Genomic DNA, 215,623 nt, shown 5'->3' with positions numbered 1-215,623 from the left:
TTCAATCCCGCTCCCAGCTGCATCCGCACTGCAGACGTGATTTTCCCTGCAGGCTTACCAGCCAATTAACAGGAAGAGGATATGACATCATTTAATGATGCATCATCAGCCAGTTTCCTTAAAGGGACCACGTCCACATGGAGTTTGACAGTTGTTCTGTCAGTGTTTGACAGCATTGAGGTGCTGCAAACACTGAATCACTGCACAAAGGTGAACGCTTGCACGCAGGCTCGCCAATGACTCCCTCCATAAGCTTATGGAGGGAGTCACAGCACGCAGGGTGGTTCTCTTCCCTTCCAACTTACCTTGCCCCTCCACCCAACCCTCTATCTACATTATCACTTCCCCATCTCACTAGCCACCCCTCACACTCACCCTCATGCAAGCATACCAACTAACAACACACAAAGGTAGACACTTGAGAGGTTTAACCAATGTCCATGTGAAGTTTCTGGTAATGTGTTGTGATCCAGTGAAATCTCTTTTTCCAAAAGTGCCCCTTATTGGACAGATCTGAGCGCACCTTGAGAAGTGTCTTACTGAGTTCCAGCAATTGTTCAGTCATAACTTCTTCCACCCCCACCCATAGTGATGAGTGTGTATGGAATGGCTTGGACAATAAAAGGGATGCTTCATTGCTGATGTAGGATGGTGTCAACCTGATGCATCATGTGGCAGCCAGGGTTTACAGCGTCAAGTGAAGAAAATCTGGCTATGGTGATGCCATCGCTGGCCTCCCGGGCAACAATGTTGTCAGGGGCTGATGCCAAGTGTCCAGTGCAGCATCAGGTGATGGCGGAGAAGTTGGTGATGTTGTTGGGGGATGTTGGTGTTGGGGCTGATCGTGGAAAGATTCGGAGGACCAAGGTATGACTGTTTCATTGGCTCCGATGTTGCTGCAACAGATGGCAGCTGCAGGTGAGATGACAGAAGCGATGTCAATGGAGAGGGGTTGTCCCGATGAGGTGGCACTGAACATACAGTTGGATCTAAAAACTTGTATGCTAAAGAAATCTATGTATTAAAAATGCAGTAACCAACATTTTCTGCACTCAAACTCACCATCTGCAACATGGCATCCTTTACACCACTTCTGCAGTTGTCAGCTTTTCACAAACATCAGAGCAGACTCAACACTAATACAAAAGCAAAATATTGCCGATGCAGGAAATCTGAAATAAAAACAGAAAATGCTGGAAATACTCAAAACACGCCAGGTTGAGCTGGCGTGTTCCCCAAACAGCAGGTAACCCGTGGGGGCGAAGGTAAAATTAGAAGCAAACCTCAAAATACTCTTAAATTGGCACTTAAGCCATTTAAGTAGCTATTTTGACAGCAGACCCGCCTCCAAACCCGCCCCCTCAGCGCTATTAAATTCACAGCCCAAGTGTCTGAAAACCAGCACACAGCACTCGGTCTAATCTGTCCACCACAGCCACCAAGGTTGCAGTCTGTGCTCCTGTGGAGGAGGAATGTCACAGACTAATAAAGCTGCCACATAATCCATTGATGCATGGAGGACAATGTTTCTCTGATAATGCAAATTAAGGCTGTAGATTCGAGTCACAGGTAGTTGCCGCACAACCTTGGATACATTAACTATTAATTCAGAGTTTCCATGCAGCTGCTATTTCTCAAAAATCTCTTTTCATATCTGGGTCCCATGACTCCAAAGCCAAGAGCAACCTTCTTCACATCCTCATCCACTCTCCTCTAGCTCACTTGTGCTTTGTAGATCACCTGCTGCCAGGTTCTCACTTACACTATGATGAAAGTATCTAGAGTAATGCACAAGAGGGTGGCGTGAAGGGGGTTTGATCAGAAGAATATTTCTAATCATCTTATGCCCAAGTATACTTACTCTAGTCCCCTGCCTTTCATGGGCATTGTGCACAAGTTTGAGTGAATTAGGTTAAGGCTAGCTCTTAAAGCGTGCCTTTCAAATCGCATAAGACAGCCGATAGCACCCTGGTAAAATGGGGGAAAGGATTTTAAAGTTCTAAATCAAGTAATTCCTGTTAGCGGAGATGGCAACAGATATTGTAAGATAGCTAGTGAACGCCTGAATCATACTGTAGTATGAAGACAGGCTTGTGCACTTTTTTCAAACTCTCATTTACAGTTTTGGAGGTGAGAGGTGGTAGTCAGCGCCACTGCCATCTCTGTCAACATGGGACACAAGACACTTTCTCAGGTTTTCTCCCATTGACACAGTCTCTCTTCTCCATTGCTGCACTTCATTTTGGGCTTTTCTACAGCTCCTTCCAACATCCTGCTCCCTTCTTTGGGTGCCTCTTCCTTTTCCTTCACTTGAAGACATTCTTGAAGAGTGACAAAATCTCACATATGCCATCTATAAGCGGTATCTAGCAATGAAAGGAGTCTTACAAAATGTTCACCACCTACCTGCTGTTCCACCAGCCTACTGAAGCTATTAAAGGCATGTGAATGACTTGTTGCCAATCAAAAATTGAGTTGCAACAGATACATGCTGGTAATTCTAGTCTGCTGCCTTGAGTTTCTTTAGCTGATCGCAATGACTCTGGGAAGGTCACAAATTCCAGATTCTCAGAGGCACATACCTCCAGTAGAAGACCTCATTACAACTTCCTGTGTTTAAAATGTTTCTAATGTATAGGTTAGTTTAATCATTTTATTATAAATTGTGTCTTTTAACATTATTATTTCTCATACCTTATTTCCAGTAGTACGCTCTTTGTGCAGAAACCAATTGGCAACCGTCAAAGCCACTTCATTGGCACGCCTTTCTTTTATTGGCAGATTTGCTCATGTTTGATTTGTATCTATTCATTTATGATTTGGTGCTGTTTTTTGAATATGAAATCAGGTGAAAATGTGACACAAACTCACATGTAAAAAAATGTAATGCCTGAAGCATGACAGACACTGGCAAGAGCAATATGCATTTTTCTATACTAGAACACCTCTTATGACGGTAGTGGTTACATACAGAATAAAAAATTAACATAGGTAGAACTTTTTTTTTCCATTGGGTCTATTCACAACAGAGCCATGTGTTCCATGTGCAAAAATGTGGATTTTTATTGCAACATGCCATTCATTTAAAATGACTATCAATTGTTTGAAGTCAAATACTGCTTGGGATGGTAATTTCTTTTTTTTAAAACATAGAACTTAAAGCACCGGAACAGGCCATTCGGCACAACTGATCTGTGCCAGCATTTATGCGCCGCAGGAGTCATTAAAATGCACTAACAGAATTCTTCCTTTAATCTCCTATCTTAACAGATAAACATTTGTGTGTTTCACATTTACTCCCATCCAGAAAATACCATTCCTTACATTTACTCGTTGTGATGGGTAGTAATAATTTCTTTCATGGCCTAACTGCAGTAGAGTTGGTACTAAAAATAGGGTCTGTACCAGTTGTAAACATTCATGGACACCTTGAAATCCTCCATACTTTCAGAGCAATGATGGCACTGCGAGCTCCCCCTGCTGGCAGCCTCAGCATCCATACGAATATAAGAATTAGGAGGAGTAGGCCTGCTCTGCCATTCAATAAGATCATGGCTGATCATCGACCTCAACTCCACTTTCCCGCCCAATCCCCATATCACTTGATTCCCCTAGAGTCCAAAAATCTATCTCAGTCTTGAATATACTCAACGACTCAGCATCCACAGCCCTTTCGGGTAGAGAATTCCAAAGATTCACAACCCTCCGAGTGAAGAATTTCCTCATCTCAGTCTTAAATGGCCGACCCCTTATCCTGAGACATGTTCCCTAGTTCTAGACTCTCCAGCCAGGGGAAACAACTTCTCAGCATCTACCCAGTCAATCCCCCTCAGAATCTTATTTGTTTCAATGAGATCACCTCTCATTCTTCTAAACTCCAGAGTATAGGCCCATTCTACACAATCTCTCATCATAGGACAACCCTCCCATCCCAGGAATCAATCTAGTGAACCTTCGCTGCACTGCCTCGAAGGCAAGCATGTCCTCATCAGATAAGGTGGTCAAAACTGTGCACAGTATTACTCAGGTGTGGTCTCACCAAAGCCCTGTGCAATTGTAGTAAGACCTCCTTACTCTTGTACTCCAACCCCCTTGCAATAAAGGCCAACATGCTGTTTGCCTACCCAATTGCTTGCTGTACCTGCATGCTAACTCTGGTTCCTGTATGAGGACACCTAAATCTCTCTGAACACATTGTTAATCATGAGACTCAATGGCCCAGAAATTTGATCACGTCATGCCTATTATACAGGCATAAAGCATCTAAGGGTCTAACATTGCAGGAGGCATGCCACACTCATTCGGCACAGGAAGCGCGCCACCTGCCGTATTTGATTGCGGTCCTCTGTAGGCGTCCAACGTGTGCATGGGAAATATTAAAAAGCCTCGTTTAAAATGGTCCTATGCTTATTGTAGGATCCATTTGTGAAATTGGCCTGCCCCAGCACCTGACTCATCATGCCAAAGTCACTCAGCAACTCCTAGCACTAACAGGCAGGATTGACCCTTCAGTAGCGCTATTTAAAGGGCCTGTTTTGGTCTCAATCTCAGCCAGTCCATTAAGGGAGAAAGTAAGAGGCAAGGTGCCTTTCCAAGAGGGAAAATTGAAAGGAGAGTGAACTTATACACAAATTCTAGTGATTAGTTAGGGTTACCTAAAAAAAGTGGTGGGAAGGGGGGGGGGGAAGAAAGAGAGAAGAGGGAAAGTTAAAAAATGGATTTACAGCTAAAGCACATCATTTGTGGCATTATTGAGGAGCTCAATTATCCACAATTGGAAAATGTCAAGTACAGCTTTCTCAAAGTATTCATTTTAAAAACAGGAAATGCTATTTCTTCAGGTATAAACAATTTAAATCGAGAGTCATTATACTGCCAAATGAAAAGGCACCATTTCCTGAGCAGCTATTTGATTTAAAAAAGCACTGGAGCCATTGTTCCAACAAATCTATCAGAAATTATGGTGATCTCTCTAAATATTGTCACACTCACTAGGGCAACTTAATTCATTATATAATGTGAAACAACAGTCTCTCATTTTTAATGCATGGTTAGAGAACAGTTTTAAAATGCTGCACCAATTAGACCTTGCCAATTAAACAACTAATATTTCATTTGACTTTTCCTGGCCTTTTATTTTACGTAGCTTTGGACCTAATTTATTACTTGTACATGTTCTAGTAATTTCTAGAGACAGTGTCATCATTAGGATTGAGAGTGTAGAAATGTCATTTATTCAAAGGGTTTGATTATGAGAATGAAGATTAGCTGAGGCCCAAGACAAAACTGCACTTTTATTCTTTATGAACTGGCCTAAATAAAATGAACATGTTGCCAATAGCAGTTATTGTAAAGTTGTTACATAGGAAAGTGTAAGGTTATTAGAGTGCTTCAAAAGGAATTCATGAGTATATAGTTTATTCAACCATAATTAGATTTTTATTTTAAGAAAGCCCCCACCACATGTATAATCTACCTCAGTATTAAATAGGACTGCTCCTCCCTCCTTTGGCTCACTATGAATATCAAGAAACACACTTGGTTAGAAAGCCAGTCAGGGAGAGAAACACTCAACCATATTAAATGGAAAGGGAGGGAAATGAGTCAGTAATATCCAAAATATTTTTCCAAATTAAATCTAGGAGTTTAAACACTCTACAGTCACTGGGGATAGCGACACTCTGGCCTCTACATGGTCCTGTAACAAGAGGCTATATCTCATCTCAAAAAATGTTGAACCTTGCCACTGGGTACTTATAGGAGAGGTAGTCTAATTATCAAACCAGATCACAACCTTTGAATAATATTAGTTGAAGTCTAGTACAACTGGTCACCCCCACAAAGAATTCACAAAAATTGAATAGTTCAATATTGATACAAATCACCTCAGTAGAATAAGGATGAAAGCATGTCACACTCTACTTTGAATCACAACTTCATCAGACTGTCAATGTGATCAGGTTTTCACCATCATGGACCACGTAGACAGATACTATACCATTCCCAAACAATAACCTGTTACAGTTGGGAGTGCCAGAGAGTGTTAGTGTGCAGAAGTTTATGGAACCCATGGACAGTAGGCATCTTACATAAAACAAGAAACTGTTGCAAGACAATGGAAACACACGCCTGAAATAAATCAAGTACAAGAACTGTATTTATAGACATCAGTTATTTACAGTTAGATACATTATATTAATTTAATTGAAAAAGAATACATGATAAATGAAATAAAGGAATCATAAATTAACAGTCACCATCAGAATATTGTAAAGGTGTAGAACAATTTTCTAAAACAGTAATTTTCATTATAAACAATGAATACAAAAACATTTTTTTGCATTTAGTTTCACACATTTTATTCAGACAGCAGCACATAATTTTACTAACTGAACAAAAAAGGTAAACCTGAGGTAAAAGGCTTTTGAAGTCACACGGAATGATAAGGGAGGGGGTAAACTTCCCTTTAGTGTTTGCGGCACAGCAGAATAGATACATGAGCTGAACTTTTGGGACAGGTGCCTTTTGACATCTAGATGAGCAAATCTGTTCATTGCTCTGCATTAGATGAGTTTTGATTCCCTGACAGTACCCCTTTAAGCAGATCCATATGTGCTCCCACTAACTGTAATGGGAATTGGAATAATATTTGTAATCTATGGTTTGGTAACAGTGCTAAAATATTTCAGTGTTTTTGAAAGAGTGACCAATGATGCATGGCAATAACAGCAGGCGGCAGAAGTAGGGCTGGCTAACGGTCAAGTTTCTGCGTTATTCACTACGATAGCATCAAGTGACTGCAGGTCAGCCATGGCACAAATTGAATGGCATACTGAGCATTACTCATTTGGAATGACAGTGTCCTTTAAACACCAACTCCATACAGCAGGTGTGACATTCCATTATCCTTTCCTCTTTCCCCCTTTTCAACCTCCATTAGACCCCACTAAGATACTATCAGTTAGCAACAATTACTATACATCGACTCTATATTACATGGAACTGGTTTAAGACTCGCCACAATATCTTTAACTGAAGAGAATAAAAAACATGGTCATTGTCTACTATCTGGCCTCAGTCTGAAGCCAGGCTGAACACTTCCCTGTCATCAGAAATGTATCTTCATCCTAGTATCTGGTCTGGATTTAAGCTGAAGCAACAGCAGTGAAAGGATGGTGCTTGAACCTATAGCACCAATGGCAATGCATGGGTCCAAATAAAAACAATTTTGAGAGTCAATTATTCAATCGTTGGATGATTTGCTAATTGGAAACCAAATAGGAAAATTCCCTAAAAATATTGCCCCACATTTTTCCAGAGTGCACTGCCCCTTAACACTAAACAACTTGAAAAATATATTTGCCAATTAACATACAAGTCATTCCCATGAGATAAAATAAGTGGATTGCAACTGGTTTCCTTCAAATCATTTTTTAAAAGCAATTATATAATCTTAATACCAACCACTCACGTCAGTATGATCTCATTCCCCCAAAAATACTTTCCTATGAAACAAAACTCTCCAGTTTCAAACTACAGTATTTGCACACTATTCAGTCCACTGCTGCATTTAGATAATTGACTTTTTTTTTTACTTTAAGAAGCTTAAAGTAAAGTTGCTACAATAGAAGCTTTGTTTTAAAATATATTTTAACAGAACTGTGCTTCATACCATTCATAGGGCAATGGAACATTAAAATGTATAATAATGGCTCTAAGGCAGTGGAACTGGAAGCTTGGTGCAGATTGATAATTAAAGTTATGTTTCCATAATGCATACACATGCAATCAAAAGATATAACTGGGAAAGGGTAATTTTGTAAAAATACATTTTTTTTTTTTACAAATCTAGTTCAGTTCACTATTTGACTTTCTTGATGCTTTAAAGCATCTAGTGTCATCGAGCAACTTTTGCTCCATCTGTTCAGCATGAAAACGCTGTACTTCCAAAAAAAAGTCTGCTCCTAGTTGCTATTCATTGAACCCCGTTAGAAAGTGCATGGGTGAGCGTTGGATGAGGAAACGATCAGACTCAGCAGGGATGCCCTCTCTCAAGACTCTCAACTGTAGAATGGCTATTTGGGTAATTTATTGGAGAGCTGCCAGCACCTCAAACTGTACTTCAAATGGGAATCAACATCCTTAGAAGATACAAGAAAAACATTTGGAAAGTGGAGGAAGGAAGTGTTTAAAGCCGAAACATCTATTACATACTTCGTAGATACTCATAACTTCAGCCCACTGAGGAAAAAGTTGCTTTCTAAAAAAAATATAAATACTTGCTACATCATTCAAGATAAATAGGTCCACATTTTATTCCCGAGACATTTAAAAACAAATCCCCTACCCAAGTTCATTAACACATTTCAATCATTCTCTAAAATCAGGTCCAATACTGCTCAGTAGAAATTTGCAAAACAAAAAAATTGCAGTACTGCTTGCTGATGGTCAGTACTTGACTCTCAACAAAGAATCCAACCACCGCTAGATGTTTAGTAAATTTTGGAGCATTTTCCAAGAGGTCTAAGGAACTTGGATTTATATAGCACCATTCATGACCTCAAGAATTCCCAAAGTGCTTTACAGCCAATTACGTACATCTGAAGTGTCATCACTATTGTAATGTCAGAAACATGGCAGCCAGTTTGCTTACAGCAAGGTCCCAGAAACAGCAATGTGATAATGACCAGATAACTTGTATTAGTGATATTGGTTGAGGGATAAACATTGTCCAGGGCACCGGGAAGAACTCCCCTACTTTTCTTCGAATAGCGCCATGGGATCTTTTACACTCACCCAAGAAGTAAGATGGGGGTCACGGTTTAACATCTCATCTGAACGACGTCTCTTCCGACAGTGCAGCACTCCCTCAAGTACTGTCACTGCTGACCCATCAGTAGCTGGCAGCAGCAATAAAGTTTTCTATTGTCTAGTATTATTTTCATTTGAGGGATTTGATGTTTTTAGCATTTGTATAATCCAAAATAAATCTTCACGAATTGCTTTATCCTATGAATTTTGTTGGGAAAACTACAGTAGTTTTTACATAATAACCACACTTTGTATCTTATCAGTAAGCATCAAACTAGCATATTACATATTTTTAACACTTATCTACAACTAAGCACACCCTTAACCTAACTAGAAGCTTGTTAATCGATACAACAGCGACTACAATTGACTACATTTCATTGGCTGTGAAGCGCTTTGGGATATTCTAAGGACATGAAATGTGCTATATAAATCAAGTTCTTTCTTTTCCCATTAATACACATCTAGAACTTCAAAAGGAAAACATTGAATAGATTCAACAAGTCTGAGATTATTCAGAAAAGTACACATTATGCCACAAACTTCTTCAATTCTAAATGCAGTTATAAAGCAGTCCTGATTTTTAAAGAAAATTTGATTATAAAAATCATCGATGCATTAGCTGTAATAAGCAGAGACTCCCTGGACTGAAAGTTGCTGCGGAGATTTTTATCATAGTTTTATGAAGGATACAATCATACTTAAGACTCCATTTAAAATAAAAGACTATTTCAATGAGTATAGTTTATAAAAACACTTGTGTTTTTTTTTAAACATAAAAAGGTCTTTTTATAGTCCAAAATTCACAATTTTCCAATGAAGGTCAAACACGGTTCCTGGCTACATTTTTTTTTTTTTTTTTTTATATAAAAGCGCTACTGTTCCCTAGAGAAGATTCACTTTATTTAATGGCTACATCAGCAACACCGAGTACCGAGTACCAAGAACATTTAAAAAATACAATTTAGGATCATGGATGATAAGGTAATAGAATTTAAATGCGGTCAGATGTAATGCATTGTGATCTGTCCAGTTTGTTAAAATCCCCCACTCCCTTCTGTCTCCCAGCACTCAAATGAAGAATCTAATTTCTGAGGCATTGGAAGGCATTAGCTGGGAAGAATCACTAGTGAATAGCAGTGGTCTGAAATCAGAAATGTAGGGAAATGCTGAGAGGATTAAATGCGACAGAAGTTCCCTACTTTCAGATATGTATAGCAGTGCAAACGAATTAAAATTAACAGAGACAGACTGACTTGTCACCATGTCATCCAGGAAGGTGATAAAACAATTTGCATATTTAATTTGATTTCTCAGATCCACTTATACTGAAGGCCGACAACTTTTTGAAAAATGGCTAATGAATAAATCTGCATTTGCTTTGCATGAGATTACATACACAGCCAGAAAGTGCAGCAAGTGTTGAGTTTTATGGAGGACATTGTGCTGATCACATAAACTATCACTGCCAAGAGAGTAAATGTAGTGCAGATATTAACCAATCTGGTTGGCACCGGGAGGAATAGGCTCAGTCCCAGCAAATGAAAGGAATACTCTGCCTCACTCATTTCCACCCCCCCCCCACAGCCACCCAAAGGAAAACACTTACCTGTGACTGAAAGCAAAAAGTAAGTTCTAAATTTGCTGAGTCACAGAATCTGAAGGTCTGTTCCTTTATAAACAAAGTTCTTGAAATACCAATGGATTGTGTCAGAGTTAAACAAAGGTTAATATCTCCAGTGGGGCCCTAATCAGAACTCGTATAGTCCTCCATCGAGGAACTCTCCTTTAATTTATAACAGTTCTGAGGAGAGGTCCCATGTGAAACAGTAAGCGGACCTTCCCTTTCAAACGTTGACTAACCTGCTGCAGATCTTTTATTTTTACTTCAGGTTTCCAGCAGTTTTTAAATTTTCATCTTTACTTCTATGCAATTTAGGCCAACTTTTGGAAAGTGTTCCATTCATAAATTAAGATGCTTAATCCAACTTTTATAAATGAGTAAAGGTACATTTCTTTTTAATTGTCTTTCATAAAAAGATTAAAAGCTCCGACTGCTTCAGCATAGAGTTCTTGAATTTTTTTTAATTAACCAAAAGCACAAATTGAATGTAAACATAATGCTCATGAAATGGTTTAATATATCCATTCACTCACTTTGATGAGAGAGAATCTTTATTACTGAATCACTAGAAATGATTGGATAACTGAGGCTTATTCAACATAGTAAGTCTGGTCGTTAGGTCCAACGTTAAAATAGCTCTGATCAGTGCTGGATAAAATGTTTTAAATTCATACACTTTCCAACAAGTGTCTGAATACATTTGGCAAAATTCTAAGAGTTACAAAACTAGAGAAACCATGGTGTCCCCAGGATCATTTCGCTGGCTCTCCCAGGAAAATAGCAAATTCCAAAGATGAGGAACCTCAGAGGCAGTTTAGTACCACAGAAACAATAATTAAGGATGAGATAAAACCAGTTATTTAACTCTATCGACCGTGACCACATCTAGACAAAAAGTATGTGACATTTAAAGGTAAAAATTCTCATTTGGACTCACCTAAAATTGGTGCAAAATAATAAATAAGGAGCCATGTGAAGACTTGGCACAATGTTCTACCTCAAAGTGGGTTAAAGAAAATACGAGTTTGTCTGTGTCTCTTTCTCGCTGTTCCATCCTGCCCCCAACAAAAAAGATTTTCTTTCTCCCTTGCTCAAATTAGCCTCAAAAACAGCATTTCACAACTCCAAAAAGTTGGCACCAAACACGTGAAATGGAATTAGCCCCTTCACGACAAGCACGCAGATTTTTTTGGTTATTGCATTATACCAATTACTTGGAGCAGGATGTAGGAGCCTGGGTGTGGCACTTTGTGGAAGGGGGGGGGGAAAAACAGAAAAAATAAGCTTGAGTAATGCTAAGGTAGAAGGTGAGGAGACTGCCAATATGAATGGGATGGAGGAGATTGCCAGCATGAACTTGGAGGAGATGGAGAGTGTCTGCATGACCTGGAAAGCAGAGGAGGGGGCAGGAGGGACGAAGAGTGCCATCATAAACTGAGAGTGTTAGAGGGAAAAGAACCACCTCTGGGTGGGGGTTGGGGTTGATGGAGCAATACAGTGCCCCCATGAAAAGGATTAGCGAGGGTAATGCGCCTCTGGGGGCAGTTGGTAGGGAGGGGGGAAAGAGAGGATACCTTTATAAAGAGGAAAGGAAATACTCGGGAGGGTGGGGGAGGGGAGAAAGTGATTGTAGGTAGCTTTTTGGATGATAATTTGGTTGGGCTGCTAAAAATATCATTTTTTTTTATTTTAAGAAAAATGGAAGAATAATGTGAAATACCAGAAGTTAACCAGATTGCACTACTTGGGAGGCATTTGGAAGGAGTGTGTACAAATTTAATTTTGTTGCCTTAGACTGAGTTTGAAGCCCTCATCTGTCATTAGACTTTTATTTTAAATTAAAACTTTTTTTCTCAATATTATAGTATCTGCTGCTACTGGAAGAAAAAAAATTGAAAGCTAATTCCCAAAAAGCAAAGTGAGAGCAGTGTTCAATAAAATTGAGATGTCACTTCCTTGTATATGATTAAAAATCTGCAATGTAGACTTCAAAGTACTGGAAAATGCACCAAATAAAAGGGTCAAATATTAACATTTTCTAGCGGAGTAGATTTAGCTGGAGTTTTCATGGTCAAAGTGGTCAGTACGTTCTTAAATATTAAAAGATAACACACCATAACAACCAAACAGTTTGGAATTTAAAGCACTAGAAGCTTACCTTCGACCGAGCAGATTTTGGTTTCTTTAACATCTAGCTGCATTACTAAGATGCAATGCCAATACACAGTTTACGCTGGATGGAGGGTTGTTTGGAAGGAGGAGTGAGGGAGAGTAGTCCATGTAACAGGACACATGGAGTCATTACCATCAATTCAAGTAATGCATAGATTTACCGTGCAAACCTTGGCTTCCTAAAATATTAGAAATAAATGATCTGCAACGGTGCTATTTTTAAGTCTGATTTCTGATCAGGATTCCCTGAAAGACTTCATATAAATCAAAATTACAGGATATGGGGTTTATCACAGAGAGGAAAGGAAGATGAATCCACATCAACTATTTGCGCACCAGCCCTTCAGTTAACACACACACCCTTCTACAATACATTTTCTCTTTATTCCACCCAAATGTTAATGGCCCAGAAATTCGGGTCTCCACGGGTGAGTACGCACGGGGTATTCACGCGTAGGCCCAACGAAAGTGCTGGTTTCGTGCATGCGCGGGAAACCGGCACTTCCGTTCCCCTGAAAGAAGGGGTTCAGTGGTCGAACGCGTGCGCTGGAGAGGCAGCGCGTGCGCATTAAACTTACCCTCCCGGAAAAACCTGCAAAAAAAAGTCTCCAGCAGTTACTCTTTTAAAAAGCAGGCGCAAGGCCTGCTTTTAACAAGGTAAGTGGTGAATTAATTAAAATTAAAACATTTTTTCCCCCACAGGTTTATTATTTTTAAATACTTTAAAGAAAGGTAAGCTTATTTTTAGCCCCGTTAGAAAATGTAATTAATTTTTTCAAAAATTTAAATTAGTTTAAAATAGTTATTTCATGTAATTTATAGTTTAGATTTTAAAAATGTGATTTAAAAAAAAAAAATTTGAGGTTTTAGTGATGTTTTGGGGCTTATAGTATTTATAGGTTTGACAGCTCTTCCCGTCAAACTTATGAATGAAGCATTCCCTGGTACCATTGGCTCTCCATGGCCCACGTGATCCCAGGAGACGCATTGAACTAAGTGCGCCCCTGGGATACGCAAGCACTGCACGCCGGCAGTTGGAGGCGGCCCAGGATCAGAATCCCACGCGGGCCCACAGCTCAACGGCCGGCGCGCAAGGTAAGTGCAGGTCGGGGGCTTGCACCCGCGGGAAGCCCCCGACCCGAATTTCTGGGCCAATATGAATTAAATAAGCTTTATTTATTTTTATACACCAATTAAACAAATGCAGCGATCAAAGGGTGGAAAGAGGATTCAATATTGAAGGTTGCTTTTTTTTTTAAAATTAGTTACCCCTCACCATAACAGATACTTCAAAGCCCATATAACGTGCCGATTTTATTGTAACCTTTCTAACACACCTCTCACTTTTTAAAATTTACACTCAAACTAGCTCATCAAGGCAAGTGTTTATTTGGCTAATTTGAAATAAAACTTCAATGACACCAACATATAAAATTCACTGGGAGGGAATTACATTTCCAGAATGCTCCTCCATTGTTTGGCCAGCAGAGCGTATGTAAAGTAAGTAATAATCGTATCAGGTTCTTGCTTGAGAAAGGCATTCTCACGAATGGCTAAGGGTAACTAAACTGGGCATATTACAGTGCTACAGGCAGACTGGAAGCTTATCCTGCTGGAAACTGCATTTAAGAATGTAGTTCAAATCATTCTAATCTTCAATTGATTAGGACTAGTTTAAGAGTTTAGGTCACATACATGTTGAAACAACTTTTGAAAAGGTTCAAATCAGAAGAAATTAGATTTTGGTTCTCAATCATGTTTAGACTTGGAACAGTATAAAGGCCATATACAAGAAAATCAAATTCTTGTTCGGTCAGTGTGACTTCAGAACTATAGGTCTTTCTACATACAGTGGAGGATTACAGAACAAGACCACGTTATTAAAACTATTGAGCACACTCAGCTGTACTTGTCATAAGGATGTGCAATAATGTACAGGCTAACTGAATTCCAACAAAATGGAGTTTTGCACAACAGTAAAACTGAAATAACTTAAATGAATTACCACTTTCACTGGTGCCACAATTCCATTCTTATTACCATTGGTCATTAACACATTAGAGACACACATCTCAATCAGAAAGATATTACAAATTTCAAAATGGTTTGATCCAGTATCATGAAAGGCACTGTAGTCTGCTCAAAAAAGGTGGGGAGCACAAATCATGTTTTTCAGTCTAATAGCTTTAGTGTTTGTGCCTCAGTTAGGGACTCCGAAATCTAAAGTCAAGGTTCCAGGGTAGCTTGGAATTCAGGGACTTCAGCCTTTTGAGTAAGGCCACATAGTTTCCTCTTGGGTCCTTGTTGAAATTAGGTAGTCTTGAGAAACTGCAAAACTAGTCTTTGGACAATACAAAACACTAACTAATTAGCTAAAATAAGGGGGAAAACAATTCTCTGTGCATACCTTTACTGCAGTTACAAGACTGTTTTTATTAAATTATAAAATGGCACGGAATCATATACCTGTTTTCCATAAACCATCTATTCCCTCATAGTAGGTACTCCCAAATCAAATTGATCTGTTAATTTAGAACAAGTGATCTTTATAATACAAATCTGCACCATAACAGATTATTTTTCCAACTTCCTTTTCCCCCCAACACTATATTTTGTACACCGAGGTCTCAAACACTCTTTAAAAGTACAAGGCAGTACCACCTGTGGAACTTTGGCTCCATCTTAGAATCATACAGGAATGGAGAGGTTTAGTTTTCTCAGGAACTATTTCTCCTGGCTAAGTATTTTAAGTTGTATGCCCATTTCACATACTATCATAATATGAGTGACCTGGTTCACAATCCACTAGTAAAGCAATAGTAACACCATTAATAGTGCTTGGAAAATATTGTAATTTCATGAAAACAACGTTCAATGGCAGCATCAGTTCATTCACAATTTTGTTTAAAAAAATTAGTACAGCCCTATCCAAGTATATCTTGAAGTTCAATATCACTTACCCTATATCAAGTTCATGTACTCGGGGAGACTGCCCATTTATACGCACACACATACGTATATACATATTCTGTAAGATAACTATCTCACAGCTGTCTAGATATGGATAGTTTATCACTCAAAACATGCCAGTAATCAGTGACATTATAAAATTACACTGGTCAGCTCCAAACATGTTGACATGTTTTGCATAGAACCCACCTGAAACTCAGCAAATCAAACGAGGTATTCACACAATATTTATCCTGCCAGTTATTTTCATGAAGTTACGATATGTAATATATGGGTAATAAATAGAAAATGTATCAGTCACTTCTTTAGTAAAATTCATCCAGCACGTAGCATTTTTGTATTTTGAACTAAAATAACAAATGCTAATGTATGAATAGTATGAAGAGACAGATTTGGCCATGGATTGGTAAATTGGCCCTTAAAGGTTTCTGAGCAATTTGGCCCCCTCTTTAATATTCCTAGACTGATGCTACTCCTCACCACCACCCACTCCAAACTCCTTCATATAAAATGTACAATACTGATCAGATGGAAATTGCAGTGTCAAATCAATTTGCACCTTAACTTAGCTAGAGGAACTGTCTTCCAACTTCTTTTTGTGCACCGAGTCTTCTTTTTGAACTTAGTCCAGGAGTAAATTTACTAGAAGGCATAACCCCGGTGTGAAGTTTCTTTTGTAACTGCATCTCTTCGCAGGAATGTGGTACTAGGCTGCATATTTAAGTCCACTGGCGGTGGAGATGGAAGTAGCATGTTTGTGCCAGGTGATAGTACTGTCTCTTTTGCATCTGGTTCAGTTTGCCCCGGTACCAAGGGACTTTCTTTTACTGGCGCCTGCTCATTGGGTATCAGTGGAGCTCTACTTGCCTGATGGAGAAGAGACATCATTAAGAAAGGTTACTATTGCAGCCTTGTGTCACATCAAGTCATGCAACTTTCTAAACTGATGAAAGACAGAAACAAAATCACGAGAGCAAGCATTAAAATGGCCCTGATAATTTAAAAAATGCCAAATTTTAACATGTACGAATGCATATATTCAACTTCACTAAATTCTGCATCCAAGGTATGTGAACCAAGCACTCAATTTCAAGACACTAAATTATTTCCATCTTACTGCACTCCTGACCCAGATTACATTTACTAATGTAGAATATTAAAAAAAGGAATGCTATAAATACACAATTATTGTAACAGCATCTGAAAAAGAAAAAAAGATACCGATGGAGCTGCTGTGCACTTCCAGCAGCTTTTCCACTTCTAATAATTAATATAAACAGATTTAAACAAATAATATTTTCTCAATTATTTAGATTTTTGGTCAAATGTGCTTTTACACATTCTACATTTTTAAAGACACTAGAACCAGCTAAGAAGGAACACAAAAGTGGATGGGGTTGTCTACCTATATTTCCAGATAAAACATCCAGATATTGAGTGACCTGCATTGTTTAGTGAAACTGCCATGCTGGCGTAGACTGCAAAGGTCAACTGGCAGCATTCTACGTATTTCACAGTATTCAGTACATTGAAAACAATTAAAATAATTAGTTCGGAACATGCGGTGCAGTTCAGGGAATTCAATAAATATTGGTGTAAATGGATGGAAGAGACGTAGATCTTGAGAGATTAAATTGGGGCAACAAAAAGTGATTGAGTTTCAAACAGCCTGTGTATTGAGTTATTTCGTTACCCTATTCTAACATGAGAGACAGTGATACAAAGAATGCGAGACGGAGCTTGCGTGTGTGGGACAGAGACAGACGGACAGGTAGAGTGTGAGAGCAAGTACAAAACACAAGAGACGAGTGTGAGAGAGCGCGAGAGAGACACAGAGAGCAAGAGGAGCAAGCATGAATGAGAGACACAGAGCGTGCCCGTGCAAATCTGGTTATTTGTGGGCTGGTACCTGAAAATGACCATGAAAGCTGCTGGATTGTGATTGAAAAACCCAACTGGTATACTAATGTTCTTCAGGGAAGTGAACCTGCCACCTCTACATGGTCTGACCTGCATGGGACTCCAGTCCCACACTGATTAGTCGAATCTTAATGTCCTCAGGGGAACTAGGGATGAGTAATAAATATTGCCTCGTCGGTGTGCTCACACCCCAAGAATAAAAGTAAAGAGAGACCGACAGAGGACAAAAAAAACACAAGGAGGGAAGAGAACTTGTATTTATATAGTGTCTCATCAAATCCTCGGGACATCCCAAAGCACTTCAGAACCAATTCATTGCTTTAAGTGCTCCCACGTTTGTAGGCAAACATGACAGCCAATTTACACATAGCAAGGTTCCAAAAACAGCAAACGAATTAACTGACAGCTAATCTGTTTTTTTTCTTTGGTGTTGATTGAGGGAGGAATATCAGCCAGAACACCACTTTATAAATAGCACGAGATCTTTAACACCCACACCTGAGTCGGCAGACAGAGCCTCAAATACCTCAGCCAAAGACAGCAACTAACAATGTAGCATTCCCTCAGTAAGGCACTGAAATGTTAGCCTAGCTTACATGCTCAAGTTACGAGTTACATTCTAACAATGCAGTTGAATTCTCAACAAATCGCAACATTCAGGTGCAGAAACAGGCCATTAGGTCCAACAAGCCCATTCCTTCTCACCATATCCCTCAAACACTTATTTTTCCAGAAATGCACCCAATTGCTTCTTGAACCCACTTATATTGCCTGCTCCGTGGCTTTCCCTAGTAACTTATTCATACTAATGAAAATGTTCTTCCCCAACTTTCCTTCTTACTCCTAGTTTTCCAATTTTTAATTGTATCCCAAATACCTAAGCTACAGAAGTATCACATGGGTCTTACCGTAGTTTGTGGTACTGTACTTGCAATTCGGTTAGCCGTGACTGAAACACCAGCCTTGTCCTGAATGAGCCCTCTCCTGTCAAGAACACTACAAAAAAAAATGCACTTGGCATTGATTCCTAATTAATTGAAAACATTTATTCCCTTCTGTGGCATAAGCGCGGGGGTTTGGGGGGGGGGGGGGGGGGGGGGGGGGAAAGAGACGGAGAGGAAATTAAACAAAACAGCATACACATGGGACACAATATGGCATACTGTGATGAGGCGCTGTCACATTAATGGCACCACATTCTCCAATCATCAACCACCTTTAGCATAATGGAGTGCTTACAAAAGTGGGCAGAGGAAACGCTACAAGGACACCCTCAAAGCCTCCTTGAAAAAGTGCAACATCCCCACCGACACCTGGGAATCCCTGGCCCAAGACCGCACAAAGTGGAGGAGAAGGCGCCGAACACCAAGTCTCTTTGCCGGGAGCAAGCGGAAGCCAAGCGCAGGCAGCGCACGTCAACCCAAGCACCCCACCCACCTGCCCCTTCAACCACCGTCTGCCCCACCTGTGACAGAGACTGTAGGTCCTGCATTGGACTCATCAGTCACCTGAGAACTCATTTTTAATGTGGAAGCAAGTCATCCTTGGCTCCAAGGGACTGCCTAAAAGAGAGAAATGGAGTGCTTACAAAAGTGCCTGAAGCTGCATTCCACAAGATGAATCTATTCAGAAGGATTTGGCGTAGATAGATTCTCCATATTTTGAGTTTCTGCCCAATATTCAGTTCAACATTAAAGTACTGTCAAAACACATGTGGTTTTTCTTTACCGCGGTAATCTAGAGGTACTTTACAAAAATCTGATGCAAGCCCGACAGCAGTAAACTTGCACACAGCAAGGTTCTATGAACAGCAAATGAAATGAATGACAGGTTAATCTGTTTTTGGTGGTGTTTGTTGAGAAATAATATCGGCCAGGGTACTGGGAGAACTCCCTGCTCTTCTTTGAATAGCCATGGGATCTTTGGTATCCACTTGATCCACTGGAATAGGCAGACAGAACCTCAGTTTAATCACAATCAAAGGACAGAACTTGTAACAGACAGTTCTTGCTCTGAATGAAAATCAGAAAATAACTCCAGAACCACACATTTCTGCAAAGATTTCTACAATTTCAGTGAAAATTGAGGACAAATTTGCAGCTGTAATATAAGCAACAAAAAAACCCATTTAACACCTTTTACATCCTCAGAACATCCCAAAGCTCTTCACAGCAAATAAATTACTGTGCAGTCACTGTTATTATATAGGCAAACATGGTAGTCAATTTGTGTACAGTAAGGTCCCTCAAACAGCAATGAGTTAAGTAACTAATGGCCCTTATTTTCCCAATGTCTAATGGGCATGTACGCGCTGTGCACACACCCGTAGGGATATTGGAAATGCCGGTTTCATGCACGCGAAGCACATGCGCTGAAAACCAGCATTTCCGATGCCTGCCCTGGAGAAGGGCCTCTGCGGGTGGAGAGTTCCACTTTCTGCAGAACCTTCGCCCGCTGAAAACCCCTTAGAAATCTTATGCCTGGTAAAAGCAGGCGTAAGGCCTGTTTTTACCAGCATAAGAGTTTTAAAAAGTTTAAAAAATCTTTTTTCCCCCACTCAATTATAATTTAAAAATGCTTTAAAAAAAGGTAAGTTTATTTTCAGCCCCGTAAAAAACGAATTATTTTTTCAAAAAATTAAAGTGTTTAAAATGGCGCAGAAATTAGGTTTGGGGGGCTTGCCGCGCATGCAAGCCCCCGATGTGCACTTACCCGGCGCGCCGACAGCTGAAGCTGGGCCTGCTTGGAATTCCTGTCACTGGCCCGGTTCAGCTGTCGGCGCGCTGCGCTTGCCTGATCCAGCGACGTAGTTAGTGCCATGGTGCCGGCTAGGATCAGGTGAGCACTGGGCAGCCAATCAGGGGAGGGAAAACTTCATTCATGAGTTTGATAGTAAGAACTGTCAAACTCATGAAAAGTACGGGCGCCCCAAAACACCACTTAAACTTTAAATAAAATGTTAAAAAACATCGCACTAATTAATGAACTATAAATAACTTAAAAAAACTATTTTAAACAATTAATCAAATTTTTGAGAAAAAAATAATTTTAAGAAATCGGGTCTAAAAATACACTTACCTTACTGTAAAGTCCTTAAAAACAATAACGCTGTGGAAAAAATGTTATAATTTTAAATAATAGACCACTTACCTTAAAGAATCAAGTCCTTACGTCTCCTTTTTACATTTCTACACGGGCAAACCTGTCAAAAAGGAGGAAGTTCAACGACCTCTCTGAACCCCTTGGAGGAAATGCCGGTTTCCCGCACATGCGCTGTGCATGCTGAAATCCGGCACTTCCAACAGGCCCACGGTGAGTACCCCGTCCGTACTCACGCGTTGGGACCGGAATTACTGGCCCATTATTTAATTTATTGCAATTTTAACTCACTTTAAAAACGTGATGTTTTTAAAAAAACATGTATTTAATGTTTGTGTCTTTTTTTCAGTGATCCCCTTTCATACTTGTGACAGGTCTGTCAAAAGTATGAAGGGGAATTCCCCTTCTTTCATTGGCTCGCCTGGCCCAACGTGATCCCAGGGACGCTTGCGAACTGCCTGCGCCCCTGGAATACGTGGGCCCTGCGCATTTCGACTGTGGAGGGGCCCAGGATCGGAAATGGTCGCACCTCGGGTAAAGGCGTAGATTCTTTTCCGATAGGAGGCATCCGCACGCAGGAAGCCTCCTATCGGAAATTACAGGCCAATGTGTTTTGGTGCTGGTGGAGGAATGAACGAATGTTGGCCAGGACACTGAAAGAGCTCCCCCTTCTCGGACTCTGTTTTTGACATCACTAGATTTGTCTTTTGATTTTAAACACTGTACAATACTGCTTTCTTACCTTGGTGGCACTGGCCCACAGAGGATCTCGCAACAATTTTTTAAAACACCATCATGGCTGTAAGGGTTATGAATTCCATTTTTTCCTGACCAAGAGCCTTTAATCTGTGAAAGACAGTTCGATGAATTAAATAGAATAAAATTCCCACAAGCGCAAATACTGAACTCTTTCACATGCCCAGCTGCATAAACTCCAGACACAACTCAACCAACATGAATGATTAGGCACGACATGTGCAGCGTATGGATCATTCTGTGCAATAACATCTATTTACAACTAAAGGCAATACGCCCCTACTGGGACCAAATCAATACGCTAATTATTGCTACGCTGCACCCCCCACGTAATATTAAACCCAGTTTCAACAAAGTGCCACCCACTGAATAAAAATCAACTAAGGTGACTCTCAATTGCCTTGTATTTTAAGATCATAAAACTATGCTTGAAAATACTGGATCAGGGTTGAACAGCTCATGTTTTGATAATTACCACATCTCACATTTATGCATAAACACAAATCTTACAGCTACAGGGATTAACATTCACCAGGATTTTAAAGTAACAGGATACAAATGAAAACTAGCTAGGATTATATTGGGTAATAGCATTACCTTGAAAGAGAAAGCATCAAATTTGACATCAATATTAACAGCACCCAATATAATTTTTTTTTTAATGATCAGTTAGAAGAGTGGCTACTTTTACATCGACAAATTTGTTGCACTCCACTTAAAGCACTTTTAATGTTGATGGCAAGGTGTGCTGAAGCAGAAGCCCCTCACTTGTGTGCAACACTCATCCCATTTTTTTTCTGCTTCCTCCAACAGTTCTTGGGATCCAGAACAATTTAGTTTCTGAACATCATTGGTGTGGAAGTCACCTTCTGTACATCAGCAGCTTCCAGAAATGGGAGTACTGTGCAGATATTACCAATGCAAATAAGCCAAGTAAAGTGGCAGGGTTATTGTATTTACAATGCAGCTAGTCAGGAAAAATCCTTAATTATGGGTTAATTATATTAAGTTGAGATCATAAATCACCATGTTGCAAGCCACATTCAATCACCACTGTCAACAACCATCAGCCTTTGGAGTAATTACAACTCACATTACAATGTGTCAATTTTATAAGATAAGTTGGTTAGTAACGGTTACCTCCCCAAAACCAGAAGTCACTCATACCTATTCCCCTGTTGTATACACTTTACTTACATCTTCATTGGTGGTCTGGTTGAGTGCAATAAGATAGGTGTGAAATCCAGACAGACCAATCACAGACCATAGTGTGAAGAAGCAGATCACCACTTCTAGTACCGTAATGGAAGAGTTAAGGAATGTCCAATCAATAGGAAATACACTTTGATGTAGTTATGACAATATATTTGCATTTATATAGCCCTTTCAGAGCATTTCAAACAATGAATTAATATGGTCGCTGTTACTTAGGTAAACAGTACTACCTTAATTAATATAGCATTTCAACTCAAGTCATATCAGCTTTCAATATCAAATTAAAAGGGCAATATTTGATGCTTTCTGTGCACCAACACAAAATATTTATTTTTAAAGCACACAAATCATTTTATTTTTAGTATTCAAAAGTAGCCAAATCTCATCCTCGGATTTAGAAGGGCAGACTTGCAGCCGAACAGGAAAACAGGGCCAACAACAGACACAGAAACTATAATTCCAAGTTAAAGTGTTACAAGAGCACTTAATATTTTCAAATATGGGTAATGTTCCATTTTACTATCAATACTAACTTTCCACATGTATAACCCTTCTAAATTCACAACACGCAGCACAACATTCTTGACAACTGCTCAAGCTTCTGCTCACTTTTATGTACCATTTCAGAATTTTGAAACACCATCTCAAAACATCATCCAGACACTTGAAATTTTACTGGGGTGCCAAAATCTTACATTTGTACATAATTGATGTCCATCTCCTATAAGCAGAATTAGAGATCTATCAAAGTTTTTTTTTTTAAAAAGTAATAGTCAATCTCAGTTACATGGAATATAATAGCAAAATACTGTGGATGCTGGAAATCTGAAATAACAGAAAATGCTGGAAATACTCAGCAGGCCAGGCCGCATCCATGGAGAGAGAAACCGTGTTAATGTTTCAGGTCTGGGACCCTTCACCAGAACTGGAAAAAGCTGGATATGTAAAAGATATTAAGCAGGTGCAGAGACAAGGGGGGGGGGGGGGGGGGGGGTTAGGAGGGGATGAAGGAATTAAAGAACATCCTGTACTTCTGTAAGGCAGGAAAGGTAAAATGTTGCAAATGGGAGTGGCAAAAATCACAGCATGAAAAATGGGGGCTGGGGTTATTATTTGAAATTGTTGAACTCGATGTTGATTCCGGCAGACTGTAACGTGCCTAATCGAAAGATGAGGTGCTGCTCCTCGAGCTTACGTTGAGCTTCATTGGAACAATGCAATAGACCGAGGACAGAGAGATCAGAGCGGGATTGAAGCGCTGAATTAAAGTGACAGGCGATCGACTTTCGACAAACATCCACTACAAGCCCACCAACTCCCAGAGCTACCTGGACTACACTTCCTCCCACCCCGCTTCCTGTAAAGGACTCTATTCCATTCTAAATAACAGAAAATGCTGGAAAAACTCAGCAGGCCAGGCAACATCCGTGGAGAGAAAATAGTCGACGTTTCGGGTCTAACCCTTTTTCAAAACTGGAAAGGAAATGTAATAGATCGAAAGGCAGGGCTGGGAGAGAACAAGAGAAGTGAAGAGACATTAAGAGGTATTCAAAACGAGACGAGATGGTGATAGGACTAGTGGAGACAAAAGACGATTCCATTCTCCCAGTTTCTCCGTCTCCACCGCGTCTGTTCCGGCGATGCCACCTTCCATACCAGTGCTTCCGACATGTCTTCCTTTTTCATCAACCGAGGATTCCCCTCTACTGTGGTTGACACGGCCCTTGACCGTGTCCGTTCTATTTCCCGCACTTCTGCTCTCACCCCTTCCCCTCCCTCCTAGAACCACGATAGGGTTCCCCTTGTCCTCACCTTTCACCCCACCAGCCTCAACATATCATCCTCCGCCATTTCCGCCACCTCCAACATGATCCCACCACCAAACACATTTTCCCCTCACCTCCCCTTTCAGCATTCCGAAGGGTCCACTCCTCAAATCACCCCCAACAGCCCTTCTCTTTCACCTGGCACCTTCCCGTGCAAGCGCAGGAGATGCAACACATGCCCTTTTACCTCCTCCCTTCCCACTGTCCAGGGCCCGAAACACCCCTTCCAGGTGAAACAGCGCTTTACTTGTACTTCTTGCAATTTAATATACTGTATTCGCTGCTTACGATGTGGTCTCCTCTACATTGGGGAGACCAAACACAGATTGGGCGACCGCTTTGTGGAACACCTCCGTTCAGTCCGTAAGGGTGACCCTGAGCTTCCGGTCGCCTGTCACTAATTCACCGCTTCACTCCCACTCTGATCTCTCTGTCCTCGGCCTATTGCATTGTTCCAATGAAGCTCAACGTAAGCTCGAGGAGCAGCACCATCTTTCGATTAGGCACTTCACAGTCTGCCGGAATCAACATCGAGTTCAACAATTTCAGATAATAACCCCTGCCCCCATTTTTCATGCTGTATGATTTTTGCCACTCCCATTTGCAACATTTTATCTTTCCTGCCTTACAAAAGTACAGGATGTTCAATTCCTTCCTCCCCTCCCCGTCTCTGCACCTGCTTAATATCTTTTACATCTCCAGCTTTTTCCAGTTCTGATGAAGGGTCCCAGACCTGAAACATTAACTCTCTCTCTCTCTCCACGGATGCGGCCTGGCCTGCTGAGTATTTCCAGCATTTTCTGTTGTTATTTCAGTTACATGGAAGCCTGTTAAAGCAAGTTCATGACAGGAGCAAATGCTCATCAATTCACAGCTTATTCCTGACTTTGTCCTTACTAGTCATGGAGTACTGGCATTTATATAGCACCTTATATTGTTGAAACATTTTCAAGTGCTTCACATAGTACTCATGGAGTGTAGTGAATTAAGCAGCCAAGAATGGCAGCCATTCTGTCTCAACAATGTCCCACAAATAACAACAATGAATGATGAGAAAACTTTATTTGGTGGCATTAGTTGAGGGAAGAATATTGGCTAGTACGCTGGGAAAGCTCCCTAGTGCTACCAGGTCAGCTCCCTAGTGCTACCGGGTCTTCAAGATTTACCTGCATAGACAGATGAGACTTCAGTTTTGTAGAATTGCACCCAAAGGATTGGACCTTTGCCAATGCAACAGCATTGCACTAGGATAGATAAGGGTAATGCAATAGACATAATATATTTGGATTTCCAAAAAGCCTTCGATAAGGTACCGCATAGTAAACTCATGACTAAGGTAAGAACATGTGGAGTCGGGACGAGCAGCAGAATGGATAGCAAGCTGGCTACAAAACAGAGAGTAGGGGTTTAAAGGTAGTTACTTGATTGGCAAAAGGTGGGAAGTGGTGTGCCACAAAGATCGGTGTTGGGACCACCATCTAGGTAAATGATTTGGACTCGGGAACTGGAAGTCCAATTTCAAAATTTGCAGATGACACCAAATTGGGGATGTAGTTAACACAGAAGAGGACTGCGACAAAATACAGGAAGACATTAATAAAGTGGCAGAATGGCTGTGTAATTGGCAAATGAACTTCAATATAAATAAGTGCAAGGTAATACATTTTAGTAGGAAGAATAAGGAGACCACATACACCTTGGAAAATAAGTGTCTAAATGGGGTAGATGAACAGAGGGTCTGGGGGGTACAGATACACAGATCACTAAAAGTAGTGACGCAGGTTAATAAGGCCATAAAAAAAAAAGCTGTAAAGCACTGGGGTTCATTTCTAGAGGGATAGAATTGAAAAGCAGAGATGTTATATTAAACTTGTATAGAATCTTGGTTAGATCCCACTTGGAGTGCTGTGAATATTTCTGGTTACCATATTATAAAAAGGATTGAGAGGCACTGGAGAAGGTACAAGAAAGATTTACTAGAATGATACCAGAACCGAGAGGTTATACCCATCAGGAGAGATTGAGCAGGCTGAGGCTCTTTTCTCTAGAAAAGAGACCGAGAGATGACCCGATAGAGGTCTTCAAGATTATGAAAGGTTTTGATAGAGTAGATGTAGAAAAGATGACTCCACTTACAGGAGAGACCAGAACTACGGGCCATAAATACAAGACAGTCACTAATAAATCCAATAGGGAATTTGGGAAAAACATCTTTACCAGAGAGCAGTTAGAACATGGAACTCACTGCCACAGGGAGTAGTTGAGGTGAATAGCATAGATGCATTCAAGGGGAAGCTAGATAAGCACATTAGAGAGAAAAGAATAGAAGGACATGTTGATGGGGTTAAATGAAGAGGGGTGAGAGGAGGCTCGTCAGGAGCACAAACACCTGCATGGACCTGTTGGGCCAAATGGCCTGTTTGTGCTGTAAATTCTTTGTAATATACTTGATTAGAGACTCAGCAGAAGACAGTGAGGCAGAAACTGAGTAAATCAAAGTTTCAGTTCCTAAAGGAGTTTAGTTGCGGGTATAAGTTAAGTTTATTGCTTAAATCTTACATTTTCCAGCTGTAGCTGTTTCAGTCCATCCCCACTGCTTCTGGTCAAGGGGAGGGGGGCCAAGGAGCAACAACCTTACAGTATAACACATTTAATGCAGAGAGACATCTCAAGGCCCTTCACAAGAATGGCAACACCAAGCCAAAGGAGGAGAGATACAGAGGGGTGACAAAAAGCTTGGTCAGAGGTGAGTCTTAAAAGGAGCAGATAAAGGTGGAAAGGCAGAGAGGGACAATTCTTACGAGAAAGGCATCCAGGCATTGGAGATGGTGCACCAATGAGCAACTAAACAGATACCTGGGATTAGGAAATGCTCAAAATAGGAAGCCAGAGTTATGAGGAGTGGCTGTAGAAGTTGGAATGGTTATAATGCAGAAGAGAAGCATCAGGAGGTGACTTTCCCCTCCCAAACCCGAAGCACTGTGGAGGTTTGAAACACAACTGGCTGAGATCAGTGAACTCGGCACAGACCGAGGATCAAATCTGATCTGCATGCTTCAGTTACCCACTGTGCTTGCCAGCTGAGTGTTTGGGGTGGGAGACCTTCAAGGATGGTTTTTTCTGCAAAGCTTGAAACTGGACTATTCCTCAGAATGAGTTACTGCCTTTAGGAGAACAGGAAGATCCTCATCCTTTTCTACTGATACTGGAAAAGTAGCTGACAGGTTTTTTTTGGTTCAAGTTAAATAACTTGTATGGACATGAGGCTAGAAATTACCGTGCGTAATCATAGTAGATGAACGTTTAATGTGTAGGACATTGTATGCAGAATTGTGGATTCTTGACACAACCAACATCACAAACAGATTATCTGGTCATTTACCTCACTGCTGTTTGTGGGACCTTGCTGTTTGCAAATTGGCTACACCCGTTTCCTCAAGTTACAACAGTAACTACACTCCAAAAGTACATCATTGTTTATGAAGCACTTTAGGATGTCCTGAGGTCATAAAAGGTTCTCCAATAAATGATTTTCTTTCTTATTGAATTGTTCTGGACTTATTACATGCAGATAGCACCCTCTGGTGGTAGCTATTGTATAGCAGTGATGTTCTGGACTTATGGACATTACAGACATTTTACATGCAGATAGCACCCTCTGGTGGTGGTTATTGTGTTAGCAGTGTTTGTATGTAGCAGAGGTCCTTTGACCTTTCTACCTTTCTTCCTGTTTGACCCAGGAAGTAGAATTCCAGAAAGAACCTAGCAGAGCAATGGAGAATCTGCCATGAGGGATTCTCAATCCAATGTAATCTGACCTCATATGTTAGGCCAGGCGCAATATCTGTGAGTATCTTTGTCCGTTACTACGCTGACAAAGTTACTATCGTGTTATTTTGATAACACTATGTTTATAAAAGGTTAATATTTGATATTTACAGAAGTACAGTCCAAATGTTAGTTATACAATTAGTCTATTCTACTGTTGTAAATGTGTTTATATCTTATGTAATATCAAATGTATAGTACTCAGTTTATGTATAAAACATACTGTGTCTTTGTTTACAGTTTCACAAATTTGTTCAAGTAAAGCTTCAAACAGCGAAACGGCTTCACGAGGAATTATTTGAATAAGTGTTTAACTTGCTGGATAACTAGATAGGAGCATGTCTAGCGAGGCCAGTACATGAATAGTCAGCATACTAAAGGGTATAGACAAGATAAATGTCAGTATGTTTAGCAGTCACAGATTCTACATTGAGAGCATAGTCTTAAACTTAGAAGAGGAGGGGTGAAAAAACAGTTCAGATTTAATTACTTCATGCAGAGGGTGGTGAATGTATGGAAAGGACTGTCAAAGGAGGCAGGAGGGGTTGACAATCAGCAAATTCAACTGAATAAGTGCCTGGTGAAAAGGGGTATCCAATGCTTCCCTTGAGCAGCAGATTAATGACCCCAACTTGACATTTGTAAATGTTAAGCTATTCATTCCTCATCTCATAAGGCCAACTTAATGTTTGATTCAACTAAATACCATGGTATACCAAAGAAAATATCATGTCCTTTAACCCTGAGCTGCCTCCACTTCCAGGTGTTCAGGATGAGGCGCATAACTGAAAAATGCCATCTGAATGGATCAGGACAGCTGAAACTATAGATGCAATATCCCATCACTCAATGTATTCAATTTCTGTACATCAACACTGCACACATTCTACTTTCCTTAGCAATTTTCTGCTCTCCTGAAGGTGCTATCTCCTTGCTGGGTTACAGTTCCATGGTGTCAGGTGCACTTTGATGGCTCACTCAAGTGGCCATTCTTTGTGTGTAAACCTATTGGTTGCAAGTGTGCTATTTTGCCATGGAAGCATCATCCCCAAATCCAATTATACTCTTCCCACATACCGCCACACACACTTCCAGGATCAGGAAATGGCAACACTGGTGAATTTCTCCTTCCATGACCATGGAACTCAGGCCAATTGTAGTGGAAATCAACAAACTCAGCAGAGAACACTGATCCAATCTCAAACATTGTTCTGTAATACCTCGCTTCCTCGCCCATAGTTTTTTTTTTTTTAATAAAAGTAACCAAGAAACTGCATATGAAATTGCAAAAGTAGATGCCTGTTACAGGTTACCATGCAACACAATTTTCGAAATCCTAAGCCACAAAAGGTTTACACATCAGCTCATAATTTCAGACACAGGTGCAGGTTTTTAACTCCTTCTCAAAGGATATGTTCCTGGTGTGTCCTTCAGTGTGTTTAAAAAACCGTTGTCCACTGATCCTGTTTTTAAAAAAAAAAAAAAGAAAATATTTTGAACAGACAGGCCAGAGGTAGGAGAAGGAATGCTTCTACATCACAAGAGACAGAAGTGGGAGAAAAGACTGGTTAAAATAAAATAGGCCTCCAGGGCAGGTATCCCATCAGAAATTCATACTTAGCACATTTATACCATAACAATGCCAATTTGTGGCATTTTAAAACACATGAGCAATATTTAAATGGCAATTTTCTGGATTTTGAAAATTTCATTGATGGTAGAAGTCTCGTAGCAGCAAAAACATGGCAGCATTTTCAAAATCCAGGGAGTAACACAATTAAGCTCTGAGAAAGTCTGCAGCAGCAGTAAAATGGCACAGCCTCAGAGGCTGGGAAATGAGGTTACACGTGTCCCAAAGACACAGGGATCAGATTATCAGTGATGGGGAAGAAAAGGTTTGTGTTTTAATCTCCTGGTGTAAACTGTATCTCAGTGGGCAGATGATTGCTTCAATAATGATCATATTTATACTTTTTGACTGAATTTTGTTGAGGTTAAAAGAAAAAAAAATCTAATTTGCAGACTATCAGGTGTGAATACAAGTATGATTTTATGGTTTATACTGCTAAAAAATTATCAATGGGTAAAGTAATTATTTGGGCAGGATAAAACCATCAGTTTATCTAAACCTTCATTTCTATAAAATCTAAACTAAAATCAAAATTGCTACACCAATGAAGATGGCGTTATTTTACAAACAGCAAACAGAATTGTCACAAAACAAAATGGGGAAAAAACTTTAAAAAATGATTTGCAATTTTTGTGAGGTACTACTAGTAATAATCATGCACCCTTTCCTTTTTAAACAGAGCTTTAAAAATATCTGTGTTCCAAAGATATCGGCCCAGATTTTGCGATAGTCGTAACTGTGGGGCTATAAGCGCTCACTGCTATTATGGAGTAAATTGGACAGCAACGTCCGGCGTCCACATATGCGTAGTTAAACATGGAAATGCGGAAGTTGCTGTCTAATTTGCTCTGCTCTGCCACAAGCTTTGCTTTGCTGCGCTGGTTAAAATTCATGCAAGGATGTGAAGTTGAAGTACAAACCCACTAGTTACCCACTAAACACCAGAAAAAGTTAAGGCTGGTGCATTCATGTGCAAGTGAATTTTTAACAGCATGATGAGTCTTAATTGCTGCCAAACATCATCTCTGGCCTTGAAAATTTAATTTTACAAATGTGGAGTCATTCAGAATTTAATTATTGTTGGAGATTTTTCTTTAAATTTTTTTTTAAACTTTTTCTTTCGGTCTCATCTCTTTCTCTTAATCCCATCTTTCTTTCGCTTTCTGTACATGATTCTACATTGAATTAAATATTCTAATTTCTACTTCCTGGTTTAGACTCGGCATGTTTCAGTGAGGATTCTTCAATCTGATTGGTTGAAGAGACGCACTGTTACTTGTCCTGTTCACAAACGCCCCAGATCCCCTGTAGAGGGTGTCACGCTGATAAGGGTCTCTGGTAACCATAAGTTGCTGCTCAAAAGCCCACAAAAAGTCTGTGGGCAGCTGCAAGTGAGCGCCGTTCCTTCACCACTGACCGTAAAATCCAGGCCATTAAATTTATTGCTGGTTTGGTAATACTGCACTCCTCAGAAGCAAGCCGAATACTATGGGCTGGATTTTACTCACCGAGACGCGTTGGGGGCGGGACTGCTGCCTTCTGGGTTCTTGTCCCGCCCCCAGCAACATCTTACACACAAATGCTATTTTCCCCTGATTGGCCTTGTTAAGCCCGCCCTGCAGGCTTGCTGGCCAATTAAGGGAAAGCTGGTGTCAAATGACATCAGTTGATGATGCTTCATCTGCCAATTTTCTTAAGGCACATGAACCATAAATTTTTGACAGATGATTTGATAGTGTTTGACAGCATTGAGGTGCTGTCAAACACTGAATCACTGTACACAGGTGAGCCCTTGCACCCAGGCTCTCCAATGACTTTCTCCTTAGGATGAAACAGATGGCAGCTGCCAGAGAGGGTACAGAAGCAATCTGTCACTTCTCCCATTGAGGTGAGGTCACACAAACACTTCAAAGCTTGTCAACTACAGAAAAATCTAAACACATTAAAAATGACTTTCCCAACATTTCCTTACCTCTGATACTCACCAGTGTCCCATTGCATCCTTCACACCACTTCTGCAGTTGTCATCTATACACCAACATAGCAACAGACTCACAGCACACCTCACTTACCCTGGCAGGATTCCCCGATGTCAGATAGCCTGCAGAAGTCTAAAAATTGGAAAAAGCCTCTTAACAAGCAGTTAAAGTGGCTTTAATCCTCTTCCTGCCACTAGGAGTCGGGTTCCTGCGCAAATCGGGGACCTGACGCCTGGGAAGATTGGTTGGAGGCGGGTTCGGGATCCGCTCCCATTCTTTTTGACTTTCCCCAGCAGTCCCACCTAGTCAGGGCTGGTAAAATCCAGCCCTGTGTGTTCAGGTTTGAGTGGCACAAGGTTTAGTGCTCGTGAAGCAGCAGCAGCATCAATGTCAGGCAGTTCCACGCTGCCGCCACTTTACATCCCATATTGGCTGCACAGTAAGCACCAGGACTAAAATTTACAGGGGTGGCATCTGCCAGAATTAATGTAAAAGACAGCAATGTCTACTGATACTAATACTAAAAGGGATATTTCTTATCAGAGGCTCTTTTATACAAATGTATTACAGAAATCTGTAACCATCAGAGACATGTTTTTTTAATGTCTAGACATTAAAATACTAATTCTACATAGTATCTAAATGTTTAAATTGCATGCCAGCTTGGCTCATTTGAAAGTACTCATGTCTGTGGGAAAATATGGGTTCAATTCCCACAAAAGTTTGAGTACATAAGCTAGGTTGATATTTCAGTACAGTACTAAGGGAGCACTGATTTACTGAAGATGATGCTGTCCTTTGGATGAAATAATTTAAGTTTATTTATTTGTTCAAGGAATGTTAGTGACACTACATTTATTTCCCATTCTTAATTGCCTTGAGGCAGTGGTGGTGGAGGCGAGGTTTCTTCTTGAACTGCTGCAATCCTTGTAGCGATGGTGCTTCCATGCCATGTTAGATAGAGAATTCAATATTGGCCTAGTGACAATGGAGGAACAAAAATATGTCCAAGTGAGGATGGTGTGTGGTTTGGAGGGGAACTTGGAAATGATAATATTCTGACAACATTGTTGCCCTGTGCTTCTTGGTGGTAGAGGTTGCAGGAGAGGGACCTGCGGTCAAAGTAATTGTCAAAGATGGCTGCATTTTCCCTCGTTCGAGATGGCCATTAGCTAGCACTTAAGTAGCATGAATGTACCTACCTATTCTAAGTCTGGATGCTGCCCAGCTCCTGCTGTAGGCTGGCACTGACTATTATTAAAGGTCCTGTTACATTGGCATTAAGAAAAGCAGAATGATTTCCAGCTGTCTAGTCTAATATTCCTTCCTGAACCAATAGTATCAAGAATGGATTGACTGGTTATTCATTCACTGCTATTTGTGGGAAGCTTCTGGTGCCACTTTGGCCCACATAATAGTCATTGCATTTCAAAAATTCAAAGGCTGACATCACATTTGGGAATTTTTAATCTTTATCTTCAAGGAAAGGACTTTAAAATAAGGTGTGTGTAAGTGCTGTACTTTAAAAAAAAAAGTCATTTCTCAAGTTTAAAAGCGCCACTGGCTGCAGCCACCGAGACAAAGGGGTTATTTGTGAATGAGCCAGACATTGAACACCAAATAGATGAGCCATTTTGCAGCTCAATCTACTTCCTCATTTCAGGTTCATTAAGTCAGGGTGGCCTCTATTCATTGAGGATAGCAAGAGATGGTATGAGACCCACATCCCTAAAGGAGGGGGGGAGCAGAAAGAGGAGAGGTATTATTGACAGGCCTACTTGTGAATCACTGAACAGGAAGAAGTCAGGCAGACAGGCCTCTCATATGTTGAGCACATAGAGAAAAGAAAAGAGACATAGAAGAGTCAGTTTGGTTTTAAACAGGAGACGGAGATGCACGCCTAGTCCTATAGCTAGAACTGGAAACAAAAGTTGTAGATCAGTTTTTGCAGTTAGAAATGGCCTAGGAATATGTCAAAAACAAGTCAATCAACCAAGAAAGAGACAGGGTATGTGGTTTATTATTTTGAATAAAGTATGAGGTTTGTTGACAACTGTTATTCTGTATGTAAAATAAAGCATTTTTACCTGCCTTGAAATTGAACAAAAAAAAGCTTATTTTCTTCTGCCTGCTGTGCCTCACCATTCTGGCAGAGAAAAGCATACTGGAAAAACTAGCCTTTAACTGGCTGAAAATTAGTTTATCAGGTAGTAGAATGCAGACCTAGCTGGCACTGGGCCATCGCACAGAGTGGCACACCTTTACATATAAAAACGAGGATTGTTGCAAAACAAGTTAATTCGTTGTCAGGGGCAGTGTTTACCTTGCAAATGTTCTGTTGGGGGTCTCCACATTTTATTAGGCAAACATATAACTGGATCCCCTTGGGGCCCTGTTGCAAAGGTTGCATAGTCCCAACGTCATCCCTGCCCACAGTGCTATCATACCCAGGAAAGAAAAACAACAGTGGGCAATAGACACTAAAACAAACCTACGCATGCATACAAAATAGGTACTTTGCTGTGCTACTAAGCTTAAATACTGTGTAAACATTTTCACAGTAACAGCCTTGTTGACTCTGATTGCACCTTTCCCTAGCCATTGAAAAGTTCAGAGAGGGTGAGGGAGAGGGGGAAAAAAATGAAAGAGCAGCATAGTGGGTCACAAAATAGCTTTCCACTTGAGGCAAAAGTCTCCCTTCTCTGCTGCCTGAAAGGGTCTTATGCACAATTCATTTGGGCAGCCTCTAAATAGTTTTTAGTGGGCACAGGCCACGCCAAACAGTCCCTATTTTGGTATTAAATTAGCAATCTCACTCAGACCGCAGATTGGCCAGTGTGGGAAATGGAAATACACCACTAGTGCAGATGATCTGATGCACATTGTGGGGGCAGAATATAACCTGCGAGTGCCTGATGCAAATACTGGGTGCCCAAGTAGGAAAGTTCCATTCCCCATCGCTAATACTACAAACCGTGAGCAGAAAATTAATTATAGAATTTTAAAAATTCAAATCAATACTCTGATTTGCTTTTGGTCTCATTACACAGAGAAAGACAACATGATGATTCAGATGGACCTAATTCTTAATGAACCAGTTAATCAGATTTTGTAAAAACCTAATCTTATTGCAAATGTTTTAAAGAATAATATTACAAGGTAATTAATTTCTCAGGTACTTACTCAGTGCCACATGTACAATATCAAAAGCAAAGATGTAGACGGTGAGGAATGACAACGATATGGTGAAGAGGTAAAAGAAACGGTAATTCCTCTTTCCAACACAGTTTCCAACCCAAGGACAGTGGTGGTCAAAACGTTCTGGGGGAGAAAAAAAAATCAAAAAGTTTGCACACATGTTTCCGTAACTTTTCCTGTCTAGTTCAAATTATGCTCCCTTGTTACCAACTGCAAAGCAAAAACACGTGGTAGATACAAAAAGCCAGGTAGGTTCAATCAGTCACATCAAATGAAAAACACTGCTGGACCTACTCTGTAAAATGAATAAGCTACTCAAATTTAGCTTACCGACAAATTTTAAGGCATTATGATCTGCCGTGCCTTTTTATTTTTTGGAAGGGGGGGGGGGTTACTTTTACAATTATACCCCAGCAATTACCAGCACCATAAGAGGTGAGGCGAGGTAAAAACAAGTGTGTCATTTGCCTTCTATATTAGCAAAGGGGTGAAATGGAATGATCAAGATTATGACAGACATGCCAGCACAACAATATGTGTAAGAATGTATTGCAGCATAAATTCATTGTGCTGACCTGAAACTCAGGCACTCACACTGCAATAAAGCTCTAAAGGTGCCAATAGTCCTTGGATATCTCAATCAAGTGGCTACACCTCCTCCCTAGCCTATGTTTAGCATCCCTCCTCAATGTTCTTTTTCGAAATAAAGAACAGAACTGCATTTCAATCAATGTAAATTATAGAATTTAAAAGAAACCACCTTTCAATTTAATTAACCGAAAACTAAACTACTGTACAAACTAAATTTAATTTTGATGGTAAGCTTTGCTCTCAATGTGGTTTGTGTTGGGTGCATTCATTATTTAGGAGCATCTAAAATTTAAAAGATTTAAAAAAATACACATCAACTGTCTGCGATTGCCCAGTGGTGCAGAAAACATTAGGCACCTCAATCACTGCTTAAAAGCCCTGTATCCAAAGGTAACAACTTAATTGATGTTCTTCTGGGCCACTTATATCACTCTGAGCTGCATACCAGAAGGTGAACAGCAGCAGACCGGGCACAGCCTCCCTCCAACTTTCCTTGTCACTAGGAATTAATAATGGGGAACGGGGAAATGGCAGAGACTCTGAACAAATATTGTGTATCGGTCTTCACTGTAGAAGACACTAACAACATTCCAATAATGGATAATCAAGGGGCCACAGGGAGTGGGAACTAAAGACAATCACTATCACTAAGGAAATAGTACTCGGTAAAATAATGGGACTAAAAGACGACAAGTCCCCTGGACCAGATGGCCTGCATCCCAGGGTTTTAAAAGAAGTGGCTGCAGAGATAGTTGATGCATTGGTGGCAATATATCAAAATTCCCTGGGCTCTGGAGAGATCCCAGCGGATTGGAAAACCACAAATGTAACACCCCTGTTTAAGAAAGGAGGGAGACAGAAAGCAGGAAACTATAGACCAGTTAGCCTAACATCTGTCGTTGGGAAAATGCTGGAGTCCTTCATTAAGGAAGCAGTAGCAGGGCATTTAGAAAAACATACCGCAGTCAAACAGAGTCAGTATGGTTTTAGGAAAGGGAAATCATGTTTAACAAATTTGCTGGATTTGTTTGAGGATGTAACAAGCAGGGTGGACAAGGGTGAGCCAGTGGATGTGGTGTATTTGGATTTCCAGAAGGCATCCGATAAAGTGCCACATAAAAGGTTACTGCATAAGATAAGAGCTCACGGAGTTGGGGGTAATATATGCATGGATAGAGAATTGGCTAACTAACAAAGCAGAGTTGGGATAAATGGGTCATTTTCTGGTTGGCAAACGGTAACTAGTGGGGTGCCACAAGGATCGGTGCTGGGGCCTCAACTATTTACATCTACATTAGCGACTTGGATGAAGGGATCAAGTGTAATGCAGCCAAGTTTGCGGATGATACAAAGATGGGTGGGAAAGCAAGTTGTGCAGAGGACTCAAAGAATCTGCAAAGGGATAGAGACAGGCTAGGTGAGTGGGTAAACATTTGGCAGATGGAGTATAATGTGGGAAAGTGCAAGGTTATCCACTTTGGCAGGAAAAAATAAAAAAGCAAACTATTATTTAAACGGAGAGGGGTTACAAAATGCTACAGTTCAGAGGGACCTGGGGGTCCTTGTGCATGAAACAAAAAGTTAGCACGCAGGTACAAGTAATCAAAAAGACAAATGGAATGTTGACCTTTATTTCAAGGGGGTTGGAGTATAAAAGCAGGGAAGTCCTGCTACAACTGTACAAGGTATTGGTGAGACCACACCGAGGACTGCGTAGTTTTGGTCTCCTTATTTAAGGATATACTTGCATTGGAGGCAGTTCAGAGACGATTCACTGGTTAATTCCAGAGATGAGGGGGTTGACTTATGAGGAAAGGTTGAGCAGGCTGGGCCTATACTCATTGGAATGTAGAAGAATGAGGTGTGATCTTATCAAAACAAAGATACTGAGGGGGCTCGACCGGGTAGATGCAGAGAGAATGTTTCCCCTCATGGGGAAATCTAGAACTCAGGGGCACAGTCTCAGAATAAAAGATCGGCCTTTTAGAACAGAGATGAGGAGGAACGTCTTCTCTCAGAGGGTCGTAAATTTGTGGAATTCTCTGCCCCAGAGAGCTGTGGAGGCTGGGTCATTAAATACATTTAAAGGAGGTAGACAAATTTTTGCAAGATAAGGGAGTGAAGGGTTATGGGGAGCGGGCTGGGAAGTGGCTTTGAGCCCTAGATCAGCCATGATCTTATTGAATGGCGGAGCAGGCTCGAGTGGCCAAGTAGTCTATTCCTGCTCCTATTTCTTATGTTCTTATACATTTCTCCTCTCATCTAAAAAGGCACTCACACTGCAATAAAGCTCTAAAGGTGCCAGTAGTCCTTGAATATCTTGATCAAGTGGCTACACCTCCTCCCCAGCCTGTGTTTAGCATCCCTCCTAAATGTTCTTACCAAAGGGAGAAAAAAGTTAGTTTTATTTGCTGCATTAGTGGTAGGAATAGTATGAAAAGCTTGTTTCACCTTTCTGTATCACTGGCAATCAATAAGTTTTGTTGCTTTAAAATTTTAAATAACCAATTTTTTTGTGTGCACTACTAGTTTAGAATTCCCATCAGCCTTTTCACTGGGCCATACAGTCTTGCATAATCTTTTTAGTTTCATCAATAAAACCAGCACTGGAGATTTCACAGGATTCACAAATACATTCTTCTACTCTAGTGAACAGTGTAGCGTTCAGTTTTCAAGGACATTTCATAAAGCACAGTGCTTTTATGTTGCTTTGCAAACCTTTTATGGGTAAGTGTTTACCTATATTTGTCAATTGACAGCTTTTGTTCACCAGCTCAACCTTCAAAGATGATTTTACCAGGTGCTGGTACTTCGCAGCTGTCATTGCAATATCACCACATAACCGAATTCTTGTCTCCCTGAAAGTAATGCATTCAATTACCCACTGTAAAATCTTCAACTACCCTCCACTTGGTGTGCACAATTAGTAACTGCACAATGTCAGGCTACACAGTGCAAGGAAATGGACCAGTGATAGCTGTGGGTACTTATATTCATTTAAAGATGCTTCTGTTTGGATGTGTATTACCCATTATAGTTGCACAAATTTGCTTCTTCTCTTAGAGTACGCTCCTTGCGCTTGGCTTCCGCTTGCTCCGGCGAAGAGACTCGAGGTGTTCGGCGCCTTCCCGGATGCTTCTCCTCCACTTTGTGCGGTCTTGGGCCAGGGATTCCCAGGTGTCGGTGGGGATGTTACACTTTTTCAAGGAGGCTTGGAGGCTGTCCTTGAAGCGTTTCCTCTGCCCAACTGGGGCTCTCTTGCCGTGCCGGAGCTCCAAGTAGAGCGCTTGTTTTGGGAGGTTCGTATTAGGCATGCAGACAATGTGACCCGTCCATCAGAGCTGATCAAGCGTGGTCAAAGCTTCGATGCTGGGGATGTTGGCCTGAGGAAGAACACTGACATTGGTGCCCCTATCCTGCTAATGGATTTGCAGGATCTTGCGGAGGCAGCGTTCGTGGTACCTCTCCAGTGCTTTGAGGTGCCTGCTGTACATGGTCCAGGTCTCTGAGGCATACAGCAGGGCAGGTATCACTGCTGCTCTGTAGGCCACGAGCTTAGTGCCAGGTTTGAGGTCCTGGTCTCCAAACACACTCTTCCTCGGGTGACCGAAGGCTGCACTGGCACACTGAAGGTGGTGTTGGACTTAGTTGTCGACATCAGGCTCCCGAGTTATGGTCCACATTGTCCAAGGCCTCGTCGTGGATTTTGATAATCGGGGGGCATAAATGTGTGGCGGGGGCAGGTTGGTAGAGGACCTTTGTCTTACGGATGTTTAGTGTAAGGCCTATGCTCTCGTACGAGTCGGTGAAGGTGTCGACGATGGTTTGGAGTTCGACCTCCGAGTGAGCGCAGACGCAAGCGTCGTCTGCATACTGTAATTCGACGACAGAGGATGGGACGAACTTGGATCCGGACTGGAGGCGACGGAGGTTGAACAGTTTCCAGTTTGTTCTGTAAATTAGCTCCACTCCAGTGGGGAGCTTACCGAGGGTGAGATGGAGCATTGAAGCAAGGAAGATCGGGAAGATCATTGGTGCGATGACACTGCCTTGCTTGACCCTAGTTCGTACGTGAATTGGGTCTGTGGTGGAACCATTGGTCAGGATCACGGCTTGCATGTCGTCGTGAAGGAGGCGGAGGATAGCGACAAACTTTTGAGGGCAGCCGAATTTGAGGAGGACACGCCATAATCCCTCACGGTTGAGTGTCGAAGGCCTTTGAGAGATAAAAGGCGGCCATGTACAGCAGTTGGTGCTGTTCCCTGCATTTCTCTTGTAATTGACGTGCGGTGAAGATCATGTCCATTGTGCCCCTTAGTGGGCGGAATCCGCATTGCGACTCTGGGAGGAGCTCTTCAGCCACTGGGAGGAGGCTTCTTGCGATGACTTTCCCTGTGGCAGACAGCAGGGAAACTCCTCTGTAATTACTGCAATCGGACTTGTCACCTTTCTTGAAGATGATCACAATTACGGCGTCCGAGATCCCCTGGCATGCTGTCCTCCTTCCAAGCACAAATTCTAAGTCACAATTGGTAGCAGCAGGCACAATGTCTTACTCAAACCAAAAAACAGATACCCAAGTAATGACAGGATGCTACCTGAATTGAGAATTTTTTTAAGCTTATTTATCCTGGTCTCTTGATGTCAAAAGAATGTTGCATACAGAGCCAGTTCACCTGCCAACTTCCTACGCCACAGTGGAAACCTTCAGAAGGTGTAAAGAGGGTAACAACCAGCCTCTGATGTGAATCTTAAATCCTGATTGTTGAACTTGAACACAAGGTGGCTGAATAACAATAGTCTCCATTTGATTTTGCAGCAGCTTTTGAGTGGTTTAGTATCTTGAAAGAGGAGCGGTTTCTCAGTGGGAGATTCCTTTCCTACACTCTAAACTAATGAAGCAACTTTCTTCCATCTCTAGTCATATTATTTTAAGCACATTTCAAAAGAATGAATATCCTACATACCAACACAGTTATCACAGACACTACAGTGGGATGCCCGAGGCGGACGGAATATCTTGCATGTGTAGCAGTATTTCAATTTGATAATCTGGTTGTTGATCTGAATATCTTTGATTCTCGGTGGTGGTCGCTGGCCTGCTGGGACATTCCCATTGGCTGCCTCTGGAGATTATGGTAAACAAACACACATCTGTTAGGTAACAGTATCAATAATGTTAAAACATTTAAAACAGTGCCAATTTAATGGTGTTAAAAAAAGTAAATTAAAAAACAAGGCAATACATTTAATGGTTTAGTGGAGTATGTGCTACTGGCACAGACTCACGAGCAACCACCAGATTAGAAATCAGCGCTCAGATTTTCACTCAACTGGATGCAAAATAATTTGCATTGTTGAAGATATACTAACTAGATCACTATAGCACCCAGCTCTCAATATTTTCCATCGTCCTTTTTTCTCTTTCTTAAATATAAGAGACACAGTACAGTAGTTGTCTGCCAGAATTGCAAACCTTACAGATGTAAAAATAACATTAGAATCTGTCTTTTGTATAGGCAATAGCTCAGTGCTGTTAGATGATGAAAGCTGTACATGTCGATTTAAGGTCAAGCAATACATATATTCTAAACTACAGAGAGCTTTCAATTTTTGTGCTGGTGAAATCTATTTTCTCCAAATGGTTTCTAATTTATCGCAAAATCCTAATCATGCTGAACAAATTCTCAGAGCTTCACAAAAATCAGGTTCTCGAACAAGGAGTCAACACCTTCAGGAGGGGTAAAACTAGCAAAGAAGGAAACCTCATAACATTATTTGGTTGTGTGACCATAAGGGAAGTAAACAACATTCAAACAGATCTGGAACAATTATAACAGAAGGATTTTATTGAAGATAAATCCCTACTTGAACAGGAATCAGCAAACATACACAGGATGGAATGTCCATTAGCAAGTTATAAAAGGATTTGGGTGCAATTATTGATCATTCACTGAAAGGTTTCAATTCATGTTCAACTGTTAGCAAAGCTAATCAAAGACTAAAATACAATTCAAGGGTTCTTGTCTAGAAGTCAAAATAAGTTTTCATACATGACAACCTAAAAAAAACTGGCATAAGCTGACTACATTTTTAAAAAGTTAACCACCCCAAAAAACCTCAAACACAAGTAATTACACGGAAAGTGCATTGGGGACAAAGGCTTATAACCAAAGCTACATATCGAAGAGGTGAAAAAAACATAAGCACTGAGAGCCTGAAGGTGTTAAATGAGTCAAAGGTACAAAATTCAAAATGTAATTTACTTTGGGGAGTGGAGGGCAGAAACTGAGGCATGGCTCCCCCAAAACCCCTAGAAAAATCTGGATTTTCATACCATTTGTAAATTCCAAAATACTGGAAAATGAACCAATTGCAATTTTGTGTCTAAAAAGCACAAGACATTTATTTGCTCAATTTTATTGAAAACTATTTTCTATTTAAAATTTAGAAATTATTTATTTTTCTTTATACTTTAAAACTTCTGTCTGAAAAGGTATTTTTTAAATTGCCCAATAATAAATCTGGACTTGACCATTCCAGCCAGGGGCATGGGTAAGTTTCCAATTTTATATATTTCTTTCAAATGCTATCCACACCTGTTGATACATTTCTAGGTGGTGAGGAGCATGATTGCCAGAAATGTTTTAATTTTTACATCAAGAATGGTGTATTCTAGTTCATTTTAGACACGGTTATACGTCACAATTACACAGTATCCAATTTTTTTTGGAAGTAACTTAGACCAGTGTATCACTTATTTCTTAAGCTAAAACAGTCACTTCCCCTCCCCCGCAGTTTAAACATTCTACCCACTCGAAACCACCCTCAGTAGATGGAAACATTCTATTCCATCCTGCAGACTCAGTTCAGAGGCATGTCACTTCCTCCAATCTTCCCACCTCATGGTGGCGCTTTTCATTCTCGCCCCAAATCAATTCAACAATGCACTCTTCTGCCTCCCTCTCAGGTCAAGTTGGCAGCCTACCTTCCCCCAATCCATGCAGGTACTCTTCAGTCCCCTCGGTCTGTAGAGACATTTTTCTCTCCACCCTTCCCCCCACCAAAATCTAAGCTGGCATGCTTTTCTCCTTTCCTCCCCACCCAAATGAAATCTGTTGTTCTTAACATTATTTAGGGAATTGGGGGTGGGTAGTTGGGAAGTGAGAGAAAATCTGCAAAGACTTGACCAGAAAAAACAACAGATCTGGACCAAATATGCATAGGCATTTTAATGAATAAATAAAATGTAAGCTAACACAGCATTTATTATGGCTATAAAATTGAATGGGAGTGGGGGGGGGGGGGGGGGGGGTGGAAAGAGAAGATGATCAAGAGAGAATTTGCAAGGACTATTTTGTAAAAAAAAATGCTGTGAAAACCATAAGCACAATGTATTCACTTTTTTGTTACACACTGCTGGTGTCAATATGTTAACAGACCAGGTCTCAATCATGCAAAACAGCTGTCCAACTTGCTAACATTCCCCTACTCCCTGCAATTTCCAGAAGACAAAGTTCACAATTTATACCATTGACTATGCTGTCCCTTTAACTGTATAAAATATGTACATGTTCAGATGCTCTTTTTACTTCTATGAATTATTGCTTCACTGAGCAGACAAAATAATATTAAATAAGTGACGACATTAATGGAAGGGCACCATTTCAGAGCCATTGTACTGTCGGCAGCCCATGTGATTAAAATAAACTGCAGTGTAAAAAAGCCTATCCATAATTAACTGCATTATTTCTGCTTCATGCTGACATTCTCTCAAAGTATGAGTAACTGTGGCCCACAACAAGAAGCAATTTAATTAATCAGGTCAGTCTACACATGTCACACAAAATGGAAGGTCAGCAGTGGGAAAAGCACCAACCACTGCAAGTTCCATTTGCTTCAAAAACAAATGTACACACTAACATTTACCAGAAAAGAGCCATTTCTTTCACCACCACTCCACAAATGAACATCATGTACAGGAAAAATTAATACTGTGAAACCTGCCTATAAGAACATAAGAAATAGGAGTAGACCATTCGGCCCTTCGAGCCTGCTCCGCCATTCAATAAGATCATAGCTGATCTTCTACCGCAACTCCACTTTCCTGTACTATGCCCATATCCCTGGATTCCCTTAATATCCAAAAATCTAGCAATCTCTGCCTTGAATATACTCAACGACTGAGCCTCCACAGCCCTCTAGGGGTAGAGAATTCCAAGATTCACCACCCTCCGAGTGAAATTTCTCCTCATCTCAGTCCTAAATGGCCGACCCCTTATTCTGAGACTGTGACCCCTGGTTCTAGACTCCCCAGCCAGGGGAAACATCCTCCCTGCATCTACCCTGTCAAGCCCTGTAAGAATTTTGTATGTTTCAATGAGATTATCTCTCCTCCTTCTCAACTCGAGAGAATATAGGCCTAGTCTACTCAATCACACCTCATTAGGACAATTCCCCCCATCCCAGGAATCAGTCTGGTGAACCTTCATTGCACACTCTCTCTCTATGGCAAATATATCCTTCCTTAGGTAAGGAGACCAAAGCTGCACACAATACCCCAGGTGTGGTCTCACCAAGGTCCTATATAATTGCAGTAAGACATCTTTATTCTTATACTCAAATCCTTTTGTAATAAAAGGCCAACATACCATTTGCTTTCCTAATTGCTTGCTGTACCTGCATATTAACTTTCAGCAATTTGTGTACAAGGACACTCAGGTCCCTCTGAACACAAACATTTCCCAATCTCACCCTTCAAAAAAAACACTCTGCTTTTCTAACCAAAGTGGATAACTTCACATTTCTCCACATTATATTCCATTTGCCATATTCTTGCCCACTCTCTTAACCTGTCTATATACCTTTACAGCCTCTTTGCATCCTCCTACATAAGAAATAGGAGCAGGAGTAGGCCATTCGGCCCCTCGAGCCTGCTCCTCCATTCTATGAGATCATGGCTGATCTTCTGCCTCAACTCCATTCACCGGCCCCATCACCATATCCCTTGATGCCCTTACTAGTCAGAAATTTATCGACTTCTGTTTTGAATATACCCAATGACTGAGCCTCCACAGCCCTCTGGGGTAGAGAATTCCAAAGATTCACCACCCTCTGTTGAAATTTCTTCTCATCTCAGTCCTGAATGGCCTACCCTTTATCCTGAGGCTGTGGCCCCTGGTTCTAGACTCCCCAGCCAAGGGAAACATTCTCCCAGCATCCACCCAATCAATCCCTGTAATAATTTTGTATGCTTCAAGCACTGATCCTTGTGGTACCCCACTAGTTACAACCTGCCAACCCAAAAATGACCAGTTAATTCCTACTCTGTTTTCTGTCCGTTAACCAATCCTCAATCCATGCTAGTATATTACCCCCCAATCCCATGAGCCCTAATTTTGTTTAATAACCTCTTGTGTGGCACCTTATCGAATGCCTTCTGAAAATCCAAATACACTGCGTCCACTGGTTCCCCCTTATCGATCCTGCTAGTTACAACCTCAAAAAACTAAGATTTGTCAAACATGATTTCCCTTTCATAAGTCCGTGCTGACTCTGCCCAATCCTATTACTACTTTTTAAGTGCCCTATTACCACGTCCTCCTCAAAAGATTCTAGCATGTTCCCCATTACTGATGTCAGGTTAACTGGTCTGTAGTTCCTCATTTTCTCTCTCCCTCCTTTCTTAAATAGCAGGGCAACATTCGCTAGCTTCCAATCAGTGGAAACCATTCCAGAATCTGGATTTTTGGAAAATGACAACCAATGCATCCACTATCTCTGTAGCCAACTCTTTCAAAACCCTAGGATGTAGGCCATCATGTCCAGGGGATTTATCAGCTTTCAGTCCCATTAATTTCTCCAGTATTATTTCCTTCCTAATACTAATTTCTTTCAGCTCCTCATTCTCACTAGAGCTTTGGTTCTCCACTATTTCCAGAATTTTTGTTTGCGTCTTCTTCTGTGAAGACAGACACAAAGTATTTGTTTAATTTCCCTGCCATTTCCTTATTTCCCATTATAATTTCTCCTGTCTCAGCCTGTAAGGGACCCACGTTTACTTTTGCTAATCTTTTCCTTTTTACATACCTATAGAAGCTTTTACAGTCTGTTTTTATGTCTCTCGCTAGTTTACTCTCGTATTCTATTATCCATTTCTTTATCAATTTCTTGGTCCTCCTTTGTTGAATTCTAAAATCCTCCCACTCCTCAGACTTACTACTCTTTTTGGCAACATTATAGGCCTCTTCCTTTAATATAATGCTATCTTTAATTTCTCGTCAGCCACAGGTGGACCATTTTTCCCGTGGTGTTTTTATTCCTTAAGGGAATGTATATTCATGGCAAATTATGAATTACTTCTTTAAATGTTTGCCATTGCTTTTCTACGGTCATATCTTTTAATGTAGTTTCCCAACCTAACTTAGCCAACTCGCCTCTCATACCTACGTAGTTTGCTTTGTTCAGATTGAAGACCTTAGTTTTGGATTTAACTAAATCACTCTCAAACGCAACATAAAATACCATCATATTGTGATCACTGCTCCCCAGAGGCTCCTTTACTACAAGGTTATTAATTAACCCTGTCTCAAAACACAATACTAGATCTAAAATAGCCAATTCCCTAGTATGTTCCTCGACATACTGATCTAGAAAACTATCTTGAATGCATTCCACAACTCTTCCTCTGCACTATTACTGCAAATTTGATTTGCCCAGTTTATACAAAAGTTAAAGTCCCCCCTGATTGCTGCATTATCCCAGTTACATGCATCTCTCATTTCCTGATTTATACTCTGCCTGACACTACAACTAATGTTAGGGGGGCCTATAAACTACTCCCACTAGTGTTTACTGCCCCTTGTTGCTTAGCTCCACCCAAACTGATTCCACATTTTGTTTTTCCGAGCCAAGATCCTTTCTCTCTACTGTCTTTATCCCCTCCTTTAATATCTGGGCTACCCCCCTCTCCTTTTCCATTCTGCCTGTCTCTTCTAAAAGTCAAATATCCTGGAATATTTAGTTCCCAACCTTGGTCACTCTGCAACCATGTCTCTGTAATGGCTATTAAATCAAACCCATTTATTTCTATCTGCGCTATTAATTCATCTATTTTGTTGCGGATGCTTCGTGCATTCAGATATAGCACCTTTAGCTTTAACTTTTTTCTATTTTTCCCCGATATCACTTTAGTCACTGGTGCCCTATTACCTTTATTAATCTCGCTGTCCCTTCCTAACCCACTCTGCTTATCTTTAACAAGATCACAACTCTGCTCTACAGCCTTGGCATTACCCTTGCTGCTTTTGAATTTACCCTTTTCTGAATTCTCCCAGCCCCCCTTCATTAGTTTAAAACACTATCTACCGCCCTAGTTATTCGATTCGCCAGGACACTGGTCCCAGCCATCCCGATGGATCAGCTCCCTCTTTCAGTACTGATGTCAGTGTCCCAGAAATCAACTTTGAGAAAAATAAGTTACTGCATGAGAGGGGGGGGGAAATACAACAATGGTTGACAGGAGAGACTGGGGAATATTTTCCTCTTCACCACCTGTATGGTAATCTGGCAGAGCAAATCGTCCATCCATTGCAAATTAATGGTATAAAAATCAGGCAGGTTCTATAACAGACAAGCAATATGCTCCACTGGATTACCACCCAGGTGGTGAAGATTCAAATCTACTCCACTGAAAAAGAAAACCAAGCAGGTATTGTAACAAAGAACAGGAAAAAAAGGCAATTCATAACTGGAGAAAAGTAACAGAAGCAAAAAACAAAATCAATGACTATTCCTCTTGGAATCTTGCTCAGAATAAACAACTGCAAAAAAAAAGAGTCTAGAAGTAGTGAAGCACACATTACCCATTTTACCACCCTCCAGGATGGCATTAAAACAAGTCTCTTGTCAGCACTTGTACCAGCAAGCTACCAGTTCCACTTTCTTGGCTTGCCTAGGGTGGCAGGTGTTCACTCTGATGACTGACTGGGAGCAAGTCACCTCCAATCAGCAGAAGCATTTAATCAGCACTTGTGTTTCTCCAAACTCAACCAAGTTATCAATTGTAGCCCATTCTGATTAAATTCAAAAGATAGCACTTAAAATTAGTCATTTTTAATAAAAGTCTAAAATGTTAAATTTCTTCCACCCTCCCATTGTGATGATCCCCAAATCTTGAACCATACTTAATTTGCAGAATAGATTAGAACAACCATCATCTTATTCAGTGCCATAGTTAAACTTCAGTTCAAATCAGCAGATGTGCCTTTGACTCGTTTAGAGTAGAATGTGCGAAGCTGCTACAAACTCCTGATCTGTCTAAATGTGCTTCCTGTTACAAAAAGGAGGGAAGTTCTGCTAATATTTAACCAGCACAGATCAGGAGACAGTTTGAACTGAGTCTCTCCTAGTTACAAACTTGTAAACAACAGAGTGGTACATTACAAACATGCATATGTATTAAAAACTGTCTAGGATTAAAATTAATGGGCATCCAGGTACTGTACATAAGGACAGAGCAAAGACGATTTCCTTCCCCCACCCCTTCTGATGATTCCTCTATTTGAGAACAGATGGTATATCTGTGTCTGTATGCATGCCAAATAATTGAGAGAGGGGGGGGGAAGGGTAGAGGGAGAAGCCAAGGAAGATTGAGTAAAATCATGTGTAGGGATACAAAAAGGTCATCATCAGTGGTTAGAGATTTTAAGTCATTAATTTAGAGCAATTGCTGATTTGCAATTTTATTTAAATTTGTGAAAAAGCAACATGAAAGGCCAAGGTCCATAACACAGGACACCACCAAAGGTGAAAAGAGTTGGAGAGAAGAGGAGATAAATCAGGAAGTAGCAATTAATCATGCCAACCTTGGGTTTTAAAAACCCAAAGATTTAAGAGGAAGGAAAAGCAGAGAGGTGCAAATGTTCCATAGTTTTGAGATCCTGGAAATGAGTTGAGAGTAGGAAACTGTACAATGAGTCTTCATTTCAACAAAGAGAAGATGCAGAGTGGGGGAAGATCATGCAAAATGTCACATTTCTGCAACTGAATTGATACAGGTGGAGAGCATCCGCTTTGGTATGGAGCCTCGACTGGAACACTGGAGAATAATGAGGTAGGAGTAGGCTAGAACATGCAGTCTGGTCCCATTGGGATTGGCTCCCTCGGTTACTACAAAATGTGTGTCAATTAATCCAAACAGCAAGATATTCCTTTCTTCAGTTACCCACCGCTTTTTTAAATGATACCAATTTAACCCAATTAAAAAGTTCCCCAGCTCACAGCTGAAAACAATGAATATAACTCTCCCATTATTGCTGCTTCGGTTGAAGTTGGAAAGAAAGTTGCAACTCTAACATATCAGTTAAATTAGTAGATCCCAACTACAGAACAAAAACTAGGCTGTAATGGATAACTGGGAACACAATGTAAATTACAAGTTTTTACTGGAACAGACCCCATGTTCTTCAAACTAAAACATAAGCAATAAAGTGGTTATGTTTCTCATATCAAAAGACTCAGTTACACACATGCCAAAACTGAGGTGGTTTGGGTGAAGTAGTTCCTAGTCTAGCCCTCCTAGCTTACTGTATAATTACATAAAGAAAGATTTCATTAGCAAAGAATGGCTACTGTAGCCTCTATAGCATTGAATTATATACAAGACTGTCCGTTTCAAAGCAGCCAGCACATTTCCTGCCTTGGCTTTCCCTCCCATCCCTGCATAGTCATCTCGTGTTTGCCCAACGTTCCTGTTCTGGACATAATGGACATTTTACATGCAGATAGCACCCTCTGGTGGTGGTTATGTGTTAACAGTGTCTGTGTGAGAGGTCATTTGACCTTTCTTCCTGTGTGTGAGAGGTCATTTGACCTTTCTTCCTGTGACCCCCAGGAAGTAGAATTCCAGGAAGAAGCTGACTTGAGTAATGGAGAATTCCATGAGGGATTTTCAATCCAATGTAATCTGATCGCATATGTTAGGCCAAGCGCAATATCTGTGAGTATCTTTGTCTATTAGCATGATAGCAACTTTGTCAGTGTAGTATTTTGATAACAGTTTATAAACGGTTAATATTTGATAGTTACAGAAGTTAGTCCAAATGTTAGTTAGTTATACAATTAGTCTATTCTACTGTTGTAAATATGTTTATATCTTATGTAATATCGGATGTATAGTACTCAGTTTATGTACAAAACATACTTTGTCTTTGTTTACAGTTTCACAAATTTGTTGAAGTAAAGCTTCAAAACAGCCAACGGCTTCACGAGGAATTATTTTGAATAAGTGTTTAACTTGCTGTATAACTAGATAGGAGCACGTCTAGCGAGGCCAGTACTGTTCCACCTTTGGCCCCCTTTACCTCATCTACCAGCTGCACCTTGTGACATCATCAATAGAACGAAAGGAACTTCCATATGTATGCCAAAAGTATTACATAGAATTTACAGCACAGAAACAGGCTATACAGCCCAACTGGTCTATGCCAGTGTTTATGCTCAAAAGCCTCCTCTCTCCCTACTTCATCTAACCCGATCAGCTTATCCTGCTCTTCACTTCTCCCTCATGTGCTTCTCTAGCTTCCCCTTAAATGCATCTATTCTAATCACCTCAAATACCGCTTGTGGTAGCAAGTTCCACATTCTAACCACTCTCTGGGTAAAGAAGTTTCTCCTGAATTCCTTATTGGATTTATTCATGACTATCTTCTATTTATGACCTGGTTTTGGATTCCACCACAAGTAGAAACCTCTTATCTACATCTACCCCATCAAACATAGAAACATAGAAGGCAGGAGTAGGCCATTCGGCCCCTCGAGCCTGCTCCGCCATTTAATGAGATCATGGTTGAGCATCCAAATACAGTACCCTGTCCCTGCTTTCTCCCCATATCCCTTGATCCCTTTAGCCTCAATATATGTAACTCCTTCTTGAATATATTTAATGAATTGGCCTCCACTGCCTTCCGTGGTAGAGAATTCCACAGGTTCACCACACTCGGTGAAGAAATTCCTCCTCATCTCTGTCCTAAATGGCCTACCCCTTATCCTTAGACTTCGGGGTCATAGAAACATAGAAGATAGGAGCAGGAGTAGGCCATTTGGCCCCTCGAGCCTGCTCCGCCATTCAATGCGATCATGGCTGATCATCCAAATTCAGTACCCTGTCCCTTTTTTCTCCCCATATCCCTTGATCCCTTTAGCCTTAAGAAATATATCTAACTCCTTGAATATAGTTAATGAATTGGCCTCAACCGCCCTGTGTGGCAGAGAATTCCACAGGTTCACCACTCTCTGGGTGAAGAAATTCTCTTTATAATTTTAAAGACCTCTATTAGGTCACCCCTCAGTCTTCTCTTTTCTAGAGAAAAGAGCTCTAGCCTGTTCAGTCTTTCCTGGTAGTTATAAGCTCTCAGTTCTGGTGTAAATCTTTTTTCCACCTTCTCCAGTGTTTCTGCGTAACAAGGAGACCAGAACTGTGCACAGTATCCTAAGCACGGTCTAACCAAGGTTCTATACAAATTTAACAACTTCTCTGTTTATTTTTCCAATACATGAACCTAGACCATGAGGTCAGCAGGCTATTCAAATATTGGGGGATCACCACAAGAGGGCCCAATCCAGTCTTCACCAAAGATTAGCCATCTCAGCTTAGACTAGGAATCAAACCTGTAATCTTCATTTAGGCAGATGCTACCTAACAGACCGTGCCTTTACCCACTTGGTGATTGGTTAAGTTACATGTTGCCATTTGTATTTCTAATTTTAATCATTCAAACATGGGGTAGAATAGCTGAGTTTGATCCTGTCCTCATCTCAAGTCCACACTTTCCAGTAGGATAACTGAACTATGATCAGGAGTGAAAACTCTGGTTAACTTTCTCCTTTATCTGACAGAGACACAAAGGCTAAATTTCAGCCGAGGTCAACTAACTCAGCACAAACATGGAAGTAAACTTTGGACCTTCCGATATAAATGCAAGTTTATTTTTGCTTTATTTCCTGATTTGCATGACTAAGTACTACACCACACTTACTGAGCAAGCCATTAGAGCCGTTTATTTCGCACTTCTATTTCTCACAATTTATTTCAATATCTTTCAAACAGCTCAGACTTTGGATTTTACAATGTTAGGGTTAATTAATGCTTAACTTAAATTGTCTGAGTCATGTTCAATTTATGTTAAAAAAAAACTAGATGGAGCATAGGTCAATGCCAAACAATTAAAATGTCCCACATGGTAGTTTAAGTGCCTGCATTCAATCTTGAGGACATAGTCACCCCTTCTTGCCCCCACCTATGCCATACCACACAGTAAATTAAAACACAGCAACACCATATACACTTTAATTAAATTCATGAACTGTGCACCTAGTAACCACAGAAAAAGCCCGTCTGTTGGATCTTTCTGCTAAATAACCAGCTCGAAGGCTTCATTAATTTAAAGTTGCCTAATGTAGTTGTATACCGAGTGCAGCACGTATAAAGTCACACAAATACAAACAGAACTCTACATCAACACTTTATACCAGTTTTACAAGTACAAGTATTGTACTCAGCAAGAAAAGATCCAATCTGAATTAATTCTAGCATATATTAGCAAGGGTCAGGGCAATGTAGAGTTGTTACTATAAAGTTGCAACAGCATTATAGCCTCTTTAACCCCTCTCCAACACCAACCACCCTGCCCACACAAAAAAAGCCTCATGCCTCCTCTTTGAGCATGCCAACATAGTGCCAAAGTGCAGCTTAAAATGGACTGTGGACTCACTTCTATTGGGTACTGGGCGGAAACTGTCCAAAGCTTTCTCAACTTCAGGAGGGCGTTCATTACTACAAAGCTTTTAATTCTGAACCCAGGTTATCAGCGGTAGGAAAATACTCAATATGCTAAACTAGTCTGGAAAACTATGAACTGAAGGTTAACTCCAATCTCTGAAAATTATTTTTCGCCTTTGTAATGAAAATAGTAAAGTAATGAATACAAGTCAAAATTTGTTCTTCTTTCCTACCTATTTCCATCTCCACAAATGCAGCCTCATCTGGTTCAGCACGTGGGAGCACACCAGGGTCGCTGAAACTGGTGCGCAGTAGCATGGCCATCACAAAGACGAAGAGGACAATTGCGAACACTGGAATTGCAGGGGAAAGATGAATAGCCAAGTACGGACACCTGAGGATGGCAAATATGAGGGGAAAGAGTTAGAGGTGTCATTAAATATTAGGAGCAGATTACACCAGCATTGGAAGGAATCAATGGTGCTCAACAACTCCTCTGCTACCCCCTGCCGCCCCCACATTTAAAAAAAAGTGCAGACACTGATTGAACTATCCATCTTGCAATACAAATACACATTATAAATTAGAGGCAGGGTAAAAATGCTCATGTTCAAGTTTTAGTGCAAAACTACATAGTAATAGGTGTGTGCATGTGCATGAAGAATTCCCTGCTGTACAGCAGTAACTGTGGGTTATTGATACAATCAATCTTTGGTTTTAAGTCAGAGTAGCATGCAGCATCTTCACATTGGATTCAGTACTATTCAATGTGTAGTTTACTAAAAAAAACAATTCCAATATCATTCCCGTGATCAACATCCCACATACAATGTACAAGCAATAATGGATTCACTCAAACCTCCATCTCCTCAGCTACCACATGAAAGCAAATGGGAATTTGAGGCTAAAAAGTGTGTGAAAATGGCGTGGGACTGAAGTCAAAGTAATTGCAATTGGCAGTTCACAAAAAGGCAGCATGCAATGGAAGAGTCATGTGCTGAGACAGTGCGGAAGTAAACAAAAACCTGGTTATGGAAAAATGTCTATTTTTATGGTTCTATTTTAAATTTCATGACAAACCTTTGACCTTCCATAAACCTCCATAACCCGGTGCGTGATTTCTGCTCATTTACATCCATTTCATTGACGCTCGATGTCCATTTGCAACTGCAGCTGTACTTGTAATTACCCTTTGTCACAGTAAATTGGTTGTGATACAGCACTTTATATAATCTCATACAAAAATAACTTTCCCATTAATGATCCAAAGGGTACAAAAGCCATACATCTCCAGGTAAATGCTCTGCTCAAAGTTGAAGTCTGTTTAAGTTGCTATGCTGATCTTCGAATTTCAGAGTGCAGCCACAACACAATAGAAGAATGGATAGAAATAAAAGGGAGGGATTTGGCCCCACCTTAAAGCCATGCATATCAGACATCAGTATAATTGGAACTTCGCAAGTCCCTTTGTAGCCAGGTCAGTGCTCTGTGATGGTCTACCAATCTATTGAAATGGGATGTTTCTTTATGTCTACTTCCTTGTTCACTTAGTCACAAAGATTCTTTCCAAGATCCAAGAAAACAACAAAGCAGTCATTCTTACAACTTTCTGCAGGATTAAGAGATCTGGTTTTGTAAACTTCGAGTCTAAAGGGCAATTGAGACATCAATCAGATGTAGCAGTTAATATTAGGAAATTTACACTTGACAGTATGGCTCTCCAGAGCATCCGCTTATCAAAGCATGCTTTCCAAAAATGATCAGCAACTATGGGCTGGATATTGACTTGGAAGCGGGGCGGGAGCAGGGGGCGCTGCTTAGGAGGTCAGGAAACCCAGAAGAACAGGTTTCCCGCAGGTGCTGCCAAATTTAATGGCAGAACATGAACTAGCATTTTTTAATCTCGGTTTCCTGGCTGCAGCCAGCCAAATTGAGGGGCTGGCTGGCTGGCGGGCGGGTAGGCCTTCGGCACCAGGCCGCAACCGGGGAGCGGAGAGGAAGGAGAGAGGGATTGGAAAGGCTGGATTGGGGGCGGGCAGGGGGGAAAAGATAATTGGCAGTCAGAGTAAAGATTAGGGTCCAGAGCAAGGGAGAGATCAGAGGCCAGAGGAAAGATTGGGGTCCGGAGCAGGAGGGAAATTGGAGGCCAGAGTCAAGGTCGGAGGCCTCGTGGAGGAGATCCGAAGAGTCGGGGGAAGATCGGAAGGGTGGGAGGTAGCGTCCGATCGCAGGGGGTTGGTGAAGCAGGTAAAATTAGATCCAGGAAAGGCACTTACCTCATGAATCCAGCAGTCCTCACCTGATCTTTAGTTGCCAGGTTTCCTGAGGCCCGGAAAACTCAGCCGGTAAGGGTTAAATTTTAAATGGTGGTTAAATATGAGGCGCGCAGCCTCATTATATTTAAATTGCCAACTCGCCTCCTGGGAGTGGGTTGGTTTCCCGAGCCGCCTCCCCGCTCTCCCCCCGCCACGTTAAAACCGGAAGCGGGCGGGTTGGAGGTGGGCTGTGGTCAGGATTAAGATTTTTAACATCCCACCTGACCCAAACCCGCCCATTTTTGGAGGTTAAAATTCCCTCTATATATCTTGCATCTGATATAGCCGTTATAGCTGGTGCTGAAATCAAAACAACAGGCTTGTAGGTTTCTCCTTCCTACAGATACCAGCAGTCCAAGGTCTCGCTCCTAGACAGTGCTGCTAGTACTGCTCGTTGAGCATGGGCTAGGGCTGCCAACTCTGGTTGAAGACATTCATGGAGGTTTGATCACGTGGCATTTTGACCGTGACATCTATAAGTGTTATTGCATTTACCTTATAAAAGTTGGGTCCCCTGTAGTCGAGTATCTATGCCTGTGATTTTGTGCCAGCAGCTGTTGTGCAAGAAGTTCCATGAATCGGGAGGCCACGCATGATCAGGCGAAGGGAAACCAAAGGTGGGGGAGCGATTTCTCGGTGGGGTGAGGCTGGGTGGAAGGGGGAGGGGGGGTGGTGGCAGAGCATCAGAGGTGTGAGGAACTTTGATTCCACTGGTAACTAATAGTAATAGTAATACTGGTAACACTCAGATTCCCCTCATAACCAACTGTAATACAATAACTCGTATGATAAGTCTATATGTAACTGGTAGTAATAGGTGTAATGTCCTGATATCCTATCTGCAACCAGTAGTAATCCTATAGACCACTAATATTCACCCCAAAACTAGTCTTAAGATGCGGTCAGATCCCCAATCAATGTCACTTTTAATAGGCCCGATCTCTCTCCCTATCTCCTTGTTCTCTGGTTTCAACTAAAGATTCAGTGTGAAAGGTGACAAGTCTGAACTTGGAGCATCAGTCAGAGCCAAACTGTACTTGGGACTTAACGCATCAAAACCAGCCTGCACAGACCAATCTGAACAAAGCCGAGAGGTTGCAAGCAGGGCACCCCTTTACTGGCTGCTCCTCTTACGGCACCACTCCCACTCATCATGCTGCTGCTGTAGAAAATGCTCGTCACATGCCCACCCCATCCCCCAGTCTGCCTCTCCCCCTGCACACACCCCACTCTCACCAGTCCCCCACCCCATTCTTCAGTTTCTTCCCCCCCCCACTTGAGCCCCAATTACCTTGACTCCCATCTTAAACTCTCCCTCTGACCCCCCCATTCCCCAGTCTCCCTCACCTCACCCCACCCACCCCCAACACTCAATTGTTCCCAACACACCAACTGGTCCCGGCTGTCTGCAGCGGTGATAACAATACTTAGCGTGGTTGGGGGGGGGGGGGGGGCACTGCTTCAGCAGGAAATTGAAAATGCAAAGTCTTCCATGCTGCAAGCAACAGCATTCAGTTCCATGCTCCTTTCCAGCAAACGCCCGGGCAATCTGGGAGGACTGGCAACCCTACCTTGGCAATGGAAGTGGGGAACATCCAGAGTCCACACTGAAAGGCTCTTATAAAGTAAAACCTTTCATTCAACAGTGAACTCCCACCTGAATTTGAATCTGGTTCAGAACAATCTATTTTCAGACCTATGAGCCTATAGGTTTGTATTCTCTACAATTTGACATTTAAAACTCTTGCTTTGCTAGCCCTCATTATACATTGTACAGGACATTTGGCATCTGGACCAGCCAGATATCTTTGTCAGAAAGATAAGGATGTTTTCATTACCATTGGTTCGGAGTTAAAATTGTACCTCACAGCTTCATTTATGATAGGAAATCATAAAGTTCTATCCTCCACCTCATGTTTCTTCAATTGGAGAAGCACCAGTTTATTGACGTGCATATCTTTCTATGTAAACGGAGACAAAAGTTCATACTAATCTAGGCAACTGGAAAACCATCACTGAACAGCAGTTAACAAAGCAAGTAGAAAACACCTTTTGTTAATCCTCAGCGGGCCAAAACCCACCTGAGACTCAATGCAATTTCTGCTAGTGAAACAGAGGTTGTGGTTTCGGAAGAGGCCTTGCACGTAGCAACATGGGAGAAGAAAAAACTAAAATGACAAAACAAAGATTTTTTGCAGTGACTGTGTCCCTGTGGGACGATGACAATATTGTATGTTTGTGGAGGCTGAGATTGATTGCTCTCAAAAGAACAAAAGTCCATTCCTACAGTAAATAATCTAACTATTGATACTCTCCTGGAAATGTTACACTTTTAGAAAGATTTATTTTTACCCTGAAACATTCCCACCGATGTTTAATTGCAAGTCATTTTTCATTTATACAAATAATCAAAGTCACAATTTTCTGGTGGCAGTCCAGCTCATTTCATATACAATGAATGTCGTTCAACTTGAAAATCAACATTTTGTGTAAGTTAGATCACTGGGGCTTGAACTTGCATGTTAATAGTTCCTTCTCCCGTCTCATTTTTTTTTTTTTTAAAAGCTAAAGTTGTAGGTGCTGATTGGGAATGACTTCATAAGCAAAATGTATGATTATTAAAACCACATTATAATATAACTAAGCAAATTGTTCTCGATGGTAGAGTTAAATACAAATGGAAACAATTCTAATTTTCCCATTTTTAAACTTAAGGGAAATCAGGCAGAACTTTTTCACCCAAAAGCCTGGCTTACAGAATAGAGAACACTGGGGGAGAAGGGGAGGCAAAGAGGGAAGAGAGAAAGCACGCACAATGATGGAAAGCATTCTATATTTCTAATTTTGCCATTACACTGTTGTTAACTATGGTATGTTTAACTGGAACTAGGCATAAACAAACGTGAAATTTAATTAAAACAGAATCTCAAGTTAAAGGAGCCTGATACAAGTGCACATTTGCATGAAAAACCTGTATGCTATTTCAGCGCCCATTCATTTCCCCCTTTCCACCCCCTTCTGTCACAGCCACGCCCTCATACCAGAGTACAGCTCTCCTGCTACTGGCATTCTTTTGATACCATGCCAAAGTGACTGTTCTTCATATGTGAATTGTAACCATCCATATTTGACCATGAAGGGCAGTCACAGCCTGATCCTGTTTGCAAATGCACACTTTTCACTAAGAATAATGAACAAGAATTGTGGATGATTTTCCCCTCTTCAGAGGGTAATAACACCCTCAACCAACATCACTAAAAACAGATTATCTGGTCATGATTACATTGCTGATTGTTGGAGCTTGCTGTGCACAAATTGGCTTCTGCGTTTCTTACATTACAACAGTGACTACACTTCAAAAGTACTTCATTGGCCAAAAAGCGCTTTGGAACGTCCAGAGGTTGTGAAAGGCACTATATAAATGCAAGTCTTTCTTTTCGTTCCAACTGCTACCCCAGGTGAAATAAACTATCTTAGCACAGACCAATAGTTGAAATTGGGAACTTGTTTTCTAAATGGAATACAATAGGTAACTTGGCAGATTTTGTACAAAAAAGTATATTAAAAAGGTGCTAAATTGTTATTCAATCAAATTTGCATTATAAGCATCCCCTCCCACTTGAGGGCAGGGCAGGGCAGGAAAAGTGATGGTGGTGACATCATTTGTGAACATTCATAACTAGTTCTGTATTTTTTTAAACTAGGAACTGGAGTCAGACAGTCCAAATAACATACGTCAGGGAAAACACAAGACTGACCTACATGGGAAAATAAAACGTCATACCTGCAGAGTGGTTTTCTGAAGTGGATATTCATGCACATTACTGAGCTATTATAAACACAGCTTAACCCACATCTAACCTATGTTCTAGCTGAACAGGCAGTCATCACAAACAATTAAAAGACACACTCCTGACCAAAAAAATAGCTGACTAGTTTTACTTACTGCATTGTGCTACTAACTCTTGAGGGTCATCAGTAACAGAGAATCGCCAAAGAGCCACCATCAACTCAAATCTTCCCTTACAAGCACCCCCTAATTATAAAGGCTGTGAAATGTGCAACGCTGCTCCTGATCAGAGAACTTAGACATTTTTCATAGTTTTTAAATAAAGAGGCCCCCTTAAACAAGCTATTCTAGTGCCTCATTATGAACATAAGAAATAGGAGCAGGAGTAGGCCATTTGGCCCTTCGAGCCTGCTCCGCCATTCAATAAGATCATGGCTGATCTTCTACCTCATCTCCACTTTCCTGCACTATCCCCATATCCCTAGATTCCCTTAATATTCAAAAATCTATCGATCTCTGTCTTGAATATACTCAATGACTGAGCCTCCACAGCCCTCCGGGGTAGAGAATTCCAAAGATTCAACACCCTCGAGTGAAGAAATTTCTCATCAGTCCAAATGGCCGACCCCTTATTCTGAGACTGTGACCGCTGGTTCCAGACTCCCCAGCCAAGGGGGGGAACATCCTCCCTTCCTGCATCTACCCTGTCAAACCCTGTAAGAATTTTGTATGTTTCAATGAGATCACCTCTCATTCTTCTAAACTCTAGAGAATATAGGCCTAGTCTACTCAATCTTTCCTCATAGGACAATCCCTCCATCCCAGGAATCAGTCTGGTGAACCTTCGTTGCACTCCATGGCAAGTATATCCTTCCTTAGGTAAGGAGACCAAAACTGTACACAATACTCCAGGTGTGGTCTCCCCAGGGCCCTATATAATTGCAGCAAGACATCTTTACTCTTATATTCAAATGCTCTTTTAATAAAGGCCAACATACCATTTGCTTTCCTAATTGCTTGCTGTACCTGCATGTTAACTTGCATTGATTCATGTACAAGGACACCCAGGTCTTTCTGAACTCCAACATTTCCCAATCGCTCACCATTTAAAAAACGCTGCTTTTCTATTTTTCCTACCAAAGTGGATAACTTCACATTTCTCCACATTATATTCCATTTGCCATGTTCTTACCCACTTACTTAGCTTGTCTAAATCCCCTTGAAGCCTCATTGCATCCTCCCCACAACTTACATTCCCACCATTGTAACATCAGCAAACTTGGATATATTACATTTGGTCCCCTCATCCAAATCATTGATGTAGATTGTGAATAGCTGAGGCCCAAGCACGGATCCTTGTGGTACCCCACTAGTTACAGCCTGCCAACCCAAAAATGACCCGTTTATTCCTACTCTGTTTTCTGTCCATTAGCTAATCCTCAATCCATGCTAGTATATCACCCCCAATCCCATGAGCCCTAATTTTGTTTAATAACCTCGTGTGATCGGACAAAGTCAACATGGATTTACAAAAAGTAAATCGTGCTTGACTAATCTACTGGAATTTTTTTTGAGGATGTAACTGGAAGAATAGATAAGGGAGAACCAGTGGATGTGGTGTATTTGGACTTTCAGAAGGCTTTCGATAAGGTCCCGCATAAGAGATTAGTGTGTAAAGTTAAAGCACATGGAATTGGGGTAAGGTACTGACTTGGATAGAGAACTGGTTGGCAGACAGGAAGCAAAGAGTTGAAATAAACGGGTCTTTCTCCGAGTGGCAGGCATCGACGAGTGGGGTACCGCAGGGATTGGTGCTAGGGTCCCAGCTATTCACAATATATATTAATGATCTAGACGAGGGAACTAGATGTAATATCTCCAAGTTTGCAGACGACACAAAGCTGGGTGGGCGAGAGTGCTCTGAGGAGGATGCCAAGAAACTCCAGTATGATTTGGACAGGTTGGGTGATTGGGCAGATGCATTATAATGTGGATAAATGCAAGGTTATCCACTTTGGTGGCAAAAACAGGAAGGCTAATTATCTCAACGGCAATAGATTGGGAGAAGGGGAAGTGCAACGAGACCTGGGTGTCCTTGTGCACCAGTCGCTGAAGGTAAGCATGCAGGTGCAGCAGGCGGTTAAGAAGGCAAATGGTATGTTGGCCTTCATAGTGAGAGAATTAAAGTACAGGAGCAAGGATGTCTTGCTGCAGTTGTACAGGGCCTTGGTGAGACCACATCTCGAGTATTGTGTGCAGTTTTGGTCGCCTTATCTGAGGAAGGATGTTCTTGCCATGGAGGGAGTGCAGCGAAGATTCACCAGACTGATACCTGGGATGGCAGGAATGACGTATGAGGAGAGATTGGGTCGACTGGGCTTCTATTTGCTGGAGTTTAGAAGAATGAGAGTAGATCTCATTGAAACTTATAAAATTCTGACAGGACTAGATGCAGGAAGGGTGTTCCCGATGGCCGGGGAGTCCAGAACCAGGGGTCACAATCTAAAGATAAGGGGTAAGCCAATTAGGACAGAGATGAGGAGGAATTTCTTCACCCAGAGAGAGTGGTGAACTTGTGGAATTCTCTACCACAGAAGGCAGTTGAGGCCAATTCATTAAATATATTCAAGAAGGATTTATATATATTTCTTAAGGCTAAAGGGATCAAGGGATATGGGGAGAAAGCAGGGACAGGGTACTGAATTTGGATGATCAGCCATGATCTCATTAAATGGCGGAGCAGGCTCAAGGGGCTGAATGGCCTACTCCTGCTCCTATCTTCTATGTTTCTATGTGCGGCACCTTATCGAATGCCTTCTGAAAATCCAAATACACCACATCCACTGGCTCCTCCTTATCTATTCTGCTAGTTACAACCTCAAAAAATTCTAACATATTTGTCAAACACAATTTCCCTTTCATAAATCCATGTTGAGACTGCCCAATCCTATTATTATTTTCCAAAGTGCCTGTTACCACGTCCTTAATAGATTATAGCATTTTCCCTACTACTGATGTCAGGCTAACTGGTCTGTAGTTCCCTGTTTTCTCTCTCCCTCCTTTCTTAAATAGTGGGGTTACATTTGCTACCTTCCAATCCATGGGAACTATTCTAGAATCTATGGAATTTTGGAAAATGACAACCAATGCATCCACTATGTCTATAGCCACCTCTTTCAAAACCCTAGGATGTAAGCCATCAGATCCAGGGGATTTATCAGCTTTCAGTCCCATTAATTTCTTCAGTACTATTTTTTTAAATAATGCTAATTTCTCAGTTCCTCATTTTTGCTAGTCCCTTGGTTCTCCACTATTTCCGGGAAGTTTTTTGCATCTTCTTCCGTGAAGACAGACACAAAGGGGGTGATTTTAACTCTGGTGCGGGATGGCGTTGTGTTATCCGAATTTCATGTTTCCCACACGAATCTAAAATGGATGTGGGAGATTGATGCAATTTTAACTCAACTGGCCAATTGATTTCCAACGTGTGGGAAGCCTTTGCAAATGGGTTTTTCATGACTGAAAGTCCCCTCCGTTGACATCATCATTGCTGCTGCATTTAAGGTCCACAGCAAGCCTAGCTTCTTCTGCAGACTGCCAAGCTTCTTGACTGTGCAGTGTGAGGGAGCTGCAGCAAATATGCCAAGCAGGAGGGCCAGATCAGCTCCTCGCTTTGACGAGGTGGCACTGCAGGCATTAGTGGATGGGTCCAGGGCCAACATGTAGGTGCTCTTCCCTTCATCAGGGAGGAAGAGGCCTCCCACTCAGACCAAGGCTGTGTGGATGCAGGTGGCGGAGGAGGTCAATTCCTTGGGAGTCACCCGCAGAACCTGGACACAGTGCAGGGAAAGATTTCATGACCTTCAGCGCACTGGAAAAGTGAGTATGAATTTCCCATCACCCTCAATCTGATCCCCATTGCCTTTCCTCACCAGCATTCAGCTTTAGCAATCTCTTCCTCCACATTCCACTTGACACTGACATCCATGCACCCTTACCCATTCCTTCTCTCTCTATGTTCACATTCACATAACTATCTGACCATGCAGCCCTCAGTCCCTATCACTGATGCTTTGAACACAACTGACAACACACAGGGAGGGCCCTTGGTCTTGCAACCTCAGAGTCAGAGTTATACAGCATGGAAAGAGGCCCATCGCGTCCGTGCCGGCCATCAAGCCCTGTCTAATCTAATCCCATTTTCCAACATTTGGTCCGTAGCCTTGTATGCTATGGCATTTCAAGTGCTCATCCAAATGATTCTTGAATGTTGTGAGGGTTCCTGCCTCTACCACCCTTTCAGGCAGTGAGTTCCAGATTCCAACCACCCTCTGAGTGAAAAAGTTCTTCCTCAAATCCCCTCTAAACCTCCTGCCCCTTACCTTGAATCTATGCCCCCTTGTTATTGACCCCTCTACTAAGGAAAAAAGTTCCTTTCTATCTACCCTATCTATGCCCCTCATAATTTTGTACACCTCAATCAGGTCCCCCCTCAGCCTTCTCTGCTCCAAGAAAAACAACCCCAGCCTGTCCAGTCTTTCTTCATAGCTGAAGCGCTCCAGCCCAGGTAACATCCTGGTGAATCTCCTCTGCACCCTCTCCAAAGCAATCACATCCTTCCTGTAGTGTGGCGACCAGAACTGCACACACTACTCCAGCTGTGGCCTTACCAGCGTTTTGTACAGCTCCATCATAACCTCCCTGCTCTTATATTCTATGCCTCGGCTAATGAAGGCAAGTATCCCATATGCCTTTTTAGCCACCTTATCCACCTGTTCTGCTGCCTTCAGGGATCTATGTACATGCACACAAAGGTCCCTCTGATCCTCTGTCTTACCATTCATTGTGTATTCCCTTGCCTTGTTAGTCCCTCCAAAATGCATCACCTCTCACTTTTCAGGGTTAAATTCCATTTGCCACTGTTCCGCCCATCTGACCAACCCATCTATATCGTCCTGCAGACTGAGGCTACCCTCCTCGCTATTTACCACCCCACCAATTTTCGTGTCATCTGTGAACTTACTGATCATACCTTTTACATTCACATCCAAATCATTAATGTAGACCACAAACAGCAAGGGACCCAGCACCGATCCCTGCGGTACCCCACTGGACACAGGCTTCCAGTCACAAAAACAACCTTCCACCATCACCCTCTGCCTCCTGCCACTAAGCCAGTTTTGGATCCAATGTGCCAAGGCACCCTGGATCCCATGGGCTCTTACCTTCCTGACCAGTCTCCTATGCGGGACTTTATCAAAAGCCTTACTGAAATCCATGTATACCACATCCACTGCACTACCCTCATCCACACACCTAGTCACCCCCTCGAAAAATTCAATCAAGTTAGTCAGACATGATCTTCCCTTGACAAAGCTATGCTGACTATCCCCGATTAATCCTTGCCTCTCCAAGTGGAGACTAATTCTGTCCCTCAGAGTTTTTTCCAATAATTTCCCTACCACTGATGTTAGGCTCACTGGCCTGTAATTCCCTGGTTTATCCCTACTACCCTTCTTGAATAATGGTACTACGTTAGCTGTTCTCCAGTCCTCTGGCACATCCCCCGTAGCCAGAGAGGTTCTGAAAATGTGTGTCAGAGCCCCTGCAATCTCCTCCTTTGCCTCACACAGCAGCCTGGGATACATCTCGTCCAGGCCTGGGGATTTATCCACTTTTAAGCCTGCTAAAACCGCTAGTACCTCCTCCCTCGATGCCAATATGTACAAGTATATCACAGTCCCCCTGCCCGATTTCTATGTCTGCATTGTCCTTCTCCATAGTGAACACAGATGCAAAAACATTTAAAACCCCACCTACATCTTCTGGCTCCACACACAGCTTGCCACTTTGGTCCCTAATGGGCCCTACTCTTTCCCTAGTTATCCTCTTACCCTTAATATACTTATAAAACATCTTAGGATTTTCCTTTATTTTGCTCGCCAGTGTTATTTCATGGCCCCTCCTCGCTCTCCTAATTTCTTTTTTAATATCCCCCTGCACTTTTTATACTCTAGGGCTTCCTCTGTCTTTAGTCCTTTGTATCTGCCAAAAGCCCTCCTTTTTTTCCTAATCCATTCTCGTATATCCCTTGACATCCAAGGTTCCCTGGGCTTGCTGGTCCCACCCTTGACCTTTACGGGAACATGTTGCCATTGTACTCTCTCAATTTCCCTTCTGAAAGACTCCCATTGCTCCAATGTGGATTTTCCTACAAGTAGCTGATCCCAGTCCACTTTGGCCAGATCCTGCCGTATCATGTTAAAATCAGCCTTCCCCCAATTTAGAACCTTTATTTCCGGTCCATCTCTGTCCTTTTCCATGACTACCTTAAATCTCACCGAATTATGGTCACCGTCACCAAAGTGCTCACCTACTAACACTTCTTCCACTTGCCCAGCCACATTCCCTAGAATTAGGTCCAGTACCGCCCCCTCTCTTGTAGGACTTTCTACATGCTGGCTCAAAAAGCTCTCCTGGATGCACTTTAAGAATTCTGCACCCTCTAAGCCTTTCACACTGACTATCCCAGTTAATATTGGGGAAGTTGAAATCCCCCACTATTATTACCCTATTATTTGCACACTTCTGAGATTTGCCTACATATCTGTTCCTCTATCTCCCCCTGACTGTTTGGGGGCCTATAGTACACTCCCAGCAAAGTGCTTACCCCCTTTTTGTTTCTAAGTTCTACCCATATGGCCTCATTAGAGGAACCTGCTAATATATCATCCCTTATAGCAGTAATTGACTCCTTAATTAATATTGCGACACCTCTTCCTCTTTTACCAACCCGTCTCGCCTGAAGTTCTATACCCCGGAATATTGAGCTGCTAGTCTTGCCCCTCCCTCAACCATGTCTCCGTGATAGCAACAATATCATACTCCCATGTGTTCATCAACAACTTCAGTTCATCCACCTTATTCGCAAGACTCCTTGCATTAAAATAAATGCCATCCAGCCTTGCCCTACTCCCTTGTGCCATTACATATTTGCTCTGCCTTCCAAGCGGACTTGTTTTTCCCCTCTATATTTGGCTGTACATCACCCCCTATTATAGCTCCACTCTGTATCCCATCCCCCTTCCAAGTTAGTTTAAACCCCCCACAACAGTGCTAGCAAACCTCCCCGCAAGGATATTTGTCCCGTTCTGGTTCAAGTGCAACCCGTCCGACTTGTACAAGTCCCACCTTACCCAGAAGCAGACCCAGTGATCCAGGAAACAAAAGCCCTCCCTCCTGCACCAACTCTTTAGCCACGCATTCATCTGCTCTATCCTCCTATTCCTATACTCACTAGCACGTGGCACCGGGAGTAATCCAGAGATTACAACCTTTGAGGTCCTGCTCTTTAATCTGCTACCTAGCTCCCTAAATTCTTGTTGCAGGACCTCATCCCTCTTCCTACCCATGTCGTTGGTCCCAATGTGAACCACGACATCTGCCTGTTCACCCTCCCCCTTCAGAATGCCCTGTAGCCGTTCAGTGACATCCTTGACCCTGGCACCAGGGAGGCAACATACCATCCTGGAGTCACGTCTATGGCCACAGAAACGCCTATCTCTTCCCCCTTACGGTAGAATCCCCTACTACTATTGCTCTCCCACTCTTTCTTCCCTTCCTGAGCAGCAGATGCACCCCTGGTGCCAGGAAGTTGGCTGCTGCTGCCTTCCCCTGGTAAGTCATCCCCAACAGTATCCAAATCGGTATACCTGTTTGAAAGGGGGATGGCTACAGGGGTCCCCTGCAATACCTGCCTGCCTCTACTGCTCTGCCTGATGGTCACCCATTTCCCTTCTGCCTGTGCAGCCCTAACCTGCAGTGTGAACAACTCATTCAACGTGTAATCCACAACCCCCTCAGCATCGCGAATGCTCCAAAACTCATCCATCCGCAGCTCCAGCGCCTCAATACGGTTCGCTAGTAGCTGCAGCTGGATGCATTTCTGGCACACGGTCGTCAGGGACACTGGCAGCATCCCTGAATTCCCACATAGAGCAAGAGGAGCATAACACGGGGCTGGGCTGTCTTGACATGACTTACCCTTTAATTAATTTAAATTAATTCAATAACACCAATTAAAGATATACTCTAGGGCACTTATTTACCAACTGTCCCCACGACACCACAGAGACCCTAGAAAATATAAACCGCAGAATTTAAGCTTGTAAAAAAAAGAGAAAATACTCACCAACCACTTACCTGCTTTCTGGTGACGTCACACTTCAACCACTTTTTACCTCTCTCCCGCTCTCGGAGCTCCGAGATTGGAGATTGGTAAGCCTACCTGGTCCTCGGGGGTCGCTTTTATAGCCGCTCCGCTGCCGCCTCTGCTTCCCACACAGGTCCGACTCCGCTCTGGGGCCTACCTGGTCCTCGGGGTCGCTTTTATAGCCGCTCCACCGCCACCTCTGCTTCCCACACAGGTCCGACTCCGCTCCATCTTTGTCTCCCAAGTATCTATGCTATGCAATCTCTACACTCACTCCTTCATTCTCACTCAACCTCCACTTGTCTCCCTCATTGCAGGAAAAGAGAGCTCACAACAAGAGAGAGCGCGAGCCAGGACAGGAGGAGGGCCACCCTCAATAGCCCACTTGACCCCCTGGGAGGAGGCCATCCTGGAAATCATGGGCATGGAGGATGATTCGCGCATGGGGGTCGGACAGACGGGGGCAACACAGCAAGCTGGTGACAGAAAAGTTTCCCATCTCTCTCTTTGACATTGCATGAGTCACTGATAATGATTGTGAAGCTGTAACAGATGGACTTATGAGCATCTGCAAAAAGCTACATGTGCATGTAGCCTTTGCATCACATCTGACTCTTTCCTTTACTCCCCCACAGGACCATCACAAGCATCCGTCCCCCCCTAGCCAGGAAGAAGAGACTGAGCAGCCAGACTCCTCAGAGGAAGCTGCAACCTCTGAGGGCGCAGCGTCAGCAGAATTCAGCACACCCAGCACCAGCGTAGACACTCCCACCTCAGTGGGACGTTCGGGACATAGTGTTGTCACCTGGTGTATCACAGCTCACAAATGAGCATCAACAGATTGCGGAGACAGGGGCAGCATTGGAGAGTCCTAGTCGGAGGGCACAGGACTCTGCCAGCTCGGCTCAGCAGCATGTTGACCCTCTGCCTCTGGGTTCATCCATAAGATCAGGAGGTGATGGAACTCCAGGCACAGATGCAGGAGTCTCTGGCAGGTTTTGTCTCTAGGATCACCGAGTGTGGAGCGAATGGAGGAGTCCATAGCGAACATGAACAGAGCCTTTGTGGAGTCATTGGCGCATGAACGCATCACCACAGAAAGGATGGCAACCTCCGTGGAGAGGATGGCTACCGTAGAGGCAAGGATGGCTACGGCCATGGAGGAGCTTAGTCGCCAGGGTATGGAAAACATGGTCATTGTTCAGAATAGAATGACATCTCTTGAGGAGCAATGGGCATCTATTGAACAGAGAAACCAGACCTTCATGCAAGTCCTTCGGAGTAGGACTGCCATTGCAGATACAGGTCCCCATGGCCCCCCTGATGTGCAGCAAGGTGCTCTCCAGCCACTTCCAGGCGCTGGCCCCTTCTGGCCTGTGGTGGGTGAGCAGCAACCTGGCGCTGGTGCTGCTGTTGTTCCTGGATCTGCTGCTGCCGCGGCTGGTGCTCAAGCTCCTCTAATGCCCAGATGGGAAGGAAATAAATGGCTCCCATGCTTCTGGTATATGCCTCCGTTGAGGAAGTGCTAAGTGAAGGTGGCGAGAGGGGTTTCCCAGGATGTCACACTGGAGATGGGTGTGAGGCTCGAACCTTCCAGACGTGTGGTTAAGCCTTCTAAATGTTGCCCCAGACCTGAGACCACTAAGTCCTGCCACCTGCAAATCATGGCTGATCAAATCTCTTTAATGGTTGACCTGCAGTTGATGGTCAGCAATCCAATAGTGCTCCCGCCAGGTTTCACATTCCTGTTTCCCACCAGGCGTGTTTCATGTGGGAAAAGGGTTAAATTCGCATGGGCCTTTCAAAATAGGATTATAGAGGCCATTTAGTGGTTAAGAGCCTTAATGACCAGTCCCGCTGTGGTAAACCACTGTTTGTATTCCACTGTGTACATGCCTGGACATGCCTCGGCTGACTCCTCCCACAAGTCCTAGTATAAAGGTGACTGCTCCCCAGCACTTTGTATTTCTGGACCGGTCGACCACTCGAGGCAGACCTTCATTCTTTTGTTAATAAAAGCCTTCAGTTACTCTCAGTCTTTTATGAGTAATTGATAGCGCATCACCCGCCTGTTGGATGTGGGACAGAGTCGGGACCATCAGACACAAATGAGTTAAAATTGCTCGGCGTCGGGAACCAGGTGGGGGGGGTCCGGTCCCACCCGCCAGTTTTTGCGATTTTAACCCCCCGCATGCCTCCAAGGCTCAATGAAAATCGAGCCCAAAGTATGTTTAATTTCTCTGCCATTTCCTTATTCCCCATTATAATTTCCTGTTAGTCTATAAGGGACCCACATTTACTTTCGCTAATCTTTTCATTTTACATTCAAGACTTTTTTACAGTCTGTTTTTGTGTCTCTCGCTAGTTTATTCTCTTTCTATTTTCCCTTTATCAATTGTTTGGTCCTGCTTTGCTGAATTCTAAAATCCTCCCAATCCTCAGGCTTACTACTCTTTTTGGCCACATTATAAGCTTCTTCCTTTGATTTAATACTATTAACTTCTCTTTTTCACCACGGTTGGACCACTTTTCCTGTGGGGTTTTTGTGCCGTAAAGGAATGTACATTTGTTGTAAATTATGTATTAATTTTTTTTAATGCTAGCCATTGCTTGTCTACCATAATACCTTTTAATGTAGTTTCCCAATCTACCATAGCCAACTCGCCCCTCATAACTATGTAGTTTGCTTTTAGATTTAAGACCCTAGTTTCAGATTTAACTAAATCAGTTTCAAACTCAATATAAAATTCTATCATATTATGATCACTCTTCCCTAAAGGCCCCTTTACGACAAGATTATTAATTAACCCTTTCTCATTGCACAATACTAGATCTAAAATAGCCTGTTCCCTAGTTGGTTCCTCAACATACTGATCTAGAAAACTATCTTGCATGCATTCCATGAATTTGTCCTCCACACTATTACTGCAAATTTGGTTTGCCCAGTATATATGTAGATTAAAGTCCCCCATGATTACTCGCCTCTAATTTCCTGATTTGGACTCTGCCCTACATTACAACTACTGTTTAGGGGCCTATAAACAACTCCCACCAATGTTTTCTGCCCTTTGTGCACTACAGTTATGCCACAGTGGATCAGACAGTGCTATAATAACACCTCAAATAGACAAGTTCACTGCCCAGTGTGCCACTGAGCCACACAAACCAATAAGGTTTGATCCTCGGCCTGTGCTGAGTTCACTGATCTTAGCCACAGTGGGGAACACTGCAATTGGCCTTGGTGCCTTTCAGAAAGGCAGAAGCAAATAAACCCAAACAGGTAGGGTTCCTACTTCTGATTACTGCCCAGTGATTCCTACTGAAAAGTGCACGTGGATGTTGGGCGAGGACAGGAACAGGACTGGAATGAGCTATGGTTAAATAATCTGACACTCGCATGAGAAATGGCCACTTGAGCAAGCCAACAAAGGGCAGACAATACCTAGCAAGTCACAAAACACGAGTCCATGCCTTCAGAAATAGTAATGGCAGGGGGCGCAAGAATAAAAACAAAAAAACTGCTATAACGATTTGAAGATTTATTCAAACCATTTCAAAGTCAAATGTCACTGATGTAGCAATTTGATATTTAACATGGTATGGTTAATATTTCAATACGAACAGTGCAACTCCAGTTTAAACATTCATTCAGTACCTTGCTCTGAATGAGCCTCAACTTAGAAACATAGAAGATAGGAGCAGTAGGCCATTCGGCCCCTCGAGCCTGTTCCGCCATTTAATGAGATCATGGCTGATCATCCAAATTCTGTACCCTGTCCCTGCTTTCTCCCCATATCCCTTTAGCCTTAAGAAATATATCTAACTCCTTCTTGAATATATTTAATGAATTGGCCTCAACTGCCTTGTGTGGTAGAGAATTTCACAGGTTCACCACTCTCTGGGTGAAGAAATTCCTCATCAGTCCTAAATGGCTTACCCCTTATCCTTAGACTGTGACCCCTGGTTCTGGACTCCCCTGCCATCGGGAACAGCCTTCCTGCATCTAGTCTGTCCAGTCCTGTGAAGTAATTTTACTTATCATTCCAATGACATGCTCTGCCAAGCAGGTTCTGAATAGCCAAATCATGAGCACAGTACACAATACTGATGCATGCTTATACTGAATGATGATTTTGAATTCATGCATCTATTAGCTATTTCAAGATTCATGGATGACTTTACTCAACCGGGCAGTCAGGCTACAAGGGCTGCCAATGCATATACTCGTTCATCAGCCCTCTTACTGGTTCGATGTCTATCATGTGACCTAATCAGTTTTGCAAGTCTATGTTTGCAATTTGCTGAAAATTTACACTTAAAGCTAATGGTGAGCTAATGAAACCCTTTTATTTAAAAATATAAATAGCTTGCTCCCACCTTCATGCAGTGGGATCCAGAAGATAGACAAAGGGTAAAATGCCTTACCAACATACACAAAAGACCACCTGGGTCATCCAGACATGGTGCACCCATGTACATCATTAACCCACCCTCTAGTCATGCAATCTCCTGTACAAGACAAAAATCTTGGAAAACCCGGTGATGAATTCAAGAAACATTGTGGAAATTGCTCTATGACCCCACCCGCTATGACAATCAAGCAAGCGACAGAAGAATGTGGTAACTCATGATTCGCACTATTCCCAGCTACCCAAGAAGTGTTCTTTCCTCTCAAGAACTTGTCCAGCTTTCTGCTGAAGGACTCCAATGAATCCATACTCTCCGCTAAACCAATCCAAGGAACAATGGCCCGGATATTCCGATCCCTACGAGCGGGTACGCGCCGAGTACCCACCCGTAGGGACATCGGAAATGCCGGTTTCAGGCATGTGCTGAAAACTGGCATTCCCGATCTGTCAAGAATGCTCTTGACAGATCAGACGCCTGCCCTGGAGAAGGGCCTCTGCGGGCGGATAGTTCCGCTTTTTGGAGCCCCTCCGCCCGCAGAAAACCCTTAGAATTCTTACGCCTGGTAAAAGCATAATGCCTGCTTTTACCAGGATAAGAATTGAAAACAGTAAAAATAAAATATATGTCATTTATCATTTAAAAATACTTATTAAAAAAAAGTTTATTTTCAGCCCTGTAAAAAGCTTTAATTTGTTTAAAATATTTAATTTATTGTAATTTCAACTAAATTTAAAAATGTAACTAAAAAAAATGTATTTAATGTTTTGAAGTGTTTTTGGGGTGATCCCCATTCATATATTTGACAGATCCATCTGTCAAGTGTATGAAGGGAGATTCCCTTCTTTGATTGGCTCCACATGGCCCACGTGATCCCAGGAATGCTTGCAAACCGCATGCGCCCCTGGGATACGTAGGCCCTGTAAACATGGAATTAGAGAGGCCCAGCATCTGAACTATACGCACCTCAGGAGCCCTCAGGTAAGTGCGTAGATTTTTTCCAGATCGGAGGCTTCCGCAGCCCATTGATTTTCTTAAGAAATGCTCATCATCTAACTCAGCTGTCTGTCTGCATATTTTACGTGGATGCCTCTAACTTGTCCCATCTCTATCCTTCCAAATAACCTATATAACTGGTCAGAATCAAATCCCTTTATCATTTTGTAAATCTCAGTCCGATCTTCTTCCAGCCTATGTTTCTCTATTGAAAATAGTCTCAACTATCAAGCTCAACCTACCAACTAACCTACTAACTAAGAGCCAAGACTGGGCGCCAATTTGGTTGCCCTTCTCTGTACCCTTCATCGTCTTCACTATGTGTGGAGACCAAAACTGGACAGAGTACTCAGAGTGCATTGTACCAAGGCCTCTACAGCTCAAGCATAACCAGTTTTCTAACCAATCAGCAGGGGTGACTCATTTGGCTGTAAACAAACAAACAGTATAAAAAGACCAGGCTAGTGCAAGCAAGCACTGAGGGTGAGTCAGCAGAGAGTGCTGTGAGTTTGGGTAAGTGAGAATTAGGGTAAGTGGGGTGTTAGGTGCTCTTTTCAAACTTTAACTCTGTGGGTTGTAATTAATAAGGCCTTTCTGGTGCAGAGTGACTGTTGGCAAACCATTTAACTGGTGTAATTAGAGGGATTGATTGAATTTAAATCCAATTAATTAAAGGGGATGCTAGCATCTAAAATCAGGGAGAGGGTGTCCATAACCAACAATAAAAAATGTCATTAATTACATAGAATGGAGGTGATGTGTTACTGTTGAGAGATGTGGGAGCCGGTGCACCCCATTGAGGCGCACGGTGATTACGTCTGTGACAAGTGTCTGCTGCTACAGGAACTCCAGCTCCGTGTTGATGAGCTGGAGTCTGAGCTTCAGACACTGCGACACATCAGGGAGGGGGAGAAGTACCTGGACTCTGTTTCAGGAGGTGGTCACACCTATGAAGTTAATTAATTCAGATGTAGCCCATGGTCAGGGACAGGACGGTGTGACTACGAGTGAGGCAGGTACGGGGATCCAGGAGGTAGTGTTGGAGGAGCCGCAGCCCTTGCTCTTGTCCAACAGGGTCGAGGTTCTTACTCCCTGTGGGGACAGGAGCAGGGACTGCAGGGAGGATGAGCAACCTGGCCACAGCACCGTGGAACGGGGGGCCATTCAAGAGGGGGGAGTAAATAGAAATGTTGTAGTGGTAGGGGATAGTATTATTAGGGGGATAGATAGAGTTCTCTGCAGCCGAGAGAGAGAGTCCCGAAGGTTGTGTTGCCAGGGTTAAGGACATCTCTGGGCTGGAAAGAAACTTGCAGTGGGAGGGGGTGGATCCAGTTGTCATGGTCCATGTTGGTACAAACGATGTAGATAGGACTAGGAAGCCGGTTCTGTTAAAGGAGTATGAGCAGCTAGGGGTCAAATTAAAAAACAGAACCTCAAGGGTAATAATCTCTGGATTATTACCTGAGCCACGAGCGAATTTGGCTGGGACAAATAAAATTAGAGAGTTAAATGCGTGGCTCAAAGACTGGTGTGGGAGAAATGGGTTTTGCTTCCTGGGACACTGGCACCAGTACTGGTGCCAGAGGGAGCTGTTCCGTTGGGACAGGCTTCACTTGGCCAGTGCTGGGACTAGAGTCCTGGCGGATCATATAACTAGGGCTGTAGAGGGGGCTTAACTAACTAGTGGGGGGGGGGGGGGGGGGGGGGGGGAGGAGGGGGAGGAGGAGGAGGAGGAGGTTCCTAGAGAGCAAATAATAAAAATGACAACAGAGAAGGTCATAGACTTAGGTAGCAGTGGGGAAATTAAAAACCAGAGCATGTCAGGAAGGGGCAGAAGGTATGGAGTAAAAGGTAAAGTAATAAAAAGGGCAAAAGCAGGAACTAAGTGTCACAAAACATCTTTGAAAGTTCTCTATCTGAATGCACGTAGCATTCGTAACAAAATAGACGAGTTAATGGCACAAGTAACTACATATGGGTATGATCTTGTGGCCATTACAGAAACATGGCTGCAGGGTGACAATGCCTGGGAATTAAACATACCAGGTTATTTAACGATCAGGAAGGACAGGCAGGAAGGAAGGGGAGGTGGGGTGGCTATGTTAATAAAGGAAGGAATCACTAATACAGAGAAATGATATTGGGTCAAAAGATCAGGATAATGAAACAGTTTGGGTGGAGGTAAGGAATAATAAGGGGAAAAAAACACTAGTGGGCGTAGTCTATAGGCCTCCGAACAGTTGCAACTCTGTTGGACGGAGTATCAATCAGGAAATAGTTGAGGCTTGTAATAAGGGAACATCTATAATTATGGGGGATTTTAACTATCATATTAACTGGACAAATCAAATTGGGTAGGGCTGCCTTGAGGAGGAGTTCATTGAGTGTACTAGGGATGGGTTTCTTGAGCAGTATGTAACTGAACCGACCAGGGGGCAAGCAACCTTAGATCTGGTCCTGTGTAACGAGGCAGGATTAATTAAAAATGTCCTTGTAAAGGATCCCCTTGGAATGAGTGACCATAACATGGTTGAATTCCATATTCAATTAGAGGGTGAGAAGGTTGGATCTCAAACAAGCGTGCTGAGCTTGAATAAAGGAGACTATGAAGGTATGAGAGCGGAATTGAGTAGAGTGGATTGGGAAAATAGATTAAAGGGTAAGACGATACATGATCAGTGGTGTACATTTAAGGAGTTATTTTACAACTTCCAAAAAATATATATTCCACTGAGAAGAAAAGGGTGTAAAAGAAAAGACAGCCATCCGTGGCTAAGTAAAGAAATTAAGGATAGTATTCGACTAAAAACAAGGGCGTATAAGGTAGCCAAATCTACTGGGAGGATAGAGGATTGGGAAAACTTTAAAAGACAGCAAAAAATAACAAAAAGATTGATTAAGAAAGGGAAGATAGATTATGAAAGTAAATTAGCAAAAAATATAAAAACAGATTGTAAGAGTTTTTATAGTTATATAAAAAGAAAAAGGGTGGCTAAAGTAAATGTTGGTCCCTTAGGAGGACGAGACCGGGAAATTAATGGTGGGAAATATGGAGATGGCAAAAACACTGAATGAATATTTTATATCAGTCTTTACAGTAGAAGACACTAAGAATATCCCAACACTGGACAAACAGCGGGCTAAAGGGGGGGAGGAGCTAAACACGATCAAAATCACTAAGGAAGTGGTACTCGGTAAAATAATGGGACTCAAGGCGGATAAATCACCTGGACCTGATGGCTTACATCCTAGGGTCTTGAGGGAAGTGGCGGTAGGGATTGTGGATGCATTGGTAATAATTTTCCAAAACTCCCTGGACTCAGCAAAGGTCCCGGCAGACTGGAAAACTGCTAATGTAACACCCTTATTTAAAAAGGGCAGTAGACAGAAGGCTGGAAACTATAGACCGGTTAGCCTAACATCTGTGGTAGGTAAAATTTTGGAGTCCATTATTAAGGAGACAGTAACAGGACATTTGGATAATCATCATTTAATAGGACAAAGTCAGCATGGTTTTATGAAGGGGAAGTCATGTTTGACAAATTTGCTGGAGTTCTTTGAGGAAGTAACATATAGGGTGGATAAAGGGGAACCAGTGGACGTAGTGTATTTAGACTTCCAAAAGGCATTTGACAAGGTGCCACACAAAAGATTATTGCTTAAGATAAAAAATCACAGGATTGGGGGTAATATTCTGGCATGGATAGAGGATTGGCTATCTAACAGAAGGCAGAGAGTTGGGATAAATGGTTCATTCTCAGACTGGCAATCAGTAACTAGGTGTTCCGCAGGGGTCAGTGCTGGGTCCCCAACTCTTTACAATCTATATTAACGATTTGGAGGAGGGGACCGAGTGTAACATGTCAAAGTTTGCAGATGATACCAAGATGGGAGGGAAAGTAGTGAGTGAGGAGGACATAAAAACCTGCAAGGGGACATCGACAGGCTAAGTAAGTGGGCAGAGATTTGGCAGATGGAATACAATACTGGAAAGTGAGGTTATGCACTTTGGCAGGAAAAATCATAGAGCAAGTTATTATCTTAATGGCAAGAAACTGGAAAGTACTGAAGTACAAAGGGATCTGGGGGTCCTGGTGCACGAAACTCAAAAGGTTAGTATGCAGGTGCAGCAAGTGATTAAGAAGGCCAATGGAATGTTGGCTTTCATTGCTAGGGGGATAGAATATAAAAATAGGGAGGTATTGCTTCAGTTGTACAAGGTATTGGTGAGACCGCACCTGGAATACTGCGTACAGTTTTGGTGTCCATACTTAAGAAAGGACATACTTGCTCTCGAGTCAGTACAAAGAAGGTTCACTCGGTTAATCCCGGGGATGAGGGGATGGACATATGAAGAGAGGTTGAGTAGATTGGGACTCTACTCATTGGAGTTCAGAAGAATGAGAGGCGATCTTATTGAAACATATAAGATTGTGAAGGGGTTGGATCGGGTGGATGCGGGGAGGATGTTCCCGATGATGGGTGAAACTTGAACTAGGGGGCATAGTCTTAGAATAAGGGGCTGCTCTTTCAAAACTGAGATGAGGAGGAACTACTTCACTCAGAGGGTGGTAGGTCCATGGAATATGCTGCCCCAAAAAGCTGTAGAAGCTGCATCATTACATAAATTTAAAACAGAAATAGACAGTTTCCTAGAAGTAAAGGGAATTAAGGGTTACGGAGAGCGGGCAGGAATTTGGACATGAGTCTAGGTTCGGATCGGACATGGCCTTGTGGGTAGCGGAGCGGGCCCAGGGGCCGTGTAGCCTGATCCTGCTCCTATTTCGTGTGTCTAATTCTGTTAGATTCAGGAGATGGTTCTGAGATAGTAGATTGGCGGTTAGGATCAGATCAGCCATGATCTTATTAAATGGCAGAGCAGGCTCGAGGGGCCGATTGGCCTACTCCTGCTCCTATTTCTTATGTTATGTTTCATTTTATATTGTACCATTCCAGCAGTACAAAGAATTTTGTCTTGAGGCCAGTGTCGGAAGCGGAGTGCGCAGCGGTACACTGAGTACTTAAACTCACTTTCGCAGGCTTTTTTTTTTTATAAATATAAAACACAGGCTTACTAATCCCAGACAGGCGGCGGCGTTCCGGAGCCACGTCATGATTCAAAAAGTGACGTGGGCAAGGGGAAGCAGCTGATTGGGTGAGTACGGCCAAGTGAGTATTTATACTATATAGTTTGACAGTTAAGATTAATAGTTCATAAAATTTAGAAGGTCATAATTTTTGTGGTTCTAGTTTTGATGGTCTCTGTTGTGTATCGGGGAGTGCTAGTAACCAAGGGCCCTTGAGTATATCATTTAATTGTAATGTAATTAGTGGTATTGATTTGATTTAAATTAATTAAAGGTTAAGTCATGGCAGGACAGCTCGGGCCCGTGGCATGCTCCTCCTGCGCTATGTGGGAAATCACAGACCCTTCCTCTGTCCCTGACAACCATGTGTGCAGGAAGTGTATCCAGCTACAGCTACTGACAGACCACATTGCGGCGCTGGAGCTGCGAATTGATCCATACTAGAGCATTCGCGATGCTGAGGACATTGTGGATAACACGTTTGGGGAGTTGGTCACACCGCAGGTAAAGGCTGCACAGGCAGGAAGGGAATAGGTGACCACCAGGCAGAGTAGTAGGCGCAGGCAGGTAGTGCAGGGTTCCCCTGTGGCCATCCCTCTTTCAAACAGGTATACCACTTTGGATATTGTTGAGGGAGATGGCTTATCGGAGGAAGGCAGCAACAGCCAACTTCCTGGCACCATGTGTGGTCCTGCTGCACAGGACGGGAGGAAAAAGAGTGGGAGAGCTATAGTGATGGGGGATTCTATTGTAAGGGGAATAGATAGGCGTTTCTGCGGCCACAAACGAGACTCCAGGATGGTAAGTTGCCTCCCTGGTGCAGGGGTCAAGGATGTCTCGGAGCTGGTGCAGGGCATTCTGGAGGGGAAGGGTGAACAACCAGTTGTCGCGGTGCATATAGGTAAAAAACGGTATGAGGTCCTAAAAGCTGAATATAGGGAGTTAGGAGGTAAATTTAAAGAATAGGACCTCAAAAAGGTAGCAATCTCAGGATTGCTGCCAGTGCCACGTGCTAGTCAGAGTAGAAAAAGGATATTTCAGATGAATACGTGGCTAGAGGAATGGTGCAAGGTGGAGGGATTCAAATTCCTGGGACATTGAAACCAGTTCTGGGGGAGGTGGGACCAGTACAAACTGGACAGATTGCACCTGGGCAGGACCGGAACCGATGTCCGAGGGGGAGTGTTTGCTAGTGCTGTTGGAGGGTTTAAACTAAAATGGCAGGGGGTTGGGAACCTGTGCAAGGAGACAGAGGAAAGGGAAGCAAGGATAGAAACAAAAAAGACAGGAAGGAGTAAAGCAAAAGTGGAAGGCAGAGAAATCAAGGGTGTAAATTAAACAGTGCCACAGTAAATAAAAATTCTAAAAGGCCTAAGTTTTAAAAAATCAAACCTAAAGGTTTTGTGTCTCAATGCAAGGAGCATTCGTAATAAGGTGGATGAATTAGCTGCAAATAGATGTAAATGGATATGATAAAATTGGGATTACGGAGACATGGCTCCAGGGTGACCAAGACTGGGAATTCAATATTCAGGAAGGACAGGAAAAAAGGAAAAGGAGGTGGGGTAGCATTGCTGGTTAAAGAGGAGATTAACAATAGTAAGGAAGGATATTAGCTCTGATGATGTGGAATCTGTATGGGCAGAGCTGAGAAATACCAAGGGGCAGAAAATATTAGTGGGAGTTATATACAGACCCCCAAACAGTAATGCTGAGGTTGGAGATAGCATTAAATGGGAAATTAGAGACGTGTGCAATAAGGGCACAGCAGTTATCATGGGTGGCTTTAATCTACATATAGATTGGGCTAACCAAATTAGTAACAATACTGTGGAGGAGGAATTCCTAGAGTGTATACGGGATGGATTCCTGGACCAATATGTCAAGGAACCAACTAGAGATCAGGCCATCTTAGACTGGGTATTATGTAATGAGAAAGGATTAATTAGCAACCTTCTTGTGCAAGGCCCCTTGGGGAGGAGCGATCATAATATGATCGAATTCTTCATTAAAATGGAGTGTGAAGTAGTTGACTGAGATTCGGGTCCTGAATTTAAATAAAAGAAACTACAATGGTATGAAGCACAAGTTGGCTAGGATGGATTGGAGAACGTTACTTAAAGGGTTGACGGTGGATAGGCAATGGCAAACATTTAAAGATCGCATGGATGAACTACAGAATTTGTTCATCCCTGTTGGGCATAAATATAAAACAAAAAAAAGGTGACTCAACCGTGGCTAACAAGGGAAATTAGGGATAGCATAAGATCCAAGGAGAGGACATATAATTTGGCCAGAAAAAGCAGCAAACTTGAGGATTGGGAGCAGTTTAGGATTCAGCAAAGGAGGACAAAAGGATTAATTAAGAGGGGGAGAATAGATGATGAGTATAAGCTTGCAGGGAACATTAAAAACTGACTGTAAAAGCTTCTATAGATATGTGGAGAGAAAAAGATTGGTGAAGTCAAGCATAGGTCCCTTGCAGTCAGAATCAGGGGCATTTATAATGGCAGACCAATTAAATACATACTTTGGTTCGGTCTTCACAAAGGAGGACACAAATAATCTCCCAGAGATGTCGGGAAACATAGGATCTAATGAGGGAGGAATTGAATGAAATCAGTATTTGTAGGGAAATTGACGGGATTGAAGGCTGATAAATCCCCAGGGCCTGATAATCTACATCCTAGGGTACTTAAGGAAGTGGCCCTAGAAATAGTAGATGCGTTGCTGGTCGTCTTCCAAAATTCTATAGACTCCAACAGTTCCCATGGATTGGAGGATAGCTAATGTAACCCCACTACTTAAGAAGGGTGGTAGAGAGAAAACAGGGAATTATAGACCGGTAAGCCTGACATCGGTAGTGGGGAAAATGCTAGAGTCCATTATAAAAGATGTAATAGCAGCGCACTTGGAAACCAGTGACCGGATCAGACAAAGTTAACATAGATTTACAAAAGGTAAATCATGCTTGACTAATCTACTGGAATTTTTTGAGGATGTAACTGGTAGAATAGGTAAGGGAGAACCAGCGGATGTGGTGTATTTGGACTTTCAGAAGGCTTTTGATAAGGTCCCGCATAAGAGATTAGCGTGTAAAGTTAAAGCACATGGGCTTGGGGGTAAGGTACTGTCTTGGATAGAGAACTGGTTGGCAGACAGGAAGCAAAGAGTTAGAATAAACGGGTCTTTTTCCGAGTGGCAGGCAGTGACTCGTGGGGTACCGCAGGGATCGGCGCTAGGACCCCAGCTATTCACAATATATATAATGATGATCTGGACAAGAGAACTAGATGTAATATCTCCAAGTTTGCAGACAACACAAAGCTGGGTGGGCGTGTGTGCTGTGAGGAGGATGCAGAGAAACTCCAGTACAATTTGGACAGGTTGGGTGATTGGGCAGATGCATGGCAAATCCAGTATAATGTGGATAAATGTGAGGTTATCCACCTAGGTGGCAAAAACAGGAAGACAGATTATTCCTGGGATTAGGGACAGGGTCACTGGCAAGGCTTGGAAGCTAAGCAGAGCCAGGCCTGGTTAGTACCTGGAGGGGTGACCATCAGGGAAGACCAGGTGCAGGAGGTCACGGAAGGAGCCCTGGGAGGGGCGGCTGGTGAGCAGGCCCGGGCGTTGGGCTGAAGATTGTCAGACAGGAGGAATGGTGGAAATGGAATGGCGGCGCGCACAGACGCAACGGCTTTGCTTCTCCCAGGACGGTGCTATTTACGTTTAATGTTAATGTTATTTGTACTGGACTCATGGGAGCTTGCAAGATCACATTTTGTTGTTCATGTACTTGTGCATTGTACAATGACAATAAAGTTGAATTATTATTATTAATAGATTGGGAAAAGGGGAAGTGCAACGAGACCTGGGTGTCCTTGTGCACCAGTCGCTGAAGGTAAGCATGCAGGTGCAGCAGGCGGTTAAGAAGGCAAATGATATGTTGGCCTTTGTAGCAAGAGGATTCGAGTACAGGAGCAAGGAAATCTTGCTGCAGTTGTACAGGGCCTTGGTGAGACCATACCTTGAGTAGTGCGCGCAGTTTTGGTTGCCTTTTCTGAGGAAGGATGTTCTTGCCATGGAGAGAGTGCAGCGAAGATTCACCAGACTGATACCTGTGATGGCAGGAGTGACGTACGAGGAGAGATTGGGTCGATTAGGCTTGTATTTGCTAGAGTTTAGAAGAATGAGACAGGATCTCATTTGAAACTTATAAAATTCTAACAGGACTAGATGCAGGAAGGATGTTCCCGATGCCGGGGGAGTCCAAAACCAGGGGTCACAGTCTAAGGATAAGGGGTAAGCCATTTAGGACTGAGGAGGAATTTCTTCACCCAGAGAGTGGTGAACCTGTGGAATTCTCTGCCACACAGGGCAGTCGAGGCCAATTCATTAAATATATTCAAGGAGTTGGATATATTTCTTGAGGCTAAAGGGATCAAGTGATATGGGGAGAAAGCAGGGACAGGGTACTAAATTTGAATGATCAGCCATGATCTCATTAAATGGTGGAGCAGGCTCGAGGGACCGAATGGCCTGCTCCTATCTTCTATGTTTCTAAGTCCTACCCTCTCCCACCCAAAATGCAAAAATATACTGACTGAATTTTGCTGGTTTAAAATGAAAATAGATTTTATGAAAGTATTAAAGTAAACATGTGTTCATTTACCATCCCAGAGGCAGAAATAAAGTGGAGCCTGTATATTTATTTCTTCAGCTATGATATTTATTTATCCAAGAAAATCAATATTTCTCCAGGACCAATGACAAACAACCAAGTCGGTGTTTGTTAGAGATCTGTTCAAAATTTACAAAGCAGTATTGCCAGATCCAGTCTCCCCAATGCTGTCAGATCTCCTCTCCTTCCCCTCCAACTACTGACAAACTCCAGTACACCCACCCACTTCCACCAAATCCCAGGACCACCCACCATTACCACTAAAGCCCAGACTGTCCCCAATGCTGCTAAACTCCAGGAAACATCCCCTCTTCTCACCAGTAATGTTAAAACACCAGGTACCTACTTCCAAGAGGGGAAATATTGCAATTATTATTTCTTAGTGTTCAAAAATACAAGAGATGATAATGAAACATTAAAATAAAAATCACTAATTTCTGAAGAATAAAACACTGATTTATAGGTTTCAAAGATAAATGTCATGGAATTCAATCTCCAAAACACCAACAAAAATCCCAGAATATCATGCAAGAATGGAATTTGAATTATTCGATCACTGTAAAACAATCAGTGGGTGAGATTATATATTGTGCATTGCACAACATAGTGTTACACATCATTATTGTTACAAAACAACACATCATTCAACTCAGAGAAATGCACTTGAGATATTGCAAAAGCTTTACTATTGTTTTGTTTGCAGCTTATACATGATCACACTGAAAAATGTGTCCGCCCAGAGAGACAGGAATTTCCCTGGACCTGCCAGTAGCCTAAGGGTTAAAATTTGATTCAGTGTTGGTAGAGACACAGATGGAGCTTACTTGTAGATGTCAAGTCTGCCTGCTTACATAGATGGAGTACACAATGGCCAGTCTTATACAGATCATAAAAGTGCAAGCCTCAAGGCAAAATGGACTGATTTCTGTAACAAGTAGTTAGCCAGGTTCAAACCTTACTGTATTACCCCATTAACTTCCGTTAGTGTCTGAACTACACTACCCAGCCATTGGACTTTCGGGTGTAGAAAAGCAAAGACTTTTTTGTAAAAACAGCCTTATTACAACAGTGACTAAACCTCAAAAGTACCCCCAACACCCCCTACCCTTCTCACAGCACCTTCCCATGCAAGCACAGAAGATAGGTCTCCCTTCCCACCATCCAGGGCCCCAAACACTCCTTCCAGGTGATACAGCAATTTAATTGTACTTCTTTCAATTTAGCGGCTCATGATGAGGTCGCCTCTACATTGGGGAGACCAAACGCAGATTGGGCGATTGCTTTGCTCAACACCTCCGTTCAGTCCACAAACGTGACCCTGAGCTTCCGGTCACTTGTCATCATAATTCTTCGCCCTCCACACACTGACCTCTCTGTCCTTGGCTTCCTACACTGTTCCGATGAAGCTCAACGGAAGCACCTCCTGTTCCAATTAGGCAGTTTCAGCCTTCCGGACTCAACATCGAGTTCAACAATTTCAGATCATAACCACTGCTCCCACTTTTTCCAAACAGCAGCTGGCAGTAATGGTTTGGCTATTGCCATTTACACCTCCTCTAGACCCATCTTTTGTTTCTTTGCTTGTCCCATTACCATCCCCTTTTGCCTTGCACCATAATCCCTTTTGTCATTTAATCTCTCCTGCCTTCCACCCTATCACAGGCCTTCTTTTGTTCTTTCCTCCCCTCCCCACTTTCCCTGCCTCTGTCATTGCTTAAAACCGGTTACATCTCTAACTCTTTCCACTTGCGATGAAAGGTCATCAACCTGAAACGTAAACTCGGTTTCTCTCCATAGATGCTGCCTGAGCTGCATTCTAGCATTTTCTGTTTTTACTGCAAAAGTACTTTGGGACATCCTGACACTTCATAAATGCAAATTATTTCTTTCTTATAAAAAGCAAATCGTTGATGCTTGCATCCTGTGAGCATATGAAATTATACAATTTGTTTGGCTCAGGTAGAGGTTTATCCAGACTGCCGCCAATTGTATTGTAATTTTAAAAGTGTTCTTTTGGAACTTTAATCTCCTCTTTCTTTAATCTCCAACAAATTCTCCTGCTCTCAGACATCTTCCAGTATCAGATACTGGGATGGGTAAAAGCAGCCTGGGATACTGCAATCTCCAATTCTCCTTCCCTCTCTATGGGAAATACCTTGCCTACAATTGATCCATGAGTGAAGCTCTCTGCAGGCAGGCAAAATGCCAATTCCATGGCACAGATTAGTGGTAATCCATCATCCTCTGCCGTCTTAAATAATCCATAACTAACTTCCCAAAATTCTACACAACAGTTGGCTTGAGAAATATATAGCTACATCTCAACCTGCTTGATTAAAAATCAGGGACACTGGCCTTAAAAATCAGGTTATAGTGCAATGAATGTTCAAATAAACAAATTCATTTGTGTACTATTATTAGCAGATCTTCCCAGGGCTTTATTCAGTGAGTCAGAGGTTATACTATTGCAAGGAAAAGGGGTGGGGGCAACTCCACTGAAAGAGAAATAAGTTTGAAAGATCTCCTCAGACAGTGAAGTAATGTTTTGAGTGTGTACATCCTGGAAAATAAATCAGTGTTTCCCCTTCACATAAAAACATCTCGGCATGCAACATGGAGGGGCAGCTCTTACCTTTACACCTCACCTTTTTCAGGGTATGAATTGTTATAGTGGGCACCATTAAATATATAAAACTTATGGAAACATTAAAAATTAGCTATTTTCTTTACCAAACAGCTCTGCAACAAGTACTTAAGTGGGGGTAATTTTAACAAGAGTAAAATCGGACACGATGTAAACCAGTCAGTTTCCCAATGGGTGCATTAGGTTAAAATTACTAAATGGGTCCTGCTTAAAAAAAAGTTTAAATTCAGAACTTCGATTTAGAATTTCCCTCCAAATGCAATGAATGGTTCAGTCCTTCCAGAATTTCCACCGCTTTATTATTTTTTTGATGATTCTTTTGTTAACTGAACTCAAATAAATACAGCTGGTGCAACTATTTAGAATATATTACAAAATACAAAGATTAAAACCATCCTAAATTTGTAACACACTATTTGCTAAATAAATCTTGGATATAGTAACCAACATTGGTTTTCAGGAAAATTAACCCAGACAAAGTTGAGAGTTAAAACTTAACCTTGTTTGAGGTTTTATACAAAAAAAAAATCTGGTTACATTCACTCCTAAAAATGGTTTCCATAAGGGTCTTTGTCCTCAATAATTCGCCATCAATAAACAGTAATCTTGGCATGCTCTGATCAAAAAATGTTGCATGCTGGGAGTTGCAGTCTGCTACAGGAAACTTTTATCCAGCACTGACTGGACCGGCGTGGTGCCAGTTTACCAAGAAGTCCGGATTACAGAGAGGCATAGTAAAAGGTACGAGAGCCCCGTACATGGCCACAGATCCAGGCATCCCTGTTGCATAGCAGGAACCCCGGCCACAGATCCAGGCATCCCTGTTGCATAGCAACAGGTGCAGGAACCCCGGTTACACGGCCACAGATCCAGGAACGGCCACTAATATGAAGTAAAAACTTACCTGAACCTACTCCTGAATTTTGCCATTTAACAAAGATTTCTGGTTATTTAGGTGCCGGTAAAGAGAGTTTCCTGTACCTTAAGTCTCTTCAGCCAATAGTGATAAGTCTGACAAATCTTATGGACCAATCTTGAAGCTTCTCAGAGGCACAGGTCTTTAACAGAAAATGTTTAGAAGTATTTCAAAACATAGAAAATGCCATATTGATAGTTATCATTTTATTATAAACTTGGCAATTTTATGTCTATATTATATTGCAAACCTATTTAGAATAGCAAGTCTGCAGTTTAGTGAAGAAACCAAGATGGCAGTCAAAAAAATTTCAAAAAATTGAGCCATTCGATTATCTTTTATTGATTATGACTGTTCATGCTCGATTTAGTAGTTCCTCATTCCTCACATTTCATTCATATGTTCCCCAGCTGTGATTTGTTGCCGTTTTGTAAATATAAAATTTGGGTATAAAGCAAGAAGTTTGCATTTACAGTATAAAAGATGTGATGTCTGTCGCCCCCCACTTTAGAAGGTGTAACATCTTAGGCCTTAAACTCCATAGCATCAAAATACAATTCAAAGAACACACACACACCCCTGCGGCTCATACTGACTCACTCCAAATTGAACTTTGGGAGACAGGAGAGCACACTCTACCTAGTGTAAATGTGAAATGTTGAGTGCAGATGGGAGCATTCGCTATCTTAGAACATTACTGTCTTATTTTGCACACTTTGTACAAAAACAACAACTTGCAGGACAACGGAGTATTACAGTTTAACTCTTATTAAGCATTATCAGGGCAGTGTCCTAGGCCCAACCATCTTCAGCTGTTTCATCAATGACCTTCCCTCCATCATAAGGTCAGAAGTGGGGATGTTCGCTGATGATTGCACACTGTTCAGCACCATTCGAGACTCGCCAGATACTGACGCAGTCGGTGTCCATATGCAGCAAGACCTGGACAACATTCAGACTTGGGCTGACAAGTGGCAAGTAACATTCACACCACACAAGTGCCAGGCAATGACCATCTCCAACAAGCGAGACTCTAACCATCTCCCCTTGACATTCAATGGCATTACCATCGCTGAATCCCCCACTATCAACATCCTGGGGGTTACCATTGATCAGAAACTGAACTGGACCAGCCATATAAATACTGTGGCTACAAGAGCAGGCCAGAGGCTGGGAATTCTGCAGCGAGTGTCTCACCTCCTGACTCCCCAAAGCCTTTCCACCATCTACAAGGCACAAGTCAGGAGTGTGATGGAATACTCTCCACTTGCCTGGATGAGTGCAGCTCCAACAACACTCAAGAAGCTCGACACCATTCAGGATAAAGCAGCCCGCTTGATTGGCACTCCATCCACCACCTTCAACATTCACTCCCTCCACCACCAGCGCACTGTGGCTGCAGTGTGTACCATCTACAAGATGCACTGCAGCAACTCGCCAAAGCTCCTTCAACAGCACCTTCCAAACCCGCGCCCTCTACCACTTAGAAGGACAAGGGCAGCAGACGCATGAGAACATCACCACCTACAAGTTCCCCTCCAAGCCACACACCATCCTGACTTGGACCTGTATCGCCGTTCCTTCACTGTTGCTGGGCCAAAATCCTGGAACTCCCTTCCTAACAGCATTGTGGGTGTACCTACACCATATGGACTGCAGCAGTTCAAGGCGGCGGCTCACCACCATCTTCTCAAGGGCAATTAGGGATGGGCACTAAATGCAGGCCTAGCCAGCGACGCCCACATCCCATCAATGAATTTTAAAAAAAGGTCTGATCTTACTCATAGCAGCAGTGGGAAAAAGCCTGGCATTAGGACCCCTAGCCTGGGTCTTCCAAACAATAGTAGTCCTTACAGATGCCTGCAGGCCAATGACAACTCAGCATGTGATCACGTCAATATAATAGGTATTCCTTACAGATGCCTGCGGGCCAATGATAATTCAATATGCAGATGTTACATCCCCTTTCTTTTAAAAAGAAAAATATATTATGCATTACTTTTAAACCTTTCTTCTACATAATGTTCTCAGTAGCATAAACATAAGTAAACTCAGCATTTAGCTAGCACTGAAAACATCTCAACATTTCAATAACTATGTACAGTTTTTTTAGGGCAACGATCCGCCTACACCCTTTGACAGTTCACAAGCAAAGGATAACTCTAGGCTTGACCTCTCGACCCGACCTTGTGTGGTATGAAACTGAGCATGCTCCTGAATCGGTCAACAAATCAGGTTCAGGTAAGTATGATGTGTTGTGTATTGCTCTGTTCATCACACTGCTGAACTGATCCTCTCGTCAGAATGAGTGTTGTTCCTTGGTGTTCAGGAGGTGCCTGCGATTGCGACGGTACACCTGTCCTTCTGGGATGCGGACGTGATACAATCGCTCAGTGTCAGCTGGCTGGATGACGACTGCTGGCTTCCAGTAGTCATGCTCCTGGATTCTGACGGATTCTCCATTGTGCAGCGGCGGTAGTCTAGCTGACCTGTCATAGTATCTCTCTTTGTATTGCTGTCTCTGAACACATTTTGCATGCACTTGCTTGCAACTGCTGGTTGGTGCTTGGAAGGATTGAGCGAAGTCTGTGGCTCATCAACAGCTGTGCTGGTGACTTGAAGTTGTCAACCGGAGTGTTGCGGCACTCAAGGAGACTGATGTAGGGGTCTCTTTTGTCCGCTTTGGCTTTGTCCATGAGTGTTTTTGCAATCTGGATAGTTTTTTCAGCAAGGCCATTACTTTGAGGGTAATGTGGGCTTGATGTGACATGTGAAATCCCATGCCTTGGCAAACAACTTGAACTCTTGATTTGTATTGGGGGCCATTGTCTGAGACTGAAGTCTCCACAATGCCATGCCTGGCAAAGGCTGCCCTTAGCTTGTGGATCACAGCTGCAGATGTGGTGCTGTGAAGCTTGTCCAGTTCAAAAAATCTGCCGTAGTAATCAACAGTCACTATGTAGTCCTCGTTGTTCCATGTGAACAAATCGTTGCTGTGACCTGCCAGGGCCTGTCTGGGATACGGTGAGGTATCATGGGCTCTGACATTTGATGGGCGGCATTCTAGACAAATGGAACATTTTCCGACAATGTCCTCAATGTGCATTCCGGGCCAAAACAATGTCACGTGCTCTTTGTTTGCATTTTTCCATGCCCATATGTCCAGCATGAATTTTTGTCAACATCTCTTCTGAGACTGGTAGGAATGATGATTTTCTCCCCTTTGAAGACGATTCCGTTGTTTTGTGACAGTTCGTCTCGGTGGTTCCAGAATTCAGATATGCTCGGAGGGCATTTCCTCCTTTCCTCAGGCCATCCTTCATGTATGACTTTGCTCAGCAGTGTGAGTTGTACATCTTTTGCTGTTCCTGCTCGGATCTCCTTCAGTTTTGAGTCACTCACAGGTAAGCTGTTGTACACTATGTGCACCTGCACATCCATGCCTTCACTGAGGCTGCTGTCCTGGTAGCCAAGAGACTTTCTGGAGAGCGTGTCTGCGACAGGAATGTCTTTGCCTGGACGGTGAATGATTGTGAAGTCATACTTCTGTAGCTGAAGGATCATTCTCTGTAGCCTTGGTGGGGCTGTGGCTAGTTGTTTCCTCATGATTGACTCGAGGGGCTTGTGGTCGAATTCCACAATGACTTGTCGGCCATAGACGTACTGGTGGAAACGCTTACATCCAAACAGAATTACATATAGCTTTTTCTCGATTTGAGCATAGTTGATTTCACGGTCAGAGATCTGGAAGCGTAGCCAATGGGCTTTCCTTCTTGCAGTAATACTGCGCCTAGTCCATACTTTGATGCGTCCACTTGTAGTCTGAGCTCTTTGTTGGGGTCGAAGTAGGCAAGAACTGGTCCTGGTTCTCTGGTGATTAGGTCTTTCATTTTCTGAAATGCTGTGTCATGTTTGTTGCACAGGAACTCATTGGATTGTTTGAGCAACTGATGCATGGGTGCGTTGATTTCGGAGAGGCTTGGGGCAAACTTGGCTAAGTAGTTAACTATGCCTAGTACTGTCACTAGCTCTGCGCAGTTCTTCGGCAGCTCCATCTTCTTGATGGCAGAGATTTTCTCTGGATCCGGCTTAATGCCATCAGTTGAGAGGCGATGCCCGAAATAACCGATCTCGATGGATCCGATTATGCTTTTCTCGGGGTTGAGCCGGATACCTTTCTCCCGTGATCTTTGTAGCATCGCACGGAGGTTCCAGTCATGTTCCTCTCTATTCCTGCCATAGATGATGTCGTCTACAATTGCGACTACCCCGTCGAGGCCTTCATAGGTATCGTCGATCTTCCACTGGAATTCATCCTGAGCAGAGATAAGACCAAATGGTAAACGCAGAAATCGGTAGTGTCCAAATGGTGTGTTGAACGTTGTTAGCTTAGATGACTCTTCCGTGAGCTTGATAGTCCAGTATCCTGATCGTGCGTCCATTACACTGAAGTAACGTGCTCCAACTAGCTTGGGTGTGATGTCATCTAGCATTGGTAGAGGGTAGTGAGGGCGTTTGATAGCCTTGTTCAAATCTCAGGTCGAGACAGACTCAGAGCATGCCTGTACGTGGTTTCTCAACCACTACTAACGCGTTGACCCACTCTGTTGGTTCTGTTTCCTGGACGATGATTTCTGTATTCTCCATGCTCTGCAGCTCCTCCTTCAGGCGACTACGTAGAGCAAGGGGTATCCTTCTCAGTGGGCAAACCACAGGGGTTGCTGCTGGGTCAAGGGGACTAGTGCATTCACCTTGGAATAGTCCGATTCCTTTGAAAACGTCAGCAAACTCCTCCATAACTATCTGCTTCTCAACTGGTGCGGTCAATGATAGCACTAGCTTGACGAGGTCCATGTCTAAACATGCCTTTAGATCTAGCACTGGAGGTGCTGGAGTGTTAACAATGTAAAAGTCCAACATCATGTCGCTTTTTGTAAAAGGCACATGCGTGATGAAATGCAAGTACAATGAGCTGCTCACCCCCATAGCTGGTCAGTCTGCGTGAGGTGGGCTGTAGCTCACACTCATCCTTCAAGCTGTGATACTCGCTCAGAGGAATTACATTAACCTGAGCTCCAGTGTCTAGTTTAAACTTAAGCTCTGTGCCCTGTTTTCCTATCTTAATATCTGCAAAGGCTTGCTCAGTCTCTGAAATCTGTTTGTGACAGAATCAATAAACAGTTCCTCTGCATTTGGCTCTATCTGGCATTTGGCTGTCACTCACTGTGTACTGCTTTCCAAAAACAGTCCTGCAAACTTTAGCAAAGTGGTTCCGTTTACCACATTGCCTTCCTTTGGCAGGGCAGTGCTCCTTTTCTCCATGCATCTTTTGTTTCCACAATATCCACCGTTTTTGAAGCGTTTTATGTCTGTGTCGCTCATTTTTAGAACTCTGTTCTTTCTGTTCTGAAACACGCTCTCTGGGCAGTGTTCTTTGGTGTGCGTCTATTAACTGCGTGCACTGTCTGTTCACACGAGCTGCTCGTGGCACTGGTTATGGTTTTCATCTCTGCTTGGGCTATCTTGTGCGATTGAGCTATGTCCATAGCTTTGTCCAGCGTTAGCCCGGACCCGACATTCAAAAGTTTCTCTCACTTTAGCGGAATGTGTTCCAAACACAATGTGGTCTCTGACCATCTCATCTTTATCTGCATATTCACAGTCTTTTACCAGCAGTTTTAACTCGGTCACAAACTGTTCAAACGACTCACTAGCTCCTTGTACTTTCTCCTGAAACTTGTACCTAGAGAATATCGTAATTGTCTTGGGCATCACATGATTCAAAACAGTCAAAATAACTTTTCAGTACCTTTGCTTCATCCGCAGTGAGACCATGTGTTAAAAATGTCTCTCCCTTTTTCTCCGATCCACAGGAGTAGGTAGCTGCATCTTTCTTCCTCCCCTTTGCTTTTCAGCCATCCCGAGAACATCAACTCCACATGTTGCTTGAACTTGCACCATTCTCCACGTAAGTTCAAAGATCATCAATCCATTCGAGGCAAGGGAGCTCCAACGATGTCCATTTCAAATCCCACTTCTGACACCATGTCTTGTTTTGCACACTTTGTACAAAAATAACAACTTGCAGGACAACAGAGTATTACAGTTTAACTCTTATTAAGCATTAGGTCTGATCTTACTCATAGCAGCACAGTGGGAAAAAGCCTGGCATTAGGACCCCTAGCCTGGGTCTTCCAAACAATAGTAGTCCTTACAGATACCTGCAGGCCAATGACAACTCAGCATGTGATCACATCAACATAATAGGTATTCCTTACAGATGCCTGCGGGCCAATGATAATTCAATATGCAAGTGTTACAATTACCAGTTTGTTTCACTTTATAATTTGTTCACGTGGTTCGAAGACGCCAAGCTTTTGAAAATCTGGCTTAGCATTGTAGTGGCCTTGTACTCTCTGCAGTGCAGTGTGAAATGCAAGTCGTGCAAAATAGGCTCCCCTGGTGAGGCTCATAATTTTGCTCTGGAGTCAGGTTAAGACCAGCTATACCATTACCAACACAACAGAATTTTGCATCCTTGCACTAAACAGCCTACATAGTTACTCTGGTACATGAACATAAATGTATTTAGCCCAGACCCAAAGGTCCAAAAAACTTTGCATCAACTGCCACAAGGTATGAATACATGCAAGGTAACATACACATGCTTTCTGTAAATTTACTAATACAATAAAGCAGAGGGCACAGTTCAAATTGCAGGCTACTCTATCTCCCTTTTTTTTTTAGCTCCAAGTGTTTTTTTTTTATAAAAAGGACATCCAAACAAGACTGAGATCGGAGATCTCATCTGAGCTCTGTGAGAAGTCAATTAATCACTGCTAAGTGGGTGTGGAGATCAGTTTGTTTTTGAAAACTAGCAAAAGTTGGACATATATGATCAGAGACATCGCTCATATCTCAAACCAAACTGCAATTCAGCAACCTTTTGATGCATCACCAAAAATGCTACTCTATGCAACAGGCTCGGCCACAAATGGCAGCAAGCTACTCAACGAGGGGTTGCCTCGCCTCAAAAGTTTAATTAGAAAACTCCTAAACTGCTCCTGTAAAAAATTAGCAAATTAAAAAAAGTGTACTAAACTATGGAACATTTTAATTTTTGTACAAGACATTGCTACAGTAGATACAAGTAGAGAAAGGAGGTACTTAAAAGTTGGCAGTGCGCAAAGTGGAAAAGTCACCTGGTCTGGATGGGATGCATCCTAGGTTGCTGAGGGATGCAAGGGTGCAGATAGCGGAAGCTCTGGCCACAATCTTCTAATCCTCCTTCGATATGGAAGCAATGTCGGTGGACTGGAGGACTGCAAATGTTACACCCCTGTTCAAAAAAGGGGAGAGGGATAAACCCGGCAACTACAGACCAGTCAGCCTAATGGTGGTGGGGAAAATTTTAGAGACGATAATCCAAGACAAAATTAATTGCAACTTGGAAAAAATATAGGTTAATAAATGGCAGCCAGCACAGATTTGTTAACGGCAAATTGTGTTTGACTAACTTGATTCGAGTTCTTTGAAGTAAGAGGGTTGATGTGTATTTGGACTTTCAAATAGTATTTGATAAAGTACCACATAATAGACTGGTTAGCAAAATTGAAGCCTATGGGGTTAAAGGGGCAGTGGCAGCGTGAATACAAAATTTTACAAGAAACAGAAAGCAGAGTGCATTGAGCGTACAGCACAGAAACAAGCCATTCGACCTAACTGATCTACACCAGCATTTATGCTCCACATGAGCCTCCTCCCACTTTACTTCATCTCACCGTATCAGCATATTCTTCTATTCCTTTCTTCATGTGCTTTTCTAACTTCCCCTTATTTGCCTCAACTACTCCTTGCGATGGCACGTTCCACCTTCGTGCAACTCTTTGGGCAAAGACGTTTCTCCCGAATTCCCAACTGGAGTTATTACTGATGACCTTATATTTATGACCTCTTGTTTTGGACACTGCCACAAGTGGAAACATTTTATTGATGTCTACCCTATAGTGGAGAACGGTTGTCTTTCAGACTAGACAAAATATACAGTGGGGTGCCGCAGTGATCAGTTTTTTTAATTTGCTCCTGGGATGTGGGCATCGCTGGCAAGGCCAGCATTTATTGCCCATTCCTAATTGTCCTAGAGAAGGTGGCAGTGAGCCACCGTCCTGAACCACTGCAGTCCGTGTGATGAAGGTACTCCCATAGTGCGGTTAAAGAGGGAGTTCCAAGATTTTGACCCAGCGACGATGAAGGAACAGCAATATATTTTTAAGTCAGGATGGTGTGTGACTTGGAGGGGAACTTGGAGGTGGTGGTGTTCCCATGCGCCTGCTGCCCTTGTCCTTCTCGGTGGCAAAGGTCACGGGTTTGGGAGGTGCTGTCGAAGAAGCCTTGGCAAGTTGCTGCAGTGCATCTTGTAGATGGTACACTGCAGCTACGGTAGAGGGAGTGAATGTTTAAGGTGGTGGATGGGGTGCCAATCAAGCAGGTTGCTTTGTCCTGGATGTTGTCGATCTAGTGTTGTTGGAGCTGCATTCATCCAGGCAAGTGGAGAGTATTCCATCACACTCCTGACTTGTGCCTCGTAGATGGTGGAAAGGGTTTGGGAGTCAGGTGGTGAGACTTGCCGCAGAATACCCAGCCTCTGATCTGCTCTTGTAGCCACAGTATTTATGCAGCTGGTCCAGTTACATTTCTTGTCACTGGTGACTCCCCAGGATGTTGATGGAGGTGGATTTGGCGATGGTAATGCCGAAAAAGGTCACAGGGTGATGGTTAGACTCTCGCTTGTTGGAGATAGTCATTGCCTGGCACTTGTGTGGCGTGAATGTTACTTGCCACTTATCAGCCTAAGCCTGAATGTTGTCCAGGTCTTGCTGCATGCGGGCATGGACTGCTTCATTATGAGGCATTGCAAATGGCACTGAACACTGTGCAATCATCACTGAACATCTGACCTTATGATGGAGGGAAGGTCATCGATGAAGCAGCTAAAGATGGTTGGGCCTAGGACACCAACGCAGGAGTTCCTCAGGGCAGTGACTGGGGTTGTGATAATTGGCCTCCAACAACCACAACCATCTTCCTTTGTGCGATTTATGACTCCAGCCAGTGGAGAGTTCTCCCCCACCCCCAATTCCCATTGACTTCAGTTTTACTAGGGCTCCTTGATGCCACACTCGGTCAAATGCTGCCTTGGTGTCAAGGGAAGTCACTCACTTCACTCTGGAATTCAACTCTTTTGTCTATGTTTGGACCAAGGCTGTAGCAGTCTGGAGCAGAGCGGTCCTGGCAGAACCCAAACTGAGCATCAGTGAGCAGATTATTGGTGACTAGGTGTCACTTGATAGCACTTTCGATGGCACCTTCCATCATTTTGCTGATGATTGAGAGTAGACTGTTGGGGCGGTAATTGGCCAGATTGGCTTTGTCCTGCTTTTTTGTGGCCAGGACATACCTGGGCAGTTTTCCACATTGTCGGGTAGATGCCAGTGTTGTAGCTGTACTGGAACAGCTTGGCCAGAGGTGCAGCTAGTTCCAGAGCACAAGTCTTCAGCACGACTGCCGGGATGTTGGCAGGGCCCACAGCCTTTGCTGTATCCAATGTGCTCAGCCATTTATCACATGGAGTGAATCGAACTGGCTAAAAATTGACATCTGTGATGGTGGGGACCTCAAGAGGAGGCAGCGCTGGATCATCCACTCAGCACTTCTGACTGAAGATGGTTGCAAATGTTTCAGCCTTTTCTTTTGCACTCATGTGCTGATGGCTTCTCCATCACTGAGGATGAGGATGTTCATACAGCCTCCTTCTTCAGTTAGTTGTTTAATGGTCCACCACCATTCACAACTAGATGTAGCAGGACTGCAGAGCTTTGATCTGATCCATTGGGTGTGGAATCACTTAGCTCTGTCTACAGCATGCTGCTTCTGCTGTTTAACATGCATGTAGTCCTGTTTTGCAGCAGCCCCAGGTTGGCTCCTCATTTTTAGGAATGCCTGGTACTGCTCCTGCCATGCTCTTCTACACTCTTCGCTGAACCAGGGTTGGTCTCCTTGGGTACCCCCTCTCCCTATCAGCCATCATCACCCCTTTCAAAAACCAACCCTTGACCCCTTCGTCCTTGCAAACTATCGCCCCCATCTCCAACCTCCCCTTCCTCTCCAAAGTCCTTGAACGCGTTGTCGCCTCCCAAATCTGTGCCCATCTGTCCCACAACTCCATGTTTGAATCCCTCCAATCAGGTTTCTGCCCCTGCCACAGCACTGAAACAGCTCTCAGTCACAAATGTAATCCTTTGTGACTGTGACAAAGGTAAACTATCCCTCGTCCTTCTTGACTTGTCTGCAGCCAACGCCTCTCCACCTTTGTCCAGCTGGGTGGGACTGCACTTGCCTGGTTCCATTCTTATCTATCTAATCATAGCCAGAGAATCACCTGCAATGGCTTCTCTTCCCATTCCCACATCGTTACCTCTGGTGTCCCCAAGAATCTATCCTTGGCCCCCTCCTATTTCTCATCTACATGCTGCCCCTTAGAGACAATATCCGAAAACACAGCATCAGTTTCCACATGTACGCTGATGACACCCAGCTCTACCTCACTACCAACTTCTCTCGACCCCTCCACGATCTCCAAATTGTCAGACTGCTTGTCCGACATCCAGTTCTGGATGAGCAGAAATTTTCTCCAATTAAATATTGAGAAGACCGAAGCCATTGTTTCCGGTCCCCGCCACAAACTCCGTTCCCTCGCCACTGACTCCATCCCTCTCTCCAACATCTGTCTGAGATTGAACCACACTGTTCGCAACCTTGGTGTCATATTTGACCCTGAAATGAGCTTCCGACCACATATCCGTGGCATAACAGACTGCCTATTCCCACCTCCATAACATCGCCCGTCCCCGCCCTTGCCTCAGCTCATCCGCTGCCGAAACCCTCATCCCTGTCTTTGTTACCTCTAGACTTGACTATTCCAACGCACTCCTGGCTGGCCTCCCACATTCTATCCTATGTAAACTTGAGATCATCCAAAACCCGGTTGCCCGTGTCCTAACTCGCATCAAGTCCCGGTTAAACAATGCCTAGATTTCAAAATTCTAATCCTTGCTTTCAAAATCCCTCCATGGCCTCGCCCCTCCCCATCTCTAATCTCGTTCAGGCCCCCCCCCCCCCCATATCTGCACTCCTCTAGTTCTGTCCTCTTGAGCATCCCTGATTATAATCGCTCAACCATTGGTGACCGTGCCTTCTGTTGCCTAGACACCAAGCTCTGGAATTCCCTGCCTAAATCTCTCTGCCTCTACATCTCTTTCCTCCTTTAAGATGCTCCTTAAAACCTACCTCTGTTGAGATACCGCGGCAAACGTGGGAGTCGAGACCAGAGCTAGTAAAACACAACTGCTTTATTCAACCTCATGGCCAAGAGAAACTGGAAAAGCCCGCGCATCCACTTAAATACTCCCCAGACAGGAAGTGCTCCCGGCAGCCTGTCCCTGCGGGAAACAAGTTGCTGGAGGAAAGGGCCCCCGGCTGGGGGCGTCTGCTTAAACTGTCCGTGCCGCCGTGAGCGGATTATGTCGTGGTGGCGTGTCGCCACACCTCTTTGGTCACCCTCCCTAATATCTCCTTATTTTCCTAATGAAATGTGATACTGGATTTAAAATAATGAGCTCTTCAGATGTGACAGAAATAGAAAACAGAGAATTTGGTTAAATCACTGGAGTGCCTTGGAGGTACGTATTTGGTTAAATCACTGGACAGAGTGCCTTTGAGGTATGTATTTTGATACTCCTGAGTAAGTCCTCAAATTATTACATTTCCCATAGAACTACTCCAGCTGCCACAATGGTTTAGCTGGTAAAGGCAATGAATAAACAATACAGAATAGGAAAGTTGCTGATTCAATGACTGGTCTGAGTTAACTGGTGTGTGTTGGGGGCAAAGCAAGAGCAAAAATAAAATCAGCAACGTTCCCCACTCAATCACTATTCAGTAACTAGTTTTGATGTAGTTCAACTTGAAAAAATAAACACATTTAAATGGATTTGCAATTTTTTTTTGTTAATGAATGTTACCAACATTTCACGATCCTAAACTGCTTTCTAGTGCGGTGTCAACTAGATTCAGTAAGGCTCCGAGGGGGACTGGGTGGTGAAGTGGATTAAGCACAGGCCCTTCATTTCTGGGACTTGGGTTCAAATCCGTTACACTATCAATGGCTCTCTAGAAGCAAAATGTTAACATTTGAGCATAGGCTCCCCACGCCATCCAGAACTGCCCAAAAACAGGTGATCATATTTTGGGAAATTCTACTTTAAGCTTGCATGTGAAAAATAGCCATTTATGTGATGCATCAGAAGAGAACAGCTACCTGCGGGCCAGTATCCCAGTATGAGACAGTCTTTAGGAAAGGGACATTGAGTAGGAGTAAAATGTTCTGCATGGTTACGTTTTTTGGTATCAATGTTAAATATAGGCTATTTCAATCACTGCCTAGCCATGTACAGGACTTATTCTTCCCAACCAATGTGCGAAAAAATGCTGCTTCTCATTACCGATATGCAAAAGCTTCTTCAAACTCAGAACTACAGGAAACTTTCGATTTACCGGCACCTAAATAACCGGAAATCTCGGTTAACCGGCAAAATTCAGGAGTAGGTTCAGGTAAGTTTTACTTCATATTGTACTTACCTTCCTCGATCTGTTGCTGTGCAAGGGTGTGGCTGCAGCTGTTGCTAAGCTACAGAGACGCTTGGAACTTGTGGCCATTGTTCTGCACCTGTTGCTAAGCAACAGGGTTTGTTGCTTTATACGGAGCTCTCCGTATCTTTTACTATAGCTCCCGGTTATCCGGAATTTTTGATGAACTGACACCACGTCGGTCCCATCGGTGCCGGATAAAAAAAGTTTCCTGTATAAACAAGGCCTCAACTACAGTACATACCTGCCCAGCATCATGCACTCTGAAACCTCTACATCTCTTTGGGCCCTAGATTCTGAAGCACAAGTCAAGCCTGCAAACAGCAATAACCACACACACATGCACTGATTAATGCATGGGCAGTGACCTTCACTCAGCCTCTATCTAGATTTTGCTGGCCACAGAATTGGAAGCTTTCTGCTACATTTCTCAATGTAGCCAATGAATTTTGTTGTCTCACAATTAAGAGAATAGATGGAAAATGTGGCTTTTTGGTAATTAAATGTAGGCTATGCTTCTGATGGCTTTTAAAATACACAAAGTCCTTAAACCCACTGGTAAACAGTGGGTTAATAACAGCTTAGTAGAACAATTGGAAACAGCTCTGCACAAGCTGCTGGTGCTCTGGAATTTATTCTGCTTACACTATAGGCGTATTTCACAGCACAGGCAGAAACACTGAACCAACAGTGCATCCACAGTTGTTCGAAAGTCATGATGGCAAGTTTTTGTTCACTAACCCCCTCTGATGTCAGTGAAAAGGCCAGTGTCAGCCAACAATGCAAGGTTTGCTGGCTTGTGTTTGCATGATGAGAGCTCATGCTGGCCAACAGCATAACATGATGATAGCTGTGGCATCCACTGCTCTCCTTTTCAGTTTTGCCATCAGCAGCACCATGAGAAACCACTTTGAGGTGGTACTCATTCTTGCCAGAGTTTCTGCAGAATCCAGTAGATTTCTTTTGAAAGGGGGAATTCAATGTCAAAAAACAAACACCAACCTCTTTATAAATCAACAATTTTTTCCATGATTACTAACTGATCCTCAGAAGTGATACATGGAGAAGTTACTTCAACCGTAAACAGAGAAACCTACAGGGAATATTCCCTGACAACATCACACATGCAGCAGAAAGCAAATGTGACATTAGTATTACACGTCTCCAGATAGGAGGAGCAATTCCCTGCTTTCCAAACCAGCATTTTTGGCTCAGTGAGCAAGTGTACCACACAGCCCACAGACCAGGAAAGTCCCAGGTCTGTCCTGCTCACACACTAGCTTGCTTAATGGCAGCATCAATGGGTGCAGGGGGGAGATGTTGGGTAAATTAAATCAAAATTTGTGCAAAAGAAAAATTAACTGTCATACTGAGTCAGTCAAGTGCATTAGGAACCCTTTGTTTAGAGCTTGTTTTCTAAAGCTAGACTTCTATTCTAACCAGCTTTGTAGAAGAGATCCCAAGAGGGCAACTGGACAATTAACTTAAATGTAAAGTTTATTACTTAAAAGGCTCTGCAAAGTTAAGGCGGCGCCCAAGCTAGTCTACAGTAAATGTGACACCAACTTAAAGGCATTTCCTAGAATCAGCTTACAGCAGTTAGGACACAGACCTCCATTTGTGTTGTTCAGATATTGGGGCACTAAGTAACTATTAGAGCTTCAAGACAGAAGTTTACACATTTGGAAATTCAAAGGTTTTTCCACACTCCTATGCCCCATTAATTTTCCTCCTTTCCTGGAGGTAAAGTCTCCTTGTTCTACAAGAGCCAAAAGTAACTATGCTCTATATAGAATTAGACGCAACAGCGCAGAAACAGGCCATTCAGCCCAACTGGTTTATGCCAATGTTTATACTCTACACGAGCCTCTTCCCATCCTACTTCATCTAACCCTACCAGCATATCCTTCTATTCCTTTCTCCCTTGTATTCTTATCTAGCTTCCCCTTAAATGCATAAGCATGCACAATGTGTGTTGCTTGACTATCTGTTTGCCGAGGGTGATCCTGCCCCAATATTCACGTGCACATATTTTCCAACAGGAGATACTAAATAGGAATCAGGAGTGGGAACTATGACTGACTCTTCTCCCGAACACTGTTACATCACAACTAACCTCAGCACCTCTCGGGTGAATAGTAACACACCCATCATCAAACCAAGCAGACATCAACTAACTCAGCAAAGACCAGAGAGCAAACCTAGGATAGCTCTGGTCAGTATGGTTCAGTTTCACACTGTATAGTGCACCTAAGTGGGCCACCCAGGGAACTGATTAAATTAAGTTTTGACCTGACCATCAGCATCCTATAAAACCAGGTTTTCCTGAGCTTTAAATTTTGATGTTTCATTGTTTTAATGCAGCAGTCTAAAAATACACTAGCCAGATTTCTCCTACAAACCATGTTGGGGAGACTGAATAATTATTTTAAACACATTTTCAGATATTTAGGCAAATATTAGATATTAGAGGTGTTATCAAAAAAATTGTACTTTAATATTTAATAGATATTGTAACAAGAAAATTGATTACCCCGTCTGTGCAGAGTTAGCGGATTGCAGCTGGGAAAGCAGTTGACTCACCACAAAAGACCTCCGTGTTACTGAACCAGGGGGGGAAAAAATATCTAGGGCGCTACTCCTGGACATGATCCACAAGCTCCTACTAGAAAAGTGTCCATGCATGGACTTGGGGCAAGGACAGCACTAGGCTTGGTTGCGAGGCAAATAATGTGTCTACACTTACTATCAAGGCTCACTTGGGTGAGGTACCACTTGATGGCCAGTGCCCATGAAACCATACACCAGCAGGAGTCAGGACAGGAGAAAAAGTGGAGAAATGGCATTAAAAAATTAGCAAATTGTTAAACCTTTCTCTCGTCTGAAGTTCTTTATATTTCCAGTACTTGCTGAACTCCCACATGGAGACCTGGCTTCAGATTATAAGCTCAAGCAGTTTTCTATCAGAATTTAAAATCACAAAAAAGCCTGCAAATCAAATTTATATTAAATAAAAATGAAAATTATATTACTTTATCCTAAGCCCGTTCACTGTCTGAACAGCTTTAAAAAAAGCATATTCCATCAACTTAGTGTTTGAATTACTGAAAGCATTCTTCCATCTAGATTTCACACAAAAATTTACTTTTTTTAAAGAAAAGGCAAAGTAAAATTTACATTTGATAAATATATTAAGATAATAGTTTTCTTTTCAGACATCGATGTACTCAACCAAAGTCCCACAGCACTCCATTATATTTACAAGCTTCATTTTGCAACAAAAGAACAGATAATTGTCGTCAGGATAAAGGGATCCCTGAAAAGCAACTATTTCAATTTTCAAAGTCCTGTATTCACCTCATTCATCCCCAGTTGCTTAAAAACCACATGTCTTACAAATTTTCATCTCCGGAATTATATCAGGTGCAAAAGTATTGGCCATCACCAAGTGCACAATAAGATGGCAGAAAAGTTTACAAATATTTGTTCCTGAAGGGATGCCAAATTTTCAGATTGCAATGACCCTCTTCTGGGTCTTAAAATGGCAATGTGCAAAATGTGATTTGGTGACCTACCATACAAAGTTATCAGGATTAAATTAAAGGGAAAGCATTTTGGCAGGCAGCAGGAACAATGCATATGCTGCCAGTAACTACAGTTTGGATAATAGGGTTGTAGCTATAAATAGCATAGCCAAGTGGTATGCTAGTTTCCCAGTTTACCAGGGCTCAGGCAATTCAGCTAAGAGATATTCCTGGCTAAATTTTGTACACTTGCTGCAGGAGTACTGCAAACAGAGACAAGACCCACAGAAACGGGTATATTATCCGGCAAGGAGGGAAAGTGTTCCAGAGTGCTTGGAATCTATATTGCAACTCTCATCCAATCCTCAACAGGATAGGATTTCAACTACACATTTTAATTTTGAAATAAAACATTTTCTAAAGGTGTAACACAGCAATAATGGTCGAACACTACACAGCGCAAGGGAAACTGCCATAACATTGAGCAACTCACTGTTTAATTTATTTACAAACGCACTAGTATCCACCATGGAAAGAGATTGGTTGGAATGAATTATGCATAAACAATGATTAATCAAAGTCTTAATCCAAAAGAACAAAGCTCAAGTAGTTCATAATCCAGAGATGGCATTAAATCCTTACAATTAATAATCATCAGCTTAGGTCAGCTGGTAGCACTTTCATCAGAGCCAGAAGGTTGTGGGTTCAAGCCCCACTTCAGACCTGAACACATAATTCAGGCTGAAACTTTAATGCAGTACTGAGACACTAAACAGATGGACATAAATGATTTTATGGCACTATCGAAGAGCAGGCAATTCTCCCAATGTTCTGTCAAATATTCCTCCCTCAAACACCACCACCAGTTATACAACACCTTTAACACAATACTTTACAGAGGTGTTTTCAAAAAAATGGATGCCGAGCCAAATAAATAAATATTAGGAGGGATAAATTAAGTAAGAGGTGGATTTAAATGAGGGCCTTAAAAAGGTGGAGAAGTTTAGAAAGGGAACTCCAGAACATGGAGTCTAATTGACTGAAGGCACAGCCGCCAATGGTGGGCGAAGGGAAGAGGAATGCACAAAATGTCAGAGTCAGAGCAACAGAGAGTTAAGGAGGAGGGGGAAATTATCGGCCTGGAGGAGGTTACAGATATATGGAGAGGCATGGCCATGAAGTGATTTAAGGATAAGAATGAAGTTTATGGAGGGTGAAGGATGGGAGGCTGGCCAGGAGAACATTGGAGTAGCAGAGTCGGGATGTGACAAAGGCATGGAGGAGGGTTTCAGCAACAGGTGGGCTGGAGTAGGGGCTGTTGCAGGCAATATTACCAGGGGAGAAGTACATGGTCATTGTGATGGACAATATGGGACCTGAAGCTCTGCTCAACAATGTGACCATTTTGCAATGTGGGGCTATGCTTCATGCAAATTGGCTGCCATGTTTACCTACGTAAGTGATTAAACTAACTGGTTGGTAGGGACTTTGGATGACTTGAAGAGGTGATATGGTGCTATATAAATACAAGTTTTTTCTTCCAATTCTCCTTAGAATCTTTTAATTTGAATAGATGCTTCTGAATTTATGAACTTTAAGATAAATAAATTTGTGCTCGTTTAGACAAGGTACATTAGCGCTAGGGAATGTAACACTTTCTATTCCAATTTACCCAACATCAGCACCGCACACTCCGAGATGTAGCTACTGTAGAAAGAAGAGTAAAGCTCCCTCTATTCTATCTAAGCAACATATCTCTGCTCCAATTCAGATAAGCACCTCCGTTTGCACCAATGTAACAATTTAAATTTCTCACACCAACAATCCTGTGGTCTTGGAATTAAATTGCCAATTAGCACTGAATCATCCGTTTTGTCCCATCTCAGTAAAAACTAGATTGATACTGCTCATATTTCACACAAGACCCTTTCACTCAGCAGAAAAAGACAACTTTAATCACCTGTCTCTGGGGCTAGATTTTAACACAGGTCCCAGAGGTGAAAGGCCACCATTTAACTTGCTGCACCATCCGGTCCACCATTCAAGTTGTACCATAGTGTGTTTCAAATAACAGCAAGAGATGAACTTACTGAAAAATACCTTGCTTTATAGAACAATATTCACTCTTATCTCTCAGGTTACATAAAAAAATAATTTGATACCAGTTCTTATTACATGGTGACTTTACAAGGAATCTGATATCTAAATTCTTACTGCCTTCTCATATCCTTTTCCTTCATTGTGCCAAATACTGGACTCCACCCTCAAGATTGTATTTTACACCTGCAATATACCTTGGATGGAAAAAGGTTTATCCCATATCACCGCAGTATTACCAGGTGTACTGAGCAGATCAACATTGATACACTTGGAGGAAAACCTCAGTGAAGTAATTGGCCCGGAGTTTGCGGTGGGTAATAACAGCAAACGAACAGCGTTCGCTGTTACTACCCCTTTGAAACTGGCCACAACTTCAGCATGTAGCACATCCTAACGCGGAATCCTGAAGTTGCGGTCATTCGCTGCTCTGACAGAGCTGCACTGTGGCGCCACTTCCCCCACCCCCCATAGCCAGCAATCAGGGAACCTAATGAAAACTTGGGCTTTTCCGTTATCACTGTTGAATAACCCATTAAAATTTAGACCTTGTTGAATTAGGTGTAACTAGGGTTTTAAGAGCATATTGACTGCTAAACAATAGTTATGGCCCTGAAAAACTAATTTAAATTTTGTGGCGTGTCTAATTTCTCAATTATAATAAAAAGTACAATTTTTAAGACACGCTAAAAAAGTTATATTTTTTAAAAGTTTGTTCAGGTTTACCTTTTGTGGTAAACCACTGTTGTTCACTTCACTGTTGTTCACTTCACTGTTGTACCTGTGTGCATGCCTCAGCTGGCTCCGCCCCTGGCTCCACCCATATGCCCTGGTATAAAGGCGGCTGCTCTGCAGTCCCCCAGGCATTCAGGACCGGTCGACCACTAGAGGCATGCCTTCGTTCTTTAGCTAATAAAAGCCTGTTTGTTACTCACTTAACTTCCAGTCTTTCGCAGTAATTGATAGCGCATCAATTTTATTAGCTAAACTTTTTTCCGATGGAGCAAATCCTCAAACCAGCACGCCTGGAACTAGACCCTCAAGAGGCGGATGCATCTACCAAGTTCGCACACTGGCTGCGATGCTTTGAACTTTTCCTAGAAGCCTCCGTTGATTCTGTTCAAAACGATGGCGACAAACTAAAAATTCTGACCTCCAAGGTGAACCACCAAGCTTATTCGCTCATCCAAGATGCGACTACCTATGAGGGTGCCCTCGACCTTCTTAAAGAACAGTACGCACACCCGGTAAATGAAGTTTACGCCAGACACCTCCTGGGGTCCCGCAAACAGCAACCCGGGGAATCGATGGAGGTATACCTACGAGCGCTGAAGGTGCTCGGCCGGGCCTGCAAATGTAAAGAGGTGTCGGCCGCGGTGTACACGGAGGAACTTGTCCGGGACGCCTTCGTCGCGGGCCTCAGGTCCAACTACACCCGGCAGAGACTGTTAGAGCAGGGCGAACTCGACCTGAAGGCCACGGCCCTCGCACTTTCGCTAGACGTGGCCCAACGGAATATGGACGCCTACTCACCTGACCGCACGGCCGCATCGTGGATGGCGCGAGCGCCGCCATCCTGGGACACGGTAGGACCGCCACCGCGCCACCCCCGCCACCGGCCCAACTTCTGCAGCGATGTCCCGGGGCCCGAAGTGTTACTTCTGTGGCCAAGCCAAACACCCCAGAGCGCGCTGCCCGGCGAAAAACGCTACCTGCTCTGGTTGTGGGAAGAAAGGGCACTACACCAGCGTCTGCAAGGCTAAACCCACCCCAAACTCCAGCAGTGCCGCGTGTGGGCCGCCATCTTGGACGCCTCCAGCCACGTGTGGATCATGGGCGCCGCCATCTTGGACGCCCTCGACCATGTGTGATCCGTTCCGGCCGCCATCTTTGCAACGGGCCCCCGACTCACCCACCGCCTCACCTGATGACTACAGCGACGCGCCTGACCCTACGCTGGCCTCCGTGACACTGGACCAGTCTAGACCTCACCAACTAGCCAGGTCCATGATGGACATAAAGGTAAACGGCCGCGCCACGACCTGTCTTTTCGACTGCGGGAGCACAGAGAGCTTTATCCACCCCGACACGGTGCGGCGTTACTCTCTCCCGGGCCTGCCAGCGCGCCACCGGGTCTCTATGGCTTCCAAGTCCCATTCAGCGGACGTCGGCGGCTACTGCATGGTGACCCTTTCGGTGAGGGGCACAGAGTACAGAAACTTTAAACTGCTCGTCCTACCCGATCTCTGCGCTGCCGTTCTACTGGGGTTAGATTTTCAGTGCCACCTTAAGAGTGTCACGATGGCGTACGGTGGACCCCTTCCCCCACTCACAGTATGCAACCAGCAGTTTTCAAATTGCCCGCCGCGCACCTTTTGCAGCCTCTCCACGCTTAGTCACCCCCCCCCCCCCCCCCCCCCCCGTTGTTCGCCAACCTCGCCCCAGACTAAGCCAATTGCCACCAAAAGCAGGCGATACAGCGCTGGTGACAGAGTTTTTATTAAATCTGAGGTGGAGCGGCTCCTGAAGGAGGGGATTATCGAAGCTAGCACCAGCCCCTGGCGAGCCCAGGTTGTAGTCGTCAAGACCGGCGAGAAGCAGCGCCTGGTCATTGACTACAGCCAAACAATAAATCGATATACCCAACTGGACGCATACCCCCTCCCCCGCATATCTGATATGGTCAATCAGATCGCGCATTCTCCACTATTGACCTTAAGTCAGCATATCACCAACTCCCTATCCGCTATGAGGACCGCCAGTATACTGCCTTCGAGGCAAACGGCTGCCTCTACCACTTCCTTCGGGTCCCCTTCGGCGTCACCAACGGGGTCTCCGTTTTCCAAAGGGAGATGGACCGGATGGTCGACCAAAATGCGTTGCAGGCCACTTTTCCCTACCTGGACAATGTGACCATCTGCGGCCATGACCTGCAGGACCATGACGCCAACCTCGACAAATTCCTCCGCACTGCCCAACTCCTAAACCTTACGTATAATAAGGAGAAGTGCATATTCCGCACGAACCGCCTCGCTATCCTTGGCTGTGTTGTGGAACACGGAGTCATCGGCCCCGACCCCGACCGCATGCGTCCTCTTATGGACCTTCCCCTGCCCCACTGCCTCAAGGCCCTGAAGAGATGCCTGGGGTTTTTCTCCTACTACGCCCAGTGGGTCCCTAATTATGCGGACAAAGCCCGTCCACTTATCAAGTCCACCTCTTTTCCCCTGGCGGCAGAGGCCGGCTTAGCCTTCCACCGTATCAAAGAGGGCATCGCTAAAGCCACCATGCACGCGGTGGACGAGTCCATCCCCTTCCAGGTGGAGAGCGAAGCGTCAGACTTCGCCCTGGCCGCTACCTTTAACCAGGCGGGAAGGCCCGTGGCCTTCTTTTCACGAACCCTCCAAGGCTCCGAAATCAGACACTCCTCTGTCGAAAAGGAGGCCCAGGCCATTGTGGAAGCTGTGAGACATTGGAGGCATTACCTGGCCGGGAAACGATTCACCCTACTCACTGACCAGCGTTCAGTTGCTTTTATGTTTAATAACAAGCAGAGGGGCAAAATCAAAAATGACAAGATTTTGAGGTGGAGAATTGAACTTTCCACCTACAACTACGATATCTTGTACCGGCCCGCGAAACTCAATGAGCCCCCGGATGCTCTATCGCGTGGCACCTGCGCCAACGTGCAGGTTGATAGACTGCGGGCCCTCCACAATGACCTCTGCCACCCGGGGGTCACCAGGTTCTTCCACTTCATCAAGGCCCGCAACCTGCCTTACTCCATTGAGGTCAGGACCATGACCAGGAATTGCCAAGTCTGCGCTGAGTGCAAACCGCACTTTTATAGACCAGACAGGGCTCACCTGATAAAAGCCACTCGCCCCTTCGAGCGCCTGAGCGTTGATTTTAAAGGGCCTCTCCCCTCCTCCGACCGCAATGTGTACTTCCTCAACATTATTGACGAGTACTCGCGCTTCCCGTTCGCCATCCCCTGCCCGGACATGACCAGTGCCACGGTCATTAAATGTCTGAACGACCTCTTCACCCTGTTCGGTTTCCCCAGCTATATCCATAGTGACCGGGGCTCATCGTTTATGAGCGACGAACTCCGCCAGTACCTGCTCGCTAGGGGTATTGCCACAAGCAGGACCACCAGTTACAACCCCCGGGGGAACGGACAGGTGGAAAGAGAGAATGCGAGAGTTTGGAAGGCCGCCCTGCTAGCCTTAAAGTCTAGGGGCCTTCCGACCTCCCGCTGGCAGGATGTGCTCCCCGATGCGCTCCACTCTATTCGGTCACTGCTCAGCACTGCCACTAACTCCACCCCTCACGAGAAAATGTTTGTCTTCCTAAGGAAGTCCACATCGGGGACATCGCTACTGCCATGGCTGACATCCCCAGGGCCGGTCCTACTGAGAAGACACGTGAGGACCCATAAAACGGACCCCCTGGTCGAGTGGGTCGACCTCCTCCACGCCAACCCCCAGTACGCTTACATTGCGTACCCGGACGGGCGGGAGGACAGTCTCCATACGAGACCTCGCACCCTCGGGGGCCCCTGAAACCAACATCACCGCTACCCACAATGTACCGGCGGCAACGGACCCATACCTAACCCCTGTAGGCGGCACGCCGTGGCCCGCCATTGATCACCAACCAACCCAACACCCAGGAGGACAACACGCCAGTGTACCGGCCCACGCGGGACTCTGCGTCGGAAGCTGCACCACCTCTGCCGTCGCCACGACGGCATACAAGACCCCCAGAAACTCAATTATACAAACTTTTAATACACTTCACCCCGTCGGACTCATTTTAAGCAAGGGGTGAATGTGGTAAACCACTGTTGTTCACTTCACTGTTGTTCACTTCACTGTTGTACCTGTCTGTGCATGCCTCAGCTGGCTCCGCCCCTGGCTCCACCCATATGCCCTGGTATAAAGGCGGCTGCTCTGCAGTCCCCCAGGCATTCAGGACCAGTCGACCACTAGAGGCATGCCTTCATTCTTTAGCTAATAAAGGTCTGTTTGTTACTCACTTAACTTCCAGTCTTTCACAGTAATTGATAGCGCATCACCTTTTCTAACTACTCGGTGCATAAAAAAGATTTCTCTCATTTCGCCTTTGGTTCTTCTGCCAATCACCTTAAATCTGTGTCCTCTGGTTCTCGACTCTTCCGCCAACGGGCACAGTTTCTCTATATCTACTCTGTCTAGACCCGTCATGATTATGAACACCTCTATCAAATCTCCTCTCAACCTTCTCTGCTCTAAGAGGAATAACCCCAGCTTCTCCAGTCTATCCACATAACTGAAGTCCCTCATCCCTGGAACCATTGTAATTCTTTTCTGCACCCTCTCCAAAGCCTTCACATCCTTCCTAAAGTGCGGTGCCCAGAATTGGACACAGAATGCCAGTTGAAGCCGAACTAGTGTTTTATGAAGTTTCATTACTTCCTTGCTTTTGTACTCTGCCTCGATTTATGAAGCCCAGGATTCCATATGCTTTTTTAACTGCTTTCTCAACTTGCCCTACTGCCTTCAATGATTTGTGCACATATATCCCCAGGTCTCTGTTTAACACCCCCTTTAGTTTATATTGCCTCTCCTCATTCTTCATACCAAAATGTATCACTTCGCACTTTTCTACACTAAATTTCATCTGCCACGTGTCCGCCCATTCCACCAGCCTATGTCTTCTTGAAGTCTATCACTATCCTCCTCACTGTTCACTATACTTCCAAGTTTTGTCTCATCTGAAAATTTTAAATTTGTGCCCTGTACACCCAAGTCATTAATATATATCAAGAAAAACAGTGGTGCGAGTACTGACCCCTGGGGACCACCACTGTATACATTCCTCCAGTCCAGTTCACCACTACTCTGTTTCCTGTCACTTAGCCAATTTCGTATCCATGCTGCCACTGTCTTTTATTCCATGGGCTTCAACTTTGCTGGCAATCCTAAAATGTGGCACTTTATGAAACGCCTTTTGAAAATCCATGTACACCACATCAACTACATTGCCCTCATCAACCTTCTCTGTTACCTCATCAAAAAAACTCAATCAAGTTAGTTAAACATGATTTGCCTTTAACAAATCCATGCTGGCTTTCCTTAATTAATCCAGACTTGTCCAATTGACTGTTAATTTTGTCCCGGATTATCGTTTCTAAAAGCTTCCCCACTACCGATGTTAAACTGACTGGTCTGTAGTTGCTGGGTTTATCCTTACACCCTTTTTTGAACAAGGGTGTAACATTTGTAATTCTCCAGTCCTCTGGCACCACCCCTGCATCCAAGGAGGATTGGAATATTATGGCCAGTACCGCCGCAATTGGCGCCTTTACTTCCCTCAGTATCCTAGGGTGCATCCCATTCGGTCCTGGTGACTTACCTACTTTAATTACAGCCAGCCTTTCTACTACCTCCACTATCAATTTTTATCCCATCCAGTATCTCAACTACCTCTTCTTTCACTATGACTTTGGCAACACCTTCCTTGGTAAAGACAGATGCAAAGCACTCATTTAGTACCTCAGTTATGCCCTCTGCCTCCATTTTGGTCCCTAATCGGCCCCACCCCTCCACTTACTATTTATATGCCTATAGAAGACTTTTGGATAACATTTCTAAAAAAATGTCAGAATAAAAGCTGCTTTTCATTTCCTGCTTCCCTGCCTGAGAATCTGCATTGTGATTGGCTGCTTAGACACCTTGCTGACATCACAGCAGCTACACTGATCTCAACTGCGCATCAAAAAAGGAAATTTCTCGCCAGTGATTGCGAAATCTTTGTGGGCAGCGGCGAACGCTTTTGCTTTGCCGCTGACCGCAAATTACGGGCCATTATACTTAATATAGGATGTCTCAACTCCAACCTCAAATTGCTCCCACCATTACCAAACCTGTAATCAACAATAAGTCACCTGTTATGGCTCAAAATGTTGCCAAGTCACAACCCACATTTGGAAAGACAAACAAAATCTATAAATTGTACCGCTGGGTGTTTCACAACTCAAGTGGGCACAATATGAAAATTTCACACATCACAGCTTTACTGAAATCCTAGTAACAATACTGCACAAGTCCTAATGTTACCATACTATTGGCCTTACATTTTTATTCAGGTTAGTCAGGAAATTAGTCTGTAGCAGGGCTTCTAGGCTTTTTGAAAAAAGCCAATTGGCATGCAACTAATGGAATGCTAAAGCCATCAGTAACAATTGCTAACCCATTAACTAACTTCCACAGTAAATATTTTGTGGCAATATGTAGCAAGTTCACGTTCACACATACCTCCTGTAAAGTGCTCATTCAATGGAGATCCTGATTTTCAAAAACCAGTAAGGAGTGTAGAAGTGTAGGAGAAGGCAATTGCTCGTCAGCTAGCATACTTTCTTTACCCACTCCTGCATGAAGGTGGGAAATGTTTAACCAACATAATGAGCAAATTGGCAAGCAAATGTATTGACCCGGAATTTGCTGCTGTATTGACGGCGAAATTGTCAGTGTTTGCTGTCATTACTCTGTTTACAGCAACTTCTGGAGTACACACATGCAGAGTTAAACGCGGAAATCTAGAAGTCGCTGTCAGTCATTCCTTACACCTCCACAAAGTGCACTGTTGAACTCCCCGGAGCCAGCAATCAATTGAAATCACGAAACTGGCGAAAACTTCCCTTTTATGCTGGAATAACGCTCTTTATAAAAAAAAGTTAAGCCTTGTTGAATGAGGTGTAACTGGGTTTTTTAAATGGCAGACCGAGTCATAATTACTGAACAACCACTCTGGCCCTGAAAAACTAATTTTATATTTGTGGAATGTCAAATATTTCCATGATGATAAAAAAAAACAATTTTTTAAAAATAATTTATTTTTAAAGTTTGTTTATGATACTTCAGCTTCTACCTTAATCCCATGTGTATGTCCCAAACTTTATTTCACACTTTATTTTAGTTGAGTTGAGGTCGAAGATCAGCCATGATCTTACTGAATGGCGGAGCAGACTCGAGGGGCTGTATGGCCTACTCCTGCTCCTAATTCTTATGTTCTTGTGAAAATGTGTATTTTACTTCCTGGCTTGCTGTCTGAGAATTCTTCAATGTGATTGGCTGCTTAACCAACTTGATGTTATCGCTGTTGCTGGGTGCTGGAGATCCTCTAGACTTGGCATCAGATTCAAATTAACGTCGGGAGAGGAGAAATCTATGCCAGAGATCGCTAGGTCTTTGTGGGCAGCTTTCTTCAAGGTCAGCAGCGAGCACCATCACTTTGCCACTGACCGCAAAATCTGAGCCATTGTAACCCTAAACAGATCAAGGCCAAGACCGGTATGTTTTAGATATTATATTGCATAATAAAGTGGTTTCCCTGGACGCTGTAAATATTACTGGTTAAGCAGTGTTCCATCACACCCACTTTATCTCCCAAAATTGCTTTGAACTCTGCTCATCAATGCAGAATATTACAAACAGAACTAAAGGCAGAGAAAGCCATCAGAAACTGTAAATAGTCATGCACAAACATTGGTGTAGTAAATCAGTTAGGGGGGGGGGGGGGGGCTGGTCACCAGCATTGTTACTTCTGCATAGAATAGAGTTACCTAAACCAAATGCAGAGTTTTAACAATGGCCAAATATGCATACTGTACCTTAAAAATACAGTAATGGGTGGTGAGACAAAAGTGCCAAGACCAGATATGGAGCAGTGCAAAACACAATGATTTTATTGGATTCTACTTTCTTCATGATGATTATTTGACTGATTTCACCGTATCCGATTGCTACAGAGGAACATAAAAGCATGGAATATGGAATGCGCCAGTCTATTAAACTTGCTCCTTCCATGGACAAAAACACTACCTTATCAAACATTTTAACCACATTTATTTAATCTTGAGGAAGAATATTTTACTAAATTTATTGCCAACTTCCAAAAGTAAACAAGTGAAACTCCAGAAAATCCTTCTTGCCGTCACAAAAATCTCTGCTCTGTACAAGTGGTTACTTGCACAGTATCTCCCCAACATTGGTCAACTTCAGTCTCTCCTCCATGCCATCATCTACAGGCTTGGAAAAGTCAAGCTTGTCACTTGATGGCCTGCACTATGAACTTTGGTTTCTCAATTTTAAAAGGCACCTATGCTTTGCACAATGTTAATTGACCTACAAATAAAACCCATGTTTACCCTTTCACAATCATGTAATTTCAAAGTGGAAGTTACAGTTTAACCCCTCTTTAATAAATTATATGTTTGAATACTAAATTATTTTTTAAAAATCTATGAGATCTTATGATTTTGTCAATCTTTCATATTATACTGATCTTCATTACTTAATTGGGGAAAAGGAGCAAAGAGAACACATAGTTCACTCCACCTATGAGTGCATCCACCAATGAAGCAGCATTTCCAACAGGTCCATAATGGTGTTATGGTAAAGTCCCTGCCCCAAAAACATCTTGCCATCTCTGCAGGAAACCAGATTGAAGGATACAGAATGAACAAAGAGTAAATAGTTTGCAGTTCACCACTCTCCTAGAACAGCCAGCTGCTAGCCAATCAAAAGGTTATTTTTTTTTTTTTTTAAATTTCTAAAATGTAATATCCGTATGCAGGTAAAACAAATGTAGTAACCTAGAAATTGAAAATCACCAAAGGTGCATTTACTATGAAGCAGTTTGACACGAGATCATCTATAAAGCACATTATTAATCTTGGTCATATTATTGGGGAGTGTGGGAGATCAAGCATTTTCACCATAGGATGAAGGGTGAGCGTCACTTTTCCACCAATTTCTTCCATGGCTAACTTGAGCCAGTTGCCCTCAGTACCTTGCCTAAATAGTATTTTTTCATGTGAACCCAACTGAGTGACGGCAAGTTATTTGGTAGAAGGAGGTTAACAGCCAAGAGAGATCTCGTCATCAACGGACGTACACAAACATGCACCTCCGCGAGAGTCGCTGGATAGTGATCAGGAGTGCAAACATTGGTCAATATTTTTCTCCATAAAGCAAGGATTCTAAGAAGCAAGTGTGCTGCACGCACTGCTGCCTTAGCGGAGTTCAATTAACAGCAGTGGACCAAACCTAGGGCCTTCTAGTTTATATGTCTAATAACTACTCCCAATTAGTGAAATTCTACTTCACTCACTTACACAAAGGATTAAAGAACCACATTCACTTTCACCAATGTTAATTGGTTATTAAAATCAGTGCATTATGCAGCACATCAATTGCTGAAGTGTAGCCACAGTAAATGTGCTATTACAAACATCATCAGAACACATCTAGCAGCTCAAAACTGGGCATCCATGAGGCACTGTGGGCCATCAGCAGCAGAATTGCATTTAATCTGTGACCTCATGGCCCGGCATATCGCTCACTCTACAATTATCAAGCCAGAGGACCAACCCTGGTTCAATAAGGAGTGTAGAATAGCATGCCAGGATTAGCACCAGGTGTACCTAAAAATGAAGTGCCAACCTGGGGAAGCTGCAACACAGGACTACATGCATGCTAAAAAGCAGAAGCAGCATGCTTTTGACAGGGCTAAGCAGTCTCACAATCAACGGATCAGATCAAAGCTCTGCAGTCCTGCCACATCCAGTCGTGATGGTGGTGGACCATTAAACAACTAATGGGGGGGGGGGGGGGGGGGCGGGAGGAGGAGGCTCCATGAATATCCTCCATCCTCAATGATGGTGGAGCCCAGCACGTGAGTGCAAAAGACAAGGCTGAAGTGCCTGCAACCATCTTCAGCCAGAAGTGCCAAGTGGATGATCCATATCGGCCTACTCCCGAGGTCCCCACCATCACAGAAGCCAGTTTTCAGCCAATTCGATTCACTCCACGTGATATCAAGAAACGACTGAGCACACTGGATACAGCAAAGGCTATAGGCCCCGACAACATCACGGCTATCGTGCTGAAGACTTGTGCTCCAGAACTAGCCGTGCCTCTGGCCAAACTGTTCCAGTACAGCTACAGCACTGGCATCTATCTGACAATGTGGAAAACTGCCCAGGTATGTCCTGTTCACAAAAAGTATGACAAATCCAATCTGACCAATTACTGCCCCATCAGTCTACTCTCAATTATCAGCAAAGTGATGGAAGGTGTCGTCAACACTGCTATCAAGCAGCACTTACTCACCAATAACCTGCTCACCAAATCCCAGTTTGGGTTCCGCCAGGACTACTCAGCTCCAGACCTCATTACAGCCTTGGTCCAAACATGGACAAGAACTGAATTCCAGAGGCGAGGTGAGAGTGACTGCCCTTGACATCAAGGCAGCATTTGACCAAGTGTGGCAGCAAGAAGCCCTGAAGTCAATGGGAATCAGGGGGAAAACTCTCCACTGGCTGGAGTCATACCTAACACAAAGGAAGATGGTTGTGGTGGTTGAATGTCAATCATCACAGCCCCAGGACATCACTGCAGGAGTTCCTCGGGGCAGTGTCCCAGGCCCAACCATCTTCAGCTGCTTCATCAATGAACTTCCCTCCAACAGGTGGTCAGAAAAGGGGATGTTCGCTGATGACTGCAGAGTGTTCAGCACCATTCACAGCTCTTCAGATAATGAAGCAGTCCATGCCCGCGTGCAGCAAGACCTGGACGACGTTCAGGCTTGGGCTGGTAAGCGGCAGGTAACATTCGCGCCACAGAAGTGTCAGGCAATGACTATCTCCAACAAGCGAGAGTCTAACCACAGCCCCTTGACATTCAACAGCATTACCATCACTGAATCCCCCACCAACATCATCCTGAGGGTCACCATTGACCAGAAACTTAACTGGATCAGCCACATAAATACTATGGCAACAAGAGCAGGTCTGAGGCTAGGTATTCAGCGGAGAGTGTCTCACCTCTTGACTCCCCAAAGCCTTTCCACCATCTACAAGGCACAAGTAAGGAGTGTGATGGAATACTCTCCATTGCCTGGATGAGTGCAGTTCCAACAACACAAGAAGCTCGACACCATCCAGGACAAAGCAGCCTGCTTGATTGGCACCCAATCCACCATCTTAAACAACAGAAAATGCTGGAAAAACTCAGCAAGTCAGGCAACATCCGTGGAGAGAAATTTGAGTTGACGTTTCGGGTTTGACCCGAAACGTCAACTCAAATTTCTCTCCACGGATGTTGCCTGACTTGCTGAGTTTTTCCAGCATTTTCTGTTGTTATTTCGGATTTCCAACATCTGCAGTATTTTGCTATCCCACCATCTTAAACATTCACTTCCTCCACTACCATGGTTGCAGTGTGTACCATCTACAAGATGCACTGCAGCAACACACCAAGGCTTCTTCGGCAGCACCTCCCAAACCCGTGACTTCTACCACCTAGAAGGACAAGGGCAGCAGGCGCATGGGAACACCACCACCTCCAAGTTCCCCTCCAAGTCACACACCATCCTGACTTAGAAGTAAATCGCCGATCTTTCATCATTGCTGGGTCAAAATCCTGGAACTCCCTATCCAAAAGCACTGTGGGAGTACCTTCACCACACTGACTACAGCGGTTGAAGAAGGTGGTTCACCATCACCTTTTCAAGGGCAATTAGGGATGGGCAATAAATGCTGGCCTTGCCAGCAATGCTCACATCCCATAAAAACAATTTAAAACCTCTTATCTAATTAGAAAATTTCACAAATTGACAATTACAGAAAGAATTCTCTTCAACTTTGCCTTTCTACTGCAATTTGTATTATATAAAATTAAAATACACAGAAAACAGTAAATTCAATGACAACTGCAAAATAGAACCTTGTAATGCTTACTAAAGGGCATTAGGGTCACTGGTATAAAATACTATTTCATTTTTGTTTGGAGCCAAGAGTAAGTTCAAGTCTGTATCTAATCTGAAAGAAAGACAGACAGACTTGCAGTTATATAGCGCCTTTCACAACCGAAAGTCTTATGACATTACCCAAACCAACTGGATTTTGGGTTGAAAACTTGTATATCCATGGGCAAGGATCGACTTGCCTTCATCTGGTATGCATGAAAATGTGTGTTGGGGTAGGGGGCTGAATCAGACACAAATAACAGTCTTTCAAGATAGATGGAAAATTATTTTGTATTCAAAAAACACTAAATCGTGTGGCATTATGGTGCCTCTCTGGTCAGCTCTGCATAACTTGCCTTCAGCAGCAGGCATTATTCAGATTCAGCACATTCAGAAATAATGAGTCTCAGACTGGGTGACTGAACAGACATACTTCTGTCCATCCATCCTATCTCCACTACACATATTAACAGTACACCCAGTAAACAACTAGCGATTATTTACAAAGCCTATAAAAAGTTTTAAAACATCAAACACTACAATCGCATGCATTCCTCCCCCCCAGCCCCCAAGTAAATACCACAACTACAAATTTTAACTGCATCCAATGGAGTATTTGAATTGTAACTGTTCATTTTGCAACAATCTAAGAGTTCCTCAGAAAGCAATATCAAGAGGAAGACAACAATAAAGTTCTGCAGAGCTATTACAGCTGCTGAACTATACATGCTGGCTTCCTACAAAAGTGAGCCAATGATGGTATCCTGATCTTCAACACATTGCTACTGTTGCTGTCACATTCAACTTTGGAGCTAGGCTTGGGGGGGGGGGGGGGGGGGGTGGTGGTGAAGGGCTAACGTTGTTTTAATACAGAACAAAAATAAGTATACAAGGGAGACCATTAGGCTCATCCTTTGATAGAAACTCACGATCCCCCATCAGTGTCTCACTACCTCTCGATGAGTTTTTGCCTCCACTACCCTATCAAGTGTTGATCACTCTTTGGATGAAGAAACGTGCCTGCCATCAGTCCTGAACTTGTGGAATCACTTCTACAATCTCAAAATACTTGGATTGTAAAGCTATGAATCTTGGGATTTTATGGCAATAAATTTGGCTAGGATCCCTAGTCCCTGGACTGCAAACCCTACTCTTGACTTCAACCCATTCTCTTAACTGTTTCAGTTTTTGAAAGGGGACCTTCCTAACCATGCCAGTTTGATGAAAGGCCCCATCAAAAATATTAAATTGTCTTTTTTCATTTGGATGCAGACCAATTTACTGAACGTTTCCATTTTTTAAATTTTCAAATGCATTTAGTTTTTAAAAGAGCAATGCAGACTAAAACACCTTAACTACATACTTATTGTTTATGTAAAGGGTAATGACCGCAAAGAAGTGCGCTATATTAAAACATGATGTTACACAGTACTGTTAATTGTTACTGTTTACAAGGAACACCATACCCTCAAAAGCTTCCACCTTGTACTGCTCACACTGGGCAATTATTGATGTAACTGGCACTCTGCCATTAAAGGCCAATGGCTTTGTCAACAAGATTGTGAAAATACCTGTAACAACTAGGCAACCTCGATTATAATACAACTCAGGAGGCAAGATAAGAGGGGGTAACTGTATACAAACTAATCTCAACTGCAGTGCAATTAATGGCATTATATCACTTACTTGTTACATGGTTAGACCCTCAAAATGAAGGATCTGGCAAAGTCTAGAACCAGCAACAGGAATTAATTCCATTCTGTTTGTTTAATCCCAGAACCACAAAACTGGGACTTTAGACTTTCCTTCCTCCTGTAAACTTATACATGTCAATCTTGAAAACTAGCAAGAAACAGAGCTCAACAAAAACTGATGCCTGACAAACAGCGTGAAATATAAACTTATGACATGTGGAAACAAGTAATTACACAAAATGCAATAGGACACAGCAGTGACAAACTAGAAGCATTTTTGTCTAAAATATATCAAGATGTTGGCTTTTCTTTGTCATGGTAAACATGGGGTTAAAGACCAAGCCCACTCAAAAAAAAAAAAAAAGTTTTGAGTAAAAGCTCCAGAATATACATTGTGTCTGACCAGAAAGCCAAGACACTGAATTCAAATTAATGTATCTTGTGGGTTTTATTTGTATGTGTTTGATAGGCAGCTGAGTTTAAGAGAGACATTTAAATCTTTTTGGTCCTAGTTTCTCAGTCTCTCTTGTTAAAATTCAATTGTCTGTCTGAAACCAGGAGAGATAAATAGGCCACTGACACGCTGGACAGTCAGCAACAAACTTCAAAACAAAAGGTTAATACTCAGGAACTTTGCGTCTAGTCCTGTTTACAACAAGCATTGTTATTTTCCAATCTTCTGAGGAGGGATAGTTAAGACTGTATAACTACTATAAATCTACATGTCTTTTTACTGGTTGATAAATCTGTTGGGCAGTTTATAGCCCACAGCTGTACAGTGAAGTACTTAATCTACCACTTTCCAAAGTCAAAAAAGATCATAAGGGCATCAGATATAAGCAATAGCCAAAATACTGTAATGAAGGTTTTTTTTTTTAAACTCAATCCACGGGTTGTGAAAAATTCTGTAGGCATTGGGCACGCAAAGGTACATAAGGAGTCACAGAATGAGGGCTTGCCTACAGGACCTGTTCAAGATCTAACAATGGGCTTGTTGTTACTCAAGTTGTAGGTATATCCAATATACATCAACTTGCATCAGAGGAAGGGGAAAAAAAATAGACAAAACAGAGAATACAAGAATTTTATTTTCTGGTGAGGGGGCAGAGAAGAGAAATAGCTTTGGGGCATATCCCCAACATAAAATGTTGATTTTTTTGGCATATTCTTTGGTACTTTTTCCCCACATTAAACACTACAATGGATCATTGATTGCGCTCCCACCACATGGAAGCCCCAAAAATTCTCCTGTTATTATGAATTAAACATTTCAACAAAAATATAAAGCAATAAAATAAAAATTTTAAATCAACCCATTACTTTTTTTTTTTTTTTTTTAATTGCTAATCTGAAATAAGAACACTTTAAAATATGTATATAATTAATTGCTCTCTTTCAAAATTAAAAACATGAATTCAAGGTGAACATTTTTCAAGGTTTGTGCCTCCAAATGCCTTTGGAAACTCCTATATTTTGGTTAGCCAATCTCCCAAAAAAATAAAAATTGTGTTACTTGCAGAGTTTACAAACATTTGGCCCATGATCACAGCCATTAGCAGAAAGCATGTTGCGCACACATGCCCCCTCCCTGCAGGCCAGGGGCATATTACCAGCACATAGTGAAGGCAAGCCAGCTGCACACAGCTCCTCAGATACAATCCCAGCTCTGCAAACTGACCACTTCCACAGATGGATGTGAAGAGAGATGCTGCTCCAAGATAGCTATTTCCATTATTTTACCTTTTTTGTAAAGTGAAAGGGGAAAACATGAAACTTTAGAAAGCACGGGAAACAGCAATAGACACCAATGGCTCTGATCCATCCTAAGTGTAGGAAATGTGTGGCACAGGTGTAGAAGCACGGAGTCAACAGGCTCATGGAAGAACCTTGAAGGAGCACAGGAAGTACCAATCCATGCCGCATTTTAGCAAGAAACACCAACAAACAAACAGACACTGGGTTGGAACACATGCAAAACATGAATAATTGGCATGACTACAATCTTCATACTTTCAAAACCCAAGCTAGATGTTGCATTATTACTATTTTAATGATTTATCTTGTCTTGTCTTGTCTTTTCAGTCTAGGTAATATTCTGCACCGCAAGCCTTGACCCATCACCTTGGTTTCTCAAATAGGTCACCGGCACGAGTCCGACTGGCCACAGGCCACAAAACTCACACTTCATTTGTATATTTTGAGTGCATGTGGCTAGGCCACATATTCTGACAGCTCCCTGTTTCCTCCAAAAAATGTAAAGACTATTGTGTACCAGGCAATAATAACCCAGCAAGTATAAGTGAGCATTTAATGCCACAGTTATAGCAGTATCAGAAGCAGCACAACAAAACCTACTCCTCCCGCCACCCACCCCTCGACACAAAATAGAAACTGAGCAGTGCACAGCTGTAAACATTGGAAAATTTAAAAGCAAAATTTATTATCAGTCAGACACAGTATACACCCAAATCTGGTGTCACTTTTAGCTTTTCAAACAATTTCCCCTTGCATCCTTTTATTTCACCCCTATGACAAACCACACCCATATGTCTGGTGGTCAAATGGATATCTGATCCCACTTCAACAGTTTGGGTCCAAGTACTATTGGGGCTCAAAGCAGTTCAACACTACTGTAGTTTAATTTACCTAACTTTCTTTCCTCTCACCAAATTTTTATCCTTTCCTTGCCTCCTTTCTAGAAACACCGACACCAATTCCATGCATGCTGGTAAGCTTCTGGAAGTATACCGAATGTCCAACAGGATCCCATGACTGATTTCTCCCCCCCCCCCCAATGCATGTTAAGGAAAACTGTCTCACGTGCAAAATCAGCTAACTCAGTACAGGCCAAGGATTGAACACTGTGCCTCAATACCACATCTGCTGTGCATTTAGTCACAGAGTATCTGACTTCCTAAAACATGAATATAGTTATGGCAATTTTTACAACAAGTTCTCCAAATAAAGCTGTGGGGGGGGGGGGGCAGTGGGGAGTCATAAATGTGCACCAAAAAAAATGTTAATTTAAATTGAAATATTTATGAGAACCAAATGACAAAATACAATGTTGTTGAACAAGTTAATATTTAATGACCTTGGCAATTAAATCAGCACTTCATATCTGGCTCTTAACTTTCTGGTTATACCCATGCTTTATAAATAGCACAAGTATCAAAATTATTCTGCCCAAATATTGTTTTTGGTGCCTTTTATCCAATGTTTGTGTGGCATTGCAGTAACAAAGTCAATAAAAACTGCATTTTGATCTCAAACTGCATGACTACTGGTCAGTTGTGAAAATTAAACAGTATTTGCACTCTGAACCCATCCGAGATTTAAAACCTTTTTTTCCCCCCCCTGTTGAATGAGATGCTGTACCATATCCTGTATTAAGCACCAATGCTTTTATAAGACACTAGTTCATAGGCCTGAACTAGAGGTATCACATTTTTATACTTGGACCCTGTCCCCTTGAACTACTATTCGTAGGGAAAAAAGTATACAGTCTCTGGATTGTCAAAGAAAAAACAAACCACATTGTGTGTAGTGGTATTGCAATAAATCTGGGCAAAGAGAGATAATCAAAATCTAAACAAACTAACTTGATCAAAGCATAAAATACCATTCACTTATCATTCACAAATCCTGCTGCAAAACACTCCTAACCAAGCATCAAATCTCTCACGTACCTCATCGCTTCCCAATTGCTCTAATTATATTCTCCACATTTTTAACTCTCTGCAAATGCTCCTCTCACTGACAGTGTATTCTATGCAAACCTAGCCCAATCAATTAGATTATTAATAATCTGTTAAATTTACTGTTTTGCAGTTCACAACCCCTATGTAAAAGCTAATTTGTGAACCATCACACTGCAAGCACTTCAGAGATTGGATTCCAATTAGTTCCTAGCTATTTAACATCTTTACCATTTGGCAAGGCACATGCTGTGCTGCCGATCTGTTTTTTTAACCTTTAAAACAGAGAAATTCACTTACTACAAAGACTAAGCAAAATGCATGTTCATTTTCCCCAGTTAACCCCTTCCCTCGATCTACATGTGATATAGCAACAAATGCAAAGGGTTTATATTGCACGTCACTCCAACAGACCTGGAAAGAGGGTGCGGAGAGGTAGGGCAAAACACTTGCATGGGCAATGGTAACTTGCACTTAGATAGCACCTTTCACAGAATAAAACATCCCAAACACTTCACAGAAAATTAGAGGATACACTGAAGGAAAAAAGTTAGGCAACCAAAGGCATGGTCAAAAATGATGGTTTTCAAAAGGCTTTTGGTGGGAGCTAGCAATGCAGAGGGGCTTAATAAAAGAATTCCAAAATGCAGGTACATGGTGGATTAGTCCTCTGTGCCTCAAGATGGAGGTGGGGTGGAAAGAGATAAAATGCTCATTAAACCAGAATTACAATAGAATGTATATAGGGTTGGAAAAGACTGCAGAGGTAGGGTGGAGGGAGGCCATGCATGGATTTGAAAATGAGGATGAGAATTTAACACACTATGGAGACAGAAAGCCAATAGAATTCAGCAGGGACAGGAACCAGAAGAGCACATGAGAATATAGGCTAGGATATGGACAGCAGAGCTCTGATGATTGGACCAGGATACTATTTCTTTTTAAAGTATAATGTTAAAATCGAATACCTAGTTTCAAAAGAAAGCCAGAATATCCTATTTATGCTCAGGGCCAGTGTTTGTGCACTCAAATATATCAGTTGGTTCATAAACTGTCCTATTAATATTCCATGGTAGTTTAACAGGGGGAGGGAGGTGGAACGCAATAACCACCACTTTTATCTTATTTATCTGTATATACAGCCTAAACTCAAAGTGCTTGAATAGCTTCCTGAAGCAAAGAATACCTTCATGTGGGCTTGCTTGAGCTTGATATAATTTGGAAATATTCATTTGGGTTGTTTATAGATGTAATCAAGTGAATTTTCAGGAAAATATATTGATAAAGGATTTTATGCAAAATTAGTTTGGCCAATATTAAATCTAATTGAAAGTACTAAAGCTGCCATTTAGGGAGACCATAAGGTGGACTGATGAAGTGGGAATGTCAAAGCTGAAACTATGTTGAATCTACCCAGTGCGCCATCTATTTTAGAATAGATGGCACTGCCATTGAGCACCAAAAAATGTTACAAATATAACTTATTTGAATATACTTTTTGATATTTAACCTCAAATCTTTTGACAATTTGTTTACACACAATTTCTGGTATGAATTATTCTTGTAGAGCAACTCTGTGGGCTAAGTCAAAGGTCAGGGTTCTCAATCCCTCCATGTCCAGAAATAGCTGGATAGTCACAATTTATACCCTTCCCAATCTGTATGCACTAAGGTTAGGGTCCTACTTCAATGAAAGGAGCAATTCTAAATGCATTACCACCAATATAATCACTCTAGCAATTCTACTGTTAATACAAGACACTGGACTACTTTATTTTCTAGACAAAAATCAATGTTGTAAATTTCTGAGTAATGACCAATGGGGAAGGGAAACAGAAATGTACAACAACTTGCAATTATATAACTCCACAATCTAGCTGATTACACATCTGCTCATTGTAAAAAAGGAGGAATAGAACACACAAGTTGGTCCAGACTGGTGAACTGTTGCATTTTTTTAATGAATTACAAATTCAGAAAAAAATATTTCCCTACTTTCTCCCCTGAACATGCTAGGTAGAATTTCACAGACTAGGACAATCCTCCAATATATCAACGAAGTGTCCATTCTGCAAATGTCAGTAAATGACCAGAAAGCATTACAGGCAAATCCTACTGGGTCCTCGGTGGACATCGAGACACCTGCATTGTCCATCTAGGGATGAGAGGAGGAGGCAGTCACCAGAACCCTGGTTATTATTGCTCCTTCTATATCCAGGGAAACTGAGGCCAATCGTTATCCATCAACTCTTGCCCCGACTGAGATTAACTAAGACCAGGGAACAAATCGAGGACTTTTAGTACATCTGCGTGCATTTAACCTCAAAGCAATCAGCTGAATCTTAAGAAAACAATTTTGAAAGTTTTAAAATACCTTCAAAAAAAGGAACAAAAGCGAGTAATTCATGTTATAACAAAAACTACTCAAAGGTAACCCCTTTAAAATTGGACACAGCAAACTTAAGTATCTGGCAAGCCTTTTTATCTGCATTTGCCAAATACGACAGCGTGAAGGAAATCAAATTAAAACGCATCATTTCATTGCAAACGTCAGTACGATGAGAATTACTTGAGCTGTCCTGCATTCCCAGTACACAAGAATTGTGTCATTTTAGGTTTGCATTTCGTTAACTAAAATAACAATTTGCAAAATTATGGTTATTCGAATCTAGAGATTATATTCAAAACATAGGTTTTCTAAAAAAAGACACCATAGCTGCCAAGGTCACATTATCAAGTGAAATTTTGAGAGAAAAAAAATGAAACAGATTACAAACTTCTTGAAACAAATACCAGGAAGATTTTTTTTTTAGAAAATTAGGCTGAGATTTGACAGGTTGCTAACAAAAGTATAGTGGACGCAGGATGCTCCAATTCCACCCAGCACGATTTAAAATCCATGTACATCAGACGCAAGCTGCACGCGTTGGTGGCCAACGAGCAATAGAAATTCAAGCTGCGCTCCGAATGCTATTTTTTCCCTCAAACACAAGATTTTTCTGCTTAAATAATGATTCTTGCCACTTTCAAAAGTGCAAGTCCTTTGAATCCTTCCACCTCCCTCAAAAAGCAATTGAGCATGCCTGTCATTGTTACTCACTCAAAGCCGAAGAACAACGCGCTGGTTCCCACGATGAGGAAGACGGTGAGGTAGAAAACTCCTTTCTGTCGGGCCATCATGATCCTGCCATCGCAACAGAACGTGTTTTTCCCAGGCAGCTTCTGCCATTTCCGCGTTGGCTTTTTCTCGCTTTTCATCGTATGTATTCCTTCTATTTTTTTTAATGAAATACCTTTCAAATCTATTAATTAACCAGAAAAGTCTCAGAGCTCGATGACAGTGTGCAGTGTAGCTGGCTGCTATCCCCCCCCCTTTTGCTATGTGTCTTTGTCCCCGGGTATGCAATGCTTTCTCTGCTCGTCCCCGGGTGCTCCTTGCTGCCACTGCCTGCTCCTGTGCTTATGGATACTCAGCGCTACCTCTCTCCGCGCTGCTCCATCTCTGGGCAGCACCAGTAGGAGACTCAGCGAGCCCTCCGTCAGCCACGCCCTTCCCCGGCCTGGAGCACGGTGTTTTGCGCGCGCATGCTCACCACCAGGCCAGACGAGCTGGTTCCCGTCAGCGCGCGCACGCGGGTGGCTGTGTCGCCGGGCGGGTGCGCGCGCGCGCGCACACACATGTCCAGCTGTCCCTGCAGCTCGAAGCGACCCAGTCACATCATCCTTCCCCAGAGATACAGTGGCCAGTGTGACCTGCGTGTAGGGATCGCCGCCTTTAACCAAGTACAGATTCGGAGAGAGGACGGGATCCGGCTGGAATGATGGCTTGTATTCTCAGATATTATTAGCCTACGATCAAGGCCATTGGGGTGGGATTTTAACAGATGGGAATCAGTGCAAGTCCTAGAATCGCATCTATTAAAAACACAGTGGCCCTGCCCGTGATCACAATGAGCCATAATTTGCTGTCAATAAAAAATCGCTTGTTATTTATGCGCAAATGCTACAGCTAATTCAGACGAGTGCACATTTGTGATTAAACATGGAAATCCAATAGTTGCTGTCCGAAATGCGCTGCTCTGCTGTTAGCTGCGCGAAAACGGCATCTTGCTCTCTGGTGCACCATTGAAGTGCATTGAATGGCATGAAATTGCTGTATTTGCGCAGTAGGTACGAACTAATCTCGCCACAGAAAGTTAGAGCTGGTCTGAAGTGACGCAAGGAGCCTGTTTTAGAATCACTTAAGGTCCACGTATATTTAATTAAGCCTGGATTAACCATCAGAGATTCTTTTAACGCTGTGCTAATTGTTAACTACTGCCAATTAACTGCTCTGGCACCGAAAATTAACTGTTACAAGTGTGGAGTCTTATTCCTTCAGGGTTTAATTGTTGGATATTTTAAAAATGTGAAATTAATTTTTTTTTACTTTTCCTTTTTGTCTCTTTTTTTCTCTCTTAATCCAATCTCTTTCCCTTTTTTTCTGTACCTGATTTGACATTGAATTTACCCACTCTAATTTACATTTCCTTCTCCGTACTTGCGCTGTTAATTTCACAATCCTTCAATCTGATTGATTAAGGAGATACACAGTTGCTTGTCCTGTTCACCCAGTTTTCAGATGCTCAGTTTCCCTTGCGGCGAGTTTTTCAGTTCACACTTGCAGCAACTTGCGGTTCGAAAGTTTAAACCAGCAAGGACAAGTCTAACTAATGGCAGACACCATTAGATTCACTGCTATAGCGAATTATGGCCCAATATATTTAACTCATATCTCAATGAGACACAATAGTAAGTGGAAAATTGGCATTTTTTAAATAACAGATTTTGGGGCCAGTTATCACTTGCTATGCCTGGCATTAATGGGGTAGTAAGGACCTCAAAATGGGGTGGGTAGCCTTATCGCCCTATTAACACTGATGATGTGGCAGCGCCATTTTGAAAATGGCCTACCGCTGGGCGCCCAAAGCACCTGCCTGTTTCAGGCAGTAGGCCCCATTTATAATGTAAACCACGGTCGAGGGACCCCAATTGACATTTTAGGTCGGAACTAGTCGTGGCGTGTGCCATGCACACTTTGACCAATTCCAGGGGCGATGGAGCCAAAGAAGCCCAGCCAAGGTAAGTTTGAAATTATTTTTGTGGGTCTGGAGAAGCAGGAGTGCTCCTTATGCAGGAGCACTTACCTGGCTGTCAACTGGTCGGCCCGATATTGGCCGCCCTTAATCCAGCTAGCTGCATCGCGCCACTCAGTTGGCGCCCCGCAGTTCATTGTCCTGATGTAAATGAGGCTGGGGCCTCAAAATCACTTTCACATCTTCACCGCTGGGTACGAGCAGAACATCAACCCAGCTTATGATGCAATTTTCAATACTAGCATTACCATGCTTTCCAAAACTAATAAGGTTACAGTCTCCCGAGACCTTTAGCTTGGTGGTTGAGGTTGTAATACATTAAGAACTCCAGAATACAATAGGACTTGAATTTGATCCTACAATTCTCCATATACAAGGATCCTGGGCCTAGAAATTCAGTTGTTTGCGCCAGCCGCTAGCGCCTTAGGAGGAGGAGATGTGGGGCGCTAGGTGGCTAGCGGCCGGGCGCTGTGCGATCTGCGCCTCTCCCCAACTTCAGTAAAGATTTAGCGGCGGCGCAAAGCCTTTGCACGCGCTCAGCTGCGCGCGCAGATCCTGACGTCATTTCATCGTGCAACACCCTTTGTGCGCCCCAAACCGGAAATTCAGTGGCGCCGGCCTATTGAGCGCCTGGCGCCCCTAGCGACTGGTAGAGGGGAACGGTTCCCAGTCGCTGCAGGGCGCGGGGGGCGCTAATTAAAGGGCACTCCTCCTGCAGTAGAAATGGCAGCCATTTTGCAACACTCCTTCTTTGTGAGAGACGGATCTTTGCAGAGAGACAAAGGTAGAGAGCTTTCTGGTTTGGCTCAACACTCGCACAGGTACTTGTGGCTTCAGGCCACAGCTTTGCACTTGTCTTTAACTTCAGAGCCATAGCATTGATTGGAAACATATAATGGGGGCTGCAATGGGTGCAAACGTTGGCCTTCTCCATTGCATTCAAAGGGCTCAGAGACGCCGTGAGAGAGTGGCAGTCATGGCCAGAGGGAGAAGGGGCAACAGGCGTCGGCTAAGGAGGCCTTACCCACCCAGAGTATACCGCCAGCAGTTCTCATATCTGAACATGTCTGACGAGCAGTGTGTTCGGAGGCTGCGATTCCGAAGGGCGGTGGTCACTGAGATCTGCCACCTGCTTCGCGGAGATCTGCAGCCACAGCTGAGGAGCAGGACGTCTCTGTCGGTGGCAGTGAAGGTGATGGTGTCTCTCAACTTCTATGCCACCGGCTCCTTCCAATCCGCTGCTGGGGACATTTCCAACATCTCCAAGTTTGCCGTACATTGCTGCATCCGCCAGGTGACCAATGCCCTTTTCAGAAGGAGACGTCAGTTCATCTCCTTCTCCATGGCCCTTGTCAAGCAGCAACAGCGTGCAATGGGCTTTGCAGCATTAGCGGGCTTCCCCATGGTGCAGGGCGCCATTGACTGCACGCATGTGGCTTTGCGGGCACCTCTAGAGCATGCCGAGGATTACCGCAACCGGAAGGGCTACCATTCGCTCAACGTGCAGTTGGTGTGTGACCACAGGCAGATCATCCTAGCTGTCAATGCCCGCTTTCCAGGCAGCAGCCACGATGCCTTCATCCTGCGCCAGACTTCTGTGGCAGACATTTTCGAAGCCCAGCCTCACCCACGAGGATGGCTTCTCGGGGACAAAGGCTATCCTTTGTGCACCTGGCTGATGACCCCGCTCCGTGCACCCAGCACCCCTGCTGAAGAGGGATACAATGACAGCCATCAAGCAACCAGGAACCTCATTGAGCAAACAATCGGCATCCTGAAGCAACGGTTCCGCTGTCTGGATCATTCCGGAGGAGCCCTACAGTACTCGCCTGAGCGAGTCTCCCATTTCGTGGTTGTGTGCTGCATGCTGCACAACCTGGCTATCCGCAGGACTCAGCCACTGCCACCAGACATTGGAGGACCACCAGAGGAGGAGGAGGAGGAGGAGGAGGAGGAGGACCAGCACAGGAGGGAGGCAGAAAGTGCAAGGGCCGCCCGTCGGCAGCTTATTGAACGTCGGTTCTAGGCCCCCTCTCAGGGAATGGCTGTGCCAATGGCACAAGATGAATGTAGCCGCTCCACAAGCCCTCAGCCGAGCAGGGCAACCAGGACTTCCAAAAGAAAGCATGGACAGTGTGATTTAAGAACATTTATTACTTTGATACCTCTGTGCCCTTCCCACATAACAAACTAATGGAGAGAAGCCCCCCGCAAAAACACAAATCGAGCAGTCTCGGCCTTTCAATAAACACAAATACACCAGTCTCGGCCTTTCAAAAAAACAAAGCCACCCTCCCCCTTTAAGAGCTCACCGGCGCCAGAGTGCCGTCAATCAGCAGCTCGCCGCACCTGCGCTGCGCCCGCCCTCGGGGGTTTCGCCCCGGGCCGCCGGCTTAGCGCCTAATGATAGTCGTGCATCACCTGTTTTAGCGCAGCAGCAACCTCTTGGGGCGATGCCACTGAATATCGGCGAAGGTGGCGCGAAGTTGCGCCGGGCGCAAACTTTAGCGGCCGCCCGGCTGTAGCGCCCCAAACGTGGCTATACTGAATTTCTAGGCCCTGGTCTCTATCGTGCTATGGAGAAAAGCCAAGTGGTCATACATTTTGTATTTTAGACCAGATGCTTTCCTTGGAATGACATTTCCATAGTCACAACAGCTCAGGAACCATCAACCCAAGCAGTATTTGATTATCTCAGACTGTATTTATCCTATTACCCCTCAATCTATTGTTAATCAGTTATTCATCCAGTTATACTTTAACAGTGTTAATTAATATAGCAGCTCTGGGGAAAAAGCATCCTAATCTGAATTCTTGTTTAAGCCTAGTTGATTTTCCATACATATCCTTTCATAGTCTCATATGCTCACAGTCCAAGTTAAATAACGTGATCACATCTAAGTTATCCATTCTTCTTAGCATTTTAAAGATCAGGATTACTGTATATGTCTTTTCAATAATGAAAACAAGTTCAGCAGGTAGTCTTGTGTCATATGCAAGTCATTAGTAGTCAGCACAAGTTACGAGCAATGATTCCACACAGTGGCTATGATGTTCCTAACACTTTGCAAGGGTACAAAATACTGTTAGAGCAGTTTTAAAATAGACAAATGGAAGATTGTGAGTAGAAACTGCTTTTTTTTGTATTCTGGAACAAATATTACATGGTCGTTGCTATCCTCCAGTGACTCGAAGTAAATTTAAGATGAAGATTGAAAGGAATAAGTTAATGTATGCTAGTCTACAACAACGCATATCTCTGCAATTCCCATTTGCACTATGTGTGCATATACTGAAAAAGTGGGTCTATGCCCAAATCGTAGAGTCAATGAAGAATTAGAAGGATAACTAGTGAATGGAGCACAGGTCATTCTATTGTCCTTGCATACTGTATGTTCACAAATTCACATTAAGGTAGCTGATGGTCTGGATACTTGGGGACACACATCTCTCTTATTCCCTATACTAGAATATGTCCTTATTCTAGCTCCTTGCAAGAGAATGCTGCACATAACAGGTGCCAGTCCATCGAGACTTGAGAGAGTCATTTGGATTGTTTAAAATAAATACACAGTAGTTTAAAATAATATATTTCCCCAAGTCATTGGTGGAGAAACCTTTCAAGAAATTACCCCCCCCCCCCCCGCCTTGCCAGGAACTGACCACCTCCCACCACCCTGCCATCACAACCAGGCCATCCTTTCTGCTCGGAACCTACCACCTGTCCCCACTCCTTCCTGTCATCTCTTGTGGACCATTCCCCATTGCCAAGCACCATACCTATTGGCCACAGCTGATCCGCCCCCAAGAAAACGTCTATCGCTGTGCTTTTGTTAGTGGCACCTTGCAACCCCCCTCCCTGGCACTCTTATCCAACAAACCTCTTCCCCAGTGCTTCCACACCCCACCACGGACATCCCAGTACTGCCCCATTCCAAGTCCACTCAGTGCTCCCATACCCCAGGGCCCCAGAATTCTCCTCAATGCAGCCACCTCTATCAGACCCTGTTACTCCCTCCCAGTGCTCTCAAACTCCATGATTGCTACCTTACAGTGCTCTCACATCCTACAAGCCCCTTCACAGTTATCTCAGGCTCTCATACCTGCTTAAAGCTCCCACACCCCATGACACAACTCCCATCTCCCAAGACAACCTTCTCAACACCTCTTGAAACATCTTCCCTACCGTCTTTTAAAAAGTTAAAATATAAAATATAACTGCTTGGTTAAATTCCGCTTTAATTGCAATCAAGACTACAGGTTTTACACTTATGTGCACATAATTATTGAATTCTAGCCCAGAAATATCACTAGCACTCTGGCAACTCTGTAATAAAAGGACAATTTGAATTATTTAATCACAGTAAATCAGTGGCCCTGATAATATATTACATTTTACATAGCATAAGACAATATGGCCTGGAAATGTGGCTACACAGCACCTGTTTTCCAGGCACTAAACAGCCTCCTAAGCAATCTTCCCTCTAATTTTTTCTTTGGGCTGCGTGGCCCATTCAAAATTCCGCACATGTGCTGTTTTTCCATTTAAAAGCTGGTAAGCTGGCTGCACGGGACCTCTAGAGGGTTGCGCAGCTTAAAGGGAACATTGCTCCTAAGCCTCCAATATGGCAGGCAGAAAGTACACACACATTACGAGCCAGTAAAAAAAAATGGTATCCAGGCCCCATGTCTGTAACAGGCATTTGTGCCTTTGCATATGTAAATAATGGGCCAAATACCTGTATGTAGCCCCCTCTGCAGTATCGGTTTGTCTGGAGGCAGCCGGCGCTTGCTGCATTCAGGAAAACCAGGTCTACATGCGGCCTAACAGGCATCCTTAAAGGGACATGCTGCAGGCCCATGATTTGCCTCCATGGATTCCTGCGAGTGCCACCCTTCTGGGAGCACGAGAGTGCAGAACCAGCCCTACGGTCACAGTCCAGCTGCACATTCATGGATATCTTCAGATATGTCTAGGTACAATAGCCTTGGTCTGTACATGTGGGTAAGAGCTTAAAGTCACACATTACTTCATCACCTGAGGTACAAATGCAACTATCTTGGATGCCCCCTCTGGACCTCCCCCTCCAGAACCTGCAAATAGAGAGGGATGCTCAAATGGATATCCATAACTCCTTCTGAGGAGTTGCCTAACTCCTACACAATGACAGTTCCCCGATGAAACAGACACTGATAATAGATAGCATTAAGAAGCTCGGACTAAGTTCAGTTTTGGAAACATGGCGGAACAGCAAAAAACACTTAGATTGGTGGACCCAAACAGAGCAGATACTCCCAAAAAGTGAAAGGAAGGATGAGCCTACTTTGAGAGAAAAGACCGAATACAGTGACCATGCCTCTCATACAGCACCTGTTTTGTATGAGCACTGAGACTCTGGAACCCTGTTCAGGTACTCTGGCCACATTATGAGACTATGGCCTAGAAATTGGGTTCTGGTCTTGCCAGGGTTGTAGCGCCAGAAAGTTTGCGCCAGCGGTAATGCGGCAGCGCGCGACGAAAATTCGGGTGCGCCGGGCCCAGACGGCGGCGGGCGCTAAAACCCTCCTTTAGCGCCTCAAAACGGGCGTGAACTTGGGTTTCCCGGCGCTAATCCCCCGCTGCGGCACCCGATGCGGTGCGGCAGGCGGGGGAACTGCAGGCCTCCTCCTCCTGTTAAGGAGGAGCTGCCTGCAGCCGACAACTGTCCGGCGGATTGACCCGACATCTGAGCCCGGCACCTCGGGGAAGTGCCGGGCTCGCATCAGACACTGATCAGGGCCGCGGGGGGGGAATGCAGGAGTCCGGGAAGGGAGGTGCGGGCAGGCGGCCGCCGGGAACGCGGCCGGCCGCCGCTCCACCTTTATGCGCCGGCGCACACTGGGGGAAGACTCTGTTGCCAGAGTCTTAGTTGCGCCTGCCACGGGCGAGGCGGGCGCAACTGAATTTCGGCTTGGGGCCGGGTTACCACGGCAACCGGGACGCTGCGCACACCGATGACGTCATCGGTGCCGGCGCAGCGCTACCGGTGCAACGCCGATTTAGGGCCCCAGGGAATTTCTCAACTGGCCATAACTCCGGCGCTAGGCCCTCTAGCGCCTCAAATGCGGCGCTAAGCCTACCGAATTTCTAGGCCTATGATCTCATTACCAAAGCTTTTGGGGCCTTGATGAAAATGGATGGATAATCACAGGCTACATGCCTGTGATTTTCCATAATGTATTTCAACAGGTGTATAGCTTGTCAGCACAATTGCTTCCAGATTGGATTATGAAGCACACATACAGTTGGTACTGAGCTGACCTCAGACCCCAGTGTCTGATAAAACAAGCACCATCACCCAATGTGAGTGCTCCCATGGGTGCAAAACATCGCAATATTGACTCTTATGTGACCACACAGAGCACAAATGTCTTGAAGGAACAGTATTCCCAGGTGTTTTTTTCCTGTAGTTGACAATAACATTTTATTTGTTTGTGGAAGCTGAACAAATTAAAAATAATTAATTTTTTTCACCTTCCAAGAGTATAGTCCCTGGTTATAACTAATGAATACAGCTTGATCAGTTCTCTGGGTTGAGCACTGTGAAGCCCAGGTAATCCTTTAAAGTCACTCAAATGATGATGCTAGCATGATTTTTGTTTTCACAGTAGCACTAGTTCTGACTTTAACATGTGACATCAAGCACAGCTGTTCATCAATCAGCATTGTGCTCTGTCATACATTCTGCTCATAATCACAAATTAAATATAATTGAATTTGATCTCCCACAGCTTACAGTGCTGTATACTTTTATTCTGACTCATGGTGACTAGTATAAAGTAATGCAATTACAGTCACTTGTTGTATTGCAAGGGATCCTCTAACTTGTCATTTGCCTTGGGCCTCAGGTAAGCAAAAGTCAGCCTTGAGTACATGACATAGATGTTTTTCTCTAGATCAAATGTTTATTAAAAATTAAACATCAATGGTAACTCAGCAGAAAATCCAGCAACCTCATCTCAGCTGGGGCAACAATTGGGGTGCTACAATTGGCCTCTTGGCATGGATTCCAGAGAGGAAAGTTAGCCAGGGTCCCTGCACCTGATCACTATCCAGTATCCCTGGCTGTAACTGTGTGTGGATGCTCGGTGAGGACAGGATTGAGTTTGGCTGTGATAGAATGATAGAAATTTCAATACAGGAGGAGGTCATTTAGCCCATCGTACTTGTGCCTGGGCCAGCTCCACATTGAAGTTACTGCACTAATTCAGTTTGCTTTTTCTTTCCCTGTACCATTTCATATTTTCCCTCCTCAAGTATTTATCTATTTCCTTCTTAAATGCCGTGATTGGTTAGTTTCAATAGCCATGTGTGGTAATGCATTCCATATTCCAGTAACTCTGCATGAAAACATTCCTTTCAACCTCCTCCTTTATGCTTTTAATACTCATTTTAAGTTTTTGCCCTCTTATTAATAATAATGCCATGTCAGAGGGGGCAGAGCCGAAGGCAGAAACTCCCTACCCTGGAAGTTCCTGCTTCCTCAGTCCATAAGGGACCAACCTAAGACTGGAGGCCAATACGCTGAGTCAGATGAGGCATACCAACCTCTTAAAAAAAGCATTCATTGTTGAAAACCTCCAATGAATTTTATATATAATTCACAAGTTCTGCAATTGGACAGAGTCTGTTGTGGCTATCTTCTTGGATGTAGAAAATGTTTTCAGCAGATATACTGCAATTATCTGTTCTATAAGATTTGTAATAATGACTGGTTTGGACCTGATGCCAATGCAATGTGTAAAGACACTACATAAATGCAAGTTCTTTCTTTTCCCCAGTTTTCTTTACTTCTTAGTGCTAGTGTTCCAGATGTGACAGCAGCTTTCTCTCGTTATCATTTTTCATGTCTGTTGGGGGTTTTCTCTCTGCCCCAAAGCAGACAGAGATGAGCGCGTACTGGTTTCAAGCAATCTTTATTCAAGCACGTGCAGGGAGAGGCTCCCTCAGCCGCAGCTGAGACGAGAGTCTAATTTTTACATTCGAGCAGTTGGCTTATATACAATCTTGTATCTTGTTTCCTTCACATCTTCAGGACCTGGCCAATTAATTGCCCAAGTCACGTACACTTAATCACATCCCCACAAAACACATCTTGTTTATCTCATTTGCCCTGTTTCCATATCTGCCATTGTTCGACTCTTTAGCTCTTATCCAATTTCGTACTCTTAACCACATCTTCGCAAATCACATCTTGTTTATCTAATTTATTCTTCTTCCATTCCAAGTATAGACCGTACGTCCTTGATTGGTGGCCCATTGTTCAATGCATGGCCTCTTCGCCTTCTTTCACTCCCCCAATCATCATGTAATATGCTTTTTCCAACTGTCAGCAACTGTCTTTGTTCTGCCAGACTTCTCCTTTATTACATCAGCCAGCTAGTCAGTTAAGCCGCTAATCTAACTTTTAACCCCTTCAATGTCCAAGCTTAGGTTGTGTGTTAACAGGCTATTTGACTGCATAGGACATTGCAACTGAGCTGAACCCTATTATCACTAGACAATCCCTTACATACACTTTCTAGAAATAGTCCCTGGAGAGCAATCAGGAGGAAGAACTTTGACTATTCTGGACACCTTGAGACTGATTGTTCTTTCCTGTGAGTAAAACATTGTATTGTATTGCCTCCAGGTGTTGCAATTTCATCAGTACTAATTTCAATGATTGTTCCCTTAGGAATCTTTGATTCTGCCTTTTGTTCTTCACACTTCTTTCATACCTTAAACATCAAGTTCAAAGTCCTTTTGTTTGTTGTTAGTAAGTTCCTGTTTATATATTATGCACAGAATTCAATGTTGCCACTTAATCAGGATAATTTACTGTGTTAAAAGTCAATGGTGTCCCTGTAAAAAATAAAAACAATAACATAAAGCTTAGTAGTAAATTAGGTCAAGGATAACAGATAGTGATGGTGAGGTACATATAAAGCAATAGACATGTGGTAGTTAATTACATGTATGACAAAAGATGCCTGGCAGTAAGTTATACAAGAAGTAATTCTATCAAACAGATTTGCTAACACCATAAGTGAAGTTTGAGCAGTTTATGAACATAAGCAAAACCCTGGAATTGAATTACTGTCTTAAAGTCAGTGCAGTTCCTGAACTTTATTTTTAAATAGTGTCCTTTTGCTTTCTTACCTTTTCTTACTATTATGCTGCAGGCATGATAGTAAGAAGAGGCAATGTGATCTAGGTTAAAGTGTAACAGAGCTGTTACTGATGTAGGACATGAATTTATATGGCATCAAATTACTGCACCACAAGTTGTTTTTCATAAGTAGCAGATTACAGAGAAATACAGTATAACGTTTATCTCATAATACTTCAACTATAATGCATACATCTCTATATAATCTATATTGAATGATTAAACATCACATTGTGATATTTCCTCTTTGTATTATTAACCAGCACATCCTGATTTTTGGACTCAAATCCCAGAGGCATATGTCAGAATTAACAATGTTAGCCAGTACACATCAGTAGTTAATAATTATACCTTGAAAGCAACCACTTTACTTGTGTGATACTATGGGGGTAATTTTAGTCTAGCCTGCCCGATGGGAACGGGGCAGGTTCTGGTCAGTTAGACACCGCCTGATTTTACGCTCCATTGAAGTCAAATATTATTTTTCAATTTTCTTTCCTCCTGATGTAGATTCTTGCTGAAGTACGGTTCTACAAATGACCCAAGTGGCCATTCGTCATGCATGAGCCTGAAAATTAAAGCCCTGATTTTAACCCAGGGCGAGAAGCCCCAATAATGGACAGAAAATTGCTGAGAGTAGTAGGAGAGGGCATGACAAGATTGTTGTGAGGTGAAGAGCTGTACTCGCACTTGCTGCTATCTGAGTTCCCATGCTGATTCCTGTGAGAAATATAGTCCAATTGATGACTCACAGTTCCTGAATAAAGCTGGCCCAATGATATCAGCTTAATTAGCAAAACAATGATGTTACATGAGTCAAGGTTCACATGCAAGCTGAGAGCTCGTATTTGAGGTCATTTACCTATAATTTCAGCAAGAAAGAACATTATCATGGCAACCCAGAAGCTTAAAGTGACCACAGATACTATCGTACTTTAAAGGAGAAAAAGTGAATATCACCAGGAAAGAAATGACTACAACTGGAGTTTTGTCCCCATTTATATCCCAAAAGGAATTATTATAGTGAAGGGTATATTTCCTTCAATGGTAGCAATCATCAAATTGATCTCTAGACAGAAGGCACCCAGGACTGTGTACCTTCAGGCACAGCAATGACAGCCCAGAGCTCATAAGTTCTGTATTTGTATTATCTGTTAAATAATTCACTACTGTGAACTGCATGAGCTGAGTTGCTAAATAATCCATCCAAGGCTAAGTCATTAATTGTTATTCTTTGCAAGCTAATTCGAGATCTGGAATGTGCTATGTCGGGTTATTAGATTTTGGTAAAGCCTGAAAGAACTCACTATTACACTCTATCCATTTGAGTGTATGCATGTTGGTATCAATAGGGTAGATTTTCAACTTGCCACCTAGATTTTGCGGATCGGCTGCCCGATATAGAAACTGCCCGATTTCCATTTTCATTCTGTAGCTCAATTCAGTAACAACAAGACAAATGAAATCTAGTAGTTAGACTATTGCCAACATTTGGTATAAATATCAAACAATTCTACTGTAGAAACTTAAATGTTACTCTTCTACCACATGACGAGCTTCTGATCAGAGTCAGGCAGTTGGTGAGCCAATGACTGTGGGTAAAGGCAATGTCCAGTGTAGTACCAAGACCTACAGACCAGAATCCTAGATACAGTTCTCGCTCTGTACTGACTAAACTGATCTCCGTTGGAGCAGCAATTGGTCACAATAATTACCCTCAGCGCCTTTGGGCTATAGAAAGGAAAAATCATGCTTTTGCTGGAAGGCATGTGTGTATCCATTTCAGATGAGGCCAAGACAGAGCTCCAATTCGATGCACTCCAGGATAGAATCACCTAGCGATACTGGTTAGGTTCATAAATAAAGAATGACCATTTGGGTGAGATGCTGGTGAGCTGCCGGTGCCTGTGGAACTACACTCCACCATGAGTTGGTGCCTTCGAGAGGAGGGGAGAAAAGTGAAAATGAGGGGGAAAATATTGGAGGCTAGATGCATCCTGATAGGGAGTGAGGCAAAATAAGAGACTCAATCAAGCTAGGACAGTTTCATACACCTACTAGCAGCCTATTATACAGAAGCTTAGGATAGATGTCAAGGATAGGTCTTCTGTCCAATTCCCTGTGTGAGCCAATGAGGCTATGTGACAGAGAGGCTAAAAAGAGGGGAAAGGGAAAAAGCAAATATTCACCCAGTACATACTACACATGGCAGTCTTCCGTCTCAAAGGACGATGGTGTAAGCACCAAGGTACTGTAGTTTAGTTACTTTGCCATGCTGCAACTAAATGAGTGGCTGAATAGTCCAATGTTTGAGCAACAGTTCTTGCCACAGATGGTGCAGACATAAGTCATGAGGTCAAATTATGAAGCCTGCACAATATTAGCTTGTGAGTCCTGATACTCTTTCCTCTTTGCTTGTTTCTCTCCTGTTAAGCAACCTCCTTTCTCCTCTGGCTCACAACAACACGTTTCGAGTAAGCATGAGACTTCGTAGTGGCGTATACGGCACAGACTTTATTGATACACAGTAAAGGTGATCAGTCTTAACTGTATACAGAGAGTGACTTTACCGGTTTCTGTATCTTTCAAGTACACTCTGACAAACTGTTGAAAACCATGCTCCTTCATTCACTATATTTTAACTACATCAAAGGAAAATGTCAAAATGACGTACCTGTTTCCCAAATCCTCTGAAAACAGATTATCTATGTAAACAGTTTGCAATTGTTTACCTCAGAACTATTTCCCTTAACAAGGCTTCCTTTACCTACTGGTATCTTTAGCAAAAGGACTCGCTACCCCTGTTTTATTACCCCACATTTATTTCCTTACACAAGCACTTTACGTATCAGAAGACAAGCCATGCTTTCTCCTTACGACACTTCAATGTCATCCTGTTTAACAAAGAAGTTCAACTGTTAAACTTTTAACTCCCCAAGATGTCCAACATGCATTTCTCCAGGTTTTCTAACATCTCTCAGCCACCTCTCCTCAGCCTCTTTAGCTACCTGAAGCAGCACAGCCCTCCAGTGTGGCCTATTATTTGCCACGTCTTGCCAGCTTGAGGTATCGACATTGAAAGCTTTCTAGTCCCTCTTGCAAACATCTTTAAACTTGAGCCTAGGCCAACCCAGCAATCTTGAAGCATTTGCAAGTTCTCCATACAAGAGGTCCTTTGGAATATGCCCACCTTCCATCTGATCTGGATGACCAAGCCACGGAAGGCATCTATGTTTGAGACAAGTTATTAGAGTCGGCACCTTAGCTTTTCAAACTCACATTTTTGTCTTTAACTTCTATTCACTCTGAAGATCATGCTTCAGTTTCAGAAGAAATTATCAGGCATGTGAAAGGATTGACTCTATACAAGTACCATGGGGCTGATTTCATCTGTGGTGTACATCGAGCAGGTGGTGAGCGAGGCGACCGCTACACCTACCCCATGACAGTGGGAGGACTGATCCGTTTTGGTGGTTGGGTCGCATTTAAATTTGATTAGCAAGCTGCCAGTGCAAGCTGCCAGTCCAACAAAAAACTCGCGACCTAAAAAACAGATGGTGGGTGGAGAAAGCGCAGGAGATCCAGCAGCTAGCCAACAACCACGACGTGCGTGGATTCATTAGTGCAGTCAAGACCATCTACGGCCCAAGCACCCAAGGCCCATCCCCACTGCAGGCCAAGAACGGAGAGGTACTCATCAAGGACAGAGAGGCAGTCAGTGCCCGCTGGAAGGAGCAATTCGAAGATCTCCTTAACCACGACTCTGTCTTCGACACGAGTGTCCTCAACTCCATCCCACAGCATGCTACCCGCCACCATCTTGGCACAACCCCAGCCCGGCATGAGGTTGAAAAGGCCATCCGACAACTGAAGAACAACAAGGCCTCAGGAGCAGATGAAATCCCCGCCGAGGCACTAAAGCATGGCGGAGAAGCACTACTGGCACGAATTCATGAACTAATTTCTCTTATCTGGAAGGAGGAGTGCATGCCAGGGGATCTCAGAGATGCCGTAATTGTGACCATCTTCAAGAAAGGTGAAAAGTCCAATTGCGGTAATTACAGAAGAGTTTCCCTGCTGTCTGCCACAGGGAAAGTCATCGCAAGAATCCTCCTCAATCGCCTTCTACCAGTGGCTGAAGAGCTCCTCCCAGAGTCGCAATGTGGATTCTGCCCACTAAGGGGCACAATGGACATGATCTTCACCACACGTCAATTACAAGAGAAATGCAGGGAACAGCACCAACCACTGTACATGGCCTTCTTTGATCTCACAAAGGCCTTCGACACTGTCAACCGTGAGGGATTATGGAGTGTCCTCCTCAAATTCGGCTGCCCTCAAATGTTTGTCACTATCCTCCGCCTGCTTCATGACGACATGCAAGCCGTGATCCTGACCAACGGTTCCACCACAGACCCAATTCACGTACAAACCGGGGTCAAGCAAGGCTGTGTCATCGCACCAACGCTCTTCTCAATCTTCCTTGCTGCAATGCTCCATCTCACCCTCAGTAAGCTCCCCACTGGAGTGGAGCTAATTTACAGAACAAACGGGAAACTGTTCAACCTCCGTCGCCTCCAGTCCAGATCCAAGGTCGTCCCATCCTCTGTCGTCGAATTACAGTATGCAGACGACGCTTGCGTCTGCGCTCACTCGGAGGTTGAACTCCAAACCATCGTCAACACCTTCACCGAAGCGTACGAGAGCATAGGCCTTACACTAAACATCCGTATGACAAAGGTCCTCTACCAACCTGCCCCCACCACACATTTATGCCTCCCGATTATCAAGATCCACGACAAGGCCTTGGACAACGTGGACCACTTTCCATACCTCGGGAGCCTACTGTCAACAAGGGCAGACGTCAACGACCAAGTCCAACACCACCTTCAGTGTGCCAGTGCAGCCTTCAGTCGCCTGAGGAAGAGAGTGTTTGAAGACCAGGACCTCAAACCCGGCACTAAGCTCATGGTCTACAGAGCAGCAGTGATACCTGCCCTGCTGTATGCCTCAGAGACATGGACCATGTACAGCAGGCACCTCAAAGCACTGGAGAGGTACCACCAATGCTGCCTCTGCAAGATCCTGCAAATCCATTGGCAGGATAGGCGCACCAACGTCAGTGTTCTTGCTCAGGCCAACATCCCCAGCATCGAAGCTTTGACCACGCTCGATCAGCTCCGATGGATGGGTCACATTGTCCGCATGCCCGATACGAGACTCCCAAAACAAGCGCTCTACTCGGAGCTCCGGCACGGCAGAGAGCCCCAGGGGGGCAGAGGAAATGCTTCAAGGACACCCTCAAAGCCTCCTTGCAAAAGTGTAACATCCCCACCGACACCTGGGAATCCCTGGCCCAAGACCGCACAAAGTGGAGGAGAAGCATCCGGGAAGGCGCCGAACACCTCGAGCCTCTTCGCCAGGAGCAAGCGGAAGCTAAGCGCAGGCAGTGCAAGGAGCGCACGTCAACCCAAGCACCCCACCCACCCGCCCCTTCAACCACCGTCTGCCCCACCTGTGACAGAGACTGTAGGTCCTGCATTGGACTCATCAGTCACCTGCGAACTCATTTTTAATGTGGAAGCAAGTCATCCTTGGTTCCAAGGGACTGCCTAAGAAGAAGAAGAAGACACCCAACCCATGACAGTGGGAGGACTGATCCGTTTTAGTGGTTGGGTCTCATTTAAATTTGATTGGCAAGCTGCCAGTGCTAATTTTGCTGCTGTTTGGGAGGACGGGAAATCGGGGAAGCATTGCTGCTTCTTAAAGCCAGCTTGCCCCTCTTAAAGGGGACGTGGTGTATGAAAAGTATGTTTCTGAAGCGGCAAGCACAATATCAAAGGCCAAGGCACCATGATTTCTGGATACTGCCGTCAAGGTGGTTATTAAACAATTCAGGATCAAGAAGGATGTTCTATTTCCTTCAGAAAGGTGATTGAGCAGGTCAATGCCAAGAGCATCATTCCTAACAGATGGCTACAGGGCAGGAAAACAATTAATGACCTTGCCAGAACTGCCGAAGTTCTTACTTTGAATACAGCCCTGCAACACCACACTTTTCCCCAGCACTACCATTCCTTCCCTCCCCACTGCATAAGCCTCTCCTCCAATCAGAATGGGACACTTTGCTACACCTCCTTCATCTTACAATCAAAGATGCAATGCCTGCTGCTGCCCCCAAAACTGGCATAAACAAATTGTGTGTCCTGGCCAATAGTTATCCCTCAGCCAACATCACTAAAACAGATTATCTGATCATTTAGTTCAGTGCTGTTTATGGGACCTTGCTGTGCACAAATTTGGTGCTGTGTTTCCCGACATTACAACAGGGCCTCCACTTCAAAAGCACCTCATTGGCTGTAAAGCGCTTTTGGAATTCCAGAGGTGGTGAAAGGTGCAATTCTTCTTTTATTTTGTTTGAACTTGAATAAATTTCACATTTCTGTTAAATTCTTTGATACTTCACAATGTATACACTTCCTTTCATCCAGTGACTTCCCTTCTTGCACACACTTGCTGCTACTTCCTCTCAGCATGAACACTATGCTAAGCTGCCTTACACTTCTTCATAACTCTTTCACAGGGCACACACAAGCCACTCCCACTCTTCTTGCAGGACAAGCTGGCACATAATGGAAGGGAGACTGCAAGAACTGGGGGAGGTGCAGCTACCTTGCTAACATAGAAACATAGAAGATAGGAGCAGGAGTAGGCCATTCGGCCCTTCGAGCCTGCTCCGCCATTCAACGAGATCATGGCTGATCATCCAAACCCTAGCACCCAGTCCCTACACCGACAGCCATCCCACCCAAGCCCTATCCCCGTAACCCCACGTATTTTAATCCCCCCTAACACTAACACTAAACTCTCATTTCAATGAAGGACGCTGCATTGACATTTAGGGTGCAATCCTGCCAGCCCTGGGGAGGCAGGTATGGAGGCGGGACTGCCGGTAAATGGCAGAATTTGGGGGCGGGTGCCCAACCCGTTCCCAACCCGTCTCCGTGCCATCCTGCCAAGAGGCGGGTAGCTGTCCTGTGCCGGGTCCTGTCTCCTTGGAGGCGGGAAGGGATTAGAGCCACTTAACTGCCTGTTAACATGTAGTTAACAGGCAGAAAATTGGCTTATCACCATTTTGCCCACACAAGTGCTGGCTTCCCGAAGGCTCCAAACCCCGCCAAGGTCACCGAGGAGAGTAGTGGGTCTGCAGGGGTCTGTGGGGTGCAAAAGTGCGCTGTGAAGGTAAGTGATGGGTGCAAGTGTGGAGAGGCGAGTATCTGAGGTAAGTGGGAAGTGTTAGAAAAAGTGTACTTACCTTTGTTTCTTCCTTCAGTCGGAGGGTATGCGGAGAGTCTCGCACCTCTGTGGTAGAGATGACAGATGGCCGCTGCATTCTCCAATGCAACAGCCATCTCATTTCTGCAAAAGAGGTTTGATGAGGTCTTGAATTCAAGATCTAATCAAACTACAGAGAATGTCATTGTTTGACAGCTTCACAGAGCTGTCAATTCATCTGTCAAAAATGGCTTTCCCTTAATTGGCCTGCTAAGCCTGCTGGGCGGGCTTAACAAGGTCAATCAATCAACACGCCGTAGCGTGCCGTCTTGCCTTGAGGCGGAGGTCCCCGATGGAGGGCTCTCTATGCGGGAGTCCTCCCCTGTTCTATTGGGGACTTGGCCTGGAGGGTGTTGCACGGAGCAGTCCCGTGCAACATAGTTTTAAGTAGGTTCACGGACTCCCAGGCCGCCTGTTTGTTCTGCGGCCTGGAGGAGTCCGTCTTTCACATTTACGCTGAGTGTGAGAGGTTGCAGCCCCTCTTCCATTATTTGAAGGGGCTGCTCCTCGATTTTTGGTTGCACTTCAGTCCCACGCTCTTGATCTACGGTCACCCGGTGCGGAGGGGAGCGGGCTGGTTGGAGGACCTCCTCGTGGGTCTGCTCCTGGGCCTGGCCAAGAAAGCCATCAATTGGTCCAGGCAGCGGGCGGTCAAGGGGGTCGTCCGGCCAGATTGCCTCCCTCTCTTCCGCGGCCATGTTCGCGCCCGGGTGGCCCTGGAGATGGAGCACGCGGTGTCTGCCGGCACGCTTGAGGACTTCCGCGACCGGTGGGTGCCGCGGGGACTGGAGTGCATAATTGATTTGAATAACCAAATTCTGATTTGATTTGTTAACATTTATTTAAAGTTCTATCAGTTACAGTTTATTTGTTTATTTTTTGATTGGTGCTACCAAAAGAGGAACAAGGTCAATCAAGGGAAAATAGTGTGGGTTGGCCAGAAGTTGATGGAGGCGGGTCTAAAACCCAGCAAGTGGGAGACCCACCTCTAAAAACTCCCCATTGGCAAAATCACTCCCTTAGGGTTGGAGATGGTGAGGCTGGAGGTCACACACAGCAGAGTGCTTGGCCATTTTCTTGAGCTTGGCGAGGGAAGAAATTGAATGTTGCCGGAGGATGCTGCAGGGATTTATTTAAATTTGTAGGTCTCGGGAAGTGATTGTTAGATATTAATTTGGATAATCCTCCCACTCCAATGCTATTGATAATGCTTCCCGTATTTGTTTTGAAAATTTCCACTTGGCCTTTATATACACATTCAAGCAGCGCTTTATAGTTATGGGCAATACATGTCTATTGCAAATCTGTTTATTGTAAGTTTGTTCCTCATAATAAATTGTTTTTAAAATAAGTACATTTGTAAAGAGAAATAAACACTAATTGTTATAGCTGCGTTACATTGCACCCAGCAGTTAAATGTCTGCAGCCGATCTTGCTTATTGAGTTGACCTAATTTAATGCACGTCTTTTTTTTCAAACAACCCAGCTTCCTCTGTTTAAAAGGTCCTTTTTCTGATCACAAATCTCACTCCTGAATTTGTTGACTGTTGCTTAATATTATTCTAATGCACATTAACAGGAGACCTGAAAGGATTATTGTTATTTCTCTCACTTGTTTATATTAATGTTATATTTATCTTCTTCTCATTGATCTTGTATTGCTGGGTTGCTGAAGTCCCAGGCCGGTTGCCCTGGTTACTGCTGCAACGCTCCACCAGACGACTAGATTTACGGCAGGCAGTCTGTTTGTTCCAGAGAGGCGGTTGGTGAGATTTCGCGACAGCTTGTTGTTAGCCGGAAGTGTGGCGGTTGACGGCAGTGTGCGTTGCCTGGATCCATGTGCAGGAGCTGAAAGATAGCAACGAGGATGGAGCAGGAGAAGGGTTTAACCAGGTGAGAAGGAGCATCTCCTTACACACGGGGCGGAGTGGGAGGCTTGCAGCCTAGGTTGGGGCCTTTGAACGTTCCTTTACTATATTTATGGAAGCAAGAGGTGTCTCGGTGTTGCTAAATCGCAGGAGTGATTCAAACAGATCGTTGGGGCCAAGGTGCACGAAACGTGCCGTTCTCCCACAAAACAATTGATTTCTGGGGCTAAAGTCAGATGCTTTATTTGGTGATTTACGCAGTGAAATTGCTGACTGTTAATATCTTAAAAGAAAATTACATCTGCAAGCGGCTGATAGAAAAACTTCACACCCGGTATAAGAGTCTGACCGCCCTTCCCCGCCCCCCCAAAAAGATAGTCTGCCTTTCCGACGCTGACAGACTCGCTGTTTTATTTATTCCCAGAAGTTGGAAAAGTTAGTTTTGACGTGTGGGCTGAATGGATAGCTCTTTTAGAGATCTGATATAATAGACCAGATGGTTTCCTGTATTATAAAATTCGATGTTGTTTGACTTAGACCTATCACTCACTTTGTTTAAAAAATATATTATGTACATTTTTAGGGTTGCCACCCACCTGGTTTCAGATAGGATTATTTGGTTTTTGAACAGGCCATTCAGAATGTTCATAAGATGTTATATCAACTCCAACGATCTGTATTTGAAATAGAAGTTTGACATTTTCATCTATTTCTGTGGACCTGGTGATTTACAGAAAATAAACTGCAGTTGTTGCAGCAGATTTGGTCCACTTAAGCAGTTGTGAATAATGTGGTTGGACAATTCGGTGTTGTTTATTTTCTGTAAGATGCCAAATATATATCTATCTGTACTGACTATCTTCTGTGTCAGCTGGACGTCATTGCTAGCACTCTCTGGACTATAAGTTTGAATGCCACATCAAGACTTGAGACAATACACTAGGCAGCCATTCCATTACAGTACTGAAGAAGCACTACTTTGTTGAAGGTGCCGTCCTTTGGATAAGACGTTAATATCCACCTGAACAGGACTTTGCTTTAACATCTTACTGCACTGTTGCAAGAAGAGCAGGAGTTCTCTTGGTGCCTTCGTCAAGGTACCTTTGTCAAGATTGCTCCTTCAATAATTACCACCGAAAAACAAACTATCTGGTTATTTTTTTTTGTGGGTTATTACTGGAGCAGAATGGCTGCCGTGTTTGCCTACGTAGTAAACGTCACACCACTCCAAAAAGTAATTAATTGTTTTGATGATTTAATGCTACAGTACTATACAAGTGCAAGTATTTTTTTCTCCTAGTCATGTGTTCAAAAGTTATAGGGTGCTTTTTGTGCGTTTTCTTATTTTGATTCATATATTTGGCATTTTCTAGCAGTAACAGATCCATTAAGGAGCAAACTACTTTTCAAATTTCAGTGACGATAATCAGTGTAACTAGTCCCCCCCCCCCCCCCCCCCCCCAAAGTTCAAAGATCTGTCAGTCCAGTAGTTGTTTCTGTATTCCGTCTTTGATGAGTCACAACTTCCTCCACTTTAACATTGAGAAGCACAAAGCCTTCAGCCTCTGCCGCAAACTCTGCTCCCTTACCAAGGATTTCTTCCTGTTCCCCAGCACTGTCTTGGCCTCAACAAGACTTTTCACAACCTTAGCATCCTTTTTCAACCTTGAGCTCAGTTTCAGACCCCATATATTCTTCACCACAAAGAGCACTCCATTCCACCTCTGCAGCACTGTCTTTTTCCGTTCATACTTCTGACCCATCCATCGCTGAAACCCATATCCATGTCTTTGTCGCCTCCACAAAAGACTGCTCAAACGTTCTCTTTACCGTACTTCCTCCACTATCCATAAGCTCCAACTTGTGCAAAACTCAATTGCCATTAACCTGTACCATGCCAAGTCCCACTTGCCTATCACCCATGTTTTTACTATATTGTCTACCTGCCTCCTGCCATACTAAATTTTAAATCATCATCCTTATCTTTTAATCACTATATGGCTCGCCTCACCCTGTCTCTGCAATCTCCTCCAGTTCTATATCCACCTCTCCGTTCCTTTGACTCTGGCCTTTCGGTGTATGCGTTCCCTCCATTGGCGGTAGCCACCTGGGTCCTATACTCTGGAATTCTTTTCCTATACCTCACCGCCGCCTTCTCCTTTTTAAAAACCTTCTCAAAATCCATCTCTGACCAGGATTTCAATCACCCCTTCTGTTCAGTCTTGGCGTCTGTTTTCTTTGCACAAATTTGTGAAGTGTCTTGGGACATTCTTTACTGCACTTAACATTCAATGGCATTATCATCAGTGAATCCCCCACCATCAACATGTTGGGGGTTGCCATTGACCAGAAACTCAATTGGACCAGCCACATAAATGCTGTAGCTACTGGAGCAGGTCAGAGGCTGGGTATTCTGCAGTGAGTGGCTCACCACCTGACTCCCCAAAGTCTCTCCACCACCTACAAGACAAAGTCAGGAGTGGTAGAATACATTCCACTTGCCTGGATATGTGCATCTGCAACAATACTCAAGAAGCTCAACATCACCCAGGGCAAAGCAGCCCATTCACCACTTTAAACATCCACTCCCTCCGCCGCTGACGCACCGTGGCTGCACAGTGTACTATCTGAAGGATGCACTGCAGCAACTTGCCAAGACATCCTTGACAGCAACCCCCCCCCCCCACCAAAACCCACGATCTCCACCACCTAGAAGGACAAGGGCAGCAGGTGCATGGGAACACCATCTCATCCAAGTCACGCACCATCCTGACTTGGCCATGAAATTGCCATTCCTTCATCGGCATTGGGTCAAAATCCTGGGATCTCCCTATCTAACAGCGCTGTGGGAGCGCTTTCACCACATGAACTGCAGCAGTTCAAGAAGGCTCGCCACCACATTCTCCAGGGAAATTGGTGATGGTCAATAAATGCTGGTCTTGCCAGTGACATCCACATCCCCAAAATGAATACATTTTTTAAAATGTTAACGGCACTATATAAATGCTAGTTATATGATTATAGGTAATTACAAATATAGCCTACCTATTGTGGAAAATATTTTGATACTGGCTTACTGTAGTTCTCAAACTAAACTGATTTACTAACATCCTGCTAATATGAAGTACTCCAGCTGTAAATGTGGGAATATTTCATCAACAAATCTTTAAGCACAAATGAAGTTTTCGCAAGAGGGAATAAACTCATTTTGCCACATGTGGTGTGTTCTTCATGTGTCTATTGTACTGCCGTGTTTCTTTGCATTAGTAGAATTGATCCACTCAAAAGCCTAGATCATTCATCAAGATACATTGTTAACTGTTGTATTTAATACAACACACGATAGCAGGTCTGAGTATATTAGAATGGCATAAAGGCAGTAATTTACATGTTTACTTCAATTTCTGTGTATAACATGGTGGTGTTCCTTTCCTTACACACGCACAATCACATTAATAGTAAGAACCCTCAATATTGCAGAACTTCCAGCAGAAGCAGTTTTGCTACGTGAGCTGGTTGCTAATTTGCCTTTCTGCACTGTGGGCCTGATTCCAAGACCAGTGGCAACACCTGAACTACTGTGGTGCAGGTGTCACACTTTGATTACTGCCTGTATGGGAAACCAGACCTCAGACTTTTCTGTTTCTTTCAGTCTGCCTTCTGTAAAGAGAGGAGAATGCATGTGCAATATTTCAGTATCCAGAATACAGAACAAGGGCCCCCTTGTAGTCTCCAAGTCATGCTGCTGATTAACTAGGTATTGGGCAATCAAACATAGAAAAATAGGAGCAGAAGTAGGCCATTCGGCCCTTCGAGCCTGCTCCGCCATTCAATATGATCATGGCTGATCCTCTATCTCAATACCATATTCCCGCTCTCTCCCCATACCCCTTGATGCCTTTTGTGTCTAGAAATCTATCTATCTCCTTCTTAAATATATTCAGTGACTTGGCCTCCACAGCTTTTTGTGGTAGAGAATTCCACAGGTTCACCACCCTCTGTGAAGAAATTTCTCCTCATCTCAGTTGTAAATGTTCTACCCCATATCCTGAGACTGACCCCTCATTCTAGGCCCCTCAACCAGGGGAAACATCCTCCCTGCATCCAGTCTGTCTAGCCCTGTCAGAATTTTATACGTTTCAATGAGGTCCCCTCTCATTCTTCTAAACTCTACTGAATACAGGCCTAGTCGACCCAATCTCTCCTCATACGACAGTCCTGCCATCCCAGAAATCAGTCTGGTGAACCTTTGCTGCACTCCCTCAATGGCAGGCAAGGAGACCAAAACTGCACAAAGTACTCCAGGTGTGGTCTCACCAAGGCCCTGTATAACTGTAGTAAGACATCCTTGCTCCTGTACTCAAATCCTCTTGCCATGAAGGCCAACATACCTTTTGCCTTCCTAACTGCTTACTGCACCTGCGTGTTTGCTTTCAGTGACTGGTGTACAAGAACACCCAGGTCCCTTTTGTACATCAACATTTCCCAATCTGTCACCATTTAAATAATACTCTGCCTTTCTGTTTTTCCTACCGAAGTGGATAACTTCACATTTATCCATGTTATACTGCATCTGCCATGTATTTGCCCACTCATTCAACTTGTCTAAATCACCTTGAAGCCTCTTTGCATCCTCCTCACAACTCACAATCCCACCTAGTTTCGTGTCATCAGCAAACTTGGAAATAGTACATTTGGTTCCCTCATCCAAATCATTGATCTATATTGTGAATAGTTGGGGCCCAAGCACTGATCCCTGCGGTACCCCACTAGTCACCACCTGCCACCCTGAAAAAGACCCATTTATTCCTGCTCTCTGTTTCCTGTCTGTTAACCAATTTTCAATCCATGCCAGTATATTACCTCCAATCCCATGTGCTTTAATTTTGCACACTAACCTCTTATGTGGGACTTTATCAAAGGCCTTCTGAAAATCCAAATACACCACATCCACTGGTTCTCCCTTCTCTATTTTACCAGTTACATCCTCAAAAAACTCCAGTAGGTTTGTCAAACACGGTTTCCCTTTCATAAAGCCATGTTTACTTTCTTTAATCCCGTTGATATTTTCTAAGTGTCCTGTTATCACATCCTTTATAATAGACTCTAGCATTTTTCCCACTACTGATGTTGGGCTAACCGGTCTGTAGTGCCCCGTTTTCTCTCTCCCTCCTTTTCTAAATAGTGGGGTTACATTTGGCACCATCCAATCTGCAGGAACTGGTGCATAATCTATAGAATTTTGGAAGATGACAACCAATTCATCCACTATTTCCATGGCTACCTCTTTTAGTACTCTGGGATGCAGATTATCAGGCCCTGGGGATTTATTGACTTTCAGTCCTATTCATTTCTCCAGCACTTTTTTTTACTAATACTAATTCCCTTTAATTCCTCCTTCTCACTAAACCCTTGGTTCCCTAGCATTTCTGGCAAGTTATTTGGTTTTGTCTTCACAGAAGAGGACACAAAGTATTTGTTTAGTTGCTCTGCCATTTCCTTTTTCCCCATTATAAATTCTCCCGTTTCTGACTAAGGGACCTATATTTGTTTTCACTAATCTTTTTCTTTTTACATACTTGTAGAAGCTTTTACAATCTGCTTTTCTGTTCCTTGCAAGTTTACTCTCTTACTCTATTTTTCCCCTCTTAATCAATCTCTTGGTCTTTTTTTGCTGAACTCTAAACTGCTCCCAATCCTCAGGCTTGCTACTTTTTTGGCAACTTTATATGACTCTTTGGATCGAATACTATCCTTAATTTCTTTTGTTAGTCATGGTTGGGCCGCTTTTCCTTTTGTGTTTTTTGTGCCAGAAAGGAAGGTATAATTGTTGCAATTCATGCATTCGTTCCTTAAATGTTAGCCATTGCCTATCCACCATCATGCTTTTTAATGAAGCTACCCAATCTATCATAGCCAACACACTCCTCATACCTTCATAGTTTCCTTTGTTTAGATTTAGAACCCTAGTTTCAGATTGGACTTCTTCACTTTTTCCATCTTAATGAAGAATTCTATCATGTTATGGTCACTCTTCCCTAAAGGACCCCGCACAACAAGATTATTAATTAACCCCTTCACATTGCATGATACCCAATCTAGGATAGCCTGTTCCCTAGTTGGCTCCTCAACGTACTGGTCTAAAAAACCATCTCGTACACACTCCAGGAATTCATCCTCCACGGTGTTATTGCTAATTTGGTTTGGCCAGTCTATATGTGGATTAAAGTCACCCATGATTACTGTAGTACCCTTGTTACTTGCATCTCTAATTTCCTATTTGATGCCATCCCCTACATGACTGCTACTGTTTGGAGGCCTATAGACAACTCCCACCAGTGTTTCCTGCCCCTTGGTGCTTCTTAGCTCCACCCAGACTGACTCTACACCGTGATTTTCTGAGCCAATATCCTTTCTCACTATTGCTCTGATTTCATCCTTTTCCTTTTTGCCTGTCCTTCCTAAATATCGAATATCCTTGGATATTCATCTCCCAGCCTTGGTCACCTTGCAGCCATGTCTCCGTAATGGCAATTATATCGTATCCGTTTACATCTATTTGCGCTGTTAATTTGTCTACCTTATTACGAATGCTTCGTGCATTCAGATACCTTTAGTTTGTCGTTTTAACATTTTTAGACAAAAGGTGCATTCTGGATCTTAGAGTATGTGAGGTCCACTTAGGAGAGTGACAAATGACTGTGTGCCCAGCAATATTTACATTTCCACCCAGTGCTATTCTCCATCAGATACCGGGCAGAAACAGAGCTGGCAAATCTGATGATAAAGTAGGACTCTGCTGTCACCCGAGCATGTTTATATGCAATTTATATTTGTCTCTGCAGCTAACAGTGAAACATGTGCTGTCAACTGCACTTTTGCTGGTCCATTTGGGTGGGCTAAGAGCTGAGCTTGTAGCCGAGCAAAATGACTGCTAACATCCAACGTTTGTTGCTGGTGGCATTTTGCTCCTTGAGGTGGTGTTCCCTGCCTCTGGAAGCAGCACCATACTGTAAATAAGGTGGGGTCAGGAATGCGTTATTCTTGGCTTGCTTACATTCAAATTCTCAGTTGACTGGCATAATTTCAGTTGCATTTTTGAAATAATTTAATTGAGGTAGGTCAATGTTACCCAGCTTTTGTCCAAACAAACTGTTCTTTTGCAAACTATTTTAGCTTTGGTTTATTCAAATCTGTATAAACCTTGCATTTTTCTGTTTCTTAGTGGTTTACTTTCCCTTGGCGTGGAAGAGGAGGATTTGTTTAAGACTGAACATGTCTTGACTGCCAGTGAGGATGAGGTAATATCTTCTCTCTCATTTTTTACAATCTTGACTTTTGTATGTTACTGTAAAGCACAGATGTTCAAACTGCGCCCCACAGATCACGTGCCGCCCCCAAACTTCAGAACTCTGGACATTAAAGCCTGTGTAACTCATTCCTTTTTTGTGCTGCTGCTGCTTATTCACTGGTTTGACTTGTTGAATTTTGTGAGCCTGGAGGTGTGGGAAGGGCTCTTCTTAGTGCTGTTGATCTCTGGTTGGTAAACCATAAATTAGCACAAGATCTGTTGGCATCAGCAACTTGATAATGCAAATTAATGGGAATCTTGTTGCAGGATTATTTTTCTGAATATTGAGAAAACAAGATCCACAGCACAGGGCACCAACCAGGTTAACAGAAATAAAAAGGTTGCGATAAATCAGGAATTAATGATCAGGTCATCCGTTTTCAAATGGGAATCCCTGAATGCTCAAGATATAAGGGATCTCGGGACCCACAAAGCCACAAAATGTCTGTAATTAGATTTCTTTAATCTATATTTGTTGAACATCTTGGTGTGCATATATATCAATAATAAAAGAAAACTTTCTCTGCACTGATTGTGCTGTTTCTTTACTGCCTTTAGGATAGAGGTACCCAGGAGTGTGATCATCAGATCTGTATATTTCGATAAAGAAATGTTTGCAAAACACTGAATTGGATGATGCAAAGCTTGGTTTTTAAAAGCTTGAACATTTTAGTACCATTATTCAAGAAGGGTAGTCGGGATAAACCAGGGAATTACAGGCCAGTGAGCCTAACATCAGTGGTAGGGAAATTATCAGAAAAAATTCTGAGGGACGAATTAGTCTCCACTTGGAGAGGCAAGGATTAATCAGGGATAGTCAGCATGGCTTTGTCAGGGGGAGATCATGTCTAACCAATTTGATTGAATTTTTCGAGGGGGTGACTAGGTGTGTGGATGAGGGTAGTGCAGTTGATGTAGTCTACATGGACTTCAGTAAGGCTTTTGACAACGTCCCTATGGGAGACTGGTCAAGAAGGTAAGAGCCCATGGGATCCAGGGCAATTTGGTACATTGGATCCAAAATTGGTTTAGTGGCAGGAGGCAGAGGGTGATGGTCGAAGGTTGTTTTTGTGACTGGAAGCCTGTGACCAGTGGTGTACCGCAGGGATCGGTGCTGGGTCCTTTGCTGTTTGTAGTGTACACTAATGATTTAGATATGAATGTAGGAGGTATGATCAGTAAGTTTGCAGATGACACGAAAATTGGTGGAGTGGTAAATAGCGAGGAGGGAAACCTCAGGCTACAGAATAATAGACGGATTGGTCAGATGGGCACAACAGTGGCAAATGGAATTTAACACTGAAAAGTGTGAGGTGATGCATTTTGGGAGGACTAACAAGGCAAGGGAATACACAATGAATGGTAGGAGCCGAGGAAGGACAGAGGATCACCGGGACCTTGGTGTGCATGTACATAGATCCCTGAAGGCAGCAGGACAGGTAGATAAGGTGGTTAAGAAGGCATATGAGATACTTGCCTTCATTAGCCGAGGCATAGAATATAAGAGCAGGGAGATTATGATGGAGCTATACAAAACGCTAGTTAGGCCACAGCTGGCATGCTGTGTGCAGTTCTGGTTGTAACACTATAGGAAGGATGTGATTACATTGGAGAGGGTGCAGAGGAGATTCACCAGGATGTTACCTGGGCTGGAGCGCTTCAGCTATGAAGAGAGACTGGACAGGCTGGGGTTGTTTTCCTTTGAGCAGAGAAGGCTGAGGGGGGATCTGATTGAGGTGTACAAAATTATGAGGGGCATAGATAGGGTAGATAGAAAGGAACTTTTCCCCTTAGTAGAGGGGTCAATAACCAGGGGGCATAGTTTCAAGGTAAGGAGCAGGAGGTTTAGAGGGGATTTGAGGAAAAACTTTTTCACCCAGAGGGTGGTTGGAATCTGGAACTTGCTGCCTGAAAGGGTGGTAGAGGCAGGAACCTTTACAACATTCAAGAAGCATTTAGATGAGCACTTGAAACACCATAACATACAAGGCTACGGACCAAGTGCTGGAAAATGGGATTAGAATAGATGGGGCTTGATGGCCGGTGCGGACACGATGGGCCTCTTTCTGTGCTGTATGACTCTAGTAGGGCACTGCACCCATGCAAACAATCTAGTGCTGATTTTAGGGGGGCCAAATGTCTTGTCATTTGAAATGCATCTTCTACACCACCAATCATCTTGCTCGAGAGATTTATGCCTGAAAAGAATCATAGATTCCGTAATAGTGATGTTTCCTGGTGGATGAAGACATAGAGAATTAAAATCATTGAAAGACTTGAATCTGCACCTGTAGTATTGGCTCTTCAATCTATTAGAATCTTCCTTTCGTGGTGACACAGACGTTTTAAAAAAACAAAAAAAAATTTTACATTTTGCAGGATGGCAGTGATGATGAGAGGAAGCACCAAAAGCTGCTGGAGGCAATTAGCTCCCTCAGTGACAAGAAAAGGTAACGATATCCAGGGTCCTTACAAGTGACAGTGAGGACTGACATGACCTTTTGTGCGTGCCACTTGGGGCAGTGTTTTTACATTATTGAACAATTAATAATCCTGAGAAGCAACCAGCAATAAATAGTGCAACTGCTTATGTGACTGGGAAGCATTTTGTGAGAGAATCTTAAAATAGGATTGTTAACTCATTGCACACAACTTCAAAATGAATCTTCTGTAGTAGGATTGCAAATTTTTAAAAGTTTATTTTGAAATACAGAGTAAAAGAAATGTTCTGTGTATTTGCATAATTCCATTTCATAATCTTTAGCTTTGGAAATAATTACCTCATAATTCTATATATCCACTTGTAAATTATAATTAATATGCAATCAATTATCTAAATGAATCACTTCTCTGGGCAGTGTCTTCCCAAACTGGGACAAACAATTTCTTACTGTAATAAACAATTACACTATGTTCCTCATTTTCATCTCTGATTCCAGGAAGAAGTTGGCAGAGAGGACAGAGGCCAGCTTGCAGGTGTCAGAGTTCACTGTCAGTTCAGAAGGTACAGTACTCTGGAGAGCTTCTGCACAAATAACCTGTAATGTCAGCATGAATGTGTGTAGCACTGCCCTCAATGTATTATGCATTTACGCTTTTATTTTTCTTTGTCTTTGTCGGTCTCCTTTGTCTCTTTTTTTCCAAATTCTTTCCTTGTCTGTACCCACTGATGTGACAGCTTTCATTTGCATAGACCAATAATAGAAACCTATACAATTTTTTAAATCCTCTTTGTTTTTAAATGGTTTTCTCTTCCCTTAAGGCCCTGCTGTGCATGATCCATTCATTAACTGGGAGGCCAGACAAAAAGCTTGCTCCCCAAGTTTATTTTATAACCAATCCCTGGGACGTGGGTGAGACTGGCCTAAGTTTATCAACCTACTAATCTTTTCCTCCCTCTCTATAAGGATAGGCCTTGCTAGGAAGTCTAGTTAAAGGTAGGAATGTAGAGAATTGTCAGTGTGGACCTGTCACCTTGTACAGATGTGATGACAACACGAGTGTCTGTTTATCCTGACCCGATATTTACTTCCTCTGAGAAGGTTATGCATCCAGATCAGCATCTCTTTACATTTGCCACAAGAAGTAATAACCTTGGAATAGTGTGCCCCATCAGTGTTTTCAAATGGCTGCCTCTCTTAGTGGCTGCCTCTCCAAGAGAATCAACGGTGCCAACTGTTCATTACACTTAGACTTGCCCACAGACTTTCTATGGGCTTTTGCACTGGAACAATCCAAAACAGTGCACTGCCCTCTACGGGGGATTTGGGGCCTGTGTGAATAGGGCAAGCAACTGTGTATCTCCTTAACCAATCAGATTGCAGAATCCTAACTGAGCTACGCAGAGTCTGAACCAGGAAATGTAAGTTAGAATGATTAATTCAATGCTAAATCATGTACAAAATTAAAAAAAAAAAATCTCTTAACAATTAAAATCTGAAGGAATGAGACTCCGCACTTGTAAAAGTTAATTTTCAGTGCCAGAGGCTGTTTGGCAGTAATTAAGACCTATCCCGTTGTTAAAAATTCACTTAAACTGGAATGGACAAGCCCTAACTTTTTCTGGTGTGTTTAGTGATATTTTTACAGCAAAATCCGGGCCATTATTTCTGGATCATGAGATTAATAATACCTCAAAATCTGTTATTTGGGTCTGAAGCCAACGTGCAGACTAAATAGATTGCTGTGATTGCGATTAAAAACAGAAAATGCTGGACATACTCAGCAGATCAGGCAGCATCTGTGGAGAGAGAAACAGAGTTAACGTTTCGGGTCGATGACCTGTGATTGAGATGTTGCTTCAGTTTCTCATTCGCTGTGGAACTGCTATTAAACAGTGTAAATTGTAGACCCCCAGTGGCTCTGTTGAGTAGCTGAGCCACAGGAAAGTCCCAGGTTGGATTCCTACTCTGCCAAGTTAGCTCAGCTGTGGAAGCTGTAAAGGTGCTATGATTGGCCTCAGAGCTCATGGGCCGGGGAGAAAAAATTAGCCACGTTTTTTGAAATTTATTATCTGGACATGAGCGAAGCGTGCAAGGCCACATTTATTACCCATTTCTGGAACCCCGAGAAGGTAGTGGTGTGCCTTCTCCTTGAATCACTGTAGTCTTGTGGAGATGCTGCTCCCATTATAGTGTTAGGTAGAGAATTCCAAGATTTTAACCTAGCAATGATTTCAGACTGACAGTATAAGCCCAAGATGGTGTGTGACTTGGAGATGATATTTTGATGACGTTACTGCTCCTGGTCACTATCCAGCATCGCTTGCTGGAGTGGTATGTGTTTGGACGTTGGGTGAGAAAAAGATAGGGCTCGGGTGTGATTTCTCCACCCCCCCCCCCCCCCCGCGCGTCCTCTCGTGGTGCTCAAGTAGCCTGCTGTCACTTGTCAAGCCTCACAGGTAATACCAGAGTGCACCTGGAGTGCTACTGCACCAAGGAGTCAACACTCGCACAAGAGGGCAAGGGAACAAAATTTGCAATGAAAGAAGGCAGGGGAAAAAATGTCTGCTGTCTATTAGAATAGAATATAAATCTATGAATACAGTGTATGCACGGCATCATATCCATTCTGGCTGGCTGGATGGCAAGTTAGGTTTGTTAATTATTTACTGTTTAACTTTCTGTCACTGAAGATTTTTAATTGAATTAATCAACTCTTTGTTCTAGGTGCTAATGAGAAGATTGAGCTATCAGATTTGCTGGGAACCATCCAACCATCCTCTTCCTCTCCCTCTCTGAACACTGTGAAAAAACAGCTCAAGAAATTTGAGAAGACGAGCAAGACCCTAGATTTACCCCTCAGCAAACAGCAAAGTGAAAAGGTGAATTATTTTTGGGTTCACACAGTGTATAGGATAGGGCTAAGGGTCGTCTTCTGAATTGTGATGAGGTTTGTGCTGTGGTCAGCACTGCTGACCACTCACTGTCAGAAATAAATTAATGTATCACAAAGGAAGAAAACATTAAAATGTTTCAGATAAACTGGCCCAAATAGTATACCAATGATCCTTCTCAAATTTTATGAAACTGAAACCATTTGACTTTTGAGTTATTAATGAAAATATAACAAAAAAATATTGTTGACACCATTCAATTCCCTTTTATGATATATTCCTCATTACTCAGGTCAGCTGCTAGTGTGATATGCTGGTCAGCTCTGTTACTGTACAGGTTGCGCATGTAATGACATTAGATATGTATGATGGGTATAATAAAAATAAAATGCTCTGAATACACTGCATATTCATTGGTATCTGAAAGAACAAAAGAGGGAGAGGGTAACATTTCAGGTTGAAGCCATTTCTCAGAATTGGTAGGTGATAATACTGGCTGCAGTCCATAGAAATTCTAACCCCATCACTCTTACACAACAGTCTTTCATATTAGCAACACACAGTGACTATTGAATACACTATGTACTATGTAAGACTGAAATGGTTGCAGCTTGGTGCCAATTTGCCATTAATAGCTGATTATTTGAACATTTTAAAAGTGGATATTAACGGTTTGCTTCTCACGAAAGATTCAAAGATCATTGGCATATGAGAAAACGTCAAAGGTGGTTACAAAATGGGATCGTACTGTGCTACAGAACCGGAAAGCGGAGCAGCTCATCTTTCCACTAAATGAGGAACCACTTACTGTCAAACCAATGGAGGAAGTAATAGCAGGCTGGAAGGTATGGTGCAGCTCATGCGACATCGAGGCTACTTTTTGGGAAGAGTTGTATTGCTGTGCTTATTATGTCAACAAGTCAGAAGTGAAATTTCCCACAGTCAGCTCTTAATCAAAGGTTGGGTATAGGCGGAATGGCTATCTCCCTTTCCTAAGCCAAAGGCCAGCATTGAGCAATTCCTGTGGCTGGGGACCAAGTATTCATACTTCTGGTGACTTCCTAGTGATGCTGATCCTCATTTAGCAGCTGCAAAAAGTAGAGAACCATTTTGGCAAGTCTTTTGTTCTAAAGGAGTTGCTCGTGTAGGAACATTTGGAGATTGGGAGTAACGGGAATCCTGAGTGCAAAATCCATTTAACCACATGAGCCAACATCAGTGAGACAGTCCTCACTATTCACAAGCACCAAAGGCTCAGTTGAGCTACGTGGGTCTGTGTCAGAACACTTGTCTTCTAGGAGCTATCTGGGAATGGTGCAGGGTGGAGGCACTGCCCCTATAAGACAGTACCTGTCCTTGGGTCAGCATCTTCCTTTACCAATATAGAATCATAGAATAGAATGATACAACATAGAACAAGGCCAAATATGATTCAGACCAGGAGCTCAGCATGCAGGAAATCATTGAGATGAGCCAGTGTCCCCATTTCTCTGTGAAAACTTCTGTCTTATGCATATATTGCAGAGAAAGGATATATATTAGAGCTGAGTAGAAATAAGATTTGTGGCACCCTTGTGCTGACTTAGTTGGTCTCGCCAAGGCTGGAATGTTGCAACTGGTTTCAATGGCCCAGGCCAAAGAGAGGGAAAAATCAGCCAGGATTTAACTTCTAATGGGTTTCCTATGACCTCCCCCACCCCTCCTTGCTGCAAATTGCATGTGTGGATGTTGGGTGAGGACAGGATTGGTCTTGTCTGTGAAGGCCTCTGTGGTAAAATAGCCTGTTGACACTCACTGTCTGGACTTGTATATAAATAATGGCCACGTGAGGAGTCACAAAATGCTACAGCACAGAAACAAACTATTTGTCTGCACTGATGTTTTACTTCAATCCCATACTCCTGCTCACTCTCCCTTTGATAATTATTCGTTTTCAAGCAGCTTTTCAATTCCCTTTTTAAAATAATGTTTTGAATCTTTCAACAACAGTCTTTGGCAAGCAATTACACGTTCTAACTATTCTCTCTGTAAAGACATGTTTTCTAACTTGCCATTAATTCTTTTTATGATCTTATTACTATCTGTGCAAACAAGCTATCATTATTTACCTTATCATAACACTTTATGGGGGAGAAATTCCCCTCGAGGGCCATTTGGGGCGCTAAGTCAAAAATGTTTGAAAAGTTAGCACCAGGCGCTAACCTTTTCAAACATTTGAGAAATTCCTATTTTTTGCTCCAAGAGGGAAGTGGTGCGCTAAATCAAGCACTCCACTTGCCTCTTGGAGCGTAAGAGGCGGGGAATGTCCCGATCCAGGCGATGCGCTCAGCAGCGCCACGTGTGGTGCTGCCACGTTGCAGGGGCTCATCCCTCAATTAAAGGGAAGGGCTCCCCGCTGCAAGCTCTGCATTTTTTTTTGACATCTGCTGAAGTGTGGGAGTGCCGGCAATTTTTATTTCATGTCGGCTGGCCACTGCGCCTTTAAATGGCGCCCCGCGAGCGGCTGGGCGGCCTCAGTGTTCGCGATCCCTGCAGCAGTCGGTAACATCGCCCGGGGCGCGAGGGGGAATTTTTCTACCGGGGCGCTGCGCCTGGAAATGACATCATGATCTCTGGGCGATACCCAGTAGCGGCGCCACTAATCTCCCGCGGAATTTCGCCGAGGGTGGGGGGCAAAAAAACATTTATGCCCCATTAGCACCTCCCACCGAACTGCAAACAAGGGGAATTTTGCCTCGCCCCCCCCCCACCATAATTTTGAGGAACTTCTCGGTGGAGGAGAAAAAATCCCTAACTTCTCACGTCTCTCCATGTCTGTAAACCTTTATCCCATGTAACATCCTGGTGAATTTACCACACCTTTTCCATGGCTTTTATATACTTCCCATAATGGGATGCCCAGAACTGTCCACAATACTCAAACTGCAGCCTAACCAAGATCTTGTACAACTTCAACATTACCTCTTTGCTTTTATATTCCATGCCTCTAGATATAAAACCATGGATTCTGTTTGTCTATTTTCGGGCCTTAGCTACTTGCATGGTCGCCTTTAATGGCTTATGTATGCCAAAGCCTCTCTGCCCTGCTTAAAATCTTAACATTTTTAGAGTTTATTTCCTTTCCCTATTCTTCTATAGTATACTACTTCATATTTCTTTACATTTGAATTGTATTTGCTGATCTGCTTGCTCATCTATTTCTTCCTGTAGTTTTTCATAATCCTTGTCACAATTTGCCATACACCCCATTAGGTGCCATCAGCAAATTTCAATATTATTCCCTCAATTCCGATGTCTGACATATTTATGTATTTAGTGAATAAGATCGACCCTGTGGCACACCATTCACCGCGTCTTTCAAATCTGAGAACTTCATGTTACTTCTACACTTGGCTTTCTGTCCCCTAACCTTCTCTCCATCTATGTGACCACATTTCTTTTAATTCCACTGGTGAGGTGCCATATCTGCTAATGCCTGTGACACTACCTGCCGGAGAGGAGGGGAGATTTTTTAAAATAAACTCTCAAGGTGATTTGCCCTTAATTTTATCTTTTTTCCAGGCACGGACACCTTTGGAACAGGAGATTTTTAACTTGTTGCACAAGAATAAACAGCCGGTGACTGTGCAAATACTGACAGCTACAGAACAGGCTTCCCTCAGAGCTATGAGTCTGGAGGAGGTATGCTTCACACTCAAGCGTGCGCACATGTTCTTATCTAGAAGTTCTATCACTTGCATACAGTTGTTGAATCACTGGATGATGCAGTGGACTAATTAGACACTGGCCTTTCATCTTTGAGAGTGGAGTACAAATCCAGCCAGACAGATAGGACCGTTTCCTCTGTTGGAATGAGCTAGGGCATTCTCATTCCAGTGCCCAGTAGGGTAGGGCCGCATTAGAAAACTAAATTGACTATCGCCGAGAGAGACCAAAATACAGGAAACTTTGGTTTATCTGGCGGTTAACTGCTCGAGCCACCGGCAAAATTCAGGAGTCGGTTCAGTAAGTTTTTTTTCTTTTCGTTGCTTTTTTTTCCACCAGTCAGGCTCTGCAAGGTCTAGCTAAAGCTGTTGCTTAGCTACAGAGACGCTTGCAAGCTACGGCCGACTGTTTAGAAGCAACAGGGTTTGTTGCTAGATACGGAGCTCAAAAGCTTCCATATGTTTTAACATTAGCGCTGGTTTGTCCGGCAGTTTTGATGGGACGGCAACAGCTCGGTCCCGTCAGTGCCGGATATCACAAAGTTTCCTGTAGAAGATAAGTGGAATGGAAAATGTTACACCTGTGCAGTGGGAGGTGATATTTAGCATTTTGGACAGTGTGGAGGGAGCTTTACTCTGCATTGAATATACACCTGATATAGAAATGCGAGAGAGGGAGGATCGGGGTCTGATGATCGCGGTGGGTGAAGAGAAGATCGGGGCCGGCCTCAGCATCATCGTTTGGGGGGTGGGGGAGGGGGTGGTCATTGGAGGCCTCGTGGGGGGGACTCCAATCGCGGGGGGTGGGTTAGGGAGGAACCCTGGATCCAGGAGGTGGGTATAAAGGCATTTACCTCCTGTATGCGGCAGTCCCCGTCTTGCTTTAACTGCTGGGTTTCGAGAATTGTGTGAAACCCATCCACCTGCAGTTAAAAACAGAATGGAGGTTAAAAAAGAGACTTCCAGCCTCATTAAAATATTTAAATTGATATTCCATCCCCTGGGAGTGAGTTGGTCACCCATTCCTGTCCCGCCTCCGTCAAAACCAGAAGTAGGCAGAATCAGGTCGGGAATCCCATTTTTAACCATCCCCATGCTCCAAACCCACCTGTTTTTTAGGTTAAAATTCCCCCCGGTGTCTGAACTAGAAAGTGTTGGAAGTCCTCAGTACTAACATCTCACCTTGAGAAGCCTGAGGATTCACAGAAAAGTATTTTTTTTTTTATTGACTCACCCAGGTGACGCCAACCACATTTTAAATATAAGGTATTTATATCTACACAATTAACAATCTGGTCTCTAGTGTGTGTCCGAAGCATCACATCTCAAAAAAATGTCAGATCTTAAAGGCTTTCCACCTCATGTCTGAAGGGCAAAAAATTGAGTCACTCAAATAATCATTATCTGTTAAGTTAACCAAGCTGATTGGTTCACCAATCCGATATGTAAGATGTTCAAAATCAATGCCATTCACTAGATATATTTCCAAAACTACCATCAAAGAATAACCAGTCCAAAACCCAACACATTCCTCAAAATCTTTACATTTCAAAATTTTAATGTAACCTGAAATCCCCCCCCACCCCCATCCCATTAGTTACAATATTGCAATTTACTTCAATCTAGCTATACTGTCATTTACCTGTACTATGTTCTGTTGTGTATTTTTAGATTTATTGCCCTGGATGTTCTGCTTCTGCTCCCAGCTGACTGCAATTTTCCAGCCATTAAAATTAATGGGTGGAAAATCAGAGTGGTGAGCACAGAAGGGGAATACATTAAAAAGATTGAAAGTTAAGTTTAAAGTTATCAGATTTGAACCAGTTAGTTACACTAGCAAGGGATAGCTTTGAATGTTTGAGTTGTAGGGGTAGAAATAGGACCTTGTTGCGCCCGTCTTATAGACATAAAACTGGCAGAATGACACCCAATTTTGGGGACTAATGTCCTGTGCCCCAAGGACACCTGAAAGACATCCAACCTGAAATTGGGTTGATTGATTCATCAGGCGTCCTATCCGGCCGCCTAACACAAGTGTTAGGCCTCTCATTTACATGTACAGGAAACTCTCTTTTTACCGGCACCTAAATAACCGGAAATCTCTCTTAACCAGCAAAATTCAGGTGTAGGTTCAGGTAAGTTTTACTTCATATTAGTGGGCGTGTAACCAGGGTTCCTGGATCTGTGGCCGTGTAACCGGGGTTCCTGCACCTGTTGCCATGCAACAGGGACGCCTGGATCTGTGGCCGTGTACGAGGCTCTTGTACCTTGGTAAGTATACCTCTCTGATAACCGGCACCACACCGGTCCTGTCGGTGCTGGGTAAAAAAGAGTTTCCTGTATATGGAAGAGTCCTAATGCCTTTTAGGATATCTCGGGAAATTGGTGTGTCGAAAAACTGAGCAGGATTCACCTGGCGTGTGTTTTAGTCATATTTATTTACATTTATATGGCGCCACGAGGTACAGGAGTGCCATTCCTAGCTCCACAGCATTCCTGCTAGCCATGATTGGACCCCCTCCAGCTATCCTTTCCTTGTCCCCCCCCAACCCCTCCGACTCTGCACTCACCTGAGGCCGCTGCAATGAGGCAGCTGATGCAAGATTAATTTATGCAGAAGGATGAGTTGCCTCTGGAGGCCGACAGGTTATTTAGATGAGGCCAAATTTCGGGCCTGCCTTGGGCGTGCATTGCGGCCATCTTTCTGCCTGAAACTGGGCTTCAACGAATTTCTACCCGTAGACTCTAAATATGTTTTGTTTTATTTTAGGCACAAGAACGTCGAGCTGAGCTGCAGAAAGCAAGAGTTCTTCAGTCGTACTATGAAGCTAAAGCAAAAAGAGCAAAGAAAATCAAGAGCAAAAAGTAAGATTTTCAGCTTTAGAATTAGCTTTTTAATTGAGAAAATCTAGGAGGTTCTAGAAAGGCTGGCTGTAGTTAAAGTAGATAAGTCACCAGGACCGGATGGGATGCATCCTAGGATGCTGAGGGAAGTAAAGGTGGAAATTGTGGAGGCTGGCCATAATCTTCCAATCCTCCTTTGCTACAGGGGTGGTGCCAGAGGACTGGAGAATTGCAACTGTTACTTACACCCTTGTTCAAAAAAGGGCGTAAGATAAACCCAGCAACTACTGGCCAGTCAGTTTAACCTCGGTAGTGGGGAAGCTTTTAGAAACGATAATCTGGGACAAAATTAACAGTCACTTGTTCAAGTATGGGTTAATTAAGGAAAGCCAGCACGGATTTGTTAAAGGCAAATCCTGTTTAACCAACTTGATTGAGTTTTTTGATGATGTAACAGAGAGGGTTGATGAGGGCAGTGCGGTTAATGTGGTGTACATGGACTTCCAAAAGGTGTTTGATAAAGTGCCACATAATAAGCTTGCCCACAAAGTTGAAGCCTGTGGAATAAAAGGGACAGTGGCAGCAATTTTAAAGTGGGTGCATGAACAGAGAGACCTGGGGGTATATGTGCACAAATTGTTGAAGGTGGCAGGGCAGGTTGAGAAAGCGATTAAAAAAGCATATGGGATCCTGGGCTTCATAAATAGAGGCATAGAGTACAAAAGCAAGGAAGTTATGATTAACCTTTATAAAACACTGGGATTAACCTTTATAAAACACTGGTTCGGCCTCAACTGTTGTGTTCAATTCTGGACACCGCACTTTAGGAATGATGTGAAGGCCTTAGAGAGGGTGCAGAAAAGATTTACAAGAATGGTTCCAGGGATGAGGGACTTCAGTTATGTGGATAGACTGGAGAAGCTGGGGTTGTTTTCCTTAGAGCAGAGAACCATTGAGAGGAGATTTGATAGAGGTGTTCAAAATCATGAGGGGTCTAGACAGAGTAGGTAAGAGAGAAACTGTTCCCATTGGCGGAAGGGTCAGGAACCAGAGGACACAGATTTAAGATGATTGGCAGAAGAACCAATGGTGACGTGAGGAATAACATTTTTAGGCAGCGAGTGGTTAGTATCTGGAATGCACTGCCTGAAAGGGTGGTGGAGACAGATTCAATTGTGGCTTTCAAAAGGGAATTGGCTAAGTACCTGAAGGAAAAAAACATTCAGGGCTATGGGGAAAGGGTGGGGGAGTGGGACTAGCTGAAGTGCTCTTGCAGAGAGCCAGCACGGGCTCGATGGACCAAATGGCCTCCTTCTGTGCTGTAACCATTCTATGATTCTAGTGCTCAGTTGACAAGACAATGGGCTGGATCTTGCTGGAGCAGGGCATCTGTTTGTAGGTTTTTTTTCTGCCCCCTTCAGCTCAATAAACATTTTTGCCCTGTAACTTGCTGGAATGGTGTGGCAAGGGCAACGGTGCATCTGGGATCTCAGTGAATGGTGGGACCAACAGTGTATCTCCTTAATCAGTAAGATTTAAGGATTGAGAATGGAAACAGGAATGACTGAAAGGAGGGTGAAGTAAAGTCAAAACAGGTACAGAAAGAGAAATACAGAGAGGGTAAGAAAGATTGGATTAAGAGAGAGAGAAAAAAAGAGACAGGAAAACAAGAAAAACAATTAAAATGACATTTTTAAAATCTCTAAACAATTCATTCCCTGAAGGAATGAGACACTGCAGTTTACATTGTTCAATTTAATTTCTGGGCAGTCATTAACAATGATCACATTGTTAAAAAGATACTTGCGCTGTTAATTACCAGACTTGACTTTCTGTGGCGAGTTTAATGGGTAATTAATGTGCAAATCCAGCACATTCTTAAAAATAATAGGAGGCTAAGGGTGAGATACTGTTTTGTGCGAAGCAAACAGCGAAGCGGTATAAATTGGCCAGCAAGTTCTGGAGATTCGCAACTCGCGGTGTATCTCTTAATCCCCTGAATTTGCATATCTATTAATCCCCTGAACTTGCTGGCCGATTTGCACGTTAATAATGCATTGTTAACACTCCATTATTTTTACTGCAAAATTTGACCCATTGTATCATAGAGCCCACAGACTAGATTTGATCCTGGTCTGCGCTGAGGCCTATGATCACAGCTGGCAGCTGTTGTGGCACTGCAATTGTCCTCCGAATCCCTTGTTAAGGAAGAGAATATCCTTCCCGCTCCTGATCACTATCCAGCAACCACTGCTGGAATGTACCAACACATGAGTGTCAAATGAGAACAAGATCAGGTTTAGCTGCAATAATCTGCTAAGACTCAACTGTCTAGACTCCCACTGAAGAATGGTCGCTTGGTCGAGATACCTGAAGACACCTCGCACCATTGGAGCCATATCCCAGCAAGAGTCAATGCTGAGATGCGGGGGGAAATTGGCAAAAAAAGGGTCAGGGTCAGTGTCAAGAACCAACGTATCGGTTGTATGAAACTCACGTAATTGCAGATTTCAGAAATGATGATCATCTGTTCCGATCTTCACCTGGTAAAGATGTGCAGAAAGTAGCATGCAGAGATTATTGTTGGCATTTTAAGTACAGCATCATGATGGTACGGTGCATTGGTGTGGCAACAGACTGTAGCAAGAAAAGATAGTTTGCAAGTCTTGACATGAATTCTTGCTTTGTGTTAGGCCTCAGGACAAATTGTCAGATGGAGGCTAAACACAGCCCTCTCTTTCTTCCTGCCTCACAGTAGCAGGAGCAGGAAATGAGCCACCATGGGCTGTTCATAGAAAGAGTTACTGACGAGAGGATTTTGAGCAAGAGGCCCTTTGGCTGAGTTCCAGTAGCAGGTCCTCTGTTCATTCCTTTACCTTGAGGATTGTCCTATGAGGAGAGATTGAGTGGATTGGGCCTAGATTTAAGGAGAGGTTAGATAACCATATGAGGGAGAAGGGAATAGAGGGTTATGCTGTTAAAGTTAGATGAGGAAAGACGGGAGGAGGCTCGAGTGGAGCATAAATGCCAGCATAGACTGGTTGGGCCGAATGGCCTGTTTCTGTGCCGTATATCCTATGTAATCTTATGTAAACTCTCTGGAGTTTAGAAGAATGAGAGGTGATCTCATTGAAACATATAAGATTCTGCGGGGGATTGACAGGGTAGATGCTGAGAGGTTGCTTCCCCTGGCTGGAGAGTCTAAAACTCAGGATAAGGGTCGGCCATTTAAGACTGAGATGAGGAGGAATTTCTTCACTCGGAGGGTTGTGAATTTTTGGAATTCTCTGCCCCAGAGGGCTGTGGATGCTGATTCGTTGAGTATATTCAAGGCTGAGAGATAGATTTTTGGATTCTTGGGGAATCGAGGGATATGGGGATTGGGCGGGAAAGTAGAGTTGAGGTCGAAATCAGCCATGATCTTATTAAATGGTGAAGCAGGCTCAAAGGACCGTATGGCCTACTCTTGCTCCTAATTCTTATGTTCTTACTGTAATGATATGAGTAGATCAAAGCAGGCTACTAAATTTGATATGTACAAGTAAGCCATCCAACTAAAGGTTAAAAAAAAAAATCTATATCTGACATAATTCACTTTAAAAATGTTAGTGGCGTAGAAGAGTTTGGTGAAAAATAATTACTTAAAATTATTAACTGGGGATACATGCAAAAAAAGTTGAATATCCTCCAGATATAGGTACAGAACCACATAAATACAGGCATATGTGCAAAGATTAAGGCCGCAATTTTGTCGGCACTGAGAGGGCGGGTTTGGAGGCGGGTCAAGAGTTAAAATCATTTTGATTGACGGTGGGTTCTGATCACGCCGTGAACCTGCCTCCAAACAATTTTCCCAAGTGTCAGGTCCCCGATTTGCGCATGAAACCGACACCTAGTGGCGGGAAGAGGATTAAAGCCACTTACCTGCCTGCTAACAGATACTTGATAGTTGTTAACGGGCTCTTTTTCAATTTTGACGCTTCTGCCTCAGGGTACCCGAAGTCCGGACACCACGCCAGGTAAGTATGGCATGTTCTAAGTCTGCTGTAATGTTTCTGCATTGATGACCGCTGCAGAAGTGGTGAGTTTCAGAGGTAAGAAAATGTTGGGAAAATCATTTTGAATGCATTTACACTTTTCTTTAGGTAAGAAGTTTTGAAATCGATGTCTAGTCCCACCTCATTGGAAGAGCCTCTCTCACCAATGACAGATCGCTTCTGTCACCTCACCTGCAGCTGCCATCTGTTCTAAGCTGAGGAGGGAGTCACTGGTGAGCCTGGGTGCAAGAGCTCGCCTTTGTACAGTGATTCAGTGTTTGCAGCACTTCAATGCTGTAAAAAAAAAATGATGCGTGGTCCCTTTAAGAAAACCGACAGATGATGCGTCATTAAATGACATCATCTGACCGGCTTCCTCTTAATTGGCCGGCAAGCCCGCAGGGCGGGCTTAGCAAGGTTAATCAGCGTAAAATCACGTCTGTGGGCTGGATGCAGTTGGGGGTGGGACTGGAAGCCGGAAACCACCTGACCCGCTCCCAACCCGCATCTATTTACAAAATCGTGGCCTAAACATATAATGGCCCTGGTATAGTGCTTATTGATTGTAATTTGTGTATAAAGTAGTGCTTTGAATGCCTTTGAATGCTTTGAAAACATGGTGAATATTTAAATTTGCAGGTTCCACAAAGTGATGAAGAAGTTTAAGCAGAAGGAGATTTTGAAGCAGTTTGAAGAACTAAGGAAGACTAATCCTGAGGCAGCTCTTGAAGAACTGAATAAAATGGAGCAAACACGAATGAAGGTGGAAAATCACATCCAATTTAACCTTTTATTATTCCAATTCCTAGAATATACAGTCCAGCACAGTTTAGGCTTGCATTATTGCCACTATTCATTCAGTACATTCAAACATCAATGAATAATAGCAATAATGCACGTTTAAAGTTCTTTTAATAATAACCAAAACCTTTCTTAATTGATATATATGGGAGCGGCATATTGGTTAAAGGGAGATCAAATCTATCAATCTTCCTGTCTATTCTCAACTTGGCAACATCATGCACACAGTGCAGTGTGCGATTTAGTTACAGCTTGAAGATTGTTTCTGTTCTAGAATTTTAATTATTGTTTTAATTATGCACTGTAGTTTATAGAGCCTCTTTCTTTGTCCCTTGTTGAATATAGTAAAGTATTTAGCCATGACACTATGCTGTACAATATGATTTTACGAATGCTTAACATAACAATTCTTCTGACACTAACAGGGCATTAATCTGTTTATTTTAATATTGTACAGTGTCATTTTTAGGCTTCACTGCCACAGCACTGAAATGGCCCTAATCAAAGTCACAAATGACACACTTTGTGACTGTGACCTTAGTGCATTTTCCCTTCTTGACCTCTTTGCAGCCATTAACATAGTTAACCATTCCAACCTCCTCCCAAAGCCCCTCTGTGTTGTCCAACTCAATGCTTAGTTCCATTCTTGCCTGTCAAATCACAGCCAGAGCATCTCCAGCAATAGCTTCTCTTCCCGCCCCCACACTGTTACCTCCGGAGTTCCCCAATGATCCATCCTTGGCCTTTTCCTCACCTAAATGCTGTCCCATGGTGACATTATCCGATGACACGGGGTCAGCGTCCACATGTGCGCTTACAAATCCCAGCCCTGCCTCTTCACCGCCTATCTCGACTCCTCCACTGCTCTGTGCTGTCAGACTACTTGATCGACATCCAGTCTTCAATGAGCCACAGTTTTCTCCAGTTAAACATTGAGAAGACCGAAGCCATCATCTTCAGCCCACATCAAATCTTTTAGGTTGATTCTTTGGAGAGAAGGTTAATAAATAAGAGTTTTTATATAATAGCCAATGTATTGTGATTGAACTTGAATGATCAACAATGAGCTTGACATTAGGTTTTTCTTTCTAGCTTGTGTTCTGGAGCTCTCCAGATTCTCCACTCTGTTACTATGAGCATTGGTAGTTGTGTTTTACCTGCAAACTTCTTTGCTGCATTTCTGGGCTTGTCTTTTATTCTCTTTTTTTTTAACAGAAATGTCCTGAAGGTATAATTTTGTAGGTGACATAAGAACATAATTTAGGGGTCAAGCTAAAATCCTAAACTGGTTGAGTGGGCTCCTGCAATCAGCATGTACAACTTCCTGGTTGAGAAGCTTCACGAGAGCCCTTGATTAAACTGGGTTTTTTTTGGATAGGAGAAAAATGAATACAGGCCATAATTCCCAATCACAGTGTCATGAATCTTCTCATTCATGAAGAAATGACTCATGAAATAACACTGGGCGGCCAGCTGGTGGCGCCGTCCAAGGAGTATAAATACTCGGGCGTGGGCCCAGCTTGCCCAGGACGTTTTTGTAACCAGGAACTAGTGATGTAACTAGTATCTCATGGTTCACAGAATCACAGAAACCCCACAGTGCAGATAGAGGCCATTTCGGCCCTTCGAGCCTGCACCGACACATATCCCACCCAATCCCCGTAACCCCTACACCAACACATATCCCACCCTATCCCTGTAACCCCATGTATTTAATCCCCCTAACACTAAGGGTCAATTTATCATAGCCAATCAACCTAACCCGCACATCTTTGGACTGTGGGAGGAAACCGGAGCACCCGGAGAAAACCCACGCAAACACGGGGAGAATGTGCAAACTCCACACAGACAATCACCCGAGGCCGGATTCGAACCCGGGTCTCTGGCGCTGTGAGGCAACAGTGCTAACCACTATGCCACCGTGCTTGTGAAACAGTTGATTAAAGCCTTGTTTTATACTCAGCCAAGTGCTTAGTGAGTTTTCTTACGTCACACAGGACATACAATTAGGCCCACATTGTTTTTAGAAAATAGGAGACATTCTTCCAAAAATGGCCAACCCACATCCATCCTCATTATAATTGGATTAGCCATGAGCAAGATGCAGACCTGGTCAACCAGAGTTGTTGCATTAGACATTTCTTTTCAGTTCATCAAGCCAGAAAACTGTGGGATGTTCCAGTCATCTTATTTTAATGATAGTTGATGGCAAAGGGAATTTTGTTGTTCAACCAAGCGTCGTTCTCGGATGAAATTCCAAATGTACTTGACGGTTAAAATTATTTACCGTGGGCAAGGATCATTTACAAACTAAGGTGCATGAATTGATTTTACTTCTTAACTAACAATGGTTTTGTAATTGATGTGTCAAAAGATATCTGTTTGTGTGTCTTTGGAAGCATTGTCATTCATCTAATTTTAACCACCATATCCAGCAAGGGGGCTTGCCTTGTACATTCAGTTTTTAATCAATCAATTGGAACATGACAAAGGTGCAAATGGTGAGAGGCACCTCTGTTGTTGCCACAAGCACAAACCTTCAATGCCACCCATTCAGCAGCAGAAGAGAAGCCAGGTGGTCCTGCCTGGAATGGAGGCATTGCTTGATTTTAAGAAGCAAAGAGCTGCTGCCATTCACTGCGACAGACAGGTGGAGAGAGCAAATGAGGGAAAGAAGTAAGAGAGAGAATGAGGCAGGGGAAAAGGGGAGTAAAGGAGAGAGATACAGAAAGAAAATGACGTGTGTGTAGGGGGAGAGGATTGAAGAGAGAGTGACAAGGGACAGAGTACAATCCAGATTTTGAGTAGATAGTCTGAAACAAAGCATGTCAAAAATCACATAGCTGTGCAAGGATTCAAAATTTCTTGCATGATATATTTGTAGTGATGGGTGAATATCCATAAACTGAATGGCTGTCCCAAAGATACAGCAATTTCCATGGACATAACAGCAATCTGAGGGTTAATCAGCTACAAAATTATACTGCTTACTGTTCAGTGTACATTCAGCACTTTACGGGTGCTTCATTGAAATAATAGTACTGACAGTGTTTCAGACAATTAACATTATATTTCTGTACTATTTAGCAGAACATCAAAGCCCCAATTCACCATTTCCACACTTTTTAGTGCATTTTAGCTGATGGCTTTATGAAAGAAAACAAAAGATCAAGGAGACTATATCTGTAGTGTACCTATAATTGGCAAGCAGTAATGGTTCATGTTGACCCATATGCATGCTTCTGCTTGCCACTGGCATAGCATTCATTCAGCAATGCCTAAGACAGCACTTCATTGTTTTGTTACTGAAACAATGTCTGTCTTTTACAAAACAAGATTTTTTTAAAAACTGGTTCAAACAGGTCTGCAGTAACATTCCATGACATGCTGATGCTGACACAAATGAGGAAGATTAGAATTTGTAGAAGAACCAACTGACTGGGTTGCTTTGAGGGTGGAGATTTGTTGCATCATTATTGCACCACTGTAGGTTAGAAATTACTTTGCATGTGGAAGTCTTTGGAGGGCCTGACTATTACAAAGGTTTAACTCAGCACTAGAGTGTCTGAGCTGAATAATTGCAGAATCTTATCTGAGATCAGTGGGAATTTCCACCTGAACTAGATAATGGAAAATAGGCAGCAATCATAATGCTCAGTCTGTGGTTTGCCGACAATTTAAGTATGGTTGTTGACCGAGTATAGTAACTTTTTTTTTTTCTCCTTGTTAGGAACGAATGTCACTTCGGCACCAAAGCAGTGGAAAATGGGCCAAATCTAAAGTTATCATGGCAAAATATGACACTGAGGTAAGGTATTCTGTTGGAATTGACAGCTAATGGCTGCCTTGCACAATCTTGTCCATCAATGCATTTTCAAAAAACAGGACCTCAGAACAGGGTTGTGACTGTTGCTAAAATGTGGGCTTGTAACTAACAGCAGAAATTGCTAGACGTACACAGCAGTTTAGTCAGCAGTAACTATATTTACAGACTTTTCCAAGCTTATAGCCAATTACTCCATATTCAAATATTGCTGCTGCAATAAATATTTATTGACTAAGTGTAGCAAGCTACCATTTAAGGTATTACATGGTTTTGTAACAGTCCAATTTAATTTGAAAGGCTGCTTCAGCTTTCCTAAAGACTGGTGTTTTTGCAGGTTTGAGTTGTATTTGTATGAGCCTTATCCAATATAATAGAATACACAATTTATTTTGTAAGGTTCGAATCAGTTCACTTGTGGGTGCAGAAGATCCTCCCTAATCATAACCTTGCATTATGAAATATACAAAACATACAAAAATGACAGACAGCAAGAAACCAGCTAGTCCATTGAACTTGTTCCATTATAGTCATGTTTCAGTTAAGCATCATGATCCCCAATGATTCCTCCAGCAGCCATGTAACCTTAGAGAAGTAAAAATTCAGAAACAAAATACCCTAGGCTTTGGAGGGGTGGTGAGGGGGGAATTCTGAAAAATTCCTTCCCCACTCTCCAATCCCCCCCACTCGCCCCCCTATCAATCAAAATGAGTTCCAGGGCATCGGTGACCATGAGGCATATCACCCAACAACTCCCCTACCTTTTGTACACAGCGATATTGGCCTCAGCCAGGAATCCGTCCATCTCCCATTTGCAACAAATTCACACTCCCTGCATAAGCTGGCAACTTGTTCCAGAGGTCAATGACCCTCTACAAAAAGAAAAACTTTATAACATCTAACCTATTTCTGTCCTTGCGATTCTTGCATGCATGTCCCCTGATTCTTCCTGACCTATCTAATTCAAATAGTCTGTCCACATGGACGCAGTCTAGTCCCTTCATTATTTTAAATATCTCAATCAAATCTCCCCGAAGTCTACATTTTTCGAGTATAAAGATCCAGGTCTCTAAGCCTGTCGTGATAACTAAAGGTTTTTAAGATAGGTCTCATTCTAGTAACCTTCCTCTAAACCTTTTCCAGAGCTTGTATATCTCCCACTATATGAGCAGACTAAAACTGTCTGCAGTATTCTAGATGAGGACTAACCAAGGTCTTCTACAAGGACATCATTTTATATTATACTGTCCTAGCAATACATCCCAGTACTCTATTTTCCTATACTGTATCCTCACGGCACAGATCATAAACCTTTGGAAACTCATGCCCTATAACACCTATGTCTCCCTCATGCTCAACAGACATTAATTGAGAGCCCAGCATGGTATATACAAGCCTGGCATTAGCCCTACCCATGTGGATAACCATACATTTATCGTCATTAAATGTCACCTGCCATCCAGGGTTCTAACCCCAGCACAAATTTTTCTGTCATTTGTGAACTTAATGCTAATTCCCTCAACACCTTCACCCAGATCATTAACATAGCCAATAAAGAGCAACAGCCCTAATACCGATCCCCACTGGACTCCACTAGTAATCTCCACACAGAACCACTATCACTAATAACAGCCCTCTGACTACGAGAATGCAGCCAATTCTTTATCCACCCCAGGATCTCCCCTCTAATCCCACAGGACTGTACCTTATAAATTACCCTATTGTGTGGCACCCTGCAGAAAGTACCAGATGCTGGTTCAAATACTTAGATACATATAGGTTACTTAAAGGGGAAGGAAAGCCCAGCGGAAGTATTAATTGTTCCAGTACTCTCCTATTGTCTCCAGTCTGGAGCCATTTCAGCCCAGGAAAATAGTCTTACTAACTGGATACCCAAAGCCACAGGCCTCCATTGCAACCAGTGTAGCTGCTCTGGGAAGCATAGCGCTCCTCCTCATTGGTTACATCACCAATTGCCATTTGAATACAAATTTGGACTTTTTTGAAAAATGAATAGCATTGTATATATTTGTTTTTCAATAGACTTTCCATCCCCTGTAACTTCATTAGTTCGTTTGACTATTTCCTAAACTGGAAGTGAAGCATTATCTGATGTATGGCACATGATAATGGAACAGTGTATGCACCCAATGGTGAAATCAAGTTGACCTTAAATGTGAATAATAACATTTTCACACCATGTGAATACTGCTGGAAGTACAGGACGTGGATTAACATTATGAAAATGGAAAGAGTGAAAATTGTTAAGCTAGGCAGTGGTTGCCTCTCACCCATGTGCTGGACATTTTCTTCTAAAGCATACTAATATTTCAGTGTGTGATACTGTTAAGTAAATATTCCTGGTTTCTGAATTAAATTTGGTGGCAAATAAATTGATTATTTAATGGAATTTAGATACATCAGTTCACTATTTGGAGTAATCCAAGGCATCTACAGAACAAGATTTTATTTAATTTATTCTATTAATATTGTCATCTTTGTTTAGGCTCGCAATGCAATCCAGAAGCAGCTGGAGAAGAACAAAATGCTCACAACAAAAGTGTTGGTTCCATCAGAGAGTGAGGATGAGGTTGAAGCTGAGGTGGATAGGGATGCGGTTGTTCCAGATTTCGTGAATGATATGCAGCCAAGTACGGTAGCCAATCCTTGGATGTTAGGAAAATTGAGTACTGATCCTAAGAGTTTTGAAGCACTAAAAATGGAGATCATCACTCCTGTAAAGGTTGATGGGAATGAAGAATCAGATGATGGGGAGAAGCTGTCAGAAGATGAGGCATTGCTGCAGGAGTTTGAGGACCGGCGGAGAATTCGTAAAGAACGTGAGGGTGAACTGGCTGGATCATCTGTTAATATGGAGGAGACCAAGGGTGAGGAAAATGTGAAAAATAATGATTCCATAAAGGAAAGCACTGTCCCTAATGACCAAGATGAGAAAGAGGGGCATCTTGAAGACGTGAATGAGTTTAATCATCTTTTTCAGAAATTGATTAAGAATAAATCAGAGCCTACATCAAGCAAACCTAAAAAAAATAAAAAGGAGAATAAGAAAATGAGAACTAAGAAAAGCAAGGAGGATGTACAGATATCAGAAGAGCAAGAAGAACCAATACTAGATGAACAGTTAGAGCGCAAAAGGACAATGGAAGAATTTGAGACTTTGGCTCAAGATGAAGGCCATGACCTCAATGAGGCCTCAGTCTTGGATACACCACAGATCAGTGGAGATGCAGTAGATTCAGAAAACAAATCAAACCCTAAAACTGAAGTGAAAAAGAACCAACTCATCAATCCTAAGAATGTGTTGATGGTTGCATCCAAAACCATTGAAATGCCTTTGATTCCAACAGCAATAGAAGAGGAGGTAAGAGAATTAGTGCTGGGTTTTATGGCGTTTAATTCACATTGGCTAATTGATTATTGGTTGAGATAAGTAGGATCTGTGGTTGCTATTTTTCATTTTTCAGAAACTCATTGGTCAGTTGTCTTTTTTTGGCATGTAATCTGACTGGTATTACAGGAACAGGGCAATCAATAGCTCTAAGCTCACCCCAACAACTTTAGAGTCAATGCTAACAACATTAAAGCCACTGCACACTTTCTATTTGGTCTTCGTGTTCTACCTTACCAGTCTCCCTCATGCATAAAAATGATCCTGAAAACACAAATATTAAAAGTTTCTATACAATTCTGAAAATTCAGATCTCCTTCAGTGTTTGGAGAAACATGTTACAAAGGTGTATGATAGATACTGTGGGATGTGATATCTCCTAGACACTGAGACAGGTCTACCAGGTCATGTACATTCCTGTGTTTCTAGTAAGCTACAGCTGCTGTTAATAGAGAAAATCAAGTATTTTGTAACAGCATTAAAAGTAGTATCCCAATGGATTTTTGTTTTGAAATAGCTGCAATTTGCAATAGTTCCATCGCTTTTATTCTATTCTAGCTTTCAGCCTATTGCTTAATTCCATTAGCTTTCTAGTGGGGGAAAAAGCTAGTTGAAATATAGTGTACAGTTCATATTTGGCTTATTTTCCCATGCAAGCCACATGCACCAAGGTTGCTTTGGATTAGGAAAATAGGTTGTCATTTAGCACCCTTAATATTGAGACCAGAATGAAATTGAATCAAATATTTACCGTTGCTTGACCTGAAAGGATTGTGAGGTCTATTTGCTGTAGGTGATAGACCATTAATTTGGATTAGGTCTATGTTTTCCCATTTTCACACCATTTATAGACTATGTATTAAAAGCAAGTTAAATCTGCACTTGCCTGTCAATCTGAATTTGATTGGAAGAGATAGTTACATTGTAAACCGGATTTCTGCTGCTGTATGTGTGTATGTCTGAATCTCTCTTTCTATTTATACATCATGCATGTATTTACATAAATATTCAACTGATCAAGTTCAATTAATGTCTAATATCCTCATATTTCTTGGAAATATAAGCTTCTAGGGAACACAGTGCTGATGATTAATTTTGAGTCATCTTCATGAAGCAACTTTTAAGGCCCAAAAAAATTACATGGTTTCTAACCTGTTTTGCAACATCGGGTTATTAAGTAGAAAAATATTCTGGTGCTATGTTCAATAAAAATTTCCTGTTTAAAAACGAGTATAATTTCCTGCACCAAAAAGAGTTATGGAACTGAGGATGAAATTTAAAGAGTCATAATTACCAAACATTGTCTGACCGGAATAATTCAAAAAGCAGAGAGTATTCTCCATATGAGAATTGGAAGTCTCCGTGCAGCCTGGTATTTGGTACCAATGTGCTACAAGATATTCTTGGATGAGGCTCTTAATTAATCACGTAAAAATATGCACAGTTCACATGGGCACGTTGGGAACATTTCACTTGCACACCAGCGTACTTCATTAAAAATCTGTGACAACACTGCAGTGCAGAAAAGTGACTTTGGGGTTACTAAGTAATGAAAGAAATGACCTAACCAAAAAGTAATAATTCCTTTTTAAAATGTGGAGTACAATGATCCTTAGTATTACGTTATTCTAGAATTGTAACCGTCTGAATTGAATTGCTTCGTCCCAAGAATTCCAATTCCGATCATCTTTAATTGGAATTGGTGGAGAAGTTGTGATTGAAATCATAGGCATGTCAGTGTTTTGTAACGGCTTATGGTGACTGTACCTCTACCTTAATCCATCACAATGTTCTGTTTGAGCATAAATTGGATGCATTGATTAAGTTGAACATGGTACTCATGCTATGGCCCAGGGGCCATTCACAACCAGCCACACCTTCCCCCTCAGTGCCCCTCGGTAAACTTGATGCTCGTGCACCTTTGGGTCCCAATCATAACCTGCCTGATTGTGGAATATTGCTAGGATTCAATGTTTTTTTTCGTTTTTTCCACAAAAGATACCGGGGGAGGGGGGGGGGAGGATGTGATTAGGGAGCAGGGCTATTCCAGCCTCCTTACTGCCCGTGAAGGGGCGCGAATAACACTAAAACTATAGAGTCGAACTATTGATCCTAAAGTTTTTCCTTTTCCTGTGGGAAAGTGTCTTGCCTCCATGTGGCAACTGCTCACAGTGCACAACTGAAATCAGGAACTCACTATAGTCTTGCAATTGTACATTGTGTTGCAGCATTCCGCAGAGTGGTCCTTGAGCAAGAAATCATTTGAGATTGTGGCTCTCAATAAGAAATCACTGAGTAACATTGATATAGAAGAACAGGATATATATTTCAGATAATATTGTATAATGCATTACTTTATACCTTCACTTAGAGTAAATGCTCCACTTAAGTATATACTCCAAATAAAGGTATGAAATATTGCAGGAAAATAGTTATATACTTAAATACACTGCATTTGGAAATTACAGTGAGCCTCTGGTCTTGAGATAATTTTCAACTTATTCTTTCACGTTAGAATGAAGGACAAGAGGACCAGCGCATGATCATCCAAGAGGCCTTTGCATCAGATGATGTCATTGATGATTTCATCAAAGATAAGCAGAGGCAGATTGACGCTGGCAAACCAAAAGACATCGACTTAACCTTGCCAGGGTGGGGTGAGTGGGGAGGGCAAGGCCTGTGTCCAAGTGCAAAGAAGAGAAGGAGGTAGGTCTCTTGGAAGAATGGCTATGGTGTGGTATTGGATAGGTCTCTGGTCATTGCTGTTAAATTAGGACTATAGACATCAGTTTTTTCCCGCTATGAAGAAGTGCTTAATGTTCACCCCATTTGGAACAGATGTTAACTCTGAGTCAGTTGATATCTTTTAAATGGAACTGGTTCAATATCTGTCGCGAAAAGGGACTGAGCGCTACAGAGGTTTAATACATCTGCAGTAATGCCAACTCCACTGTCTCAAATCATGAGACAAACACCAGTCGCTGACCATATTCCCTACCTCCCCTAACTCCTTCAAATGCTCTTCAATGGACGGCTCCGGGACGCGGCAGCGGACACAAGCACTTTCGTTGGCTAACCGCCCCCCACTCCATAATCCCCACTAATTCCTGTATTGTGGAAGAGGAGAGTGGAGAGCCAGGGGAAGGGGAGAGGGGAAAGTGGAGAGGGAAGGGGAGTAAGTTCTGCCATTTTTGCTGCATTAAAGACGGACTCCGGCTCCCAGCGCATGTGAGTCGCGCATCCTCCGCAACATGGACCACGCAACCTGCTGCTGAGTGAGAGCTGGAGAGAGGTTGGGGGAGAGGCAGAGCCTGACACCGGGAGACGGGGAGTGAGAGAGGGAAGCGAACCGAAGCCGAGCCCGGATCTCCAACACATTCATTTGCCTTAAGCCCGGGAGCGGTGGCAGCGCCGCCGATTCTCCCCCATGTTTTTAATAAAACGGCGGCGGTTTTGCTTTCCCCGGTCAATGTGCGCGGGCTGGGCTGAGTTTGAAGGCCTGGGGTTGGGTTTTATTGGAGCCCTGGATGGAGCTGCACCGTTAGAATGAAACTGTCCAAGACTCCCCATCCCAGAGTCCGAGACTCCCCTCTCGTATTGTGGTGTGGAGCCAAGGGATAATCTTTGGGCCGCCAATTCCCCCTCCCCTTCTGCAAAGGTGGCTTGATAGGCCCAGGTACCCCAGACTCAGGCTCCAGTTTGGGCCTGGGCTGCTCAACGCTAATTTAAAAATGGTGCTCGCTCCCACCACTGCACCTCTGTTTTGCTGCCACGGACAGTTGACCCCCCCTGCCTTCCCCTAGCCACTCACTCACTTGGAGGCCGCTGCCATTTCTAACAGGCCAAGGGGAGGCCATTCCCCGCCAAACAGCAAATCGCGTATTTTCCACGCATGCACAAATGGGCGTATTTTTTTTCACCGGAAATCGAGATTTAGGCATTCCATCGTGAGTGAAGCTTTATTTCACTCTGAAATTGCGTCTCTCGCGATGGAATCACGAGAGTTGGCAATACGGGATCTGTTTGATTCATATGGGAGTTAGGAATAGTATACAGAGATCATCGGTGTGGGGTGACAGGCATGAAGAGCAGGTTTATGGGGCAAATGGTCCTTTTTTCTTGTTTTCATATAGAACTGCTATTGTAGAATTCCCTCTACAGGTGGCAGATGGTTTTACAGAAGCCATATAAGTTTCATTTTCTAATTTTATAATTGTGCAGCAATTTCACAGATACTGTGACTAGTTATTATCATAAAATGTTTTGCTATTTTACATATTCAGACAGGTACAGAAAGTTTAGAAACTGCAAATATGATCTGTGCACATTCTATTCTAGCAAGGTGCCTGAGCTCCCCACCACTTGTTACATTGATGTTTAAATGATGCTGCAGAAGATGCTTATTTAAATACTGCAGTTGGAAAACTGATGGGCACTTCCAACACTCTTGAAAACCCAACAGGAAAGTTACCTGGGGTTTTAAATGGGTGGAGATCACTGTGATATTTCTGATTGGTTCTTCTCACCTACTATTTTATCGAGCTTAACCGACAGGAAAATCTACTATCTCAGTAAAACTGTATTCTATATTTTCTCTATATTTATTGACTCTCTCATTATTCCTGTTGCAGTATACCAATTAAAATATTTTCTCCAATTATAGTATTATTTCCTTGAGTAGCTGGCACTGCCTATCGGAAGTTATCATGGGGATTGCCAGGAGTGTGTCAATATTTGCAGGTCCTAGGCACAGAAAATTTTGAAAACTACTTTTAGATTATATTTCACAGTTAACCTGGGTAATTACAGGCCAGTTAATTTAACATCTGTGGTAAGGAAAATTTTGGCATCTTTAATGAAAGATGAAATTACTAAACACCTAGATGAAGAGAAAATAATTAGAAGCAGCCAACATGGATCTCCGAGAAGAAGATCGTGCTTTACAAACCTGACACAGCTGATCGATATTTTGGATGGGGGAATGCAGTGGATGTGGTATATATGGGCTTTCAGACAGCCATTGACAAGGTACTACACTAGACCATTGGAGAAGATTAGGAATTACGGAATTAAGGAAAGGGTAGCAAATTGGATTAAAAACTGGTTAGAAGGGAGGAAACAGAATAGGAGGTAAAGCCAGTTTCTCAGTGGTTATAAGTGGGTAGCAGTCTCCCATAGTGTTCTGGGACCACTTTTGTTCACTATGTACATCAATGATTTGGATAGCAAGCTTAAAGAAACGTTGTCCATAATTGCAGATGATGCTAAAACGGAAGTTATAGTAAATTATTCTGAGGACTAAAGGAAGCTGCCAGGGGATATTGATAAGATGGTGGAATGGGCAAAAAAATGGCAAAGGAATTTAATGTCAGTAAATGTGAGCGGGTCCATTTTTGTTTTTTTTAAAAAGAATTAAAATTTTACTTTGAACATGGAAGAGCAGAGATTTTGAGGGTTCTGATGCACAAGACATTTAAAAGCAACACCTCAAGTGGATAAGGCCATGAAAAGTTAAGGGAATATTGGGTTTTATGGCAAGAGGTATAGAATATAAAAGTTGAGATGCAAGGTCATTCTATATAAAACTAATAAGACCACAGTGCGTGCAGTTTTGCATGATACACTATAGGAAGGATGTTGAGGCAATCAAGAGGGTACAGCACAGATTCACTAGTATGCTGCCTGGTATGAAGGAAAACAAATACACGAAAGTCAAAACATTGAGGCTGTTTTCATTAGAACAGAGTCGCTTACAGGGTGATTGGACTGAGGTGTTTAAAATTATGAAGGGATTGAACAGGGTAGATTGAAACTGACTGCTTTCAGTGTTTGAAGGATCTAGAATGAGGGGACTTAATTATGAAAGATTTAGGAAAGAGGGCAGTAAAAACTTTTTTTTTTATGTGGACTGAGACATATTGGAATGCACTACTGGAGTTAATGATTGAAGCAGAGACTCTGTCCACCTGTAAAAATAGGTTAGATAGGTTGTTGAGGGATAAAGGGATATGGGAACAGGACACTGCTCATGTAGAGGATAAACACCAACATGAAGTGATTGGGCCAAACAGCCTGTTTCTGTGTTGTCATTTCTATGTAACCTCATCTTGCAGCAGATCAGCAATATAAATGCAGCAAAAGAGCAGAGTAACAGGTTGCAGATGAGGAATTCTTAGCAGCAAATGCCGCTAGTTTTTGGAAAGGCGGTGTAATGCTTCCGTTCCATCTCCTTTCCCGTTCAGGGGCAGCTGTGAAGTTGAGACAGGTCGTTTAACCACAAAGTTCAATCCTGTAGTAAATCCTTGTCTGATATTTCTTTACTTGCACAAACCTAAAATTGAAAGAGAATGTGGTGTAGTCAAACTTATTATTTTAGAGTTTGTTTACAAGTGTCTGGGAAAAATATCATCTTGTCTTGCCTTAATTGTACTCTTGTTACTGTTTCCCTCTAGGTTCCGCATTAAAGCTGCCCCACCTCCGCCCAGGAAGGACCAGAATTTGCCTAATGTTATAATCAGTGAGAAACGAGACATTGGAGTTGCAGCACATCAAGTGAGGGAGCTAGCACACTGTCGAGCTCCAAACTTGATAAATTTATAGTCCATTTCATGGGAGTGAATACCAGATGAGTGCATGAATAAGAATTCTCTGAGGGGTATTTGGTGATACAGCAGATCAGCACGCTGCCATTTTTCCTCAAACTTGGACGTGAATCCAGGCCAGACTTGATGGAATGAAACTCTTCTCTCTGCCTGCATTAAGGACCATATGTGTATTGAGTTGGGCCAGTTTAAGCCAGTTCCTGGGGAGAGCAGCGCCACAGCTCAAATTTCCCATAATTCAACACAAATTGGTATAGAGTACAAAAGTGTGGAAATTATGATGAACCTGTATGAAACACTGGTTCGGCCCCAACTGGAGTACTGTGTCCAATTCTGGGCACCACACTTTAGGAAGGATGGGAAGGCCTTGCTGAAGGTGCAGAAAAGATTTAAGAGAATGATTCCAGGAATGAGGGACTTCAGTTACGTTGATAGACTGGAGAAGCTGTGGTGGTTCTCCTTGGAGCAGAGAAGATTGAGAGGAGATTTGAGAGAGGTGTTCAAAATCATGAGGGGTCTGGACAGAGTAGAAAGAGAGAAACTGTTCCCAGTGGCAGAGGGGTCAAGAACCAGAGGACACAGATGTAAGGTGATTGGCAAAAGAACCAAAGGTGACGTAAGAAAAACATTTTTAATGCAAAATTAATGGGACTAAAAGTCGATAAATCCCAAGGACCGGATGACCTACATCCTAGGGTTTTGAAAGAGGTGGCCATTGGGATAGTGGACGCGTTGGTTGTCATCTTCCAAAGTTCTATAGATTCTGGAATGGTTCTTGCAGATTGGAGGATAGCAAATGTAACCCTGCTATTTAGAAAGGAGGGAGAGAGAAAACTGGGAACTAAAGACCTGTTAGCCTCACATCAGTAGTTGGGAAAATGCTGGAATCTATTATAAAGGATGCAATAACTGGGCACTTAGAAACTAATAGTAAGATTGGGCAGAGTCAACTTGGATTTATGAAAGGGAAATCCTGTTTAACAAAACTATTGGAGTTCTTTGAGGATGTAACTAGTGGAGTAGACAAAGGGGAACCGGTAGATGTGATGTATTTGGATTTTCAGAAGGCCTTCGATAAGTTCCCACACAAGAGGTTGGTGAACAAAATTAGAGCACATGGAATTGGGGGTAATATACTAGCATGGATTGAGAATTGGTTAACAGACAGAAAACAAAGAGTAGGGATAAACGGATCTTTTTCAGGATGGCAGGCTGTGACTAGTGGGGTACCGCAAGGACCGGGGCTTGGGCCCCAGCTATTCACAATCTACATTAATGATTTGGATGAGGGGACTAAATATAACCGTTCCAAATTTGCTGCTGATACAAAGCTAGGTGGCAGTTGTGAAGAGGATGTGAAGAGGCTTCAAGGGGATCTCAACAGGCTCAGTGAGTGGGTGAGAACATGGCAGATGGAATATAATGTGGATAAATGTGAAGTTATCCACTTTGGCAGAAAAAACAGAAAGGCAGAGTATTTCTTAAATGGTGAAAGATTGGGGAATGCAGATGCTCAAAGGGACCTAGGTGTCCTTGTACATGAGTCACTGAAAGTGAATGTGCAGGTGCAGCAAGCCATTAGGAAGGCAAATGGCATGCTGGCCTTCATTACAAGAGGATTTGAGTACAGGAGTAAAGAAGTCTTGCTCCAATTATATAGGGCCTTGGTGAGACCACACCTGGAGTACTGTGTACAATTTTGGTCTCCTTACCTAAGGAAGGATATACTTGCCATAGAGGGAGTGCAACAAAGGTTCACGAGATTGATTCCTGGGATGGCGGGACTGTCGTATGAGAAGAGATTGAGTAAACTAGGCCTGTATTCTCTTGAATTCAGAAGAATGAGAGGGGACCTCATTGAAGCATACAAAATTATTACAGGGCTTGATAAAGTGGATGCTGGGAGAATGTTTCCCTTGGCTGGGGAGTCTCAAACCAGGGGCCACAGCCTCAGGAGATAAAGGGTAGGCCATTCAGGACTGAGATGAGAAGAAATTTCTTCAGAGGGTGGTGAATCTTTGGAATTCTCTACCCCAGAGGGCTGTGGAGGCTCAGTCATTGGGTATGTTCAAAACAGAAGTCGATAGATTTCTGACTAGTAAGGGCATCAAGGGATATGGCGATAGGGCCGGTGAATGGAGTTGAGGCAGAAGATCAGCCATGATCTCATTGAATGGCGGAGCAGGCTTGAAGGGCCGAATGGCCTACTCCTGCTTCTTATGTTCGGTTAAGATCTGGAAAGCACAAAGGGGAGTTGGATAAGAATCTGAATGAAAAAAATTTGAAAATCTACAGGGAAAGGGCAGGGGAGTGGGACTAGCTGAGATTCGGCATGGGCTCAACAGGCCAAATGGTCACCTTCCGTGCTGTAACCATTTTATGATTCTATTCGATGATTCTACATTCATTCAGAAAAGCCAAAATGATAATTGCCTCCAAAATGTACCACCACACTGTTATACCAGATGGTGCTGTTTTGTGTTGAAGCAAGTTGCTAGAGCAAACTAGAGGAAACTTTACTCTGGATCTAACCCATGCTATAGACCTGACCTGGAACTTATTTTTATGGACACTATATTCCAAAACTAGAAAAACATTCCATTTGCCAATATATTCTTTGCGAAACATAAATAAATATGGGCATGGACTGCCCTATCAAAACAGTAGTAGAAGCAGAATCTTTTATAAAAAAAAAAAAAAAAAAAAAAAAAATGTTTTAAAGGGAAGCAAATAAATAATTGAAAAAGGAAAAAATACAAAGATATGGGGAAAAGAACAGGAGTTTAGGGCTAAGTGAATAGCTCTTAGTGAACCAGCACAGATGTAATGCACTGAATATGCTGTCAAATTCTATAGCTCTGACTTTGAATAGATTTAACTGTAGGTTCTCTTTAGGAATCCATTCTTGCCTAAAATTTTTTAAATTTTGTTTACAGTCACATTCAGTATTGTATTGCCAAAAAGACATTTCATTTTCCAATAAAATGCAGCAAATTAAGCTTGAGAGAACCCTCGTGACTTATTTCTTTCACTTCAGTTGCTACTGTGGTGTTCACAAAGTCCGTGTTAGTTCTGTGCGCCATCTCCATACTTTGAAATGGAGCTTGTGGTGAGGGGGTGCAGGATTATTGTGATTACTATGCTGGACGTAGCTGTCACCTTCACAAGAGTGTTGTCACTGATTCCTCACTCCCACTTGGGGATAGTAAATAAATGATGGAAATTGGACAAGGAAAATCCAGATTTTTACAGCATTCTTTTAAACTAAATGCATTGAGCATTTATATCTCTGTCCTCCCCTGCCCTTCGCAGTGCACTCTTACTGCTCTGAAATAATAGTGAATGATCCCTGAATAACTGCGGCCAGTGATTCCCATTACAGTCCGTCCTCTGGTACCTCACCCGAATGAACATTCTTCATGTGTTAGCCTAGCCAGTGAATGTAGGCAGGCTATTCAAGTTCGGAGGGCATCATGCAGTTCCTGACGTCGACATATGCACTCTTTCCAGCACCGGTTACTGGAGGAGTGGGAATGCTGGATTTTTAAACATTTTCCCTAGTCTATGGATGCAGAGTTCAAGTGTAGCACTCCTACCACCACTCTGGGTGGGATCTACTAACTTAGCCTTTAATGGAGGTTAAACCTGGGACATTTCTGATCTCTACGGCTCCATTCTATACTGGGCAGTTAGACTACCATCTGAGCTGTCGGGAGCTAAGACAGTTATTATCTTAATAGAAATGCGTGCAATATTTCCATGCTAAATTCTATTCGGTTAAATCCTTTGTCTATCAATTATTTACTTAACAGAAACTGACTCGATCACCTTGCCACTAGTGTGTGAATTCTGAATTGTATGTTTGGACACTAAGCATTGAATTCCTTGTTTTGATGCAGGTAAATGAACTACCTTTCCCATTTTCCCATCGGAATCAGTTTGAGAAGAGCATCTGTGCCCCCATTGGGAATACTTGGAATACGGAGAGAGCAACGCAGAAATTGACTATGCCAAAAATTGTGACAAAGTTGGGGGCAATAATTGAACCAATCTCTGAGGAGGATATGTTCCAGGATAAGAACAAATATGTGAAGCCAAAAGTGGAACAGAAACCTCGTAAAAACAGAAAAGTGCAGCAAAAGAAACCATCTCACTGACGTCAGAAAGCATTGTTGCTTGCACCGTAAAGCTACTAGCTTCTGGGGTGTCCAGCAGACCCTTGCCCTACTTGTATAATCGTGGATCTTTGTCATGCAGGCTGTGGGTTAATCAAGGTCCCAGTTTTTTGGCTGCTTAAATCTGCCAGCCAGACCTGTCTTTTTTCCATTCTTGGTGGTGGCACTATGTGCTGAGGTCCCCGGTGACTATCTTTCACATTTTGTGGGATGGGGAAAGAAGAGATAGAAACTGTGTTGTCACACGTCATCATAAGAGTGGCTTTTGTCTTGTGGGATGCTTTACAGATAGTTGTTTGCAGAGTTTATACCTTACAAGTCATGTGGGAGGATTACAGCTCATTTGTGGTGGCCCCTACTATTGCAGGTGAACCTCCTGACTTCACTGCTCCAGACAAGGTCAAGGACTCCGATAGATTGGGAGACTTGTAAGGTATAAGATTTGGATAATGAAAGGAGCAGTATTTCTTAACTAAAACTGCAGTGATATAATGTGTAGATAATACCCTACAAGAGTAGAAGATGGAGAGGTTTGGTTTTTAATGTCAATTTCCTCCCCTTTCCTGAAATCATTGATTCCTTACTAGGATATCGTTCCACAGGTGATGCACTTCACTCAAGTGGTCTTTAATAATTTGAGATCTCTAGCAGTAAGTGCCGGCAGGTTTTCAACTGAGCCGAGCCGAGCCCAATCCTGGTCATATACTTGCATTTCCTCTGTGGGAATTTGGGGAGGACAGGGTGGGGCTCAACGGATTTTCTTCCGCCCCCATCCCTGACTGTATTTTAATAGCCTGCCAACACCCACTGTCTAGGCTTTCAGGTGAAGAGTGGCCACTGGGACAAAGTACTGGATGGTAACTGGGACCTGTGGTATGGTACCTCAGCATGAATAGGTGTCTTTAGGAGAAGAGGGGGAAATCATTAGTCGGATACTCTAGTTCAATGGATCAAATAAACTGAACTGGGTAAATCAGACTGCTCCCACAGGGATTAAGCAATTAAAATGGTGGATTTCTAATTAAAATATGTTGTGTGTTGCAGAATGGTGTGATATATTTTTATATAACTGGGCGTTGCAAGAGTAAGCATCTGAATTACATGAACAAAATACCATTGTTGGTGTAAGCTAATCGTGTGAAAGACATTTGTTAAAAATAGCATTCAGAGGTGAGCACTTTTGGAGTGCCCTCGATTGTTTTTGTAATCTGGTAAATTCAAACCCTGATTTTTTTTTTTTCTGTGGCAGCAGCACCCCCTACAGGACTGTGTATATTATTGCACCATGTATGTATAACTTAAATAATTAGTCCAATGTGTCCCTTTTCCTGACTGATGAACAGCCCTGGAGCATGCAGCTGTATTTTAGAAAGCTTGTGGTCAGATTAAAAGCTAAAATCAGGTTACTTATACATGATGGTTATTTTTATTTTGGCTGGTATATAGTTCCATGAGAATCGGCAGCCCTTTAGCACCTGCCAAAGTGCCCATTCTAGATGTTTGAACCTAGATAGAGTGTCAGCTGGCTATTAGTCTACCGGGTCATCATAGTGCAACAGGAACCATCAGCTCTCTGGCATCTCGCCTAAGTGATGTTCTTCATGCATGAGCGTAGACATTGAGGGTCAGCAGGGTTCATAACGATGGTCACTCACTAGCACCTTCAGTGCCTCAAATTGAAAATTCGCATCCTTGTGGCCTCACTTTTTTATTCATTTATGGGATGTGGGCATCGCTGGCAAGGCCAGCATTTATTGCCCATCCCTAATTGCCCTTGAAAAGGTGGTGATGAGCTGCCTTCTTGAACCGCTAGTCTGTGGTGAAGGTGCTCCCACAGTGCTGTTAGGGAGGGAGTTCCAGGATTTTGACCCAACGACCATGAAGGAACGGCGATATACTTCTAAGTCACGATGGTGTGTGACTTGGAGGGGGTGGTGTTCCCATGCGCCTGCTGCCCTTGTCCTTCTAGGTGGAAGAGGTCACTGGTTTGGGAGGTGCTGCCGAAGAAGCCTTGGTGAGTTGTTGCAGTGCATCTTGTAGATGGTACACACTGCAGCCACAGTACGCCGGTGGTGGAGGGAGTGAATGTTTAAGGTGGTAGATAGGATGTCAGTCAGGCAGACTGCTTTGTCCTGGATGGTGTCGAGCTTCTTGAGTGTTGTTGGAGCTGCACTCATCCAGGCAAGTGAAGAGTATTCCATCACACTCCTTGTGCCTTGTAGATGGTGGAAAGGCTTTGGGGAGTCAGGAGGTGAGACATTCACCGCAGAATACCCAGCCTCTGACCTGCTCTTGTTGCCACAGTACTTATGTGGCTAGCCCAGTTAAGTTTCTGGTCAATGGTGACCCCCAGGATGTTGATGGTGAGGGATTTGGCAATGGTGATGCCATTGAATGTCAAGGGGTGGTGGTTAGACTCTCGCGTGTTGGAGATAGTCATTGCCTGGCACATCTGTGGCGCGAATGTTACCTGCCACTTATCAGCCCAAGCCTGAACATCGTTCAGGTCTTGTTGCATGCGGGCATGGACTGCTTCATTATCTGAGGAGTTGTGAATGGCACTGAACACTGGGCCAGTGATCCAGAGGCCTGGACTAATGATAAACCACGGCAACTGGGGAATTTAAATTCAGTTAATTAAATAAATCTGGAATTAAAAAGCTAGTATCAGTAATGGTAACCATGAAACTATCGGATTGTCGTAAAAATCCATCTGGTTCACTAATGTCCTTTAGGGAAGGAAATCTGCCTATATGTGACTCCAGACCCACAACAATGTAGTTGACTCTTAACTGCCCTTTGAAATGGCCTAGCAAGCCACTCAGTTGTAACAAACCGCTACGAAACACAATAAGAATAAAACCGGACGGACCACTCGGCACCAGCTACGGACCCGGCAACAGCACACCCAGCCCAGTCAACCCTGCAAAGTCCTCCTCACCAACATCTGAGGTCTTGTGCCAAAATAGGGAGAGCTGCCCCACAGACTAGTCAAGCAACAGCCTGACATAGTCATACTCACAGAATCATACCTTTCAGCCAATGTTTCAAACTCCTACATCACCACTCCTGGGTATGTCCTGTCCCAGTGGCAGGACAGACCCACCGGGGTGGTGGCAGAGTGGTGTATACAGTCAGGATTGAGTGGCCCTGGGAGTTCTCAACATTGACTCCGGACCCGATGAAGTCTCATGGCTTCAGGTCAACCTGCTGATTACCACCTACCGCCCTCCCTCAGCTGATGAATCAGTACTCCACCATATTGAACACCACTTGGAAGAAGCACAGAGTAGCAAGGGTGCAGAATGTACTCTGGGTGGGGTACTTCAATGTCCATCACCAGGCGTGGCTTGATAGCACCACTACTGACTGAACTGGCCGAGTCCTGAAGGATATAGCTGCTAGTCTGGGCCTGCGACAGGTGGTGAGAGAACCAATACGAGGGGAAAACCTACTTGACCTCGTCCTCACCAATCTACCTGCCGCAGATGCATCTGTCCATGACAGTATTGGTAGCGGTGACCACTGCACGGTCATTGTGGAGACGACGTCCCGTCTTCACGCTGAGGACACCCTCTTTTGTGTTGTGTGGCACTACCACCGTGCTCAATGTGATAAATTCAGAACAGATCTAGCAGCTCAAAACGGCACCCATGAGGCGCTGTGGGCCATCACCAGCAGCAAGATTGTATTCCACCCTAATCTGTAACCTCATGGCGTGGCATATCCCTCACTCTACCATTACCATTAAGCCAGGGGACCAACCCTGGTTCAATAAGGAGTGTAGAAGAGCATGCCAGGAGCAGCACCAGGCGTATCTAAAAATGAAGTGCCAACCTGGGGAAGCTGCAACATAGGACTACATGCATGCTAAAAAGTGGAAGCAGCATGCTATAGACAGGGCTAAGCGATCCCACAATCAACGGATCAGATCAAAGCTCTGCAGTCGTGAATGGTGGTGGACCATTAAACAACTAATGGGAGGAGGAGGCTCCATGAATATCCCCATCCTCAATGATGGTGGAGCCCAGCAGGTGAGTGCAAAAGACAAGGCCAAAGCGTTTGCAATCATTTTCAGCCAGAAGTGCCGAGTGGATGATCCATATCGGCCTCCTCCTGAGGTCCCCACCATCACAGAAGCCAGTCTTCAGCCAATTCGATTCACTCCACATGATATAAAGTAACTCAGCGCACTGGATACAGCAAAGGCTATATTGTCACTCGCTCAATAACCTTCAGAGTTACAGCCCCTCCTGAACTTTCTATTCCTCTGACTTCAGTCTCTTGCTCATCCTCTCTCCCTTCACCCCACCATCGGCAGCTGTGGCTTCAGGTACTTAGGCCCAAACTCTGAAATGCCCCTTCGCATCTCCGCCTCCCTGTCCTCCTTAAAAACCCTTTCAAAACCTACCTCAAATGTTAAAATGTGAGGCTCTATCCACTGGGAAACTGAGGTTTGCAGTATTCATTTTATATTGCGGTGTTCACTTCTTCAAATGCTGAATTTACGTAAAAATAATCTGAGCTTCCCTGATGGTTAAGATATTTCACCAGCGAGTAGCTCAGCCCTACAGACTGAGAATGTTCCAAATTCAATCCTGGGTCTGTGCTGATCCCTGATCTGTGAAGTAAGCTATGTTACAGTAGACCTCTGCATCCCTGGATTAAACCTGATTGTTATGTCCCCACATGTTTGAATAGTCTGCCAACACTCACTGTCCCGGTTCATACATGTAAACATTATGGAAGCAATGGAATTGCAACACCTATGGAAATGAACCTCAACATAGAGGAGGAAGTGCGAGAAAAATAAAATAATCTCAGCTCAGATTAGCTTTGAATTTGGTACAAAATCCTTGATCGATAAATAGTTGATGTCTCTCCTGTCACATTACTCGTGGACAAAATTCTAAAAAAAAAAAAAAATTGTAATTGAGAGTGCCTCAGCAATTTGCGCATTTGAATGGGCCTGCTCGTAAATCGAAGCCCACCCTTTTAGATTGTGTGCTGCCATTGCTATGAGTTGCTGTCCTGCAACTGCTGAGCGAGGTCTGATCCGGACAGGGTGGTAAAGTAATGTCTTTCAGTGCACACCATAATTTCTGTGGTATTTGGGAGACAACACTTGTTGAATTCAGATTCCTATGTGCTTGTAGTCAATTAATCATCTATATAGGCAACTACAGACTGTTCTGAAAGGTAATGCGGTTGTTAAAACAACATGACATTATTACCTATTGACTAATAATTCCTGGCCTTGTATGTTCAACAATGGATGGCCTAGCCTCCAGTTGGAAAAGTGAACTTTTCATTTCTGGCCTGCCTCTAACGTACAAATTCTTGGATTTTGAATATTTAGTCTCATCTACATACCAGTTTTAGCCTTTACCTGCTTAATAGTCACTGAACTTCAAAGCAACTTTCTGTATATAATGCACTTTGAGATATATTGGATATGTGGTAAAGTGCTACCTAAATGTAAGTTTTTCTTTTATCTTTGGTAGAAGAGGTTTTGTCTTGAACTGATTGTATTCAGTGTTGCTTTGTGACATAATTAACAGCGGTATTTAAGATGATGAGATTTTTTTAATAACAGTTTTACAAAAAATTGCAGCATCTCTCCAAGGGGTTTCGTCTAGTCCAATTAGTTCTCATAACTGTTGGGTAACTAATACATTTTACCACCTCCATGAGATAAATAGCATGCACAGCAGGAAGAATTGATAGTAACTGAGTGTAAAACAAAAGAACACTGGAAATACATAGTAGATCTGTCAGCATCTAGACCTAGACCAGTATGTTTAAGTTCTACAAGTCATTCCTTGTTCAATTTGAACTAATGTTCTGGGTTCAACGTTTCTATACCATTTAATATTTCATATACCTCAATGAGGTGCCCCATAACCATCATCATCCCAGACTGTAAAGCTTTAGCTTATCTTTTCTCAATGCTCATCCCTGTTCATTTGATCACTCAGATTGCTTTGCTCTGTACTCTGTCCAATGCTTCTGTATATTGTGGCATGGTGACCAGAATTAAACAGTATTTTCTGTTTTATTGCAGATTTCAGCTCTTGCGGTTTTCCTTTTATCTCTGTCGGATGTGTTTAGTTACTGCAATTTCTGTCCTATTTAAATAATTTCGTCAGCCAGAAATAATAATTAAATTGCAGGTGAGAGATGTTGTTCCGTATTCCTACAGGATATGTGTCAAATTAATGTAATCAGCATATTCACAGCTAGACTGCTACAGGCATGTATCCCGTACAAGTCAAGTCAGCAGGGCTGTATCATGCCAATTGTTCTTGGTATTTTGGCCATCTGAAAGAAAACAACTAAACGCACTTCTATTATTGCACGCAAAAGACACGGAATGAACCTATCTAATAAGTGTCCCCATTTCCAGAGCTATGGATCGTTATGTGCAGCTTCCCCTTCTGAAACATGCTGGAAGTTCATTCCTAATTTTGTAGGTACACTGGAATATTTTGCATTGTATTGTTATGTACTGTACAAATTACTGGGCACAATACTTTGTTACTACTAACATGGCCATGGGATATTTAACTCCTCATTAAATGTTCATTTACTCTGTGTGGTACTGAATTGTACCGACCAGGAGGTCCCAGGTTCAATTCCCAATTTGTCCAGAAACATATCTTAATTACCCTTAGTACCCCTTTGGTTAGAGAGAGAAATTCAATGGGAGTTCCTGCTCCTAATTGTTGCCAACAGCAACATGCATTTATATATTGTCTTTATGGTAGAAAATGTCCCATGGTGCTTTACGGAAGGAGAACAACAAAATAAAATAAAATAAAAGAATGAATTCCCAGCCATGGAAGGAGAGATGAAGAGCTTGGTCAAAATTATGGTTTTTGAAGGAAGGGAAGGAGTAGTTTAGGGAAGGAATCCCAGAATGGGGCTGATGACTCTGCCACCAATGGTGGGGAAAAGGGAGGCTGGGGATGGGATCCACAAAAGGTCAGAGTTGGAGGACTGAAGGGTGCGTGAGGGGATATAAGGAGGTTGCAGAGATATGGTGGGCTGAGGCTGCAGAGGAGTTTGAAGATGAGGATTTTAATTTTAATGGACTGGGGGATAGGGAGCTAATATAGGTCAGCGAGGATGGGATGATGCGCGAGTAGGACTTAATGTGGAGCAGGATATGGCCAGCTGAGTTTTGAACAAGTTGAAGTTTATGGTGCATGGTAGGTGAGCAAGGACAGCCTTGAAAAAATTGCCTCTGGAGGTTACTGCAGGGAAATGCACATGTACATTACAGATGAGCAAAGGATTGATTGGAATTGTGATGCCTTTCATAGTTGAATAGCCTTTTGATACACTTGTGGCTCAGCTGAGTGAAGTAGTGGAGGGCTGCAAGCATCTGTACCCCAATAAGAATCAGTACTTTCAAGAGAAGTGAGAAGAACAAAATGGAGAAAAATGAGTGTAGGGGTGGTGAAATTTGATTTAAGTTCCTACTTTGCCCATGGCATTAAACACTGAACTGTACAGTGAAACCAGTCTATAATGACCATATCATGTCAGTACCACTAATGAGTGAATCATTTAGAGTTGAACCTATATGTAAATAGATTTTATTGTTTTTTTCGGATGAGACATTAAACTGTTCTCTCAGGTAGATGTAAAAGATCCCATGTCACTATTTCGAAGAAGAGCAGGGAGTTATCCTCAGTGTCCTGGCCAATATTTATCCCTCAATCAAGATCAATAAAACAAATTATCTGGTCATTATCACATTACTGTTTGTGGGAGCTTGCTGTGCGCTAATTGGCTGCCGTATTTCCTACATTACAGCAGTGACTACACTTCAAAAAGTACTTCATTGGCTGTAAAGCGGTTTGGGACTTCCAGTGGTCGTGAAAGGCACTATATAAATGCAAGGTTTTTTTAAATTATTCGTTCCTGGGGTGTGGTCGTCATTGGAAGGCCAGCATTTATGGCCCATCCCTAATTGTCCATGAGAAGGTGGTGGTGAGCCACCATCTTGAACCGCTGCAGTCCGTATGGTGAAGGTACTCCCAAAGTGCTGTAGGGAGGGAGTTCCAGGATTTTGACCCAGCGACGATGAAGGAATGCCGATATATTTCCAAGTCAGAGTGCTGTGTAACTTGGAGGGGAGCTTGCAGGTGATGGTGTTCCCATGCGCCTGCTGCCCTTGTCCTTCTAGGTGGAAGAGGTCGTGGGTTTGGGAGAAGCTGCCTAAGAAACCTTGGCGAGTTGCTGCAGTGCATCTTGTAGATGGTACACACTGCAGCCACGATGTGCTGGTGGTGGAGGGAGTGAATGTATAAGGTGGTGGACAGCAGGCACCTCAAAGCACTGGAGAGGTACCACCTACGCTGCCTCCGCAAGATCCTGCAAATCCATTGGCAGGATAGGCGCACCAATGTCAGTGTTCTTGCTCAGGCCAACATCCCCAGCATCGAAGCTTTGACCACGCTCGATCAGCTCCAATGGACGGGTCACATTGTCCGCATGCCTGATATGAGACTCCCAAAACCAGCGCTCTACTCGGAGCTCCGGCACGTCAAGAGAGCCCCAGGTGGGCAGAGGAAACGCTTCAAGGACACCCTCAAAGCCTCCTTGAAAAAGTGTAACATCCCCATCGACACCTGGGAATCCCTGGCTCAAGACCGCACAAAGTGAAGGAGAAGCTTCTGGGAAGGCGCCGAACACCTCGAGTCTCTTCGCCGGGAGCAAGTGGAAGCGAAACACAGGTAGCGCAAGGAGCACACCCACCCGCCCCTTCAACCACCGTCTGCCCCACCTGTGACAGAGACTGTAGGTCCCGCATTGGACTCATCAGTCACCTGCAAACTCATTTTTAATGTGGAAGCAAGTCATCCTCGGTTCTGAGGGACTGCCTAAGAAGAAGAAGGATGGGGTGCCAATCAAGCGGGTTGCTTTGTCCTGGATGGTGTCGAGCTTCTTGAGTGTTGTTGGAGCTGCACTCATCCAGGCAAGTGGAAAGTATTCCATCACACTACTGACTTGTGCCTTGTAGATGGTGGAAAGGTTCTGGGGAGTCAGGAGGTGAGACACTTGCCGTAGAATACCCAGCCACTGACCTGCTCTTGTTGCCATGGTATTTATGTGGCTGGCCCAATTAAATTTCTGGTCAATGGTAACCCCAGAATGTTGATTGTGGAGGATTTAGCGATGATAATGCCGTTGAATGTCAAGGGGTGGTGGTTAAACTCTCGCTTGCCTGGCACTTGTGTGGTGCGACTGTTACTTACCACTTATCAGCCCAAGCCTGAATGTCGTCCAGGTTTTGCTGCATGTGGGCATGGACTGCTGCATTATCTGAGGAGTTGCGAATGGAACTGAACACTGTGCAATCATTAGCGAACATCCCCACTTCTAACCTTATGATGGAGGGAAAGTTATTGATGAAGCAGCTGAAGATGGTTGGGTCTAGGACACTGTCCTGATGAACTCCTGCAGCGATGTGCTGGGGCTGAGATAATTGACCTCCAACTACAACCATCTTCCTTTGTGCTAGGTATTATGTCCGTGTATAATTGAGACACGGACTGCAGGAGTTGGTTATAACAGGTCTTTACTGAATGGAGGCAACCTGGAACTACTATGCAAATGTTACTACACAGGCTTATATACAGGGGTAGTCACTACTGGTACTGCAGTATACAGGGGCTGCAGAATATAGTTCCTTCTGCAAAGTACATACACTACAATTCCTCCCCTTTTAGCTAAACAGTACATAACATTCGATTAACAATGAAATAACATATTTATAATTACAGTTGCTAGATACGTTAGTTGAAGTTAAGCAATTATAAGTTCAGTCTTTGAGGAGGCTTCCTGATTCTGTCTGGATAACGCCTCTTTGGGGTATCAGGTTCTTCTGGCAATGTTGAGTCAGGATCAATGTCGTTGTTTGGTTCGTCTGCTTCCAATATCACTGATTCTGAGGTAGATGCAATTGGTACTTCGGTTTCATCGCCAGGTGTATCAGATCGTGGTGTGGAGTTGACGTTTCCCAGTGACTCTAGAATCTGGTCAGCATGGCGTCTTACAATACTCTCTCCAACGTCCACGGTATACATTAGAGGTCCTTGCCATGTACAGATCGTTCCTGGCTGCCATTTCTCTGTGCGGTAGTCCCGGGCCAAAACTGGTTGACCTATCTTAAAACTCCTGGTCGGCCTTTCATTCATATTCTGAAACTGCCTGTTCTCCACATCTCTTCTGATGTTTGGCTTAACCAAATCCAAGCGGCATCGTAGTCTTCGATTGAAGAACATCATGGCTGGAGTTTGGTTGGTAACCGCATGTGTCGCATTCCGGTAGGCAAACAAGAAGTTATCCACCTTGTGCTGTAGGGGTATATCTTCATTACACATTGCCTTGATAGCCTTCTTGAATGTTTGAACGAACCTCTCGGCCAATCCATTAGTGGCTGGATGATATGGGGCGGATATGTAATGCTTAACACCATTGTTCTTTAAGAACCTCCGGAACTCTTCAGACACAAACTGTGGTCCATTGTCGGAGCAAATCTGTTCAGGCAGCCCATTCCTGGCGAATATGGTTCGTAAGACTGTAATAGTTTTTTCTGTGGTGGTTGAGGACATTTTTATTACCTCTGGCCACTTTGAATGTGCATTCACCGCAATTAAAAACATCGAGTCCATAAATGGACCAGCAAAATCAATGTGCACCCTTTGCCATGGAGATGAGGGCCACTCCCATGGATGTAGAGGGGCTTGTGGTGGAGCGTTTTGGACCTTCTGGCATCCTGTACAGCTCTTGATCATCTCTTCGATTTCTCTATCGATTCCCGACCACCACACAAATGCTCTGGCTAAGTTCTTCATTTTTACCCCTCCCAGATGACCCTCATGAAGCTCATTGAGCACTCTATCCTTCAATTTGGGTGGAATTACTACTCTGGATCCACACATCAAGGTTCCTCTGCACACTGACAGCTGTTCTCTTCTTGGCGAGAATGCTGGCAGCAGTGGTTCGCCATGTGCTGGCCATCCCTTCACTGTTAAATCATAGACCCTGGAGAGTGTCGGGTCATTTCGTGTTTCCTTTTCTATGTTTGCATTCGTCACAGGGAGACATTCGACTATGATTGAGTGGAATATCTCCACTGGATCCACTGCAAGTTCTTCTTCCACCATCGGCAACGGTAGGCGCGACAATCCATCAGCATTCCCATGCTGTTTAGTTCCTTTGTACTCGATGTCATATTGGTGTGCCTCTAGGAAAAGGGACCACCTCTGTAGCCGTTGTGCTGTCATTATCGGTACGCCCTTCTGAGGGTTGAAAATGGAGACAAGAGGTTGATGATCAGTAAGTAGAGTAAATTTCTGACCGTGCAGGTAGTGATTGAACTTCTTCACCCCCCACACCAGGCTGAGGGCCTCTCTGTCAATCTGGGTGTAGTTACGCTCGGCTGAAGTTAACGAGCGTGATGCAAAAGCTATCGGCCTCTCTGAACCATCAAGGAATTTATGTGACAGTACCGCCCCAATGCCGTAGGGAGACGCATCACACGCCAATCTTATCGGTAGCGATGGGTTGTAGTGAGCCAATACTTCTCTTGAAGTGATTAGGTCCTTACTCTTCTGAAAGGCCCGCTTACATTCATCGCTCCATTTCCATGCTACTCCCGTTTGTAGTAGGGCGTTCAGTGGGTGCAGAATTGTGGACAAATTCGGCAAAAACTTATGGTAGTAATTCACCAATCCGAGGAATGACCTCAGTTGCGACACATTTTCAGGCACTGGAGCCTTAACTACCGCTTCAATTTTGTCAGGGGACTTATGTAACCCCTCTTCATCAATCACGTGGCCACAATACGATATCTGTTTCTTAAAAAACTCGCACTTGGGGCAATTGGCCCGTAGCCCATGTTCACGTAGTCTAGTGAGCACCTGCTCTAGGTTGGCAAGGTGTTCACTGTCATCTTCACCTGTCACTAGGATGTCGTCCAAGTAACACTGAGTCCCCGGAATTCCTTGCAGGACTTGTTCCATTGCTCTTTGCCATATCGCCAGAGCTGATGCTACTCCGAATACCAGTCGATTATACTGGTAAAGACCTTTGTGAGTGTTTATCGTGAGATACTTCCTAGAGGATTCTTCAACCTCCATCTGCAAATACGCTTGTGCTAGGTCAATTTTTGTAAAACGCTTCCCTCCAGATAGTGAGACAAAGATATCTTCTATCCTTGGAAGAGGATATTGTACTGTGTGAAGGACTGGGTTCACCGTCACCTTGAAGTCCCCACAGATGCGAACCTTCCTTGGCTCCTCAGACTTATTGTTTAACGTTTTCTTCATGACAGGAACGATGGGTGTCGCCCACTCACTCCAGTCTACCTTAGATAACACGCCTGCACTCTCCAGATTTTCCAGCTCTGCCTCGACGGCTGGGCGAATTGCATATGGTACCGGTCTTGCTTTGAAAAACTTGGGAATTGTATTCTCTTCTATTTTTATCGAGGCAGTTACGCCTTTAAGAGTTCCCAGTTCTTGTTGAAATACCTCTTTGGCGTTAGCTAAGATTGTTGACAATCATCCAGGAGTGACGTCGTCATCCTTTTTACCAGCCACCGTCAGTGCCTGAATGGAGTGCCAGTCTAAACTTATCTTTCTGATCCATTCAAATCCCAATAACAGTGGTCCACCATCTTGCAGTATGTACAGATACAATTTCTGTCTTTCCTTGCCGTTGTATTCGACAGGCACCCTTATTTTTCCTCTGGGGTATACTTTTTGCCCCGTCTACGTCTTCAAGACAATGGATGTCTCTTTCAAGGGTATGTGTGAGAATAGCCGCTCGTAGTCTCGTCGATTCATGACGGTTAGAGCTGATCCTGTATCCAATTCCATTTTGACTTGGGACCCTGCTATCGTGAGGGTGACCCAAATGGTTCGGTGATCCTCTTTTGCGATTACGTTGTGAAGTTTGAGACAGCTTAGTCTCTTATTCCCGGATTCACTATCGCTCTTCTGGTCTTCGGAACTACTGTCCGTCATCTTTTGTACTTTCCTGTACGGTTCCTTAGTAGCCTTTTTGTTGTCGTCGGTCTTCTTCCCAGACCTGCAAACTCGTGCAATGTGTCCCATCTTTCCGCATTGCCTGCATATTTTGTCCTTGGACCAGCAGTCCTTCTGGTCATGGGTTGTTCTGCCGCAGCGATAACATTTTGCAAATCCCCGTGTCATTTCGTGGGTGCCGTATTCCTGTGGCTTTTGCTGTATTTCCACAGCTCTCCTTGCTGCTGCTTTGTACGATACTGCCACGCTGAAAGCCTTATCTAGCATCAGCTCTTTCTCTGAGAGTAACCTCTTCTGGGTTCCTTCACTCAGGAGTCCACAGACAAATTTGTCCCGTAGGGTATCTGCCAGTCCTGCTCCGAACTGGCAGTGCTTTGATAGCTTACGTAGTTCCGTAAGGTAATCAGCATTGCTCTCATCTTTATGCTGATTTCTCCTGTGGAATTTAAATCTTTCTGCTATCAGCAGCGGTGTAGGATTTAGGTGTTCCTGTAGGACAGCAACAATTTCGTTAAAACTCTTCGCCTTCGGTTTGGCTGGAGTAATCAGGTCCCGCAATAGGCCGTACGTTCTTGCACCCATTAAGTTTAGCAGTACCGATGCCTTTTTCTCATCGGCTACTTCGTTTGCCTCGCAATATACCTCGACTCTTTCCACATACGTGGTCCAGTCTTCTATTGCATTATCGAAGGCAGTGATATTGCCAGTCTTCGGCATCTTGGAAATCTAAAATGGCGCCTCCCGCGCTTTGCCTTCTTCCCCGATTTAACAAAATGGCGCCTCCCGCGCTTTGCCTTCTTCCCCGCTGGATTAAGATGGCGCCTCCCGCGCTTTCTGTCTTCTCCGCTGTTGCTAGCGTTTTATGCCTTGATGGCGATGCCCTATGGTCTTCGCGCACTTCCCCCCGCGCTGCTGCTAACACCGCTCTCCGCGGTTCCCATGGCAAACTGCAGCTCCTCGCGGCTTTCTGCGCGTTTAATTTTTATTATTTCCCCGTCGTCGGAACAACCCTGCGGGACTCTTGCCTCCCTCTTCTCGGGACTGTACGCTGCCCGGCTTCGTAGCACCGGCCGTGCCCTTTGTGCTCCACCCTCTCTCTCCTCTTCCCGACAACGCTGCTCGGCCCCGTTGCAAAGCCACCCGCTCGAGATCTGGACCGCCGCAGCCCAGGAAGGATCAGTGTACTAACTGCCACCGGCCCGATTAGCTGAAGCACCATCAACAGGATAACCAAGCCCCGCTCTCGACAGCCTCTCCTGCAAATCTTCAACTCCGCTGACTCAGAGGCGGATGTCCACGGTCGACGCCCGTTTCTTCTGTTTCTTTCTTCCTTCTGGCCTCGACCTCTGATAACTTTGCTTCAGTGATGGATCCCCATGAGGTGGTGCAGACTGTAGGTAAGTTCGTATCTGCTCCTCGCCAGTATTATGTCCGTGTATAATTGAGACACGGACTGCAGGAGTTGGTTATAACAGGTCTTTACTGAATGGAGGCAACCTGGAACTACTATGCAAATGTTACTACACAGGCTTATATACAGGGGTGGTCACTACTGGTACTGCAGTATACAGGGGCTGCAGAACATAGTTCCTTCTGCAAAGTACATACACTACACTAGGCATGACTCCAGCCAATGGAGAGTTTTCCCCCGATGCCCATTGACTTCAATTTTACTAGGGCTCCTTGATGCTACACTTGGTCAAATGCTGCCTTGATGTCAAGGGCAGTCACTCTCACCTTACCTCTGGAATTCAGCTCTTTTGTCCATGTTTGGACTAAGGCTGTAATGAGGTCTGGAGCCGAGTGATCCTGGCGGAACCCAATCTGAGCATTGGTGAGCAGGTTATTGGTGAGTAAGTGCCGCTTGATGGCACTGTCGATGACACCTTCCATCACTTTGCTGATGATTGAGAGTAGACTGATGGGGTGGTAATTGCCGGGTTGAATTTGTCCTGCTTTTTGTGGACAGGACATACCTGGGTAGTTTTCCACATTGTCGAATAGGTGCCAGTGTTGTAGCTGTACTGGAACAGCTTGGCTAGAGGCACGGCTAGTTCTGGAGCACAAGTCTTCAGCACGACAGCCGGGATGTTGTCAGGGCCCACAACCTTTGCTGTATCCAGTGCGTTCAGCCATTTCTTGATATCACGTGGAGTGAACTGAATTGGCTGAAGACTGGCTTCTGTGATGGTGGGGACCTCGGGAGTAGGCCGATATGGATCATCCACTCGGCACTTCTGGCTGAAGATGGTTGTAAACGCTTCAGCCTTGTCTTTTGCACTCACATGCTGGGCTCCGCCATCATTGAGGATGGGGATGTTCATGGAGCCTCCTCCTCCCGTTAGATGTTTAATTGTCCACCACCATTCACGACTGGATGTGGCAGGACTGCAGAGCTTCGATCTGGTCTGTTGATCCTTTTGCTGCACCTAACACTGTCACCCTGGCTACCTGCTACCAATGCTATCTTTGATCCTTCTGCTGGGGTGAGAATGACCTGGTTACTTGCCGTATTTTCTTCTTCTTGGCCTTTTTTTATGATTGTGAATTTTGTATTCATCAAAGTAAAGGATGATATTGCTAGGGCAACACTTTCCATCTTGGGTATTCAGTTTCAGGGCTGGACACTCCCAAGGCAGGCGCCGCATGGTTAGGTCCAGATTAAAGCTCCCTTTGCTGTGTCTCAGCCCCAACATCAGAAGAGTACTGCAGCAACATTTTCTATCTGCTATCTGTAGCCTCTCTGCAGGACATTGGCAAGTTGGTGCAGTTAGGTTCTTGATCTTCATAAGGTGCCTCCCCATGACAGCATAACATCAGAAATTCATCATGTCAGAAATTGCAGGTACAGTGATGTTTCACAAAACATTGGAACATCTCTGCACTGCTATACAAAGCAACTTAAGTCTAATTTTAAAATGGTGGTTACCGATTTCATTGCAATCCCCAGTCGCAATATATAGAGGGTGAAATTTGACTTTTGTGGTAGCGTATGCGGGTGATAGCGAATTAGCGAAGAAAATCTGGCGGGGTGTAAAGCAGGCTGCCGGGTGAATTTCACTCCCATAATCTCTCTTACCCCTTGAACTACTGAAAGAGATTATGAATGCAAAACCAATGCTGATTACAATCCTATGGTTTATTTGAAGAATGCTACAAACCAAGAAATGTTTTGTGATTTTGAACAATGCTATGGCATTATTACAGGTACAGAGAATATTTCTACAGATGGTAAGAAACAGAGAATTGGCATCTTTTGGCCCTTCATTTCCCTGCTCACAGCTGTACCTGTTCTGAGCACCATGCCTCAATCCTTTTTCACACAGTAGATCGGTTCCAAATTCAGAGCTTCCTGCAGTTATAAAGTACAGTACACAAACTGTGAATTTATGTAATTCTGACATTTAGTTCATGTATTCCCAGGTTTATAATCTCTACCCTCCCAAACCAGAATGAAAGTTGTTCTGATTTGACTAACTCTGACCTACAAAGTGTGAATAAAACTGATCCTGATCATTTAGATCAAAGCAGTAATGAGGCTCCACAGTAGATGCTGGTGTATCTGTACTTGTATAACATCATGTCTGGTCCCTGGCCATAAATCAGCATGAAATTTGCTATCCATCCGATACATTCGCAGTGAGAGAGAGTAATGGAGTTTCATCAATCACCAGCTTTACACTCACATTAACATTTTGTGGCCTGCATCTATTGTTTGTGTTCCAGTCAAAAATATAATGGGGGAGAATTTGGGCTCTGCAGCGCCTGATTTTTAGGCGCTACGTGGCCTCCTAAAACTCAAAAATGGCGCCTTGATGCTCCGACAGGAAGAGCGCGGGACACCATCTTGGTGAAGGGGTTTGTGCGCACCCACCTAACGATCGCCTGCAGATTATGACATCAATCAGTGTGCAATGCTGATTTGATGCCAATGCTGCCACTTTCGAATGCCACACTCAAGCCTACGCCCTGTCTTAACCTTGCACAGCTGAACATGACGATAAACAACATGAAGGACCCCCCACCCCACCACCAGCGCTACTTAAAAGGATTGTGAAGATTAGTTGCTGGATTATTGCTTCTGGCTGCTAGTGCAATTGTACACATTTTTGGTGCTTTCCTAAAGTTGCCTAAAGTTTCAGTAGTCTACAGAGAGAGGTCTGGCTGGTGCTGAAGTATTTTTTTGTTCATTTAAAAGCTTGTGCTGAAACAAGTTGCTTCCAGACATGGGAGGCCTTGTAGGCCTTCCTCTTGGAATTGAGCATGACTGGGAGAACGAAGAGCGGTCACGCAGAGCAGGACAAGCTGCTAGAAGAGGAAGGAGGAGGAGGGGGTGAAGGAGCTTTCAGCAGGAGGTCATATCCGCCCAGGGTCTTTAGAGAGCAATTCTCTTACCTCAACTTCAACGATGTCCAATGCTTGAGACACCTTTGCTTCACTAAAGAGGTTGTGACTGAAATCTGCCAGCTGCTGCAGCTACAACTGCAATCTCAAAACAGGGCAAGGACTGCCTTGCCTGTGGTTGTCAAGGTTACTGTGGCGCTTAACTTTTATGCATTCGGCTCCTTCCAGGCTGCTGCTGGAGCTATAAGCAACCTCTCGCAGTCTGCAGTACACTATTGCATAGGGGAGGTCACTGAGGCTCTCTATACACAGAGATAGCTTCATCTCATTCCCTCTTGTCAGAGACAAGCAGGTGGAGTGAGAAACAGCAACAACAACTTGTATTTATATGGCGCCTTTAATGTAATAAAACATCCTAAGGTGCTTCACAAAGTATTATAAGACAAAAATTTGACACATAAGGAGAAATTAGGGCAGATGACCAAATGCTTGGTCAAAGAGGTAGGTTTTAAGGAGCACTTAAAGGAGAAAAGTGAGGCAGAGAGGTTTAAGGAGGGAATTTCAGAGCTTAGGGTCTAGACAACAGAAGGCACGGCCACCAATGGTTGAGCGATTATAATCAGGGATGCTCAAGAGGGCAGAGTTAGAGGAGCGCAGATATCTTGGTGGGGGGGGGGGGTGGTTGTGGGGCTGGAGGAGATTAAATCTGGAATAAAAAGCTAGTATCAGTGTCAGTAATGGTAACCATGATTGTCGTAAAAACCCATCTGGTTCACTAATGTCCTTTAGGGAAGGAAATCTGCCGTCCTTACCTGGTCTGGCCGATATGTGACTCCAGATCCACAGCAATGTGGTTGAATCTTAACTGCCCTCTGAAATGGCCTAGCAAGCCACTCAGTTGTAACAAACCACTATGAAACACAATAATAAGATCTAGGCACCAGATACGAACACGGCAAAGACACACCCAGCCCAGTCGACCCTGCAAAAGTCCTCCTCACCAACATCTGGGGACTTGTGCCAAAATTGAGAGAGCTGTCCCACAGACTAGTCAAGCAACAGCCTGACATAGTCATATTCACAGAATCATACCTTTCAGCCAATGTCCCAAACTCCTCCATCACCATCTCTGGGTATATCCTGTCACGCCGGCAGGACAGACCCACTAGGGGTGGCAGCGGCACAGTGGTATACAGTCGGGAAGAAGTGGCCCTGGGAGTCCTCAACATTGACTCTGGACCCCATGAAGTCTCCTGGCTTCAGGTCAAGCACGGGCAAGGAAACCTCCTGCTGATTACCACCTACCACCCTCCCTCAGCTGATGAATCAGTACTCCTCCATGTTGAACACCACTTGGAAGAAGCACTGAGAGTAGCAAGGGCACAGAATGTACTCTGGGTGGGGGACTTCAATGTCCATCACCAAGAGTGGCTCGGTAGCACCACTACTGACCGAGTCCTGAAGGACATAGCTGCCAGTCTGGGCCTGCGACAGGTGGTGAGAGAATCAACACGAGGGAAAAACCTGCTTGACCTCGTCCTCACCAATCTCAGTGTCACAGATGCATCTGTCCATGACAGTATTGGCAGCAATGAAAATCGCACAGTCATTGTGGAGACGAAGTCCCGTCTTCACACTGAGAACACCCTCCATCGTGTTGTGTGACACTACCACTGTGCTAAATGGGATAGATTCAGAACAGATCTAGGCGCTTAAAACTGGGCATCCATGAGGCACTGTAGGCCATCAGCAGCAGCAGATTTGTATTCCACCACAATCTGTAACCTCATGGCCTGGCATATCCCTCACTCTTCCATTACCATCAAGCCAGGGGACCAATCCTGGCTCAATAAGGAGTGTAGAAGAGCATGTCAGGAGCAGCACCAGGCGTACCTAAAAATGAGGTGCCAACCTGGAGAAGCTGCAACACAGGACTACATGCATGCTAAAAAGCAGCATGCTATAGACAGGGTTAAGCGATCCCACAATCAAAGGATCAGAGCTCTGCAGTCCTGCCAGATCCAATCATGAATGGCGGTGGACCATTATACAACTTAAGGGAGGAAGAGGCTCCATGAATGTCCCCACCTTCAACGTGAGTGCAAAAAACAAGGCTGAAGCGTTTGTAACCATCTTCAGCCAGAAGTGCCAAGTGGATGATCCATATCGGCCTACTCCTGAGGTCCCCACCATCACAGTAGCCAGTCTTCAGCCAATTCAATTCACTCCATGTGATATCAGGAAACGGCTGAGCGCACTGGATACAGCAAAGGCTATGGGCCCCGACAACATCCCGGCTATCGTGCTGAAGATTTGTGCTCCAGAACTAGCCGTACCTCTAGCCAAGCTGTTCCAGTACAGCTACAACACTGACATCTATCCGACAATGTGGAAAACTGCCCAGGTATGTCCTGTCCATAAAAAGCAGGACAAATCCAACCCGGCAATTACTGCCCCATCAGTCTACTCTCAATCATCAGCAAAGTGATGGAAGGTGTCATCAACAGTGCTATCAAGCGACACTTACTCACCAAAAACCTGTTCACTGATGCCCACTTTGGGTTCCGCCAAGACCACTCAGCTCCCAACCTCATTACAGCCTTGGTCCAAACATGGTCAAAGGAGCTGAATTTTGAGGTGAGGTGAGAGTGACTGCCCTTGACATCAAGGCAGCATTTGACTGAGTGTGGCATCAAGGAGCCCTAGTAAAACTGAAGTCAATGGGAATCGGGGAGGAAACCTCTCCACTGGCTGGAGTCATGCCTAGCACAAAGGAAAATGGTTGTGGTGGTTGAAGGTCAATCATCACAGCCCCAGGACATCACTGCAGGAGTTCCTCAGGAGAGTGTCCTAGGCCCAACTATCTTCAGCTGCTTCATCAATGACCTACCCTCCAACAGGTGGTCAGAAATGGGGATGTTCGCTGATGACTGCACAGTGTTCAGTGCCATTCACAACTCCTCAGATAATGAAGCAGTCCATGCCCGCATGCAGCAAGACCTAGACGACGTTCAAGCTTGAGCTGATAAGTGGCAAGTAACATTCGCGCCACAGATGTGCCAGGCAATGACTATATCCAACAAGCGAGAGTCTAACCACCGCCCCTTGACATTCAACGGCATTACCATCGCCGAATCCCCCACCATCAACATCCTGGGGTCACCATTGACAAGAAACGTAACTGGAGCAGCCACATAAATACTGTGGCAACAAGAGCAGGTCGGAGGCTAGGTATTCTGCGGCGAGTGTCTCACCTCCTGACTCCCAAAAGTCTTTCCACCATCTTCAAGGCACAAGTAAGGAGTGTGATGGAATACTCTCCACTTGCCTGGATGAGTGCAGCTCCAACAACACTCAAGAAGATTGACACCATCCAGGATAAAGCAACCTGCTGGATTGTCACCCCCCATCCACCACCTTAAACATTCACTCCCTCCACCACTGGCGCACCATGGCTGCAGTGTGTACCATCTACAAGATGCACTGCAGTAACTCACCAAGGCTTCTTCGGCAGCACCTCCCAAACCCGCGACCTCTTCCACCTAGAAGGACAAGGGCAGCAGGCGCATGGGAACACCACCACCTCCAAGTTCCCCTCCAAATCACACACCATCCTGACTTAGAAGTATATCGCCGATCCTTCATCATCGCTGGGTCAAAATCCTGGAACTCCCTCACTAACAGCACTGTGGGAGTACCTTCACCACATGGACTGCAGCGGTTCAAGGAGGCGGCTCACTACCACCTTCTCAAGGGCAATTAGGGATGGGAATAAATGCTGGCCTTGCCAGCGACGCCCACATCCCATTAACAAATTTTACAAAGGAGATAGGGAGGGGCAAGGCCATGTTTGGATTTGAAAACAAGGATGAGAATTTTGAAAATGAGGTGTTGCTCAACCGTGAGCCAATGTAGGTCAGCGAGCACAGGGGTGATGGATGAAGGGGAATTGGTGCGAGTTTGGACACGAGCAGCTGAGTTTTGGATGACCACAAGTTTACATAGGGTAAAATGTGGGAGGCCAGCCAGGAGCACGTTGGAATAATCAAGTTTAGAGGTAACAAAGGCATGGATGAGGGTTCCAGCAGTGGATGAGCTGAGGCGGGGCGAAGACGGACGATGTTACGAAGGTGGAACTAGACGGTCATAGTTATGCCGCGGATATGTGGTCGGAAGCTCATTTCGGAGTGAAATATGACACCAAGGTTGCGAACAGTGTGGTTCAGCCTCAGACAAATATTAAGGAGAGGGATGGAGTCAGTGGCTAGAGAACAGAGTTTATGGCAGGAACCAAAAACAATGGCTTCGGTCTTCCCAATATTTAATTGGAGAAAATTTCTGCTCATCCAGAACTGGATGTCGGACAAGCAGTCTGACAATTTGGAGATCGTGGAGGGGTCGAGAGAAGTGGTGGTGAGGTAGAGCTGGGTGTTGTCAGCGTACATGTGGAAACTGACGCTGTGTTTTCAGATGAGGTCGCCAAGGGGTAGCATATAGATGAGCAATAGGAGGGGGCCAAGGATAGATCCTTGGGGGATACCAGAGGTAACGATGTGGGAGCAGGAAGAGAAGCCGTTGCAGGTGATTCTCTGGCTACGATTAGATAGATAAGAACAGAACCAGGCAGGTGCAGTCCCATCCAGCTGGGTGACGGTGGAGAGGCGTTGGAGGAGGATGGAGTGGGCAACTGTGGCAAAGGCTGCAGGCATGTCGAGAAGGATGAGGAGGGTGATGCGCTATCAATTACTCATAAAAGACTGAGAGTTAAGAGAGTAACTAAAGGCTTTTATTAACAAAAGAATGAAGGTCTGCCTCGAGTGGTCGACCGGTCCAGAATACAAAGGGCTGGGGAGCAGTCACCTTTATACTAGGACTTGTGGGAGGAGTCAGCCGAGGCATGTCCAGGCATGTACACAGTGGAATACAAACAGTGGTTTATCACATTCACCCCTTGTTTAAAATTGAGTCCGGCGGGGTGAAGTGTATTAAAAGTTAGTGTATTGGAGTCTCTCCGGAGGTCTTGTCTGCCGCTGTGATCGGCGTGGCGACGGCAGGGGTAGTGGAGCTTCCGGCGTCGAGTCCTGCGTAGGCTGTGGCACAGGCGTGTCGTCCTCGTAGATGTCGAGCGGGTCGCGGGGCCCAGGCCTGCCGTCTGCTGGGGCTGGATATCGGGTCGTGGGGGGGGGTGGTAGTGAGTAGTGGGTTACTGCGGCCCCCGAGGGTGCAAGGTCTCTTATGGAGACTGTGTCCTCCCGCCCGTCCGGGTATGCAATGTAAGCATACTGGGGGTTGGCGTGGAGGAGGTCAACCCTCTCGACCAGGGGGTCCGTTTTATGGGTCCTCACGTGTCTTCTCAGTAGGACCGGCCCTGGGGACGTCAGCCATGGCGGTAGCGATGTCCCCGATGTGGACTTCCTTGGGAAGACAAACATTTTCTCATGAGGGGTGGCGTTAGTGGCAGTGCAGAGCAGTGACCGAATAGAGTGGAGCGCATCGGGGAGCACATCCTGCCAGCGGGAGGTTGGAAGGCCCCTAGACTTTAAGGCTAGCAGGGCGGCCTTCCAAACTGTCGCATTTTCTCTTTCCACCTGTCCGTTCCCCCGGGGGTTGTAACTGGTGGTCCTGCTTGTGGCAATACCCCTAGTTAGCAGGTACTGACGGAGTTCGTCGCTCATAAACGATGAGCCCCGGTCGCTATGGATATAGCTGGGGAAACCGAACAGGGTGAAGAGGTCGTTCAGACATTTAATGACCGTGGCACTGGTCATGTCCGGGCAGGGGATGGCGAACGGGAAACGGGAGTACTCATCAATAATACTGAGGAAGTACACATTGCGGTCAGAGGAGGGGAGAGGCCCTTTAAAATCAACGCTCAGGCGCTCGAAGGGGCGAGTGGCTTTTATCAGGTGGGCCCTGTCTGGTCTATAAAAGTGCGGTTTGCACTCAGCGCAGACTTGGCAGTTCCTGGTCATGGTCCTGACCTCCTCAATAGAGTAAGGCAGGTTGCGGGCCTTGATGAAGTGGAAGAACTTGGTGACCCCCGGGTGGCAGAGGTCATTGTGGAGGGCCCGCAGTCTATCGATCTGCGCGCTGGCGCAGGTGCCACGCGATAGCGCATCCGGGGGTTCATTGAGCTTCCCGGGCCGGTACAAGATTTCGTAATTGTAGGTGGAAAGGTCGATTCTCCACCTCAAGATCTTGTCATTTTTGATTTTGCCCCTCTGCTTGTTGTTAAACATGAAAGCAACTGAACGCTGGTCAGTGAGCAGGGTAAATCGTTTTCCGGCCAGGTAGTGCCTCCAATGACGCACAGCCTCCACAATCGCCTGGGCCTCCTTCTCAACAGCGGAGTGTCTGGTCTCCGGGCCTTGGAGGGTTCGTGAAAAGAAGGCCACGGGTCTCCCCGCCTGATTGAGGGTAGCGGCCAGGGCAAAGTCGGACGCGTCGCTTTCCACCTGGAAGGGGATGGATTCGTCCACTGCATGCATGGTGGCTTTGGCAATGTCCTCCTTGATACGGTGGAAGGCTAAGCGGGCCTCTGCCGTCAAGGGAAAAGAGGTGGACTTGATCAGCGGATGGGCCTTGTCCGCATAGTAGGGGACCCACTGGGCGTAATAGGAGAAAAACCCTAGGCACCTCTTCAGGGCCTTGGGGCAGTGGGAGTTCAATAAGGGGACGCATCCGGTCGGGGTCGGGGCCGATGACTCCGTGTTCCACAACACAGCCAAGGATGGCGAGGCGGTTTGTGCGGAATATGCACTTCTCCTTGTTATATGTCAGGTTCAGGAGTTGGGCGGTGCGGAGGAATTTTTCGAGGTTTGCGTCATGGTCCTGCAAGTCACGGCCGCAGATGGTCACATTGTCCAGATATGGGAAAGTGGCCTGCAACGCATTTTGATCTACCATCCGGTCCATCTCCCTTTGGAAGACGGAGACCCCGTTGGTGACGCCAAATGGAACCCTAAGGAAGTGATAGAGGCGGCCGTTTGCCTCAAAGGCAGTATACTGGCGGTCCTCAGGGCGGATAGGGAGCTGGTGGTACGCTGATTTCAGGTCAATGGTCGAGAAGACGCGGTACTGCGCGATCTGGTTGACCATATCAGCTATGCGGGGGAGTGGGTAGGCGTCCAGCAGGGTGTAGCGATTTATTGTCTGGCTGTAGTTGATGACCAGGCGCTGCTTCTCGCCGGTCTTAACGACCACAACCTGGGCTCGCCAGGGGCTGGTGCTGCCCTCAATAATCCCTTCCTTCAGGAGCCGCTCCACTTCGGTTTTAATGAAAACCCTGTCCCCGGCACTGTATCGCCTGCTCTTTGTGGCGATGGGCTTACAGTCGGGGGTGAGGTTAGCAAACAGTGGGGGGGGGTGACTCTGAGTGTGGAGAGGTTGCACCTGGTGCGCGGCGGTCAATTTGGAAGCTGCTGGCTGCGGACTGTGAGTGGGGGTAGGGGTCCACCGTACGCCATCGTAACACTTTTAAGGAGGCACTGAAAATCTAACCCCAGCAGGACGGCAGCGCAGAGGTCGGGCAGGACCAGAAGTTTAAAATGATCGTACACAGTCCCGTCTACTACGAGTGTCACCACGCAGTAGCCGCCGATGTCCGCCGACTGGGACTCGGAGGCCATAGAAATCCGCTGTTGCGCAGGCAGGACTGGGAGAGAGCAACGCCGCACCGTGTCGGGGTGGATGAAGCTCTCCGTGCTCCCAGAGTCAAAAAGGCAGATTGTATCGTGACCATTTACCTTAATGTCCATTGTGGAACTGGCCAGCTGGTGCGGTCTCGCTTGGTCCAGTGTAACGGATGCCAGCGTAGGGGTCGGTGTGTCGCTGCGGGTATCAGATGAGGCGGTGTTGGGGGCCTGCTGCGTTCCGGCTGTCGTCCAAGATGGCGGCGTCCATGATCCCCATGTGGCTGGAGGCGTCCAAAATGGCTGCTGTACCGGTGGTTCGCACATGGCCGGGGAGGCCCAAGATGGCGGCCCGCATGGCCCACACGCGGCGCTGCTGGGGTTCGGGGTGGCTTTGGCCCTGCAGACGCTAGCGTAGTGTCCCTTCTTCCCGCAGCCCGAGCAGATCGCGTTTTTCGCCGGGCAGCGCGCTCTGGGGCGTTTTGCCTGGCCACAGAAGTAGCATTTCTGGCCTTGGGGCACTGCTGTCTGGCCTTGGGACACTGCTGCAGTAGTTGGGCCGTTGCTGGGGTGTGGCTGGGGTGGCACGGCGCTATGAGGCGGTCCTACCGTGTCCCAGGCTGTCATTCCCCGCGGCGTCCACGGTGCAGAGGAGTAGGCATCCATGCCCCGGTAGGCTGCATCCAATGATAGTGCGAGTTCAGAGGCCTTGTTGAGGTCGAGGTCACTCTGCTCCAACAGTCGCTGTCGGGTGTAATTGGATCTGTGGCCCGCTACAAAAGCGTCCCGGATAAGTTCCTCTGTGTACACGGCGGCCTTTACATCCTTACAACCACAGGCCCGGCCAAGCACAGACAGTGCCTGAAGGTATTCCACGGTCGATTCCCCAGGTTGTTGTTTACGACTCCCCAGAAGGTGCCTGGCGTACACTTCGTTCACTGGGCGCGTGTACTGGTCCTTGAGGAGCTTGATAGCGTCCGCGTACGAGGTCGCGTCTTGGATGACCGAGTACACTCGGTGGTTCACTTTGGAGGTCAGGACATCCAGTTTGTCCTCGTCCGATTTGATTGCTGCGGAGGCGGTCAGGAATTTTTCGAAACAGTTAAGCCAGTGAGTAAACTTGGTGGATGAGTCCGCCTCCCGATGATCTAAGTCCAGGCATGCTGGTGTGAGGATCTTCTCCATTATAAAAATTTTGTTAATAAAATTGATGCGCTATCAATTACTCATAAAAGACTGAGAGTTAAGAGAGTAACTAAAGGCTTTTATTAACAAAAGAATGAAGGTCTGCCTCGAGTGGTCGACCGGTCCAGAATACAAAGGGCTGGGGAGCAGTCACCTTTATACTAGGACTTGTGGGAGGAGTCAGCCGAGGCATGTCCAGGCATGTACACAGTGGAATACAAACAGTGGTTTACCACAGAGGGATAGTTTACCTTTGTCACAGTCACAAAGGATGCCATTTGTGACTTTGATTAGAGCCGTTTCGGTACTGTTGCAGGGGCAGAAACCGGATTGGAGGGATTCAAACATGGAGTTGCGGGAAAGAGGGCAACCGATTTGGGAGGCGACAACACGTTCAAGGACTTTGGAGAGCACAAGAGTTTACACAGATTGCAGGCTTCCCCTTGGTGCAGGATGCCATTGGCTGCACACACATTGCCTTGTGTGCACCTCATGTGAACTCTGCCATTTTCATGAACCAAAGGCAATTTCTCTTCCTCAATGTGCAGCTGGTGTGTAACCACAGGCAGTGCATCACATAGGCGAATGCCCATTATCCTGGCAGCAGTCATGATTCCTTCATTCTGCAGCAGTCCTCTGTGCCATCTGTATTTGGACCACCACAGCAAGTTGAAGGCTGGCTATTGGGAGACAAGCGTGTAGGATTCGCAGAATTGAACATTGTCCTATAAGGGTCTATTGGCAGAAAAGGCCTTAATTTTAAAGACTGTTTTAAAAGAAGCCCAGAAAAAGGGGGCACACAAAATGGCCGCCAGAACCCGTGACCAGCTTTTTGGGACATTTTAAAATGGTTCCTGCAGTCCACAGACAGCTTTTGTGGATTCAGCCCACAGTAAGTTCTGGAATGCAATTCCGGAGAATGCGAAACCAGACAGAACCCCATACATATGGATTGGATGCAGATCCAATCAGATCGACCTGTAGATAAAGGCCATCAAAATGTTTACCCAGACAAAGGGAAACAGCTTCAAATTCAAAGGGGAACATCAAGACCCATTCCAGACCAGAGATGGCAGTTACTGGCCATCCTGAAAGTACTTTAAACACAATGACAACCCCTCTGTGATACAAGCCCGCCAAAATTTAAACAAAGACTAACCTTGATATGGCGGGAGATAAGGGCCTCGATGAGAAGTAAAATTAGAGACCCGGGGTAGCTATCGGGAGGGCAGAGAATTGGAAGAAGTTCGAGTTCAGAGGATCGAGTTGAGACGATCGAGGAGAGGATCGGGTTCAGACGATCGAGGATCGAGGTTCGAGTTCGGAGAGAAGTTCGAGAGAGAGAGAGGTTCGAGAGGGAAGATCAAGTCAGCGCCCAGACCCAGGGTAGCTATCGGGAGATCATCGACAAACCCCGGGCCATTTGGCGAGATGAAAAGACGGCGACCCTCCAAGAAGAAACCTATATGAAAATGGTCAAACAGTTGGTCTCTCTCCACGCTGACATCCAGGCCTGCTAACATCCAGCCTGTCCGTGTCCATTACCTCGAGGGAGAAAAGAGTGTGTCACAGCCCGCTGCGTTCCGCTGACCACGTGGAGACAGGACGCCTGAGAGGACCAAAACGCAGACTTCAAAAACCTCTATTTTCTAACTGGGACTGGAGAGCATGTTTCTGGCCCCATATAATCTAATCTAGCTAGGTTTAGGGGGTGGGCATTTTTGGGGATAATTAACAATGAGTTGTTGTCCCTCGATGTTCCATGTGTTTCCCTATTTCATGGTGAACCTTGTAAAGTATAATATGCCTGTGGATATATTGGTTAG

At 43.7% G+C, this 215,623-nt stretch overlaps 2 protein-coding genes across 5 annotated transcripts; one reads left to right on the top strand and one right to left on the bottom strand.

Annotated features, from left to right (window-relative positions):
- Window positions 1-6,134: 6,134 nt before the first annotated feature.
- Window positions 6,135-126,206, bottom strand: zdhhc9 (zDHHC palmitoyltransferase 9). Its single transcript, XM_085997366.1, has 9 exons — window positions 125,064-126,206; window positions 52,633-52,793; window positions 40,587-40,745; window positions 35,014-35,151; window positions 29,636-29,684; window positions 22,550-22,652; window positions 21,339-21,442; window positions 18,406-18,493; window positions 6,135-16,444 (listed from the first exon to the last, which is right to left on the bottom strand). Exons 1-9 carry the CDS (start codon window positions 125,219-125,221, stop codon window positions 16,220-16,222), a joined length of 1,185 nt encoding a protein of 394 aa, XP_085853492.1. The 5' UTR covers window positions 125,222-126,206; the 3' UTR covers window positions 6,135-16,219.
- Window positions 126,207-144,645: 18,439 nt separating this feature from the next.
- Window positions 144,646-188,985, top strand: LOC147125102 (U3 small nucleolar RNA-associated protein 14 homolog A). 4 transcript variants are annotated; one of them, XM_085997356.1, is made up of 15 exons: window positions 144,646-144,937; window positions 145,300-145,517; window positions 152,718-152,793; window positions 155,223-155,293; window positions 155,783-155,847; window positions 158,012-158,166; window positions 158,868-159,023; window positions 161,740-161,859; window positions 164,653-164,747; window positions 169,403-169,526; window positions 173,295-173,372; window positions 175,894-176,769; window positions 179,312-179,453; window positions 183,249-183,348; window positions 187,298-187,432. In XM_085997356.1, exons 2-14 carry the CDS (start codon window positions 145,492-145,494, stop codon window positions 183,308-183,310), a joined length of 2,046 nt encoding a protein of 681 aa, XP_085853482.1. In that variant the 5' UTR covers window positions 144,646-144,937; window positions 145,300-145,491; the 3' UTR covers window positions 183,311-183,348; window positions 187,298-187,432. The 4 variants fall into 4 exon arrangements, with proteins under 4 accessions (XP_085853482.1, XP_085853474.1, XP_085853468.1 ...); XM_085997342.1 differs by having other exon boundaries at window positions 144,648-144,765; window positions 179,312-179,502; window positions 187,298-188,985; XM_085997333.1 differs by having other exon boundaries at window positions 144,648-144,937; window positions 179,312-179,502; window positions 187,298-188,985.
- Window positions 188,986-215,623: the final 26,638 nt, after the last annotated feature.

This window comes from Somniosus microcephalus, chromosome 1 (assembly GCF_052327205.1).
Source record: "Somniosus microcephalus isolate GS21.2 chromosome 1, FLI_Smic_1.0, whole genome shotgun sequence".
Taxonomy (NCBI): Eukaryota; Metazoa; Chordata; class Chondrichthyes; order Squaliformes; family Somniosidae; genus Somniosus; species Somniosus microcephalus.
This window is presented reverse-complemented; position numbering and strand designations above follow the sequence as displayed.

Coding starts and splice junctions, on each gene's coding strand:
- LOC147125102 (XM_085997342.1), top strand. CDS start 145,492: ATGGAGCAGGAGAAGGGTTTAACCAG. Junction 158,167..158,867: donor GCAAACAGCAAAGTGAAAAG/GTGAATTATTTT, acceptor TTCTCACGAAAG/ATTCAAAGATCATTGGCATA. Junction 173,373..175,893: donor TGGCAAAATATGACACTGAG/GTAAGGTATTCT, acceptor ATCTTTGTTTAG/GCTCGCAATGCAATCCAGAA.
- zdhhc9 (XM_085997366.1), bottom strand. CDS start 125,221: ATGAAAAGCGAGAAAAAGCCAACGCGGAAATGGCAGAAGCTGCCTGGG. Junction 40,746..52,632: donor ATTTGTGGAGATGGAAATAG/GTAGGAAAGAAG, acceptor CATAATCTCCAG/AGGCAGCCAATGGGAATGTC. Junction 18,494..21,338: donor TGTGGGCCAGTGCCACCAAG/GTAAGAAAGCAG, acceptor TTTTTTTTGTAG/TGTTCTTGACAGGAGAGGGC.